Here is a 228421-nt window from a genome sequence, read left to right as displayed (position 1 = left end):
CGATGATGACGTAATACTTGAACGGCCCCAAAGCTTTAATATGAAAAAAGTTGATATTTTTCATTTTTTGTAAACATCGATTGAAATCAATGAAGGATTTGTGACGAGAATGAAACCTTTCAATACATGAATTTGCTATGAAAATGTTGTTTATTTGTAAATTGTTTATTTACTGTGCTATTTGAAATTTGCCATGTTTTTATCACGATAATTTGCTATATTTTTTATTTAAAACATATCATTGGTTTCCATAGGCTAGAGAGAGGCTTGCCTCAATTATCGATCTTTACAAGAATCAAGGAATGAAGGTAATTTACCAATTGTGTTATCTTATATATAAATGTGAAAGTATGTATGTATGTATGTATGTATGTATGTATGTATGTATGCTCTTTATACAAATCTACAGTTTTAGACCGATCGTCGCCAGATTTTGCATATATACCAAACAGGTCCGGGATTGAACCGTAGGCTACTTTAAAACTTCGTCAGAGCTGGGCAAATGCCCGAAATGGGCAAAAAACTGTCGGGCAACAATGGTTTTGGGGCCTAAACAATCACTTTCGGAACGTTTACTTTGGTTACCGTGGTTTCCAACAATGCGTTTCAGACGTGAATATATGCCTTTACAATGGTTTGTTACACCTTTAATTCTGTTATTATAACAGTTTACTCCTTTATAACTGTTTGTAACTTTTCCAATCCTCCCAGTAATTGAAGAAAACCCGGGAAGAGCGCCGGGTATTTCAGCTAGCCGGAACAAAATCAACTTAAAAATCCTAAAAATTATTCCGGGAGACTCCACATCTTACAAATCGGTTGACACTGTCACAGACACAGCGCAGACAGTGCTGTATCTGTGGATATTGCGGGTGTGCCACCACACAACTTGACCCTCAAAGTCGGAGCACCTGTAATGCTTTTAAGAAATTTGTCGACACCGATACTCTGCAATAGACTCTGCGTGAAGAAATTGCACAATTACATCACTGAAGCAACGATTCTAACTGAATGTGCTGGAGGAGAAGACATCTTTATTCCATGTATCCCAATTATCACTGACGAAATGCCATTCACTTTCAAGCGATTAGTTCCCGATTCATTTAGCTTTTATCATGACAATCAACAAAGCGCAAGGCCAGTTGTTAGTAATGGCAGGTATCAACCTACTTGAGCCCTGTTTTTCACACGGACAGCTTTACGTCGCCTGTTCGCGTGTTGGTAATCCTAAAAGTTTGTGCATCTACACACCAGATGGGAAAACAAAAAATATTGTGTATCCACAAGCAATTGCCTGAAGTTTTTAATTAAAATATTTAAAAATGAAAGTAATTTTTTCTTACTTAATGCAGAAATATTTTGATTAACAAATAATTAATAAGCTATACATATATGAATTTTTTTACGGGGTGGGCAACGTCGCCGGGTATCAGCTAGTTGTGACTATAAACGCTCGTCTCACGTATTTGCCAAATTCATTTTTTTCCCCGTGAAATACATTTTAGCAGACTTGATGCAGAATTTTTTTCCTCGCCAAGGGTTATTTATAAATAGAGCCCGGATTATATGCACTAACAAAGTGGCGAAATACGCTCTAAAATATGCAAATATGCACTAGAAATTCCCAAAAAATCATAAAAATTCCACAATATGTACTAATAGGCAGAAAATATGCGATCTGAAAAACTGCTACATGTTTTTATTTAAGAATTTCTAGTTACTGGTAGATAACCGCTAAGATTTATTAGCTCTATAAGAGGAGGATGAAAATAATAAAATTTTGAACCCGACCTCTGTAATTAAAAGGGTTCCCAGCTCAAGTAACGGATACCAGCGAAGGCTACAAACATCTTAAGCAATTCACTAAATGTATTCACCTCACTTTTCTAGATATAGCGTTTATCTTTTATACAGTTAAAATGCACTTCCCTACCTAGCACTGTTCATGTGTGTGTGTGTGTGGGGGGGGGGGGGGCGAGATGTTCCTCATATATTATGAGAAATATTAATTTGAAAAATTACAAAAATGTGATTGGGATTCCTTAAAACTTTAAAATTATGCACTTTTATTCTGAAAATTCTTCGATTTTATGCATTAATGCTAAAATATAAATATATACCAAAATATGCAAATTCATATGCACGTATGTATTAATGCATATAATCCGGGCTCTACTTATAAACAATGTTTTGGTAATTTCGTTGACATTCGAAAACATGTTTGGTGAGAGTCGACGCGGTCCCGTATTAATGTTTTACCAGTTTCCCGTATTTTTCTCGACCGAATTGGTCACCCTAATCATTACAAAATAAAAAGTTCAGGCAAAGTGTGATTGCCGCTGATTATATTTTTCATCAAAAAAGGTGACCTCGGTTGTAATGACAACCCGGCTGTAGCGATAAAATTTCGTGGAATCCTCGATGTCGTTATATCTGAGTTTTGTTTATTGACTAGTTGGTAGGTATGATCGGTTGATGTGTAAGCTATAATATGCTTTGAAGAGTTTAACAAATCCAGATAGAAGAAAGGGTAATGTGTAAGGTAAGCCACCTAATTTAGTGATCTAGAACAACGCCGCAGATCTAAAGTGATCTGGAACTGTGTCGCCGTGATATGTGAATAAGCCGCAGGTCACTTGAGTGATTTGGCAATGTGTTGTGAGTCAATTAAGTCATCTGTAAATGTGCTGCGGGTCACTCAAGTGATCTGGGAATGTGTTGCGGGTCACTTAAGTGATTTGTAAATGTCTGTAAATGTGCCACGGGAAAATTAAGCGATCTGGAACTGTGTCGGGGTGATCTTTGAATAAGCCGCTAGTCACTTAAGTGATCTGCAAATGCCCCAAGGGTTTCTTACGTGCTGTGGAACTGTGCCGCGATGATCTGCTAATAAGCCACGAGTCACTCTTGTGATTTATAAATGAGCCGCGGGCCTCCTAAGTGATCTGGAACTGTGCCGCGAGATGATCTATTAATAAACCACAAGTCACGTAAGTCATCTGGGAATGTGTCGCGGGTCACTTGAGCGCTCAGTAAATGTCCTACGGATTGCTTATGTGCTCTGGAACAGTGATCTGTTAATTTGTCACGAGTCATTCTTATGATCTATAAGTGTTCCGCGGGCCTCTTAAATGATCTACTACGATGACACGGTGATCTGTGAAGATAACAGGAGTCACAAGTCATCTGAAAACGTGTCGCGGGTCACTTGAGTGCTCAGTAAATGTGCTGAGGGCCACTCAAGTGATCAAAGACTATGCCACGGGCCACACAAGTGGCACGATCTGCAAGATCTGCACTAAGCGTCACTTAAGTGATCTGGAAACGATTTGTTCAGTTTTACAAAATTATGTCTGAGATCAACGAGTACATAAGACGACTCCGAGGGCCAGATTTGGTCTGCGATTCATTGGTTGAGCGTGTATGCTGTAAGCCAGTGGTTCTCGACCTGGGACTATGCGGCCTCCTTGTGATCTTGGGATGTTTTAAAGGAGCACAGGTTAAAATCAAATGGAAGGGTAGCCACAAGTGTTGAAGGAAGCCACAAGAGAGAGAGAAAGAGAGAGAGAAAGAGAGGAGCTGTGAAGAAATAAAGCTTTATATCGAAATATTATGCTGAAAAAATGTGACTACTTTCACAGTACAGCCCCACTGGATTGTAACACATCGGGCCTACACGATATCTGATAATATGATTTTCGAATGTAAGTTTATAAATGTGTAAGTTGTTGCTTCTAGCTAAGCAGAGACGCAACTATATACTTCGTCACCAGCAGCAATCCAGCATTTAGGCACCCATGTATATGTAAAAGAAGCAGTTGAAGGGTGAATTCGGCACCCCCCTCCGCCTAGACCAGAGCCCGACCTAGACCCGCCCACTTTTCACTAGTTGTGGCCCTGCAGCCTCCTCTCCTGCATGAGAGCCCCCAGAACATTACTTTGCCCGAGTAACCCATGATGTTAAGACGGCCATGAAACCCCTCAAAGATGGAAGTTCACTGAACTACTCTAGTCTAGGATAGGCGGGTCAAATAATTGTATAGGTCTGTTGGATCATCCTCTATTTTACACCAGGGCTGGACAAATCCTAGGCTCCAGCGCCATTGCGACTGAAAAATTGGTACTGGTGTCTAAAATTTACTTTGTGTAGTTAGTTACTAAATTGCAGGCCGAGAGCAGCACGAAATACTTGGAATTTACAGCGGCATATCTGCCAACATGAAAGAGGGCCACTGTGCCCTGAGAAAGTGAAAAAAAAAACAACATAATTTTGGACTTTTTTCTCCGGAAATTTGTTTTTGGCACCTAAAATATTGTTCTGGGATTTAGAATTTTTTTGCGATTTTTCCAGCCCTGTTTTACACGGACCTATATTTCCCATATACAAGGATTCGGTTCTTGGGAGGGATTACCACCCACCTTCTGGATACGTGCTTGACCCAGGGGTTCCAGATCTCATTCATGAAATTTTTGTATGTTATAAATTTAGAGTTTTGATTAAATTCCTATCGATAAGTAGAGAGGGTCTCACTCTTGGGTGAGGGGTGGGGGGTGGGGGGAACCCTGGATAAGACAAAGGGACGCGAGAAGAAAATATTGTCCAAAGGAGGCCATGGGCTGAAACAGGTTGAGAAACACTGGTGTAAACGAATATTTCTGTACATTCATTTTGCACATTTCGAAACACAGAAAAATTATAGCCTAATAAAAGAACTACATTTATATATTTTTTTGCTAGAACATGTGTTAGGTGTTAAATCATCATGAACTAAAAGAAAAAGAGAGAGAGAGATGCACCTTTATATAATTTTGAAGCCAGTTGTTAGTTTCATATATTTAAGGAACGAACTGAAGGCGTAAAAATGATTGAAAAAAAAAAGTGGAAAGAAAAAAAATGTTCTATTTCGAGTTTTTCGCAAACAAATAAAACATTTTGAAATATGTCGCTCGCCGTCTCGTTCTTATTTCGTACCATTGTTTCTCCGCAGGAAGGAAAAAAAAAAGATTGTTGGCAATCCAGACATTTTACGAGCATATTTCTAACACATTCTCTCGGTTTTTCTTTCCTCAATTTACTAATGTTCATAATTAAAAGATTTCCATCTCACCGCGGGATATGAGGAATTTTTCGTATATGATTTTCGCTTTGGAACCATTATTACAAGGCAAAATATCGCTATTTTATGTCAAAATCTATTTTTATTTATATAGAGTTTGTGTCGTTTCGAAATTGTTGGAAAAGTATTTTAAGGAACTGTTTGAACTCGTGTTTAAGAACGGCTGTTACCTTAAAACCATTTTTACTCATTAAGAAAAAGGGCGCGGTAGACCAGGTCGATAAGATACTCGCCCAAAGTACCAAAGGATGTTTAGAGGTGTCGCGAGTTCGATACCCGGTTCGTCCTTGTCAGAACACTTTCCTGACACAGGGGTACAACAAAAACGGCGACATGACCGCAGAAAAAGTTGCTACCGCAAGGAGTCCCCATCGAGGGGTTAGCGCACCAACCTCTCAATGAGTATAAAAACAAGCCTGCCATTCAGAATCGGCAATAAATTGTAGCTCCCGGCCTAATTAGCCCTCGCGTGCGGAAAATGACCGTGGTGCGACTCAAATGATTAAAAAAGAAATCTTCAATCATTATTAAAAAAAATTTGTGATCATTATAAAAGAAATTTGTGATCATTATAAAAGAAATTTGTGATCATTATAAAAGAAATTTGTGATCATTATAAAAGAAATTTGTGATCATTATAAAAGAAATTTGTGATCATTATAAAAGAAATTTGTGATCATTATTAAAAAAAATTGATCATTATTTCAAAAACCATTTTTGATCATCATTAAAAAAATATTTTTACTCATAATTACGAAAAATTTATGAGATTGGGATTGTTTAAATATGCGTTCTTTAACCTTTTTTACAACTGCGGACAGCGATGAAAGTAGTTGAGCAATTCCACAGACCAGCAAAAAGTGAACAGGAGGAAAAAGATAAATGGGAAAAATAATTTGCGGACCGGCCAAAAATTAATAAATAGGAAAATTAATAAATAAGCAGGAGAAATAATTTGCGGAGCGGCAAGAATAAATAGGAGATATTTGGATCGATGCAAAGCAACTTCAGTTACCTCAAATGAGGCAGGGTTATGCCAACACCTTCTAGAGAAGGTGAAGATTTATAGCAGTTGCTTGCCCCGTGCCAATACCACGGGGATATATTACAGTACACTGTATAGCTATTATTTGGGGACCAGCAAAAAGTAAATGGCGAACTAGTTTATGGGGGGCTAACAAAAATTAATAAATGAAAGAAATAGTTTGAGGACCGACAAAATATAAATTATTGATAGCGTTACAGTACTTTTTAAAGTAATTTTCGAAGCAAAATATTGATTTCTTCAACAAAATGGACGATTTGTAATAATAATAAACAGTAATATTCTGTGTTTTACAGGTTCTTTATAATTAAAGTTCTATTTTGAACTGGCCATAAAAGGAAAACTGGACAAAATGTTATCAAACTTTTATAAACACGCAAAATATTAGTCCTAACGTATTATTAATGTATGTCTCGAAAATATTGTTATACACGCCATTAAAGTATCAAAATTTAATCACTGAGTATATACTGTTTAACAATGGAAACACTACGAAATTAATAGAAATAAATGAGATTCCTTCGAGAAACTATAATATAAATGAACAGTGCATCAGATAGTTCTAAAATTCACTGATTAAGATTGTTTAGTGGTGGGGTGGGGGAGGGGGGGGGGGTACTCGATATATCTGGCTCATCATCATGATCGATGAGGCCGTTCATCAGCATTCAACGTTTATTTTCGAGAAGGTTCCACCAAACTATAATTTTATTGAGACTGGGCTTTTTAATGGAAGAAGAATTACAACCGCTGTGGTTTGCATTATCGCTACCATCCAGTCAAAACATCATTTATGCGTGTCGTTCCAATAATACACAAACAAATAAATGATACACGGATGAGAAAACATTACAAAACAAACTCCATTCAAAAACAATAATAATAATATGATTGCAAATCAAAACCAATTGAACGAATACAATCTGTATGATATAGTGAAATAAAAAGTTTCGTGCAGTTTTTTTTTCGGAAATTGCATCCATTTGGGAAAAACCCCACGTTATTCATATGCGAGCAACTTTTTTTTTAATGCGCAAAAACAATTTTCTTTATCATTTTTAGTGCTGTACAGTGTGCTCCAAAAGTTTAGCACACAGTATATTCTTTAGTAATATTAAAAATAACTGCTATATATAATAATTTTATCAACGATCAGAAATCATGTAAATCGGTTATATTATGCATAGTTACCAATCGTTTTGGTACGTTTGATAAATTTATCACTTTCACCGGAGATTATGCATAATGGCCAAGCGTCGTTGGGAAATTGGATAAATACTGGAAACATTATCACTTTTATCGGTGATTATGTATCATAACCGCAAGTGTCGTTGGTAAATTTGATAAGTACAGTCGACGCTCGTTAGTATCGAGGGGTTGGTGCGCTAACTCCTCGATGGGGGACTCCCTGCGGTAGCAATTTTTCCTGTGGTCATGTCGCCGTTTTTGATGTACTCCTGCGTCAGGAAAATTTTCTGACAAGGACGAACCGGGTATCGAACTCGCGACACCTCTGCACATCCTTTGGTACTTTAGGCGAGTATCTTATCGACTTGGGCTACCGCGCCCCAAAACGCGATTGAGAAAGCATGGTTTGATGTTCATCCAGAATCTACAAAACCTGGTACTCTCGATAAAAAACTGCGTATTTAATGTTATAATAATGATTTTATAAAAATCAAGATTTGTGCCTAAACTTTTGTGGTGCGCATTTTTCCTTATTTTCGATATAATTCAGCAAAAAATCAAGATTTATGTTTCGTTTTTGTTATGCATTTTTCATTTGTCTCGGGAATCCTTCACAAAATGCGTAATGAACTTTTGTGGCGCACTGTATTATATTGTTTGTGGGAGAATGGAAAAGAAATCTAGTGAACAAAATGGCACAGACAGGCTTATTAACCCAAGTCCAGCACCCTTTTGAAAACAAGAAAGGAACCATGTAATGCCGTGGCTCCCAACGTGAAGCCCATGCCTCAATTGCCACAGGAGGGCAATACAATTTCTAAGGAAGAAGGGGTTGGATTTCATTTTAAATAAGAATAATAAGAATTTTTATGGAAACTAATATTTTATGAAAAAATTATTTCAGAATCAATGAAAATTAATATTTTATGAAAAAATTATTTCAGAATCAATGAAAATTAATATTTTATGAAAAAATTATTTCAGAATCAATGAAAATTAATATTTAATGAAAAAAGTCTCAGAATAACTAAAATTCTATAATAATTTACGGCTCCTTGTTTGACTCGAGTCTACGGTCAAGTAATACAAGCAACTTTCACATTCCCCCCGGGGTATGTGAGCCCCCTAGCATTTCAAGGGTACGCAAGACTTCTACTCATTTCTTGGGGGAAAGTAAGCCTCGCACGTATGTCTTGGTAAGAGCAACACTCGTATTCATTTCTGAGCGTAAGTAAGACTCCTGCGCACTTCAATTCAAGCCCATACGTAAGCCGAGTACGCATGTCTGAGGATAAGCAAGCTTTTAACGCATTTCTAGAGGAAGGGGGAGGCGCTGAGGATGATAAGCAAGACTTCTGTGCATTTTTCAGTTGGTACTTGAAGCACCAAAGTTTGGGAACCACTGTAACAGCTTATAAAGATATTTTTCTCTCATTTCTTGATTTTTTTTTCAACAGTCAGACTGTTTAGGGAGGACGGAGGACGGATCCCTCGTGTATGCTTCTGCGTATTCCATCAATAAATTTGGCATTGACTATAAGAAAGATCCTACTCAAATCTTAGATGCTTCTGGATCGCGTGACCAGAAATCAGAGATGATGTATGCATGCCTAAAAACTTTATTTCTTCATTTCTTTTTTCATCATTTCTTTCTTCATTTTTTTTTATTTCATAAGCTTTCTTGGCCCTGGCTTGGAAGGAGCATCCGTCAAGTGTAGCTTGCTAGCTACACATGCGATTTTGCGCTCATTAGATGTTCATACCTATCACAAAAAATCAAATTCCACGAGAACAGTCAAAGTAAAAAATGTAATCTGAAAAGTGAAATGAATGAGTTTTACTTCTTTTTTGTTTCATATGTTAAGTAGTCAGGAAAATGAATAAGAGAGGTTGTCCCGACATGGCATGCAATCCATAACCCCCCCTCCACCCGAAAAAAAAGTGTATGCATATATGTGATTATTTTTTAGTTTTTCTTCTGCGCCTGCGCAACGTTGCGAGATGAGTTGTGATGTGCCACTGACCGCTGTTGATTTCAGAAGATAAATTGGGACAGCCTGTATATACAGGTTGCTCCATAAGTCCTAATGAGGCCTTTATCTGACCAACCGTTCGTCGTAGAGGTATGATTTCATTTGAAAATATGCTCAAAATGTGTTCAGAAATCACCCCGTTTCTGTTTTGAGAGTGAAAATACAGTGCGTGTTTTGCTGACTTTTGCTGACAAGGGGGGGGGGGTCCAAAAATGGCTGAAAATCTGCTTACGTAATACTTGAATGGCCCTTAAAGTGATCTATATAAATGCAGCGGGCCACTTAAATTAACTGTAAAATGTGCTGCTAGATACCAAAGTGATCTGGAAACGTCTCTACTTAAGGAAACTGGTGATGTGGCGTGGATCGCTCAAGTGATTTCGGAAAATGCATAAGTCATTTGGGAACGTGCTTGGAATCACTTAAGTGATTTGGCAATGTGCTCGGAGATGCTTAAGTGATCTGAATACGCGCCGCGATCCATCTACTGAAATAATCTGGAAATGTGCCATGGGCCACTTGAATGATTTGATAATCTTTCGTGAGCCACTTGAGTGGTTTTGTTATCTGCCATGAGCAGCGTCGTCGGAAGTATTTCAAACTTGTGGATACTCGTTTCGGGTTTAATGTATAAAATTTCGATTTATGAATCCATACTTTAAGTGCTTGGACCCATTCTACAAATTGTGGTGCTGCGGGTGCTCCACCACCGGTTCCAACGCCACTGGTCGGGCCTACATCAGTTGACTCCGTGGGCCATGGGGTCGAGCCTATATGTTATAAACTAATTTCCCTCCCCATGTTATGACATTTGTCTGTTCCGTAATTAATGAAAGTTATAACAATGTCCAAACGATAACATTATCCGTGATTAAAATAAGCGGCGTCAACTGGATGTGAATAAAGTTTTCCCTCTGCGCCTGCGCAGCGTTGCGAGACGAGAAGTGATGTGCCACTGACCGCTGAATAGGGGAACCTGCTGCTGATGATGATTGTGAGAATAAGAGTGTTATAGAATTTTTATGATCTCAAAAGAAGAAAAGATGGACGAAAGAAGAAGAATGAAGAGAGAAAACTGGAAAAAGTAAATAAATAAATAAAATGAATAAGAAAGTTGAAAACAAAGAGCAAAACTTGCTTGAGAGAGAGAGAGAGAGAGATAGAGAAAGAGTCCATTAGGCACTGAACTCTGCAGAGTGTGTGAGGGCTAGAAATGCGAGAGTTGTTTTAAATATAAAAAGGCTTCTGACCTCTATCATGGGCATACCGATTTGGACAAGGACGATGCACGGCGGAGAGCGAACAACCTGTTATACATATACCCATAAGATAGATAGATAGAGAACAAACTCTTCTCTCTTTTCTCTCTCTCTCACAACATGTTCTTAAAAAAATCTTTTCTCATCTCCTTTTCTTGTTTCTTGTGTCTGGAGAATATTTCAAAAAACAGGTTCCTCCATTCTTTTCACATACACACACACACACAAAAAGAAAAAAATAATTACGTAATATTTGTTCTTTTTTTTTCTCGTTAAAACGTACATTGCATGTGAAATTGTTATTCACACAAGTGGGATGTTTTTCCGATCTCGATTTGGATCACAGAATGGCCGTCGGGGGGGATGGGGGTCCACAAACTATTCTAAATTATTTCGAGATGTTAACTCTCTCTCTCTCTCAAAGAATGGACGGACGTTAATGTATTCACAGTGAGAGCTGCCGAGAGGTATTCGGTAAGTTTTTGGTGGTCTCGAGGAGTTTAATCTCGATGATCAATCATCCGACACTTTTCTTGTATCAAAGTTTTTAACAACTGGCTGAAGCGAAGATGAAGTTAAGAAAGAGAGAAAATTCAACTGCTCTTGCAGGGAATCGAACCCATGTCCTCTCACTTTCTGGGTCAGAGCACTACACTACAAAAAGCAACGAACATCTCCGTCTTTCCTTAGATTACGTTTGCACTGAACGAGACAGTGCATGGACAATCGGACCTAACTCGGGCCAAAGCTTACAATTGCATTGCCAGCAACCTGGGTTCGATTCCCCGCAAGGGCAGTTGAATTTTCTCTCTTTTCTATCTTCGCTTCTGCCAGTTGTTAAAACCTTCAGATGAGTAGCGGAAACTGACATCATACGCCCACATCCTAGGACTTTTCGTGTAGTCGTAACAAGTATAGAGCACATTGAAGTATCGGAACATGTCACATCTCCGGAATACCACTATATGTGTATATAAGGTGAACATTACTTGTTCTGGCAAACGAAAGGGGGTGATAGACGAGCCCAAAGGGGATATTAAACACCCTACCAACCCTGTCCTATCTCGAACCATTTTCGAGTTATACAGGGTAATCAATTATGGAAGAAAAATGTGTCAAGTCTGAAAAAACCCGGATTCGTGAAGTTTCTGCAAGACCTACGCATTTCGGGAGGACCAGACCCCCCCCCCCCACTGCTACGCCCTTGCTTTCATCCTGGAAGGTTGTGTTTTGAGTGTGCCTTTGAAATGAAGTCTTCTTCGTTAAGTTTCGTAGTTTCGTGCGTTAATTGGAAACCCCTCCAGTATCAAGTGTCTAGGAATATTCCGCCACCTCACGGAAAAGAGACGCACCTGCACCCGACGTCATTTATAGTATTTTGTTTGCAATACGTCACTGAAACCTGCGTTCGTCGAAGCAATTTTAGTAGGTTTTTTGGTGACAATTCGATTTTCACTTCACCAATCTCTGAACTTTTATGTAGCGCACCATTTAATACAGATATCCTGTAGATAGAAGTAGCGTTAACTTATAGGATTTCCTGTGTAAAATCAAATTGTCACCAAAATCTGTACAAGCCGATTCCTAATTTTCGTCGAATATCGACAAACGCTAATTTCAGTGATGTATATTGCGGACGTGGGGGTTAATTTCTCCTGAACCAGAAAACCGATATGGTTTATTGTAAGTCCTTTCGGAAGCTGGTGCAATGGACAAGTTTTTGGTTAATTTGATCGATTGTAGCTAGAAGGGTGTTGTGGGAATTGGCGATTAAACATTTCAGCGACAATTCGATTCTGAACTTCGCTAATCTTTCAGCGGTTGCAGCTCGCCATTAAAGGAAGATATTTCGATGAAATTAATGTCACTTTTTTTGTAGAATTTTTTTTCTCTTTCCAAATATATGGTTGGTTTGCGCATAGGTCTCTCTGAAAGATTTAGCAAATTTGATTTTTTCCCCATAATCGATTATCCACCATAATTCGAAAACGGTTCTAGATCCCACAAGGATGATAGCGTGTTTCATGTTCCACTTGGGCTCATCTGTCACCTCCATCAGAGGTCACGTTCACCTTGTGTAATCGGTTATTGGAAATAAGTATCTTTAATAAGTATTATAAACAGAGTTTTCCCACGAAGTATATGGAACAAGAACAATAATAAAAACCCCACTATTTCTTGTCATTTAAGGCATAAAAAGACTTCCCACAGGTAGCAATTAATTAGGCCTCCTACTACTATTTAACTGTACATGTACCTCGTACACATTCCTCTACGGAATTTCTAACGAACCGGTATATGCCGGAATGTGTATGTTTGTCTCATAGCGTATCCATGTTTGCCAGAGTTGTGGTTTTTTTCATGCTCTGCTGGTGCTGCCACCTTTCTTCCAGATTTTGAAGGGAAAATGGTAAATGCTTGAATTTTTTTCTGTTATGTAATAATCAAATTAAAGGTCTGCCTGCTCCAAAACAAATACGCTTTTACACTAAACACGATAGTTCAGTGAAAACTTGCTACAACGATTCTCGATATAACGATAAATCCCTCTACAACGATATTTTTCGAATCTTGTTTGGAATTGCCTATCTCGATACAATGATATCTTTACCTCTCTATAACGATGTATATACTTGGATGTTTCGAGAGAGAACCTGCTTTTTATATCTGTATTTTTATATTTTACTCAAAATCACCTTTAATTTAATTCCTCAACATTGTTTGTTCATTCGATGGTGTATATAATAACGTATTTTATCCGAAAGTGCTTATATATGAAATTGCAGTGAAGTGGTTTTCTGTGCAGTACATACTAGCACGGTGCGGTAAACAACTTTACAAAATGCAACAAATATAACATTTTTTTAATCGACTACTACTTTGCCCCTCACAAACTCTAGTCAGCTTTATTCCGTCACCAAATTTATCACCTTACGGCAATTTACTACCAATCGAGTCAGGCCGAAAATGAAGGCGCCATCTATGGGGTCACCTCGGGTCCGTTCTGGGAAAGAACTTATCTAATACATGTTCTCTCTACAGGATGGAAACCACGAACCTAATGGCAACCTTCATGCTGGTAGACGAGCATCTTACCACTGCATCACTCGGGCGCTGATTAATCAAACTAATCAACGATTATTTGGGCGTAATAATACAAGATGATTTGAAATGGACATTGCATTGTGAGAAAGTAATTAAAAAACCAAGAATTTATACAGCTGTTTTGTACAGGGCCGTCTTAAGAGTATCATGGGCCCCTGGGCCAAATGGTTTTTCGGAGGCCTTAGATGGTAAGTCCTAAAAAATTTCAAACGGTTCTCATTTTTGAGGCGCCTCTTCTCTTGAGACCCCCGGGCCGTGCCCTTGTGGGTCCATGTGTTAAGACGGCACTGGTTTTGTATAAACTTTGATATATTGTCGAGATAAAAAATTCCCTCAAAGATGTATTTTATGTATGGACATATTCAATTGTGAATTATGGAATTTGTGCTTGTGGAGGGCATAAATAATTTAAACAACTACACATAAGAATAAATACAATACATATACAGTAGAATCGCAACTAATCCGGCCTAGTCATTTGGCATCATGACGTTGCCAAATCATCAGAGCTCACGCTGACAAACTTTGCTAAGTTTGTTGCCCTTTTGGCGATATTTACAGCGGATTCAGTTAATTTTTACTTTTATGTGAGATAAAAAGTATTTACAGGCAAAAAAAAAATTATAAAATTAAAGATAAATAAGAACTACAGTATTTACATAATTTTTGTAAAAATATTTATATTCTTTGACTCCCCCTTTCTGTAATAAATTTTTAAAACGTACTTTTAAACGTACATTTTTAAAACGTATTGTACATAACAAACATGTTGTACATTATTTGTCTGAAGTACTGACCTGTACCAAGAGGTCATAAAATATAATTAGAAGTGGTTTTTGGTATTAAAATTGTGTCTTTGAGGTATTGGGGGGGGGGATATAAGATGTGAGCATTTATAGAACTCCGGCATATCGAGCTTTTCTGTTAGACGTTGTGATGGTCGAGTGGTCATAGTGACGGACTCGCATCGCCGGGTTTGCAGCCCCACCGTCGTCACAGTGGTGGTTGGCTGAAACTAGTTTTCTGTGGTTCTCAACTTCGAGGCGCAAATGCGATCCGATCTCCGCATTAAAAAGTCTCGCCGCAGAGAGCAACACTACAAATATTCAGTCATTACACTTCGCTCGCTTCACTGCTGAAATATAGATGACATCACTGAAAAATCCAAAAAAAACACTAGGTACGCACTCAGACTGTTAGGCACACACGCAGTTACACTTTCGGCACAACTCACTAGGTAGTAAATTGCCCATTGCGATAAACCAGAGTTGTGCTCGGTTTGAAAGAAAGGCTTTTTTCTGTTTTCCGGCCTGCCAAATTAGGCCGGATAGTCCGGATTCTACTTTACATATAGAACGAGATTCCAAATAACAAATACTTCTGACAAAAACAAAGTAGAATGTCCTACATTAACACTTGGAAAAAATTATAATGACAGGATTGTAAAATTTACATTATTAAATAATAAACGGTTGATAAGAAACCAAAATAGAAATTCAGCGAGACATAAAAATATATCACGTCCCAAAAACAAATGAAACACTAAAAAAAAGCAACTCCTATACAGCTCCAAAAATGCGAACTGTTTCCATAGCATTAAAATTACAATTGATGTTACAGATTCCAGAAAAAGTCAACTTTAAAAAAACTTAAATTATGCAGTTATATTACAGTGAGATTCATTTACTGTTTAAAAGAAAAAGTCTGAATTTTATCGAGAAAAAACAAACAGACATAAATAGTGATCTCTCACTACAGTATTTCTGCCTGAATATTACTCAGATAAGACTAACGAACGCAAAACTATAATAATCATCTAAATTACCATAATAACCATGTAATGTAACAACTTCGAGTTATATCTCATCTAGGCCTGATGGGAGGATTATAAAATCCCTACAGGTCACAAAGTGTGTGTTTATATTTTTCTCTTTATTGTTTTTTGTCTACATTGTATTTTTTGAATTTCCGTGTGTGTATTTGAAATTTAAAAAAAAAGAAGAATTTCTTGCCGCGAAATAAATACCCAAAATGCATTTTAAGGAGGAACTAACAACGCCGATTCAAAAGAGGAGATGTCACAACAGCATACTTGTACATTTGTCGGCACCTGATAACTAATGCTACGTCTTACTATAACGATAACCCCTCTTCAACGAAATTTTTCCTGCTCCGAAGAGTATCGTTATATCGAGGCTTCACTATATTCAATATGAAATCTGTTGAATTGTCTTCCTAAGGCTATGAATGATTTTTTTTTTTTAATGACTGCACTGCAACTTTATCTTTTCCAGTAACCGTTTTAATAATGAAAAAATATAAGAACTAATATAGTTGCATCCACATAATGTTTTATTTATTTATTTAGTAGACAAATGTTATATTCTGTGAAACATACTTAACCACCACTATTTTCCTTTTTCACCCTATTCGAAAAATTCAATGAATCTCTGATACATACACACATATTCATGAATACACTGCGAGAATGACATTCGTCGAATGGATTTAATGCTTCAAAGTAGGGATTAAAATCAACTTTTTCCCCTTCCCTCTCTCTTCAGAAAACCATCCATAATCTCTATCCGGATCGTTCTTGCTTGACATTACTTCCGTATTACGAATATGAGGCATATATGCTAACAGAGTGAGACACATAAACTCGTATTCGTCGACCATGCACTGGAAAATCCATATCAACTTCTCTCTTCCTTTTTTTTTTAACACGCTCATTTTATTTTTCTTTTATTTCATTCGTTGCTCAAGTGATTTCAGATTAAGTGGATGGACATATTAGTAATAGTAACAGCAGCGTTATTATTATTATTATTATTATTTTGAATGGATTTGTATAGTAAACACATTCATACGTATATAAGAAGGACATTGATCTCTAAAAGAAAAGTTTCGATGAATGTATGCGGATTATGGTACTTTTTCTCAAGTTTGAGGTTGAAACAAAGAAAACAGCAAGTTTTGTGAATAGAACTCGCGAGCGTGACTGTGCGCTGATGATCGAAAAAAAAAACTGTGAGAACAGATGAGACATTTCATGAGGTTTTATCCACTTGTTCGCGAAATCGAAACATTAGAAATCATGTCTGTTAACCTGTTCCCTTGAGTGATGACGCTTCACGTCGATTTTGATTGATGAAAATAAAAGTGGTATTTATTGCATTTGTTTTTATCGATATTGATACCTCCCCCCCTTCCTAAGCGCGAATCTATTGGGGGAGGGGACCGGTGATGGGGTTGATCGCCCCGTGTAAGCACCGAATGATATTGGGAAAGTTTGCTGTACCGTAAAATACGGAATGATCCGATGCACTTACACAATTCGTCGTTTCTCCAACAGATCGCCCTGGATCTACCTGCCTTACTCCATTCACCGCTGAAGATGTATGCCTCGGCTTCATTCACTGCTGAAGGTGTCTGTAACGGTTTCATTCGCAGCTGAAGGTGTCTGTAACGGCTCCATTCGCAGCTGAAGGTGTCTGCAATGCAAGGTCGTAGCAAAGGCGAAATTGACTGTCTGGTACCCCCCACGAAATGTGAGAAAATGACCGAAAAAGTGGAAAAAAATGATCAAATCTATTGTTTTATCACTTTGGTTCTTTCCCCCCCCCCCCCACGGAATGAAAGTAGTCTCCCTCCGAACGAAATTTCTGGCTACGGGCTTGCTGCAACGGCTTCATTCGCAGCTGAAAATGTCTGCCTTCGCTCAGACTCCGATTCTGGGGTGATGGGAACGACCGCTCCAGACCAAAAGCCTAATAATATGGATAAAATATGGCTGTCCTGTAAAATAAGGGACGATAAAATGTACTTACACAATTCGTCCTTCCCGTCAAATCGTCGGCAATGCCCCCCCCCCCCCCCATATCTCCGCCCATGGATGGGACCATGAAAATGGTGTCGTACTAAGCAAGAAAACGATTTAAGAGGGAACGTTATAAGCTCTATTCACTGTAATACTAGGAATGCTCAGATCCGTGCTATAAAGTACTGTGAGTACCCCCACCTCAACCCCGGCTCCAATACCACTACTACTACTTAACAGTATATGCACCTCGTACACATCATAGCGAATCAGTACATACAGGAACGTTTTGTGTGTGTATGTGTCCCCAGGGCCGTCTTAAGAGCATCATGGGCCCCCGGGCCAAATGATTCTTCTGAGGCTAATTAATTAGCTTAGTTAATTCTAGAAAATTTCAACCAGATCTCATTTTTGTGGGCCCCTCTTCTCTTGAGGCCCCCGGGCCGTGCTCGGGTGGGCCCATGCGTTAAGACGACACTGTGTTTCCCCCTTAACGTATTTATGTTGTCACAATTATGCTTGTTTCATGTTCTTGCTGGTGTTGCCATCTGGCTTTCATATTTTGAAGTGGAGGTAATAAATTATTGAATTTTTTCATGCGAAATGGGTGAAACCATTTGAAACCCCCATAAGTTTTTAAGGAGCTGAGCCACTCTCCACCCCATTAATTTCTGGAAAAACAATACAATATACCTTCCCTCTCCTTCATACGCACTTGATTCCCGTATATACGAGACAATCAGCAACTTTCGCCTCCTCCCAATGTTTTCTTCATGTCAGCGCCTCTGTGTAAGTATCGTGTTGTAGGTGTGCCTACCGTTTTCTGGAAAAAACCGCTAATGTATTTTACTAAAAACTCCTTAAAAATCTTGTATGCGTCTGCGCAAAAGCTGATCTTAATAATTAATAAATAAATGAATATAATATAAATATATATAATATGAACATAATATAAATATAATATGAACATAATATAAATATAATATGACTATAATATGACTATAATATGAAATAATGAATAAAATTTAAATACAATATATCATCTTTTATTCACTATCATTCTTTTTATTCTTCATTTTTTTTCCAGTCATCCATTATTTTACATTGTGCAATTCCCTTCAGTAATCTCATAATAAATACAAATACGCGAGTGCTTCCACTCTTTAATTGGTTTATTTTCACGTGATTTTGCCAATCGCTGTCGAAATTCCCGGAATACAAGAACCCACGTTGTCTTCGAACAGGTCAGATGCTATGGACCAGCTTGCTGCAGGAAAAAGAAGTGAAAAAGACAATACAAAAACAGCTGTGGAAGAAGAAAACAGCAACAAATCCAATAAATGTAACAAATGACAAGGTTCTTGGCGAAAGAAATCCTCACCATGTTCCAGGCAAAGGCTGCAAAGCAATAAAACTGACCAGTCTGTGGGGCAGGAAAATGAAGGGAGACTGATCGATATTTGTTTCCTTTTCTTCCCTGTTTTTTTTTTTTTTTTACTGATTCTGTTTCAGTCATGAAAAATTATAGTGGTGGTTGGTTTTCTGATCAGTATAGTGGCCCCATCTGTTGTGAAAATCACAGAAATAGACTACCTCTGGTACAGGCTATTCGTTTTTGTTTCCAAATCTGTTAATCCTACATATATTGCATGAAAAATATTCTGAAAAAAGTTCACCATTAAAAAGTTTGAAAATTTTTCCACTTTCATAGTAAACATCACCTGACCATAAACCACCCAGAAAAATAAGGGGAGAGAAATGCTCCTGTTAGCACAGATGCCAAAATTATGAAAATCAACTAAATTCATGGTTTTCAGCTAAAATTATTAATCCATGTAGGCTCATGTCAAAAAAGAAAGGGACATTTCGATAAAGAAAAATCATGATTTCCGAAATTCTGTAAAATACAGGCACGTCCCGTAAGTTGCGGGTCATATGGTCATTCAGAATTCACAATCGAGAACTTTGATGGAGTAGAAGGTTATTTCACTCGCATATCTTACCAGAAATTTACAGTTTTTTCTCCCTTGTTGTTTACTCTCTTGTAAACTTGAAAGAAGTTTTCTGGTTAGTATTACTAAATTTTTCTATCACAAAATTAATTAATTCTTTTCCATTTGAAGAATAAAATCTCGCAATCTCTTAACCCGTTATCTTTGGAGTCGACTCAACCGATGTTCGAAGAATTGCGCATGTCGTAATTATCACTCTCTCTACAGTTTGTATCTGTTGGATTTGGTTGATCATGGTCGGGAGTTTAGAGAAGGTTTTCGGTGCCGCGTGCAACATTAATCGCCTTGCGTTACACGTCGTCCACTTACCAACAGGTAAAGTGGTGCGATTTCTTCCTATAGAGCGTAACACGCCAGCGCTTTACGTCGGGCGCGATTGGCCGACTGCTTTCGGAGGATTAAAATGCGTCGGGCGCTGCGCGTTTAGCCGATCTTGTCTTCACTTTTATTGTGTTTTCTTTCCTTTTCCGTCTCCCTATTTTTACTGAGCAAAATGGCAAAAGTACGTGGATATATATGCAGACGACGAAATACGTGATGCGCCACGCTGGGCAAACAAACGCGCCGCGTGATATATTTACACGTTTCTGCCGGCACGAAATGGACCTATTCTGTGGGCGCGGTGCCGAAAAACGTTCAAAATTAATCAATAACGTTGTATTTCTTCATTGATGACGAGATTAGTAAGCATTGAAGCTAAAGCCGGGTTCTCCTAGGAATAGGTTTGTTGCGCAGCGTGAACCGGATTAGACTATTTCGCGCCGACAGAAACGTGTTACATAATCACGTTACGCGTTTGTGTTTTCCTAGCGAGACGCATCAGATCAGGGCAGCTATATAAAGTATATGGCTTTGGCATCAGTTACTCTGTCGTCTGCATGCTCCGGTTTGAAGGGAAGGAAAAAAAACACACACAAGAGTGTAGAGAATATCAGCAAAACCGCGGCACATGACGCATTTGACTCCTCCAGAAGCAGTCGGCCAATCACGCCCGACGTAAAGCACTGTCGCCAGGCGTATTACGCTCTGTAGGAAAACAGGCATGCTGCTTTTCTTACTGGTGAGTGGACAGCGTTTCGCGCTGGGCGAATCAAGTTGCGCACAGCACACTAGCTTAAAGCCAGGTTTTCCTAGGAGCAGGTTTCTACAGCGTGAAAACTCTGATTGGTTGGATAAACCTGAATTTCAAGTTTCTAACCAATCAGTGTTTTCTCACTGCACATGGCGCAGAATTTCCACTCTTAGGAAAACTCGGCTTTAGGCCGAATTTTAGTGTTATGTTTAAAATTACTTGATCCACTGTAAAAATCCTGTATAACAGCGGTTTTTCGACCTGTGGTCCGCTGATCCGTGGGCCTTCCCTGCGAGTATCTTGTAAAGGGTCTGCAGGATCATTTTCATTTACTATTATTAGTGCATTTTGGATTTTGTGGGAGGGGCCTGGTGATCAATCTTTGCTACAGGGGGAAGGTGGTCCTTGACCTTCACTGAAGTGGGGAGGGCTGTGACCAGGGCTAGTTCTGAATATTTTTCAAGTGTCGTAGCTGGTAAGTCTCCCGAATTTCTACTGTATCTCCCGGACTCCCGAAAAATTCTTATACCTCCCGAATTTTGCCTGTGATTGTAAAAAATTCTTACATTTAGGGAAAAAAATTATTCCTCAAGAATTTACCTGAAAAAAAAAAAAAATGCTGATAAGTGTTGTGTAAACTGTCGCCATTATAGAAATTAATTACCTTTTGGGTTTGATAATACGACTTTTGTAATTTGATTCTTGTCTACAGCAGCGAGTAACTCCTGCTATAAGGAGTTTTTTCAATATTTTTCTTTTTTCTTTGTTTCTGTTACTGATGAAGGAACTTCATATAATTCCGAAACGCGTATAGCTGTGTTTGTTTTGGAATTTTGGGTACACCCAAACGTTGATTATTCAATCGTATTGTTGCCGTTACGTCAAATCACAATTTTTTTATTTGGGGATAAAACACAAAATTTGCCAATCGGCAAGCATCAGTCCAGCTTTTCGAAATCCAAAATTCACTTGTGTGTATCTGCTTTATCCATATGTCCCGTTTTGGACACAATACAGATTTTTTGGTTTGCAAGATTTGATTTTTAGAGGTAATTAGTTTAACCCAAGGACTTTAACCTACTGGTTGGCCACGATTGGCAATGACTTGCAGGGTGTCATGGTTTTTGCAATGGGCAAATATCCCTATAATATCCCTTTTATTAATAAAAAATCCCCAAAACATTTAAAAGATCCCTTTCCTCATTTATTTTTGTATGGGAATTTTTGGATCCGTGCGAATTTTTGGATCCCGAATTCTCATTCTACAAACTTGGCAGCTAAGAAATGTAAGCAAATAACATTTTTGTGATAAAAAATTGCCCCTGCTCTTCAGTTTGTACCCTAAAAAAATCAGCCTCCTTCAATTGCCCCCTTCTGGGGCCATACAGTTCGCATGATCCAAAATCTGGCTCTGTCTACGACATCAAATGGTTTGGAAAACTGCTATATAACGATACTTAATATACATTTTAATCGCCTATACAATGATATAACTCTGTGATCCTGCCGTACTTTCCATCGTGTCAATACATTCAAAGCTTATTATAGCGACCATTCCAAGACAACGACTAGTAGGAAAAGTCCCAAATGTTTTCATATAACGACTATGCTATATATTTTCCTTCCAATATAACATCCATTTTCCATGGCAGGGGGGGGGGGAACATATATTTTTATGATTAACTACTATATAATGATATGTTTCTCTGAAATGAAACGATGAACCTCTCCACTGCGAAGTATAGCTGGCTGGATACAAAGCAAAGACAATTTTGGAAAGAACAGTCACATTCCTCTGTGGGGAGCTGAACCACCCTCTCAGCGTTCAGCAGTAGGAATATATTGTTCTACGGTTATAGAATGTCTGCCTTTTGTAGCATGATGCTTTAGCACTCGCCCGGATAATGGAATGTTGGTGGTCCTATTCCAGACGCATGAATGTGATTTTTCTTTCCGAAATTATTTTAACTTTGTATCCAGTCACCTGTACTTCATATACATTTCTCTGGTCCCTTCAATATCATTATGCAAGTGTTTCACTGTATTTGGGAAATTACGGTCAAACTTGATTAGGAGAACATATAAGCTTGCTCAAAATTGTACTATTGTAGACTGGGCACACATAGCAAAAACCAACTTTTGAGCAAAAACCAGACAGATTTTTGTCGTAGGCATGCCCGCCTAGGTTCTTCTGGGCTGGGCCCACTTTGCCAACCCTGTCATACAGCGTATTTACTAAGTTTCAATGGAATATGTCCTCCATAACGGACGCTACATTGGTCTGATCACTGTCAGTATATTGAAACTACTCCAACCTATGTTGCGCCGGCTCTGCAAGATGTATTTCATTGAAACCTGGTACATATGCTATATGGTCCATGAGAAAAAAAAAACAAAATTCAATCGAAAGTGCAAAAATTTAACTATTTTTTATTTCATAAATCTCTCCCATCAAGATATCCTAAAAATTTACCTGCATTTGAATAAGCAGTTTTTGAAAAAAACCTACTCAGAGTACGGGATAATGCCGATAATATAAGGTGGAAAACTAGAGTACCTATGAGGTAATAAAATACACCAACTTCAAAAGTTCATTTCCAAACCAGAAATGGCCCCTCTGAAATTTTTTTTCGGTGCCAGTATCTGAGTAGGGATGTCATCCACACATGCTATAAATATTATATAATATTTATAGCATTATTTGCTGAATCTTTGCTGTCCTCAAATGAGGACGTTGGGCGGAAACCAGTTAATGTGCTTCAGTTCAGTTAGGGTTACCAGATATCCATTAAAGTAACAGATTTGTTAATAAATTGAATTTTTTACCAAAATTATGGGATGGTCAAAAACTGAAAAAAAAATGGAACTGACTTGTTTAAGACAAGATGAATGATCATTATTCTTCGCTGGCATATTTTTTAGACATTATCAAAAACTGCAATGTGATTTCATGAAAGGCTATGCATGCTGTAAAGATATAAGTTCGCAATTCCTGCCCTTCTCTCCTCATGTAGTTTTTATCAATTCACTAATAAGAATATTCTAATCTTTTTTTGGTGTTGTGTTATTGTTGACGCTCCCTGTATTTCAGATAATATTTTTTTATTGCAACAGGTAAACATGCAGAAAGACCCAGACAGGACCATGATACAAGATAAATTCAAGGACCTCTATAGACTTGTCCATCAGTGTCAGGTAATTACTTAATATGCTGTAGTTTTTGCCACATTGGCTGGAGGTTGAAAATAACAACCCCCTTGGAATGACCATCACAATACTTCCTCGCTCTTGTTTTTAGAAGCTTTGAAATTTATGTATTTCAATCCCCCCTTCCTATTACTTATATTTTGATATACAGTTGAAATTCTATGTGAAGGGCTTGTTTTCAAAAGGGAGCATTTCCATTTTTTTTTCAAAATGCACTTTTTTTGACTGTTTCGGAATCTTTGGGATGAACTCTGTCTGATTATGCAACAGGGTTTATTCAAAAAGGGATATTTTCGGTAGAAATCACAATTTGTGTCTTCAAAGGTAAAAGGTAGAAATCACAATTTGTGTCTTTAAAGGTAAAAGGTAGAAATCACAGTGTAATGTATTGTCTGTTAGATAATCCAGAGACAAATCCGATGATACCAGTTTCATTAAACGAGTGCCCACCACGTGATTCAAGATGCACAGAACATATCCATGTCAAAATTTGCGTCTATGACAGCTTACCCTATATATATATATATATTTTTTTTTTTTTTGAATAAGGAGAAGATTGGAACAAAAAGGTTAGGGTAACTCTGAATTGAAAGAATAAATAAATAAATTCTTGATCCTGCCAATACATGGCTTTTGTTCACACATTAAAGTGTATGTCTGAGGAAAAGTGATAGGCACGAGGCTACATTGGCATATGCAAAGGAGGGGGGGGGGGTTTGGGGTTGAACCCCTCCCCTTCACATAGCAAAGATTTTGGCATTTTTTCAAGAAAAAAAATTCCTCCTACCCCGACTGAGAAAATCCTGTGTACGTAGGTCTATGCCAGACAGTATCCAGTGCCTGGATAATAATCATAACACCTCACTCATACTGTGAGAAATAGATGACAGCACTGTAACAAGTATTATACAGAAACGAGCTACATGTTAGGTTCATTACGTACTAATTTGTTTGAAGTTTTGCAGAGGAATATGGACGAGGTGCATGTGTGTGGTTTAGTAGTAGTATCCAGTGCTGTCTTAATGCATGGGCTCATCTGGATGCAGCCAGGGGCCTCATAAAAATGAGATCTAGTTCAAATTTACGAAAGTGAGTAAATTGGTGAACAAGCATTTCTAGATGGGGGGGGGGGGAGTCTTAGAAAAATCACTTGTCCTGGGACCATGGTGCTGATGGCCATGAAGACCTTGAATGTATTAGCTCTCAATCGTTACTAAATGCAGAGCTAGTGGTCTAAGGAGACCTAGGCACAGTTTTTACTTGTTAACTAGGAGAAAACCCTTCAATTACTTCATTATGAGGACTTGAATAGACTAGGAGTAAAAGCGGCTTAAGGTCCAATCTGCACCTTCTCGTGGTACAACCTGTAAGTAGCCATGTTTACCACGTGGTAAACGGACACAGGTGGGCTTCCTCCAATTTGCACTGGTCAGCGTGGAGGATTACAGCCAAATACCCTCTAAAAAGAAATATGAATTCTGTCTATAAATTAAGGCCCTCAGTCCCCAGTAGGCTGAGGGTTCCTGGTTATGGCAGCAACCAGCAAGACATGAAGACAGAGGATGCTAAGAATCTCTGGGTTGAACTAGGCTGCCATAAGATGATGACCTTGGTCATGTATAATGGATGATCTCTTTCATCAAAAAATTGTTTACAGGAGTTAGAAGAACTGGAGAGAATAAATTGTGACATATTAGGTATCTGTGAAGTAAAAAGAAAAGGAGAAGCAGAGATCGAACTTGCCAGTGGACATGTATTTTACTACAGAGGAACAGATAATGGAGTAGGATTTCTCATTCATAAAAAGTGGAAAAATCACATTGTTGATTTAGATAGCATATCTGATAGAGCTGAATAAATGAATGAACTCCAGAACTTTGCCACTGGACTTATCCCGTTACAGAGATCTCTTCCAGTCCAGCTTCGTGGCAGAGTCTGGAACAACATCTGATAGAGCTGCAAAGATAGTTATGCAAATATCAAGCAGATACTGGAAACAGATTATACAAGTCTATGAACCAACAACAAGCTATTCTGAGAAAGAAGTAGAAGACTTTTATATGAAGAATTAGACAAGATGAATAGTAAAGGAAACCATCATATCAAAATAGTAATGGTTGACTTCAATACTAGAATTTGAGAGAAGAAATGATGAAAGCTCAGTTGAAATTCATGGTTATAGTGCACAAAATGACAGAGCAAACAGACTCATTGAATTTGCAGAGAGTGAACGGTTAAGCATCATGAATTCATTTTTTAAGAAGAATCCCTAAAGAAATTGAGGACCTGGAGAAGCCCAACTGGAACAACAAGCGAGATCAACTACATTCTATCTAATAAGAAGCATATGATCCAAGACTGCAGTGTTCTCAACAAATTCAATACAGGAAGCGATCATCGACTGACGAGATGTAAAATAATGTTTAACACTAGAATGGAAAGAGCAAAACTGTCATAGATATGGCAAATCTTCAAGAACATTGATGTAAATTCCAGTTAGAGCTGAAGAACCGATTTGATTTGCTATATAACACCGCTGAAGATGGACAAGATCTCACCACACTGAACAGAAATTTAACTGCACCCCTGAAAGAAGCAGCAAAAGAAGTAGCTGGAGAAAAAGAAATCAAACTGATGAAAAAAGTAACAGAAGTTGCTTTTATATTAGTTAAGAAGTTACTTACTTATATAAGACGGTACGAAAGCGGATTACAGAAGATGTCAGGAAGTTTTATTGTGATATTGTAAAGAAAGCACTGGAAGATAATTTGAGATTAAAATCAGCAAAATGAAAACTGGGTTGGGAGAAAGGAAATTTTTGCACTAAAAAAGGAAAGATGGAACCATCGCAAAAGATGAAAATGAAATTATTAGTATTGTTGAGAAATTTCATAATACTCTATACAAACATGAAGAATGGGAAGAAAAGAAAATGGAGCAGAATTTGTACAAGTAGCACCTGTGCTGAAAGAAGAAGTCTACAAGGCAATGGATAAGATGCATGAAAAAAGAAAAATGCCCAGGTAAAGATGGGATTCAATAGACATTAAAGAAGCAGGAGAAGAATTTGCCTATACTAGTTGCTTTGTTCACAAATTGTCTCACAAAATTGGGTGTGCCTGAAGATTGGAATAATGCGATGATGGTTTTTCTTTTACAACAAGGATGAAAAAGAGGATATCAAGAATTATTGACCAATCAGTCTCTTATCAGTAATTGATAAAATCTTTACCAAAGTGCTAACATATAGGCTTGAACCCATATTGGACGAAGCCCAACCAAAAGAACAAGCAGGATTTTGAAGCGGATTCAGTATAATGGATCACATCCAAACAATCAGGCAACTCATAGAGACACACAAGGAATACGAATTACCATTGTGTATGGCCTTCATCGATTTTGAGAAAGCGTTTGACTCTGTCTTCACATCTGCTGTTGTTAAAGCTTTAGATGTAATTGGGGTAGAGAAGACTTAATCAATTATCAAGAAAATATATGACAAAGCAACTGAAACCATTCATTTGGACAAAGGAAAAAAAACCCATTAAACTTGGGAAAAGTGGCAGACAGGGTGATACTAACTCACCAAAACTCTTTACTGCTGCTTTAAAAGAAGTATTCAGTTAAACTGGATTGGGACAAGAAAGGAATTAAAATAAATAGAGAATTTCTCAACCATTTGCGTTTTGCAGACGACGTTATTATCAGCAGTAATCCAAACGAATTAGAAGAAATGATACAAGAACTGGCAAAGGCAAGTATTCGGGTGGATTTGAAAATGAATCTGCAAAAGACTACAGTTTTGTTCAACTCCTTTGCATTGAAGAAGATGATCTTGCTCAACAACACAAAGATAGAAGTAGAAAGCCATGTATACCTGGAACCAGAAATTACCATGGACAACAAAATCATTAATGAAATAAACAGAAGAATCAGGATTGGATGGAGCACTTTTGGCAAAAACTAATTCTGAAGCGTCACATGCCATTATGCCTGAAAAGAAAAGTTTTTAACCAGTGTGTGCTACCAGCACTGACTTATGGAGCTGAAACATGGACACACTCACAAGCAAGACGATACAAAGGCTACAGACTACACAAAAGAGCATGGAAAGATGTATGTTAAGTATCAAAAGAAAAGACAAAAAACGAATTACTCTGATATGAAGCCACATAAAGGTATATGATATCATAGAAAGAATCAAACATTTGAAATGATAATGGGCTGGGCATATTGCAAGAAGACAGGGCAACAGATGGACCACAAGTATTCTGGGTTGGTACCCCGTCCCCATGGTGTTAAATGTCAGACAAGGCATCCCCCACATAAGGTGGATAGATAAAATCAGGGGAGTGGCTGGAGTCAACTGGATGGCTAGAGTATCAGAGTAAAATGGAAAAATTTAGAGGAGACCTTCATTCTGCAGTGATTGAAAATTGTTGATGATGATGTAATGCGTCTACAACAATATTTTGTTTCCAGTCTTGTTTGGAAATCGCCATACTCTAATATTAAAGTGCTGCGCCTCTTGATATAAAGATAATCCTTCAACAATAATATTTTTCTTTTTACGCAGGGTCTTGTTATATCAAAATTTCACTGTATTCTTTATGAGTGAAAGTATAACATGGAAAAAATCTAAGAAACAAGGAACTTTGTTATATCTATGTTTAATTATGAGCATTTCCGACCGCATGCATGTATGTATGTTTATCTATTAAAATATTTCATAGGATGAAAGGAACAATAGCGAACATTGTCTCTCTGAGGTTTCTAAAGCCCAGAAGCAAGCGCTAAAAGAATCGAAGATGTCTATCTCATTGAAAGCAAAGCTTTGTAGCCTTTATAAAGATGCCATACAAAGTGCGGATGCTGAAGCTGAGGTTTTACGGAAAGCACTAACCGTCATCCATGAGATCAGGGCAATTCGAAATGAGAGAAGGTTGCTATCAAAGAAGGCAGGTAAGCATTATACTTTTATTCATATCTAACTGGTTTATCAATTCAGAGATGATTGCATAAACATTTTGAATCCTTATTGTAAATTTTGAAGAAGGAGCAGGGCAGTTATCTATTTTGGTCTTATCTTCATTTACTTTCATGGTATGGTATTGTTCCAGATAATTTTCCACAAGACTTTGAGATTGCAAAACAAGAAGCGGTTCGACAGACAAACATAGATTTATTTACAGAACAGCAATTTACACGTGTTTGCAACCTAATCAAAGAGCTAACAAGTTTTTTGCAAAGTTAAATAACAACTGACTTTTCATCCAGCCTCTCTTTATTTGAGCCTCACATCTGCCATCCCTTATTCTCATTCTCCCTATATTTATAGGTCTGCAGAAATGTCGAGAAAAGGAATATTCTACAAAATTCTACTTTACTGTTTCCAAGTTGGTGGCGCCACCGTACAGAAGTGCGTAACCATTGTCTGGAGGGGTGGGACCTTCTAGAATGTTCCCATCAGTTCTCAGACAATCGCAGCTTTGTCGGATAAACCGAAACTGGTATCAACTCTCGTTGCCAACAGAAGATAGCGATAAAGACTTTCGCCATCTATCGTCTATAGTTTGTTACAGTATCAAGATGGGGATTATCAAGGTCCCAGATGTTGATAGCATTTGAATTTTTTGTTGCATTTTTACACTTTAAATGCATTTTTCACATTTTAGGACACTTCTTCACATTTTTAGGATATTTTTCATTTTTTAATTTTCTTTTAGCATAAAAAGGTTAAAAAATTATATGTTATTTATGAATTAGGGAAAACTAGGCTATAATTTCTTTTTTTCGTTTAGTAAAACAGATGCATTGATTTCATCACTTTATTTGCATCTTTCTCCATAGATCAGTGTTTCTCAACCTTTTTTTATTCCGGAGCTCTTTTTACTCTATAATTTCTATGGCCGAGCTGTGTATGTCTATTTTTTATTTATTAGATCTGTGGATTTATTTTATTGTCCTGGAGTGGAGTACAGGTTGAAAATAGGTGTTATAGGTAACAAGCAAAACTTAATACTAATTCTAAGTATTACCAATTACCACAGATTTCTAAGTCTTGAGTTGAATTCCAGGAGTTCACAAACAATAAATGAAAGTGAATTCAAGGTATTTTGATCCTATATGGGAAGTTGAGCAAGACAACTTCTTTTTGCAGTTATTCAAAAGGGTTGATTGGGGGAATGTTAAAAATATAATTTCATGTACCATAGGGAAAATTTTAAAATCTTCAAACTCATGTTAAAGGGTTTTGATCCGTAAAGAGTTGCATGCATCAAGATGCAAAAAGTCAAAACAAGCATTATTTTAGACCTTTTTCTTCGGGTCAATTTTTATGGCATTTAAAAATTTTTCTTTGCACCTAGATGTGTTTACAATTTGTCCAGCCCTGCAGAGTGGGATAGAAAAGAGAAAAAAGTTTAAAGTAATGATTTGTTTCTTAAATTTTCAGAAACTTGTTGACTCTTTTTCATGCTGGTTGACATACCAACAGAAATTTTTTGCTCCCAATTGTGTGTGTGCAATTTTGCATATAGAAACTTTAAGGTGCTGATACAAATTTTGTTTAGTGGCCATAGTAACCTGGAACCTGAGATTTTCCAAACCATGGTGTATGAATATTAATATTTGAATTTTATGCATAGTGATTCAGAACTTATGGACATCGGTGCAATCGCTTAAAAATTTTTTGATCTGGCACACATGTTGTTGAGAAACACTTTATAGGTTTTGGGCTTCCAGAGCGTTCTCGTTGACAGCACCATGTATGAAGTGCATGTTTACTTCTCCATTCTTTCTGCAATCTTATGACAGGAATGATGATAAATGCAGAAACCCGCTGTTAATGTGTTTGATGACAGGACCATCTAGCAGTTCACTGCTTGCCTTAAGACCACACATTGTATGATGGAAATTGTTGTATAGATGTGTTCTATCACTCCTTAAAGCTTTGACTATGAGTTCTGAATCACTCTGTATACACATATAGCATATAGCTACATGTATACTGCATATAATAAGAGCTAATAGAAGATACATGCATTGTTTGACAGGTCATCCAAAAGGAATAATAAAGACAAGTATCAAGATTTCTATGGTTCAACAAAGTGGACAGAACCTGCCTTTGTGGGTTGGTCAGCCTAATGAAATACCGCCACCTCTCTGCGGTGCTATGCCAGCTGAACCAAACTATATAGCAAAGGTATGATAAAAAACAATTATCTTATGTATGTGTTACTGCCAATGTCTAAATTTCAGACTTTGGCCAACCAGTTTGCGAAGTGGCTGGTGATCCCTGGCCAAAGTCCAAAAAAACATAATTCTGGGTCATCGCAAAGTTCTCTTATTTTTCGTAATAACTATGGCAACCCTAATGATCAAAAGAACCGAAATATCGATGTCTCATACAATATAATGCTTACTCAAACTTTTTATATATTATGTCATTTATTATCATGCTTCCATCGTATATTATCACGTTTTAATATCAATTCTTTTTTGCTGTTTGTAAGAATTGTACTATCAAACTACAAGTCAATGGGGACTTTGGGGGCCATTCCCCTCATTGTGAACGGGCAAGATTGGGGTAGGTGGTGAAGTTCTCATCATGTGTTACTGTAGTGATTAACTTTATAGTGATTCACACTAGATACAAATCATTTCACAGTCACGATACTGTAATCAATGTTTTTTCTTTAAAATTGCAGAGCCTCTCAACCATTTAGGGAATTGGTCACACTTCTGATTTTGGCAGTAACATATATAATTTCCTCATTTTATAACCATTTTTTTATAACATACTGTTGCTTGTGTCATGTCATTTCCATCCATAGACAATAGTTTTTTTTTAAATTTGTGATATGGAATTGAAATACAACTTCTTGCAATGAGCTTACTGGCAAAAATTCATCAAATTCCGAATTTGTGGTCTTGCCTTAATTTTATAGTTTTGGCACAATTTTATGTTATTCTGTGCTAATTGGCTGTAACAACTCTGTAATATTATTAAGTGTTTTTATTTACTGCTTCTGTGATACAATAAAACCTGTGAGATCGTTTTCAGGTGTAATAACACAAGACAAAAACCTTTCTACATAAGTGGATCAAATATAAATCAGAATTTCATTCCAGAAAGGTGGGGTGGGTGGGCCTCTAATGGTTGTGGACTGGGGGTTTTTATGTTTTCAGTGCATTACCTCTTTTTTTATTTTGTCTGTGGCAATGCATCTATTATTGAACAGAGCATTATTATAAAATGTCTGGGTAAAGAAAGCATGAAACAGTTTGAAACTTTGAGGAGATTCTATGCGCAGTTCAGCAAAAAAAAACATTCTCCAAAACTCAAGTGTATGATGGGCATAAATTTTTTTAGTAAGAGGTGATGCAGTTGAAAACGAGTCACCACAGACGAGCATCACTGCAGGAAACATTCATATTTTTCACAAAGTTATTGAGGTAGATTGCCACATAAAGATATCAGAAATAGTATCAATAGTTGTGGCGCTGCCTGTCTAAATGCATTTTTTTAATATTTTGTTTTTTATGGATGCCAACAGCCAGGCACTATTTTGTATCTCGCGACACAGTTCAGTTTGGCTCCAGATGTTGACAGACATGTAACCGATTTCTTTCTCTGCTATTGACTGGGAGTAAGATCTCTTTTGTATATCGTGTTGTAAGGTATCCCATATGTGCTCAATAATGTTCATGTTGGAGGATTTAGGTGACCAATGGAGAATGCTGAAATCAGAAGAGTGTTCCTGGAGCCACTCTGCAGCAACTCCTGACGTGTGTGGGGTTGCATTATCCTGTTGAAATTGTCCAAGCCTGTTGGAATGCACATGGGATATGAATGGGTATAAGTGATCGGAAAGGATGTTTATGTACCAGTCACCTTTCAGAGTTATCGGTAGCTTTATCCCATATTAGGGGTCCCATATCATGTCAACTACAAGTTGGTTTTCTGTGGTTCCCAACTCTGAGGCGTGAATGTGAGCCGATCTCCCCGTTAAAAAAGTCTCGCCGCAGAGAGCAGCAGGCCCACAATGGTACAATTATTCATTCATTACAGTTCACTCTCTGAGTTGAGAAAAACTCATAGTTTAAAAAAATTGATTGCAGATGGTAGCACTACACATAACAATCATTACACAGCAACAAACTCCATGGTAGGTTCACTATACGTACACACACATTCCAACATGTACCAATTCATTAGAAGTTCCGCAGAGGTATATGGACGATGTCATGCATGTCTGGTTTAGTAGTAGTAGCAGCGTAGTGCCGGGCCCCCAGACCAGGATTTTTCTGGGGTTTTTTTCTCTCCAAGTTCTTGAACTGAGTTTAACAACTGGCAAAATCCATTTGGAAGCGTAATGAGTCCAGTGCTTGGGTCTCTAAGGGAATTATTCCACTGCCAAGTTTGATCAACTGACGTGAAAATGATCTCAGTGCTGATTCATTTTTCAGTTGAACTAGCATGTTAGTGGATAAGAATAATTTTTTAACTTCATGCCAGTGTTGATTTGAGGCAAGCATTGAGTTCATCAGCTGGTGTTGAACATTTTTATTCCCAATTTTGTCGTCGTAGTTGTTGTCCTCTGTTGTTAGAGACGTCATACGTCCAGCTTGGGCATCGAATATTATTCCAACGCCTTTTAAGCATTTTTTAATTTGAAACTATACCTGTATGATGGGCGGTTGATGAGATAAAGGCTGCATTAGCACTTACAGGATACCCTGTATATAGGCTAGCAGAAATACCCGGCGCTCTTCCCGGGTTTTCTTCAATTACTTTGAGGATTGGAAAAGTTACAAACCGTTATAAAGGCATAACATGCTGCCTATTGTCTTATGTAGGTGGAGATGACCATATCAAGTTATGTTGATTGGTTGCATTTCATTCTTATTTGCACACTCTCGTCTCTCTGTACCAGTTTTCTTAACTTCTCAGTGTATACAGTCAAACTTAGTTAATTTGAATTCCAAATTGGCTGGAAGAAAGTTCAAATTATCAAAAAATTTCAATTATCCAATTAATCTATCCTGGATCTATAAAATGACTACAAATTGCAATTTAATCATCAACATTCACATAGGATAATTATTAATTATTAAAATTTAAATCAAAACAAGCTTCTGAAAAAAATGCTTTCAGGACAGCAAATTTACTGGCAAAAAATGTCCCAGTAAAAACCCGTCATCCCATATAGGGGTTGATAAACTTTTATTTTTTTGGTCAAAAGGGGGATGTGCTTCAAAAAGTTTGGGAACCACTGGTATGTGTTATTCGAAATATGAATTGCGCTATTCCGGAGTAAAATATTGATAGTCATTTTTTATTTTTCAGATTGACGATATGGTGGTAGCTATAATAGGTGATGCTAGAAATGAAATGTGTTTCTTGGTAGAAGTTACCTATTACGACGATACCACAAACAAGTATGAAGTCAAGGACATAGATGGTGAAAAGGTTCACATTCTCGATCGTGACCAAGTGATTCCTCTTCCCCGGATGCGAGCGAATCCAGAGACTAATCCGGAGTGTCTTTTCCAGAAAGGGACTCTCATACTTGCCCATTTCCCTGGCAGTACATGTTTCTATCCAGGTTATGTTGAAGAGTCTCCCTCCAAAGTTACCGAAGGTTATAAAATAATTTTTGAAGACTCCAATTGTGAGAGTGGTTACTCACAACCTTATGAGATCCACCAGCGATATGTCATTAACTATAGAGCCATGTAGTGGATGACATTGATCTCTGGGATGAGAAGAAGGCTAAGAGCAATAATGAATTGTGTCATTACCATTTTTTTTTTGTACCCTATCTAAATGTGAGCATTTGTATATTCATTTTATTCATCCTTGATGTCATGGAAAAATTCACAATTTTTCTATAAATATGTGTGTTATTAAAAAGAACTGTCAATTATATAGGTATGAGGTGTGTTTGGAAAGCAAGTACTTTTAATATTAAAAATTAAACATACTGTATTCTCCCACATTAGCCTGCATGCCAGAAAAATCGGGGGTAATATGGTAATAGTTTTTGATAGATTTAATTTTTTCTTGTAATGATTTACCTTCAAACGTATAAAGCTCGGCCACTTCATTTTCACAATCACTGTTCTGTAATAATCCAACTGTGTGATAGGATATCATAGTACTGAGTAATGTAGTTCATAATTAATACTGAAAATGTCCTCCATCTATATCCAAATACATTTGAGGACATATAAGCAGGTTGGAAAGCCACAAGCCTTTGCTGACTTTGTGCTTGGCTCAAATAAGTAAAATATCAGAAGCTTTTTTAGTCATTCCTTTCCACTGGGAGAACATAACATATATGTTCCTGATGAAACAAAAAAGGCTTTTGTAGCCATCGTGTAAATTAGAATTTGAAAACTTTGAAATTGAATTCAAATATATGTTCCCGTGTGTGTGTGTTTGGTTCGATTTCTATAGAATTCCTCATGATCGGACAAATAGATGTCCCAGTTGATTATGGAAGCCCTGAAGCAGAATATGCCAAAATCAGTGCTGCTACAGAACAATCTGGGAAGAATTTAAACAAAAATGGAGGAAACACTGTTGTGGGAACTTTTATCGTACAACATTTCTAGTCAGCTGAGAGCTTGTTGCAGAACAATGCAACAATGCAAAACATTCTGCTTTGGGGTGTGGAAGTGAAGAATGTTGAGCTGATGATGCATACATTTTGGAAGAGATGACACACCACACTGCACAGGGTTTTTGAATATTTAAGGATTGCTACTGCCACAGTACCTGGTCTGCAAATGAATGTAATCCGAGAGGGGCAAAACCAGGCTTTGTCACTTAAATAAAAACCATTAATGGCTCTTAAAAAAAATAACTATTTGTAATAAGTTTAACAGCCATGAATAAAGAAAAATGCTAGTGACGCTGGTTGGTTTTTGATGTACAATCCCATACATTTCTCCCTTCGGACCCTGTACTAACAAATACCAGGGTTATTTTTTTTCGCTGTAGATATTCTTTTTTAACTTCGGGCTGTGACTTCATTATGTTATAGCCAGAGAGTTCTGCACTGCCTTCAAGGATGACACACACACACAATCCTTGAAATCAGGGTTGAACTCTCTGAGGTTAAATATGAATATCTAGAGCGAAAATAAGCATCCCACTTTTGTGCATATAGAGTCTGATAATATGAACAATATTTTGGTGAGGTGCTCAATTTTATTTTAGTACATATTCTCTGTAATCTCTGATTATAATCATAATCAATATATAAATGTATTCCATCCTCCATTGTAAAAAAGCACATCAGAAAAGTAATTTTTCTATTTTCTTGTCAAGAGGGTGAGCGGTCAAAAATTTCTTCAAAATGAAAGATCTTATTAACTTTACAACATTTACTTCATGCAGAAAAAGTAATAATTCGAAATGCCAGTTTGTCACTTGTAATTTGCGAGATAGATGGCGGTATCTTTGCTAGAATAACATTCATCACTTCTATGTAAAATAATCAGCCAGGACTTATTAACAACAATTAATTTAGGAGGCACAGCCACGTTCTTTGGAGTTAAACCAGACCAGAATGCAAGCTGTTGCCAGTTTTTGGCTACGCCATAGGGGGTTATACAACGTATGTTGGTTATATGGCGGGCAGAGACGAGGGTGGTGGAAGATTAGTAGAGTGAAGAGAATGGAATAGGTGGCAAAATTAGATGATGCCATTGGCGGAGATAAACTAAAGTCCTGGGGGGGGGCACAGTCATGATGATGCCAATTCATATATACATTAGCTCAGTCCACTCCACCTCTGACGTTGGGGGGGGGGAGCAATGCTCCTCACGGCCCCCCCCCCCCGTATTTCCACCCATGGATGATGCTAAGATTTTTTTGGCAGATAGATGGATTCCAAATACTGAATTTTGTTGCTGTTTAACCGTACTCTATTGGCTCACCACAGAGAGCAACAGGCCTACAACAGTACAAATATTCAATCACTACTCTTCACTCATAGATGGCAGCACTGAAAATTCAAAACGACATCAAAGCTTAGAGGAGAAATACCGGTAAATCTTATATTTCGTCTGGATGCACCAAAGCGAGTTTTCCAAGGCCCTCCATATCGCTAAAAATACCAACCTTCCAGTTTGTATAATTACTCTAAAAATTGTAACCAGAGGTAATTATCACTTTTTTTTTGCGATAATTGACAACTTCACCTTCGAAAATGTTTTGTTGATGACCTGGAATATGGCCAGCCTTTAACTACTGAACTTTTGTTACCAGAACTTTTTACCTTGGCCGGTCACATTTAGTCCGCGGATAACCCCTGCTGTGTGTATTCACGTCCCTGAATACATACTATTGATGAAACTCGCAATGAATCAAAGAACGCTAATCAAATTCGAAAATAAGTATCCATTTCGTAAACCCGGGAAGAAAAAATATAAATTTCTCTCATATAATTTATTTGCCTTTTTAATTACAGAGATAAGAGAATCATTTTCGTCCAGTCTCGGTCGAACGTGTTCGTGAAAGTAAGTCGAAAAAGAATTTCTCAACAAAGAATTTTGTGTATATAAAATTTAAAGTTTCGTTATCCGGGAACGCAATAGTTTTTTTTTTCCTTATAGAAGTTGATGTGAATATTTCAGTGGAATTTTGAAACGAACGAAATTTAATAAACCAATTTACGACTGAGAACTTTCTTTGCACAGGAAACAAAAACTACACACGACTGCTGACCTTTATCACTATATACATTTTCGAAATTTATAATCTCAAGGAAGTTTTTGCTTTGGAGTATGTTATACGCAATCAAAGACTTTTTGAACACAATAGTTATGTGCTTACGTCGTCCGAGGTGCATTGAGTCGAAACTTTTTCTAGGAAGAATAATTCGCCGTATACAGTATAAGGTAACCCGAACATTCAATTGTCCACAATCCAATTTCCTTCGAATTTGCATGATTCTGATGGGCTGAAAATGCTTTCACGAATGTATAGGGTGGTTATAAAATAACTTTGCCGATAGACGAGTCCTTAACGGCCGCAAAAATCAACTAATGCGAAGGAAATTCGAGATATGAGTGTTTCAGAGTGTATGCGCTTCGAGCACGAGATGAGAAACAAAAACATACCTGTCGTGGTTATGACTGTTGGTTATACTTTTTTTGGTGTAGCAGCAACAAAGTTTCGAAAAATTCGTACGGCAACACCAACTTTAATGCATTGAAAAGTGACTGGTGCAGTAAAAAACCATGAGTAGCGTTGGAACGGTACCTGCAGCACCATAAACGCCGGCGCAAGACGAAGACAAAAATAAAAGATCTCACCAAGGGGTTGGTGCGCTAACCCCTCGGCGGGGAACTTTTTGCTGAAGACCTTGACTACTACTACTAAACGAGACATGCACCTCGTCCATATTCCTCTGCGGAACTTCTAACGAATTGGTACATGTTGGAATATGTGTGTATGTATAGTGAACCTTCCGTGAAGTTTGTTTCTGTGTAATATTTGTTATGTGTAGTGCTGCCATCTGCAATCAGTTTTTTTAAACTATGAGTTTTTTCTCTACTCATAGTAATTTAAGTGTAATGAATGAATAATTATACTGTGTTGTAGGCCTGTTGCTCTCTGCGGAGAGACTTTTTAACGGGGAGATCGGCTCGCATTCGCGCCCGAAGACCTTGACCGCAAAATCTTTTTTTTTTTGCATGTTCACGGATTGGAGAAATATGCTGGTGCTTTTTGTATTACAGAACACAATATCATATTTGCAGTGTAATTCTTTTTAAATTCCGCAGAGGAATACGAACGAGGTGCATGCGTGTTTTAGTAGTTGTGCGATTCTCTATTTTTTCCCTCTGCATGTTCAAATTTAGAACAGGTGAGATCAAAAAATTCTAAGCTGTCTGTTAGTTTTTCCCATCTGGTTCATCTAATTTTTTAAGAACGAATGTGCTTAGTATCCGACATTCGCATTAATCCAAGATTTTTAATAACAAACGCAAACATAAAATTTGATCTCCAGCGTAGTTCGTAAAGCACAAAGAGGATTCTGGAGGTGACGAAAAGATAATGTTCGAATCCGCCAATCCCATCGATTTTTTTTAGTATAGATTTAAGAATTTTCCAGAATATGTGATTCGAATTTCTCGGCATGCCGGTTAATGCGGGGAATGCAATATGTGGTTTGATACTGTATGTTTTTCATTCCATACTTTTAGGTGTAAAATTTTATGCGCCATAATACCGATCACAATGTTTTTATGTAGGCCTACACCACAAAATAATTTTACAGCGAACATAAAAATATAGTAACAGGTATGTGTGCATGGTGCATAACATTTTAAATCAAAAGGCGGCATGAAAATGGCATGCAATATATGATATCACGCAATTTACTATTTGTTTTCATGCTGCACATCGGTACAAAATCAACAGTAAATTTAACTTGGAGAATTTATAAAAAAATGGTTTTTTATATTTCAAGGAAACGTATATTTTCTGGATACAGTAAAATCTCTCTTTTGTGGACACCGGCAGGAAAAGAGGAGTGACCACATCTGAAGGGTGTCCGTTAAGAGGGGTTTTACTATATTATGCCGAAGTGAACTCAGAAAAAAAATTCATGAAAAATTTACCCCCAATGTATCAATATTGGGCTGAGAAAAAAGCCGTCTATCTCTCTCTACCGTCCTATTTAGGGACCACGTGTTGAGTTGAGAGAGGCTACTAATGTCTCTTCTTCAGCACCTCACGCCATAGTGTGTGAAATAAGGAAGGACAGGGTCGTGTCTCCAGTGGTGCAGATGGTAGTATGTTTGCCCGGTTTACAAGAGGACCCAAGTTTGTGCCCCGGCGAAGGCCAGATAACTTTTCATTTCGAGTTCATCTCTTCATAATACCCAGAATATAAATTAGGCTGAGGAAAAAAGCCTTCAATCTCTCAGTTTTGTATTTATGTAATACGTAGCAACAGGAATCCCAGCGGAAAGTTTCTTTCTCTATTTAAATGAATATTTATGCGCATTTTCTCTTCTATATGCTGCAAATTGGATTGGGAAATGGAATATAATTTGAACTCAGTCATCAGTTGTGAAGATTACAATTTCGAAGAAGAAATCCATACCAAATCAGCCCCTGAACAGTAATATCAGTCCACGAACTTTTGGAACAGCTCTCGTACCTTCAGTCTTTTAGAATCGACTTTAGAGTAGCACCATAAAAGAAAGAATCACGGAACTGTGAAACTTTCGTATAGTGCTGCAGTCGTTCCACATGGAAGAAAATGGTAATGGCTGAATTGGTTGAGATATTTTTTATTTTATTTCGGAATTTGCGCGAGTCCATGAAAAGATGTGCGAACGTCGTAATCACGCGATACGATACTGAATCACCAATTCGTCTCGGAAACGTAGGTTTTAGTCATTAGGAAAAAGAAAGAAAGGAGAAGAATCTTTGCAACCTTGAACTCTTATATCTGAAACTGTGCTGAAACACGCATCCGACTTAATAAAAACAAGAAGTTGTAAACGCGCACGGTAATAAGCCTTTTATTAACTGTTTCCGCGACTTCCAAAGTCACACAAATCACGGAATTTTTAAAGTATTTCTGTTTATATTGACAAAATCTCGAAACTGGACTTGGTAACTTCTGTTTGAATGCAGACGATATGTATCAGTTCTACTTCCTTATAGCTCATCACGGTGAGCCAACATTCATTACGTATTCACTCATTGCCAGTCTCATTGCAAATTAGACGGAGCACCTGCCAACACAAAATTGAAAACATCTTTATTTCATTCACACCGATCGCAGCTCGGTCTATCGCCACGGGCAATTTACTACTGAGTGAGTTGTGCCGGAAGTGTGAGTGTGTGTACTTAACAGTCTGAGTGCGTATCTAGTGTTGTGCCTGATTTTTTTAGTGCTGCCATCCATGTTTCAGAAGTGAAGTGTAATGTTTGAATGTTACCGTTGTAGGTTTGTTGCTTTCTAAGGCAAGCAACAGCCCCCCCATCCGGGCAAAATTATTTTTCTGAGGGCCCCCTACCTGACTCAAAATGCCTATCGGAAATCTTAACCAGATAAAATCATGAGACCCTCCCCACTCTACATTTGAGGCCCCTCGGCCGTATCCGGGTGGACAAATGCGTTACAACGGCATTTTATAAGCGTCCTCATATCCTAAATTTCTCCTATTTGTCCTATATATTTTCAGGGAATTTTTTATACGACTCACGCATTTATACGACGTTTGGCCTCGGTTGCAGTTGGTTCCTATATGTTACTGTGTGCAAAAGTAATACCCCGGTGGTTATGCATAATCATCAAGCGTCTCGATAAAGGAAGTTTGATTAAATTTCACTACATTTATCACTTTTACCGGTGATTATGCGTAAATCCCAATTCTCTTCATTACACCAATTAATTATTTTTACCCTTAGGCCAACATGATACGTGCATTACACATATTTTGCAACAAATATTAAACTAAGTTAAAATAAGTGTGAAGAAAATAGAATCATTCATAACAACATTATCAGTCTTGTAATGTTGGTTTTCTTCACATGTACCACCATGTGCAAACAAAACCCACCATTACAATTCGGAAGCAGCATCCTGGACCATAGTTATGTTCAGTTAATCAAGTAATTAATTGATGGATTATCATATTTACCAATACGAGCTTGGAATTATACATAATCACAGTTGAATATGAAAATTCTTGATTTATAAACAAAAATTCACTAATTAGAGTTTGGAAAAAAAAAAAGAGTTTTCCTGATTTTTGCTGTCTACTGACGAGGAGTGAAATATATTAAAGCCCTATTCCACGGGACCGAAGATCAGAAAAGTGTCCGTTAATGGGAGGTGTCCGCTAACGGGAAGTGTCCGTTAAGGGAGATAGCAGCTCTGTTTTGATCGAAAAACCATCGATGTTTTGAAATGCAGTGGTGCCGTCTGTGGAGAAATAAATAAACGAGTCGTTATTAAGATGGCTCAAGCGTGCGTCCTCATTTAGTAGTCCCTGAATCTGGTGACCCTACCCCCTTACATACACGTATAAACATATCTATTTACAAGCATTAACACATTTTCTTCTTCGTAGGCCTTCTTGGCCAGTTTTTATGCCGGCAGTTGGCCCTACCGGGCAAGGAATCGGCTCAAAATTCAATTCTGGTCTGGAACCCTATCCCCCCCATAAAATATTCCAACTCAACTTCCCCTTTCTCACGGTACTTTCCCTTCTCACTAACTTCATTTATTTTCAGGAAGAATCCGGAGAATGAGGATACAGCCTCGACTAATGGGAGGCAAGCAGTGGCGTAACTTCAAGACGTTGCCCGACCGAGCTTTTTCACAGCAAAAAAGCACTAACGTAATGACAATACTAATATCTGAAGGATTGTGGTGGCATTTACGACCTGCAAAATTCAAAATTATTCTAAATGACCAGTGACCATTTTTCCCGACTTTGTCAAAAAATCTTTTCACTTCACATGCATGCACACACTAAATCACATACACTTACGCCCTTATCTTTCCCTTCATACGTAGCCGCCGAGACTACAATTTGTAAGCCCGCAAATGGCCCGGAAAGATATATCTCATTCTGGTCTGGTCTGGTCAACTCCCCCTTCCTCACGGGATAGAGATGTAGTAAATGGCGATAAACCGTGGCTTTTGGAGGATCGGGAAATTTAATCTGGATCTTCGTTTCCGAAATAATAAAGACCGGATATATAAATTGTCATATTAACTTATTAATAGTTTGAGTTGACATATTCAGGAACAGGAAAATACGGAAAAATGTCATTTAAGGTAATTATGAAACTCACTTGCTCAATGCACACTCAATAATTGCTCGTTAACTTGTGATAGATGTTGGGATAATTAACTAAATGCAAAAAGGAAAACAATACGGTAATGGCGAGAGGTTTTTCACCTTTCCAATATGGCAATGACACTTGAATCTGTACAATAACTTCTTTAATATCTTCCGAACACATTTTTATGTGTATAAATAACATCATTCATAATACTGATATTTTTCTTATCTCGTATGAGATGCTGTTTTCATCTTCATAATTAATAATTTAAACGTAAAAAAATTCAAAAAATTTGAATTTCAATCAATTTACATGCTAAGGTAGGCATCTTCAACCTGACCCGTTGCTCGCGAGCACCCCAGTGATCCCTGAAGTATCTAGAGTGCTCAATTCTCGTGTCAGATTTCGAGCTCGCGAGCACTTGATTAACGTTCCAATTAAACATCTTGGAGCAGTGTTTCTCACCGCTGGGCCCTAACACTAGTCACACTGGGACGTGAGTGATTCGCAGTTTCATTTTCCCATTTGTTTCTCGTTAGTTGCGTGTATGACCGGGCCTTTCACTTATGGAAAAGAGATTTACCGGGCTTCCAAAGGTTGAGAACCACTGCTTTAGAAGAATTGCATTCAAGGATTGAAATCACCGTCATTTCATGCATTCATATGTTAAACTTGCCGTAAGGGGGTGCTCTTCTTTTGATGATGGGTATACAGGCAGTGCTCGCGACTGGAAAAACGTCCGAGACCTGCGTGCTAAGACCATGATTATGGCCATGCTTCGATTCGTTAGTTTTTTTCTGAAGAAAATTTGATGCACACTTTACTGATACATGGATGTTACCTTTCGTCTGTTTCTTCAGAATAGGGGAAGGATACCAACCTACCCTAAAAATGCACAATTCATTCTCCCCACTTTCAAACATATCATATTACATCTTAGAAACTAGAACATTCCATGCGTCTTAGCTCTAAGTGGGAATGAATGATCGTCAGAACTGCCACCGGACTTATCTCGTTGTCTCTTCCAGTCTAGCTTCGTGGCAGTCTATGACACTTTATTATTAAGCCAAGAAGAAGACGAAGAGAAAAAAAAAATACAAACATACATTACATACAAAAATATACAAACAAACAAAAATATACAAACAAACAAAAATATACAAACAAACAAAAATATACAAACAAACAAAAATATACAAACAAACAAAAATATACAAACATATACAAAAGTATAATAAAATATTCCCTGGACATATTGGGTGATAATAGCATTAGACGCGGTTGGAAGTTGTTGGAGAATGTTCCAGGGTTTCGTTAAAAGAATGAATGTACTATTTTATTAAGAGTATTTAGGTGGGGGGGGGGGGCATGTTATCTGTTACCTTACACGTGCCATATACGTAAGATACATAGGAATTCTCATTATATGATATAAAATGTCCACCGGAGCGACTTGTTTGCTCAACACCTTGCAGGGGAGCAAATGAGATTGGTTAGAGTTGCTAATTTCTGGAAGAAGAAGCCAGCAACATTGTTTGGGTTGAGTTCACTCGTTCTGGAGGATCAGATGAAAATATAAGAAATATAAATATTGTGTGTGTGTGAGGGGGGGGGATACATTCAATTAGGGACCACCCATACCATCTCGCCTATCACCTTCATTCGGTGAGCATTATACGACAATATCAGTGCGCACCTATGTTGCGTACATGAAATGTGTATAGAATTGAAAGAAAGGGGGGGGGAAATGCATACATAAATAATATGTATGCATATACAGTGGAACCAGCGTAAAATGCCAGTGAAACCGTTTTCCACATTTAGAGCTGTTTTTTCTTAACTTTCCTCCATTTTTCAAATTCGAATATCTCTGTGAATATTTCTTCACACTTTCAATATTTCAATATTTCTTCCACTTTGAGACATGGAATTTTCTTTCATTGAAAGTTAACATTTGGAGAGGCAGGGCAACAACTTTCTAAATGGAAGTTAGAGCACGGGGGTATAAAAATTTAGATTTTTTTATTTTGTTACACACTGTAATTTCACTCTCAAAACTGGTACAGAGTAACTTTTGAACGCGTGTTGAGCATTTTCTAATTCGAATCATACCTCTACGACGGATGGTTGATGAGATAAAAGGCCGTACTAGCACTTACTTGACACCCTATATATAAGTCTACATATATGAAAAAAGAAACTATTTTGAACTAGTATCTAAAGCTTTATTGAATGTTATATAGAAATCATATATTTTTCCAAATTGACCAACCCTAAACCATCGCCCGGCTGAGGAAAAATTTTTTTGAACAGTTGGTTTCTTTCGCAAGGAAACCACCGCTTCTCAAAGTGTTAACAGTTTTCGTGTTGGATGCAATATTACAGTGTTTTTCCCTACCAGCAAAAAGTCTGAAATAAATTCACGGACCACTTGTGTCCCGTATTACAGGACATTAATTTTGTCTGTTCCGATTTTTTTATACATTTCTCCCGTTTTCCACAGTTTATATGAATTTGTAATATTTATTAAAGTTGTGATTACAAAGCGTTTTCATAAAATATAAATTATATTATGAATATTATGGTGAAAAATGTAAATATTCATCTCAGATATTTGTCAGGCTCAACGTTTTTTCCAAAGTTGTTCAGTAATTTTAATAACAACTGAGCCTATATACTTCTGACAACGTTTTTGTTCACAATCGGCGATGTCCTGTATTTTACCCCATGTAAGATCCCAGTTTACCGTGTTTTTCTCGATGAAATATGACAGTCAGATCTTTTCGTGTATCAGTAATATTCTTTTCGTGAAATATATTTCTTTTTACTGCGATTCGAGATGCAGTCCTTTATTTCCCCCCCACCCTTCAGCAATTATAGCGATAGTAATTTTTTTTTATCAAATTAGATTTAAGGCAATAAATTAAATTTTTGGGCAAAATTTAGTGACATGCCGAATTTAGGATCGCATTTTCCTCGGTGATGCGTGGGTGAATCTAAGTATGAAGGTGTAATATTTTTTTTTGAGCCCACATACCGTTATTATTAATGTCAGTTACAACGACTGAATAGTTTTTCATTCAGTTAGAATTAAATTATCAAGTGCGCGGACCATAGGCTGAGAAACGCTGCATTATTGTACTAAGCGGGCAGAAGTTGCTGCCTGAACCTATTCGATTAAGCAGGAAGCTTTAACATCGTCTCTGTGGGACAAATATTGGTTCCAGAGGTTTTTATCCGTTTAAGCGGGTCATCTGTTTATCCGTTACCCGACTGAACGGGGCCGACAGTATTTTGGCGCAAATTGCACTTTTCTTAATGTCAATTGGTTGATTTTTGTATTAATTTTTAAAATGTTTGTCTAGGACTCTTTTCACTCGCTCTGTATTTTTTTCTAATTTCTATATATATATATAATTATTTATTTTTTCAAGATATTTTCTCCAGCTTGAGCGGCGAACATCTGGGAACATCGGGAAAAAGGAAGAAGAGGGGGAGGAGGAGAAGGAGAATTATTATTATTATTTTTTTCCATTCCGTAGTTACCGACAGAGGTAATAAAAAATCCATTCCGAGTGAATAAGTATTGCTTCACAGTCAGGGCTGAGTTATAAGGAAGAAAAACAATACACACCTGAGATTAGGTTGCATCAGAGGCAACCTTCGCTTCCTCTAACAACAGCAAGAAAGATCTTGATTTGCTTGATGGTAGCGACACCATCACAACACTCATTTCTTTTTTTGCTTCTTGTCTTGAGAAAAAGAAACCTCATCTAATTTTCTTTCCCGAATCGTTGATAGAAGCGACAAACCTTCCACGAGGAAACATACTCCAAGGTAAACTCTCTCTCTCTAATACTATTTATTTACTATATGTAAACAGATAAAAAAAAACCGTTAGTTTTGGTTTTAAATTTTTTTAGAAACGATTTATGCGCATTTACCATAAAAAAGCCATGGATACAAATTTATTTAATACAGTAAAACCCCTCTTTTGTGGATACTCGTGGGATAAAAAAAAATTGCACGTAAAAGACATGACCGTACCAGAGGGTTCTCTGTTTAAGGGGTCGATGCACGCAAATTTTCCAAAAAAAATATTTCCCAATTTCTCAATTTTTAAATACTATGAAATTTTCTGCGTCTAACTGTGTTAAAGTTTTTGTTCTACCTGTAATAAAAATATTTTTAAAATATTTTAATACAAACTGCTATAGCAGGCAATACACATGCTAATGTTTTTCATTAAAATGCGTTTTTCTTGAAACTAAGTTTTTTATTAGATAAGGAACATTTTTTCGAACACCACTCATTCAAATGTCTTGAAACTTTGTGTGTGTCTCAGCACTCTATCATGTTACACACTTTAACAAGCGGATTGTTTATTAAAATTATTTAAAAAAAATTATGGCACAAAATATGGGTAAACTTTGGTGATTTTTGAAAAAGTTGAATGTTGTGGGAGTTGAAATTCGAGATAAAAGAAACACCCAACAATTAAAATCCTAGAAGCTGGTGTTAAAAGTATGTAATAACATAGTGTTGAGAGACACACAAAATTTCAAGACATTTGGATGAGTGGTGTTTGAAAAAATGTTCCTTATCTAACAAAAAACTTAGTTTTGAGAAAAATGTATTCTAGTGAAAGACATTAGCATATGTGTAATGCCTGCTAGCAGTTTGTATTAAAATATTTAAAAATATTTTTATTATAGGTAGAACAAAAACTTCAACACAGACGCAGAAAATTTCACGATATTCAAAAATTTAAAAATTTGGAAAATGTGTTTTTTTTTAATTTGTGTGCACCAACCCCCTTAAATTGTATTAACTATAACTGAAATGGTTTCTTATTTGAATATGAACTAAATTCTAACAATATGAGATACGTTAAAAGTCAAGAAAATACATAATTGTTGCATAGATACGCAATTCAAATTATAAGATAAATATTATGCAAAGTTTGTATCTTTTGGAGAAACTGATCAATCGATGTTTGGAGGGTTTTGCTTGATATTTCAATTCCTTCACAATGTATTTTAAGCTGCGAGACTGAATCCATGACTTTCCCACATTGCTTTTACATGAAAAGGTATTTAATCAATGCATTGAATTAATTTGCAAGAGCACGAACTCCAATTTTACGTTTTTTCACTGTATTCGAGACAATTTTTTATCTGTCTTACAGATACAATCTTTATGCAAAACCACCACATATCCTCCACATATTGCAGTGTGTGTTAAGAAAGCTCTTAAAACACATTTTACAGAAGAACGTGTCATCAGGCGGCACTTCCCTAATCTATGGCCTCCCCGATACCCGGACGATCCATGCGATTTTTGGCTTTAGGGGCATTTGAAACGTCTGGTAAGTCTCGACAATCCACGACTTACCTGACCTTAAAGGCAGCATTTCACGCCACGTGCTGAAAATTTCTCCCCGCAAACACTTCGGTCATCATGCAAACATGCCATCTTGCTAGTTTACATGGTATCTAAAAATGATGGCCATCATGTGGAACATGTTTTGTTGCAGTAACAATTGTAAATGTTTGCCTGAATGTGTCATATCTTACTAAAAAGCCCTCTGGTGGTGACATGTGCAACTAATCTCCCCCCCACCCCCGAAACAAATTCCCATCACTTCATGAAGCCATCCACAAAATTTCACAATTTTCCAATGACTGGTTTCGCTTGTAGGCTACTTTAAAATTGGGTCTTTTAATTATGAACGCCCTGTATTTTGCATAAACAATTTCTGAAATCACCTCGAATCTATACTTTGTGTAGCGATGGAACATTTCAAGAAATGTTTATTCGAAAAAAAAAGTATGAGACATAAGAATGTATCGAAATAGAAATATATATGTATTATTATATTAATTAATATTTTGCTAGTATTAATTAATATATTCATTGTTGGGATTTCCCGTGTGTGTGTGTGTGTCTAAATATGAACATGATTCATACTTAGTGATTATTTGACATTCATATGGTGCTTCCCCCCCCCCTTAATTTATTGTAATGATAAGTAATTACCACGGAAATATATTAGCCAATCTTAATGTCATTAAGAACTCGTCAACGAATAGAGAAAAATTTCTCCCTTTCGTATTCACTGTTAATTTTTTTTATTTCCTCTTCAAAAATATTCTTTAATAACATCATAATAGTTAATGATTATTATTATAAGCACCATTCTGATTTTTCTTAGATTCATATATATATAATACTCAGTCACCGGATATAGAATATAACTTTTACGTTTTCTTATAGATTCAACAGTCGCTTTACTTCTTAACGCGAATAAATAAGTAATATAGAAAAAGTTTATTTTTAATCCATTATAATAGAGGTAATGATGTGTGATAATTAGTGTCATTTTTTATGCATTTTCCCCTCTGTGTATGCTCGTGTGTGTGTGTGATTGAGGTATCCGACTACCCCCTTTTTTATCACTTTTCTTTGAAATTATACTAAAATCGATTTTAATAACATTTTTTGATAACGTGTCTCAAAATGATGAAAACAATAATACATTTTGGACTGCCTATGCCATTTTCTATGAAAAAAGGCATTTTTATGTCTATTTATTTCAAGCAAAATTCATGCAATTTTCCAAACACGATAGCCCTACGAATGGAATGTTTTGCTATTTTTGCAGTACATTGGCGCAACTTCGGTTCTGAGCGTCATATGAACAATAAAAAAGGCCTATTTTGTAATCACAAAGGATAGGGCTTTCATAAAAAAAAACGTAAATGGAAGTCGATATTTTCTTTCGAAATGAGGTTTTCAACGTAGTCGGATACCCTAATTTATTGTTTTTACTCTGATATCCCCTTCTTTTCCCTTCCAATTTCATTTATTGCATTGCGTACCTAGTGAAGTTACAGCCTACTGGCGTTTCACAAATAAAGGCTTGTATAATAAATAAATAAATATTGCCATTTTGAATAATTAGATGAAACGGAATTGAAATTTTAAATAATGTGCAAAGCTTTGGAAGGTCGTATTCCTTAATAACGATTTCACATATGTGTGTAAGCCAGTGTTCTTCAACATTTTTATACCTGCTGCGGACCGGTGAAAGTGGTTGAAAATTTTCCCGGACTGGCAGAAATCAGAGAAATAATTTTGCGGACCAGCAAAAATAAGCAGGAGAAAAAAATACAGTAGTATTAATTTGCGGACAGGCAAAAAATAAGTGAATAGGAGAAATGGTTTTTGTGCGACCGAAAAAATAAATAAATGAAAGAAATAATTTGCGGATAGGCAAAAATAAACAAATTGGGAAAAATGAAATCCGCAGACTTGCTGACGGCTAAAATCAGAAGTAAAAATTAATATAGATACCGTATATGTAATTCAAAATGGAATTTAAAATTATGTAGTGCTTACGTGATTTGGGCGAATTGTTTTGCAGACCAGCGGGTGAAGAACACTGGTATATCAATATTGGTAATATTACCTAAAAAACATTCTCAATGGGAATAGTCATTGAAATTCAACCTAAAAACATTGTTAACTTGGATTGTTTGTAATGATATTACAAACAGCGTTGCTGTGTAATAGGAGTTTAATATTTTTACACGTAAACAAGCTATAAATATTACCGATCTTATATTCTACAGCTATTATAAAATCGTATGTAAACAACATAGGGAAAAATATGCTATTATCAATGAAAAAAAATATATATTAGTAACATTCGCGTGACTACAAATATTCAGTTGGCATATCGAAACTTTCCTCGTAGATTAAGTAACGTAAGTAACGTATTCCGAATGTAAATAGAGAAAAATATTCTACGGCGAGTAGAGGATAATCAAAGGATTTTAAAAAATCCTTTGATTATTTTATTATATTGAAAAAAATGGTGATGATTCCGAGCTATCAAGTGAAATTTTACTTTGTTAGATTCCGCTTAAATGAAAAAAGGTAATTAGTAAATTTTCAATTTATTAGGAGAGAAACGTTGGAGATATATCACGTAACGTGTATTGAACGCACCGTGTATTTTTTGGAATGAATTAAACTTGAACATTTCGTACTATTTTACTTAAATATTTCACACCATCTTCTGTTTCATATACAGGGTGTTTTGTAAGTGCTAACGCGGCCTACATCTCATCACCCGTTCGTCGTAGAGGTATGGTTCCCATTTAAAAAATGCTCAAAACGTGTTCAAAAATTATCCTGTACCAGATTTGAGAGTGAAAATGCAGTATGTGACCAAATAAAAAAAAATCTAAATCTTTATATGACCCTCCCTGCATTCTAACTTCGAGTTAGAAAGTTGTTGCCCTGTCTTTTCTGAGTCCAGCAAAAGCAATCCTATGTTTTTTAAACGCAATATTCAGTGAGATATTCGAATTCAAAACTCGCAAAAATGGGAAAGGACAGCATAAATAAGGGAAAGGAGCGTTGTCCGTTAGTTTGTGCTGTTATTTCTGAACTTTTCTCCGATTTTTGAATTAAAATATCTCAGTGAATATTCAATTTAAAAAATGGAATTTTTTTTTGTTGGGCTAAAAAAAGACATAGCTACACCTTTCTAATTGGAAGTTGGAGCACTAGGGGACCATGTAAAAATTTAGATTTTTTATTCTGCTGAGCACTGTATTTTCACTCTCAAAATCTGGTTCAGGGTAATTTTTGAACGCCTTTTGAAATTTTTTTTAACTGGAACCATACTTCTACGACGGACGGTCAATGAGTGTATCTTGTGGCACCCCCTCCCCCCCATATCTCCTAACACCCCCAAAGATCCACAAACTAAGAAACAAACTTTAGAAACAGGTAAGTACTTTCACATACACAGGTATTCCCCGCGATTTGAAATTAATCAATTAGTCAAACTTTACTGTTTGATACATTGTGTCCCACAAGAGATGACATACTAATGTTAGACACAAATAGTATATGGATAACTTTTTGAGGGGGAAACATGAACTGTAAATTAAAAACGTAAATTATATGCGATCCAGACTGGTCTTGTACATAGATCAACAGTCTGTTTAGTCGATATAAGGTCAATAAAATAAATAACTTTTGCTGTGGATTGTATGTATTTAAAAAGGAAACAGAATGGGCAGCTTCTGACTTGGTCGAAGAATAAGGAACACAGGCATCGTCGGAGAAACGGTGTTTCTGGAACTAGAAGGAGTCGGAACATTATTCTGGTATCAGCTATATCAGCTATAGCAGGGGTTCTTAACGATTTTTAGCCGCAACCCAAAATAAACAAGATCAGCTTCGCGATCCATGGAACTGTTTGATTTTTTTGCGAAATCAGAGAAACGAGTTGCACGATAAGTGCATTTATGACAGGACTGTAAAAGGATTTTAACGACCCATCTAGGAGGAGCCCCCCCCCCCCCCGTGAATCAAGTTTGGGTTGTGACCCACAACTCGATAAACCTTGGCTGCAACTGTATATGCACGACCCTTTTCGGAAGCTCCTTCGAATCAAGTTTTGGTCAGGACTCATATGTCGCGAGCCTCTGGCGGTAAGTGGATTTGAACGACCCATCTCCGAAATCCCTGTGAATCTAGCTCGGGTTGTGATCCATAGCTCAAGAATTCCTAGCTGTAAGATGATTTGTACGACCGACTCATCTCGGACGATCCTGCGAATCGAGTTTGGTCATAGCTCAAGAATCCATAGCTGTAAAAGAATTTTTACGACCCATTTCATACGCCTTTGCGAATTATGTTTGGTCGGGATCCATAGCTTGCGATTGTTGCTCGCGGTCATTAATTTACTTGAATGAAACATCTCGGAAGTCTTACGGCTCAAGTTTGGGTCTGGACCCATGGGTTAAGAACCCTTGCGCTGTAGGTATTCAATGTGAGACAGGCAATTCTGTGGCAATATAGGGAGTTCATAATTGATATAGTGGTTAGTTCTTGTTGAGTATCGTACTGTAATAATCTGAAACGGAAAAATCAATGAGCGTTCGGGATAATTGCACTCAGAATAGAAGAATTTGAAATTGAAAAGATAATTGCAATCAAAGGCCAGTGTATCTGCGCGATAATGATACTTAATTTTCGTTGACGTCTAAGTTGATGGACAGAGAGAGCAACCACAGCAAAATACATGAAATTTTGGCAATTCTCATCCCATATGATGGCATACTCATCTATTTCTAATAAACTGATGTTGAACTTGTCTCTTAATAATGTTTGTGGTCCAACTGTGCTTCAGGCTAAAAATACTTTTGCACTGACATATGCTTTTTAGAAACCATACGGTTTCAGTTCAATGAATTAAATTCTTCAATTATCCCTAACTACAGTATTCTAACTCGGACTAAGCGATCTCCGGGAATCAGAATTGCTAAAGGGAAAAAAGTGGTAAATAAATGAATGAACGTGAAAGTATATTTAAGTGTATTTTTGGGTACTTTCATCAAACAGGAAACAACAATACGCGAATTACGTAAGAGATGGGTGGCAAAATTCAATATTGTTCAACGAGTGAGAGTCTTGGCTAATCTGGTATAACGTCGTTTCTTCCTCGTTCCTCATTTTAAAATGCTATTTCATATCTGAAGGTTATCGTCCAAACCCACAGTATTTGCGTAAGGATACATGTGCAAAAATAATAATTTAATGCACTATGATTAGAATAGATAAGCGTTTGATTCTTTCCAAACACTCATTCAATTTTAGTCGAGTCTCTACAAATAGAGGAGAACGTATCATGTCATATGGCTGATAATTTTGGTTTGTCGCGTTCAATATGCTATAAAACACGCAGAAAACAACGAAGATGAAAATAATTTTTAATCGAGTACTAAATTTTAGGAGCTACTAGATACAGAGTGTCCCACAATCGCTGTTATATCTGACGTCATTGCGTTCGAATCGACTTCATAAGCAAGGTTCCCTAACACTATTTTCTATGCGAATCAACCCATACTGCTAAATATTGACGTTATAGCCGAAGTGTTGTTACAACTGAGTTTGATTGTATATACATAGTTGTTTTTAGAGAAAGACGTAAAGACGTTTATCCTTTCAGTAGGACCTTTCACTCCCTAGGAGAGGCTTATAACAATGTCTGCTTTGAATATCAGGATGAAAGAGTATGGGGAAAAAAAGTGACCAGCAAGATGAATTCGAATGACATGAAAGGAGTATATAGGATTGATTAGATAGATTGGTTTGATTTATTGATAGGATATATTAGGTTTCTTATCAACTGGAATCGTTATTCTTCAAGAAACTAGAGGTAGAATTTGAGGGAAAAGAAAAAAAATAAGGCTCTAGTTTTTTCACTTCAGTAAATATTACATTGCAAGCCACTTAATATGATCACATCGAGACAGACTAGGAGTTCTTGATAACAATAACCTAATGATAACTGTACTCGAAACAAATCCCATTTGTAATGGGAATTGTTTCAGATCGCTGAAGAAAGAAATTGAGTGAATCCCAATAACTAAAACGAAATTTTCCCCATATAAATGGGATTATAAGGTATTGGTCGTTCTCCGTTCTTTACAAAAGTGATAACAATATCGAGTGATAACATGACCAGTGATTATAATAAGCGGCGTATACTCTAGAATTGTCCAGAATTGCGGAATCTTTCAGTGTTAAAAATTTTGTATTGTTTTGTGATGAATTCCTGCGATGCACAACATAAATTATGAGAAGAAGAAGGTAAAAGCGCTTGGAACAAAGCCAGTTGGCCAAACAGTACATACTCCTATGTCATTCATAAAGAAGAAGAAAAATAGAAATTCTTGTAGAATCTTTAGATTCGTGGGACTGGCGGTACTATTCGTGTATATTCGTGGTAACGACGTCAACCTTAACGACCTTTCCCAATCTAGGTCTGGCAGGCGTTGTCCAAGAGCACGAGCCCATGTCAAGAGCGCAGATCGCTTCATTGTTTCAGATCACCGACCGAAGAAAGAAATTTTTGTATTAACACATGGGGGGGAGGGGGGGGGGAACCACATCTTTTTTCTATTTCCTGCAGTTTTTCTTCCTTATGTGGTCATTGCAGTTATTATTATTTGGAATCCACGCCCAAAATGCTAATTGCATAAAAACCAGGAAACGTTGATATTTTAGTTTCTTGTCCAGCAGTGACAGAAGAGCCACCAAGAACCCTACAATGAAGAGATTCTGAAATGTTTATCCACTTCATATTGTTTTTGTTCTCATTTGTTTTAATGAAATGTATCTTTACCTCTCTAAATTATACAATAATCCACTGAAAGTGGGAACCTGCGGTTTTTGTGAAAGAAGGGAAAAAAATTATTCCAGTTAGATTAGTTTTTTTATGTGCTTGTAAAGTGTAAAGTATGACTCGCACAAACAGGTTTTAGCGATTTGATAACAAAGACGATGTGGTACTGCTGTGTTTCTCAACCTATGGTCCGCGACTATGGTATAAGTGGTCCGCAAGCAGATTTGGTAAAATTAATTCTAATTGAACTTGATTCCAACTGAATGAAAAAAAAAAACATTCATCCTTTGCGATTGATTTTTAGTAATATCCATAGTAATGGATCCATGTCTGGTTAGTAATATCCATATGGGCTCAAGGGGCCGTTCAAGTATTATGTAAGCAAATTTTCAGTCATTTTTGACCCCCCCCCCTGTCAGCAAAATTTCGTCATCAGCTCTGCCCCTCTGAATCCTAACTCATATTTTCATAAAGGGTGGTTGCTGACGTAAGCATTATCCAACCCCTCCCCCTTGTCATCAAAAGTCAGCAAATCGGAAACCCCCTCCCCCCACATCGATGATGACGTACTACTTGAACGGCCCCCAAATAAAAATTATACCTAAGCTGGGAGAAGGCGTAAGTAGTAGCCTTTTGATCGCCGTTACGTAATGATTTGTTGCAAATGCTTACCACTCGTGCAAACGAAACGTCAAAAGACGAAAACTGTACTTCACGACGGCCAAAATACCCGAAACCTTTTAAGCTAAATTCTAATTTACACGATGACCCGGAAAGCCTTTTTTGTTTCATTAAAGGAATTCCAGTTTTTTTGCATTGCTCCCATGTAAACATATATTAGGGATTACATTACAAAAGTGTTGGTTAAAACAAGATTTCCGCTATAACGGTATTCGTTAAAACGGGATTTGACTGTAATGCCAGATTATCGTAGGTGTAAACTTGTGTCCATGAGCCCAAGTACACTCAATATTTGCCACCATCTCGATAATACCTATAATAATATTGGGTTTGTCACCCCCCTCCCTCCACAATATTTTTGAGCCTTTCCACTAACTTCAATAATTTCACGTCTTTGCATATTGTACTTGTTATCATTTGTAATTCTGTAAAAAAATGATTTATTCTTGATAATTATCAAGCATTGAGTGCTGTTTCACTCTTTTTTTTGTTTTTGAATTGATGAAGGAAGATATCACCTGATTCCTTAATAAACTTCTCCAGGGCCTTCTCTGGTGCATAGGGGCACTCCACGATAATGGGATCAGGTGCTATCATAAATAGCAAGTGTCGTTTGGGCAAATGCCTCATTTTTTCAAGTGGAAATTCAAGCAAATGACAAGAACAGCATAATTTTAGGGCCTTCCGATGAAATATTTTAGCCCCCCCCCCGCCTCTAAAGGAGGCAGATTTATCGTTTTGTGACCTGTGGACTATATTCTTGACTACTTATTCCTCCAAATTAGCCGCCCGGTACCACAGCCAGCTTAGTCCCACCCCGTGAATATGCCTCTGTGTCTAAGTCCTCTTTTGTGGTCGTTCACACCCTCTAGGTTGCTGTTTTCGTCCCTCGCCTACCGGGTCATTCTTTTGGTCACTTACAAACGTGCACACTGTTTTAGTTACTCAGATGCCTGTGCACACTCTATAGGTTAATCCTCTAAGTGGTCTGGATTTTTCTTTTATGCGACAATATCTCGTTAAAATTCAAAGCAAAGAACAGCTTTGCGAATATCCATAACAAGAAAGTTTTCCTTCTTTGAAATCTCTCTCCGGGATCCGCGATTTTTAAGAATTTCGTGGCGTTTGATCATGCAGAACCCCAGGGTTCCGCGGAACACCAGTTGGAAACCTGTGGTCTAGTATGTGTCATGTGAATATAGTCGGACCCCGATATAACGATAACAAATTTTACGATCGTATCCCGATATAATGGTACAATTCATGTATGAATTATGTTTACCAGCGAGAGAGAGAGATTCGACATTTGGATCTGGTTATTTACGGAGATGAAGATTACAAGGAGGAAAATTTATCTCTGTCCCCACGGAGACTCGAAGCCCGGTCTCTCGTTTGCCGGACGAGTGCTCTGCCACCTAAGCTCTATGGAAACAGATTTGCTATTTCAACCTTGGAGCGTATATATGTTGAAAGGCTCCGTACACACATGAAACGGCGGCAGTAATCAACTAATAGCTCGTGAATGACATAGGCCACCAGATGGTCACATGCGTATGGAAATGTCCTCTCCACTTGTTAATATTCTTAGACATTTCCATATGCGTGTGGCTATCTGGTGACCTATGTCATTCACAAGCTATTAGTTGATTATTGCCGACGTTCATGTACGGAGTCTTTCAATACATATATACGCTCAAGGTTGGTATATTCTATCTGCTTCCATAACTTAGATGGTAAAGCACTCGTGTGGCAAGCGAGAGACCGGGGTTCGAGCCCCCGTTTTTGAATTTTCTTCCTTGTAACCTTCATCTCCCCAAATAACCAGTCTTTCAATGAATATTGAAACAAGTGGAGAAGGACATTTCTATATGCGTTTGGGTATTATGCATAATCGCCGGTAAAAGTGATGAATTTAGGGAAATTTATCAAATTCCAAAAGCTCGGTGATTGGGCATAACAACCGGTTATTATGTATAGTAACCGCATTTATCACATTTACCGTATATATCATATATACCAAAATAAACGAACGACAACGTTAGAGAGACACGAATCTCCAACACATTTTACAAATGTATTTTCAGCACTTCAGCTTTTATACATTCCGTCTTTTCCTTACACAGGCGAAGAATCTCCTGTAGAATTTTCAGATGTAAAATGTAATTTTTTTTCTCTCCCGATTATTTTGTTTTCAAGATGACAGAAAATGAAAGCATAACCCGGAAAATAACGCAGACCGAAGATCAAGACATCACCTCCCTTACTCCTGTCCAGAAGTTCTATAATGGGAAATCAGTTCTTATTACCGGAGCTACTGGATTCGTCGGAAAGGTAAGCTCAAATATTTCATCCCACTCAAGCACAACCGTTCATCTTGGTGCTTTTAGCATTATTACATGTCTATGATGACAATATCTACGGATATCATAGTCAGATGACTACTGAAGCAATTCGCATTCCACGTTTTTTCTGTAAAAATCACGTGCTGTATTAAAATTGAATGTACAGGATGATTATAATTAAACTTGAATAATACAGTGATTGGTTCGTACAGTCGATCAAACTTGATTTATATGTACAACTTTTAATAATACACGTTTTGTCTGATAATAATTATATGATTTTGACAATCTGATGAATTGCTTGTTTCCATTATCCCGTTTTTGAATGGCGTTGCGATTGCGCAGCATTTCTTTCCAATTTTTTCCCCCAAGTAATTTTTATACAACGGTTAATGGATCAATTGTAAATTGCAGTCAAAAAGTTTAGTCGAGTAAATCCATTCGATTAATCTGATTAAAAAAAACTCGATTAATATTTACATTAACGTTTTCAATTTATTTTGATTTGTTTGACGAAACCGTTAGATGTCTTAAATCATATTCCAATGTATAACATTTAGGATAAGTAAACATGTTTAAAAGTATTTGAATCAATATTTGGATTAAAATTTTCGGGAAAAATACAAGTCGATTCCACGAAAAACGGTGATTTTAGTTTTAAATTGTTTGACGGAAATTTTCAAAGACAAGACCGAAATTTGTTGCCTCGTTTATGAACAGTACAATTTGGGAAGGAATTTTTAAAGAAAAGTTGTAGAATGAAGATCAAAAATAGTTTCGAAATCAGCGACTAACCTGAAATGATCGATTTTTAAAAGACAGACAAAAATCGTAGTGCAGAAATTCAAAAATCTGCAAAAATGTTCAGCATTATTTCAAGCGTGCAGCCTTAATTTTTTAATTTATTCCCGAATTAGTTTTCATCTAGCGAATTAGGTAAGTGAAATAAATAAAATATATCTTTGTAGCATCAATTGATAAAAAAAAAGTTACTTGATATGTTATAAAGCAATGATTTTTCAATAATTTGAAAATATTCGATTAAATTAAATTAATCTGCCAATTAATCGATTAAATTTTTTTTATTAACCAGTTAGAAAGTTTAATCGATTTTCCCAGAGCCCTACATATAATAGTATAGTATTTTATATCTTTTACAAGGGAATTCGATTTTTTTTATGACTTTTTTTTTCACAAGGGAAATTTTATCCTGGATTAATCGGGAATTTTTTTTGTCACGACCATATGAACAAAAATATTTTTTTTAAAAATTGAAAAAAAAAGTTTTCCTCCCAAATTTCCTTTTGTCACATATTATACGAGATTTTTTATAATCATAATCAGTAATCACTTCAATTAAATCAACTTAATTAATTTACATTTATTGAAATGCCAATAAATATGAAAGTTACATTAATCACAAATAGAAGCATGCTACTAATATTCACTCTTTCAAAGCTTCTCAAAGATGTTATTCAAGTCAGGGTTGTTGAACCTTTTTCACACATGCGAACCGGTGAAAACAGTGAAAAAATTTCGCGGACCGACAGAAATGAGAGTAATTTGCGGGCATTAAAAAAAAGGATATAAAAATAATTTTAAGAAAAAACAAATTAATAGGAAAAGTAATTAATGAAACCGCAAAAGATAGATAAATAGGAACAAATAATTTGCAGACCGGAAAAATTTAAATAAATAGGAAGAATAATTTGAGGTTAAGATAACTAAGTAAAAGATAACTAAATGGACAATGACTTGCGGAGCTAAAAATAAACAACCAGAAAAAACTATTTTGCAGACCAGTTGACTGTAGAAACAGAAACAAAAATAAATGAGACAGTATTTGATTTTTTAAAATATGAAATTATGTAGCGGCTGGATAGCTGGGACGGAATTTTTTGCGGTCCGGCACAAGTCCACGGACTAGCGATTGAACAACACTAATTCAAGTGACCGATCATGCATAAAAATTGTACGACTCTATCACGAATCGGAAGAGTGGTCAAATTATAACCTGTGATTGTGTATAATGACATACATTTTCAGAGTGCTCACACATATCACTTCATATTCACGCTATTTCTAAATCAGAGATAATCCAAGTCACCTTACATGCGCACCAAACCAAGAGTCATTGGAAAGTTACTTCCCTTATTTAATTAGCTATGCATGTTATATGATGGACGCAGTAGTTGGAATCGACTGTGTATATTGGCAAATGCCGTTTCTTCTATTAAAAAACGTTTCAGTGAAAGAACGTGAAAGTGAATATACATACATGAACGCGCGTGCGCGATGATATCATCAGTAGGGATATGCAATTTCCGTATCTTCGAAATAGATAAGATAAATGCAAAATTTGTCATTTTGGATGAAACGAACTTCCAAATTTGATTTTCACCACTTTTCCGTAAAATCTTTATAATTTACACTTTTTGAAGCGAAAATAGAGCACTTGAATTCTAGAACTTTCAACTAAGTAGAGTATTTGGCCTTGTAATCAAAGTATCGTTAGTTTAGTTTGTTTTTAGCAAATGAATGCAAAAGATTTGGTATGAAAGTTTATTTTGAGAAAGAATGAGAAACTTTTGATTTGAAGAATATTTCTTGCGAATTAATGCAAAATTTTTCATTAGGAAATCATTTTTAGAAATGAACGCGAAATTCATCATTTGAAAAATATTTTTGCAAATGAATGTAAAATGCTTGGTATATGAAAATTTTTTCTGCGAATAAATGAATAGTTCTTAACTTGAAAGTTTTTATTTCAAAAAGTTAAATAAATGCGAAATTTCTGATTATGAATTTTTTTGTTGTTGTTTCGAAATTTGGATAGTTTATTTATTTGCGAAATTCACGTGTCTCTAATCATCAGTAATACGTCACAATACATATTTCAAAAGTCTAGTAAAATAATGGCCAGTTATTGCGCCAACGGTAATGTAAAAAATATGTTTGTGTAAGTGAAATTGAATGATTTGATTGATGGTGGGATGAGTCTTGCATAGGTCCCGTTTTCCCCCTTCTCGGTTAATAACACCATTTTTTTTTTCTTTAGGTATTGTTAGAGAAGCTGTTAAGATGTTGTCCAGGTATAGAGACGGTCTACGTCATGATGAGGCCTAAGAGAGGAAAAACTGCAGAAGAAAGACTCGATAAGCTACTTAGTAGTGAAGTAAGTTGTGAATAAAAAAGAGAAATGACCGGTGAAATTTTTTTCCCATATTTCGGTTCTTGATTACCCTTTATTAACCCTTTACATCCGACATTATGAAAAGTAGAATAAGAAGAAATTATAATAAACTAAAATAAAAGTATAAATGTAATGATAAAAATAAATATTTATCATGCAGAATTATTCGGTAGGCCATTTTAGTTCTAATTAAAGACAACAAAAACGCAATGTTTTTGACAACAAAAGACAACAAAAACAATGTTTTTGAAATAATTAATTAGTTCAAAACAAATTATCTAACTTGGTATAAAAGGTCAAATCTTAGTCCTTTATGATTCATTGCCATAAAAGTGCATTGAATTTTCTTTTGCAAATGCTGATGTAAATGATGTGCTCCCTCTATTTTAGCGTATTTTTCGTTGAAACAATACATCAAAATAGCAATTTAAAAGTGAATTTTTTTAACTAGTTACACACACACAATGGCCAATCAAGTTTGAAATATACCTTTTTCGTTTATCTTACTGTTGCCTATAAACAAATAAAATCTTGCTTAGCAAAAAGTTGTATGATGTTTCGATTGAATTTTATTTTCGATTTCTTTAATTTGGTGAGATTTTATAAATCTCTGAAAAAGTAAAATTTCACGAACAAGGAATCAACTCTCTCTCTAGATAAAAAAAGTAATACTGTATGTAGCCGGTATTTGGATTTTGAAATGGTACTAAAAGGTGTACTTTCTAAAACACTGAAAAAATTTAGCAAAGAAATTGGTATACAGACGTCACTCGATGTACGCGATAAATTGGTTCCGTAAAATAATAACGTAAGACGAAATCGCGTAAAGCGAGTTGAATTTAACATGGGAAAGATAAAGGGGGGGGGGGGAGTCGGTTTTCTTCAGAAGGGTTAAAAAAATTGAACCCAATAGTAAAATAATTTTTTTAATGAATTAATTATTCAAACTTATGAATAAATCTCATGAATATGAAGAATATGAATGAATAAAATTAATACTTTTTCTGTCTGCGCTACTTCTGATTGATTCTAGTGAGGGCGAATGTTTTCTTTCCTGAAGAGTCTGGTATGATAGGTTTTCATTAAACTATTTTTTAATGGAACAGTCGAGATTCTGCTGAAACACACACAAGCAGTATTTGTCGTCTCTTTATAAAATCTTTAGTAGCAAAGGCAGAGAATTCTCGCAAATATGAAAATTCTAGTTTCACTGGAACGGCTTTCATTTGCATTAAATTTCTCATGGCATTGTTAATGTGTTGTCAAACGATGTTCATCAGTGAGATCTAATGAGTTGTACCTGAGAATATCTCTCAGCTTACATCATCAAATCCAACGTATTTCGTCGTCAAAGTATTTATTTAGCTATGTTATATCATCTTTGCAAGCCTATATCTTCCAGGGTTAAAGTTAAACTCCAAGCCGAATTTCGCAGGTTGGAATTCAGAAATTCAACTTTTAAAAATCGGGTTCTAGAGAAATCGCGTAAAGAGAGGAATACTTGTAATGGATTTTTTAAACTTTATTTGACATGTTTATTCAAATATGTACCGAACCCTAGAGGGTTAAATGTTGTTTAAGCCTTTCTCTCTACTGACGGTACTCCAAAGTAAAAATTATTTTTTTAATCCCAGTGACATCCCTTGCATACGTTGTCGGGTGTTGGTATTTTGAAGTGCAAAGGCTGTATAGCTACTTTAAGATAACACAGATGATCGCACACAACTATGCATTTAAAAAACTAGTAGTGTGGGACTACTAGTTTTCTAAATATTTTAATTAACAAAATTCAGTTAGATGTTTCGCCTCAGTAAAAGTGTTTTGATAGGAATATTGTGTAAAAGCAGTGCGTTACTCTGCATTACAAAATGCTCTCTAACAAAATTTGTTAGAGAGCATTTTATACATTCAATGTATAAAACAAATTACGGCTTTCTTAGTGGCAATGAATTATTAAACATATATTTGGATTGGTATGTTTTATTGAAAGTGATTTTATTTATTAGTGCTGACCATACTTACGTAACAGCTTAACTAATTCGTTGTGTATTAAATGATCTTTTGAGAAATTTTTGTTTTTAGCCCCTTCCCTGTGTCGCCCGAACTGGGTTCGGGAAAACGGAAAGTATAATGTTTGTGATCGACGATTTTTTTTGTGACGAGAAACATTGGTTTTTTATTTCACCTTAAAGGCCAAATTGCATTTGTTTATCTCTTTTACTTATATAATGCACGAAATTGAACAGGGAAGGAAAAGGCTTAAATTTTAGATGCATTTTTCTGAAACATATTCTACAGTTAGGGGATTAGGCTTTAATTAGAACTGAAATGACCTACCCTAACACTTCCATGATAATTATTTCATTTTTTAATAATATGGTAGTGGAAGTGAACTAACTTTTGTGAAAACTGTACAATTTTTTGAAATAGATAATTGAAATCTGTATAACAGGGACCTAACAAAATTTCGGGCTCTAAACTTTTTATTTTATTTTATTTAAAAAGCAGGTAATCTCAACCTTTTTTGTGTTCCACGGACCTTTTATGCCAATAAGATGAAGGCCACGGATTTCTTCTCCGAATAATATCCATCACTTAAAATGTAAAAACATAATGCTAATTATCTTCTCATCCAGCCTCACGGACCTTCTAAAACATCCCCAAAGACCCCTGGTTTAGAATTATCGTTTTACAGCATTAACCTTTAGAAAAATATCTGAAAGAAAAAGATAAAAAGAGAAGTGTATTTTTTTGTTTCAAATCTCACTAGATGGGGAAACTGCACATGCTCATTAAATCTATTAGACGTTATGCTATAGAATATACTCACGTCAAAATGAAATCGGACAGATACAAACACACGTGTATCGATATTTCAGAAAAATTAGGTGATGGCCACGAAAACATGTTTTCAATAAATTAAAAAAAGAAAACGCCGAATCCGCCGTCCGTTTGCTGTAATTCAGGGAAATATGATAGTGTATACAAGGAAGTCTTTTTGACTCTTGATATTCATTAGTAAAGTAATGGCAGTCAAATGTCACTGATACAACATCACGATAAACCTGTAAAAAATAACTATAATTACAGGGAAGAATAATAGAATTTTTTTTTTCTTAAATACGAACTGATAAGTTTTCTTCTTCTATTTATATATCTAAGATTCAGTGTTCGATACTTTGCTTTTTTTTTTTGTAAAACAAGTGAAAGTCATTGGAAAACCACGTACACATTAACCTTGGCATATTTGCATAGAACTGGTTCTTCAAGATAATTTATATTAAAAATAAGAGATAGAAACATAAATAGAAAAGTTTATTGCTCGTGTTTTGCGATGAATATATGCTTCCGAATGCTATACATGTCTTTATTCTCTAAGGGGACAGGAAACATTGGAATTTTTTTTTCTGTTTGGAAGGATATCACAAGGTCACTTGATACATAGTCCATAGAGACTATCCCAGTTTAGAAACATACTTTCAATTATAAAAAGTTTTCAAATGACGTGCGGATATTCAAAATGTCTTGAATTTTCCAAGGACTCGTACTGTACATAAACAAATAGAAAAAAACCCTTTTTATTTACTCCCTGTGTGCTAAATTTTTCTATTAATGGAATGTAAATGCGACTCTGAGACTCTCATTTACAAAACATTACACATTTTTTAAATGCAATATTAACGGAGGTATTCGAACTCGAAGTTTTCAGCATTTGTCGCCAATGATTGAGGGTGTGGTTCGCAAATCGAGAAACGTAAATGAAATTCAAAGTTGTAAATATTTTGTTTTTGTCGAAAAATGTAACTTTCATATATTATGAATAAAAAAAATGAAATGGGTGAGTTCATTCTATTTGTGAATAGTACCTAAAAATAGCAACTTTAAAGCCAGTGAAAACTTGTCAACACAGTGATAAGTTAAAAAAAAAAGTACTTTTATATATGATTAATATCGCGATAAATATTACCTTTAAAAATATGGTCTTTTGCAAATGAATTTTCAGAGTAGGATTTGCATTTCGATAACTGGCACACGGGGACTGTATAATCAATTTTGATAATTACACACGGTGCTCTAAAAAAATCGTTTTTCATCGAGCACTCTTAAATGCTTCAGGGACACCGAGGTGCTCGCGAGCAATAATTTTAAGATGTTCGCCCAGTCAAGAATGTTCTAAATTAATTCTGAGTCACGGATTTAAATTTTAATGTTTTTAGGAACCTGGAGTAGGTATGTTTATATCATTGAATTCAATCTCATGCAGGCCTACGTATGACTAATCTACCAATGTCATACAAAATAAATTACAAAAATGTATTATATGTCTATACTGTATACATCTTTCTTTTTCAGCTATATGACAAAGTAAGCGAACAGTACCCGAATTTCAAGAAGAAAATATCGATAATTTATGGTGATTTAGAGAAACCGAGTTTAGGAATCAGTGACGGCGATTTGGAAGAACTCAAAAATAACGTCAATATCGTGTTTCATTCGGCAGCAAGAGTATCATGGAATGATCCCCTCAGGCAAGTTTCATTATTGATTTAAACCTCATAATTTTTTACAATGTTGATAACACCGAACAATCAATGTTATGACCGTGTAATTCGTGTAATCAGTGTAATAAGATCAGTGGCTGTAAGATCAGTCATTCTTAGCCAACCAGGGATATCATGTCAACTTCTCTCTTGAATGAATGATGATTTTGGGGCCATAGATGTGTAAGAAACGTTTGGAAGTCGTAATCACTCTAGGCCTCAGATTTTTAGCCAAAAATAATTTTATCTTGACGCAGGTGCAAATCCAGCAGAAGGAAAAGAAGGACGCAAGATCTCTTGGGAGCAAAAAAAAGAAAAAAATTACACAAAATCACAAAATTCTGGCGAGAAAATGAGTTAGTTGTGTCATGAATTCCCCCACGATAGACACCTTCAAGAGGAGAATATAATATGATAAGCTAGACGGGAGTTATCGAGAAGCTATCCATATTTGAATGAATGACAACCATATATCTATGGGCAGAGTATTTTAGGTGTTTTTAGTTATTTTTTTTGTCTTATTAATACTGGGTAGCTGTGTTTGTGATTTTGGCAAGCATATTTTTATGGGCTTTTTTCCCATTATTATTCTGCTTATTGATTTTTATTTATTTTTTCCAGCTACCTTGTTGGGCAATTTGTCTGTTGAAGCTTTTAATTCTTCATTTGCATTTGAAAGAAGAAAAATAATTATTCCCAAATATATTTTTCAGTTGACACTCAGTTGATTAATGCGTGGGAAACATTCACAAGCCCATCTTTTCGTGATACGATCCATCCACATAGCCTCAAATTACCGCCGATTCGCTTGGAAGATGCCAATAACCATTAAAAACAATACTATAGACGAAATCGGAAATTAGGAGTAAAAAAGAAACACACGTTCAAGTTAGAGTAATACAAATGAAGGTAAATCGAACGAGAACAAATATTTGAGGAAATGAGGGAAGAACGGGTGAATAAACGTACACCTCTTGTTAAATGAGCTATAGCTTTTGTGCACATCCATTATCACGTACTTTGAATCGATTCTTCTATATCATTATATGCGAGGTGTAACTACAAAAAAAAAAAAAAAAGAGTCAATTCTTTTTCCTGCGATTTGTGAAGAATAAGAATAAGACAGTTCCGTAAACAAATCGACATGTAAATTACAAACAAAAGAAACGCGCCAATAAGTAAATGATCCATCAAAAAACTCATTACAATCACCTAGACATATTTCTTTTATTGGGAAAAATCTCATGTATTGTGTGAATTATTCTATTCTTTCAATGGCATTGTTTTACCATCTCGTTCTATCGATGAATCTAAATTACCATTGGAAAACAAAAGTCACCCGTAATTGTGACTACAAGCGGTTTCCACATTCGTTAGTATTGGCTATTACAGTAAGGATTTCACCAACGGTAGTTATGGTCAGTCCATGATCATTGAACTGATAGGTGTGTTTCTGGTTGTTTATTATTATCGATAACACATTCGAAGACACAACTTGGCTTAGATTTTAAGCTTAAGAACAACCAACGATTGTCAAGAGGTTAAATTCGCAAGTTTACATATTACACATTCGCACTTATACATATTATACATTTATACATATTATATACTTATACATATTATATACTTATACATATTATATACTTATACATATTACATTATTACATATTACATTATTACATATTACATTATTACATATTACATTATTACATATTACATTATTACATATTACATATTACATTATTACATATTACATTACTACATATTACATTATTACATATTACATTATTACTGAAGAATGTTATGATTGCACGGATGAAAAAGCACGTCTGATTTTTTTATAAGGAATGAGTATACGTTTGTGTTTGTTGGATGGAATTCAGCTTCTTTCTCTCTCTCTCTCTCTCCGCAAAAAGATGGATGGCTATCTAAATGTCTCGGAAAAGTTTCGTTTTATCTAATAAAGGTCGATATAAAAATTTCAAGTTTAGAGCACGTAAAATAAAGGCGGCATAGCACCGTTATACATTGATCTAAAGAAAACGTAAAATTTGAGTCATAAATATGAGATATTCCCAATTCTCACCAAAAATATAACCAACTATCAGAGAAATCGACAATAATATGGCTAAAAACAGGGCCGTAACTAAGACTTCTTCCGCCCCACTATAGAGAAATCTGATTGTAGAATTCGTTAAATAGGAGTTTGTTATGTTGGGGGCTGATTGTATATACACAGAAACTTGTAAAAATTTGTTGCATCAAAAACATTTTTTTTTAAATAGGAGTTCGTTATATCGGGGTACGATCGTAAAATTGGATAAATTTGAGGTCATTATATCGATGTCCGATTTCAGAATTCATCAAATAGGAGTGAATTCAGGGAAATTCAGAAAAATTTCATTAAATTAGAGTTCATTATATCTGGTTCAGAGAGATTCTAGCTCACACGCACGGTACGGTTATCTAAGTTATAAATCACGACAATGGGGCCGATTTATCACATTCACCAATACGAAAATGGCGATTATACATAATAACTAACAAATGTGAGGAATTTAGTACGAATTATCATGTTTATATCAATGATGATTGGGTATTTTGCACAATCTCCGCTAAAAAAGTGGTAAATTTAAGGAACTTTATCAAATTTGCCAAAATGGTCAGCGTCAGCAGTTATGCATACAGCAACTGGTTTATCATGCATAATAACCGGTTTTATATCATTTAATGGAACATATCCATTTTTGTTTGTGACTAAATGCGTTTGAAACTGATGTTTCCCAACCTTTATCTCCTGTATTTTAAGAATGAATATTCTCGTAGAAGAGCCATACCTGGTAATGATTACGAAAATGTTCATGCAACCGAACTAGAGGAAAAATACGAGGAAAAGTATTTTGCAAATGTTTTTTTTGTCAACTTTCGTAATAATGTACACGAGGCAGAACTTTTTTTTTTTTTGTGGATTAAGTTCCTTCTTCCAATACAACCGACGATTCTAGGAAAAACTGTCTCTCACTCTCATCCGATCCAAACGAGCCATTAATGGATTTCCCAATCACCCTAAGGGGTAAACGAACGTGTAACTTCACCAAAATGATGCAGTAGCTCTAATGGAAGCGAAATATGGCAAAATATTATTTGCAAGAAATGAAACACGTGAAAGATTTCGCGTTTATTCAGTTATGGTGCTTCAAGTCCCAGTTTGTGAGGATTAAAACCTATTGAGACGCATAGGAAAAAACATAGAAACCATAAAGAAGAATTGTGTTGTCATTACACTCTGAAAATTGTATTTTGAATCTAAATTTCCGTATGAATAATCCATCATAGTTTTTGAATTGCAAATCTCCTTAATTCTTGAGTAAAAAAAAACTAACGATATGCTGTTTGAATTTTTTCGAAAATAATCATACTTCGTTAATTGAATATAATCCAGCTGTTGGCTCGAGCACGGCGGTGCTCACTTGAGCATTTATTTACTTTTTGCCGATCCGCAAATTGTTTTCCTCATTTTTAGTTATAAAAATATTTCTTCCATTTTTTTTATTTGTTTAAATATTTCTCCCACCATCATTTATTTTTTGACATTCGCGAAATCTATTTCTCTTAAGAATTTATTTTTTTTCCAGTTATTCAAATTATTTCTCCTATTCATTTTTTTTACCTGTCTGCAAATTAGTTCTTCCACTTATTTATTGGAATATTTTTCCCATTTATTTTTTTCTGGTCCGAAAATTATTTCCCCTACTTATTTATTATTTGCCCATTCCGTTAATTATTTTTGCTGGTTTATTAAATTATTTCTCTCACTATTTTTTGTTGCCCGAAATTTTTTTTTCTATATTACTATATACTTTTCCGGTCTTCAAATTATTTCTCCCATTCATTTATTTTTTTGACGTTCCGCAAATTATTTCTTCCATTTTGTTTATTAAAATATTTTCTCCATTTACCTTTTTCTGGTTAACAAATTAATTTTCCTATTTATTTATTATTTGCACAGTCCGCAAATTATTTCTCTCCGGTTCGTAAATTATATTTCTCCCATTTTACAAATTTTTTTGCCAGTCCACAAGTATTTCTCCCATTCGTTTGTTTTTAAATATTTTCCCCACTTATTTATGTTATTCTGGTCCGCAAACTATCTAGTTCGTTCCGCCGGTCCACCATAATTGTTCAATTACTTCTACCGGTCGGTAGTGGTAAAAAGTTTGAAGAACTCTGTTTACTAGACCGTTGTTTCTCAAAGTGACGTAGCCAACCTTTGTCAAGGGCGTTGCGGCGAACTGGTGACATTGATGAGGTTCCTGTTTAGTGATTTGAAGTGGTTCTTTTTTTTAGATTAATCTAGGGGAGCTGTAGATAAACGTTGTCATGGCAAGGTTGCTGCGTATTTAACATTATGTGCGACTTTTACATTATGTGCGACTTTAACATTATGTGCGACTTTTACATTATGTGCGACTTTAACATTATGTGCGACTTTTAACATTATGTGCGACTTTTACATTATGTGCGACTTTTACATTATGTGCAAATTTTATATTATACGTAAATTTTACACATAATGTACTACAAGGTATTTAATACCCCAGATGATATTTTATTACATGGGAATAAAAATTAACAAAACTATTCATATTTATTTTCATAGATTAGCTGCATCTCATCATGTGAGAGCAATGAGTACGCTGTTGGACTTACTTCATGAGTTCAAAAAATTGGAAGTGAGTTGAGAATTTCTTCTGCGTAACACTCTATTAGAGTTGTAGCAATATTATGATCGAGTCATTACTGATGGCATTATTACCTTCTTTTATCGACATTATTTTCCCGTTTTTTTTTAACAAACAGACACAGTTTGTTTAAAATCAATACCAGAAAAACGCTCAATGTGTAAAAAAAAAAATTGTTGCAGAAATTTTGTGTGACAGGCCACTAAATATATTCAGGCAGCTGTCTTACTTTTAGCAGATGGTCGGCAAATTTTATGATGATTTATTTGCCGAAAAACTTATAGTTGAAAAAGGTATTTTTTTTTTCGCCTGAGAGTAGCATAGACCGTTTTTCCGTCTGGGAAAGTGATTGAGATGCAATGAGCACATAGGCCGTTGTTCCAATTAAAGAATTCAAGATTTCAGCTTTTTAAAATGGCATAGAAACGAAATATGCGGGTTTCCGTGGAAACTAAGTTAAGGTCACGGAAGCTATATGGAACATTATTCAACCAAAAAAAACCGATTTAGCAAAAATGTAACATAGACGTCCGAACCCCCTCAAAAGAAAATTCTACTTATTACTGACATTAAATTGAAACTCAAGAACGTATATTCATCTCACAAAACTCAACATTCATTTCTTTTTTGAAATTATATTGAAGGTGTTTCTATACGTATCCACGTCGTACGTTCACCGAGATCCTGACCTTACAGTCCCAGAATATGTTCCTAAAATGAACGTCACTCCCAGGCAATTTATGGATACTTTAGAGTGAGTGCTTTCGATGTAATCAGTTCTTTTTATTTGAGGGAGAAGGATAAACAAAATCATGCAAGGCGTGAGAGAATTTAATGAATTTTTAGAGAATTAATTTCTGTAATATGTTCGTTTGATTCCAGTTGGTTGGATGACGACGCCCTCAAAGCTATCACTCCAATGATACTGCGAGAGAAAACCACGTCGTACCTTTTCATGAAAGCTTTGACCGAGAATGTCGTGGTTGACAAGAGGGGCAAAATACCGACCGCCATTGTGAGGCCGTGCAACATATCACCCATTTACAAAGATCCGCTTCCGGTGAGTTAACCAGTTCATTCTTGATGCACAAATTAGAAAAGAAATATTGAGTATATGAAGCATTTGGACAAGACAAATCTCATTTGAAGAGTGAAATAAATACGGTCTAGTACACTTATAACTTACCCTAGATATAATATGCACCGCGGATATAACATACGGTTTTATAATCCTCGATTTTTGGCCTATTCACTTCCATATATTTTTACCCTTGTTATTACATACCCCGCTTAAAACATACACTGTGGATATAATGTACTGAAAACACTCTTAGAGTAGAAAATAATTCGGATATAACATACTGCAAATAAAAATCCGGAAAAATGAAGCCAAAAAGTGACTTATTTATGCAACATTCATTGTATTCGGCTATCTAGATGTATTCTCTTACTAATGCTTATTTTGTCAGTGACAATCTCAATAATGTACTTTATGCGTATATAGAACTGCTATATAAGCTAATTTCAAGACTTCGCTTATAACATACGCAACGGTTATAACATACCATTTTCGAATCACCAAGCGCGTAAGTTATATGTGAACTCCACTGCATTTTACGGTAAATGCGATAAATCTTGTTATTATGCATAATAGCAGACCATTTTGGTAAGTTTGAGAAATTTCCTCAAATTTATCGCTTACAGGTGATTGTGCATAATATTCAAGCTTCGTTGGTAAATTTGATGAATGCTAAAAAGGTTATCGTTTTTACTGGCAATTATGTATAATACCCAAGCGTGGTTGAAAAACATGATAAATCGTACTAAATTCATCACATTTGCTAATTATTATGCATAATCACCATTCCAAAATTATTCCTATAATTAAGTCCCATTTGATGAATTCTGAAATCGGACCTCAACATAACGAACTTCTATTTAACAAATTTTACGATCACACCTCGATATAACGAATGAATAAGGGAGAAGACCTACGGCCCTCATCTTTTCTTCTTTACAACCTAAATGTTAAAGAAAGTTGCCTGTTTTCAAAATACGGTAGAACCACGATTTAACGAATCAGATAAAACCGATATTTTTATTCGTTAAATCGATAAAAGTCATTACATCGGGGTTGCTATTGACACAAACATTCGCACACAGACAGTATTCGAAACAAAAAAAAAAACCCCGTGAAATCATGGAATTAATTAAATTTGAGTTCTTTATATAAAGGTCCGACTATTTTCATCAAACATGCTAGACTCATTTGGGAAATGTTTTCATATTCATTAAATTCATCAATTGCACTAGGGTATTACGCATAATTACTGGTAAAAGTGATAAATTTCAAGTATTTATCAAATTTATCAATGACGCTTGAGTGTTATGCATAATCGTCGGTAAAAATGATGAATTATCAAACTTACCCAAATGATCGGGGATCATGAATAATTGATTTAATGGTTTTATGGATTTTGCATTTTATTTTAATCGGTTATTAGGCATAATCACCAATCGACTCGGTAGGTTTGATAAATTTCCCTAAATTTATCACTTTCATATGTGATTATGCATAATTCTAAAATGAAATTGCTACGTATGCTGAATATGGAAGAAATCATGCGGAAAGACCACTTACACTTAAATTCAACCACTTATCAGTATCTCCCGTATGTGATGGGTGCACTACACATATTTTGAGATAAAAATTTAATTAAATGAAAATAAGTGTTATGATGATAAAAACGTATAAATTATTACAATCCAAGAGTATATAATGTTCGCTTTCTTAATATTTATCAACATTTTTAAACATAATTGACATCGCTTATCGACTCCCCATCGTCCTAGACTGAAGTTTGAGCAAAATTTCCGGTAAATTTAATTAATTAATTGACGATTTATCATATTTGCCAATACGAGCTGAAACATAATCAGCGGTAAAAGTACTAAGAACTTTTAATCTATCAAACAACAAGATCTATCAAACTTACCGAAATGGTCGGTGATTATGCATAACAACCGGATTTATCATAATATACACATAATATATACATTTATTGTAATATACACACACGTAACATTTTTGTTTGATAAGGAGAAGATTTTCATGAAATTTAAATTTCATAACGAATGATTGAATCTTAGAGGTTGATTTAAATTTATTGATTAACATGAGAATGCTATGCTTTGCAGGGATTCTGCGACAGTTTCCAAGGAATGCAGGGCTTGATGTTGGCGGTAAGTGAAGCCAAGATTTATGTCTAGTGTTCTATGTTGCTTGCTCTGTATTTTTGCTATCGAAGTTTCAAGGCTTTGAATATATCTCGCATAATCATCGAAAATTCATGAAAATAGACACGGTCAATATCACGAATAAGCAACTGTGCTTTCGATTCAAATAATAAGATTATCAATTCTCTGCATAGGCTGCCAAAGGCTTCTTGAGAACGCTGTATTCATTTAAAGGGTTGAAAGTCAACGTGATTCCCGTGGACATCGTGATTAACTCTATCATTACGAGCGCATGGCACATCGCCACGTACAAGTAAGTGCAACGATCCGTGAGATGTAACACATATTTACACAATCGGAATAATCTTTTTATATGGCCTTTACCTTCCGAGAAAGCCACTGACTATTTTTTATGAATATTACAAGAATCAAATGGTTTTTATGTTATTTCTCTATGACAGTTCACATGAGCTATTAGGGTACAACTTAGTCGAGAATAGGGTACGCCAAAAGTTCCTTAGAACTTTAGAAGTTAATTAAAAAATTTAAAAAAAAAATGGTGAAAATTTTATTTATACACAAATGGTATCAGAGGGAAATTAATTTTTTTTTAATTAGAAAAAAATACAGTAAAACCTCGTTAGATCGTCACCCTAATAAGCCATCGTTTTTTTTCTCGGTCCCGTCCAGCTTTCATACAGGGTAGGCAAAAAGTCCGTAGAAACTTTACAAATGAATAAAAACCGGAAAAAAAAAACCGAAATAAAAAACGGTTTGCAGGGGTTAGCATCGCTAGGTCACGGGAATTTTTTTGACAGGGGGAAAAAACTCAAAAACAGCCGATAGGTGGCGCTGATACGCACGACTTCGGTGGAAATATGCAAATGAGACGGTTATATGAGAACTAGGACCTGCGGCATTCTGCCGTTGCTGGATTTGTGACTCGCCTGCAATGTGTTATCCCCTGTGGTGGTGGGCATGTAGAACACATACTGCTTTAATAAAGGATTTTGAGGCATTCTCTTCGTTATTTGCGTATCTTTTCTTTGACTTGTGTACGTCAGCACCACCTATCGACTGTTTTTGAGTTATTTTTTTTCCTGCCTTAAAAAAATTCCCGTGACCTAGCGATGCCAACCCTGTAAACCGTTTTTTATTTCGGTCATTTTCTCGGTTTTTATGAATTTTTAAAGTTTCTAGGGACTTTTTGCCCACCCTGTATATAACAATCGTTCATAAGCCTTCGTTTACTCGTCGCTAATTTCGGTCCCAGAGAAGAATGGAAAAGTTTGAGAGAGAGTGAGAGAGAGAAACATATTATTTTTATGGCTCCCTCTATAGAGAAACAGCTTGATAACTGCATATTGCCATATCTTCAAAAGTTACCATAAAAGCCCTATGTACCAAATTAGAACAGCTCAAGTAACGAAATTTACGCTGAGAAAGTCAATTTGCCAACTAAAAAACAAAAGTTATTGAAATTTTAGGGACTGTTTGAGCTGGACCCGATTTCTGCATTCGCCCCACTAATTTGGGGCTTCAAGTTTGAACAAAATATCTTTGTTGAAGAACCAGACATTTTTCCCCAAGTTGCGGCCTTCTGATGTCTACTCTTTTCCACTCTGTCAAAAGTGGGCCCTGTGTTCCATGTTCCCTTATAGTTGTACCACGAACTACTGATGAAGAATTCAAATTACTGAAATTAAATGACATGCATATGTAAAATTAATGCTCAGTAGGGTCCAAGTTCTGTTGTAGAGAAAAGCTAACTATTCAACAGTTGCTCTGATTAGTCTAAGTTAAGGTCGCAGTAGCCCAGGTCGATGAGATACTCGCCTGAAGTACCGAAGGATGTTTAGAGGTGTCGCGAGTTCGATACCCGGTTCGTCATTGTCAGAAACTTTAATGACACAGGGATGCAGTAAAAACGGCAAAATAACCACAGAAAAAGATTTCTACCGTAGGGAGTCCCCACATCAAGGGGTTAGCGCACCAATCTCTCAATGAGTATAAAAGAAGGTTGCTGTTTGGAACCGGCAGTAAATTGTAGGTCCCGGTCTAAAACATTAGCCGTCGTGCGCAAAAAAATGAATGACCGTGATGCGACAAAAATGATCAAATAGTTTAAATTAAAAACAACTAGAATAAGTCAAAAATGCATGAGTGCATTTTACCGTAATGAAGTAAATACTGAAGCTCGAAAAAGTTAAAACTTCCTTTTGTAATCTATAAATTTTGTTAATATTGAAATTTTATTCATTACTAAATTTTATATTACTTAGAATTTATGCGGTTGCACATTGAAACTGACTGCTCTCCACTCAAGCCGTCATAATTTTTCTTTAACGTCAGTGATGACTTATCGAGGTTTAGCTGTAGCTGCATTTGTCAACGATAGATAGCACCAAGATACGATATTCGACACATATTTATACAAATCAAGCCGTCGATAAATCAGATGGATGCACATGTGTTTTTCATTCGATGCCTGGAGACTGATTTGCATAAGCTGATTCATATGCATATATGTAGATAGAACCACTCACAACTCGGCTGGAATGATTCATATGTAGCATGACAGACATAGGAGGAGATAGACCTGAAAGTCTGGGGGATGATGTCAATTCATATATGCATATATACATTAGATCAGTCGACTCCACTTTGACGCTGATACATAATGAATCGGAGATACGGGGGGGGGGCATTCCCCCCAGTATCTCCTCCCATGATGACAGAGTCATCTATCAATGAATTTAGAATTAATTTTTTTCTTATTAAAAAAAATACGATCTATTTCTTATCCCATTCGTGCACAACAATTTTTTCATTTTTGATAAATTTTAACGTTTTCACGAAGCTGATGCAAAGCTCACACAAACATTGGCAGTGACTGAAAAGTGAAATGACTTATGAAAGAGGGGAATCCTCAAGGTTTTCCAAATGAAACAATTCATCAATTGAGTGTGTGTGTGACTTGGTGAGCGACCTAGTTGATGAGTGAGCGAGTAACAGGGTAAGCGCCTTGTTCTCTCACCCCATTCGACCTCATTCATTCACTCGTTCAGTGAAACAATACACTCATGCAATTCACCGCTAGGAAAGTTTGCCGATAAACCGTTCAACACGAGTCAGTGAGCGAAGAATGACCGAGTGAGAGAGTCAGTAAATGACACAGTAGTTAGTGAGTGAGTAACAGAGTGGTTAGTGAACAAAATAGTGAGTTAGTGATCTATAGATAGAGTAAGTAACTTGATGAGTGAGTTAGTGACCTATAGATAGAGTAAGTAACTTAATGAGTGAGTATGCGACCTTGAGACAGAGTAAGTGACTTAGTGAGTGAGGGTCATAGTGAGCGATCCAGTGGTAGACTGAGTGATCTAGTGAGAGAGCGAGTGACAGAATGAGTGACCTAGCAAGTAAGTGCATGACCCGGTAATTGAATGTGTGACAGAGTTAATGACAGAGTAAGTGCGTGACCTGTGACTGAGTGTGTGACAGAGTGAGCGATCTAGTCAGTAAGTGCTTGACTTGGTGATTGAGTGTTTGTGTGACAGAGTGAGCGACTTAGTTGGTGAGTGAGCGAGTAACAGGATGAGTGAGACATTGTTCTCTCACCACCATTCGACCTCATTCATTCACTCGTTCACTAGCTCACTCGATCATTTATTCACTCGCTTATTCATTCACTCACAACTCGTTCACTTGATAACACCATCATTCATTCATTCATTCATGTCGAACTGTTGTCGGTGAGTTTTCCCCAGCTACAAATTCTCCATTCGGTGAATTTATTGTTGTCGTTGAATTTTCCGGACACGATCCCAGTATAGTAACACATAATATACTGCATCGATTCTTATTATAATGAAATGTCGTTAAGTTTGATACTCTGTGGATTAAGAAAAATATCGTTGTAGAGGGATTATCGTTATATCGAAAGGTAGCAGGTAGCATTATCAGCACGAGCCGCCAAATTAAAGCTGTTGCTGGCATCTCATCTGAATTGGCGTTGTTAGTACCACCATAAAATGAATTTTTAAGTATTTATTCGCAACGAAAAAATTCTTATTGATTAGTTGATTAATAAATTTATTTAGTTGTTTCAAACTGTAAAGTGGTTTACAGCGCAACACTTTTATGTACTACACAAAAAGTAGCTTTACGGCAACTTCATTCAACACTTTCGGTGGGTAGATAGTTCATAATACCAATGTTAGTTGTTGCAATGTTCACACACACACATAGACGCGCATTTATGGTTTTGCCGCCCTTTTCCCATTCTAGCCTATTTTTCTTGACTAATCTTTCCTCGACTTCGTCATCTTGTGCTATAACCCGCTTGGTCCAACTTCTCCACTCTTGCAAGTACACCTGTATCTCTAAGCCACTCTTTTGGTCACTTGCATGCTTGCACACTGTTTTGGTCACTCACATACATACACGTACTTTAGGCAACTCTTTTGGTCACCTACTGACATGATTCCTTGCTTTATAGTTCATACTTTTGGTCATTAACACGTTTACACATGTTCTATTATCATAGAGTTTTTGGTCATTCACATGCTTGCTCACGCTCTAAATCACTCTTTTGGTCATTCACTGACCTAGTCCCTTGCTTTCTGGCCGAAGGCTGCTTTATTGAGGATTATATAAATTTTGCCACCCTTCTCACATTCCACTAATTTTCTTGACCACTCATTTCTCAAATTTGCCACCGCCCCCTCTGAACTTGTCGCCCTGGGCTATATAGCCCGCTAAACCCCTCTGTAAACACATGCACACACACGTGCGAATTTGTAATGAATACCGATATTACAATGTTAATGGATTTTTAAAATACACTGTAGGTGATTTTTAGCGAAATATTAAAGAAATACCAATGACGTGTTGACTGAGGTTTTTAGGACAACGTTTACACGTTGCTGAGGTTTGAAATTCTCCGCAAATAAATATCGTTAGAGAGAGATTTTTCGTAGTAAAGGATATCGTTGTATCGAGGGAAGTTTTATATTAGACTATAGACAGGCATTTTTAAATAAGATTTTAAAAATATATCGTTATAGCGAGTTTTCACTGTGTTTCAATTGTACCAACAGGCAAGAAGACATCCTCGTCGTGAACTGCGTCATAGATTTCAACAAGCTACCGCTGGCGGACGAGATGCTGCTGAAAGAAGCGCTCAAAAGAAGGGACATGTACCCTTTGGCCAACATGTACCGCTATCCTGATTTCACTGTATATTACACGCCCCTGTTTTACTACATACACGCTTTCTTCGACCACTATATTCCGGCTGTCATTGGAGATACCATACTCTTCATATTCACTGGCAAAACGCTGTGAGTAAAAATACTTATGCACAAGAATCTAAATACCCACATCGCACACGATGATTCAAAATAAAGATTTCTTGTACATCAAGCAGTATTTTGAAGAAATAATTAAAAAAAATTATCTAATTAAATAGGATGATTCGCTTGTACCGGAAGATAGCCTTCCTCTTCGGCGTTTTCCTAAAGACCGGTCGGGAACCATGGATCTGCCTAATGGAGAATTACAACATGATTGCGAAACATCTATCTCCCAGGGATGAAGAGGTAATCATTAATTTGTTATTAAAAAGAGTTGTTATTTGTTATTCAAGTTATTAAAAATTCATATTGAGCTGTAGACATATGTTAAACTACACTTTTTTTTCTTCTGGTTCCCTTTTCGGAACCGCCCTTAGAAGTGTGCGACAGGTGCGGTCGCACCGGGCTTTCATGGGCGCACTCGTGGTAAATTATTGGACGCTTTCACCAATTCTTCAGTTATTTTTTTTTCATTAACTCTGAATTTTCATCAATTCTGGATTTTTCATTAAAATTATTCTGAATTTCAATCATTGTAGAATTTTTCTTTCATTAATTCTGAATTTCCATCAATTTTGGAATATTTCTTCTAGTTATTCTGAATTTCTATCTCCCCCCCCCCCCCGTCTCCGGAGTGTCTCAAGACAGCAGTGGGGGAAGGGGTCATATGGCACCAGGTTGAAAAGTCCTGATATATTTTACACAGCCATCCCAACTACGTACCATAGTTTTCAAAATGTAGTTCGGGGACAAAACATTACATTAATTCAATTTGTTTTTATCTTTTATATAAATAATCGAAAATATTTCGTATACCATCTTTTTATTTTCAGATATTCTACACGAACACGGACGACTTAGACTGGATGGAATACATGGATGCCTGCTTCCTTGGTGGTAGAAGATACCTTGCCAAAGAGGATCCCTCCAACATACCTTATGCTAAGAAGAAAGCTAAAATGTAAGGTTTTGAAAATACGTATTGGCATTTTTTCTATCGGTACAATAGAACCTCTCGATAACGAACTTTCGTGGCACTAGTAATTTTTTCCTCTAACGGGGAGTGTCCGCTAATGGGAGGTGCGATTTACAGTGGAACATCGCTTATAAGACTTTCACATTTATACGACGTTTGGCTTCGGTCTTAATCGATTCCTACACATTTTAACGTTAAAATGTACATGTTATGAACCTGTAAGTGATGAACCGGTGGTTATGCGTAATGATAATCGTCTCGATGAAGAAATTTTGATTATATTTCACAGCATTTATCATTTTTACCGGCAATTATGCATGATTCCCAAATAAAGTTGAAAAATCTGGTAAACATGGAAAAAATTATATATATCCTCCCCTTCTCCTCATTAAACCAATTAATTTTTTTGTACCCGTACATGATACGTGCCCGACACATCTTTTGCAATAAAAACTGAATTAAATTAAAATAAGTAGGAAGAAGATAAAAACATTCATAACGTTATCAGTCTTGTAATATTGGCTATCTTCACACGTAACAACAAACAAAACCAACATTGCCATTCGAATTCACCAATTAGTATTATTTCAAGGGTTTCCATGATTGTTGACATTATTTTTTTTGAATGTTCTCCAGAGGATGTTTTCTCACGTAATTGCTAGACAGGGATATTTCTTGATTTGCATCGATGTTTACTAATCTCAGGTTTCCATTTTTTACCTAATTTTCAGACCGTAGGTATTTTCCCACGCAAGTCCGGAAACGTATATTTTCCGCGTAATTCCTAGAAGTCCGAAAACATGTATATTTTCCGCGTAATTCCTGAAATTTATATTTTTTGCATAATTCCCGAAACGTATTTTCCGCGTAGTTCCTAGAATAAAGATATTTTCACAGGTTTTTAGAACACGAAAAATATTTTTTACCCAATTTCCAGACCGTGGATATTTTTCACGTGAACCTTTGACATGAATATTTTTCATCTGATTCCTAGAAATACAATATTTTCACCTGATTTGCATAAAATGGATATTTTCCACGTAATCCCCTATAATGTGTATACTGTTTCAAGAATTATTCAAAGCAGGGTAATTGTTTTGAGGGTTCAGAGCAAGAGCTAATAGTCTAATAGTAAAAATCTTTGAAGGTTTTTAACAGCTGTCTGATGCGAAGATGAATTTAGGAAAGAGAAAATTTAACTGCCTTTGAGGGGAATTGAACCCGCGTCCTCTCCTTTGCCGGATGAGCACCCTAGATTACAAAGGCAACGATTCTCAATTTTCCTTAGAGCTCGTGTGCGATGAACGAGACCGTTCATGGACGGTCGGACCCAACTCAAGCCAAAGCTCATAATTGCTGACACTGCCACCTGATGGCGACTTATCCATAGCCTAGTGGGTCTAAGGCGTACACCCGGCAAGTAGCGAATAGTGACATCATCCTTGGAAAAGTCTTTGACTCGATTAATCACTTAGTTATGAGAATTAATCTTTTCTTCTTATTTTTTTACTTCATTACGAATAATGCATTAAATTCTTACTTTAAGTGTCTTATAATATTTATTCCAATATTTCTTAACTTATTTATTTATATACATTTATAATATTAATTTTATGTCATACCTATAGATGGTGGGCCGTGACTACAACGTTGAAATGGTTCTTCATTTTCTACTTCATGTATTACATGTTCAGCTCATTTTACGATTCCGATGATTACGCAATGCATCCCGTGGAAAACACGACGTTCCCAAGCCAAGCTGTTGGTATCGGATCAGAATTGTAGTGAAAAAATGTTTCTCATATAACACACACACAAAAAAAAAAAGAACTAAATGACATTTTCAAAAATCTGAATTACAAGCGAAGGATTAAAAGTCACTGGAAAAAAAATGGATTCCCATGAAAATTTACTTTTCTTTTCACTTATTTAGTTTTTTTAATACGTAATTTGTGATAAAAAGGATCGGATGTATTATTTGTTCAATAAAAAAGTGTCAAAATATTTCTATTTAGTCGCTGGAAATTTCAAATAGACGCGCGTTCTAATGAATTTCACGCATTCTTAATTGGTTTCTAGAATATCGATGCTACGGTAAATGTGATGTATCGGTTATTATGCATAATCTTCAATCGTCTTTGTAAGTTTCATAAATTTATCACTTTCACCGGCGATTATGCGTTAAACAAAAAGTGTCGTTGGCAAAATCTGATAAATACCACAAAACCATTTTACCACTTTTACTCAAGCTTACCTGGTAAATATGAAAAGTACTTGAAATTTTTTATTTTTATTTGTATTATATTTATTATTTGAATTTTATTTAATATGCTTTTAATTTTTTTGTTAAATGAGAGTTCAATATATCAGGGGTACAATCGTAACCTTTATTCAATAGAAGCTCGTTATATCGAGGTCTGATTGTGGAATTCGTCAAATAAGAGTTAATTATATCAGGGTCCGATGGTAGAATTTGGTAAGAGTGAATTCGTTACGTCGGAGTAAAATTCGTAAAATTTGTTAAATAGTAGTTTATAAAATCGAAGAAGAATCATTAAATCTGTTTAATGAGAGATCATTATATCAGGAATTGGTAGTAAAATTTGTTAAATAGGAGTTATAAGGGTTATTTTGGGGATGATCGGAAAAATTCGTTAAATCAGAGTTCTTAATATTTTATTATATTTATATATTATTATAGTTATTATAGTTAAATGTCTAGTTCAGACTCTGGTTCACAAGTACGGTCTCATCTAATAAATTTTATCACAGCAATGAGACCACCCCCCGACTTATCATATTTAACAATAAGAAATGGTAATTATGCATAATAACAGGCAAAGTGATGAACTTAGTACGATTAATCATGCTTACCAACGACGCTTGCGTATTACCTATAATCACCGGTAAAAGTGATTAATTCAAAATTTATCAAACTTACCAAAATTGTCAGTTATTATGCATAATATAACATGATTTATCACATTTGCCGTAACAAACGACACGAGTATCGCAATTATGATTCTCATCATATTTAATAGATTAGATCTAAACTTGGGTCCCACAGGGACCTCTCAGTGAGGTTGTACAAAAACGATGTTATAATAATATAGTTAGAAACATTCGGTGCGCAACTGGTCTCAGCCTGCAGGGTGTCTAAACGATTCTGGCTTCCTGGGCTGATACCCAGACATGTTTTGGGGCTCTTCTGAACAATGTGATCCTACGTAATATTTTTGGAAAAGTCAGTATCTCTCTCCAAAAAAGGCATAACAATATTACACAATGCACCGGAAAATGCTGAGAAACATCTATACAAAAATATGAACATACCAAAAAAAATTTCAAAATTGTTGAGAAATTTGAATTAATGATAGAAATACATAATTACAGAATAAATCAAAGAATTAATAAAAAATTTCAGAATTTATATGGAAAAATTAATTTGGCTTAAATTAATTTAAGCTTTTACAGCCTTTCTTTTTGCTTTCAAATGGTGTACTCGAATGATTTCATCGTACAAAATATTCGACGACTTGGGCAATTTTTTTTTTTTTTATCAAAACCGATCAGATAGATTTCCACTTTTATACTATCACGCCTCTGATACGCCATATGGACGCAATCTTCGAAATTTGCATATAATGGGAAGTTTTTCTAAATTTTTAAGGGCCGTATTCACCGACATGGTTTAAATTATATTCACAATTTTTTGATAAGAGATCGACAGGGATTGGTTAAATTCAGGTTTTTAACCAATCTATATTGATCTCTTATCGAAAAATTGTGACTACAGTTTAAACCATGTCGGTGAATACGGCCCTAAGAAAGCTATTATACAAAATTTTTAATTACAAAATTTTTAGCCCTTTTCCTGGACAATGACAGAAGTTCAAAGAATATTTTTGCATTCTGAAAAAAAAAAAAAAAATACTGAAATAGTATCCATAGCACGGTTAAAAATGTATAGTGTCTAATGGACTGGGCAGACTATACACGGTGCCCTGTTAGTCCTAATTAGACCTCTATCTAATTAAGCGTTCGTCGTAGAGGTATGATTTCAGTTTGAAAAATACTCAAACTGTGTTTAGAAATCATTGTCCCAGTTTAGAGAGGGAATGTACAGTGTGTCAAAAAAATTAAAAACAAATCTAAATTTTTATATTGTTCTGTTGTCCTCTGATTTTGAATTCCAAAAGTTATTGCACACAAAAAAAAAACCCCATGCTTTTAACTGCAATATTCGCTGAGAAATTTGAATTCAAAATCAGAAAAAAGATTGGAAAGAACAGCATAAAATGAGATTGCCCGTTAGTTTTTATGCCGTTGTTTCCCACCTTTTCTTAGATTTTGAATTCTAATATCTCTGCGAATATTGCAGTTAAAGACTTTTTAACTTCTATGTTCAGCAGACAGGGCAACAACTTTCCAACTGGAAATTAGAGGATGAGCGGACCGTATGAAAATTTAGATTTTTTTTAATTTGGGACACATTGTATTTTCATTCTCAAAACTCATGACAGGGTGATTTCTTAACACATTTTCAGCACTTTCTAAACCAAAAACCATTCCTCTACAACGAATGGTTGATGAGATGAAGGCCAGTCAGGAACACACCCTGTATAATATCTTGCTTCAGTAAGGCAAGACATTATATCGCCCAAGGTTACACTACGATAGCGCAGGTCGATAAGATACTCGCTTAAAGTACCAAAGGACGTTTAGAGGTGTCGCGTGTTTGATACCCGGTTCATCCTTGTCAGAAAACTTCCCTAACGCAGGAGAGGTACAACAGAAACGGCGACATGACCACAGAAAAAATTGCTACCGCAGGGAGTCCCCCATCGAGGAGTTAGCGCACCAACCCCTCGATACTAACGAGCGTCGACTGTACTTATCAAATTTACCAATGACACTTGCGGTTATGATACATAATCACCGATAAAAGTGATAATGTTTCCAGTATTTATCCAATTTCCCAACGACGCTTGGCCATTATGCATAATCTCCGGTGAAAGTGATAAATTTATCAAACGTACCAAGGCGATTGGTAACTATGCATAATATAACCGATTTATCACGTTTACCGTAACATATACATGATTTCTGATCGTTGATAAAATTATTATATATACAGTTATTTTTAATATTACTAAAGAATATACTGTGTGCCTAAACTTTTGGGGCTTCTGTAAGGCAAGACATCGTATCGCCCAAGGTTACACTACGATAGCCCAGGTCGATAAGATACTCGCTTAAAGTACCAAAGGACGTTTAGAGGTGTCGCGAGTTCGATACCCGGTTCATCCTTGTCAGAAAACTTCCCTGACGCAGGAGAGGTACAACAGAAACGGCGACATGACCACAGAAAAAATTGCTACCGAAGGGAGTCCCCCATCGAGGGTTAACGCACCAACCCCTCGATGAGTATAAAAAACAAGCCTGCCGTTCGGAATCGGCAATAAATTGTACGTCCCGATCTAAAATTAGCCCTCATGTGCAGAAAATGACCGCGGTGCTACAAAAATGATCAAATGATCTATCCGGTAGTGATTGCCGAGGGTAATTTATTGCTGCGATACTTCCCCTAGAATTGTCTATATCTTCTCCACGCGCACACCATTGCACTGTAATTCCTTTTCATTGGATCATGAAATTTTTTTTCTCTTTTTTTTTATGGGACAAATTCGATGAGGAATCGGATTCTGTGGATGCTTCTTTTTGCTTTTTGAATCTTCTCTTGTTTTAAGTGACCTAATCCGTCTATTTTAGGTAATTTTTTCTTTCTTGGGAAACACGTGGCTGTATTTTTATGATAACTCACAGATCCTCTTTCGTGAGTAATGAGCATTATTTTTTTTTCTCCTCATGATTTTGTGAAAAATGGTTGTTTGAACATTTGCTGTCAAGTCATGCGTGCGTTCGTGCTTGTAGTAATGATTCCATCGGAAACGTGTAATATTCGTTCCTGGTTCTGTCTCACACCGAATTTAACAACCATTATCCCTATGCGATTGAGAAATGATCGGAAATTTTCCTTTTCATTTTCGAAAAAAAATTTAGAAAAACTTTTTTTTTCTTTTCATTCCACGATTTGCAAATATTTTGCATGATATAATACGGAAATATTCAGTTGAAGCGGCTTCTTTTAAGCAAATTTATTAACACTCTATTAAGGTTTTTTTTAAACTATTTATGTACGGCAAATGCGATGAATCTGGTTATTATGAGTAATCACCGACTGTTTTGTCCGGTAAGTTTGATAAATTTCCCTGAATTTGTCACTTTCAACGGCGATTAACCCAACCAATGCATAATACCCAAGCATCGGTGGTAAACATCATAAATCGTACTAAATTACATTCACCGGTTGTTATGCATAATAACCATCTCGTATTGCTAAAAATGATAAATTGGCCCATTGCCATGATTAGATTTATTATTTAGAAAACCGCAAGCCTACTAGTGAGCCAGAGTCTGAACCGGATATAATGAACTCTGATTTAATGAATTTTTCCAAGCACTCGCGAATTCGCGAATTCCACAATCGGACCTGGATATAGCAAACTCTTATTTCACAAATTTTACAATTGTACCCCGATGTAAGATCTTTTATTTAACAACCTGAACTATAACTAACGACGCTTGGGTATTATGTATAATCACCAGTAAAAGGGATAATATTTTTAGTATTTATCAAATTTACCAGCGAGGCTTGTGTATTATGCATAATCAATGGTAAAAGTGATCCATTCATAAAACTTACCGAGACGATCGGCAATTATGAGTAATAACCGATTCACCACATTTACCGTAACAATTTACAGTTTTGAAAATAGTTCAAAATAAAATTAAAAAAAAAAACACAAAGCAACAAATGATTATGCATTTTTTTGGCATTTTAAAATACTGTTGGCCTTATTTTCATCTCGCTCGATTTGACGGAGTAGTTGTATCCCCGAAAAGCCAGCCAGTTGACACCATCAGCGAAGGTGGAATGATATCCACCATGATATTGACCATTGAGATGCGCTCTGTGACATGTATGGAACCACCAGCCGCCTTTGTAGGTTGCCGAACATTCGGAGGCATCATTGTCCTTCGTCGCGAAAACCTTGCCGTTGTGAAAATCCAGGGAGTTACCTATAATGTATATAGTAATGTAATATATATGTAATGTATATTATACCTATAGCTCGTAAATTTCAAAATAAGAGGCTTTTAAGGAGGCGAGATATCTCGTCAGTGCCACTGAGATGATTAAAAAAATCGGACAAGTGATTCCATAAGAAATGACAGAAAGGAATAAAAATGTAAGCATGTACATCAGTCAAACTCGACTATAACGTCAATAAATGGCAACATTTATGGCGAGAATTGGCAATTTCCAGTATTTATGATCCCAAAAATATCTGTATTTTTCTCGCTAAAATATAGCTACCATAATTATAATGAAATTACAATTTTATGAACCGTATTTGATTGCTATTAGATACGTAAATAATAAGAGGTTTTGAAAACGTCAACCTCCGTTATAAAGGAGAAATTTCGTGGAATTTTAGATGTCGTTATAGCTGAGTTTGTATTTGCGAAATGTATAATTACCAGCATCTCCACTGTAATCTTCGACTGTCAAAACGTATTTCTCGAGCTCACTTCCGATACGAAACGTGTTATACGATGCATGGACCTTTACGCCATCGAAATCCTCCAAATCTACTCTGAGGGTAGTCTTTTGCTGATTCGTCAGAGCGAATATCTTATCATTTCCTGTTGGTAATTATGCAACACTACATGATTTCAGCATTGATAATATTCATCTGTGATGTGATTTATATAACAATATATTAACGCGTATGTGGGTGATTGTAATTTATGTTGCGGTTTCAAAACGCAGTGAAGCTGTGGCTCCCTTTTTATTTCACGGAGCATATTTTAAGATTAAATTTCATTACGAAGAACAAATTTTAGAAACACTATAACGATTATGATATCAAAAGTGCCACCAAATTCAGTTATAGACCAGAATATTCATATCTTATGGCACTACTGATCTGCACCTGTGAACATGTCAACATCCTTACATGCAAGGCTTTTTCAAGATGATGTCCCTTTCCGCTACTAGTACGCGGAGAGTGACATCATCTTTGGATAAGTCGCCATCTGGTGGCATTGTCAGAAATTATGAGCTTTGGCCAGAGTTGGGTCTGGCTCAAAGCCGCGTTAAGCAAGCTGCTTTCAAGCGGCTTTGGTCTGGCTGTCCGTGTACGGCCCCGTTCAGCGCACACGACCTCTAAAGAAAGAGGATTCGTTAGCTTTGTAGTCTAGTGCGCATGCTCATCCGGCAAGTCAGAGTACGTGGGTTCGATTCCCGCAAGTCCAGTTGAATAATATCTACGCATCAGCCAGCTGTCGAAACCTTCGTAGTTATACAAGTTTTTTGTAACAAATGTGAATGCTATATAGTTGGAGTATCAGTGATAAATCTTTGAATCCGGTATCTTTATTTAACCTTCGAAAAATCAAGGGAAAAAGATGTTTTTACTCGTCAAACAAAATATTCAGAAAATTATGTGTGATTCAAATTAAAAAAAAGAAGATTAATCGAAAACTGCGATTGACAGTAAAAAAAAAAATGCTTAAATTTGTAAATCTCAGTTTTATACCGAAAGAAATTCACCCAGTAACATTGGAAGAATATTTCCCGAGACATTGATGCCTGAAAGTAGTAGATATGGCACTAAATGTTAACAATTTCGACAGTCAGAATATACCTATACACATTCTGGTAAATAGACTTTGCATACTATTATCTAATTAAATAGAATTTCACAAATCAAAACTGTACTTTTATTCGAAGCCCGTTGATTTGTCAAGACAAAGTAAAAAAAGTTTAAGAAATTTTCACCAGGTAGCAGCATTTTGAATGTTATTAAGGTGTAGCGCATGTCCGATTCAGCATACCTATACATTTCTTCCATCACTCTAACTTCATCCATTAAAAGGTTATGACCTAAATTGTTATTTGCCCTGGCTGAGAGAATTGTTTCCATTTTAAGTGTGAATTTTTCTCATTTTCCACGAGTACAGCGCCACCCCCTATCCGTAAATTTTAAAGTTTTTACTTCCATGAACAAAATTACATTGCTTCAAATGTATTCATACAAATTTTCAAGTCATTCTGACGAGTGGTTCTTACTCTACATCGTTTTGAAATCGCAACTTTATAGTCATCCTGTATGCGTATCGAAAATAGAGTGCAGTAATGATGATCAATATATACCAATCCAGAATTCCGTGCTTAGATTCCCGAAACCATTCTTGTACATATGCCACGTCTCAAAGAAATTTATGTGAGGTTTGAAGTCTCCACGTCGCTGTATCAGCTGTGAAAAATTATGAAAGAAATTGGTCAAATGATGAAAAAACAATTATTGTTCAGTCTATACATTATTACTACTGTCAAGTTGGTTTTAATGACCCCTCTCGCTCTACGAAAACAGGACGTTATATTTTGACGTCATTACATCGTATATGTTTAAGAAAAAAATTATCTTTTTGAGGGAATTCGTATTTGGACAAAGTAAAAGAAATTTCTCATTTATTTTGCTATACAGGGTGATCCAAAAGTTGCAAGACTTTTGAAAACTTTATAATTTTTCAACTAATGTACAATAAGATGCGGTTTTCACAGATATGTTTAGAAACATATCTAGGATTTCATTTTCCATAATAAAAAAAAAAATCGAATAGTCACATTTTTGTTCAACGGAAGACACTGCAGTTTAACTAATAAGGCTTTTCTCGTAAAAATAACATGTCTACAGATCAAGATGTAATGAACTTTTGAAGAGAAACGTTTCTCACAGCAAAATCTTAATCTGAAAAAAAAAAAAAAAATCTGACCAACATCCATGTACGGATGTTACGCAATGAACTCATCTGCTCATGTACATAAGTACTTTTTGACAATATACAATAGCGCCATCTGTTGAAACAACGTAAAAATTACGGTTTTTTTATGAAAAAAAAATTCACAGGTTTTTTTTGTTTTAGAGTTTTGATTATGTGTGTATGTTTTGTTCTGCATAATACCACTATAAATTCATGTCAAATATGGATTAATTACTTCTATATTTGACTAAACTATGTTTGTTAAAACACTTCCGATCCACCCAAAACAAAAATTAGACAATGAAAGCTCGCTAACCACTAAACAAACAAATTTCAGCTACAATGAAAAAATATTAACGGCAAGTTGCCATTCTAAGTAAAAAAAAATTGTCAAAGGTGTTGCAAATTACGGCCAAATAAATACATGAAAAATCACCAATGGCGTGAGGTAAAGGACTACTGCAAGTCGTAATGGATAAAAATGTGATTGATAAAAAAATACGAATATATTTGACAAATATGTGAGATGAATATATTTATATGACTATAACTAATTGTATGGCAGAATCTTGGTTATCATAGCATAGTTTATAAATCATGAAAATAATCTCAGTTCTTCATTCCAAAACCTCAGATAATGTAAGTCTTGCTGAAAATAATAATAATAAAGAAAACGGGACATTTTATGAGAAACTATAAAAAGAAAAGAAATGAAAGAGAAAGGAAAAAAAATTCAGGTCATATAATGACCACTTATGTGTAAAAGTTTCTGGCCTGCGGACTGAAAAGGTTGTGCAGCCCCCTAGTTGTATTAGATGGAATTGTCTTTTTAGGTCTTTATATTGGATGAAAAATAGCATGGGATAAAAAAATTGAGAGTTATCGTACTGGTCGTTATAAAGGAATAATAATCTATCTCAGGGGGTCTTCAACCTTTCAGACATTGCTGGTCAAATTAAACTTTCTACGAAGCCCGTGGCATATACCGTGATATTCTCGGTTATTAAACAGGGTTCACCAGATTTATTGCACACTTTTATTTATCCGAATTTATTTCTTTCATTAAATATGTATTTTTATTTATTTTTACATAACTTTTCCTTAATTAATTAATTCCTTTTTAATCAATTAATTCTTTTATTACATGCGAAAATTGTCCGATAATTCTGAAATTATTTTTCATTAATTTAAAATTTTCATTAATTATGAAATCATTTCTTTCTTAATTTTTTTCATGAATTATTACTTTTATCAATTATGAAATTACTCGACAATTCTGAAATTATACTCTGAATAATCCTGAAATTATTTCTATCAATTGTAGTTCTATCAATTATTTCTTTTAGTTATTTTCCGTAACTATTTTTTCATTAATTAGAAATCTTCATCAATTATTAAATTGTTTTTTTCAATAACGCCAAAATTATTTCTTTCATTAGAGTGTTTTTTCGCATTTCTGTAAATTCTGTAGTTACGCATACTTTTGGATGCCGAATTCGGCCTATCGATACGTGTAGCCTCTATGAAATCATTGGCCTGAAAAACTGCTTTGGCTCAGAGTTCCCCTAATCCGTTATGACGGCTTTAATGTATCAAATGCACAACATTACTATTGAACCTGGTTTTCTATTGGAATTTAATTTAATCGTTTTTCTATGCAAAAGTAGCTATTTTCTAAATATTGTCGGAAGGACATATTTGGTCCGCGGGCCATGGGTTGAAGACCGCTGCCTTAGCGCATGGTCGTGATAATGAGTGTCGACTGTATATCAATATGTTCTGCCGTCCCACCCATGCTGGCATACGGAAAGGTGGATTCGACGCAGTGATGTCAGCAACGACACTTCGAGCAATACACTGAGCTTAAAAGAAGTTAACAACGAAAGCATACAAAACTTCAAAATGAACATATAAAAATAATGTAAAATGTCGATCGTATAATGAAGTTTCTATTAGACCAGTGATTCTCCGGTAGTTCACTGGTTACGTTGGTAAATATTAAAAAAGGGGTATAGAAAAATAATAGACAGAAGAAAGAAGAGGAGAGAGAGAGAGAGAGAGAGAGAGAGAGAGAGAGAGATATTAAAATCATGTTTTCATAGCAGAAAAAAAAAAACGAAACACACATTACCGTCCATCCTCCGCCATCAGTGTCCATGTCACAATAAACGCTTATCGGATTCCGTAGGAATTTCGGCCAGATCCGAAATATTCCGCTCTTCATTTCACCGTTCTTGTACAGTGCACTGCAATCATCTTCCAGTTTGTCCATGTCGAGGAAGTCTTTGGATTTAACGCATTGTTCAGGCGTAGTTTTTGGAGTCTCCATAACTGCAAAACGTCACACACAATGATCATAAAATATAACTAACCCCATAAGGATTCGGTTATGCCCGTTCCGCGAATTGAGAGAATATTCAACCAATTTTTCTATAGAGAGTGAGACGGCTTTTAATTAGCCCAATAGATCAAGGAAACACAGACCTTTTCCTGGACATTATGCTGAGGTGAACTCTGGAAGAAAAGGCATCTGGTCTCTACTGGGAATCGAAACCAGGTTCTCTTTCAAACTGGGCGAGTGCAATATCGTAAGGGAGACACGACACTTCCTTCATTAGTATATCTTTGACTTTTCTTCTCGAGTCCACCTCGGTGTAGCATCCAGGAAAAGGTGCACTTCCATGACTCACCATTTTTTCTATGACTTTTTGGTTACTTTTTTATCAAGAAAAAATTATCATATAAATTCCTTTTCAAAGAGTAGATCAACTTTGCCCAAGAATTATAAGAAGTCACCACCGAATAAGGCAAATACACGAAAAGTATAAAAACTCCTAAGGGGCCGTTCAAGTATTACGTCATCATCGATGGGGGGAGGGGGGGGGAAGGTTTCCGATTTGCTGACTTTTGATGACGGAGGTGGGGGGTTGGATAATGCTAACGTTATCAACCAACATTTATGAAAATATGAGTTGGATTCAGAGGGGTAGAGCTGATGACGAAATTTTGCTGACAAGGAGGGGAGAGGGTCAGCGTTTTGATGACTTTTGCTGACAAGGGGGGGGGGTCAAAAATTGCTAAAAATTTGCTGCTTACGTAATACTTGAACGGCCCCTATACATCTCGACACACAGTGGGTGTCGTCTTCAGTGGAAAAAAATATTTAACCACTAATCACGCTGACCGAGGATCCCACTTGTGTTGAGTAGCAAATCTTAACTGTCGGTTGCCACGGAAAAAAAAAAGTACGTCCACGTTCTAGTGGTTAAATATTTTTGCCTCTGAAGACAAGAGTATGAGTCGAAATGCATTAGGAGATTTTGTATTTTTCGTGTATTTGCCTCATTCGTTTCCTTAATAAATTTCTTTCGCCTGAACGGTCCCAGTTTCCATTTTTCCCAGATAATGAGCTAATTATCACCTGTTTTACTTCTGATGCAACTGAAGTGGAAAAAATCTGAAGGCTTTGAGCCAATGCGAACGTCAATCCATCTTTTTCAAAGTCAAATTCGTGTTCAGTGCACCGAATTACTTAAGAAATCAATATTTTTGTTTCGGATACAGAAACTTTGTCAAAATTTGTTGTCCAGTGTAATAATACCCTTCGAAAATGTAGATAAAAAAGCTTGTTCTCACCAGGAGTCTCCACCTTCAGTCCTTTTCGTAGTAATTCCTCCTGCGCATCTCGTATAAGTTTCGTAATCCCTTGGAAAGTGACACTCATCAAATGCACCAAGCCTTTTATGGATCCATCTTTATCGCAAATAACTGAACCGCAATTTTTATCGACGCACGTCGCCCGACAGATATTCATCACGAACGTGAAAACCATTAGAAACAGAAGGATATGGACTTTATCCATGATTTAGCACCTTATCTTGAGAGAGATATATTGAAAAAAAAATTCAATTTAAAATTGATAGAAATTGTAAGAAAATGTCTCCGACCTAATATGAAAGTTAGTTCATCATCGAAGTCTCTTGAAATCAATGGCGATGAATCCAAACGATCCGACCTGTGGCCTCTAAAGAAGCAGTAGGAGTTTTTGTTATTTATTTAAATTGGCGAGCTCACGCAGATTTCAGCGAAATCATGAATATTTTTCGTGGCTGTGCATAATAATTTACCTCAATCTACATAAATGATTCACTTGAAACGTATCTTGAGGTCTTTTTAGCGTTCCATTACGCATTAAGAGGACTGCTTCATCGATTTAGATTTGATCAGTATCGATTTTATTTTATTAACGAGTGTGTAAAACTGCATCAAATTGAATCAGAATTTCACCGACATTTATATGCTTAATCAGATCATGTTCTGTCTCAATCAAGAGGTTTCAGCAGTCGGTCGAAGAAGACCTAAGCCATGCTGGAAACTGTGAATGTATGTGTTGTGAACCTGACGTGAAGTCCGGTTCTGTGTAATGGTTATGTGCTGTAGGCTGCCATCTATCGTCAATTTTTCTAACTATGAGTGAAGTTTAAATGATTGAATAATTTTATCGGCCTGCTGATAATGAGCAACATGTGAAGAATACAGGTTGATGATACTGCAACATGAATTCTGAAATGCGGACAAACTTTTACAACATGCTTAAATTGCCATTAATGAGGCAGTGATATGAGAAATCGGATTCGAGTTCGTTGCTTTTGCCTTTTGGTATTCTCGTGTATCAGGTATCATAACCCGTGTAATTTAGGATTAATTTATTTTCATGAGAACCACACGAGTTGAATTTTATGACAAGTCGCAAACCATTCTCGAAAATAATGAGCTAGAATTTTTTTCCCTCCACGCATGATTTGGTGACAAATGATGATTTAATTATCGATCGACAAGTCATGCGTGTTCTCGTATTTGTGGCAATATAATCTCATAGAAAACATTTCACACGTGGTTCTGGTTTAACACCGAGGATAACAACCATTACACTTATGTGTTTGATAAATGAGACAGTAATTTTACTTAATAATTTCCGTAAAAACTAATAAGAGAGGAGAAAAATAATTTTTTAATACGTATATTTCTTTGCTCAGTTTTATAAGAATTCATTTACATGTGAGACAGTTATTTCGAACAATTTTATTTATACCTGATCAAGCTTTTTTTAAACGCAGTTATATGAAAATGATTACAATATAAATCTGTGCTTTAATATATTTTTCGCATCAAAATACTGTTGGCCTTATTTTCATCTCGCTCGATTTGACAGAATAGTTGTATCCCCGGAAACTCAGCCAGTTGACACCATCCGCGTAAGAAGTGTGATATCCACCAAGATATTGGCCATTCAGATGCGCTCGGTGACAACTCTGAAACCACCAGGCACCTTTGTAGGTTAACGAGCACCCGGTGGTGTCGTTGTCCTTAGTTCCGAAAACCTTGCCGTTGTGAATCTCCATAGAATCACCTATAATAGAATTGTAGAGGCATGTAAAATTTAAGTAATATGGCACAGATTATATTCATTTATCACAAAATAAAATGGATATTAACTTATTTATTCCCAGCCGGTCGCTTACGACCGCGGCCAGATTTATAAAAAAAAATACAAATTGTTCATATTCTTGACATAAGTGCACTGAACATTGAAGGACTGAAAAAAACGTTTGAGACACAAATGGGGGTGAATATACAGGGTGTCCTGTAAGTACTAATGCAACCGTCTATCGTAGAGGTATAGTTTCAGTTAAAAAAATACTCAAAAAGGAGTTCAAAAATTACCCTGTACCAGTCCCGAGAATACAATGCGCCATAAAATAAAAAATATAAATTTTTGTACGGTCCCCGTGTTCTGTAACTTCCAAATTGGAAAGTTTCCAAACACCAAATTTCTAAATGCAATATTCGCAGAGATATTACAATCCAAAAATCGGAAAAAAATTGGGAAAACTGCAGCATAATTGAGGGAAACGAACGATGCCCATTCGTTTTCTGCTCTTCTTTCATAACGTTTCTAGGGTTTTTTGAATTCAAATGTCTTGGCGGATATTGCAATTAGAAATATGGAATTTTTCCTGTTGGCCTCAGGAGAGACAGGGCAATAACTTAATAATTGGAAGTTAGAGGACGGAGGGACCATATAAAAATTTATATATTTTTTTTATTTTCTGACACTGTATTTTCACTATATTAACTACTACAGGGAAATTTTTTAAACTTTTTTGAGCGTTTCTTAAATTGGAAACTATACGTCTATGACGGACGGTTGATGAGATAACGGCTGCATTAGTACTTATAGGACACCCTGTAATTTCATAATTCCCCTTGCCGCATTTTACTGACGAACCGTTGATCATAGAGTCATACTGCCAATTAGGTAAAGTATCCAAATAACGTGTAGAACTCGGATATGTGATTCATGTTGAAAGGGTAAAATATGAAAAAATAAATATGAAACTTTCTGTACTTTCCTCCACACATCATCTAATTTTTCATTAGAAAATTGTTGCCCTGTATCTCCTGCGGCCAACAAAACAAATACAAAGCAAATTCCCCGTTCCTAAGTGAGATATTGGAATTTGAAAATCGGAGAAAAGTTGAAAAAAAAAACCAGCTTAAACGAAGGAAATACGCGTTGTGCATTAGATTATGCTGTCCCCACCCCAAAAAAAAAATTTCTTCAATTTTTGAATTCAAATATCTCAGCGGATATTGTACTTTGAAATGCGGAATTTGTTTTGTTGGCCTCAGGAGAGACAGAAGGAAAACTTTGAAATAGCGTTTTTGAGGATAGGGTGTCTGTAAAAAAAAGTTAATTTCCATATTTTACCTTTTCAACATGAATGACTTATCTGGAGTCTACACGTTATTTTGATACTTTTTCTGATTGGAAGTATGCTTTTAGGATTAATGGCTCGCCAGTAAAATGCGACAAAGAGATATGAAATCACCCAGTATATACTGATTTTTATATAATGTTGGCTATAGCTACCAGCATCTCCGCTGTAACTTCCGATGGTCAGAACGTATTTCTCAAGCTCGCATCCGATACGAAATGTGCTGTACGTCGCATGGACCTTTACGCCGTCGAAATCCTCCAAATCTACTCTGAGGGTAGTCTTTTGCTGATTGGTCAGAGCGAATATCTTGTCGTTTCCTGTCAATAACAGGAATTTCGAAGTACATACCGAAATTTTTTTTTTAAATAACAATGAATGTTTACTGATACAGTCGACGTTCGTTATAACGTCCCCTATTGTTCTGTCAAAAACAGACGTTTCATCAGGTGGTCGTTAAATCGAAAGGAAAACGTATAGGATCATAAACGTAGGAGCATGGTGTATTTTTGCAGTGAAAAAACGAAAAAAATCTCCCCCGGGGAGAAAATAGAAGTTTACCCCCCCGTAACTCTGAGAAAATTCTGCTTACGCTACTGTATAGGATAATCATTAAATGAAAACATTTGGGACTTATCTTACTGGTCATTGTCATGGAATGGTGGATATGACATGGGGTCATCATTACGAGCGTCGACTGTACCAATTAATAGAAATATTTATTGATTTTCACAATATTTATACTACATACAGCGTGTCAAATGTTATCGTTATTCAGTAGATGATTCCTAAAATGTTCGTCTAACCCAGTGTTTCCCAAAGTGGGCAATATCACCCCCTGGTGGGCGATGGAATGGTCTAAGGGGGCGATAGAACCTACTGATTTAACATGGGATCCTATGGGTTTACTTGAGTTGGGGGGCGATGAGAGGAAAAAATTTCTGATGAAGGGGGCGATGGAACAAAAAGTTTGGGAGACTATGGTCTAACCTTTTCACACCTGAGCTAAATCTGACTATTAAAAAAAAATTTTTTTTTGATTCATTAGTGTTCATTGTACGTCAATATGCCCTTTAAATTTTTTAAAATTACATGATTAATTAATTAATTCACGGGTCGAAAAATTTCCTAGGACCATTTGAGTTAGGTACACATCTGTGTGTACCTAAGGTCTTGACTTCAAAAGAATCATTAAAAACCATTCAAGATTATTAAAAAAAGAAGGAATGTGCACCACCTCTATAGCGAAGAGGCTAAAGAAGTACATTCCTGAAATTTCCGTCAAGAAAAAAAGTCAAATCCAAGGAAAAAAAAAAACTGTTCCAAATATTTTCACAAATCATTCCTATACGTTGCTTATGCCGAAAAAATTGATTTATCTGATCAAAAATATTTAGGTAGAATATACATATATATAGTCAAACCTCGTTAGTGCGTCACCCGGTTAACACGTCACTCCGCTTACTGGGTCACTTTTTGGAAGTCCCAATTGTCCTCGGGCAGGAATTGGCACAGCTATGGCTTACTCCGTTTAACGAGTCACTCCGCTTACTAAGCCATATTTTTGCTCTCTCAAGAGCGGCTCATTAACGAGGTCTGACTGTATGTATATATATGGTATTTATATATATATATAAGTACCATATATATCAAAATAAAAATAAAATCGTTCTTTTATAACAAAAACTGACGAAGTCATTGAATTCTATGAATTTTCGGCATATTCTAAGAAATAGAAAATTTCATATAAATTAAATAGCATAAGGGATGATTGGTTGTGATGCCATCGTGAGTAAATCTAAATAGGTAATAATTATTTGCCTCTGAAGTAATTTTGTATATGGCCCCTCCTCTCCTCAATGCATCAAATTTAATTAAACATAACTCGGTTGATTTTATCGTAAAACAGCAGCTTTTCTTTTTGTCTCACATGCCAGTGTATGAAAAATACAATATCAAAATCAGTTTCTTACAATATCACTGATAGGACCCAGAGACAGTATAAGAAATTAAATTTTGTAACGTTTAACCCCATCCATTATAAGCAATTGGCAAGAAATTCGGATGATCTCTGTTTGACGGTTCGGCGTCGGGGCCGTCATTTCAACTTTTTCCGGGGGGGGGGGGTGCAAACCTTTTCCAGGGAGGGGCAAAGCACATGTACTTAATGTATGTATTTGTATATATATATATACACAATACCCCTAAATGACGGGCCTGGTTAAACATTGTAACCCTGTTCTAATCTAACCACATGTTAGAAAAAGGAAGGAAAGAAAAAGTAGAAAAGTAAGAAAAAAAAACCAAATGAAAAGGAAAACAGCATAATACATAAGTATAAGAGATATATATACTTATATATTATACTCTTATCTCTCCCCCCCCCTCTCTTATCTGTAATCATTTACAGACTGTAAGTGAGTAGGCACGCAGTAGATATATCTTTTCACCCTCACCTACCTGTCCCCTTTAGCTCTTAGATGTATATAGTAGAAGGATACATCACTGAGGTGAAAAGAACTACTTTTTTTTCATAGGGTTGCAACAAACCTTCACGGTGATGAGGAGGGGGGAAAGAGAACAGAGAGAAGTTTTCTGAATTTATTCCACTGGCGTTTGCACGCAATATTACCTCCTTGATCGTAAAGTGGTTAAACAAAGATAATAAATAATAAAAATAAAATCTCACATGATTTACCGCATTCCTACTTTCAGGAAAGAAATTTTTCTTAAACATTATTATTTTAGCTCCCTCCGTAATTATATAATTCATTACCACTAGGAGTACAGAATATACCCACTCACGTGGCATTTAAAAAATCATTATTTAAGTTATTAATTTCAATAATGAAAACAAATATTTTTTTAATCTTAATTCTATTAAAATGATGAATGACAATATTTAAAATATTTTTTTGTAATTGGAACTTCCCTTTGAACTTATCGGAATTGGCTATTGGACAACGATAAGAAACGACACCTCTGCTTATTCTAACAATACCAATATCTTATAATACCAATCCAGAATTCGGTGCTTAGATTCCCGAAACCATTCTTGTACATATCCCATGTCTCAAAAAAATTTACGTGAGGTTTGAAGTCACCACGTCGTTGTATCAGCTGCCAGAAAAAAAGAAAGGAAAGATAAAAGAGGTAAGTAATGTAAAAAAAAGTACCCCGTTGGTGTTCCTTATATTACAATAGGGTGAGAAATATTCACCAATTATTTTCGAATGAAAAAATTATCTGATTACGCGAATCACGTTTTATCAAAGTAGAATTATTGTACTGTGAAAAACATATGCATTTTGGAAACTTTTAGTATTTACTAAGTTTTGATGTTTGGCTGACGTTGATAAACGTTTTATGAGAGATCTGGGATAACACAATACTCCGAGTGGTTACTTTATTATGACCAATTGACAGTTGTGAGTTATGGCATCACACTGTTGCTGCTAGGCAAGTATGAAAAAGAACGACTTCAAAGTGGGATGGTTGTAGAAGCTTGGAATTATGGAGTGAGTGGAAATGAAACCATCGCATTTGTGAAATGTTCAAGAGCAGCAGTAGTACCCAAAAAACAGGGTCTGAGCTTGTAGTCGTCACCGACTACTTTCCGTCGGGCGGAAAGCAGAGTGTCCACACTTGGGCAACACAACGCTAACAGTGCCGCAAATTTCAGCAGATCTCAATCAAGATCATCTCGAAGGATCTCTAAACGCACTGTTCACCGCACGAGGCATCGTATGGGATATGGAAGCCAAAGATCAGGTCTAACACCGTTGCTGCGTGAAGCTAACAAGAAAAAAAAGTCTCGAATTCATTCAGGGGCACAAGAATTGGTTAGTGGATAATTTTAAATAAGTTACGTTGTCTGATGAATCAAGTTTTCAGTTACACCCTGCAGACGGGAGAGTGAGAATTATGCAGAAACAGCACGAAAGCGTGGGTGCCAGGTGAATAGGGATTCAGGATGGTGGAGGCAATGTGATGGTTTGGGGAGGGGGGTAATGTTTTTCTGGCATGCTTTGGGCTCTTTAATTGATGTTCATTGACGTCTGAATCTGACATCCATATCTAAACACCGTTCCTGACCAAGTACATCCAAGTACACTATGTTGATGGTTTATCCCATAGTAATGGCTACATTCAACAAGGTAATACGTCCTACCACACTGCTAGTATCGTACCAAAACGCTTGAAGATACTTCGAGGACTTTGGTATTGTACAGGATTGGTTTGAGGAACATGAAGGAGGGCTTACTTTGTTTAGGATCCCCACAATGCCCAGATCTCAATCCCATTGAGCATTTTGTGGGATGAGCTTGAAAGAACCGTCAGACATCAAGATCCACAACCATTCAATAAGACAATATTAGAAAGCGCTATTCATAAAGCATGGTATGTAGTTTTTTTGGTTTTTTTTTTTGTATTTGGACAATACAAAAAAGGGCAAAAGGTAGCCCAACGAAATATTAACGAGATGGTCATAATAAAGCGGCCACTCAGTGTACAATGTAAAAAGCCCTCTGAAAGAATGAAAAGCAAAATATCACCGTCCACCCTCCGCCATCAGTGTCCATGTCGCAATAAACGCTTATCGGATTCCGTAGGAATTTCGGCCAGATTCGAAATATTCCGTTCTTCGTTTCACCGTTTTTGTACAGTGCACTGCAATCGTTTTTCAGTTTGTCCATTTCGAAGAAGTCTTTGGATTCAACGCATTTCTCAGGAGTATCTACAGGAGTAATAAAAGCTGAAAGAGAAGATGATAATAATTAAGAAAATAATAATAGAGGAAGTTTACGATTATCAACACACACAGAGAATAATTACATTTTGTCAGCATTGGATTCATTTTTCTACTGTTTTCAAGTTCCCCCCCCCCCAAGAGTTATTGTAAGATATAATTAATATGGTTATGATATATCATTCGTTTAACTACATAAATGTGGGAATCTTTTATAATCTCTTAACCCTCAAATGTGTACTCTGCAATAACATGTGCAAAGCGTTGGTTAAATGTTCATTACTGCAGCCAGTTTGAAGGGGAAAAAAAATTCCGAATTGACTTTGCACATAAGCTGAGGTCTTATTCTTTTCATTTTATAAGAATTCTTTTCATTTTATTTCAAAGAAAGTTTTGAAATATACAGTCGAATTTCGTTTAAACGAGAATACCGTTATAGCAAAAATCTTGATTTAATGAACACTTTTCTAATCTCCCAGATAAGTTAACATAGGAATAATGCAAAAACCTGGAATTCCTTTACAACGAAATTTTATTCTAATCATGTAATTTCTCCGGTCTTTTGGAGTTCGTTATAACGGGATTTGACTGTACAAGTTAGCTTTAGGGTACGAAGATAGTGCACGCTAGTTTCCGATTCTGAATTTCGGCGCCGTTACTGATTAGTTAACCTAAATTTCAGTTTTCTGATTCTATCATACACAACACTAGATACGCTCTCAGACTGTTAGGTACACACACTTACACTTCCGGCACAACTCACTAGGTAGTAAATTGCCTATGGCGATAGACCTGAGTTGTGCTCGGTTTGAGAAAAAAAATTCCGATTCTGTGAGTTGGTGCATCACGGATTGGTCGAAAAACTTGAATTTCAAGTTTTTAACCAATCAGCAGCGGCACCGATATGCAGAATCAGAAACCAGCTTGCACTATGTTCGCATTCTCAAGTGGGAAAATCCTATTTTGGCTGCTGGAAGATTTGATATTGGTGAATGGGTATTCGGCAGTACAATTTTCCAAAACAACGCATTTTCGTAACGCATTTCGATCTAGCTTTCTCGACTATCTGCCGCTCGAAAATTTCAAAAATTATTCACCTCTATCTGTGGCTTTCGACTTTCGTAGTCCACTGATTGACGTTTTAGGTTCCAAACAGTGGAATAACGGGAAGTAACCTCACCCAAAAGTGTGGGGAAGAATCTTCGACATGCATCAAACAACAAACAAATGGCAGAAACAATGAACAATAACCGGAGTAATGTAAAAGTTTTCGAACTCATGGGCGATTTCTGAACATGAGATGTGATAACGAAGTATAAATTGTAGTTGGCCTAAGCGGGACGAGGTCATCATGTGTCGAGTTAAAGAGGTTCCCCCCCATTTAATTTAGTATTGTGCCAAACGTGAGAAAAGTAAATGCCGAGTTAAAGACGTTGCACTGTATATATCCACTAATAAATAATCCACTCAGGAACGTTTTTTGAACGTTTTTACTTAATGAACCTGGTCATTAAGTAGATGGAAAAAAATCCAATTGAAAGTTTTAGGAGAGAGAGAGAGAGAGGGGAGAAATCCCATATATAGAACAAGTTTAATTCACTAACAGTTCCTTGCAAAATAAATTACATTCCTGAGATTTATACGGCGTATATTCTAATTGAAAGTATGTTTTTAGCTACCTCCAATTGAGCGTTTTCTCTAAATATCTCATTTACATATTCGGCTACAGGCGAGTTTTATTAAAGTTCTTCTCTTTCGCACCAAGACTGTTTTTTTAAGCAAACCATCGTGAAACTGTTGGCCTAAATTTTACTACGTAAAATAGTAATTTCTATCTAAAATCAGTTACATTTGTGTGTGTGTGTGTGAGTGTATGCGCGTGAGAGAGAGAGAGAAAGTGGTATATATATATATGATGCGATAGTATAAAAACGCTTCGAATGTAGAAATGAATATAGAGGTGTGTTCTCTCACCAGGAGTCTCCTTCAGACCCTTCCGTCGTAATTCCTCCTGGGCATCTCGTATAAGTTTCGTAATCTCTTGGAAAGTGACACTCATTAAATTTACTAAGGCTTTTATGGATTCATCTTTGTCGCAAATAACTGAACCACAATTTTTATCGACGCACGTCGCTTGACAGATACTCATCACGGACGTGAAAACCACCAGAAAGAGAAGCACATGGACTTTATCCATGGTCTAGCACCTAACCTTGAAAGAGATTATATCGGGGGAAAAATCTATTTCAAATCGATAGAAATTACTAGAAATCGTTCTCAAGATGAGGCATTTTCATTTGCGAAGGCTCTCCAAACGAATGAATGACAATGAAGCCGAATTGTTCGGGCGACTCGTGTCCTTGGTTGATATTCCAAAAAGAAGCAGATAGTGTTTCATTTCAATTGGAGAGCTCGTTATGCGTAAAAATGTACTGTTTTATTATAGCCCACGCATATTCTGTGAGATCGTTATAAAAATATTTAAGGTTGGGCATAATTTATTTATTTATTAATACAATATTGTTTGTCCGTGGCCTATTCAAGAGAATGCGGTGATGGAATTTGACATAGGAGACGATCGATGCTACATACAAAATCGGGAATTGAATTACAATCTACACTGTATTTGAATTACACTGTATTTCAAATACAGTGAATCAATTACACTGTATTTGATAAGAGGTTTTTCCAATCTATAATTGTTCGAAAAAAAAAAAAAGCAAATTTGAAACAAACTATGGATGCAAGGAAAGGTGTCAACTTTTGAGAGTGATTGAGTGTATCGGAAAAACGATTTAGAATATGGAAGCGTCAAAGTTAAAATAGCCATGGATAATTTTGAAAAGCAGGGTTAGGCGAGCGATATATCTACGGGAGGTAAGTGGTAGGACACCAAGTTGGCGTGTAAGCACTGTGATGGGAACAGAGGAAGATCAGCAGTTTTATCTCACCACTTTTATCTAAGCTCTTTTTTTTTATTATACACTGAAAAGATTGACTTAACGATTAACCATTTTGCAGAATATACGTTTTTTTTCAAATCATTAATTTGTACAATATCATTTTGTCTTTGTTCACGATAGTCTACTGCAATCGTTTCCAAAGAGTGTTGTTCCCAAAATCGCCAAAGACTCTCCAAAATAAAAACGTCCAAGTTAGAAATTTACTTTCGCAACGTAAATACATAAATATGTCGCAGCACCAAAAAATGCTTTTCTTTTTTCAGCTGAGGAATTTACCATATATCATAAGGAACGATGTAATTTCATCAAATTCTACTGTACAATAATCAAGTTAAGACTTAAACAGGGTGAGTCAGAGAGAGAATCAACCGATCTCAAAAAATTATGCATTTAAAAAAAAATTAAAAGCACAGAATGATAACTCACCAATCACTCGGTGAGCAAATAAAAAGGCTGCAGTTCGGAATCGGCAATAAAATGTATGCCCCGGTCTAATTATTATTATTACTATTATTTTTTTTTCAAACCGAGCACAACTCAGGTCTATCGCCATTGACAATTTACTACCTAGTGAGTTGTGCCGGAATTGCATTTATGTCTACCTAACAGTCTAAGTGCGTATCTAGTGTTGTGTATGATTTTTCAGTGCTGCCATCTATACCTCAGAAGTGAAGTGAATGATGTGTAGCGACTGAATATTTGTACTGTTTGTCGGCCTGTTGCTCTCTGTGGCGAGACTTTAACGGGGAGATCGGCTCGCATTTGCGCCTCGAAGTTGGGAACCACAGAAAACCAACTTCAGCCGACCACCACTGTGGCGACGGTGGGGCTCGAACCCGGGACTATGACCACCCGACCACCACAGCGGCCCCGGTCTAATTAGCCCTCATGTGCGGAAAATGACCGTGGTGCGACAAAAAGGATCAAACAAGTTGTCATAAAACACCCGTGGTTATCTTTAGGACTGGCCCGAAAATTCCTTACATGTCGCTCAGCGAACAGAATGTTAGTCAGCATGGTTGTTCGAGCCGGATGTTAAGGTCGACAATTTTTTTGAAGATTTACCGTTTAACCCTTCAAGCGGTTTTTAAAATTTTCCTGACCCGCATTATAACTGCCACATTTGAAATTGCGAAGCCTTCAAAAATTGGCACCTATTTTTTTCCCCCGATTTTTGCGAGCCAATAACTCCCCCCGCCCTCAACAAGAAATTTGACTTCCCCCCATCGCTTTTATTCCCCTCACTACTGTACAAAACATCATGGCGTGTGGCTTTCTAGGAAGAGAAATATTTTTTTTGGAAAAAAATCTTTTTTATTATTCATACTGAGCGTATATTTCTTTACAATTCTTAAAGAAGGGGGGGGGGGGAAAGCAGAAACACAGAAAACTCAAGGGGAGTTTGTAAAAGTTCCGCTTATCTAAAATTTGAGTTAACCAAGTTCCACTGTGCAAGGTATCTTCTTCAAGGCAGATATTTACGAAACATTGTGTTTCATTGTTCTAGTGATAGGTAGTTCGAGAGCCCTGTCAAATGTAGTAAATTGTTCAGTTTCTGAAACCACTCGATAATGTAGGCCCACTGCGGAATCTGCATAGGTTTGGTGCACTCTCTCGAATCTACTCGAAGACTGGAATCGAAAGTGAACGAATGGCAATGACGAATATTGATACGTAAATAATACGCAAGAATGATGATGATGATGATAGACTGTCGTGAAAGTCAAGACCCACGTTTTTCTGACAAAATAGCGAAAGTTCAATTAACCTTGTGGTAGTGTTGTTTCTAATTTGTTTCAGAAACGTTCAGTAAAAGGAAGTCGAACTGTAAAAGTAGTAAAAACTATAGTGCAAATAGGGTTACCAAACGTAATCATTTTTGATGTCATTCTGAAAACGTATGAAGACGCTTTCGAAATTAAGCCACTCGGAACAGTTATTTTTCTTTTAAGTTCTTGAAAAAAAAACAAACCACAAACAAGAAACTACACTGCGAAACAGATATCCCTCTATTATTGTGCGTTTATATGGTTTTTTCTGTGCATATTTGCACATTTTGACTAATCGAAATTGAAATTTGCAGAAAACTGGAACCCATTGAGAGATACCTTCAAGCTGAATGGACGCTATTCTAGCCACGGTCTCGATTGTGTTCCATCATTCTTATACGAAGAAGTCTATTCGAAAACAGTTCGCGAAGAAGAAAAGACAAGATAATTTTATTTAACCAGTTGAAATACAGACACAAAACATATAGAGAATAAGCTAGCTTGTGAGCCCCAAAACATGATTGTTACATGTTTGTTGATGCAAATAATAACGAGAGGGAAAAAAATGAGAGAAGAAAGAAATACACATATGCAGCAATGTCCTATAGTTACGCAATAGGTGGGACCGGTGCTAATCGCGTAAGTCGAATTCACGGAGCAATTTTACATGCAGATACTTTAAATAGCTGTTTATTGGAACCAAAATTTCTTAAATATACCCTCCTTCTCCTAACCAGATCATTTTCCGTCGCTCTGTCTCAATGAAGAGATCTTGGTAAGTGGTCGAAGACGACTTGGGCTATGCTGGAAGCTGTGTTTGTATGTGTCGTGAACCTAAAGTGAAGTCTCAATGTATCATCGTCCACAATCATTTTCCATCCATTGCTGGATGAAGGTGTCCGAAATTTTTCCATTTTACTCTGTCTGATGCTTTAGCCATCCAGTTGACTCCAGCCACTTTTCTGATCTCGCCGTTTCATCTTGCGTGGGGACGCCTTCTCGGACGTTTAACAGCACGGAGTACCGGTCTAGAATACTTGTGGTCCATCCGTTGTTTTATCTTCTTGCAATATGTCCAGGCTATTTCCATTTTAAGCGTTTAATTCTTTCCATGATATCAAATACCTTTGTGCGGCTTCTTATCCAAGTGATTCGTTTTCTTTCTACTTGGGATGCCAAATATACATCGTTCCATGCTGAGTGCAGTGCCGTCTTAAGGCATAGGCCCACCCTGGCACTCAAGAGAAAAAGGGGCCTCACAAAAATGAGATCTGGTTGAAATTTCCGTGAATTTGCCTGGTAGGGCCTCAGAAAAATCACTTGGTCCGAAGGCCCACGATGCTCTTAAGACGGCCCTGGCTGGGTGCAGTGCTATCTTCTACTACTACTACTTAACCGTACATGTGCCTCGTACACATTCCTCTTCCTAATTTCTAACAAATCGGCGCATGCCAGAATGTGTGGCCCTGACGTATCTATGTTGAAAAAAAAAAATAAGCTCCTCATTTGGTAATTTTTTCGACTTCCGACAACATGTTTGGCAAGAATCGTCGATGTCCCGTATCAATTATCCCAATTTCCAGTGTTTTTTTTTTGATCAAATGGGTTACCATAAAAAAGAATAAAAACTCCATGCTAATTATCAGATTGTCTCTGACTACATTTTTCGTCAAAAAAGAAAAAGTATTAAAAAAACGTCAAAACTTTGGTTTTTACGATGGAATTTCATGGAATCTTAAATGCCATTGCAACCGAGATTGTCTGCACTAGTTTTCTTTTACAGTTCGTTCGTATGTTTAATTTTACCCTTTTTCAATGTCCCTGTTTTTCACGTATTTTAAACGAATACAACTTGACTTTTTCTATGCTTCAAATAAACGATTAAAATTATTTTCCCTAGAATTACATTACGATAATTATGACTAAAATCCGAATACTCATCTTCCATATTTTCCAATCCATTGCCAATGAAGTACCCATTTCTCGCGATTGGCGACTTTTCTACGTTTCACCACATGTTGGCAACTTTGCTTTTTTTTGGCACCATTTTTGGTGACAATTATCATGGTCCTGTATTTTGCCATACTTCGAAGCCTAATTTTCCGTATTTTTCTCGATAAAATATGGTCTGCATATGTATGCCGATTATACGCAGCAAAAATATGGAGTGATTGTAAATTGCTATCTTGCACACAACAAACAGATCGTGCTGCCATCTAACTGAATAACACAGAAGTACAAGATTCCCTTTTCTACAGATATAGATGAGGGCGTGGGGGTTAGTCCTTTTTCAAGCATCTTCCTACGTTTCAGAAAATTTTCATTAGCCTGCCAGGCCATCTGTAAGCCGCTGAAATTACCTTGAAGGGCAGGTCTCGGCGAAACAATTCCTTGCATTCCGCAGAAAATTAGTTGCCGTTGCTAGTTGATGCGAAGTACCGAGCACTGAGCTCTCGTCTTCTTCGTTTCTCTACTTAGGTAGAGATATTGATCAGTCAATGGCGAAATGGTTGCTTAAAAACAACCACCAGTAATTTTTTTTTAATTATATATAACCCTTTATGTATAAAATATTCTCACTAATACAAAACAATATCAATATATTGTTAACAGTTTTTAGGGGAAAACATCTTCCCCAAAAGAAAATTAGTACATAGTTATTCTTGTATATATATAATTATATAAAAAAATCTCATGTGGTAAGTACCTTTTTCTTTCTCTGCTTGTGTGACCTCTTGAGCATAATAAGATGATCCTGGTTTTCTTGTATAACTCGACTTGTTAATGATCAGACTGACCATATTTGCTCGAGAAAAATATGGCAAAATACGGTACATAGCCAATTGTCGCCAAAAATGATACCAAAAGTGAGAAAAGTTTCCAATCGCAGAAATGAAGCAACATTTCAAATTTAAGTGAATTAAGAAAAGTTATATATATGAATATTCTTGTTTGCAATCGTAATTATCGTAATGTAATCGTTTTTCTGAGGTGGAAAGATAATGTTAATCGTTGATTTGAAGAATAAAAAGTCTCATTTATTTCATTGGAAGTACGTGAAAAACCTGTACAGCTCAAAAAAAACCGGGACTGTCCCGGGAAATACGGGACGTATGGTGACCCTAATAATGATGTTAAATCCAATTGAGAACTTTTATGCAATCCTTTTTCGCTGTTCTCATCATAATTTTCATTTCTATATAAGTGTGTCCACAACTCATCTTTAATTATGAAACGTAATGGACAATAAAAGTTTTAACTACCCTCTGGGGTATAAATACTGAGCTATAAAGAGCTCATCCTGTAAACGTCATGGCAATCAATGCATTATCTGTTTCCGATCTGGGTGGGAGGGGTATGCACTGCTTTTATTTGTTAATGAAGATATATTTCAAAGTGGGGAAAAAAGAATTTCGGAAACCTGGAAAAGGATGAATTTTCCGAAACGTAGGACGCTGCTTGAAATGACAAAAAAAAGTGACGTACCATTTTTATCCATTCAGACGCCTTTTACTGTCACTACAGTGGCGCCATCTATTGTAAAATTGGGAAGCGACGTTCCCAAAGAGCGAGCCTGCACTCGTCCTCCTTTCAGTTTCTGAATCTGGTATAATACGAATTTATTCATAATTCGACAAATTTGGTCTAGAAGAGACCATTTTTGAGAGAGAGCATGACGCACTCGCGAAACAGCTTACAAGCTTAATTCACCGAGATATTTGAATTAAAAAAAATCGGGAAAAAACACAAACGAGAGAAAGAAGCGGCGTCCGTTAGTTGTTCTTTACCCAACTTTTCTCCGATTTTCGAATTGAAAAAATACCTCAGCGAATATTGCACTTTTGGAAACATGGAATGTTTTTGTTGACCTCGGGAGGAAAGACACACACAAAGCAACCTTCTATACATGATTGGGTTTTCTTTAGAGTAGGTTGTCCGTATAAAATTTAAGACAAAATATTTTGTGCGACATCGTATTTTCACTCTTCCAAAGTTGATATTGAACATATGACCTTTGAACACATTTTGTGCGGTTTTTTAAATTAGAATCTTACCTCTACGAAAAGAATGGTCGATCAGATAAATGCCGCATTAGCACTTACAGGACACCCTGTACACTGCGCTTTTTTTCTTGTGGTTAATTCAATTTTTACCGCTGCAATCACGGTCGTAATATTACGTCCAAACACCAGTGGAATAAATTCAAAAACAAGGGAGTCTTTCTTTTCTCTCTTCACCATCGTGAAGGTTTTACTATAAACTATTATGACGGAAGTTGTGCTTTCTTTCTATTCTGCTGTTGATTCTTTTCCCACATATATAAAGTATCTTCTTACTATACATGTAAGAGCGAAAAAGAACACTTAGCGTGAGGGTAAAAACGGGAGTTTAAAAAAACTCTTATATAATACCTCTATTACATTTTTTTTTTTTTTTTTTTTGTATACATTGTTTCTTTCTCCCTTTTCTAACGTGCGGTTACCATATTTTATCGCAGTTCTGCCAGAGATAATACAGTACAAGGTTTGCACGTGAAGTGGTTAAATTCAATCCGTTGAGGTATTTTCCTTTAAGGTAGCTGTAGAGCAGAAGTCAATTTTTCCTAACTAGGGAAGGACAGGGGATGTCAGTCGCAGATTGTGATAAAGAAGGTATCGTTGCGAAGGCCTATTAAAAAATCGAATGGAACTACCCGTCACAAATGCACCGTATTTGAGATAAAGGCTAATTTATCTCATCCATTTATTTATGAAGAATGCATCCGATTTAAATATATCATTGAAATTATACAAAATAAACTTAATTCAGTACAGTATGTAAAGTACAAAAATATTTTTAAAAAAATGTTAAATTGACATTTTTATAACAACTTTGTGAACCGTTGAATTTTCATTGCAATATCCTCATGTACATTTTATAATGAATAATTTGTGAAGATTTTTTACATCAAAACTCGGTAAATTCTGTTAGGTTTCATTTGTAAGAAATGAGGCGTTTTCTGCAACATAAATATAAATTACCTTGTAAATAGGCGAGATAAATTTGCCTCTATCACGAAAATGATGCATTTCTGACGGATGGTGCCTTTCTAACGATAGCGCTTTCGTCAAAATCGGCGATTGGCATCTTGTGCACGTCCCTATTAAGTCGCGAGCACTTTTTTTACATGCATCATCATAAGAAGAGCACTCGTACGCAAATCTGCTCAACCTCGAAACAGCACGATGCTAATTCCACTTGAACGGGAGTGATTAATTTGAATGAGAAACAAATGCTACAAAGTATAGATATTACCTACGAGCACTCTTGGGTGCTCACGAGCAACAGATTGAAAACAGCTATTGTAATGCTCTGAACGCACTCGCATTCGAGTAGGGGAAAAAATATTTGCATAAATTCACATAAAGCATTTTTTTAGTGTTTCCACACGTATGTATAAATACATACAAAAATTTTAATGGAAATTTAAGTAAAAAAAAAATTAAGTTATTTTTTAATGAATGGCAATAAAAAAAGCCAAAGAAAAATCGTATACAAATGAATGATTTTTTGACATTTTCCTTCGTATTTTGTAAAAATTCAAGGTCACTTTTTCACGCGTGCACATTTGGTTGCCTGATTTCGTGTCTAGTTCTCAAAGGTGCCAGGACCCTGTCCTTGTAATTCTGTATGGCATTTCTCGCACCGCTCCACGCATTAGGGCCGACCAGTCTATATTGGTAAGGAAGACAAGGCCCCATTATACAATCCCAGAACAGCTTCGGCTCGTGCAGCAGCATCCTGGAGAAGTTTGGTTTGGCACCGATCAGAGACGCGAGTTCGTCCATGTAGGATATGTAATGGACCTGCATCGAGTTCCTCGCGGATGGGTGCAGGTACTCCATCTCTTTCTCTGTGTTCAACGTGATGTCGTTTATGATGTCACCTTTGTCCGGGAAGGCGACTTTACCGGTCAACACCTGAGCGAACCAACGGGACTGCATTTCACACACTGGTATCACTCCACCGAAAACTTGGGTCATACCTATTATGGCCAATGACGGTATCGTCAGATGGGGCGGGAAAACGTGTTTGTAGAGCGGGACGTGATCCCCTATGACCTGGAATATGATGTCGTTTAGGAAAGGGACTTTGAGCTGGTAACCGGTCGCCATCACGACTGTGTCCACTTCAACCACCTCACTGTCTCCGTGGAAAACCACGCCGTTCTCCGTGAAGTGCTTGATGGCTCCCTTGATGACGATCGTGCCACTGAGGATTTTCCCGGCGAGGTGATCGTTCACTGTCGGTCTCTTGGTGAGGAAATGATGCGACGGTTTCAAGTGATAGGCTTCGTGGTTGAAATTACGGTTCATCTTCTTCTCTATGTACCAATAACTAAGTTTCTTCGGAAGTTTTTTGAAGGCAGTGTACAATATCCGTCGATTCGTTTTAAGATCACTGGGTAGTCCATCCTCTCCTGGTCTTTGCATGACCCACGTACCACTTCGAGAACTTATGTATACCTGGTAAAATTGAAAAAAGGGTAATATTAAACATACGAACGGCAAAAGAAAACTAGTAAAATCTCGGTGACAATGACATTGGAGATTCCACGATATTCCATTGTTATAGCCAAGATGTTAAAACCAAGGTTGACGTTTTTTTCAATACATTTTTTTTTTTGACGAAAAATGTAGTCAGAGACAACCTAATACAAAGGTTACAATCAAAATGACACAGTTTTCAGAAGTGCTTTCAAAGTCGAACTTCTCAGTAACGGACACCCACAGAATTATGTCCGCTAACGAGGACGGCCCGTGCACGGATAGTAAAATACACAAAGTCCCGTCGATGTAATTCAAGAAAGTGTTAGTCAGAGGAGGTGGTGTCCACTAACGGGAATGTCCATTATGATAGGTTTCACAGTAGAATGATCGTGTTTCTTATGCTAACATTTTTCACATTAAGGGTACCTTTCATGGCTAGGTGAAATTTTTTGGAATCAACGGGCGGAGTAGAAATTTAAAATTTTTCAGACTTATCTTCTGATTAAAATTGGAGCTGGTTAACATTTTTATTAATTTTCGTTCAAACCGGAAAAAAAAAAAAAAAAAAGGGGGGGGGGGGTTCAGTCAATTTCAGTCACTGCGTTCTACGGAAGTGCTGCCATCCATTGACGGATGTTGAAAAAAAAAACAATGTTTTTCTTTATTTTTATGTATTACTGATTATATTATGTCCAAATAGTTTTGAAAATAAATTTTTTTTAAATCGTAATCAATGGTGCAAACTCTATTTCAATTTCTTTTGACCGCGGACAACGTATATTGTATATCTGTTCATCTTGACACAATGTATTTGCTTATTTTATTACTTTCCTTTAATTACTATGTCAGTTTTTTGTCGGTACATTATGCTTATATCATTTGATATTTACTCTGTTTTCTCCCTCGTATTGCATTAACTGTTTCTTGGCACTGCCACATGTGATTTATTGTATTTCTAACACACATCATTCCTATCACATCAAGTGATTTGTTATATTCCTGTACATTTCTACTTTTGTAATATAAATGCTATTTCTGTAAACAAATATATAATAACAATGCATTGAAGGACCACAATTTAGAGAGATCATTATTTTCACTTCATTTATCATCGCAAAAAACGACAAATAATTTTTTATCGTATGTAAAAACTTTTTCAATTAATTGATTAGTTATACTGGGCCGTTCAAGTATTACGTAATCATCGATGGGGGGGGGGGGTGGTTTCCGATTTGTTGACTTTTGATGACAAGGGGGGGGGGAGGGGGGATTTTGATAATGCTTACGTCATCAACCAACCTTTATGAAAATATGAGTTGGATTCAGAGGGGCAGAGCTGATGACGAAATTTTTCTGACAAGGGGAGGGGGTCAGCGTTGTGCTGACTTTTGCTGACAAGGGGGGGGGAAGGGGGTCAAAAATGGCTAAAAATTTGCTTACGTAATACTTGAACGGTCCCTAATTAATTTGGGTCGATATCTTTATTACGACTATTTCAGTTAGGAATGTGTACCTCAGGTCTTGATTTAAAAAAATAATAATTAAAACTGTTAAAAATGAAGCATACATATGTGTATCTCTGCAGCGAAGAGATTAAAAAAAAGAAAGTTAGGGGCATTGCCAGTTTTAAGAAAACACGAATCCCCCCCCACTGATACGGGTTTCTTCATTTCCTGTTATCGCAGTTGAGGCGCTTTATATATTTTGTATACATTGTGTATTCTCAATTCAGAGTATATCATACAGAGCATTCTCAAATCTCTCCGACTTCAATGTCGGAGAGATTGTGCCACTGGGCGCACGTGCAATTGTTCTCCCTAGTCATTGGGTTCAGCTACCCATTTTAGTCAAATGGTTTGCACGTTGCATCGAGTTGATGGCTGTCTTCATGGGGAGAACGACGCGAGTGATTCGATACTTACGATCACGGGGAGCCTTTGCTATAAATGTTTCCGATACAACCCTGCGTCTTTTGAGGTAAAGGAAGTAAGTTGCTTTGCATCATTCCGGGATTGTAAGCGGTTCTATCTATCAACATGGGGTTCTTTCCTTTTTATAGTACTATCAATAGCAAACTTCAAGTATCGCTCCAGGGATTGAGATCAACTCGTTTTAAATCCATCCATTCATTCGTTTTTTTTTTGTGAGATTCGAAAGGATTTTACAATTCCCTTCAGAGCCTACGTTAGGATGAAGAAAAAAGCACCTATTCTTGTCAGTATCAATTCCAATTTCAAACATCTTGTCTGTTTCTCTTACTAGTTGAACAAGCTTTATTATCACTACATTTAAATTAGGGTGAAAATAACCAATTCATGTTCGTACCTAATGAAACGGTGTTCTATAAATTCGTGTTTAAAAATTCAAAAATTGGAGGAATAGGTATATTTGAAAGCGGTTTGCGAGAAAGGAATTCTCACGGCGGGAGATTCATTTTGGTGCAAAAAACAAATTCCAGTAGTTCAAATTTTTGCCCATACAGGGTGCTGCACGGAAAAAAAAATCATTGCAAATATGCAAATCCGTCATATAAAATGCAGGGTGTACGATTAACGGCTAATTTCTAAATTTTCCTGTTACTGGCGTTTGCATTAGGTTTTCATTGTGATGGTTGACATTTTTGGATGGAGCACCATCGGTGAAGTTGTTTCACCTTAGCCTCGAATAGTCGACTGAAGCTTAAAAACGTTTCGAATACAGAAGAGATTGAAGGAAGGTTTAGGTCCAATCACTCCTGCCAAACTGGCGTGCAGCGCTCACTACCGACAAAAATTTGACTAATCTTTTTTCATTCAATAACAAAAAAAACCTTCGTGAGAATACATTTTTTTGCTAACCATATTTAAAAATTCATAAAAATTGAAAGAACTGGTATGTTTAAACTATTTACGAGTTTATGAGTGACACTGTATATCTCAAACCAGTGTCTTCAGAATATCAACAACAAAATTTCACGGTCCCTTGACTTGATAGCGAATTCGACCGCACATTTCTATTAGGCGGGAAACAGAGTTCTTGCCAGAAATGATAGGTACCGCCAGATGAACCGCAGTAATTGTGTTTAAAGTCTAATTTGCATAATCGCAATCATTTGGAAACGTTAAAAAGTGTTCTAGTAGTACGCAAAATTTTCTTCGTTGTCTGCAAATTTTAGGTGCAATACGGAACGTATAAAATGTGTGTTGAAAAAACCTAAAATTAGTTGTCTAAAATCATTTTGTTCCACTGAAAATCAAATTTTAGTGCGTTCAGGGCTGTAATCGCGATATATTCCGTGAAAGTCCACTATTAAGTGACTACTGGACATTGCCCTCGACAACCCAGCTAGAAATTTCTCGGTGCGAGGGCGAAAAAAGGTCGCCAGACGCACAGACTGACTGACACACAATATCATATTGCCTGTTTGGTGGGATCACCGTGGAATAATCGTGTATGACTTTCTTCCGAAAAGATACTCTTGCTACTTTATCTATCATTTTTTCCAAAACAATAAATTTCTGGCAATAACTTTGTTCCCCCATCCAATATTTAACAAAATATGAGTGATAAATTTACCTGTTCCGCCATGGAAGACAAATAGACTGCGGCGTCGGCGCCTGAATTGCCAGACCCGACCACCAGAATCTTCTGATCCTTATATTCCTCGCAGCGCTTCAGCTTGTGCGTATGGACGATCGTACCCGCGAAGTTATCCATGGCGTTTATGTTCGGAATCTTCGGGAAACCAAACCTTCCGACGCACACGGCCACTGCATCGAATACTTCCACCAGAGTCCTGTGCTTGACGTGGTCCCTTATGGTGACCTCCCAGCGACCAGTCCTGTAGTTGTCCGCAGTAGGCAAAACCCTGGTCACCTCGTGCCTGTACCTGATATGCCTGGTCAAATCGAAAGCGTCCGCGTACAGATCTAGGTACTTCAGAACTTGCTTGTGGCTCATGAAGTTCGAGAAGTTCCTCGGCGGAGGGAAATCACTGTAGGCCATGAGTTCTTTGCTCACGTTGGTCACGGTGGATCTCATCAAGGACGCCACTCCTTCGATATTTTCGTCTCTGTACTGCCATACCCCACCGAGGTTGTCAGTTTTCTCGTAACAAACCACGTAGAAACCTTCGGCTTTCAGGCATTTTATTGCTGCTAGTCCGCTGGCACCAGCCCCGATGACAGCGACCAGTTTGGCTTCCGACATCGTTCGAGAGAGTGAGTTCGAAACTTCTACGGATCATCTAGGCACCTGCGAATTAAGAAAGAAAAACATTTTAGCGGAATGAAAGCCGATTTAATAATTTCAGTTAGATTCTATTCCACGGTTTGCTAGTGATGACTGAGCTTATCGAAAGTTGGGCATCCAGTCGATAATGCCAATGTTCATAAAAGAAATTCAAAGATAAGATGCCAACTGGCATTCCCAAAAAAAAGAACAAAAGAGGGCGATAAATAACCACGTGTATATGATGTGTTATCACGATTATTGAGGACAATCCTCGTAAAATCTGTATGACATGACTCACCCTGTCATGGATATTTTTCTTGTACGATTTCCAGTCCTCACGTGCATCGACAATAAAGATCGGATGAGTCATAATCGGTAGAAATACAGCAATGAGTCAACACGGTAAACTCAGGCGTGTCATCGTAATCTGTCGATAATAATGACGTTTCTTCCTCCTTATCATCGAACTGATTGAAGTGCACAGGAAAAAATATATTTTTTTCTCAAACACCTTGTGATAACTTTACAACTGAAATTCTCTCCAAAAAAAATCATCACGTGACTAGGTAGGGAAATAAAAAAACAATTGAATTTGGTGCGCGTACCTAAAAACTTCAGGAGCTCATTCAATATTATGGCCCGTTTATGACAATCGGTGCTGGAAAAATGATATATTTGGCGACTATTACGACTATTTTTAGAAAGGAGTGGGAACAATAACAAGTAACGACAGTACTCACGTGACATAAAGCGGACAAAAGCAATTCAACCGAGTCCGTGGAGGGGCTAGCCGTTTGATCCGGCAGTCAAACGGACAGTTCAACGGCTTCTATTATGAAGGAAAAGAAATAGACCGTCGTCGTCGGTGGTGGTTGCAATTACTGTATAGAGGTCGCGTTCAGGGCCGGTGAGCACTGGAAACTCGACAAGAAGCGAAAATATCGGAGAGGAAAAAAAAATAGCACGTGTTATTCATATCTTTTTATTTCGTCGCTCAAAAACAGGTTATATATATTTCCACATTTTTTCCCCCTCATTTCAACATTCAGACGGACGTTGAATGACCCTCAATTAACATGCATACGAAATACGCGACTTATCTTTCTGACATTTAGCCGAATATACCACATCCATTTGCGGAAATGACACTTATACCAACTATTATGTATAAAAAAAAATAGACCGCAAAGTTTTTATTTGTTTCAAGGTAACTAGGCACTTTGGTGGAATATATTAATAATTTATTAATAAATATTATATAAATATTTATAATATAAAATATTATATTACATATTTTCAATTTTTAGGAATTTTTCTCGAGCCTTACGGGTCGCACAAACGAAAAGGGCTGCAGGAAACCCAAAATAGTGAACATAAAAAATATATTTATGTAAATTTGGGAAGCTGATACTTGAAGTTGTCTTCGATGATGCAATATTCTACCCCAGGAAGCACGCACCATAAATATCTCGCGAGCAGCAATTTCATGCCCCCGGGGCTTACAGAAAGTATTTTACGTTAAAGAAAAAGAATCGGCGAAATTAAAGGGAAAGATTTCACGGACCGTCATGAACGGGGAAATAATTTACGAACCGGCGAAAAACATTTTTTTGGAGAAAAATTGCAACTTTCTGACTTCTCCGTCATATTAATACTCAAACCAGCGTTGCGTTGCGCCATCTATTAAATAAAAGAAAAAACAAACTTCCTGTTTTCGTATAGTAAAAATTGTCGTTGGTTATGCAGCACAAAAATTAGTGTATATATATATATATATATATATATATATGGCATATGATTATTTGTTTGCTGTGCATTAAAGAAAATGTTAAGCAACAAAATACCGGTTACTGTACTATTATTAACGTGTTTGTTATTAAATTATTTATGCTAATAAAAAAAAATTAAATTTCAGTCCTTAAAATCGCTATACATGTTAGAAATGGGAAAAAATGTATAGCATCATATCACAGATCGTTAGTTTTCAAGACGAATAACCAATTCATTGAAACAATTTCTAACAGTTTTGTTTTTATTCAATAGGTGGCAGCAGAGGTCCCGTAGGAAAGTTTCTCTATGTTAAGCAATACTTATGAGCATTCTCTTCCACACAAAAAATATCGGAATGGGAAAGCGAAAGGAGTTCGAACTCTTTTCATGAATGTTCAAGGCAGGTGGTTATAAAGCTAGTCTCTGACTGTAGGTCTGGGTTCGAATCCCGGCTAGGGCATGGATGTCTACTAACACTAATAAATTCCCTGGACAGATCATAAAGATATCTTGGGAATAGGCAAGGGGATCACTATAATACTGATGCACATTACGGGCTAACAAATTTATCCTTCTGACGAATTCAAATTCTTGACAAACGTTACCATTCTTATTCTTCTCATATCCCCCAATAACAATGTATTACGCCGCATGTTATGCTTCTTGTTATTTATATAGCATCATTAACATCATATACCATCAATATCGTCATTTTTATCATATTGCATCAACTACCTTTGTCAAAAAAGTGTATTTACGTAATTACTTGAGCGTCATTTCTGAGACATGAAGCATTGACTTCCTTTTGATTGCTATGTTTGGCTTTCATTTTACTGACAATAACATTTTCTTCACATAAATGGAAATTTCAAAAGCATTCCTTCTCTTCAAACAACGAAGCTCTTCAATCACGTACCTGGTGACTTCGAGAATTCGGCGGACCATCGGTTGAAGAACGCTGCAATGAAGCACACGTCGTCACTTTTTTTTCTTCAAATCGATCACAACTCAGGTCTATCGCCATAGGCAATTTACTAACTAGTGAGTCGTACCGGAAATGTGTGTGTACCTAACAGTGTGAGAGTGTATCTAGTGTTGTGTATGATTTTTCAGTCTGCCATTTATATCTCAGAAGTGAAGTGAGTGATGTGTAGTGACTGGAACAACAGAAAACCAACTTCAGCTGACCACCACGCCGTTAGTACTAAACTACACATATGACTCGTCCATATTCCTTTTCGGAACTTCTAACGAATCGGTACAAGTTGGAATGTGTGTCCGTATTGTGAACCTAACGTGAAACTTGTTTCTGTGTAATGCTTGTTATAGAGTACTGCCATCTACCACATACTTTTCGAACTATGAGTGAAGTGTAATGTTTAAAGCCATTTTACCGTTGTGGGCCTGTTGCTCTCTACTCACGGTCAGTTTGATGTCAGGGCCCAGGGGTTGAGAAACACTGTTGTACACTGCAATATTGTAGACTTGCTACTGTTCCTACAAAAGTCAGCAGGCAATCTCGATAGGAACGTTTTGATCGTGTTTGTCAAACCACGGTCCTTTTCTGCACTGGAGGGCTTATTAGACCACGACCTACAATTTATTGCCGATTCCGAACGACAGTCTTTTTTAATACTCAGAGAAGTTGGTGCGCTAACCCCTCGATGTGGGACTCCCTGCAGTAGCGATATTTTTTTTCCCGTTGTCATGTCGCCGTTTCTGTTGTACCCATTGTGTCAGGAAAGTTTCTGACAAGGACGAACCGGGTATCGAACTCGCGACACCTCTAAACACCCTTTGGTACTTTAGGCGCGTATCTTATTGATCTGAGGATCTGAGCTACCGCGCCCAAGAGCGTTTGATGCGTTTCTCAAAATTCTGGAAGCATCGACTCGAGTCTCTTGGCCATTCCGATCCACTGCCCGCCGACTTCTTTCTATGGAAAAGCAAGGAATTGTATAGCTAATAAAATAAAAAAAAAATAACTTTTTATTTGTTCACTTTGTCCTAAAAAATCTAAGTAGAAAATTGTTGCCCTGTCTCTCCTGAACCCAACAAAGTAAATTCCATGTTTTTAAATGCAATATTCGAAGACATATTTGAATGCGGAAATCGCCAAAAATGAAGGAGAACGAACCGTTTAAACCAAATTCCAACAAGCTCATTCCAGCTTTCACACGCTGTTTTTTCCCCCCAATTTTCAGAGATTTTCGAATTCAAATATCTCAGCGCGAATATCGCATTTACAAATTTATTGTTGGGTTTGAATTTATATTGTTGGGTTCAGGAGAGATCGGACAACTTGTTTAAGACAGGGTGAAAAGTAAAAAAAAGTTATTTTATTAATTATTCAACCCTTCTTAATATGAATGACGTATCTGAGGTCTACGCGTTATTTGGAAGCATTTTCTAGGTGGATGTATACTTCTAAGATCAACGGTTCGTGAGTTATTCCAGGACAAAGACTTTCCTATGCACCATGTATATTGAAGCCTCTCAAATCAATGTAGTTACATTGCGTATGATATTCTAATCGAATAATATCATTCTCACTTGATTATTATCACTTAATAATCTCGGGATTATGCGCGAATTCGGAAATGGGCACTTTTTCAAGCGCAAGTCAAGGCATCACTGAAGTGCGAGAAAGACCCGAAATAAATCTGAACATGGCAATGAGTGGAAGAAAACTCGACTCACCCTGTAATGATGCTTGTAAAATTGCGGGGATACTTCTGTGTTGGTTTTTGTTTAGCGGTCGTATATAATAAAATGACGAAGGCAATAAAACGATTTTGAGACGGAAGGGATGGTCTATCATCGACTGAATGCAAAAAAATAGACACTGTATCACTCGGTTTTATAATTAGGTCGATACATACGATAACGCCACTGACTAATGACTAATCTCATTGTGGAAAACTTAGCATCACGAGCTATCGATAAAAAAAAAAGAACGATTCAAAAACACGACGGTTTTTCTTCATTTCTTTACGTCACGAATAGATGACGTTCTATGACGACGTCACTTGACAAGAATGACTTTTGGACCCACAAATTATGGAATTTTACGAATAAATAAGTTCGCAAGCACTTGAGAGCCATTATCTACGCAAGTCTCGAAATGAGAACGAAGACGATATGTAAGAAATGAGGATAAATTCTATTCAAAATAAATAAAATCAAGGATAACTGCTTCGATTACATATAATAAAAAAAAAATTACGTTTCCAAAGGTCACGCAATACTTACATGTTGAGACGAATTACATGAACCAAAATATGATCGCAGCTGTTTCCAACTTGTAGGTAGGTCACTGGAAAATGACATTTGAAGCCAGATATTATTATACGGAGATATTAAGATATCGTTTTTCGGGAAAGAGTTTTTCGTAGTCTGTCACTGAGAATGTTTTGATCTATCTTTACTACTTGTCTACCACTTAAGATGCAATTTACTACCATATTACCCCCGCAGAAATAGCTGAGTCGGAATCATCGTGGAGCTCGACTGTTTATTTTAACGCTTTAAGCGGCATTGGCGACATGCCTCGTATCCCTAAAGGCCTCTTATTTCAGGCATTGACAAGCCCAGATACAGTCGACGCTTTATAAGGACCGGTACGATCAGTCCCAAGAATTTTTTTCTTATATTGGATGAGAAATAAAGGATTAATATAACAACCTACAACGACGATTCAATCCAATACAACGTCCGAACTCGGACTCGCCCTGCCTCTGTTTCGCAGAGAGATGCACAGAATTCATATTTTCCGTTTTGTTAAAGACTAGGGGGTGGGGCCGTTGTAACGAACGCCAACTTCATTTTGCAAAGTTGATTTCTCAATCGAAATTCACTTTTGCCTATACACCTTACTCTTACTTTCCACCAGCTGAAAATCGGAAGAAAGACTACTCTATTAAAAAAAGACATTTTATTGGGGGTTTAATGATTTCGGCTATGCTGTTTAAAAAGTTAAATGGAAGTTTTGTTCATGCATAGGGTTACTAGGTTCGCAAACTGAGAAAGAAGAACGCCTGCGCACGCAACATTGGTGACGTCACTTATCCAAATTTCCCAATAGACGGCGCCACTATTCCGACCAATAAAACCGGCCACAACAATAATTTTTCCCAAATCTAAAACAGAATCACTAAAAAAAAAAAACAAATAGAAAAAATTCTGGGAATTTCCTCGGCTATTGGCGGAAGAATGCGTGTGGGGAAAAAAAACTCATATCAATGAAGAAATATGTTTCAAAGTGGGGAAAATTTTTCCCCAGAAAAAAAATTACGGAAACCTAAAAAGGAGGACAAAAAGGCAAATTGTGTGAAACGTTAGAGGACGCTTGAAATGACATGAAAAAGGAGGACGGTTGGTGATCCTATACGACTGCAGATGCTTCCATCTAACTTCTCTTCGTCCTTAAACATATATCAAGGTTTTTTTTATGTTATATAAGCCGTCGCGTGCTTAACTTTAGGAAGCAAGTGTAATAACGTGAGCTTCACGAATTACCAAGAGATCTCTAAGGTCTGTCCAGGGAATTTGTTAGTACATCCGTGCCTGAAGAGAAATTCGAACCCAGACCTGCAGTCAGAGGCTAGCTCCCTTAACCACTGGACTGCCAGGTTCATAATTTCCCGCATTTTTCTCAATGACAAAGTTACCTCTTAGGTATGAAAGTAACATTTGTTCGAACCCATAAGGGTATTGCTAATTAATCAATTGAAAAAGTTGAATAATTTTTCATTTAGTTGAAATTGGATTAAAAATTCTGCTCGCCATCGTCACGGACCATAGGTTGAGAAACGCTGCATTAGGCCAATGTCGTATTAGAGAGAAACGATGTCACTCTTCGCTGTTCATACGGAGCACGAAAGCCTGGATAACCAAGCGGAGATCGAGATGTAGTTCGGGAATAACGTCGTAAGAGCTATTAGCTGAGCTAGGATGCTGTCCATGCACAGTCCCGTTCAGCATTCATACATATGCTCTAATGAAAGAAAATGCCTGTCCTCTGTAGTTCAATGGTTAGAACACTCGCCTGGACAGTGAGAGATTGCTCTGTGGGGAATCGAACCACCAATGTGAATTTTCTTTCCGAACTACATCTCGATCTCCGCTTGGTTATCCAGGCTTTCGTACTTCAATGTCGTATTGTTCTACACAGCTGTAAATTTTGAGTTTCTGTAGAGAGAGGAGGGGGAAAATCAAGTTAAACTTCCTTTTCTCTCAATAACAAATCTTTTCAACACTTTTCCTTGAAGTGTCGGTTGGGAAAAGACGATTCGTGAACTCGAAATATTTTGGGGTCGAGGCTGTTATCTTTCCGAAGGAAGGGAAAAGGAAATGCGTCAGACGTTGTCCGCTTGCAACTATTCCACAAAGAAAGTGACTAAAACAATATGAGCGTTTCTGATTTTTGCAACTAGATAAAACACGAAAAGTTTTTGTTCCCTCAACATGTTGAGCATTCAAATGAAAATAATGTAACAACTCCGATTTTGCTCTCGCATTGTTTAATTTTCCAAACATAACCATCCTAACAGCTGCTAATTACACTGAAACTTTGATATAACGATACTCTGTGGACCGAAAAAAAAATATATTGTTGTAGAGGTGTTACCGTTATATCGAGAGGTAGCATTATCATCAGTAGCTGCCAAATTTATGCTGTTGTTGGCATCTCTTCTAAATAAGCATTTTATGAGCATCACCATAAAATGCATTTTTAAGTATTTATTCGCAACATAAAATTCGAATTGTTCAGTTGGTTAATAAATATCATTTGGTTGTTTCTCACTGTAAAGTTGTTTACTGCGTAATACTTTCGTGTACCACACAGAGGAAAAAAAACATTCACGGCAAACTCCGAAAACATTTTCTGAGGGAATGCAAATTACCGATGTTATTAAACACCCTCAAAAGAACAAAAACTTGTAAAGACTTTAAAAATATATTGAATGTTACTCTGAGCAGAATACAGTCGAATCCCAGTATAACTAACTCCAAGAGACCGGAGAAATCACTTCGTTAAAACGAAATTTCGTTATAAAGGAATTCCAGATATTTGTATTGTTCTTATGTAAACTTATCTGGAGGATCAGAAAAGTGTTCGTTAAAACGAGATTCGACTGTATAATATCGCTGCAGCGGTTTCAAAATCTCAGGAAATATATTTTTAGAGGGATTTATCGTAGCAAAGGATATCGTTGTATCGAGGAGTTTAACAGACTAAGTAGTTCCAAACGTCGTTTTGTGTCTCGTGGCGGCGAGGTTTCATTTTATGCTACTACTATTGTTTATCATGATCTAATAGCGTTTCTCAACCTTTGAGCCCAAGGACCAGTAAAATGTAAAACAAATTGACGGACCAATTGATTCCCGTAATTTTGGTTGTTTCGATTGTTTTTATACATTTGTCCAGTTTTTCAAGTTCATTTGGATTGTTAATATTTTTTCTAAAGCTTTGCTTACAAAGCATTTTCATAAAAAATTATAGTTATTTTGGCAAGAAATGTAAATATTGATCTGAGATATTTGTCTCAGTTTCAACGTTTTTTTCCCCCCACGATTTTTTAGCAGCAATTGGTGATTGTTCTGGGAACGTATTTGATCACAATTGACGAGATGTTCCATATTTCATCCTATTTAAGATCAGTTTACCGTACCTTTCTCAATGAAATATGTTCATCTGATCATTCGAATATATTTTTCGTGAAATAAATTTTTTTTATTGCGATATTTGTAGCAATCCTTTATTTTCCCATCCTTCAGCAATTTTAGCAATAGATTTACCGGATTGCATTTAAAGCATTAAATTGCATTTGTGGCAAACTTTAGTAATATCCCGTATTTATGATCGCATTTTCCTCGATGCGATTCATCAAGTCGCTCATTTTGGTTCGATCAACCCACGTTTCTCTTACGAGTTGAATGGTGTCACTATCCCGAATGCAACTAGGGTCACCGATTTGGGAATTCTCATTGACGAGCGGCTTAGGTTTTCTGAACATTGTTCAGCGGTGGTCAAAAAAACGAATAGAATGCTTGGTCTCATTTTCAAAAACGTCTCTTCGCGTTCTCCTAAAGTCATTCTTCCGCTTTTCAGAGGCTTTGTTCGTCTTGGACTGGAGTACGCTGTTAAGTTTTGGAGACCATAGCGACATCGACTTGGTTGGGGTGCAGAGAAGAACTACGCGTGTTCTCGTTGGCACGAAGAGAGACTTCATTTTTTTGAATATGTTTACATTATATAGAAGATGTCGGGAAGATATGATCGAAGTGTTCAAAATTTTCAACGGTATGGATAGGATGGACTGATTTATTAATTCGCCGTCAATCAACTGTTTTTACAAGGGTACACCAGTATCGATTGGTTATGGTGTCTCGGAGTGTTTCTCTAATAGGATTGTTAATAAATGAAATAGCTTATCCCCCGGGGGGGGGGGGGGGACAAATTTATTTGTATGATGAACCCAATAAAGGTGTAATTTGTATTTAAATTCATACCGTTACTACTAAAATCAATCACAACGATTTCATACATTTTCATTCAGTTAGAATTAAATTATCAAGTTTGTCAGCGGACCACTTATGCCATCGTCGCGGACCAAAAGTTGAGAAACGCTGACCTAGGGCAATGTGGCACCCCCCTCCCTTTATGGTCCTGGGATATTCTAGGGTGCTCACGACCAGAATAATCGCGGGGGTATGGATAGGATGCATGCTCGGGAGCCCCTCCAAGCCGACTAAAAGTTAGAAAATAAAATATTTCGGTGAGAAAATTGAAGTATCAAAAGAAAATACCTTTCATATGCTATATAAACCAATTTCTGTTAATTTAAATGCTTTTTGAAGACTGGTAATTCGAAATTTCCCCGGAAAAGAATTTTGTGCTCTCCCCCAAGCATTTTGTGTCTGCTCCAAAGGTCGGTCCTGTGTACGCTCTGCCCACGACTATTCCTATGGTGCCACGATGAAAAATTGGAAAAGGAACCGTGACCGGTGGGTAAAGGGGCTCTCCGGAGAGCCGGGGAAAAAATCAGAATGAGATTTTACTACCCATTTTTTGATTTTACAGCTTTAGGTGCAAATATAGTGGAGAAACCGATCGCAAGTACATAGAAAACCAACATAAAACTGCCCATAATAGCAGGGCCACGGCTGTTGATGCGGGAGTTACTTCCAGTTTATTTTAGGGGCCTTCCCTCCCCCCCCCCCCATGTTGTTGAGATGGCTTTGTATAGAACCTTCTAACGAAAAGTTCACGGAAGTCTAGGAGTCAGGGGATCGACCTTAATAAATATAAAATTTCCATCACTTTTCCTACTCAAAAAATCGATTCAATAAGAAAATGATGTTTTACAAAGGTTTCGACGGCTGGCGGATGCGAAGATGAATTCAACTACCACTGCGGGAATCGAACCCACGTTCTCTCAACTGTCGCGGAGGGGGGGAGCGCGATAGACCACTACACAACAAATCCCTTTCCTCAGCGTGGTGGTCTAGGTCTCTCACCCGGCGAGTGACAGGACGTCGGTTCGATTTTTCCACAGAGAGGGTTGAATTTTCTTTCCTGAATCCAATCTTCGCATCACCCAGCTGCCGAAACGTTCGTATCAATAGCGGGGAGCGACATCTTCCGAAATGAGGCTTTGCTCTTGGATAAGAGCTCCTGGACGAGACGAAAGGTTTGTCCAAAAGAGTCACGGGCAGAAAAAGATCAAGAAACACTGGCCTATACCAATGCTTTTCAGTCTTCGGTCCGCGGAGCATAGGCGGGAATAGACTTGGATGTCTGGGGGGGGGGGCGATGATGTCAATACATATATACATTAGATCAGTCGACTCCACCTTTGACGCTGTGGGCGGGGGGCTCATGCCCCACTGTATCTTCTCCTCCCATGCCGCGGAATCACCAGTGAGTTGGTTTGTACTTGCTTATTGGTTGCATTCGAGCAAACGTTACCAATAATCATTGGCTGGATAAGCTCGAAAGTGGCACGCTTTCACTTAGCACGTGTATTAAAGGCCTTAATTTCAAGTGCTTTGCTGAAGAGGTTAGCAATATAAAATTTCTCTGAAAGAAATTTCTTCTGCGTCCTCTAATGATCGATTGCATCCGTAGTTTGGGAGGTCGTGTTTACACCCTTATGAGGCCAAACTCATTAAAGACAACTCCGAATTTGGAGGGGAAAATGAAAACGTCACCACGCCGAATGAACGTGTTTTATCAACCGCTTATTTTCGCGATTTCCATAATGGTGTTGAAAACTTGATAAATAATTGGGTTAAGATGATTCATCGCGCCTTTTTTTCGTCATTTGTAACTAAGCAGTAGAATTTTCAGCATGAAATTTTGAAATGACTGCTATAAACTCAATAAAACGATTCTAAAATTTTTAATAGATTAATTAATTAATAATTTTAATTTAATAAAAAAACTTTCCCGCGAATAGTTTTCCTTTCATATCATTTTTATGCATTTTTTGTCATTGAAAGAAAAAAAGTTTTGGTATATAATGGGCTGGTTATTGATTAAAAGTTATCGCAACTAAGGTGATTCAAAGAATTACTGTAGAGCAGGGGCTCTCAAACTTTTCCTACAAGCGGTGCTCCTTTCGCCCTAATCAACGCTTATCCGCGGCTTCCCAGAGAGCGTCCCGTTCGGAAAACCTACGTCCGGCCGCTGTGCCCGTGACAAAGTTGGGCGGCACACAGTTTGTGAAACCCCTGCTGTAGAATATTAAAAATGCTAATTTTCCGAGTTTAATTAAAACGCTGATGCATTTGCGAATCGCCTTGAATTTTTTTACCCCAAATAATTTGCATACAAACGATTCGCAGGGACGTCCGAAATGGGTCGTATAATCAATTTATAGCCAAGGATTCTTGCGCCTTGGGTCACGATCTAAACTTGATTCACAGGGGTTTAGGAGATGGGTTGGGTCCAAGGGCGTAGCGAGGGGGAGGGACTTGGGGGTCTGGTCCCCCCCCGAAATGTGAGAAAATGACATAAAAAAGGGAAAAAGATGGCCAAATCCATTGTTCTGTCACTTTGGTTCCCTCCCGAAATGAAAGTGGTCCCCCCCCCGAACGAAATTTCTGGCTACGCCCCTGGTTGGGTCACGACGCGATAAAAAATTTTTCATTGCAGGTGCTTCTTAGACGAGTCGTAGAAATCCACTTACGGTCCTGAGAAATTGACTTAATGTGCTACTGGTTTCAGTAATTTTGAAGAAAAAAAAATATGTATTCATTGTAGTCCGAAACTGATCTGGTTGTTGATTTTGGGTCGCTGCTGAAAAAGTTTGGGAACACCGTTGGTCTATCAAATATTATATGATTATCATATAAAAATTGTTAATTTATCCAATGGATGTGTCAGTAATAATTTCGTTAAGTACAGTGTACTGTTTGGGTAACAGCGCCCGAATTTGCTAATAATATTTGAAAAATCTTACCTTTCCACGGCTGACATATTCCAAGGGTCACCACACCTTCAAACCACATGCGATGGTAAACAATGCGATGACTGAGAGAAACGGAAATACTCAAGAAATTTTTCTTTCCCCACAATCCACTTGCAACTTCTTTAGCTAATGTGCTGCCATCTAGAGTCGACGGATCAAACCATCAAGTTATTTTTTTTGTCGTTCATTTTTTTTATATGAAGGCGTTTTTTCACTTTCGCATGGAAATCATTTTGACGGGAAAGTGCGAGAGGAAAAATAAGAGCAAGTAAAAAATGCAATATTTTAGAAATGCTCTATTCAACTTTTTGCTATTCATTCGCAATTCATCTCAATGCAGCTTCTTTTCCTGCACATCCAAAAAATGCTGCCGGTTTCTACAGATAGGCCGGACCATGGCCCCCACAAGGGGTGGGCTGGCAAGGCTCTAGCCCTGGGGCCCGGGATGATTTTCATTATTTCTTGTTTTTTCACGCTGTAAATCCACCATAAAGGGGCCCGTGAAAGTCTGGTCGGGGGCCCGCTAAAGATCCCAGCCTAGGGCCCTACTCCAGGATGTGGAGGCCATGGGCCGGAAATAGCCGGACTCAGGGCCGCAACTAGATGCTTGGTCACCCGGGGCAAGCCCGCATTTCGACGCCCCCTTGTAATGTTGATGGAGAGGTTTCAGAATGTAATTTGCGCCCCCTCGGGTCCAGCGCTCTGGGTACGAGACCCGCCTGTTCCCCCCTAGTTGCGGCAATGGCCGGACTACTACTACTTTTCCGTACATGCACCTCGTACACATACCTCTACGAAATTTCTAACGAATTGCCATATGCCAGAATGTGTATTCTGAGTGTATGTGTGACTCTGCGGCGGCTCACCAAAGACTGTGGCCAACAGTCGCCAAGTGCGGGGACTGCACGAGAGGATTTTTTGTGACTCGACAGACCTGAAGATAATACTGATTCAACATGTTATGTTCTCGGTGATACAATAAAAGTATATAGTACCAACTCTAACGTAGGGTAACCATGTTTGAAAACTGAGAAAGGGGTGATTCAACTATTACGTCAGCATCGGGGGAAGGGAGGTGTTTCGGATTTGCTGACTTTTGATGACAAGGGGGGTTTCTAGGTTGTTTACGTCATCAACCACCCCTTTTTGAAGATATGAAATATTCTAAGCTGCTGACGGAGGGGGGGGGGGATGTCAGTGCTTTGCTGACTTTTGCTGATAAAGGGGGAGGAAGTCAAAAATGGCTGAAAATCTGCTTACGTAATGCTTGAATGGCCCCAAAGGACAACGTCTGCGCCGCGCACCCTTGATGACGTCATTTCCCCAAATTCAAACAACAGATGGCGCCACCTTTCTTGCAAAAAAAAAAAAAAAATCTCCCTCCATCACCAGCACAATAATTTTTCCCAATTATAAAACAGAACCACTATATCTGTTAAGGAAATTTGATAAATCCGGTTATTATATATGCGTACTCACCGGCTAGTGCATAGTTATCAACTATTTTTACTATAAGTTTAATAAATTTTGTTTTTCACATTTATCGGTGATTGTGTGATCCCCAGCTCGTATTGGTAGATACAGCATGATAAATTGCCAGTAAATTATTTAAATTTACCTGAAATTTTGCTCGAATTTCAGTCTAGGAGGATGGATTCAACCAGCGATTTTGCTTATGTTGATAAATGTGAAAAAAAGCTAACATTGCAATGAACAACGTTATCGAAGTATACGTTAGTGGGCACTCTGCCCGGCCGAAGACGTTGATATCTTTCACGGAGTTTATCTGTGAATATACATTTCCTTTCCGGCATGATAGGAATTCATTTTAAATGAAAACAAGATAAAACAAGTTTTTAATCTTAAAATATTTTACAGATAAAATTGTAATATATTGCAATTTTAACCAACTCACCCATTACCAGAAACTAGAAATTTCCAGATAGAAAACGTGTAGAAATGCCAACCAAAAAATATTTCGCCACCCACTTTTTAGTGCATGTAATCTGGACTCGATTCACAACTATTATATTTGTACGTTTGCTCGTTTGAATAGCTGTGAATCGAGTCCAGATTAAATGCACTAAAAAGTGGGTGGCGAAATATTTTTTGGTGTACATTATTCCTACACGTTTTTTATCTGGAAATTTCTAGTTTCTGGTAATGGGTGAGTTGGTTACCCTGGTTGCAAGGGTAGCAACTAGATACTTTTTCAGCCGGGGCAAGAACGCATTTTGGCACCCACATGTAATGTAGAAGAAGCAATTTAAAGGTGCATTCTGCGCTGGACGGAAGAAGGCTGCTCCAGACTGCGAATTTTGTCCGGAACTCCAGACTGCTCCCTACTAGTTGCGGCCCTAAGTGATATGCTGACTATAATTTAATTTTTCTTTACAGAGCAATTGGTTTGTCTTACATTTTTTGAAAAAAAAAAAAAAAAACCGCGGGAAATTTTAATACTCGCTCTACCTTAACCAGGATGAAATAAGTAATTTTGTGTTTTAAAATCCGGCTTGAGAGCAACGGATACCATCAAAGGTAAAAAACATCTTTGATAATTCACTAAAAAATCCTCTCTCTAAACGCTGTTTATCTTTCATGTAAGATATGAACACACTCATTATTCATGTGGATTTTTAAAAGAGATACTCACTAGAAAAATTATAAAAATTCTATTTAACTTCCGTTAAGCTATAAAAATATCCATTTATTCTGGAATTCTTTAAGTTTATACATTTCTGAGCAGTAACTCTGAGAAAGGTCAAAATTTGCCAATGCATATAATACATCGCTCTACAGCTTATTTAATGTTACCGTCCATTTAGAATTTCATTAGAATTCATCAGAATTTCTGACCAGGCAGAAAGGAGATGTTATGATACATTATTATTATTATTATACAGATCTGATGACATTGCAAAGGTGTATAAAATCTGTAGACCCACTCCTAAGTGAATCCCGCCAATCCATGGGCCTAATGGCACCACACACAGTGATGAAGATAAGACTCAGACTAGTCAGACTAGGTCTGACTACTGACTTGTCCCCCGACCAAGCTGGACCTAAGCAAGTCCTGCGCTGAAGGTCCTCTACGAACGTTCACTGTGTAGTTGGCTTCCCCCCCCCCTTCTTTTCTTTTTTTCCATCATAATGATTATACAAATACAAATACAACACCACAACAGGCAAAATGCCCAACGAGGTGGCTGAGAAATATGTAATTAATCTAGGATTTTCTTTTGTTTGTTCTTTTTTTCTTTTGTAAGCTGTTTTTAACTTTTTTTTTTAATGTATGTATTCGATGTACGTGGAAAGTAAAGTTCCCCGACACCACCCGGGACAAGGGCTGAAATTGACGAATGTCGACAGAGCCTGGGTGGTGTATGGTTTAAAAGTAAAAAAAAAGTGATGAAGATAAGGTGGAGATACAGACGAGAGTAAATTCTCTGAGATCTATTTCAGGAATATTGCCCCAGAGCAGCCCTGTTCGTTATACCCAAGGAGCAACGAAGAGGCGCGTGGTATCATCAAGCACCTGAAGAGGAAAAAGGCTCCTGCTCAGGATATGATTACAAACACCACACTTAAGAACTTTCCATAATAATTGATTATAATTATTCCAAATTATTATTATAATAATTCCAAATAATTGATTATCTTGTTGCCATCTTCAATGAGCTGCTACATCAAAATCACTTCCCAAAAGTTTGGAAGGCAGCCATAATTAAAGGGGATCCCGAAAGCCGGGCGGGTGCACATGTTGTGAACTGTTCAATAATTTTAGGGCTCCTGTTTGATTGTAGGATTTAGGCCTGATCCCCGTTGGCTCGCCCGTTTTAACACTACAGTACTGTACACGTCTTCTTTTATTTTATGTCTTAAATTTTCATTCGAAATGATACTTCTAGCGGCTTTTTTTTTTCATTGCCTTGTTGATAGGGAATGGGCTGCGAAATTTTATCTCAACAATGTTTTTTTTTCCTTTTTTTAAATACAAGAAATACACGTCGCTAAACTTGTGTGACGAGTTCCGAGCGGCCTTGACTTGTCATCATGGCCCTCCCTGAAGAAATACGCACATTTCTTTCCTATTCTATCTTCGACAAATAAGAAAAGAAACGCGACTTATCATTGGTGTGATCATAATAACATGAATGCGAATCGTGATCGATCACGGGTACATCGCGTGATTAGATTTGTGAAGGTATTTTCTTTCCATCGGCAGAGCCATGGTCCATTAAACATACTAAAACACTGATGAACCATTACATTATGATCCATCGCATGGGCCCCAACAAGGGCGAGGCTGACAAGACCTGGGGCCCATTGGGATTCTAATTTTTTTTGTTTGTTTTCCACGCTATAAAATTCACTAATTACCCCAACCTTCACGGGGGGGGGGGGGGAGAGGAGGTTTAGTGATTTCTGCCATGTTGGTTAAAGGGTAAAAGGATAAAATAGACTATCAGAACCATGCCCCGCTCCATAAGGGACGGTGAAAGGGATCGCTTCCGCTGATAGGTTCACGATTTAATTTTTTCGACTTTAACACTCTAAATGTGCAGTTGAACTTGGTTGACTGAAAGCTCTCTCTCTCTCTCACACACACACACACACACAAGGGGACAGCAAAAAAGTTCGAATTTTCCAATTCTTTAATATAGGATAACTATACTTTCGCAAGAAAAATCAAAAACATTCAATTTAAAATGTAGTGAATGTTATCATTTACTCATTTACTATGCCTGTATAAAAGTGATCACGAAAACTAATTCATTTGTGAAAATTTTTAATTTCATTTTTTTTCCTTCTAATGCTCTTAAACATTTCATAGATCATTACATAAATGAGTCGATTTAGGGAATGAAAGGTGCGATTTTCGAGCTTCAACAACGTTATTTTTCCTAACATGTAGGTTCCGTAGCTTCTGTTGCTTGCTTATATTCGTTTTCGTTCTCCTCATTAGAGTATATATTCAACGTGACTTCATTTCCTACTTCACCAATGCTGATATCCACAAGTCCACCACAGTTTTTTTTCTTCTAGAGTTAAACTATAGGTACCTTGTTTGGACATGGTGAAAAATATTGCTGACCTATACATTGATATTCCAAAATCAAAACGATTAATAATGCTCGAGGGACGTTTTATCTCTTACGCATTTTACCAAACAAGTGACTGGAATTTCAGCACTTCAGCTTTCGAACATTCCGTCTATGTAGAGATTGCCACACACACACACACACACACCCCTCTTCGTATTTCCTGGGTAGTATCTTTTGCATTTGCTCTTGGCAGGTGTTAATCCAAGAACCGGTAAAACCCCAGCTGCGGACGGATAGACAAAAGCTAGCGTGTGGACCTCGTAACGAACCCATTCATATTTGTGTGCTCAGAGCCACAAGAAAAAGGTTTTTATTTTGTTGATTGTAATTTTTTTTCAATGATGTTATATTCTGGAAAAAATCAGTGAACCACGGACTACAGAAAAGGTATTCAATCGGTTGTAAATTGCCCATGGCGATAGACCGAAGTTGTGCTCGGTTTGAAAGAAAGAAAGAAAAGGATGACCAAAATTTAGCCAGAATTTATGAGAAAATAGACATTTTGCAAATGACAAATCTGAATCAAACTTCGAATTATCCAAAATATGACGGAAAAAAATCGAATTAAAGTGGTAATTTTAACTTTAAATTTAATAGGAAATTCAAGGGGATTTCCTAAAATACGAATAATCCAAAAACTCGAATTTGTCAAGTTCGCCTGTACTACAGTCGAATCCCGTTTTAACGAATACCGTTATAGCGAAATTCTCGTTTTAACGAACACTTTTCTAATCCCCGGATAAGTTTACATATAGGGTCATTTTTAAACAACCTGGAATTCCTTTATAACGAAATTTCGTTATAACGAAGTAATTTCTACGGTCTCTTGGAGTTCGTTATAACGGGATTCGACTGTACTACAGAGGGACTCGTAAACGTTTTTTTGACCGAGGTGACCACACTAAAGTCCAGACCCAGGGCAGGGCAGTAACTAGGATTTTTGCTACCCGGGGCAAACACGATTCCGCCGCCAGGGGTAAACACTATTTTGCCATCCCCGCAACTTCAAAATCCAATGATTTTATAAAGGTGTTCTTTGTTTCCACCTAAAACTATCACCCCCCCCGCCACTAAATTTTTCCGCCCGGGGCGGTCTCCTCCTCCCTGCTTCCTCTAGTTACGGAACACGGCTCCTCATTGTGGGGGCAGAACTGATCGGATCTGTCAAAGATCTTGGTCTGCGAATAATAACCTTTTTAATGCTTTCATAAAATCGCCATTCGAATTCGTGCTGACTATCATGTTTGCTCAGCCTCTGACAAGTAAAATGATGTATTTATTTTATGAGTAAGGGAAAAAAAAGCCACATGATGAGTGCGTGACGCGTGCGTCTCTTTACAAAAAGGACTCGTAATTTTTTAGGAATAAATATAGAACCGAAAAACATCAGCTGCTCAAACAAATTCAAGGCCTTCCATGTAAAACACATTCTTTCTTTCTTATTTTCATTGCCATCTAGAACAGTGTTTCTCAACGGTAGGCCATATGGCCTCCCCGGTACTGGTATACTCTATTATTATGTATGAATTATGTGTGAATCGAAATGTTGTGGACCTCATAATAGTTTATGTGAAAATTTTATGTCAATTAGATTTCATCATTTCATTTTCATACACAGCAAATTGTAGTGCAGATGCTAATTTTTTTTAAGACGTGTCCAAAGTGTTAAAGCTCCATGGCAGGATGTTCCTCAGCAAAACCATTTCTTCACATGTTTACGGAAACATGTATTGCTGGTGGAACTCAAACATGTTGATGTGCACGAAAAGTTATGCGGCGATTTACACTGGCTATGAGAGGGGCTCGAAAATTGAAAATTGTCTACATACTTCATTCAGATATTCTTAGTTTCATAATTAGATTTGTAATTAAGGCTGCCTCTGCTCATAACAGAGAAACTTCTAAAACTAAAAAAATATATATATATTACAGTAAATCCCCAAAAGTAATAATGACAATAAATAAAAAATAAAAATAAGTATAGGATGTCCCATACATTTCATGAATGAGGGTATTTTTTTCGGTACAAGAAAAATAAGTTGAAATGTATGTCGATAGAGACCGCTGCACGGAAGCACGACCTGTAAACTGGACACGAACCTTCCTTCAATCTCTTCTTTGTCCGAAACGTTCGCAAAGCTTCAGCTGGCGATTCTGGGTTGAAGTAAAATAACTTCGACAATAGTGCTTTATTCACCAATTAGACCATCATATGTAAGGGCTCGTAACAGGGAAATTCAGAGATGAGCGGTTAATCGTACATCCTGCATTAAAAATTTTATAGGACTCTTGATTTGCGTATTTCCTGTGATTTGCTTTCGTACAACGTCTTCTATCAACAAAAATTTAAACTAAATTTTTTTTCTTTACCTTCCCCCCCCCCCCCAAAAAAAAAACACCTCCTCCGTGAGGATAGCTTTTTCGTAAACTGCATTCAAATACATACCAAATTCTTCATTTTTTAAAATGAATTTATGAATTTTTAAACCATCCCGTATGTCTGTCATCATAAAACACATCACAGTATCATACATTTCATGTCCCCCCCCCCCTGTGAAGTTCATATCCACGGGCCCAGTTTAGCTTGTGTATGATTAATGTCATTTACTGGGAAAATGAACTCTTATAAGTGAATGTATGGATTGGTGAATCCATACTCTTGATGAATGCAAACAGTCATGGCAAAGAGCACTGCTGTTATTGAATCGTCAGAGTAAGGATGAAGGGAGGGGGGGGGGGTTGATGGTTTATCGCTGCCCATTGGAACTCCGGTATCACCAATTAGGGTTTTCAGGTTTTCACATGTATCAGTCTTCATAGGTATCATGTATTTTTGAGAATGATAAATAGGGTCTTCCACTCAATCGTAATCAAATTTTTGAGTTCTTATTTATCTTTTCGAACCTTCCAGGGCAAGATAAACGACTCATTATCAGGAAAAAAGACGTATAACTGCAGGAATTAACCAAGGTTCTAACTTTTATCCGATGATCCACAATATTTTCATGGATGATTATCCTATGGTACCAAAAGGCATCCTTGGTTTATACGCTATATACACACTCAGGCTGTTAGGCACACATACTCACACTTCCGGCACAGCTTAATCAGTAGTAAATTTCCCATGGCAATAGACCGAACTTATGCTCGGTTTGAGAGAAAAGAAAGAAAGTACGAACAAATCATATTCACCCAGTGTTAACATATGGTGCCCCAGCTTCGGCTTTCGCATCTAAAAGCAACTTGTACAAACTACAACGAGATTCCAGAATCACGTCCTCAGGCGCTTCACTGCAGCACCAGAAAACTGCAAAAAGATTTGAAGGTGTCGTCTATGTATTCCTACTACATTAAACAAACTAACTCGAAACTACTTTGAAAACCAAGAACGGTTATGTCACTAACACCTAAGAGAGATCTCCGATTATTATGCTCACGAGTTTCTGGAACATCTAAGGCCTAAAAACATACTATAAACGAAATATGTGTCCGAATTTCGAAAAATGCGTGCGTGCTTGTATATACACACATATACAGTAGGGAAAAAAATTGTGGTGAGAAAAATCTAGAGATACGGATGTAGGGGAACTAAGAAATGTAGCAAAAAACTTTTTAAATGTCACATACATTTGCAAATATATGAAATATATACAGTCTAATTCCATTATAATGAACTCCAAAAGACCGGAGAAATCACTTCGTAATGACGAAATTTCGGGATAAAGGAATTCCAGATTTTTACATTTTGCTTATGCAAAATTACCTGGTGGATTAGAAAAGTTATTGTTCTTTCGCTATAACGGTGATCGTTAAAACGAGAATCGACTGCATTTGTAAATATTCACACACTCATTAGGTCATCTTTCAAGACAGTTTCACAAACGAAGACATCAAATATGTGACAAACTGGTGAATAAGACAATTTTCCGTAACAAAATGTGTTATTGTCTTTCCTCCCCCCCACCTTCACAAATATTATGATTTTATGCTACATTTTAGTTTAATGCAATATTCTGTTACTTCAAGATGAAGGAGAGTAGGGCTCTGCTGATCTCGCGCTGCTCTGTATAATGTTCAACGGTCACGGTCACGCGTATCATGATAATGATATACATGTGTGTTTTATGGTGTGAATGACGCAAAAAAAGAAGTGGTGGTAGCCAGAAGCTTTATGGTTTTGTTACGAGACTAAAACGCAATCGTAATATTCAAGCATGGAAAATGTATGGGAATGCAGGGAACGACTCATTAATTCTTAATGGGCCTTTTGAATGTCCTTCGTGATGTTTATGCAATAATATTCTATGGATATTCTTAGCTCGAATGTGAGTAAATCGGTTTTTATTGGCTCATGAAAACAAATCCAGGTGATTTGATTGAATTGATTAAGTTCGTGCTTGAAAAAATATAAAAAAAAATTCCAACAAAGATATCCTCTACGCATTCGAAGAGAAATCAAACCTTCTATATATATTAGCAATCTTATGGTTTTAAAAAATATAATAGACTCGAACCAAGTACCATAAATATCAATAAAGGAACACGAATTGGTTGAGTCATCACCACGCGAATATCATTTGGATGACACGTGCTTCAATGCGTAGATCCAACTCATTTGATTGGATATTACCCAAGACCTCCGATATATTCGGTGAAATATTTGATGTAAAAATTTATCCGTTTCATGGGCGAATCCTCTAAATTGATTCAGGTTACGGTCACATCACTTGAGTAAATAACGCTCATTTTTTTTTTACAGGAAATTCTAATTTAGTATATCAATACACACCCAAGCTGGATCATTGCCGAATTCTGTTATATATCTAAGTTGATTCAAGGCGTTGCAATCTATCATATTTGTCTTGAGAGTTCAATAGCAACTGATATGGTGTATAAGGTCTTGCAAAGTCTCTAGGGAACTTTAAATTACAATATAGGACTTTTTACAGGGTATGATAGAACTCAAGCACTGCTATGCAAGTGCTTCATTCTAATTATTCGCACACAAGTACTCAATCTCTAGATCATTATTTAACCCTGAAATGTAGCTTTGCATATGCGGAGGGTTCTTTAAACGTTCATTACTGCAGCCAGTTTGAAGATAAAAATTCAAAATTGACTTTACATATACATATATAAGATGAGGTCATTTTCTTTCCATTTTATATCCTGAATTTGCCGGTAGATGTCACAATTAACAACTATTTTCAGCGTTCGAAATCGTTGGTGGTCCGCTGGTCCGAGACCAGTGATTAAATGATTGGACCACCGAAAAAAAAAAAGTTGTGGTGGTCCGCGAGACCAGTAGTGAAAAACTACTGGTCAGTTTGAATTACAGTATAACTTCTCTTTTGCGATCATCAGCGGAATAAAAAAATTCGTCCGTTAAAGAGAGGTGATCGTAAATCAGGGGGGTTGAAACGCATTCTTTTATTATATAAGGGGAAATTATTATTTAGTTGTAAAAGAGGGGGGTGACCGCATCTGAGGAGTTTGGGGTAAGAGGGGTTTTACTGTATCATAATTCAGGAGAGATTTTTCGTGTTGCGGACCCACTCATGATGTCTGCGGACCAGACAGTAGGTTTTAGTATTCACTGGTCTGTGGGACAAGTGACTTTCATTTTTCAATTCTAATACTGCTTTGTTTGATGCAGAGCATGTGTGTCTGTGATCTTGCTAATTTGTGAAAATGTTTTGTTTGCATTTCCTTTTTTTTTTGTAGCTTGAAGTTTGCAACCCGAATTTTTTTTCCTACTATAGTTTGAATCTAACAGAAGGTAGTTACATATATATTTGGAATGTAATATTACTTCAATACATTTATTTTATGGAGAATTTTTGAGGCTCTTTAAGGCTCTATATAAGCATTACAATTCGAGATAGATCTTTATCAATGATTTTTCAGGCTTTTTAATATACGCGTGAGTGTGATCAACTATGATAAAAGTGATTAGCTCGGAAGAAAAACTGAGCATTTAAGGGTTGACCTTTACACACAACATGAGTTTTTCTAATTTTCTTAAAAAAGGCATTGTATATTTTGAGCTCGTTTCGGTTTTGATGCTTCTAAGCAACTCCTAAAAATTAGATTTTTACTTGTGAGTTGCTGCTCATGAAGTTGCTAAAATCACCAGGTGAATGGCGAGAACATACACGTCTCCTATTCGTTGACAAGCCGAGCAACGAAAATTGTTAACCCTTGCGCTTCTTGAAGTAGAATACAATGTGTCAAGGGGAAATATTGATGTGTGTTCTTCAAAAATAGTAGAAAAGTAAGTTAGCAAAAGAAAAAAAAACAACATTTTTTTATACTATTCTAGTCTATCTAAATCATATGAATGTACGTGTGTGTATACATATATATATATATATATATATGGTGTTTATTCAGTGTATTACAATGTGTACCCTGTAGGGGAGCATCCCGTGTATTTTTGTAAATATTGGGACGATAATTTTTTTTTGTTATTGTTATGAAATGACATTCAGGGTCAGACATTTGCTTAATATAACTCAGTGATTCCCAACGTGGGCGTTAACGCCCCCTGGGGGGGTGATGGAATGTTCCAGGGGGTTGGTAGAAGCTACGGGTATAGCATAGGATCCTATAGGTTAGATTGCGTTGGGGGCGATGGGAGAAAAAAGGTTGGGAAACTATGATATAACACTCCTCAAAATAATAATCATAATTTTCCTCTGGATATTTCAGTGCTTGCCAATTAAAGGGTCAAGTTATACGACATTAGAATCAGCTTAAGGTCACTAAAGAGTGAATCACATTGGCATTGCAGATCAATGAGTAGCCAATTTATAGCAAGCGTCGTAGGCGTGATAGAAACCAGAAAGGTACGTACTAATTCAGAGCAGAGTGGTTCCCCCGTCTGATGTACATGCCCGTGAACATGCCAGGTTGGATAGTTTGGCGATCCATTTGGCTAAGTGTGTTGTCCGCCAGCCATTCGACAATAGAAAACGGCCATCAATTATACTACTAATCCAAAGTGTTTTTTTTTAAAAATAAAATTAATATCGTACAATAACACAGAAAAAAAAAACAAATTTTAATCTATAAAGTAATAGTTACAGAGCTGTATATTTTGTTAATTTTCTTTTACGAAATATGTACAGCACGCACATGAGACATGCAAAGCAATTGAGACGTCGCATAATCAGTTCAATAATCAGTTCTCATAGAGCGGGAAATATAATGATGAGTGTCATTGAAAATTTTACGATTGATTCTAAAAAAATAAAACAAAATATGAAAACAAAAGATCAGCAGTAAAAGAAAGAGGGAGAGAAAAAAGGCAGAAAAATGAAACAAAGCAAATTGACATGTTATAGTCTCATCTATGTTAAATGATATTTGGAAAGCTTATTTTCAAAAGGAAGCATTTCGATTTTTTTTGTCGAATATAATTTCTCAACGGTTTCTGAATCTTCGGGATGAGCTACATCGGATTTTTGCAACAGGATTTATTCCGACGGAAATATTCTTGTTAAAAAATACACTGTAAAGTTAGTTGTTTATACTGATAGGAAACATATCCATCTATTCACTTTGGTATTTTTTGGCAGAACCTCTCGGTAGCGGTCACCCGTTGGGACCTAAAATTTCGTCCGCTGATGAGCAGTGTCCGTTAATGGTAAAAAAAAAAAAATTGTCCAATCTTAGTTTTAAAAAAGTGTCTGTTAGTGGAGGTGGCTGCTAGCGGGAGTGTCCGCCATGGGAGGTTCCTCTGTGGAATGATCGTGTTTTTTATGTTAACGACGAGAGGGCGGTAATGTGATACCTTCATAGAATAGGTAAAACCTTCCGGAATCTAGAGTTGACGTAGAAATTTCCAATTTTTCAGATTTGACCAGCTCTAATTTTACTCAAAAGGTAACATTGCCCCCTAATTTTATTCCAAAACGGATCATTTTCAAAATTGAAATGTGGATAACTTCCTTGAATGTTGATCAAGAAATGATGCATTTAAATATTCCTTTACCATTTGCATGTGCTACCTTTCGGGCTATTTTCTAATTCTGTAGAGCTTTTTACTTCTACCGTGAATTCAGCAAAAGCGGAAATGTTCCTCTTTTTGAAAATAAGCTCCTCATTTGGGGAAACAATTAAGAAGATTCCACACAGATTATATTATTAATTAAGACACAAGAAAGAAAAATAAATCTGCACGTCTTTCTCCCCAAAAGAAATTCATCCCATAAAATTTCAATGGAAATTCGCCGAGATAGTGGTGACTGGAATTATTGATTTTCGCTAATTTTCTACTTACTTTCAAAATAGCTGTCTCAAAACATTTTCAAGACTTAAAAAGATACAATAATATAAAATTTCAATCACCATATCTCCTCGAATTTTCACTCAAATTTGACGGGATGAACCTTTCTCAGTACAATAACGACAGGTGTAAATTTTACTGATTGACATTTTTCGTTTGGTGATATAAAAATTGCAATTACTATACTTCACTCAATTATCATTTTAAGCAAGTGTCACCATCACGGTCGAATTTCGTTCCTATTGCTGATCATTTTTCCTATTAAATTTTAAAATCAACCGTAGAATTTTCGTTCTCACGCACACACTCTTCATGAAACAACCCCTACATAGTCCATATACATAGGAAGATATACAGCAGGCATCTTCACCCCGTTGCTCGCGAGCACCACGGTGCTCCTCGAAGAACCCAGAGTGGTTAATGCTCGTATTCGATTTCGTGCTCGCGGCAACGTTCCAACGTTGATCAACGTTCCAATTGAAACACCTTGTAAAAATTGTATTTAAGGATTGATATCATCCTTATTTTTCATGCATTCGTGTATTAACATTGCCGTAAGGGTGCTCGTCTTTTGATGACGGGTACAGGCAGTGCTCGCCACTGGGAAAAGGTTGAAGACCTCTGATATACAGGGTAGATCATAAATACGTAAATTATTTAAAAATTCATAAGAATTGAAGGAATTGGTATATTTGAATGTGGTTTGCGGAAAAAATTATTCTTACGAAGGGGGGATTCTTTCGAAACAGAAAGAAAAAAAAAAAAATTAGTTAAAATTTTTAGGAGAAGGCTTATATTAAGTATTATAGATGGCGCTACATGAAAGCAAATCACTGGAAATATGCAAATCAGAGTCCTATAAAATGCAGGGTGTACGATTTACAGTTTATTTCTGAATTTTCCTATTACTGACACATATATAGGGTTTTAATTGTAATGTTGACAATTGGTGGAGATAAAGGACTATTGGTGAAGTTGTTTTATCTCGGTCACGAGTCGCCGGCTGAAGCTTTACGAACGTTTCGGACACACAAGATATTGAAAAAAGTTTCAGATTCAACCATTCTTGATTTACTTTCGTGCAGCGCTTCCTATCGAGAAAATACTTGAACTAAATTTTTTTCTGTATTAAAAAAGATCCACTTTTATGATAATTACTTTTTCGCAAGCCGCATTTAAATGTACAAATTCTTTTAATTTTATAAATTTTTAAACTATTTAAAAGTTTATGAAAGATTTTATTTTTACAGGAAGCTATTGAGTTATATATATATATATGAATATTTATATACTTATATAAGAATTTGGTGTCAAGTAAATTTCATTCAGTGAACGCCTTCTCGGGTTAATCACAGCGCTCTTCAAGCACAAGTGAGGTATAGGTATACGCTTATATTCCGAATAGCGATTGTTAAAAAGCGTTCAAGCCAAACAACGATTCTGTCACCTGATCTATTCACTTTTATCAGTTTTTGGTTCGGTTGCTGCTTCGGGTTGCCGCTTCCTCGTGTTCAAAGCCGCCAAGACCCTGTCTTGGTAACCGAGTATTGCCTCTCTGGCACCGGACCACGCGTGAGGGCCACGGAGCCTGTACTGGTAAGGAAGGGATGGACCCAGTAACAGTCGCCAGTACAGTTTTGGATCAGTGAAGAATAGTTTGGGTAGGTTAGGCTTGCAACCGACGAGTTCAGCGAGCTCGTCCAGGTAAGGTATGTAATCGACTTGTATCGTGTGTCTGGGTGAAGCGACGTACCGTTCTTGGTTCTCCTTGTTCTTGAGCCTGATGTCGGACATCATGGCTTCTTTGGACGGCAGCTTCTTTTTCCCGGACATGATCGAGGCGTACCATCGACTCTGGGATTCGGCGATCGGAAAAATTGCGCCGACGACTTGGACCAGGGCAATGACCGCCAAAGACGGGTGCGTGAGGTTAGGTGGGAACATGTATTTGTAAAGCTCCACGTTATTGTCCTTCACAGGGATGATGTCGTTATTTAGGAACGGGAATTTTATTTGGTATCCCGTGGCGAGAATCACGGCGTCTATCGGCGTTTCGGTTTCGTCTCCCTTGAATATGACACCCGTTTCCGTGAATTCCTTGACGTCATCGCGAAGGATGACCGTCCCGCTCAATATCTTATTCGGCAGAGCATCGTTTATAGTGGGATGCAGACTTAAGACTCTGTGTTCGGGTTTCAAGCCGTACGTTTTATGGTTGAAGTGTTTGCTCAATTCTCTTTCCATGAACCAGCATTGCCATTTGAACGGGGTGATGCTTTTCAAGGCATTGAACATTCTGGTAAGATAAGCTGCGTCGAATGGTTTTCCGTTCGGTCCAACTCTGCGGAACAGCCAAGCTCCTCGTCTCGTGCTCAAATAAACCTGTAAAACCATTATAATAATTACTGGAGTGTATTGCGTAAGCATTTATTTATTCATTCCAGAGTACTATGAAGAACAATTTAACAATTAGGTCTTTGTGAGAGAAGTGGATATGCATGGTGTTAAGTCGTACACCCGATATCTTTTGAACGGTTATTAGTGTTGTGAATGTGTGTTGGGGATAGAAACATATACATGCATATTCAATTAAAAGAAGTATCTAAACAATGTGCTCAATTTAGATACCATACTGCCCCGCATTGGCCGGCACGCCGCCAAACTCGAGGGACATAGGTGGAGATAGACTTGGAAGTCTGGGGAGGGCACGGTTATTATTGCTGGGGGAGCACGATGAAGATGATGTCAATTCATATATACATTAGATCAGTCGACTCCACCTTTGACGCTGGGGTGGGGCAATGCCCCTCCCACGGCCCCCTCGTATTCCCACCCATGTCGAGGGACACCAGATTTTTGAATGATGGGGTCTGCTTCGTTCCCGGCATGCTGGAAAAAGCGAGGTATAATAAGGATCACATTATAGGCATTCAGCCAATATTCAATGATTTTTATAATAAAAATCTGCGATTCGAATTTTTCCAGGTATGCTGGTTTGTCTCGATGTTTCCCAGTATGCCAGCTAATGCGGGGGAATACGGAATGCGACTTTTTTACTGGAGCAGTATATGTTGAAGTGTTTACTACAGATTTATCTGAGATAGGAAGTTCGATTTTTTCATGTGGTCCGCCTAACTTTCTATTGTTAAACGTTGTTGCCCTGTCTCTTCTGAATCGAACGAAGAAATTCCGTGTATTTAAGCGCGATATTAGTCGACATATTCGAATTGAAAAATCACTTAAAATGATGGAAAAAAAACATCGTATATTGAAGGGCAAACTCAAGAAAAAATTCGGAACATTCTTTGGTGGTTACAGTTAGTTTAAACTCTTCTACATTCTGACAAGTCAGTAACAGGAAAATTCAGAAATAAGCTGTTAATCGTTCCTTCTGCATTTTATAGGACTCTGATTTGCATATTTCCAAATGATTTGCTTTCGTGCAGCACTCTCTATTGACAAAAATTTAAACGAAAATTTTTTTCTGTACCAAAAATCTTTCGTAAGAACAACTGTTTTTTCAAACTACATTCATGTATACCAATTTTTGTAAATTTTACAAACTATTAAATTATTTGCGTATTTTTAAGATATCCCGTATCTAAAATGAACACGCTGTTTGGATAATTTTATCTAAGTAAAAGTATGTTTTAAATCTCTTAATGTTACGATTAAATTTTTACATAATGTGCATCGAGGGTGCTCACTGCTCAACCTGCAGGGCAGTGTGCGCTACTTATAAGTTTTTCTGTAAATGTTCCACAGGTCATTCAAGTGATGTGTAAATTCGTCGCATGTCACTCAATTGATCTGCAAATGTGCCGCAAGTTCAACGATCTTAGAAAACAAGGTCACTTAAGTGATACGGGAATGGGTAGTGGGGCGCCACTTAAGTGATCTGGAATTAAGCTGCTAGGTTCATTTTTATAAAACTAGGTTTGAGATCACGGGCCACATTTGGCCATGGGTTGAACATGTATTTATATGGTGTGGAATATCATACTCACATTTTTAGCAACGGTGCTCAGTTCCACGGCGGCGTCGACAGCAGAGTTCCCGATACCAACAACCAGGACTCTCTTATCCTCGAATCCATTCGCTTTCTTCAGAGCGTGAGTATGCATCACTTTACCTTTGAACGTATCCAAGCCGGGAAGTTTTGGGCTGTGCGGGAAACAGTGATGACCTGTAGCTACTAATACTCCATCGAAAATCTCCTTCGATATCAGGCCACCTTCTTGCAGGTTCTGGATGGTCACGTACCAAGAACCGTTCCTCTCGTAATCCTCGGTTGGACTCACATCCGTGACCATAGTACGAGTGCGGACGTGCGAAAGGATGCCAAATTTCTCCGCGTATAGTTTGAAATACTGAAGCATGTACGAATTGTGCATGAAGTTTGGATAATGCTTCGGTGGGCAGAAGTCACTGTACGCGCTTATTTCCTTGCTGGTGTTGATGACCGTGGATTTCATGACCGAAGGCAGGTTTTCATCGTCATCGTCATGGTAACGCCAAAGACCTCCGACGCTGTCTGATCTCTCGAAAATGACCACTTGTAGACCTTCTTCCAGGCACGACTTGGCGGCTGTGAGTCCGCAAGGACCCGCTCCTATTATGGCGATCCTCTTGGAGTCTGCCATCTTTATAGCTGGAAGAAATATTTTTTTAATTTATTATCAATTAAAGGCCGAAAATTGTAGTACTGAAAAAGACAAATAATATTTACATATATTCACTTATACAGGGTGTCTGTCCTGTAAGTGCTATTGCGGCCTTTATCTCATCAACTGTCCATTAAGCATGATTTCAAATTAAAAAATGATCGAAATGCGGTCAAAAATTACCTGTTTTAAGAGTGAGAATACAGTATGTCACAAAATAAAACATCTAAATTTTTATACGGTTCCCTTGTCTTCTAATTTCTAACTACCAAGTTGTTGCCATGTATTCTGAGGTGAACAGAAAAAAAATTCCATGTTTCTAAGTGAAATATTCGCTGAGATATTAGAATTCAAAAGTCGATGAAAAGTGGCGAAATAACAGCAAAAACTAACGGACACACAACGCTCCTTTCCCCATTTATGCTGTCCTTTCCCGAATTCTCTCCGATTTTCGAATTATAATATCTCTGCGAATATTGCAGTTAAAACATAGGATCTCTTTTGTTGGAATCAGAAAACACAGGGCGACAACTTTCTAACTGGAAGTTAGAGCACACGGGGTAAGCGAATATGTAGAAATAGCACAAGCCAATAATTTGTGGAAAAACTATTTAGCGATACTTTACACGAGGACAGTACGTGAACACGCTGTTTCACAACAAGTGCTCAAAGTTTTTACCATTCACAGTTATGCACAAAAAAAGAAAAGAAAAAAAAAGTGATACATACAGTCCTATGTGAGTCTGTTTTTTTTTGTGTTTTCTACCTCCCCTAAAAGTTTGTGCGTTGCAAAGTTTGAGTACGTTGTTGTACGTTGAGTTCTGAATCACCCTGTATATAAACTTCTGCACAGGCATGCAGTGACATACTTTTCACTTCTATGCTCGAGAAAACCCACCAAAAAGAAAAAAAAAATGCTGGACTATTTGGACGGGCAGGATAGCGCACGGCCGGAGTCCAATTTCGTCCAGAATTAAATTTCGCACGTTTTAACTAAATTAAAATAACGAATGAAATTTTCAGTACATATTTTTTGTACAGATCAACCCTTTTTCCTTTTTCTTAGTGAAAAGAACTAGTGGGGGGAGAGATTTAGTCATATGAAATTTTTGTAACAAAAAAAAAGTGATATTCGTACATGTACCTGTCAAATATTCTGAAGAAACGTGACAGACCGAATTTTATACAGAGTGAAATTACAGTGAATGCAGTTGAAAAAGAATTACGAACTGCACCAATGCCATGATTAACGTCGTGGAGTAATGGAACCTGAGAAGGAATACAAATCTGTCATAAGAAAATGACAACGTGATTTTCCAGATGGCACTTCCGGCACAGTGTGGCGAACTGGCGTGAAACTATGCATCAATCAAGGACGGGGGGGGGGGGAAGAAAAATTAGGTCATGTGTCCAAAAAAAAAATAGCTATACCGCATTGAAAACACCGAAAATTCCGTTCAAAATAAAATAAAAAAATACTGAAAATTGGTCATACACTACCACATGGCCATATTATCATCAAACACAAAATTATTCCAACCTGTGAGGTGTAGCATGGTTCATAGTGCAGAAGAACCTCTCGATAACGGACAGGCCCGTTGCCAGAAATTTCGTTCGGGGGAGGGGGACCACTTTAATTTGGGGGGGGGGCAAAGTTATAGAACAATAGATTTGGTCATCTTTTTCCATTTTTTCGGTCATTTTCTCACATTTCTGGGTACCAGACCCCCAATTCCCCCCTTCCTCGCTATGACCTTTATAACGGACACACGAGACCAAAAATTTTGTCCGCTAATGGTGATGTATGATATACAGTGGTACCTCATTTATACAACTTTCACTTTTATTTATATATCGTTCGTCTTCGGTCGCAATTGGTTCCTATTAAAATGTATATGTTACTCTAAAAGTTATACACTACCACGGTTATGCAATGCATAATCACCAGTGATTTCAATGAAGAAAAGGTTTGATTAAATTTCACTACATTTAACACTTTTACCGACTATGCATAATTTCCAAGTATTTCCATATATAAAACTGGAAAGTCTGATATAATACTGTATTATGTGTATGGAAAAACGTATAACCTTTCTTCTCTTCATTAAACCAATTAATTGTTTTTACCCGCATATGTGACGCTTGCACATCAAATATTTTGCAATAGAAATTAAATTAAAATAAGTGGGGAGATGAAAACATTCTTAACAACATTGCTAATCTTGTAATGTTGGCTTCCTTCACACGTATCAACAAACAAAACCAATGCATATTACCATTCGAGTTCACCCTCCTTGGCCATAGTTATATTCAGTTAATTGAGTAATTAATTGACAATTCATCATATTTACCGGCTTGATGGAATAAATTCTCAGTTTGTGATGAAAATTTAATAAATTATAGTTTGTCTGATTTACTGTCCGCTTACGGCGAGTGAAATACATTGAAGCCCTATTTTACGGGATTGGGGATCAGGAAAGTGTCCGTTTTCGTTTACTGATCATGTTAACATGAGTGGGTTTTATCTATAGTGTTTCCAAACATTACATTGTGGTGGCCTCCCGTAACCTATTCCTAAAAAAAGGCTAACAGCTTATTACGGGATAATATCAGAAACACAAAAAAAAAAAAAAAAAAAAAAAAAATGCTCTTGTCTGTCCAAGGAGGCGCGTCTCACAGTTTGATAACCCCTGGTCTAGGCCATTTGAAGAAAAAATAAAGACAAGAAAATCACTCCTGAAGGCAAATGGACTGTACAAACAAATTACTATAACTGGTTAGGTCAGTAGGTAATACACCGAAGGCCCAACGGGTTCTGCTTCGCCGTTCATATCTAAGTATGTACACACATAATGCTATATAGTTATTGATTAAAATTCACCCACCTCGTTGGGTATTTTTCCTGTTGTGGCGTTGTATTTGTATTTGTATAAAATAAAATTCATATACAAGAGCATTTATTTCGCGTTAAGCTTTTGAAAGAGAAATAATTTCTTGAATGTTTTCATTCAGTATTTTGAATGGTTTTATAACATCCAATATTCTTATTAGCATTTCCTATCAGTTAAATTTACCCAATATACGTTTCTGCACAGGCCCGTAGCCAGAAATTTCGTTCTGGGGGGACGATCAAAGTGATAGAACAATTGATTTGGCCATCTTTTCCCCTTTTTTCGATATTTCGGGGGGGGGGGGGAATCAGACCTCCAAGTTCCCCCGCTTTGTTTCTGCATAGTTATTTCATTTTCTGCATATTTATTAATGTGAAAAATAATTTCATTAATGACATTTTTTTTTAATATGAATTTATTAATTTTTTCCGAGGTTATTTTTTCATCAAATATAAACTGTCGTTAATTCTGAGATCATTTTTTTTCATGAAGAATGATTTTTCATTAATCCTGAAAATATATCTTTCTATAATTTGGAAATATTCTTCATTATTTATGAATTTTCATGAATTGCGAAATTCATTTTCCACCAATTCTGAAATAATTACTTTGAATAACTATGAAATTATATCGCTTTGATTCTAAAATTATTTCTCTCTTTAGTTCTGAAATATTTTCTAAGACTGAATTTAAAAGTAGCTGCAAGTTTTGAAAAATTTCTTTCACCAACTGTGGAACACATTTTTTTCTTGAAGGTTTTTTTTTCAAAATGTTTATAAATTCTGTAGCTACGAACGAACGTAGCTAAGACCCCTGTCATAGATAGACTTCATTATTATCTTAATCAAAGAGAAACACATTATTTCGCACTCATTAATTACGTGTCATCACATCTTTGTGTGTGTGTGTTCACCACTTTCTTCACACACGTAACGAAATTGTCAACCAAAAACAATGTCGCGTATCGTGAATGGCACCGAGCCTTTTCATTAGAATTTTAAAAATCGGAAAATCTATAACATTACAACTAACTTTTCACCAAATTTCTACTCGTTTCAAACCATATTATTCGAAGTCGTTTGAGTTAAAGATTTAAGAGCGTGAAGAATCTGTCTACTTAATCCATATGCATCGGTTATTTAAATGAACAGTTTCACTTCACAACTCACCCAATTCGGATACAGTTCTTTGAACACGGTCTATGTCCTTATGAAGATCTTGAATGCTGCTTTCTAAGACTCTCCGTACGGCGTCCTCGACTGTGAAAGTCAATAGATCCGGGCAGCTGTCGCCAATGAAGGCTGGATTACAGCCCAGGGGATAATTATCCGGAGACTCTTTCCCCGAATCCCTGGAGCAACTGTTCCCTCGGGACGGTTGCGGAGTTTGCTTGCTAGGTTCTTTTAATGCTGGTGATTGACTGTCCCGTGAAGATGACTGAGACTTTTTCACTTCTCTGGTGACGGATGATGATCGGCTTTTCGGTCTTTTCTTCGCACCGTAATCAGCCAATGGGATACTCGAAACGCTTTTAGTCCTTTCAGCCATTTACGAAAATTCTCTCATCAAAGCAATTTCCTTTGTTTTAAAAAGTATTAGGGACACAGAACTTTTTAATCGAGAACGTCTAATTTAGACGTAGATCGGTAGCCATCTTCAAGATTCGGTCAAGTCATCCATCGCTATCGCAACAGTCCACCAATCAATTTTCAGAGAAGTTGCGACGTGTATTAATTAAATTCCACAAGCACTTCCACACACCACTATGTTCGGATTCATAAAATTTCCACTCCGATGAAATTCACTGGTTCACGCGCCGTCCCTGAAATATCTGAAAATATCGGGAGCACAGTTAGAGATCAAGTTGATGTACGTTAGTGCGCACCGTTCTAATGGTGGCTCGTCACTCATATTTTCGGTAAAAGTTGCCTCCTATTCATAACACATCACTCACAAAGCTCTACATGCGCAACCAGTGATCCGATCCCTCGGGCCGATGCACTGAGCTCAAAGAGTCTTTACAAATTCTCCTAACCATGAAGTCATTAATTTATGAGACGGGATAATTCCTGAACAGAAAAGTACTAGAAGCCAAACACCAAAACACTGTCTCTACGACAATGAATTTTATGAAAATCGTGTCTTTTTTCTTTTTTTTTGTGTTCTAAATTTTCAAGGGTGAGCCAAATCTTGTTGTTCTGATCGAATGAGCATTTAGGTGGAGTCACTGTGTGAGAGAGTACATCATAACCATCCTGCCTCTCGCTTTTTTTTTTATGTCATTATTATTCACTTCGAAACTTAACATTCCGTCAATTTATTGTGAGACAGAAGATGTCTCGAGGCTGTCCGAGTCACACCAACAGAGACGGAGATAAAGGGTTTGAGCGTGAATCAAATCAACGATCCAGTACTAAGCGAATTCCACTTCGTCACACGCGACCTAATTTTGGGTACACCGCAGAACTTCTTCGCTTCCTTGTCGATGATGATTTACGCAAATCAGCTTATTATGATGAGATTATCGACAGATTTCGTGCGGCACAAACAAACACCGAAACAATACCGTATTCATGTATTCGATTTTATCGAAGCCTTTGATAACCCATAGGGAATGGAAATTTCATTTTTGAGCAGCATTCTTATCGCTTTATGACATCTGATGATTCACGAACGATGTTCAACTCTCCATAACGAATTGGAATTTCTCCACAAATAAATTTCGCTTTTCTGAAGCTTTTAACTATTGATTATACCATATGCTCCAGCAGAAAAATTTCTTTGATTTTCTTATAAGGTATATATGGTCAAAAAAGAAACGATATAACAATACAAAAATATGCAATGTTGAATGAATATATATCGCACGTACTCTTTCAAACTGTACTTTATGAGGTTGACGCTCTCGCCATAACCTCATAAAATGAAACTCTTTCACTGGCATAAATTCATGTCACCGATTCGCCTTTTGTCAAGAAGAAAGCTCGCTTCTCATTTTGAGCACTTGTGTAAGGACCTCTCCCCCCCCCCCACCCCACCAACTACTAGAGCAAAACACCCAGAATAGCAATGGATACCTCGCTTAACCGGATAAAATTCTCCGGCACCCCAAAGTTTCTCCCATAAGTTTTCCACTTTATAAGATAGGCAATTTCAACGACTTTTGCCCGCCTATTAAACGAATATTGCACAACACACGTCAACTGGTAATACATATCAACCGCTATATACATAATGCTTTTATTGAATGAAACATTTAGAATTAATGGGAAATATATTTTACACACTACGTTCAGATAAAATCATGAATATGTTTGAGAGTAGGTACTGGCCTACAAGTATTCAAGCTATCTTCAATACGTACATTTAATTATTTTATTTTTGTTCTCTGTTAAGACAATAGAGGACGCTAACTTTCCTAAAGCAAAACAGAAAAATCTTAGGTATTATGGTCAGTACGATTAAATATAATTTTCATTTCATTGTTTCATGTCTGATTTATTCGAGAAGCTTTATTGATATTGATTCCTTCATCAGTTTTCAATATGCAAACTATATTAACGTTGTAAAATGGAGATTCAATTGTTCCCGCATAATCGGATACTGTGTGCTGGAATCGTTGACATCCGATTAATCGAGGCCGACTGTACTCTATTTTTCTTTATTTATTGTATTGTCTTTTAATACCTTGAATTAGAGCTCCATCCGCAAAATTTGAGCTACACAATGACGTCAGTATTTTCGCTATAGCCAGTTGCTGTTCCCTATCTTGGTTTTTGTTTTTGGTAACGATTTCTTAGGCTTTATTTGGAGCGATAAACCTACACTTTGTTCAAAGATGGACGACGAGTCCGCTCTCTTTTGTAGGGCCTTACCTTGATTTGGAAAAACTTCCCTTCAAACCGAACACAACTCCGGTCTTTCGCCATATAGGGCAGTTTACTACCGAATGAGTTGTGCCAGAAGTGTATAAGAAAAGTACCTAACAGTTTGACTACGTATTTGGAGTTGAGTGTGAATAGTTTAGTGCTGCCATCTATTTTTCAAACTATGAGTGAAGTGTAATGACTAAATATTTGTACCATTGCGGGCAGGTTGCAGTCTGTGGCGAGACTTTTTAACGGGGAGATCGGTTCCCGTATTCATCAATAGATAGAGCTAACCATCGTAGCTTTGGGGGCAAGAAATAGGCAAAAAAGGGGGGGGCGCTGACTCTTCTTGGCCCAATGGAAGAAAAATTGAGCTTACTTTTTCTTGCTGCAAGCGCTTCAATTTCTTCCATCTACAAATGTGAATATTTAGAAATTTTATTGAATATTTATCGGTTTTTCTGTTTTAAAAGTTTCAAGATGTTTAAAAGTTTTACGAAACATGTTCCTGCACACATGTAATGACTACAATAGTTTTCATGTTGCAATCTAGTGAAGGACTGCTGAAAACTTTCAGAGTGAACCTCGTACTTCTCTAAGCGATTGAGTACAGAAAATATTTTGAACCGTACAATGCATACACATGTTTACTGTTCATATAAGGATAGAATAATAAAGGAAAAAGGGGTTACAGCCGAAGAGAATACCTTTAGCATGCTTCAAATAGATCCTTATCACACCAGTGAACCATCCGCTCACGTCGAAAGGAAATATCATAGTAACTACTGCATCTGCATGTAGCTCATTCCCACGTATGGACTCTCATAAGACTTAAAACTTTTCCTTTTCTGCTCAAATCAGGATGTTAAAAAGACGACACGTGCAAATAACTTCATCGTTATTCATGTTTACGAGACGCCTTTCCTCGAGTCGTTAGAAACTAATGTTCTAGAATTACCTTTAATTGCATTTAGGTAATCTTCTGTACTTATTAGACATCCTCCGGATTTCAGTTCATCTAGATGTCAGATGTGCCACATTATTACTATCACCATTATCATTGCAATAAGGAAAGAAAAAAACCCATCACAATCATATTTGCGGTATTTGAACGTTTCAGGGGGAAAAAAAGATGCACAAAACAAATGTTCCATACCGTTTAGTCCTCAAAGCAATCTAAAATCTTCACCAACGTGATTCCAGCTCTGCCAGTAAAAATCTGATGCATTGGGAGCGAAGTTCGTTGATGCTTGACACATGTTTTACCATATTCGTTGAGGATTTCCCACGATGATTGTTAGAAGATGGAAGAGATGCTAGATCTGTTGGAGTAGGTACTCTGGATGACACGGTATTAGCGGTCCTTGACCACTGACAGACCAGACACGACCCAGGCTCTTTCCCTCCCGGGATATAAGCCTTTTACCCATGCGGGTTGGGTCGCGCTGGGCGAAAGTCCTTGACCACCAGCACCACATACGGGCTAGCATTGTCGTGAAGGAGCAGTACATTCCTCTCCCCCAACTTCGTGATTAAATGATGCTGGCTGATTCACGGGTGCCGATCCAGGTCGATTTGTTAAGAGGGGTAACTTGTACGTTCGTTAGATCACAGCGCATTTCATGGGACAGACAAATTTTCCCTATATATATATTATTCAGTTCTTAAGAATGTCGATCGCTTCCATTCCGTCCCCCTTTGAATCGGCGCCTAAGCGGATGAAACCATTTCCTGCCGGAATGAATCTGAGGCATGCATCTTCCGTTGCAAATGAAGCTGGAACAGACATTTTCAGCTGCGAATGAAGTAGAGGCAGACATCACCTTGGAATGAAGCGGATGCAGGCATATTCAGCTGCGAATTGAGCGTAGATCCTGCACGATGTGTTGGGAGAGGCGACTTGTTGTGAAGGTTTGTTGGATCATCCCGCATTTTGCGGGACAGACTTATTTTCCCCATATTGTTCGACTCTCGGAAAAAGCGATCGTTCCCTTTGGATTTCACCTGCCGATTCTGCCTCACTTGTAACACACGTTCCAACTGTCGCAAGTTGCACTGCGAGCTGGTACGAATGGGCAAAACCATTTCTGCGGCCCTATACTCGCAGAAGTCTGAGCGTGTGCAACAGGCACTGAAACATAGGAAGCCAGCAAATATAAATTAATCATAAGAGGGTATGTTGCTTGTTCATGACACTGCATATGGCGCAGGTCGCCAAGAATATTACAGAACGAGCTTCTGAGGTCATTCCGTGTGAAGTTTTCGGACCTAATATCACTTCAATTCCCTCGGTAACCATCTTCGTTGCCGTTGATAGTAGTTGAAGAGCACCAGGACAAGTTACGTATCTCGTCCATCCTAGGATCTTATGTATGATGATGACGCAATGGCTTCATGCTCAACTAATAGAAATAGCATGGCAAAATTTCCCAAAAACCACCCTCGGAAAAAATCTTTCGTGACTAAGATAGATTTTCGACAGACACCCACGGACTTCTTTGAGAGAGACACCCCCGATTTTCACTATACAATCGAGACCAGACCAAGCTACATCACCTATTGGCAATTTCAGTGATTGCCCCTGATCAGGGGTTGCCTCTTCTCCCTATATTGACCAGAGCAGTTCGAGGCATATTAGTGAAAGGTGTAGGATGAAATGGTGATCACTTTCATGACAAAACGTGCGGAATATTTACTGCATACCTCTTTGTTTCTGACGATTAAAGGCAAGAAATTTTTCTTTGGTTACCTATTATATACACACCTTACGTATACAATTAAACATTACCTACCATTATTTTACAGCTTGATCTTTCCTATGACGATTTCAGGCAATTAAGATAATATGCATTAGAAAAAAAAAATTATATGATCACTTAGAAGCACCATCTTCTAATCTCTTAGAAGAAACAACATATGACAATAAAAGTAAGTTACTTCATGTATAAGAGAAGGAAAATAATTGCAAAATCCCTCTCTTTGACCCACGTCGATTTTTAATTTTGGCCGACGCATAATATATTATACGCCGAGATATTTCCTTGTTTGCTGGGAATTAAGTAATCAGTCAGGGACAGATTTATGACATTAATATATAATGAGATGTGACACATAAATATACATAAATTATCTACATGTTATGCGTGCCATGTCACACATATTACCGCAAATTTTCCTTTTAGCTCATGATGGATGTTCAATTCGGGGCCGAATTGACAATGATTTTTTGAAATGCATAAAACTTATGGCTAAATAACGTGCTCGTGGAATTGGGGAACTATAGATAGCGTTTTTGAGCGTGTCACGGAATATTTTTGTTTGCATAAAATAATTTACAGGGTGTCCCATAAATTCGTAAATAGTCCAAAAATTCATAGAAATTGAAGACATTGATTCATTATTGGAATGCGGTTTGAGAAAAAGTTATTCTCACAAAGAGGTAACTTGTTTTGGACGACAAAAAAGGTTTGCATGTTTGTTGATAGGTGGTGGCTGCACGATGCAAATCACTGGAAATATACAAATTAGAGTCCTATCAAAAGCAGGGTGTACGATTAACAGCAATTTCTTGGATTTTTCATGTCTCTGGCGATTTAAGGTTTTCATAGCGATGCTGACTATTGGTGAAAATGTTTTTCCTCAGCCACGAATCGTCGGCTGAAACATTACAAACGTTCAGGACACAGAAAAATTTGCTTTCGTGGTGTCCTCTATCGACAAAAAAAAAATTGAACTACATTTTGTTTCTGCACCCCTTTCCTGAGAATACCTTCTTCACAAACAACATTCAAACATACTAATTTCTTCAACTTTTATGGATTAAGAATTTATTCAATCTGACACCCTGTGCATCTTTTTTTGTCGTGTATATTTCCTGTATTTTTTAATACCGCCTGTTTTCTTTATAATACATCTCCCGTTTGAGTACAATCTCTCAGTTTCTCCTTATAACAATGACCCGGTGAAATTCAATATCATACTGCGGGAGTGTCCACAACAATGGATCTCAAACTGCCAGGCGTGCTTCTTTATGAAAGCACGAAAAATTCCTAATTTTGAAAACTCTCTAACTCTTAAACTCAGTAATAAGGTTTTTTTTAGTAATACAGGGAGGAAGAGAAGTCCTGGGACACATTTTAAAGATTAATAACAAATCAACCAATTGGCATAAGAGCATCCCCATAGACGCATGCTTTATATTTTGACATTCACTGTTATAAAAAAGTGTCACATTAAGATATAAAATTTTTCAAACATTCTTGATCTAACCTCTATTATCTTGTCACCCACAGCTCCCTTGCCCTAGTCATTGTTCATGCGAGGCTCCGCAGAAAGCGTCTCGAAAAGAACCACTCTTCATAGCATTGGATAAGTACTCATCAATATGGACAGACGCTAACCACTACACCCTTACAATTTTAATTTCAAAGAAAGCGTTTAGTGGTGGTAGCGGCAAGATTCCTTCCGAAGCAGCCGTTCGTACGTTAGAGATTTATTACCGTGGGGTATATTTTTCCAGCTGATTAAGAATTAATCCACTTATTAAGAATTAAGAATTAAGAATTAACCACTTATTAAGAATAAATGATAGATTTAAAAAAATATTATAGATGAGGCAAATTATTTTTTATATTTACCTTGTTTGATGTGCTTAACCAACACCACCTATAGGAGAAGGCCTCCGTACGAAGCTCGAGACGTCACTGAAGAAGGCCATTTAACATATTGTCATTGGATATAGCAGGCCGACGCATGCGATATCTTTACCTATTTTTACAGTATATCCAATGGCTATAGGTGAAACGGCATTCTTCAGTGTCGTCACAAGTTTCGTGCGAAGGCCTTCTTCCATAGGTGGTGCTCGTTAAACATGAAAGTAAAAACGGTGGGATTCCCAATTTAAACAAATGTACGGCTTTCGTTGGTATTTTTTGAACAAATTGATATAATCTAGCTATTTTTTTTCTTCCATACATCTAGAAAAATAAAACTTGATATTTAGAAAGAAAATGCGGTTCATCCAAGGCTAAAGTATTCCAAACATTATAAAAGATGCAAGCAGGTAGGTATGTTAAATCATAATAGCTATCGGCTATTTTTCCTTTACCTAGAAACTGACTGTACGGCCTTGAAACGCTTTCTATCGCGCATGTGAGGCGCATGAAAATGAGAATTCTATAAATAGATGGCGATTATCCACAAAATAAGTAGCTTTTATCAACACGGCTCGTAACGAAATATCTATCTCAAATACGAGCACTTCTCGCTTCACATCAGTGTCACAAAACTATATTGAGAGTGCTTTGAATATTGGATTTTTTTTTTTTTTTTGATATTCAGGAATGTAAATTCATAATTATGTACGATAACAGCAGAGAGAGAGCACAGTATTTTTTTAATATCGATTCAATATGGATGTCAAAATTTGATTGTTCTTTCAACTTCTTTTGATTAATGTATTAATTGATAATTTTTAATCACAAAATAATTATATAAAAAATATTTTTTTTTGGATTATATGCTCTTTGCTCCAGAGGTACACATTTTTAATCGATTTGAATAGTTTTTAATGATTCTTTTTTCAAGTTAAGGCTTGAGGTTCACATATGTGTGCCTAACGCAAATAGTTCTGGTAAAGATATAGACCAAAAGTAATTAATTTCCCCCCTTTTTTAAAGGGTATTTTGACATTCGATAAACACAAATCAATCAATTTTTTTTATAATAGTCAGTTTTGGTTCAGCTGTGAAAAGGATATGGGTGTCCTGAACGTCTCTTTTTCTTATCATCATTTCGTCAATATTATGCCAAATTGGTAAATCTTGAGAAAAAAATCTACAGTTTTCTAATTAATGATCTTTTTCACAGACGCACTTATTTTAACTAATTTTTCTTCTCATATATATTTGGCAATATGCATTTGGCCAGTAAAAATTTGGAATTTTCTCAATTTGATATTCTGTGCAAAAGTTATTTCTTAATCCTCTATGGTCCACTCCCGATAAAAACATGGTTGAAAAAAAATCTTTTCTCAAAAATGGATGTAAATGGGCGCTGTTAGTATATTTTTAATTGAAAGAATACACGAATGCATCAATTTAATTAATCACAGGGGAGTGTTTAATTAGTTAAGATGGTTAATTAATTAGTTAGCTTTATTTTACTGTCATCTACAAACAGATAAACTTTTATTCAGTAAAGTTTAATAGTTGGTTCGATGAATTTTGTTTATAATTCTTTCAATTTGGTGCAATTTTGTAAAAAGATATATAAAAGATGGTTTTGTAAAAAAGATCTAAAGATATAAAACTTCAGCAGCTCTCAAAAATGACACCGACAGGGAATCAACTCTTTCCAGACAAAAAACGTATTCTACTAACACCACTTTATATTATAAATACGGCTAAGAACTACTTTCTAAAATATCAATAAAATTGATGAAAAAATTGTTATAATAGGTTGTTTGGCCATGTATTTACCATGTACAGTATATTAAAATGTACACGGGACCATAGAGGGTTGAGATTTTTATTTTACACTCACGTTTTCTGTTTCATATTCTTTAACTTATCCAGGCACTTATCGTGGCACTTACGTTTTCCAAAACAAATTTGGAAGCGTGTGATGCCGGCGCTCATGCTGATGCAACAAATACGTTGTTCAAAAGAACGCAAATGCAAGATGTTGACCATGAAAAATATCAAATAACAATCAAATATCATCAAATTACATTGCTTTTCACTGTTCAGGTTTAATTTTTAGCATTTAGTAAACATGTACAGAAAGGCGTCCTCTCCACTTGTTCATACAATGGATACGGGAAACTGGCTGTATGAAGGCTATATGATAGGAAAATTCATCTCTGTCCTCACGGGGACACGAACCCTGGTTTCTCGTCCCCGTGAGGGCAGAGATGAATTTTCTTATTGTAAAAAATCGATATTTCTTCATACAGCCAGTTATCCGTATATATTGTATTTAGCAAACATTTTAAAACAAATATTTTTTTTGTTTGCTTAATGTGAGAGAGAAAACATTATAGTATGAAAATTAAATTTATCCTGTAAAGAGTACGGGACTTACGTTAACATGCTATCAACTGCGTTAATTATACTAATTCAATCCAAAATTATCCATGCACGTTTCTTTTTTTTTTGTTTCTTAATCTACACAAGATATTAATCTTATCAGATTCGTGTATCGATATAAAATATATGAAATGAAACAAATTTTTTTAATTTTAAAATTCACTTTTAAATAGGATTGATGTCAATGAAATCTCAATTACTTTTCTTCATTTCATTTGAACTGAACAGTTTTCTTTATAATTTCAATCAATTTTTATTCAATTACATTATTGTCACGCTGTTTTTATTATAAACGCAAGCTATTTTTAATGCATTTGTTTAAAATTTGCAATAAATCAAATATTAGCGGAATGTAAAACTTCAAACTGGCACAGGACAGCATATACAATCAAAAATATGTATAAAACATTTAAAATAAATCAATGGTTAAATATTATTTTCAGTGACATTTCTACTAGAGCGTACTTTTTCCACCATGTTAAAAAGTTTGACTCCCTTATCCAAAATGTTTCGTGGCACTCCCCTGACCGATTTCATAGCATCAAAGAGCTGTGTAAATATTACATGGCAAGTGTCGTATTAGAAACCGGAACCCAATGACGAAAATTTCTAAAAAAACTCATTTCTTAATAATAATATATTTTTTTACGCATAATATAACGAATTAATATTCATGTCACCTTGATAAGCAATAATAATAATAATAGAAAAATACAAAAGGCATCTTACCATGGCTCGCTGATTCAGTTGTCGACTCGGTCATTGTTATTTAATCCAGTATTATATTATATATGTAAAAAAAATTATTTTAAAGAATAATAATAATAATCTTGATTAAATAAGAAAGAAAAATTATTTAACGCGGTGAACGATCTCCCTTGGCGTCAGGTTGTCATAATAATGATGACAATAATGCGGATAATAAGGGCGGAAGAAGAAGATGATCACGCGAAAGCTAAACATGCGATGATCTCAACTGACGTGGATGATAAGCCGACCGTATGATTGTTTATTAGTTTGCCATACTCACAAACAAGAAGAAAAGAATTCAATGGCCATATCGCCATCTGGTGTCGAGTTTAAGAAACGTCTCGTTTTTCAAGCTTAGGTCAATGAACTTATAGAGATGTCCGAAATTCATAGAAGAGAGTAGAGTCTTATTAGTTTGATGATAAACGAATTCAGTGGAACCTCCCGTACCAGATGCTCTCAGTTAGCGGAAACCTCCTGTTAACGGTCACTTTTTACCAATTGAGTCGACAGACCCAATACATAGGGTGCCCCATAAATTCGTTAATAGTTCAAGAATTCATAGAAATTGAAGGAAGTGGTACATTTGGATGCGGTTTGCGAAAAATTTATTCTCCCGAAGGGGAATTATTTTTGATTGGGGTTCTAAAAGAAGTTCAAATTTTTGTCCGTAGAGGACGCCGCACGGAAGCAAATCACTGGAAATATGCAAATTGGACAAATTAGAGCCCTACAATCCTATCAAATACAGGGTATACGATCAACAGCTCATTTCTGAATTTTCCTTTCTTTCAAACCGAGCACAACTCAATGGTCTATCACCATAGGGCAATGTACTATCAAGTGAGTTGTGCCAGAAGTGTGTGTATCTAACAGTTTGAGTACATATCTGGTTTTGAGTGTGAATTTTTTAGTGCTGCCATCCATTTTCCAAACTATGAGTAAAGTGTAATGATTGAATATTTGTACTGCTGTAGGGCTGTTGGTCTCTGTGGCGAGACTTTTTAGGTGGAAGATCGGCTCGCATTCGCGCCTGGAAGGAGCTGGGAAGCACAGAAAACCAACATCAGCCGGCCATCATTGTGACGACGGTGGGGTTTGAACCCAGGATTCAAACCTTCAATTCTTGGATACGGGCGGTCTCTGAAGATATGGCGTCTAAACATACGGGCGGGCTCATCAAGCGATAATGCTTAGTCATCAAGTCCTCAATAATTGTGGATATGATGGCTACATATTCGCTGTACATAAGCTATTCTAAATCATTATTTCCTTTAAAGTATTATATTTATTATTTTCTGTTTTTAATATTGATACGTGTACAACTACTAGATTTGTAGCAGTTTTATTTGATAGGTGGCGCAGAAGTTCCAGTTCGAAGATGTTTCTCTCTCTCATATATCTACTTACTGCAGTAGTTCTAAACCTTTTTTAGCCCATGGCCATGGTAGCCTTTTGGACCATATGTTTCTCGTGGCCTTTGTCTTACCCAGGGTCCCCTACCCTCATCCAGGACGGAGACCCTGGTTTGAATAATATCGTATAGTGATGTTTCGGGAAGGGTGATTTATAGTGCAGGTTCGTTGGATCGTTTCTTATTTTGCACAGACCTATTTTTCCCATAAAATTCGGCTCCAGGAAGAGATGATCCCCCACACTTTCTGGATCCGTGCTTGCGTGAAGTAAGTGTAATTTTAACGATTTCCGAGGTATCGTCGGTCATTATACATTAGTAATGAGTCCGCTAGTATTTCTAGGCTTCTCTCCTAACCCGGGTCTTTGCTATGCGAGTGCATCATTCTAACCACTCGAACACCATGGAGGCTCTGAAGTTTGAGTGAAACAACGCTTAATGCCTGATAATAAATACCCCCGTTTATATAAAAGCTTTATTACATAAAAAAATGTATACGTATTAAAATCAGTTCAGTTTTGATTAGAAAGCAATTGTTGTTCATTGTTGGTGTAGGTGCGTCATCTGTTTGGCTATGTTCGTTAAACATGTGTAAGAAACATAGACAAAGATGCTGGCGCTTGCGTTCTCATGTCCAGGTTTAGGAATTTCTGGTAACCCTACTTCAATCCTTTGAATGGCATATTTAGTACGTAAATAATAAATAATATTGTTATGTTGGAAAAGAGTCTGCTTTCATTCATATATGAAATATAAAAAAATAATAAACATCAGCCTGTTTAAAAAAATCCCGCTGAGCTGAATGAAAATTTTCATTTCTATAGTGCCAAGGATCCTCACCTGCACTGAACTGTTTCTTTGCGCACAGAATTTCGATATCTGTGCGAAATGACAATGCTTATACAATATACAGAAATTTTCTATGCTCAGCAAAACACTCTGTGTACAAGGATGCATTCTTAGTGACTCTCAGACTCTAAACGTCCATACTTTGTAAACTTATTCACCATGAACAAAATGGTGCCTTTCCCAGTTACTTTTCTCTATAACCAATAAATGGATAAAAAAAATTTTATCAGCAAAAATATGCCTTCGAGAAAGTATTGAAAATTTATACAGTATACAATATTATCTAATATTAAATGTGAGAAACATTAATGTATTAACCCCTTCCGCTGCCTGTCAAATAAAACTGTTACAATGTTACGACTGAAATTAGAGACTGGTTTTGATTGATGTGCCGCATGAAAAAAAAACAATACAATATGATGTATTAGCTAATATTTAATAAGTAATAATATTAATTAAATTATCAAATTGGTCTCGAAAACAGTTGTTATTTATGTAATGTAAAATAACATCAATAAAACTTGCAAAGTATAGCTGCCTTTAGCTTTGGGTGACTTCAGTTACGAACCAGAATCAAATTTTCAATTTTTATATATTCTCCTCTTGCATATTTATTTATGATTATAAGGACTTATTAAGTATTTAATAGTAAAAAAAGTATTGCTCTAATAAAATATTTACTAATATAATATCATACAATTTTTTTTCTTTTATTTCATGTGGCGCGTCAACTAAGTTAGCTATGCACCTTGCATATGGTCCCATCAGTACCTAACAGAGGTCTCTTCTACAAACAACACTGCTAGTTGAGTTGTGGAAATTGCAAACTACTAGAAGTGTACAGGAATCCAGGCCCGTCATTAAGGGGGGGGGGGGGTCATATACTAAAAATATACTAAACATGGTATATATATATACTTATATACATACATTGAGTGCATGTTCTTTGCCCTCCCCCCTGGAAAAAGTTGAAATGACGGCCCTGCAGGAATCATGCGTAGTATATGAATTCGTAATAGGCATACGTCCTTCTGGAAATACGCAGAAAGTTTGTGCAGTCCCTCTGGTATCGTGCCATGTGTTTTACAATTATAATTTTTTCTCCCCCCCCCCCCCCACCATGTGGATTCTAAACTTATTTTTTTCCGTAATTGCTGAATAATTTCCAGTAGCCCCCCGAATGACCAACGAAATAATTATTCATTCATTACACTTCACGCACTGTGAGTTGAGGAAAAACTGATAGTTTAAAAAATTGATTGCAGATGGCAGCACTACACGCATTACACAGAAACAAACTTCACGGAAGGTTCACTATATATACACACACACACACATTTCAACATGTACGAATTCGTTAGAGGTTCCGCAGAGGAATATGGACGAGGTGCATGTCAGTAGTAGTAGTAGTAGCCCCCAAATGACCAGTCACATATCTTCTCCTAACCAGCCACGGCTCACCGCTCTGTCTCAATGAAGAGATACAGGCAAGTGGTTGAAGAAGATCTGGGGATCTTAGCCATGCAGGAAAATATGTGTATGTGTTATGAACCTAATGTGAAGTTTTGTTTCTGTGTAATGTTTCTTATAGTGTGTTTTTTTCTTTCAAACCGAGCACAACTCAGGTCTATCGCCATGGGCAATTTACTTCCTATTGAGTTGCGCCGGGAGTATAAGTGTGTGCACCTAACAGTCTGAGCGCGTATCTAGTGTCGTGTATAATTTTTCAGTGCTGCCGCCATCTATGTTTCAGAAATGAAATGAGTGAAGTGTAGAGGCTGAATATTTGTCGTGTTTGTAGGCCTGTTGCTCTCTGTGGCGAGACTTTCCAACGGGGAGATCGGCTTGCATTTGCGCCTCGAAGTTGGGGACCACAGTAAACCAACTTCATCCGACCACCACTGTTTCTACGGTGGGGTTCGAACCCGGATCACCGCGATGCTAGTCCGTCATTATATTATGCTTATAGTGCTATTATGCTACGTGTCATCAATTTTTCTAACTATGTGTAATGAAAATGAAATGCGAAGTGTAATGATTGAATAATTGTACCAGTTGTAGGCCTGTTGCTCTATGTGGCGAAATTTTTTAACGGGGACATCGGCTCACATTCGTGCCTTGAAGGTGGAAACCACAGAGAAAATCTTGAGAGTACGCGTACAACTACTACTTAACCGTACATACACTACGTAGACGGTTCACTGGAGAATTTCTAATGAATAGTTACATGCCGGAATGTGTGTGTACTTCGCGTTATTTTAACGTATTTATAAGAAAGCTATGCTCCATTCATGTTATACTGATGATGCCACCCGTCTTACATATTTTGAAATGAAAATTCCAAATGTTTTAATTTTTATGTTACTTAAGTATCGTGGTGTGATGGTCTCTGTGGAGAAACTTTTTCAAATGGGAGACCGGCTTGCATTCATTCCTCTAAGTTGGGAAACGGCAAAAATCCAACTTCAGATGACCACTATTTTGTCGTCGACGGGGGTTCGAACCTGGATATTCACGATGAGAGTCGAGCAAGATGCCCACACAACCCGCACGGGCAGAGTCTGCGTACCACAGATTTTGAGTCATTGAAATAATCAATTAAAAAGGGGTCGGTGAAAAAGTTTCGTGGAGGACAACTTAATTTTTTTGCAAAAAAACGGCAAATTAATAGTGAATCTTGAAATTTCTGTTTGAATAAAAAATATATACTTTATTGAAACTTCACAAAATTAACCAGATTATAAGATTTTTCAGCCTTTAACACACACAACATATATTTAACACGAGGCTTCGGTGTAATAATCTTCATCACGGCTCTACAAGTCAAAGGTGTCTAGGATGGTTCTAATTAGTTTGCGTCCGATTTCAAAATGCCTCGGCTATCAGGCTCAGAAAGTACCAATAAACAAATGGAATGACGAAGAGTGCTTTCGGAATGATCCCATACGAATTGCGCTTCTTCTTCCTTGACATCTGCTGTCCAGGCTGCAAAAAAGGTGCCCGAACCCTCTCCTTGTAAGTGAGTATGGCATTCCTCGCGCCGTCCCAGGAGTTAGGTCCTTGGAGCCTATATTGGTAAGGAAGCGAAGGCCCCGTCATCAGAGCCCAGTAAAGCTTGGGATCAGTGATAGCCATCTTCCATAAGTTTGGCTTGCAACCGACCAACTCGGCCAGTTCGTCCTGGTAGCCGATGAAGTCGACCTGCACGGTATGTCTAGGCGAGTCCGTGAACCTCTTCCTGTTCTCTTCGTCTTTAGCTCTGATATCTTCGTACATTTCGTCTTTGGATGGAAGTTTGCATTTGCCGTTCAGGATCCTGGAAGCCCACCGGCACTGCATCTCACCGACTGGGAAGCCAGGACCTGATGGCTGTATCAGTCCGAGAATCGCGAGCGTCGAGTGTGGAAGGTGCGGCGGGAACGCGAATTTGTACAGAGTGACTCTGTTATCCTTGACAGGGAAAACTTCGTCGCTGAGGAATGGAAACTTGATGCGATAACCTGTGGCCAGAACGACGCTCTCGACATCGGTTGCAGCCTGAAATATAAGACGCATGAAGCCATATTATTAATTTTCAAACTGCATGAAATAATTCGAGTCTGACAAATAGGGTGATCAGACACCCCTGTTTGAAGGCCCTTCAGTAGTATTTCAGCCGATTTATGAGTTTTTCCTGGGAGGGAAAAACGGCATTTGAAAAAAAGGGAGATAGAGACGGCTCTTTTTTTTTCCTCAGCACAAAATATCAGGGAAACATTTTCTGGATATTATGCCGAGGAGGGTTTACGGAAAATTCATCGACAACAATTCACCGACATGCAGTTCACCGTTAGGAAAATCCACCGACCAACAACAATTCGACACGAGTCGGTGAGTCGGTAAGTCAGCGAGGAATGACCGAGTGAGTGAGTCAGTAAATTATACAGTAGTTAGTGAGTGTCAGAGTGGTTAGTGTTGGTGAGTGAGCGACCTAAAGATAGAGTAACTGACCTAGTGAGTCAGTGTCATAGGGAAGTGGTAGACTGAGTGATCTAGTGCGCGAGCAAGTGACAGAATGAGTGACCTAGAAAGTAAGTGTGCGTGACAGAGTGAGCGACCTAGTGAGTGAGTGACACAGTGAGTGGCCTAGTTAGTGAGTGAGTGCAGGCACGATCCGGCCGTCCAGTGAGTGGTACAGTGAGCGACCAGGTGATTGAGTGTGCAACATGTTCACTCGAGTGAACAACCTGGTAAGTTGATGTACAGAATGAGTGACCCATTGAGTATGGTAAAATGAGTGACCCATTGAGTATGGTAGAATGAGTGACCCAATGTGTATGATAGAATGAGTGTCCTAGTGAGTTGATGATAGAATGAGTGACCTAGTGAGTTGATGATAGAATGAGTGACCTAGTAAGTTGATGATAGAATGAGTTACCTAGTGAGAGAATGAAAAAGTGAGCGACCTAGTGAGTGAGTGATGTAGGAAGTAAGTGAGTGAACTAGTGAGAGTGAGTGATCTAATGAGTAAGTGAGTGAGCAATTGAGTGACTTAGTGAGTAAGTGAGTGAGCAATTGAGTGACTTAGTGAGTAAGTGAGTGAGCAATTGAGTGACTTAGTGAGTAAGGGAGTGAGCAATTGAGTGACCTAGTGAATAAGTGTGTGAGTGAGCAATTGAGTGACCTAGTGAATAAGTGTGTGAGTGAGCAATTGAGTGACCTAGTGAATATGTGTGTGAGTGAGCAATTGAGTGACCTAGTGAATAAGTGTGTGAGTGAGTGACATATTAAGTGAGTGACCTCGTTCACTCATTGGCTCACTCACTCATTCACTTGCTCATGTCGAACTGTTGTCGGTGGATTTTCCCAGTGATGAATTTTCCTGGCGGTGAATTTTCTGGACACGGCCGAGGTGAACTCGGAAAGAAAAGTCATCTGGTCGCCGCCGGGTCATCCGAGTTCACCTAGGTATAATATCCAGAAAATATGTTTTGCTTGATATCTTGTGCTGAGAAAGAAGCCATCTATCTCCAGCTAAGGACAATTTGCGGAAGTTAAGAGAGGCCACTAATGCTTGTACTTCAGCGCCTCACGCCACTATACGTGAAGTAATGAAGACAGGGTATGTCTGTCTCCAGTGGTGTAGATAGCATTCTTGTCGGGCTTGCAAGAAGTCCTAGGTTCGTGTCCCGATGGAGAACAGATGACTTTTCCCCCGAATGCACTACTGGTGGTCGTAAATAGACAATATTCAGTAAACATTAGTGATAGTATTTGGCGAGTATTCACTAGATGTGATTAAATTGTGGCCACCCTCTCATAAAGGCTAAATAGAAAAGCAATGTTACCCAACCTAAATTTTTAATCATAATCAGAATTTTGCAGTAAATTAATTTTTCTTTCTTTCTCATTTCTAATCACACACAGCCCTGGTCAATTGCCTCAGGGGCAATTCACTACCATTTTACTTCCGAAGAGGTGGCTGTGCCGGATATGATTATTCTGGACCCTAACCATGTTAAAGTTATGTGCATGTGCGTATGTTTGAAGATAGGCGTGCGGAAACGCCAAGACAAAGTGTATTTTATAGTAAAAAACGAAAAAACCTTCCTTTTTTTTTCAGTGTGAAAAAAAAAAAATTTCTATAAGGTTTAGCGATTGCCACTGTGGCAGTTATAATGCGAATCAGGCAAATTTTAGAATCCGCTTAAATGGTTAACCTTACATGCACCTCGTAATCTGTGAAATTTATAAGAAATGGCTAGATGCCGGAACACATGTTTCGAGTATGCGTGAACCGGTCTAACGTATTTATTTTGTCAGAGTTATGCAAGTTTCGTTTATTAATATTGCTACCATCTGTCTTTCATATTTTGAAGTGAAAAATTGCAGATAAGTAAAATATGTTTGTCTGTTATACGTACATCTTCTCCATCGAAAATTACGCCATTTTCTACGAATTCTTTGATGCGCCCTCTAGTTTTAACGGTTCCGCTGAGCAGTTTTATAGGAAGGGAGTCACTGACCGTCGGATGTTGGCTCCATACTCTGTGCTTCGGTTTCAAGTTGTACACCGAGTGGTTGAACCTTTCGTTGAGTTTCTTTTCCGAGTAATTGCAGACCATGTCGTACGGTAGGTAACGGAAGAGCAAGTTGACCCATCTCCGGACGAATACCGCGTCGTATGGGTGGCCTTTTGGCCCAACTCTTGGTAGGACCCATGCGCCACGTCGACTGCTCAAGTACACCTAGAAAGAAAGAAAAGCCATTCGTAGTAAAAGTACTGTCATATATCTAGAAATGTATGGAATTTCCTGAATCATCAAAAAATTCTTTGCAGCCAATCAATATGGATTCCAAAAAAAAAAAAAAAAAAAAAATACAGAAATAGCAATGTTAAAATTAACGGGTTTGATAAACAATGGAATAAATAAATACAAACATTCGATAATAGTATTTTTGGACCTAAAACGAGCATTTGATTATGTGGATCTAAACATCTTAACAGAGAAACTATATTCAGCCGGTATAAGAGGAAATATCTTAGAATGGTTTAAATCTTACTCCAACACTAGACGCCAAGCCATCACAATAGAGAAAAAAATTAGCAATTTTCAGGAAGCAAAAAAAGGCGTTCCACAAGGGTCGGTCTTGGGGCCGAAACTGTTTTTAATTTACATAAATGAAATAAGTAAATTAAATCTCAATGGTAGCATTATATCTTTTGCAGATGACACAGTTTTATATGTTGAAAATACGGAAATCGACAGTCTGATTAGAAAAACAGAAAAAGATCTATCAAAAATAAATCACTGGCTAGTTAAACATAAAAATAAATGCACAAAAAATTAAATTCATGTGCACGAAAACAAGAAATATAAATCAAAGTATGGAAATCCATGTAACGTTGCATACCCATTGCAAATCTGCATTAGAATGTGATTGTGAAGAAATAGATAGTGTTTAAATGAATATTTAGAAATACTGTAGTTATACAAGATGACCTAAAATGGAACATACATAGTGAAAAAATGATAAAAAAAACTCAGAATGTATTCAGGAGTCCTTTATAAACTTAAATTACATAGTCGAGATAATAACTTTTTAAAAGATATTTTCCATGCATGGGTTTACTCAAATATAAATTAAGGAATATGTATCTGGGGAAGAGCATATAATTAAAACATACGAAATTTAGACAATCTTTACAATAAATTAAGAAAATTAATAAATGTTCCAATAGATAACAAAAGAATACAGTGCCACATATTGACACTGAGACAGAACTACATGTACAGAATTTATAAATTCATCATCAGAAATGAAGAACAGTTAGTAAAAAATGAAAATAGAACCTCGAATAGATATAGAAATATTTATCAAGTGCCTAAAAAGTAATAAAACATTATTTCAAAAAAGTTTTTGTTCCAAAAATAATGAACTTCATTTACATTAATAATCACATAAATAGTAATAGAAATACAGAATATATAATATCTTTAATATGATCAAAAACACAGATATAAATGCAGTGATTTGAAATCAGTTATTGTCCAATTGTGTTATACAATTGTATTGTCCAATCAGTTATTGTCCAACAACATACCAGAGCTGTTGCTGAAGGAAAGAAAAATCAATAAAAATCATATAGGTCTGCTGGAAGGACATTACCGTCCCTTCGGGCTACATAATACTTGTAATACATGTGTGTATTTTGTGGTGTTGTCTTTGTGTAATTTATGTTTGTATTTGTATATTGTATTCCGTTTTGTATTTGTATATTGTATTCCGTTTTGTATTTGTATATTGTATTCCGTTTTGTATTTGTATATTGTATTCCGTTTTGTATTTGTATATTGTATTCCGTTTTGTATTTGTATATTGTATTCCGTTTTGTATTTGTATATTGTATTCCGTTTTGTATTTGTATCTTGCAATTTGTTTGTTTTAATTAAATAATAATAACTGAATTATTCTAGATAGCTAGCTCTCTGTACCTAATGATTTTATTTCGCACCTTTTTTTTTTATGTTCAGCATTGCTTGATACAAAATCGTACGAAATGGAATCAAAATAAGTACTAAACTTATCGTTACATTTTAAAAAAACCCAAAAGATTTTTAAATTTTCAAGTTTTATCAATACTCACCAACGAAATGCTATCTATACTTAAAATAAGACAACCATAAGTATTCTATATTGGCATTGTATATATAATATTTTATCATGTATATATATATTGTTTTTAATTGCATTTTTAATTGGGTTGCTGTATTTTTGAAATATATGACGTCCATATCTGTTATGGGCATCTTTTTCTCAGCCACCTCGTTGGGCATGTTGCCTGCTGTGGTGTTGTATTTGTATTTGTATAATTATCACAATATTTATAGTTTGATGTAAAACTAATAGTTTTATCAACATCACGTTATACAGGGGAGGTGGTTACGTCGCTAAACCGCCACCTACTTCCCTTCTGAAAGATGAAAAAAAAAACCCGGACAATCTCCCTCTCTTTGTTATCAAACTTTGAACAAAGGCTAACTTCGTCCAGCGGCAGTTGATTCGACAGTTTGAAGGGATGGAAAACATGTTGTGTGTGTGTGTGTGTTAGACTTGGGGAAAAAAAGATTGAAGAGCAGTTTTTTAATTCTTTCCCATCTCTCGGCCACTCTTCCTCTATATAACTTATACACTGAGTGGTCACTTTGTTCTAATCATGTAGACATTATTTCATAGGGCCACCATTTGGCTTCAATACAGCGTTGATTCTTCTTGGCGTGGACTATATATATATATATGAGAGGATCCGTGATTAAGATTTTTTTTTAACGTTAACTTCACGTATTTCAAAGAGATCTGTAAGATCTGTCCAGGAAATTTGATCTACTGCAATTTGCCGCACTGTTGCAATTCAATTGTTTTCCTTGTCTGGAGACTCTCCGTCCCGCCTGACCACTCTGGTCAGACGATCACAAGTTACACGTTTAGACCCAGTTTTTCACCTGACAGTCAAGTCTTTAAACACTTTAACTACAGCTGCTCTTGAACATTTCACAAATGCGGCGGTTTCACCGATACGCGTTCCTATAATCGTCCTGCGTTCAAAGTTCGTAAAATCACCCCCCCCCCACATCTTCACAAGCATTTCACCTATACTACTGTCGCCGGAACTATAAGCTTTCCTTTTTTTATATTTACCAAGCCCTCTAGTGGCAACAGTGTGACGACATAGCTCATTTGCTTAAAACTGTCAGGTGGTCATAATAAAGTGGTCACTCAGTATATATATAACGTGATGTGTTTTTTTACTCTATTTTTAGGGAGGGAGAAAAGAGATAATGCTCAGGTAGGAAAAAAACCGATTCCCGTTTTTAGGGTTACCAATGAAAAGTCTCGATATAAAGGGGGAGAGAAAGAACTCAAAGGGGCCATTCAAGTATTACGTCAGCATCGAGGGGGGGGGGGTTCGGATTTGCTGACTTTTGATGACAAGGGGGGAAGAGAGGTTTGAAGGTTGCTTACGTCATCAACCACCCTTTTTGGAAGATATGAAATATTCTAAGCTGCTAACGAAATTTTGCTGACAAGGGGGAGGGGTCAGTGTTTTGCTGACTTTTGCTGACAAGGGGGGGGGGAAGGAGGGGGGTCAAAAATGGCTAAAAATCTGCTTACGTAATGCTTGCCCCAAATGTGTATTTCTCAAATCTACTCAGAGACCAGATATCTCGGCCCCCGTACGTAAAGGGATTAATTTATTCAGGTTGCAACATCGAACTTACTTGTTTGGCGACGCTGCTTATCTCGACAGCGGCGTCCATCCCCGAGTTTCCAACACCAACGACGACGACTCTTTCGTCGTCGAAGCTGTCGACTTTCTTGAGGCTGTGAGTGTGCATTACCCTTCCTTTGAATTTCTCCTGTCCTGGGAAACTCGGTATATTCGGGAAAACGTGGTGACCGATGCAAACGAGGACACCGTCGAATTCTTCGGATTTCGTTTCGTCATTCTTATGATCTTTTGTCGTAACGATCCATCGGCCATTTTCCTAAGTAACAAAACAAGGAGTAACAAATCAAAAGAAGAGAAAAACCACAACACGGAAGTGCTGCAAATGGATTTCACCCTCAAATAAAAAAATCTCAATGAAGAAATCGATTCAAAAGCAATATTTGACAAACACCCGAGGTTGCAGATTTGATCATAATCACCGTCCTTGTAACGTCCAGAAACATTTCGTCACATTTGCTCAAGATGCCATTGATATAATAATGAAATCAAGATGTGTTTGACAGATATGTACAGTGGAACTTCGGTTAGCAAGCGATTCGGTGAATGAGTAATTCGCATAACTAGCAATAATTTTTCACGCTCGGTTAACGAGCGATGACTCCCATTACGAGCAAAAATTTAGCTTTGTTTATTTATTTTCACGTTATCGCAACTGAGCTGATGGTTTTTCGCTTTCATCCACACATGTACTGTAGAATTTTGAGTAGTAATCTCCTCTACAGTCTCCGCTCAGCGAAAAATGAACACACGTGCGACCTCGATTGTTTACAATACGAAACTAGAAGTAGCATTATAACCACACGTAAGTGTGGTTGAAGTTTCTTTAAATTCTCCGTGGAGAAAACTGTGGGCTGATTCCATTATTGAACGTGACTTTGAGGGGATAGCTATTCCAAACTTTTTATTCCATCTCACCCCCTTCTTCAGAAATTTATTTCTCTTGTTGCCTCCCGACTCAAGCGAACCCAAAGGATCCTATGTCATACTCGTAGCTTCTACGCCTCCCTGAACCATTCCATAACCCACCAGGGTGCGATATTGCTCACTTTTGGAAACAGTGAGCTAGCTCATAAACAGAAGCCACCATTTGTCGGAACGACTAAATCCTCGGAGAAGATATGAGACTGGAGGTGAATGAGAACGACATTCAAGAACTAGTGGAGCAACATGGCTAGGAGTTGATCATAGATGAAGTGGTGGATCTCCTTTGCACGCAACTGCAAGAGTTTATGGACGGTATATCGTTTGAGAAAGAAAGAAGTGAGAAGACCCTCATTTCAAATGAGATTAAAGAAATGTATAGAATGTGGGAATCCGTGCAAAATTTGGTAGAAAAGAAGAACCAATCAAATAGAGCTATAGAGCAGTGTGCGAGCAATAAATCTGTCCAACAGACACAATACAACTTATTTCCGAAAAATTCTAAAGGAGACAAAAGCAAGTGTCATTGGAATTGTATTATTTATTATATTATTATCGTCATTTTTATGTGAATAAATAACTGTGGAACGAATTATCAGAGTTTCCATTATTTCCTATGGGGAAGTTTGTTCGAATAGCGATCAATTCGGAATAATGAGTACGTTGGCGAAACGAATTAGGCTCGTTAACCGAAGTTCGACTGTATTGCACTAGGCGTGCACAGCCTCCGTCCCATCAATTGCTTCTATCCGGCCCTCGAAATGAAACCAGAAGAAATGTATTAATACACACACCACAATAAATAACTAGGCTGACCATATTTCCTTCATGGGTGGGAAAAAATACAGGAAACAAAAAATTGGGATCTATACGGGATATCACCATTTATCGCCAAAAAGTTGCCGAAGGCAAGTAAAGTTGCCAATTACAGCCAAAAACAAGTGTCAAAATGAAATAGATTTGTAAATTACAGCCAAAAAATTTTCAAAAGTCAGTAAAATAGCCAACCATCAATAAAATTGCTGAAAAATAGCCAATGGCGCGAGATGAAAAGCTACTGCTAGTCGCAATCGGTGAAATTGCAATTCGAGGATGATGTCACTCTTCGCTATCCATACAAAGATTTATAACAGCTGGCTGATGCGAAAATATAAGAAGAGAGAAAGTTCAACTGCCCCCGCGGGGAATCGAACCCACGTCCTTTCATTTCCCGGGTGAACGCCCTAGACCACTAGACTGGGAAGTGAAAGGACGTGGGTTCGATTCCCCGCAAGGGCAGTTGAATTTTCCCTCTTTCCAAAATATATCTTCGCATCACCCAGCTGTCATAGAAAATATAATTCACCAAAAAAAAAAAAGAGAAACTTATATGTTTGACAATATATGAGATGCTACATGACTAAAATTATATTATGATTATGATTGTACCGTAATTAATTAATGTGTCATATATCGATTTAAAAAATAAGCCTATAAACCTCTTTGAGAATAAGCGGAGATGAGATACTCGCCTAAAGTACTAAAAGATGATTTGGGGTGTCGCGACATCGATACCCAATTTGTCTTTGGCAGAAAACATTCCTGACGCGGAGGTACAACAGATACTGCTACAACATGACCAAAGGAAGAGATTGCTACAGCAGTGAGTCCCACAACGAGGGGTTTGTGGATCAAACCCTTCGGCGAGTACAATACAATAATGTACGGCAAAATGTCGATCGCTGCCGTTTGGAATAGGCAGTAAATTGTAGTTCCCGGTCCAATTAGCTCTTGTGTCCAGAAAATGACTGTGGTGTGACAAAAATGATCAAAACGATTAGCACAACCACTAGTTGAAAATTGCCATATGGCCATATATAACTGGAGTTGGTGTGCGGTAAAGTAATACAAGTTTATATGTTCAAGCCCACGGTGACTGAAAATATTGTGCAACCCTGTATTACATCATTTTTCCGTGATCGTATGCTTAATTATTTCCATTGATTGATTTCGTAAGATAAAGAAAATTGTCAATATATTTACTTTACCTCATAATTAGGAGCAGGTTCAATGCTTATAACCTCGTGGTGGTACTTGACGTGTCGCAAGCAATCGAACTTCTTCGCTAGCAACCCGATGTACTCATACATGAGAGTGTGATGCATGTAATTCGGATACTCGGCCGGCGGAGGAGCGTCACTGGCTGCTCCAAGTTCTTTGCTGGTGTTGATTATAGTCGTCTTCATCACGGATGCTAATCCTGGAAAAAAAAGCGGTATGTTAGTGTGATCACATGATGAATGAATTTCAAGTTACTCATAAGTACGCTTCGTGTATTCAGAGTGAGTTAACAAAAGTAAATTAACATTTGAAAAATTCTGATCCCCACGATGCCAACAAGTGGCGCTCCATTCTTTCAGTAAGAACGATGCTCATCACACAAATATTCGATGCGCTCTCTTTCTTCATTTGTTAGTGAAACGATGTTAGCTGTGGTGTATATTTGTGGAAAACATTATAAAAACAAACAAGTAAAGTTCTCTTGCTTGTGACTTCCGTTGAATGCACAGCTGACTTCGCACATTTTTCACATGCTACTCTACTGACGTCATTGCTATCCAGTAAATGAAACTCACATCATTTCAAGGTTATCGGTGCTTATTTCTTTGATGTACGTCCGTCATTCCGATTAATATGGATTTTTCACTCTTTATGGATGTTAACCGGTTTTTAGATCACACAATCCTTGCTTCTCACAAGGGAAAGATCAAAAAAAGGTACAACAAAAATTATGAAAAAAAAATTAAAGTACATGCATCTCACACACTTGGAAACGCATAAGAACAAAAAAATTAGCGGCAGAATGCAATTATTAAAAGCACAAAAATTATTAAAGTGACATCACTTGGCTACTCATCGCTTGTCGCAATTTCTTGGTGATGTAAAAAAAAAAAAAATAATATTCTTTTCACTGTTTTCACATATTCAATTTAGAGCTTCCCGTTTTCTCTTTCCTTCCTTCTCTTTTTTCTCTTTCTTTTTCTGTGCTGTACCTGATCTTGTTGAATGACGTCACTCTAGGGTTGCGGGATTTTTAAATTCATTTTTGTCCTCTATTGGTGTTCATATTATTGATATTTTTTTGTGTGACGCACAATAATTCCGCCGGATTTTTTTAATATTTCTGTGCGCATTTAAGTGAAGAATAGAATCGGTGGTATTTTTCAAAACTTTTTGAAGATATCACCGTGGGGCCTTTCCTTGTCGGAGAAAAACCCCCCACAAAACAGTATGCAAATAAATTCAGCTATCACGTATAAAACAATTATTTACATGAACAACAGAGAAACATTAAAACGAATTATACGTACGTATTAATGTATACACATAATTACATTTATACATATTAGATATATTGCTTATATAAGTGTGTCTATAGCGGAACTAATATTAATATAATTTTTATAATTATCATATACGTTTTACAACCGAACTTTACCTTCGACATCATCTTCGTGGTATCGCCATAGTCCACCATAATGACCCGTCCGTTCGAAACATACGGGTTCCAAATCCTCTTCTTTTAAACATTTCACGGCTCCAAGGCCACATGGCCCAGCACCCACCACAGCTATTCGTTTTTTCAGGCCCATGTCGTAAAACTACAGAAAGAAGGGAAACATCAGTTTTTATGTTGTGCCCGTCATGTAACATTATATAACGATTTAAATACAGCGCAGGATATAATACATATTTAAATCAAAATATCTTCCTTTGTGAATATCTAGAACGAAGAGAAAAATAAAAATATTATTTTTTTAGCGATAGAAACATGTTTGATTGTTTCTCCCCTGATTCAAAAGCTCTCAATTCGTTAGAAGATTCAGGAAGTGTTATTCAAGTACAGACACAAGTGGACCGAAACGTGTATATGTGCGTGTTGCACGATCAAGGACATCTTGATCTTCTATCACTAATTACGTACACACGTGATTCAATTGCAAAATAAAGAGAAAATGGTGAGAGTATTTTGAAAGTTATTCGACGCAACAGCCCAATCAAATATCTTCTTAAATGAGCTACATTTTCCACGCATCCCAAGCATGTTTAGTTCATCAAAAGGACACAAAAGATACGTATATGGAATAAAACTATTTTTCAACTTTCATACGACAAAATTTTACATTACAAATTGAATAAAATTGTGTTTCAGTTGTTGCAGCCACATTTTTGAAACAGCAGATGCATAATTTGATTCCATTTGGTTCTATGATCATAGTAATATGGTTTGTACTATTTGCATTTGTGATTCCAAGCGCGATTTTTCGTAATTCCAAGAGCTTAACATTTAATAACCAGCAACATCTATTGAATATACTGTACAAGATGTCCCATAAATTCGTAAATGATTTAAAAGCTAGTAAAAATTGAAGTAGTTGGCAGGGGCGGCTTAAGAGAGGGTGCAAGTGGGTGTCCCGCACCCCCCGGGCGGCAGCTGTTGTTTAGAAACGAAGTTTTAAAATTTGGGAATAATAAAAAGTCACAACAACTATAGCACTGTCACTCTTTTTTGAGCCATACCTTGACAACGAAATTGCTGAGGGAACTTGAGAACAGGTAGGGCTTGGTCTTGGTACCATTATACCAGAAACAAGAATGGCACTATCACACGGAGCAAGTACGTATTTTGGTTCCCCAACCCAGAGGCGGATTTATGGTTTTACACGAATTTTGGCACCCTTTCTAGGGGCTTACAGGCTATTATTCTAGTCTAATTTTTCTTGCCAACCCTTTCTCAAATTTTCTGCTCCACTGAACTTGCCTCTAAGACCACTTTTAAATACGCCACTGCCCCCCCCCCCCCCACATCCAGTAGTTTTTCGGAAGAGGTCAAACAAAATCAAACACAGAATTTGGGTTCGCACTTGTTCAGGGCCTGGAGCACCAGGAAATCCCTCACACTTCCCCTAGTTTCCACACTGGGTACCCTGGAGTAGGCACGTTTCGGCATTAACAAGGTTCAACTCTTTAAAAAAAATTAGATTAACTAAAAAACTAGACTAATTAAAAAATTAATTCAATCCTAAAGGGAAAAAAATATGATGACTCATTAATATAAGAGCTGTAAATCTGGAAAAAGTTATCTGGCGTAATTAAGAACGGTAAAATAATTCTGTGCTCAGGTGGAAAAATGCTTTAAGTGACTTTTGCAAAAAATTGAGTAATTTCACATTCCAGAGTCTCGTTCGCTAGTTTTTAGAAATTGGCAAAATGTCGTAAGAGGCCATTCAAGTATTACGTCAGCAGATTTTTAGCGATTTTTGACCCCCCCCCCCCCCGTCAGCAAAATTTCGTCAGCAGCTTAGAATATTTCATATCTTCCAAAAAGGGTGGTTGATGGCGTAAGCAACCTTCAAACCTCTCTGCCCCCCTTGTCATCAAAAGTCAGCAAATCCGGAAACCCCCCCCCCCCCCGCGATGCTGACGTAATACTTGAACGATCCCTAAGTCTCTTTCCGTTCATGAGAAAACAACGAAGGCACATTGAAATAAGTCGAAAAGCCACAGAATTGCATGTTGGCAAAATGTTGCTCAAAGTTTTCCACCTTGGAATTTTTGAAAAAAATGACTTTAATTTTGCCATCTGAGCACAGAATTCTGGACAAAAAAAAAAGCAAATACAAATACAACGCCACAACAGGCAAAATGCTAAACGAGGTGGCTGAGAAAAAGATGCCCATAATAAATATGGATGTCGTATATTTCAGCAATACAGCAACCCAATTAAAAATGGAACATGTTATACAATTATTATTATACAATGTCCATAAGAATACTTATGGTTGTCTTATTCTAAGTATGGATAACTTCTCGATTTATCCTAACATGTTATCGTATTTATTTACCAAAAGCGGAACGTATGGTCAAGAATATTTTGTAGGCTAAACGCTGATTTTCGTCTTCGGACGAGTATAAACATTATGTTTATCCTACAGTCCATTTGGATAAAGGTCTTTCAGCCTCCCATCAGGGTCTTCTTTAAGGGCGGCACATGAGGTTTTGTATCTGGGCGTTGGGTGAAGTACGGAAAAAAGAATTAGTTCAAACTACTATCGATAGAAAGAGTCGCACGAAAAAAATCACTGGAAATATACAAATAAAAGCTCTATAAAATACAAGGCGTACGATTTTTAAATCGTAAAAGCTTATTTCTGAATTTCCCTGTTACTGGTCACATAAGTTTTTCATCGTGATGTTGACATTGGCGATTAATTCACACTTGGTGAAGTTGTTTTACCTTAGTCACGAATCCAGGACTGAAGCTTTACGAACGTTTCGGACACGGAAGTGTTTTAAAGAGGGTTCAAGCTAAATGTTCTAGGGTTTGCTTTCTTGCAGCGCCCACTATAGACAAAATCTTGAACTAAATTTTTACTTCACCAAAAAAAAAAAAAAAAAACTTTTCCGCAAAACAGCATTCAAACAAATCAATTCCTTCAATTTTTATGAATTTTTAAACTACTTACAGGTATAGGATACCTGTACACATGTAAAAATGTATATCACACAGCCGATATAATAATCATTATCATATTTTTTCTTCGTTTACTCCATGTAATATTTTGCAAATGCATCACTTGTGAAGTTAATGCACGCATGTACAAGTATGTACAGGTGGCTTCATCTAATAACAACAAAAACGCCAGTTAGGAAATATTTAAATATAACTCATCACATAGGCGTACGCAGAATTTTATCGAGAGGATGGGGGGGGGGTTCACATTTTTTTTTCCTTCTGGGGGGGGGGTTACTTATTTTTTCCTGCAAAATAACACTATAATCTTTGCTCGGGGGGGGGGTTAGAACTCCAACCCCACCCCTCCCCCTTTGCGTACGTCAATGTAACTCATCAATATGTGAAAGATACTAACACCTACGTAATGCGTCACATTTAAATATTTCAATCCAGTTATTGGAAAAAGTATCCTTTAGCATCAATATTTTGTCGATTTAACACTACCCGAAATGATTGAAAGCTTTCATAAATTTTCTGTATGAAATCATGATATGACATGGAATAATTTTGAAAATACGCAATATTTGATTTACGGAATGAAAATAAATGTAAATTAGCAGATTTTGTTCACTCGGGGGGGGGGGGGGAAGGATACATGTTAATCTTTTCTATAATCCTTAATACCTGTGAGATATGGGGCGGTGGGGGGGGGGTGAATGCAACACGTCACTGTGTTAATCACAAATCGTTCTCACAAAAGGTCAAAACAAAAACAAATGCGAGAAGAAAGAGGATTTTAACTCACCTTCTTGTTTGTTGAACTCGGAGATTGTGACAGCTGATCCGGACGGAAACATACTCTGATACTTGTCAGACTTCTTTAGCCAACTGAACCGGTATTTGAAACTGGTTGGTGCTGCCATCTGACCAAAGGCAACAATCACTTCCTGAAAAAGCAAAAGGTGGGACGAAGAGAAGTTATCGTTTCCTAACTACAGTGAGAGAAAACTCAGCTAACGAAGATAATTCGTACCCGAATCGCATCTGTAAGTCAACATCTTTGTCAAAACGCAATTTCCCATAGGTTTCTATGGTAAATCGTTTAATCCGTTCCAGGCAATGCACGAAATTTGAAGAAGTTTGAAGTTTTGCAAAAGACCTCAAAAAAACCACAAAATCTGACCTATGACTGAAAATGATCGACATCATGATTGAATATATAGAAAAAAAAATTATATATATGAAGATAAGAAAAAAACTGAAGTTTTTTTTTCATAAACTAAAATGTACACAACCCAGATAGGTTCATGGGTGTCCCCTTGCATTCGTAATTTGGTCAGCTCTTTGCTGTGTCTCATTATATATGCAGATGAAAAAGGCTTTTAGAATGTCCGGATCATTGAGTTTGATTCTAAGAAGGAAATGCTCCTACCCCAAAGTTAAACTCATAGAATTCGACGAAAATTTTACAGGCGTTAGTAGATAGTTCAAAATATGTACTGTGAAAAAATTAGCTGCGGAATTGCAACAGAAGAGCTGTAAAAAATAATACAAATCAACATTTTTAACACCAAATGTAACCCTACTTAGCGAGGATTCAGATAAAAGTGGCAAATTCTTAAATGAACTGTCCGTGCTTCCTCCGAATGAGTTTAAATCTGTTGTAAAGTTATTTTTAAGTATTTTGCATTCAAAAGTGTTTGAAATTGAGTGGTGCATTTCCTACACTTTTATTTTACATAAGTGAATCAAATTAGCGAGTTGCAATAAGTTTTTTGTTGTTGTTTTGTTTAATGCTGAAAAGTCTTTCGCATGAATTGTTATATACTTCGATGTTTTTGAATCTATTTTTTTAAACCAGCTGTGACTTTCAAATAGAAAATGTCACCACATATTAATGTGTTCAACATGGTGTGGATGCTGTACCACGAATTCTATGTTCAAGAGATGGAGCCGACAGATTTTACAGAAACCGAAATAAATTTAAAAAAAGTAAAATAATAAAAATTTTGAGAGAACCTTTGAATCTCTCTATTTGTGAAATGTTTAGTGATGAAGTAGAAAACAACCCTCTGGTTTTCGAATCATCGGTTGACGAAAGAGAATTTGAGAATTCTGATTTTGGCATTCTGATTTTGGAATGCACAATGGACATGAATGGGTGCAGGTGATCAGACAGGATGCTTACGTACCTGTCACCTGTCAGAGTCGTATCTAGACGTATCAGGGGTCCCATATCACGCCAATTGCACATGCCCCATACCATCACAGAGCCTCCACCAGCTTGAAGAGTCTCCTGTTGATATGTAGGGTCCATGGATTCATAAGGTTGTCTCCATACCCGTACACGTCCATCAGCTCGAAGCAATTGGAACCGAGACACGTCCGACCAGGCAACGTGTTTCCAGTCCTCAACAGTCCAATGTCGGTGTTGTAGGTCCAGGCGAGGCGTAAAGGTTTGTGTCATGCAGTCATCAAGGGTACACGAGTGGGCCTTCGGCTCCGAAAGCCCATATCGATGATGTTTCGTTGAATGGTTCGCACGCTGGCACTTGTTGATGGCCCAGCATTGAAATCTGCAGCAATTTGCGGAAGGGTTGCACGTTTGTCACGTTTAATGATTCTCGTCAGTCCCGTTCTTGCATGATCTTTTTCCGGCCGCAGCGATGTCGTAGATTTAATTTTTTTCCGGATTCCCGATATTCACGGTACACTCGTGAAATTCCAAATTTCATCGCTACCTCGAAGATGCTATGTCCCATCTCTCGTGCGCCGAGTATAACACACGTTCAAACTCACTTAAATCTCTATAACCTGCCATTGTAGCAGCAGTAACCGATCTAACAACTATGCCAGACACTTGTTGTGTTATATAGGCGTTGTCGACCGCAGCGCCGTACTCTGATTGGTTCGATATCTCTTTATTTGCATACGCATGCCTGTACCAGTTTTTTTGGCTCTTCAGTTTATATAAAAGTATATTGAATGCTATCACTTACTATGACAGTTTCCTTGTTATTGCAAGTAGAGTTCGTTTTAAACTAGGGCTAGGAATTGAAAAAAATATTAACTGGTTAAAATCGAAAATTTTGACTTTAATCGAATTTTAATGGAATATTTTTCGTTGCTATATTTTTTAATTGTTGCCGTAAAAATATTTTTCATTCATTTGTCAAACACCTATTCGCCATGTGTGTAATCAAAAATAAGAATAAGAACAGATTAAGAAATTAAGATTTCCCGTCTGAAGCATTTTAACATGCTGAGCATATTTTGAAACAACCAGGAATTTCTTCAACTTGGGTCTTGTCATTTACTTTTTTAAATCGGTTATTTTAGGTTAGTCACTGATTTCGAAACTACTTTTGATCATATTTATCCCTTTTAAGACCTGGAAGTTTTTGAAAACATGAATGTTTGTTAAGTTTTTCTCCCGCACGATCGTTTGAACTCGTGCTTGAAGGGATATAATGCGGCTTGTTTTTCTAGATATTCCTCCGAAATGGTGCTTGTGAGAAGAGAAGTGAACGCTTCAAAGAATACGAAAAACTATTGTTCATAGGGGAGGCTATAAAGTTTGGTCTGGTCTGACGACTTAGCCGCAGCAGCCGAACAGCTGACACATATAGCTGAACACGACTTCCAAGCCTTCTACAAATTGTTGCAAACCAGCAAGAACAAGTTCAAGCCTTGCTCCAGTGATAATATCCTTGACAAGCTAATCTGGTTGACTAAAGAAGTCCCCGTCATAGAAAAGAGGGATCAGCACAACCACAAGATATGGAAAGCTGTCAAGGATCTTTCGGTCCACGAAAAATGCAAACTCACTGAAACGACGTCACTCTTCAACAGACTGGACATCCTGTTGTGCCAAAGATTTGTGAACTCTCTTGCAAAAAACCCGGACAAGACTCCCGGAAAAAAACGAAAAAAGGGACCCAAGCCAAGCCCAAGAGACAGCCAGGAAAAGTCTCCCAAAGGCTCCGCCCATGCTGAAGCCAAGGCTCCAACCGACCAATCACGCGTCGAGAGCACCAAAGAGGACCCACCTTCCTCGACGGAGAAAGTGGTACCCACGTCTGCCGTTCCTGAGCGATCAGGGGACGGGAAGGAGAATCCAGAAGAACGGTGCCGAAACGGGACTACCCGCGAAAGCCCCGCCCCGACGGAGACTGACGTCCTGATCACCCAATCGCAATGGATCTGCGAGGACGAGATACCCCCTTCACCCGATCCGGAGAGTAAACACGAAAAAGCATACGGGACATCACAAAAAGCATACGGGACAACTTTTCTTGAGATCCGATGCCATGGCCAGTGGTCCAAAGTTGGAAAAAAAATCAGTGACTTTTGTGAAAGTGACTTCCGCGTCAAGTTTAGTGGCGGTCAACCCAAAATATGGTTCCAAAATGATGGTGACCGTCAACTTGCTCTAAAATTTTTCCGGGAAAACAACATTGAGGTGAGCAGACAATCTGCAATTGGTGCCGACTCCTTCTTCATTCTGCTTCGAGGAATGGATCCGGAGACACCAGCAGAGGACTTACGCGATGACTTAGCGGAAGCGGGTTTCTGCGCAAAATCCATCGAACAACTCCGTTCTAGAAGGAGACGTACCCGGATGCGAAACCTCCCGCTTTGGAAAATTGAACTGCCAGATAACGAAGAGTCAAAGGCCATCTTCGACCTTAAACAGCTAGCCTTTGTAGCTGTCACCATCTCTAGGTTCAAAAGGAACCCTAATAGACTTACGCCGAGACAGTGCTATCGGTGCCAGTCATGGGAATGTGAGGGGAACCCATGTGACAGACCTCAGCGCTGCCTCAAATGTAAGGACTTTCATGCAGTTCGGACGTGTAAGAAGGTACGAGGGATTGATCAACCAGAATGCTGTAATTGCGGGACGGTTGGTCACCCCAGTAACTACCGTGGATGTGCTGCTTACAAGAAAGCTCTTGGAAAAATACACGCGGAAATATACGGGAAACCTCTGGATGTCCACGACAAAAATATTGCTCAACCAAGGCACAAGAAAACGAACGTTGAAGTGCGGACTGCCACTTACGAAAAGTCTGGTAGAGTCTACACCAACACGACTTTTCTTCCTCGTAGCGTGTGGGAAAATTTCCGAAGTCACAGGAAACTGCAAAATGGTAAAGAAATCAGCGAGACGTCATCTAAGTCCGCGAAATCCGACGCAAACCCTACGCCAAAAAAGCAGGACAAACTCGGAAAAAAGGGCCGACAAAATTCGCCCAAAGAAAAAACAGAGTCCCGCTCTACGGACTTGGTGAAAAATCAATCTACGGACTCCAGGAAAAACTTAGAAAAAATTCCCTCCGATGCAGAACTGACCTCCGTCAAACCGGCAACCCAGATGCCGGCCAAGGAAGCTGACCAAGACGGCTCCACAATGATATCCTTCTCGGATGACTCGGCGACCAGTTCAAATTCGACTTACGATATGTTTGAATTCGCTAAGTCTTGCATGGAGGACATCATGAAGTGCGCTTCAAAAAAGGATAAAAGATCAATCCTGGATAAGTTCCTGACTGAAGCAGGGAACATTCTCATAAAATAAGCGACTTCATCTCAATCTAAAAATTATTTATCGGAAAATCTTCTAATTCTTCATTTCCTTTCACCATCTTTTGCTATAAAAAAATGAAAAATTCTCTCCAAAAAAAAAAAAAAAAACCCTTATTTTACTCAATTCTGAGTTGGAAAAAAAAAAAAAAAAATTAATAATATTTTTTATTCTTCTCTTACTATCGTTTCCCAACTTTGAAATAATCGATTAACTCTATCTCTAAATTTTCCCTTCTTCTACTAATAGTATCGATTACAGGTCCAGCCAATGAGAGATGACCAGGACTCCGCAGCCAATCAGATGCGAAGCAGTGGCGTAGCTGATGAAAAATCGCCTTTCTAGCTTTCTTCACAGCAGAAAGCACTAAAATAATAATCGTACTAAAAATTGGGGTTGTGCCGGCATCTTTTCTGCAAAATTCGTTTAAATTTAACTTAATTTAAACATGACCAGGACCATTTCATTTTTACCCGAACTTGACAACTTTCTTTTTACACATGCACTTTTAATTCACACATACTCTCTTGTCTTTCCCTTCACACGTAGTCCCCGTGGCTACAGTTTGTAAGCCCGCAGATGGTTCCCTTGAACCAGGCCCGGGAGGAAAAGTTTAATTCTGGTCTGGTCTGATCGTTACAATCGATCATTTACAATTTTTTTAAAACTAAAAACGCTGAGTATCTATGAATTTCCACAAAGTTGGGTGGTGGTATGAGATGACTAAGAACCTCACTTCAGTGACGCCGAAGACACACTTGTCCATTTTGAGGGTGACGTTCGCATCATGGAACCGTCGAAGAACTTCTCTGAGACGTCTGCCATGTTCTTCTTGAGTAACTCCCCACACTAAAGTGTCGTCACGGCTGGGATACCCTGAAGTTCTGCAATGTCTCGTTGAAAAATTTCTGGAGCTGAAGAAATTCCAAACGGAAGTCTCAAGAAACGGAACCTTCCAAAAAGCGTGATAAAAGTCGTCAACTTTCGAGACTTCTCTGCCAATTTCTTCTGCCAAAACCCTGTATTGGCGTCCAGCTTGGAAAAGATCCTGGCTTCTGGGGGTATCTGGCTCAACAGATGATCAACGGAAAATTTTCATGTTGAACGCTGTTGTTCAATTTGGTCAGATCGACACAGAGTCTGATATCTCCATTTTGTTTTGCTGCTAACACCAACCATTCACTCGGTTCCGTCACCGATTCGATTATTCCGTCCTTCAACATCGCACAGTCTTACTTTATCCATTAATGGATAGGAACTCGCCTTGGAACGTGAACTGCAAAGGGCACGGCACCGGGCTTCAGCTTGATTTCATATTCTCCCTTCAGTTCTCCAAGCCCATCGAAAAATTCGTGCAAATTCTTTTCCGAGTCGACTTGAGTTAGGCTGTGAGCCATCACTTCATTGAGTCGTCGAATCAACTTCAGTTGGACGCAATGTTCTCTTGACAATAGTGGACGATCGGGTCCCTTGATCACATAGACTTTTGCCGACGTAGAGGCTGACTTGCAAGTCAGCTGGCACTCGAAAATTCCTTTGACGTTAAAGTTCGATGCACCGGGACTCGAAAGATTCCGGTCAGGAGGCTTGAGTTTCGGAAAAATCTGTTTTGCATTAAATACATAAAAAATGCCCAGAGAACTGTACTAGTACGACCCATAGTTTTCGAGAAAAATACGAAAGAAAAATATGACGTCATATCCGGTGCAAAGAAAAAAATCTTTGTTGGGTCTCTTTATTTACCAGGCAAACGACAGGGACAGTGGCTGGAAGACACAGACTTCCGCATTGCCAGAGTAGGGACATACGCATCTGTCGTGAATGCGGGTCCAAGTGTGACTGCACCTGCCCAAACTCCTGAGGGGTGGCTTACCCTTGAAGAGACGGTTGGTGATTTTAATTACGCATAATAATCAGTTTATGACTTTCTACCATAAAGGAGTCTATACACTTTCTCGAAATCCTCTGAGGAAAAATTGATCAGGACGTTCGGTCGAGCTTTCCGGATTCGGTCTGAATACCCCCCTCCTCCACACATGCTCTGGAATACCTTTTAGTTCGTTGGTGAGTGATGTAAGCGAGAAATTTCCGGCTCATGTGTTGACTGAACCGCGGTTTCAATCAAACTTAATTAACTTAATTGACGCAACGCCACACACACACACACTCCGGTCGGCCTGCAGACTGCGCGGTTATTCAGAATCGTTTTTTGATCAGGTGATTTTCTCATCATGCAGCCTGAATAGTCCATGAAATCTGCACAGTTTTCCACCACGCACACACGTTCCGGAAATACCGAAGGCCAGGACTGCACAGTTTTTCCGCCGAGGATTTCCTAAACGTGTATCGGTAATACCAGCTATAGAAGAAGGTCTCCGCAAGAAGCTTCTGACGTCAGTGAAGAACGTCATCTCATCTATAGCCATTGGATATACTACAAATTGGGTGAAGATGGCGCATGCGTCGCCCTACTCTATCCAATAGCTATAGGTGAGATGGCCTTCAGAGAGAGTGACATCATGAACTTCGTGCCGAGGCCTTGTTTTATAGGGGGGGGGGGGGTGTTGGTATGAGCTCCTTAACACACACACACATATATATATATATACAAGATATACGGAAGACTGGATGTTGTGAAGATATTTATTATTTGACATGTTAATTTTTTAAGGAAGGAAAAAAACTCATTACCGGGAGTCGAACCTGGGTCCCTCGATTGCCGGACGAGTGCTCTGACCACTAAGCTACTTTAGCTTAGTGGTCAGAGCTTAGTGGACTCCCGGTAGAGGCAGAGATGAGTTTTTTCCTTCCTTAAAAAATTAACATCTCAAATAATAAATATCTTCACAACATCCAGTCTTCTGTATACCTTGTATTAACAAGTGGAGAGCGACATTCATGTCATATATATATATACATTTCACCAATGATCAATTTTTTAAGAGTTTTTCATCTTAGACTGATTTTTGAATTTTCTTCTGGAAGTGGTCTGCCACACAGGACACAAAAACCCCCCTACAACATTCCCAGCTCCGACGTCACTGAACATGAACGATTGTACGTTGATGCCATGTTATGTTACCGAAAAGCACTTGATATTTATTCTGCCATCAGTTAAAACAAAGTGAAGCTAGAAAGACACGTGAGTTTCTCATTTGACATGTCTGGCATGATTACTGATAATGAATTTCAGGAAACAGATGTTTTAATGGACTAAAAGTTGATTTGGGACTTTTCTAGGAAAAAAAATGTTGATTTCGGAACATAACCGTATATGAATTTCCTGAAACGTAATTTCAACTAGTACTTGTGACAATTTTCAATCAGTTGAAAACAAAAAAAAAAAAAACTCAGTTGAGAGAGTCCTTAGAGAAAATCTGTTTTTTTTGTTCCTCGTGAAATAATCAATGAGACAACACGGGAACAAAAATTATTGATTTTTATTTTTTTTACCACAAATACAACTAAAATATAGTTTGTATAATCGAAATTTTATAATCAATAAATTGATCGGAAATAGGGAATAAGTGTTAAATTCATACGAGCATTAATATAATGCATTGCAAAAATGCACATAGGATTAATAAAAAAATGATGGACACACAGTGTTCAATTTTTACGGTGTAATTACGGATAAAAATCTCGTTTCAATCTGAAGAGATATAATTGAGAAATATGCAGGTATTAGACAGAGAGGTAATTTGTTATATCAGTGGTTTTCAAACTTCTATCACCCGTCGCTCCATTGCCCAATTTTTAGTTTATCTGCGACTCTCCAGAACAATTTGTTAGATGTTTTCGCACCTATAAGAGCCGCTTCAAAGTGCATAAATAGGCATACAAACTAATACCTGCAGTTGGCCACGACGTTCCGAATATATAGAGACTCACTTCAGCCTGTAACTACACAAGCTTGAATGTAATTTATTTTTCATAGCAATTTATACTTCAATAATTGTGCAGTATGCCTGTCCAATGAATTCGTAAGTGGTTTAAAACTTAAAGAAATTGTGATATTTGGATGCAGTTTGCGAAAAATATTCTCAGGAGGAAGAGGGGATTTTTTTGGTACAGCGGGAAAACATCAAATAAGTTCAAATGTATGTCAATAGAAAGCAAATCACAATGTTTTACCTGAATTTTCCTTCGGACCCTTCTACAGGGTGATCAGCGAATAAGCCCTTATTTCAAAATTAAATGTCTCTACAACAAAGATAAATAGAATTATGCGGTAAACGGTACGTTTATTAGCAAAACTGTGAGAATGTTGTACAGAAATTTCAAAAATTAATTTTTTTAAAAAATTTTTAAAATTTAAAAAAATAAAACAAAACTGGAGATTTTGAGGTTCCGAAAATCCTCATTTGTGTGAAGAGAAACCACTGCATTCGCCTAAAGTTACTGCATGGGCTGCGGTATGCGCCATGTGTGCTGACAAATTGTTCCAAAATTGTAACGTAACGTTCAGTAGTAATCGTTTCTTGCACGAAGAAGGGGCCGATAATGCCTCTGGCGCATACCGCAGCCCATGCAGTAACTTTAGGCGAATGCAGTGGTTTCTCTTCACACAAATGAGGATTTTCGGAACCCCAAAATCTCCTGTTTTTTTTTTCTAATTTTTAAAAATTAAAAAAAACTACATTTTCGAAATTTCTGTACAACATTCTTACAGTTTTGCTAATAAACGTACCGTTTACCGCATAATTCTATTAATCTTTGTTGTAGAGATATTTAATTTTGAAATAAGGGCTTATTCGCTGATCACCCTGTATGTACAAAACGCTCGCAAAGCTTCAGTTGCGACTCGTGCTGAGGTGAAACAACTTCACGATAGCGCTTTATCCACCAATGAAAACTTTATGTAGGCTCCCGTAACAGGAACCCTCAGAAATGAGCTGTTAATCATACTCTTCCATTTATTCGACTCTAATTTGCATATTTTCAGTGATTCCATTTTGTGCAGTGCTCTCCATCGACAAAAATTGACCTATTTTTTTTTTCTATACCAAAAAAAAAAAAAAAAATCCTCTTCGTGAGAATAACTTTTAAGCAAACCGAATTGAAATTTAAAAATTTCTTTAATTTTTATGAATTTTTAAGCTACTCACATGTTTACGGAATAAACAATGTTTTTAGTACAAAATTGTGAGGACTAATTAAATTATTTTTCGGTGGTTTTCTGTACTGGTAATAACAGAAAATGCTTGCATTCCTAAAGTGTTGTAAGACGTCCCGTATTTCAGAGGAAAGATCTAGTATTTGACCCGTATTTTAGTTTCAAGAGAAAGGATTAACAAATGTATCTTCTGAATATTTTCCTAGGATGCCACAAAATTATCCGCTTATTGCTGGTTGCTGCGAGACACGAAGGTAATTTTAAGCGAAGATACTATCATACGAGCAATTTAAGTACTGGGAGTATACTGAAAGTTTATTTATGTTGAAGTGGTGCCATCTGTTGTAGAAAATTGCTAACAAATTTCAACGAACGCCCCGAATTAGATGAGTGGTTAAATATATCTCAGAAGGTGTCATCTATCTTTTAAGTACACCCGGAACGTCGACAAAAGTATGTGGCGTGATTTTGGAATCAGACTTAGATGGCCGTCATCCTGAATTTGAAAAAGGGTTTCCACAGCACAAATTTTCCGATTTCCGTCCGATATAAGGAGAAACTTGATTCCCGACATTTCGCCCTCCAGTATGTCTATTCCCTTGTGCATTTCGTCACCGGACGTTTCGCCCCGACTGTCATTCGCACGCGAAGGCATCTATGGGAGGGTGGGTGTGGGGGGGGGGGGGGGTTGGCAAGCGAAAAGCAATAATTCATGAAATCTACGGAGCTTCTATATGATAGTATTGCAACACATCTATATGATAATGTTGCAACAACAAATTCAAGAAAACTTCGTCTGAAAACGGATAAAACAGGAACATATTTTCAAAAATGTCGAGGTGGAGGGGAAAAAAAATTGAAAAACGGAACCACCGTGGAAAATACGGGATAAAATGCGGGACATATGGTCACTATGATGTGAATTTTTTAGTCATTTGTAAAATCACCCCTCCCAACAGCGAGATTTAGATCCGCTCCTGCTCGTACGGTCTCTAACTCGTTTAATCACTCACTCAGCCATTCACATGTTCACTCATACGGTCACTCATCTACTCACTTGGTCACTCACTAATATGATCACTCACCGACTAAATTGTTCATTCACTAATATGGTCATTCACCCACTCACTTGATCACTCATGCCGTCACTTACTCATTCATGCAATCATTCACTCGATAGCTCACTTACTCAGTTTGGGCGAAACGTCCCGGGGTGAAATGTTGGAGGCGACTTTTCTAGATTCTTTTTCGCCTATGCTGTTAATTATTGTTGGAAAATACGGTAATCCAGAAGATAAATACAAGTAAAGCCAGCAATAACTTCACTATGAAACCTTTGAGGAACCTCTTTTTGTTGGTGCCACGACCTCTGCGAAGAGGAAAGACAATACGCTCTTTACTGGTAAGAATTGCCTTTCTGGCTCCCGGCCAAGCATGTGGCCCTTCCAACCTATACTGGTAAGGCAGCGACGGCCCGGTCAAAAGAGCCGAAAATAGTTTCGGATCCGTGAACATATATTTCACGAAATTCGGTCTGGTGCCGAACATCGAACATATTTCATCGAGATATCGTACGAAATGGACACTCGTCGTGCATCTGTCGATCACCCTGTACCTCTGCGAATTCTTCTCGAAAACCTTCTTCACTTCGGCTAACATTTTCCCCGGAGTTGGAAACCTAACCTTGCGGTTGAATATTTGTGCTGCTAAACGGCATTGGGCCTCACTAACAGGAAAACCCGGTCCGTACGGTAAGACAAATCCAATCAAACACAGAGTTGGATGAGGTAGTTGCGCAGGATACATGCATTTCCAGAGATTCAGACAATCGCCGTCTTTCTGGAGGATACCGTCAGCCAATACTGGGAACTTCCACTGGTAACCTGTGGCGAATATAACCGTGTCGACTGCGGTGACGTCGTTTTCTCCTTCGAAAATGACGCCGTTTTCAGTGAAAGTCTTGATGTTCCCTTTGACCGTAACGGCTCCCATAGCGATCTGGGAGGGAAGAGTGTCGCTGACGACTGGGTACTGCTCGTGGATGCGATGCGGAGGTTTCAGGCCGTACAGAGAATGACTGAAGGTCTGCATCTCGAGGAACAGTCGAAAGCCCCAGTGTCGGATAATCCAGGGAAGGCAGCTGTACATAGCGGCGAACCAACGCCTAATGAAAAAGCAGTCAAAGGGTAAACCATAAGGTCCCAGTCTTGGCAGCACCCAAGCTCCACTCCTTGTGCTGAGATACATCTGCAAGAAAAATTGATGAACACATACTATAAAACGATCATCATTCATGAAATACAAATAAAACGAATAAATCTCTAAATGCGCACGCGCGGAGTCGGTCTTCAACGTATAAAAAATTTTGGGTCAAATTTTCCCTGAAGCCCGTGGGCCAAAAGTATGGCTATACTGTGTAATTTAGAATTGTAAGATGGTCCATATACTCCAAAGGTGGTCAACGTTTAAAAGAGTATGTGCATGCTTCATTGGTTTGCAAACGTGATGCAAGCCACTTGAGTTATCTGAAACTGTGCAGTGGATCACTCAAGCGATGGGGGGAACTGTTCCGCTGGTAACTTTAGTGATGTAGAACTATACTGTGGGCCACTTACGTGCTTTGTATTTAACAGTTCACCTAATTATGCCGATAGTCACTTAAGTGATGTGGGGCTGTGCCGGGATCATTCAAGTGATTTGTGAATATGCCGAGGGTCCCTTTAGTGATTTGGAAATGTTAAGCGGGTGGCACTTAGGCACTGTGGTAGCTGCGCTGCGGTTCACCTAATTAAATTTGCAATTTAATTTGTTTGTGTATGTGTGTCTGAAACTGTTTCGCTCATTCTTTCAACGATTCTGGAATTATTTCTTTCTGAAATTATATCAAAAGTGTTGTGGGAATAATTCTGCAAATTTCTTTCATAAGGGTGTTTTTGAGCAATTCTGTAATTATGTTTACTTAATGCAAACACTGATTTCTCACTCCCCAAATGCATGAAATTAAAGGATCTCCAAAAGTGTTCGGACACCGAGCCACACGATTTCGTAATGATGTCGCTGTTAATGTATCAAAAGTATCTGATAACTATATACAGGGTTTCCCATAAATTAGTAAACAGTTAAAAAATTCGTAAAAATTGAAAGAATTAGTGTATTTGCATCCGGTTTGCGAGAAAGTCATGCTCACGAAGGGGGATCCTTTTTTTTTGGTATAGGGGGAAAACTTATACTAACTTTATACTAACCAATAGTGCTTAATCCATCAATGATCAACATCACAAAGAAAACCTTATGTGAACGCCAATAACCGAAAATTCAGAACTGAGCTGTTAATCGTACAAACTGCACTTTATAGAAATGTAATTGGCATATTTTCAGTGATTTTCTCTCGTGCACCCACAAAAATTTGGACTTGGATCCCTTCCGTGAGAATAATTTTTTCGCAAACCACATTCATATGTAACGAAAGACGTCACTCTCCCCCCTTGCTAATACGACAGATACAGGAACCTGGCTAAGTGAGGAGATATCGATGTTTCAGGAAAGGAAAATTCGTCTCTGCCCTCACGGCGACATCGATATCTCCTCTCATAGCCAGGTTCTTGTATATGTCACATTCATACATACCAATTTCTTCATTTTTTATGAATTTTTAACGGTTCACGAATTTATTGGGCACCCTGTTATCAGTGGCTAGCGAGCTTTAATGTGTTGTGTGTGAGAGAAAAAAAATTCTGATTTAATCCCCCCTTTAAATGTTAAGTAATTATTCTCTCCAAATTGTCTGCGGGGAAAAAAGCTCCGAGAGCCACATTTAGTTTATGTGCTATGCGTTGAAGACCCACTGCACCAACGGAGTTTCCTCTCACTTTTTTGCAGACGGAACTGATTTCAGTGGCTGCATCGGCTCCAGAGCATCCCAGTCCAACGACAACAACACGTTCCCCTTTAAAGCTCTCGAAAGTCTTGAGTGATTTCGTATGCATAATTCTGCCGGCGAATCTCTCCTGGTTCGGGAAGCTCGGCACGTTGGGATAAACGAACTGGCCGGTGCAGACCATGACTCCGTCGTAAGTGTCTGTGTCGACTTGACCGCTTTGAAGGTCCTTTACCGTGACCGACCACTTCCCGGTTTGGTCGTAGTCTTTTGCCTTTTCGATGAGGAGAACCTCGTGTTTGTAGTGAACGTGTCTCAACAAGTCGAATGTTTTGCAGTAATCGGTCACCAGGGAATAAATCGTATCGTGTGACATGTAGTTCGGCGTGTCTTTCGGCGGAGGAAAATCGCTTATCGACGACATCTCCTTGCTGTTGTTGGCTACTGTAAGTCTCGTGACGGATGCTAGACCTAGAGAGAAGAGATGAAATATAAATTGACATTTTTTTGAACATTGAAGGACCGGGTACACCACCCCTCTTCACATCTCGGAGAGATATCGAAGCGTTCCCTATGCATAGGTGAATCCGGAAACTTATTCAATAGCAGAAATCATATTCATAAAATCCTTAAGAACTCGTAATCATTGTCAACCTCGTTAATGATAGTAATTAATTATCCGTTAAATCTAGAAATCATGTGCTATATAGCTTGCAAAGTATATTCATTGCATCATTTTATTCAAGTTCTCTTGATTGATGCCACTTGTCGTGGTCAATGAAATGGGCCACTCGGACATCTGTTGAATTGTTGTTGCCACTTCTACTTGTTGAGTTCTTCAACTGTTTTTATTGATTGTGTGATTTTAACCCTCTGTAGCTCCGGGATCGGCATCGCAAATATTACATCTTTCCTCTGTATATTCTGATAATCGCTAAAAGGCTTATACTTCCCATTTAAAGAGTGACGATGCCCCCCTGGAGATGCTTCTCCTACCATGCAACTGTTGTTGGTTGAGTTCAGGAAATCTTATGCGCTTTTTGAGGCGTAGAAAATCCAATGGGCTATCCAGTGCCCGATTTAGCCATGTGATGTTCGGAAAAATTAACAGTGTAAACAAACACGTTGAAAAAGTGTTTATTCTATATTTTATTTTATTTTGGGATTATATTTGACAGAAGATATATGAAAGATGAGAAATTTTGAATTAAGGAACCACCCTAATGCGTAACCCTTCGGCAGTTACGCATATTCCCAAAAATCCTTCTGAAACGGGCATACATTTTCACCAAAATCCTTCGAAAAATTCTTGCCTGCTGAGGCAAGACGATGCCTTCGCCCACCCGTCAACAGTAGGGGGCCGGATTTTTACTGATTAGAAGTCCTCCCACCGCAACAAAAAACTCGTGACACCAGAGTTTTCAAAAACTTCAAACTTACCATCTACATCATCTTCGTGGTATCGCCATGTTCCGCCAAAATGTCCCGTTTTCTCGAAACAGATCGGTTCGATATCCTCTTCTTCAAGACTCTTGATGGCGCACAACCCGCTAACGCCTGCACCAACCACAGCAACTCTTTTCCTCTGTTCCTTCATGATACTTATCAAAGCCTGGGGTGAAATCAAATCTATGGGAATATATGAAAAGGGGCATATAAGTCATAATCGCAGTGCGTTTTAATGAGTAAGTATCTTATAATAAAACATTTTGAATTTGAATGAGTATTTTATAACAAAAATTGTACGAGGACAAATTACATCTGCGGTTGTGTCTTTTCAATAGAATATAAAAATATTTCACCACCCGTAGCAGCTGAAAGTCTGCCTTTTATCGTAATCAGTATATTTAATATGTTTTGGAAGAGGGCTTTTAATGTGTAGATCGTAAAAAATTGCATTTTATGAGATAGGTGTTTCGATTTTTTTTTCTTCAAGGAATGGACTTATACTGCTTCTTCCTTTTAAGAGGAGTCTACATTCGCCTTTTATGCATTGCCCTTGAGACGTTCACTGAAGATGTGTTTCCATCAATGTGTGCGGAAGTCACGGAATATTTTATTGTGGCTTAAACATCGAGTAATAGATGGACGTGAAACTTGGGAGGACCCACGAACGAGCAGGTACATCAGAGACTTGAGTTGCGCCTCTTGGATTTTGTACAGCCATGACTGTGACGCTAAGATCGCAACCGGGCTGTACGGGAGGGAGGGCAGAGAAAAATGAAAACGAGTGACAATAGAATAGTCACAACTTGGCTACTAAACCCCTAAGCTTACTATTTCTCTTCTAACGAAGATGCTTTTCTGACGTTTTGCCGCCTGAACTAACGCGAATACAGATTCAATTAACAAACATTTTTGGTGATATGGATGCATATCCTAACCTAACATAGTCGCGTTATGAGCTGCATTTTCACACCAATCATCATCAGAATTACTCAAGGATGACGTCACTCCCCGTTACCATACGAAGGTTTTAAACAACTGGCTGTTGCGAAGATATATTTCGGAAAGAGAGAAAATTCAACTGCCCCTGCGGGGAATCGGACCCACATCCTTTCACTTTCCGGGTGAACGCCCTAGACCACTAGACTACAGAGGCACAGAATCTCTCAATCTTTCCTTGGAGCTCGTGTACACTGTAAGGGACCGTACATGGAGGGCCGGACCAGACTCAGGCCAAGCTCATAACACAAGGAAAGATTGCGAGATTCTGTGCCTCTGTAGTCTAGTGGTCTAGGGCGTTCACCCGGAAAGTGAAAGGACGTGGGTTCGATTCCCCGCAGGGGCAGTTGAATTTTCTCTCTTTCCGAAATATATCTTCGCAACAGCCAGTTGTTAAAAACCTTCGTATTAGAATTACTGTCGCTTCAGCCCGATTAACTCATGACTCATCTTTTCCCAGATGGACTTCCATTTTTCTTTCTGATATTTTTCGTTTCATGCAAAATGAAGGATGCAGCTAATGAGAAAATTCATTAAAAAAAGAGGGAGGGGCTATGTTTTCCTAATTTTTTTTTCAGAGCAAGCCTCTTAGCATCAAACTGAACAGTCTGGACATCCTTGCGGCAAAGTTGGAGGAAAGTTAGAAAAGAACACCGTTAAATACCGAGAAACCGTTTTACCTCAAGTTCAGCTTTGTAGAGAGTTCAATTTAACGCCCAGCGTCGTGTGTAACCTATGGAAACAGTTCCAGGATACCGGATCCATCTAGAGAAAGCCTGGGCAAGGTCGTCCAAGAGCCACGACGGGCAGAGAGGATCGCCATTTGTCGATTATAGCTAGGTGTAACAGGAGTGCTACAGCTTCTCAGCTCTCTCGTGACTTGTATGCAGCCACAGGAACCCGTGTATCAAGAGTGACTGTTTCCAAAAGACTTCATGAGAGAGGGTTGTTTGCAAGAAGACCTGCTGTTTGCGTCCCGCTCACTTCTACGGACAGGAGAATCCGTTTATCATGGTGCAGAGAGCATAGAAATTGGAGCATGGATCAATAGGCGACCGTTCTCTTCACTGATGAGTGCCGGTTCAGCCTAAGCACCGATTCTCGCCGTACGTTCATATGGAGAGAATCAGGGACCCGCTACCTACCCTCTAATGTCCGCGAAATCGACCATTATGGCGGAGGAGGTTTAATGGTCTGGGCAGGCATCATGTTGGATGGCCGCACACCTCTCCATGTCTTTGAAAGAGGCACTGTGACTGGTGTGAGGTATAGGGATGAGGTCTTGGAGCCCCATGTTCGCCTTTTCAGGGGTGCAGTTGGCCCTGAGTTCATTTTAATGGACGATAACGCGAGGCCACATAGAGCTCTTCTGCTCGACGATTTTCTAGAGAGTGAGGATATTCGCCGGTTGGATTGGCCAGCCAGATCTCCAGACCTTAACCCTGTAGAGCATGTCTGGGACGCTCTGGGGGGGGGGGGGCAATTGCAACTTGCAACTCGCAACCCCACCCCGGGAACCATCCAGGGAATGAAGGAATGAAAACAACGTTGCTGAACGAGTGGGACAAATTGCCACAGGAAATGATAAACTGCCTTATTTCAAGTATGAAATCACGCTGCGAGACCTGTATATCTGTAAGAGGGGACCATACCCCCTATTAACCCATTTATTTGTTTAATATAACCTAACATAACCATAAATCACCTAACATAACCATAAATAACCTAACATAACCATAAATAACCTAACACAACCTATATAATCTATATACTATAACCTATAACATAAATAACCATAATGACCATAACCCATTTTGTTTGTTTATTCTGCAACCGCTGTTTCATACCTTCCGACTCCAACGAGTGTTACGCACGATCATGCGTGTGTATTACAATTATTGAATGGTTATTTGTTTTGTATTGTATCAATGTATGTACATATCAAATTTCATTAAAATCGGTACAGTAGTTCTAGGGATAATCGACCAAGTCTGCAAATTCTCTTAATTTCTTACACCAGTGTAGCTTATCAGTTGTCAGTAAAAGGGTCATCGAGAGACCACAATTTCTTCATCGGGCTTCAACCATAAAAAAAAATCATAACAATGAAATCATCACATTCCTTTTTAAAATGTTCTAAAATTCTCGATGATTTCATCATCATAAAAATCATCATATTTAGCTGAATTTTATAATCACGTGTATTTGAATACATTGAATTGAATCCGAGTAGTGGCTTATGGTTTAGCTGCAATGTCTATAATTTATATACATTACTTTTGCATCATTCTTCAACCGTTATACGTATAAAGTAATTACATTTAACAAAATGAATGCGATATTTTTTGCAATAAATATGGAAAAAATCATTTTTAATAATATTCTATAACTCATTTCAAAAATAATGTAATGCTACTCAAAAAAATTTTACAAAATTATAGATTATTTAATTATTAATTTATGCACACGCGAATGAATAGTCATATAAATTATAATTTGATTTACAATATGACGACAACGTCTCCTCATATGCAATGAATAAAGTTTAGACATTTTTACGCAATGAAATGATAACCTCCAGATTATTATTTTAAATTAAAAATACTTTTTCAAATTTCATTTTGAAAAATGGAAAAACAATTTTCATATTCCAAGATGAAAAGCAATAAAAAAAAATTCTTTATCAAAAATTGAACGAAAATTTCCTTGCCTCTAGTTTTTATAAATACGGAAAAAGTAGAAAGAACGTTTGCTATGGGCAGTAAATATATTTTATTATTTTTTGCGTTTTCCCCACAAAAAAATACTATTGGAATTTTTTGTGAAGAAAATGCCGCTCTTGTTAATCATAAATAGGGTTGCTTTTCTCTAATAGCAATAAGTTAATAGATGGAATAGCTTACCCCGGAGGTAGTAAATGCTAACACAATTGACACGTTTAAAAAGAAACATGTTGAGATAAATCGAGAATCTTTATATAAGAATCCATGCTTAGAATAAGACAACCATAAGTATTCTTTATGGGCATTGTATAATATTTTATCATGCATATATATATTGTTTCTAGTTTTTGTAATTGCATTTTTAATTGGGTTGCTGTATTTTCGAAATATATGACATCCATATTTGTTATGGGCATCTTTTTCTCAGTCACTTTGTTGGACATTTTGCCTGTTGTGCCTATTGTTTTCTTTCGGAAAGGCTTCTAGTTGTTTGTACGAATTCAATTCGAGCGACTTAAGTTGCAAAAACTTACCTTGACTTGCGGTCCAAAAAATGGCTCGGGGATCCGTGATGACAGCCACCTCGTTGGGCAATTTGCCTGTTGTGGCGTTGTATTTGTATTGTATATAACACTAAGGCTGTATCCCTTTATTTGAATATTCGTCGTTATACGAAAGTGAAGATGTAAAAATCACAGCGGGTTGTTACTGTTTTACATTGACAAAAGACGCGCTCTCAAAAAAGACAAGTAAGAAACGGCATCTTCTCTGTCAAGGAGGACAACTCTTGGCGAACACTTGAGGAATGGAAGAAGATCACACTGCTAAGCAAACACGAGGATTGGTATCGAAACTTATAACGGCAGATGCAGTCTCGCCAATGCGACCTCTGCTTTTCTCTGTCTCGAATCAAAAAATGATCGATCTATTCCAAGAAATAAAGTTCAAAGCATCACGTTTTCCGTGAAATAGGACTTTCTGTGAGTTGATCGTTTCTGCAGTAAGAAATGTAGTGTAGAAGTGTCGATATTGAGCAAACCGCACAGTCAATAAAGTTGTATAAACAGTCATAAAGTAGTTTTGATAAATTAGTTTACAACAGGGCTGAACAAATCTCAAAAAATTTACATGCCCACTCGGGCATGCGAGTTGAAATAATAGATGACCGAATCAAAATTTAATCACTGAAATTACTTGGAAAAAAAAATTAAAATAAAATTGATTAATTTGCATATCCAAATTCGTGTAAAAATATTTCAGAGGGCATTATAGTGTCGAATTCAAAAACCGGGCCTTGTAAAATTTAGTCTTCAGTGTTCTCCAACTTATTTTTTTTTCTCATTGCAGACCACTCAAATTGAGTGAAAATTTTCGTGAAACGACAAAAATGAGAAAACTAATTTGTGAAACAGCAAAAAAATAAATAAAATGTGTACGAGGTGTATAAACAGTTAAGTAGTAATAGGACGACGTGTCATGAACAATCCGCAGATGCTTCTGGTTCCAGAGCACGTTAGAAATTACTTAAACACTTATAATTATACTCGGTGTAATGGGTGCTGCTAGCCGTTACAGTGTCTCATCTACTTTACTTGTACTTCAACGTGACGTTTTCGAATATGCATTATGTGACAAAAAATGGTCAAGATGGTATAATCACATATTAACCTTCTAACCCAGGGGTTCTCAAACTTTTTTTCACGTGGTTCCCAACTTCAAGTTGCGAATGCGAGCTGATCTCCCCTTTAAAAAGTCTCGCCACAGAGAGCAACAGACCCACACACAGCACAAATGTAATTCAATTATAATATATTACTCACTTCACTTCTGAAATATAGATGGCGGCATTGAAAAATCAAACACAACAACACTACATACGCATTCGGACTGTTAGGCACACACACACAGTTACACTTCCGGCACAATTCACTGGGTAGTAAATCGCCCGTAGATGGTGATAGACCTGAGTTGTGCTCGGTTTGAAAAAAACACACCCTTTTCCCGCCCGCGGAGCACCTTTCCCTAATCAACGTGTATCCGTGGCTACCCAGAACAGTTTAACAAAAAAATCTCTTCGAAAAACTTTTGTTCGGGGCCACCACTCCGTGGCGACCCTGACAAAGGTTGAACGCGCACCAGGTCATTACAGCGCGCAGTTTGAGAATACCTACTGAAACCTGTATAGCAGAAATCCCCTTAAACCCTCTGTAAGGGTTTTCTTCAATCTGTCATTTCCCCCCCCCCCCCTTTTTTTATGAAATAATGTTTCTTCCCATTTTTTCAGAAGGTGCAATAATGTAGTGGGAGGGGAGGGGGGTAAAAAAATTTTGGTCCATTGATAAACCAGCTTCACAAACTATTTGGGCTGTTGAAATAAAAAGTGTTTTTAAGAAGACGAGGATGTCTTATCGATGTCACTGAGAGGGTTAAAACTTGTTGCATTAGCTTTGAAACATCCCGCACAGGCTTAAACAGAACGTAGTCAAAGCTCATTAAATATTTTGATAGTTATTGTAATTATTAGTTCGTCGATGTAGTGAATCTGTAGTTGCATCCAAAAGTTTCTGTAAAAATTACCTTTATTCCACAGAGAAATGTGAACGAAATGCATGTGTAGTTTCGAAGTAAAAATTATTCTTTGACATTTAATTCATCATTACTTTTGTAGTTCAAGAATTCGAAACAAATAAACAAACCAGAAAAAAGAAAACAAATTTTACGTTGAAATATTCATATTTTTGAATTATGTTCTTTATTTCTAGAACCCAGATGTTGAGGCTAAATGCCTTTTTTGTCTATTTTCACACTTTTTTTTTTGTGAAAATGTTTTTTTTTTTTTAAATTTCGCCTGCCGTAGATGTCTATTTTTATATTGTATGTTTTTCGTGAATTTTATAGGCATTCTTCTGTGGAGCTCGGACAGTTAAGAACATTAAAAAAAAAATTATGTTTAAAAGTTTCATCCCTTAATACGAATGAACCTTCAGCGTACTTCCGTCATCCAGGGATAATCAGCGTAGTAGCGTGCTCAATGATCCCTGGATGATTACAATTTTTTCTTTTAAGATGAAATTCTTTAAATGAGGTAGACGCCGTATACGCATATATACTGTATATATATATATATATATATATATATGTGTGTGTGTATAGAAAAATGTACAAAATTAACATTATGAAAATTTAAAATTTGTCGAAACTCACCAATACCAGTGCCATAGGCAGCTATAATATGCAGTCTAGTGAAAAAACATTGTTAAAATATCAATTTTTTTTTTCAACAACAAAAATTATGTGAACTGGAAAGCAAAAAAATATGAACACTGAAAATTTCAAAAAGAAATACATCGAAGAATTCAAAAATGAAAAAAGTCATAGCCAATATCTAGGCCTCTCATCAGGGGGAAACACCTTGAGATTGGCTGAAACACAGAACGTTTCTGAGAGCATATTATCCTGGCATTCATATCCTAAATAGATGCTCGATCCTCCGACGTTCTGCTGAAGTACAATTGAACTGAAAAATCAAAATAGAAGCAGAAACAAATGTTTTTTTTTGTAAAATATGGAAGAAGCAAAGAAGCAGTCAATGCTTCTTTTTGTATTTTGACTGCTTCTTTCATACTTGACAAAAAACATTTGTTTTTGCTTCTATTTTGAGTCTTAAATTAATTTGTACTTCAGCAGAACGTCGGGGGATCGAGCATCTATTTAGGATATGAATGACAGGATAATATACTCTCAGAAACGTTCTGTGTTAAGCCAATGTCAGGGTTTCCCCCTCCCCCCGATGAGAGGCCTAGACATTGGCTATGACTTTTCTCATTTTTGAATTCTTCGATGTATTTCTTTTTGAAATTTTCAGTGCTCATATTTTTTTGCTTTCCAGTTCACATAATTTTTGTTTTCTGTTTTCATATAAAAAATTTGATATTTTAACAATATATATATATTCATTTATATTTTTATTATTATTCTATTTTTTTGACAGGCTTGATTGTGTACCGCCTTGGACGGGTGTATATTGTCGATCAGTGGTAGAGTGCTTGCCTGTCGCAATCGCTATTTAGTCGGCGATTAAGGGTTCGATCCAGATTCTCTGAACTACCCCTTTTTTTCCCGATTACAGTCGGCCTCCCCGTATTCGCGATTTTTTTTTTCCTTTATTGAAAATTTTTTTTGGCAACACTCAGCAATCGTCATTCACGTGTTTTGTTTACAAAATTTGAGTTGTACGTGATTAGGATGGCTCATTTTTCTAGTGCTAGTGATAATGCTTCGAAAAGTGAAAAGTTTACGAGAAAAATTGGATATATTGACTATGCTTGGCGAAAGTGAATCAATTGCTGCTGCGGCCCGCCATTACGGAATCGAGGGATCTACGGTTAGATATATCAAGAAAAAGGACTCTGAAATTCAATTAGCTGTGGATGTAGTTGCACCTATGACAGTGAAAACTTTGCATCGCCTACGGAATCCATATGTTTCTCGTACAGACAATGCTATTTTTTTGTGGGTACAAGACTGCTACAAAAAATATATTCCAATAGATTGTAATGTTATAACATAAAAAGCGAAAAAAAATTACTCTTCTATAAATTAAAGGGCTTTTGAAACGTCTATTTCATCAGAATTTTATGCAAGTGAGAGTTGGTGTCATAAGTTTAAGAAACGATTCGGATTTCGCAATGTAAAAATCACTTGCGATCAAGCAAGCCTCTGCCGACCAAGAGGCAGCTGGAAAATTTCAAAAGACTTCAGACAATTATTGAAGAGAAGGGTTGTGCACCTGAGTAGGTGTTTAACCAGCACCTCTCCTAAAGATAGATATTTATCTACCTCTAGGAGGTGCTGGTTTAACGCTGACGAAACTACACTATTTTGGAAGAAAATACCGTGAAAAACATTTGTCACCTAAAAAGAAAAGCGAGTCTCTGGTTTTAAGGCAAGTAAATATAGACTTGTGTTGTTTTGTGAAAATGTGCGTATTGGGTACACGATAAAGCTCACCATCATTTTCAAATCTACGAATCCACGAGGATTCGTTGATTTGATGGATTCAATTTCAATAGGTTCAATTGGATTCGATTTTGATTTTGGATTTTGAAAGGAAGTGGTAAGTCAAAGCTCCCAGTATTTTGGGGGAACAATAAAAATTCTTGGACTACGAAAACACTTTTCCTGGATTGGTTTGAATATAGATACGGTTTGATATGTGCTGCTAATACATCCAAACATTTTTTGTGCTACTCTCAACCTGCAATTTAGTAACTATTCAAAAAAATTTTTAGGCGCCAATACCAACTATGTATATACCACTACTTCTTTCTTTGATTTTGAAATAAACAATCGAATGATTGACACAAAATTTTTTGCGTTGGATTTGCAATTGAATGAAATAATTTTTGAAGTCGTCTTTGAAAACTCGAATTCAGGGGCGTGACACCCCTTAATCGATTAATCGGACCAGTCTCATTTTAAGCGTAAAGGATAAAAAAAAAAAAACTATTTAATTTATAAATTTGTAATTTAAATTTTTTTTTTGGATGCTCTTAAACATTGCAAAAAATCTTCAAGTTGATTTGAAGAAAGATAAACGGGATTTTCGAGCGTCAACAGACATTTTATTCCCCAATATGTGCGTAGCTTCTGCAAATGGGAATAGAGACCTCTGCTGCTTTCTTTGAGTCTGTTTTGACTTCTTCGTCAGAGCGTGTAATGCGACTTTATTCTTTACTTATTCACCAGCATCCGTAAGTAAATCTCATTTTTTTCTGGTTAGACAGAGATCTTCAACCTTTTTTTCAGTCACGAGCACTGCCTGTACCCATCATCAAAAGAAGAGCATCCTTACGGCGAGTTTTACACACGAATGCATGAAATCAGAATGATTTCAACTCTTGAATGCAACTTGCACAAAGTCTTTAATTTAACCAAGTACTCCCTCTTGTGATCTGATCACAATTGAACTTGTGACGTTGACGTCGAAGTGACGTAGCTGTTACGTTATTAGACACTAGAGCCAGTAAACATATAAATTGTGAGCCCGCTCTTATCTGGTCACTATTCCCCTTACTAACATCTAGTTGTTCCGATATAAAAAGTTATACCTTCACCTTCTGCTGCCTGTGCATTCTCGGCAATATCACAACGAGAACGAAATTGGACCCGAGCATTGAGCATTCTGGGGGTGAACTATCTCCGCAGTCCTTAGTAACTACTAGTCCTAATGAACTACCGGTCGGAGGACTGCAGCTAAGGACCGCTTCAACTACTAGTAGTTAAGAGGTACTATGAACTACCAGTCCTTAAGGTCACGTGACGTGAAACAGTAGTTAGAGGGGGAGAAAATTTTTTGGTTTCGAGAGTAACAGATCTCTAACCAATCGGGATGCCGTTTGAAGCCTACAACTACTACTAATTATTTAACAATCGTTTTTCCGCAGTGGGTGGTGGCAGCGATTTCATGTTTACAACTGATTGTAAACAAACTTTTTTTCCGAGGGACTCGCCATACATTTTTTGTCACCCGTGGTTTTTAATTTTTTTTTTACTCTAATATCGCCAGCTAGTTTAATTATTTTGTAAACGTATGAAACGTTGCATTTTACATCTTGCGACTTTTTTTAGAATAAGATTCGGTATTTTTCTTGTCCGAGCTCATGGATCCCACTTTTGGATACTTGAAAAACCGAGTATCTGGTACCCCAGCTGCATATAAGTGGGTCGCATACTGATGAAATCCAAATTTGAAAAAAAAAAAAAATTCTTACAACAAAATGCAAAATTTCAAATTAAGGTTACCGGCACTAGTTGAGCCTATGGCCGTAGTGTGCCTTTTCGGGGCAGACTTTCCCTTTTTTTTGGGGGGATCTTCTTGAAAGGGTTATTATGCAAAATAATTGTAGATTTTTGGGCCCCTCTATTCACCTCAGGGGCCCTACTTGTGGCCCCAGCTGAATACTGTTTTTAATATTGAGTGCCACTTTTTTTAAAGACCAATTTGTTAAATGATTTTTTATTATCCATTTTTATTCCTTTTAAATTCATTGAAACAATGAATTGCAAATTATTTTTGGAGCAACTAAAATATTAAATTACTGATAATTAATAATTAAAAGAATTAACTGCCTTGCTGCGTATTGTAGTTCTATATTTTAAACTATGGGTTTCTCCTCCAGTATTAAAAAATATTATCAGAACATTATTTTCTATGAATGAGCACTTACCTGTTAATGCAAGTGAATACTTCAATATTTAAAATATATATATGCCCATATTAAAGATCTTTCATCAATTTATCTGTTTCATATTTAGCTTCCAACAAATAACTTCACCTGATAACTTTCATTTGATCGTATATTTGATTTGAGTTGATTAGAAGATGAATGATTGAAGTTGATTAATAGAAACATGAATTAAATAACAACTTGCACACATGATTTGTCATACAAAAACATTTTATTTCAAACATATGTTCATAGAGAGTTATCATAATCACAATTTATTGGTTGTACTTTTCTTAGAAATCGCATCTTTCAAAAACATAACTTTTTGAGATTCATAAATTTTCATCTGCAACTTCAAATGTTGACTTACCTGAAATTAAAAAGAGGAAGAAAAAAAAACCCTTTTATTATGCTTATCAATCTTTAAATGTACTGTATATTTTATTTCAAATTATAACACTGTCTTTAGTTGTATAAGTAGAGATAATTCGTGCACAATAGCACTTAGTCGACTCGCCACCATTTTATCACAGTAGGATCCAAAATGTATAAACTGTGTTTTGCAAGGGAGTCCTGGCATTGCACATAGATGCACATGTTCATGTCTAGATGTATTTACCTAGGGGTTGACAAATCTTAGGAGCCAACATTGCAAAAAAAATAATTCATACTGACACCTAAAATTTTCTATGCAGATCACAAAATATTTGGAGTTTATGTCTGAATCTCCCAACATGCGAAGATCATCACTAAGTGCTGAAAAAGTTGAATATAATTTTTTTTACTTTGGATTATTTCTCCTAAAAATATGCTTGGCTGCCAAAAAATTTGGCCGGCGCCTTTTTCAATTTTTCGAGCCATGTTTCTACCCTAAACTTTTGGTCAGATAGATAAAGTGAAAAAACCTATTGGCACGCAGCTTACTATATATTTTCACTCTACTCTTTCAGCTTCGCTCTAAAACACATCCTTAGCAACCTCTTGTGGATCGGGGAACCCCTATTTAAATTAACATAGAAATTTTGCAGTGTTGTATGGTCTCTCTAGTTAAAAAGTATGATATTATTTGTCGTCAAGTATATTAATTGTTTTAATATTTCCATTCACAAAATTTGCTCATCAGTAAATATGATAATAAGTTTTTCAAAGAATTAATATTGCTTTTCAGTTAGTAAAGCTTCTAAAGGTTTTTTTAAATGTCCTCCCTCTCATTTATATAGCCAAGACAAGTTTTTCAACAGTACATGTTTTTACTTGCACTGGTCAAATTTTGAGTGGTATAGGTAGCTATTAAGAAATAGTCTATCTTAATTTCCTGAATTCAATTATGTCAAAAAGAGTTGTTCTTTCAATAGTATCTGAAAAAATTATTATAAAGAAAATTACTCACAGCAAGATATTTCTGTAGAGAAACCAATATGGTATGGACTAAAAACAATGCCACCTTTCCCTTTTGCTTATTTGGTTTTTTGCACATATAAAATGTGTCGCTGAAATTACAACATTGTTAAAAAATAAATGCTTGTTAAAAGTTTCAGTTCCATAACATCTCAAAATGTTATATTTTAAAGTTCTTAAATATTCGACATGGAAATTTTTTTTCTGTGTTTACCTATACACACAAAATCAAAAACAATTTTTGGCAAAAAACTAAAAATTTCAACACACACAGCAAGGCCATAACACAAATACTGAAGTAGTAATACGTTTCGAACACTAATCTGCTTCCTCTAATTATAATGTATATACTTCAACAATAAAAACTGCCTGAAATTCCAACTTTGTTTTTTAGTCCCATTGCACGAATTTAATTTTTTATATCAACAAAAAAATGCAATGATTCCTTATTAAATATTCCTCATCTCAGAGCAAGTTACAGAGTGCAATTTTTCAAGCAGTGGCACATTATTTTTTCTGAAAATTTAACTTCCACTAATTATTACAATATTGTTCATTTGAACAGTTCAAAATATCAAATCTATATTTTAATCCTTTAGTACACGAGTTTTACAAAAATTAATATTTAACATTACTGCCAATTTTTACCATGCTTTATTTCAATTTCACCATTACTCATCACAAAAAAATAATTAAAATTTTTGTCATTTAGGTGCTATAATTTATTATCAATGAATTGTAGCTTATTAGTTACTTTATGCATTGAAGGGAGTTTGATCTAAAACACAAATTTTCAATTTCCTTATTTATAGGCGATTATTCATAGCATAGTCATCCAAGCACAATTTTTATTGTGCCAACAATATTCAAATTATTTATTTACACACATGCTCAAAAAAAATTAATACAGCAAAAAACATAGAATGTAAAATTCCAATCTGATATTATCGTAATTGCAGATTTATGTTTCATTTGCCATGTAAATATTTTCAATACAATCCAAAATATACATGGGCTATTTGATATTTTTCAGCATTACTAAGTGGGATCCACTGCCCTATTGATTGCGTGACATTGTCCATTTATATTTTCAAATAACGCATTTACCGAGCAAAAAAATATTAAGACTATTTCTAAACACTTTTCTTATATAGTTCGATAGCAATAAAATAATTCTTACCTCAGTAATGAACATGCAAGCACTTCGTCGTGGCTTCGATCGCCGATGTCAACATCTGGTTTTGCAGGATAAAGGGTGACTTGGACTTGAAAAGACGGTTGATGTTTTTAATTATGCATAATCATCAGTTCATGACTTTTTAACATAAAGGAGTCCATATACATTCCAGAAATCATATGAGTAAAAATTGATCAGGTCGTTCTGTCGAGATTTTAGGATTCGTCCTAAATACTCCCTCCTCCACACATGCTCCGGAATGCCTTTCAGTTCACTGGTGAGTGATGCACGCGAGAAATTCCCGGCCCATGTTGACTGAACCACGGCTTCAATCAAACTGAACTGATGCAGCGCCCCACACACACACTCCGGTTTGCCTATGCAGTTCAAGACTGCAGACTATGAAGTTATTCAGAATCGTTTTTGATCAGGCCATTTTCTCATCAAGCCGCCTGAACAGTCCACCAAATCTGCACAATTTTCCACTATACTCATTACGGAAATACCGAAGGCCAGGACTGTGCAGTTTTTCCTCAGAGGATTTCCGAAACGTGTATGGGCATACCACCTACAGAAGAAGACCTCCGCATGAAGCTTCTGACGTCACTGGAGAATACCATCTCACCTATAGCCATTGGATATACTACAAAAAAAGTGTCGATGGCGCTTGCGTCGGCCTCCAAATTCTTTGTCAATAGGCGAGATGGCCTTGTTCAGTGACGTCACGAGCCGCTGTGGTGGTTGAGTGGTCCCGGTGACGGAATCGCATCGCGGGGGGAAGGAAGGCACCGGGTTAGAGCCCCACCGTCGACACAGTGGTGGTTGGCTGAAGTTGGTTTTCTGTGATTCCCAACTTTGAGACGCAAATGTGAGCCGTCCTTCGCGTTAAAACGTTTTCGTCAAAGAGAGCAACAGGCTTACAAACAGTACAAATAGTTAATCATTGCACTTTACTCTCTTCACTTCTGAAATGTAGATGGCAGCAGTGAAAAATCAGAAACAACACTAGATACGCACTCAAGACTGTTAGGTACACACACTTACACATCAGGCACAACTCATTATTTAGTAAATTGATTGCACATGGCGAGACACCTGAGTTCTGCTCGTTTTAAAAGAGAAGGAGAGAAAGAAACGTCACCAGCTTCGTGCGGAGGCCTTGTTTTATAGGGGATGTTAGAGTATGGGTTCCTTAACATATAGGCCTATAACGTATAACATGAGCGGTGCATCTTAAGTGTTTGGGACTAAATATGGGTGCTTGATTAGAGTTTTTCGTTGTATATAGACTGATTTCCGAATTAATTCTGGGGGTGCTCTGCCACTTCAAGGATATTTGATACAAAATTCTGTGGGTGCTTGAGCAACACAGCATTACCAGCTCCGACGCAACTGTATGTTGATGTCATGTTAACAAAATAGGGGGAAAAACACGTGATATTTCTTCTCTAATCAGTTAAAACAAGAAAGTGACACGCGAGTTTCTAATTTGACATGTCTGGCATGGTACTCATAAGAAATTTCAGAAAACGCGCGCGTGTGTGTGGATTTTTTTAAATGAACTAAAAGTTGATTTGGGACATTTCTAGAAAAAAAGTTGATTTCGGAACATATACGTAACGTAATTACGTATAGTGCTTGTGATAATTTTAATCAGTTAAAAAAAAAAATACTCAGTCGAGTCCTTAGAGTATTGAGAAAATCCATTTTGTTCCTCGTGAAATAATAAGACACCACGGGGGTGGGGGAATAATTGATTTTTATTTTTTACTAATATATAATTTGTATAATCGAAATTTTATAATCAATATTGATCAGCAATAGTGAACAAGCGTTAAATTCAGACGAGTATTGAAATAATGTATTCTAATATGTAGGTACATAAGATGGATATAAAAATGATAGATGCACAGTGTACACATTTTTAGGGTGTAATTACGGGTAAAAATATCATTTCAATCTGAAGAGATATAATTGAGAAATATGCAGGTATTATAGAGAGGTAATTTGTTACATCAGAGTGGTATTGTTAGCCACCGCTCCATTGTCCAATTTTTGATTCATCTGCGACTCCGTAGAATAGTTTGTTAGACATTTGCCCACCTAAGAGTCTCTTCAAAGCTCTTAAATAGGCACACGAACCAATATACTTAGCTGGCCGTGACGTTCACACGAGCCGTGGCGAATACTTCAAGGCAAAGCACGCGCTTTCGTGCCAGTGCCCTCCATAAAAAAATTGAACTAATTTTTCGCTCCATACCAAAACAAATACCCTCTTCGTGAGAATAATGTTTATGCAAACCGAATTCACATTTAATTTTTTTTGAATTTTTAAGCTACTCACAAATTTACGGTACACTGTATATGAGAGCATTGCGATGCGAATAATACAATGTATTTAGTACAATTGTGTGGAACGACTTTTTGGTCCCGTACCCCCCTTCCTCCAACCAGTATTTGATCCGTATTTCGGTTTCAAGATAAATGATTAACAGATGTCTCTTCTGAATATTTTCCTACGATGCCTCCAAATTATCCGGTTATTGTTGGTTGCTGCAAGACACGAAGGTAATTTTGCGCAAAGATACTATCACACGAACAATTTAAGTACTGGGAGTATACTGAAAGTTTAGTCATTGAAGTTGTAGAAAAATGCAAACAAATTTCAATGAACGCCTCGAATCAGGGCCGTGGTTAAGTATATCTCAGAAGATGTGTCATCTACCTTTTAAGTACGCACAGAACGTCGACGAAAGTATGTGGCGTGATTTTGGAATGAGACAGGTGGCCGTCATCCTGAATTTGAAAATGGGTTTCCACAGCACGAATTTTCCGATTTCTGTTCGATATAAGGAGAAACTTGGTTCCCGATATTCACCCTCCAGTTTGTCTATTCCCCGGTGTATTTCGACACCGGACGTTTCGCCCCGACTGTCACTCGTACACGGTGGGATCCATGGGAGGGGGCCCAAGCGAAATGCAATAATTCATGAAATTTACGGAACTTGTATATGATAATATTGCAACAACAAATTCAAGAAAACTTCGTCTAAAAACGGATAAAACAGGAACATTTTCAAAAAGGCGAGATGGAGGGGAAAAAACAGAAAAACGGGACCATAGTGGAAAATTTGGGGAAAAAAATGCGGGACATATGGTCATCTCGACATATATATATATTTTTTTTAAGCCATTTGTAAAATCACCCGTCCCAACACCGAGATCTAGATCCGCCCCTGCTCATACGGTCTCTGACTCTCTCAGCTACCATTCACATGTTCACTCATACGGTCACTCACCAATATGATCACTCACCGAATAAAGTGTTCACTCACTAATATGGTCATTCACCCACTCACTTCATCACTCATGCCGTCACTTACTCATTCACGTTGGAAGCGACTTTTCTAGATTCTTTTTCGCCTATGCTGTTAATCATTGTTGGAGCATACGGTAATCCAGAAGAGAAATACCAAGAAAGCCAGCAATAACTTCACTATGGAACCTTTGAGGAACCTCTTTGTTTTGGTGCCACGACCTCTGCGAAGCGGTAAAGCAATACGCTCTTTACTGGTAAGGATTGCCTTTCTGGCTCCTGGCCAAGCATGTGGCCCTTCCAACCTGTACTGGTAAGGCAAAGATGGTCCGGCCCAAAGAGCCCAAAATAGTTTCGGATCCGTGAACATGTATTTCACGAGATTCGGTCTGGTGCCGAACATCGAACATATTTCATCGAGATATTGTACGTAGTTGACCCTCGCCGTGCATTTGTTGGTCACCCTGTACCTCTGCGCATTCTCCTTGAAAACCTTCTTCACTTCGGCCAACATTTTCTCCGGAGTTGGAAAGCTAACCTTGCGGTTGAACATTAGTGCGGCTAAACGGCATTGGGCCTCACCAATAGGAAAACCCGGTCCGAACGGTAAAACAAATCCAATCAAACACAGAGTTGGATGAGGTAGTTGCGCCGGATACATGCATTTCCAGAGATTCAGACAATCGCCGTCTTTCTGGAGGATACCGTCAGCCAATACTGGGAACTTCCACTGGTAACCTGTGGCAAATATAACAGTGTCGACTTCGGTGACGTGGTTTTCTCCATCGAAATTGACGCCGTTTTCGGTGAAAGTCTTGATGTTCCCTTTGACCGTAACGGCTCCAATAACGATATGGTAGGGAAGGGTGTCGCTCACGACTGGGTACTGATCTTGGATGAGATGCGGAGGTTTCAGGCCGTAAAGAGAATGATTGAAAGTCTTCCTCTCGAGGTTCCATTGAAAGTACCAGTTTTGGATACTCCAGGGAATGCTGCGGAATATGACGTGGGACCAACGCCTCAGGTAACAGGAGTCAAAGGGTAAACCATACGGTCCCAATCTTGGCATCACCCAAGCTCCACTCCTTGTGCTGAGGTACATCTGCAACAAAAATTGATGGACATACTATAAAACGATCATCATTTATGAAATGGAAATAAAACGAATATATCTCTAAATGCGCGCGCGCAGTTGATCTTCAACGTATAAAACATTGTGGGTCACATTTTCCCTGAAGACCGCAGGCCAAAATTCACTTGAAGCCCAGTGTATGGGCATACTGTATAATTTAGATTGTAAGATGGTTTATATACTCCAAGAGTGGTCAACGTTTAAAAGTATATGTGCCACTTCATTGGTTTGCAAACGTGACGCAGGCCATTTGAGTGATCTGAGTGTGCCGTAGATCACCTGGGATATCTGTAAATATGCCATGGGCCGCTTGAGTGATCTGGAACTGTCCCGCGGATCACTCAAACGATGTGAAACTGTTGTGAATTGTTGGCGGTGAATTTTCCGTAAACCAATTATATTTACTTAATGCAAACACTGATTTCTCACTCCCAAATGCATGAAATTAAAGGATCTCCAAAACTGTTTGTGCACCGAGCCACCCGATTTCGTAATGTTGTCGATGTTAATGTATGTAAAGCATCTCGTAACTATATACAGGGTCTCCCATAAAGTCGTAAATAGTTGAAAAATTAGTAAAAATTGAACGAATTAGTGTATTCGAATGCGGTTTGCGACAAAGTCATTCTCGCGAAGGGGGATTTGTTTTGGTATAGGAAAAAAATTAGTTCACCAATAGTGCTTGATACTCCAATGATCATCATCCCAAAGAAAACCTTATGTGAACACCAGTAGCCGGAAAATTCTGAAATGAGCTGTTAATCGTACATACTGCATTTTATAGAACTCTAGCGTATTTTTAGTGATTTTCTCTCGTGCAGCATCCTCTATCCACAAGAATTTGAACTACTTCTTTATCTGTACTAAAAAATTCCCTTTATGTCAGAATAATGTTTTCGCAAACCACATTCAAATATATAAATTTCTTCATTTTTTATGAATTTTTAACGGTTCACGAATTTATTGGACACCCTGTTATCAGTGGCTAGCGAGCTTTAATGTATTGTGTGTGAGAGAAAAAAAATTCTGATTTAATCCCCCCTCTCAATGTTAAGTAATTATTCTCTCCAAATTGTCTGCGGGGAAAAAAGCTCCGAGAGCCACATTTAGTTTATGTGCTATGCGTTGAAGACCCACTGCACCAACGGAGTTTCCTCTCACTTTTTTGCAGACAGAACTGATTTCAGTGGCTGCATCGGCTCCAGAGCATCCCAGTCCAACGACAACAACACGTTCCCCTTTGAAGCTCTCGAAAGTCTTGAGTGATTTCGTATGCATAATTCTGCCGGCGAATCTCTCCTGGTTTGGGAAGCTCGGCACGTTTGGATAAGAGAACTGGCCAGTGCAGACCATGACTCCGTCGTAAGTGTCTGTGTCGACTTGACCGCTTTGAAGGTCCTTTACCGTGACCGACCATTTCCCGGTCTGGTCGTAGTCTTTTGACTTTTCGATGAGGACAACCTCGTGTTTGTAACGAACATTTCTCAACAAATCGAATGTTTTGGAGTAATCGGTCAGCAAGGAATAAACAATATCGTGTGACATGTAGTTCGGCGTGTCTTTCGGTGGAGGGAAATCGCTTATCGACAACATCTCCTTGCTGTTGTTAGTTACTGTAAATTTCGTGACGGATGCTCGACCTAGAGAGAAGAGATGAAATATAAATTGACATTTTGAACATTTTTGAAGGACTGCGAACACCTCTCTTCACATCTCTGAGAGATATCGAAGTGTTCTCGAAGAATTGGTGTTTCCGGAAATTCTATGAATAGCAGAAAATAGATTCATAAAATCCTAAAAAAACCGTAAATTGTCAATTTGGCTATTGGTAGTAATTAATTATTCGTTCCATCTAGAAATCATGTGTTATATAGCACATGCCACTTGTCGTGGTCAATGGAATGGACCATTTCATTCTACTTGTCGCATCATTCTCTCATCGCTTCTACTTGTTCAGTTCTTCACCCCCAGCTATTGCTGGTGTGATTTCTGACCTGTGTCGCTTATATTCTTCATTTAAAGAGTGACGATGTGCCCCCCCCCCCCGGAGATGCTTCTCCTACCATGCAACTGGTATTGGTTCAGTTCAAGAAATCTTATAAGCTTTTTTGAGGCGTAGGGAAATCCAATGGGCTATCTAGTGTCCGATTTTTCCATGTAACCATGGAATGTTTGGAAAAATTAACAGTGGCAACACCGCCAATGTAAACATACACGCTGAAAAAGTGTTTCGGCTTTATATTTTATTTTGGGATTATATTTGACAGAAAATATATGAAAGGTGAGAAATTTTGAATTAACGAACCATCCTAATGCATAAATAGAGTTAATAATTAGTAAAATATGCTTTAAAACTAATATATGTGCCATAAAATATAATCACATGCGGCTGTAACAAAAAAGACTGCAGTGACATCTAGTGTAGAAATTTGAAAGTATTAACTGAAAATTAATATGGTTGAATGTAAAACCTGCAATGGTCCGGTGTATGATAAGAGTGAATTTTTCTGTTGTTTGCAGTGTAAACAGTTTTTTCATCCGAAGTGTGTTGGAACGGCAGAACCGAGTTTTAGGAAGATGACAAAGAGAAAAAAAAGATGAATATATATGTGCAAGGACTGTAAAAATGAGCTGAAATGTGCTTCTGGTGATGAAAATAGGCATGAAACAGGCATGTTGGGTCTCTGGAGATGAAGAGAATACGGAAAAACAATTGGAAAAAATGCAAAAAATTCTTGAGGCTTTTAAATATCAAATGCAAAGCACAAACAGTAAATAAAATCCCCCAAAAGCAAGATCAACTTACTAAAGAGGTGCAGGAGGTTGTGAAAGCAATGTAATTTCAATCTAAATTGATGGAGGACGTTGGAAAAAAAAGTGAAAATATTCGAAGGTCAATGGAGCAGAATAATATTGATGTCAAACAAACGAAAATTGAAAATGAAAAGTTAGATTTGAGACAGAGAACGAATGACATGGAAACAAAAAGTAGTAGAAATAATATAGAGATAAACGTAATCCCAGAAACAAAGCATGAAAACATAAATGAAATAATGAACACAATGAAAACAATCCTGGAAATATGAGAATCAACAGAGATATAAAATGCCCACAGAGTGCCAACGAGAAACACTAGCAAGCCAAAACAAATCATCGTTAGGTTCTATACTGAGAAATCAAAGATTATCTGGATGACAAAAGCCAAGCGACAAGATAGTCTAACAGCTGATAAAATAAATCCAGATTTTCAGGACGACAGAGTATGCATTAACGAACATCTCGCACTAGAAAATAAGAAACTGTTCTACGAAGCAAGGCAAACCAAAAACAGACTTGGTTATAAATTCGCATGGGCAGAAGATGGAAAGATATTTCTGCGAAGAGACGAGAAATCAAAAACATTAAGAATATATTCAGAAGAGCAACTGCAGAGACTAAACCCAATTTTTAAAGACAATAAAAAGTGAAGAAACAGACGTGATTGAGGATCAGCGCTCACTGGAGGAAATTCAAGAACTGAGAAAGGTAATAAGATGTCCTAACACAAGAAACAGATCTCTTACATTTCTAATAATCAACATACAGAGATAAAATATGATGCAGAGATGAAATATGGATTGATGAAAATGAAGAATTCAATTATTACATAGCAAATTACGAACATATCAGTGATTATTATTGTTATGCAAACTGTAGAAGTTACAATAGGTCAGGGGGAGTAATTATGTATATAAATAAACAAATTAAATCAACACAAAAAATTATACTTTAATTACTTATAATTCAATTATTACTAATACTTATAATTCAATATTAATTGTATATGAGTGTGAACGATACAAAAACAGCATATTAACATCATATTCTGCGAGGTGTATAAACAAATCTTCTGCTGTAGGGAAATAATTATGTTTAATTTATCTTTAGTTTCTGCCACAATTTGTCTCAGTATATGACTTTCAGTTTCAAGGTAGAGCATGGAATTTATAGAGGTGCCTGAAGGGCCTTTTTGTTCTATACGAGTACAAAAATCTGCATTTTTCTCATCATTATTTATATTTCTTGTAATAAATTCATGATTAAATTTATCTGCAAGTTCTGTTTTGGGATTTTGAAAAACTGGTAGTCTTTTTTTAAATCTTCATCTAATACACTTTTTCTAATAATTTCCTATTGTAATCTTTTATTGTTTTCGCAAGCTTTAAAGCTCTCCTGGAAGTATTCTTGTTTTACCTTGATGAAATAATTGGACATGAAGAAAATAATTTCCCACTACCACATAGATGTGTTAAAGGATTTTGTGTGTGGATTCTCCAATAACAAATGGAGTATTTTATTCTGAACTAAAAAATTCCCTCGTACATCCTATTTATAACATAGGAGATTCCAATGATACAAACAAATATAGGCCTATCTCGATTCTACCGATTTTTTCAAAAATTTTAGAAAAATGTATGAAATACTAACTGATCAAAAATTTCTTAAATCATCAAAAATTCTTTGCAACCAATCAATATGGCTTTAAGAAAATCAAAAATACAGAAATGGAAATTCTAAAATTAACGGGCTTGATAAATAAAGGAATAAATAAAAATAAATATTCAATAATAGTAACTTTGGACATAAAACGAGCATTTGACTATGTGGATTTAAATATCCTAACAGAGAAACTTTATTCAGCCGGTATAAGAGGAAATATCTTAGAATGGTTTAAATCTTACCTCTACAATAGACGACGAGCTATCATAATAGAGAAAGAAATTAGTGAATTTCGGGAAATAAAAAAAGGGATCCCATCGGGGTCGGTTTTGGGGCCAATACTGTTTTTTAATTACATAAATAAACTAAGTAAATTAAATCTCAATGGTAACATTATATCTTTTGCAGATGACACAGTTTTATATGTTGAGGATATAGAAAGAGACAGTCTGATTAAAAAAACAGAAAAGGATCTATCAAAAATAAATCATTGGCTAGTTAAACATAAATTAAAAATAAATATACAAAAAACTAAATTCATGTTCACGAAAACAAGAAATATAAATGAAGATACGGAAATCCACGTAAAAAGTTGCATACCCACTGCCAATCTCAAACTGCATTAGAATGTGATTGTGAACAGATAGGTAGAGTGTTTAACTATGAATGTTTAAAAATACTGTAGTTATACAAGATGACCTAAAATAGAACATACATAGTGAAAAAATGATAAAAAAACTCAGAATGTGTATTCAGGAGTTCTTTATAAACTTAAATTATATAGTCGATAATAACTTTTCAAAAGATATTTTCCATGCATGGGTTTACTCAAATATAAATTACGGAATACGTGTCTGGGGGAGAAGCATATTATTAAAACATACGAAATTTGGGCAATCTTTGCTATAAATTAAGAAAATTAATAAATGTTCCAATAGATAACAAAAGAATACAGTGCCACGTATTCATACTGAGACAGAACTACATGTACGGAATTTTTAAATTCATCATGAGAAATGAAGAATGGTTAGTAAAAAATGAAAATAGAACCTCGAATAGATCTAGAAATATTTATCAAGTGCCTATATAAAAGTAATAAAACATTATTTCAAAAACTTTTTGTTATACATCGCCTCCAAAAATAATGAACTTCATTTACACTAATAATCACGTAAATCGTAATAGAAATACAGAATATAATATCTGTTATATGATCAAAAACACAGATATAAATGCAGTGATTTGAAATCAGTTATTGTCCAATGCATATTAAATGTATAGTAAAATACATTGAATACATAAAAGAGCTGTTGCTGAAGGGAAAAAAAATCAATAAAAATCATATAGGCCTGCTGGAAGGACCTTACCGTCCCTTGGGGCTACATAGTGCATGTAATATATGTGTATATCTTATGTCATTGTCTTTCTGTAATTTATGTTTGTATTTGTATATTGTATTATATACGTTTTGTATCTGTATCTTGTAATTTGTTGTTTGTTTTAATTTAAAAAAGTGATATACACAGGATGGATACTATCAAAGCCTCTTAGATACTGCTCTTTAGGAAGCTTTGGTACTATCAACCGGTCAATAGTTGCACACATGATTCCTTGTGAAAAGTAATACAGAAAAGGGTTTTCCATGTTAGGATCGGTTGAATATTTCGGGAGTTATAACGTTTTGAAGCGGTAGTTTTGTAACAGTTAGTTTTTTTACCAGTTTTGTACCGACTAGTTACGCGAAAAAGACCAAATGAAAGTACATTTGACCCCACTTGCAGCCGGGTTGCAAATAAGGGGAAATGAACTGAAACATTTGATCTCGTTAGAGGCCGATGTCAGTTTTTTTCATTATTTATACTTTTCCTTTTCGCGTAGTGTGATTTTATAACTTTGTTATTACGTGTTACTTTTCTCCACTATATTGGCAGATTTTTTAAAAGATTTATAAAATATTAGCCAAATGAGAAATCTGTCTATTGAGAAATTATTTTCTCAACATCAACATTTTTTTCCTTCAAAAAATGGAGTTATTTCCTCTCATTCACTATCGAGTCAAATGCTTTGACGGTAAGTGCATGGAAAAAACTGGTTTGCACATCTTTAGCTTTCTATATTTCTCTCAAGGTTAATATACTTACTACAGCTTCAGAAACGCCAAGTTATGCGTTTGGTGTACGTTCGGTGAATTTGGAATGATTTGAAAGTGATGTGTAATTCATTTTTAATGCGTTATAACTACATAATTATTGTGGTCAAATCTTAAAACTAAAACAATTTTCCGTAATTAGTTTTTCACAAGGAATCACGTGTGTAATTATTGGGCGGTTGATAGTATCCGATGTGTATTATCGTTCGAAGGCTTTGAGTTACATAGTCTCCCAGCGAACCAACCATCCCGCGTATATAGACATCATGAGAGAGGATCGTCAGGAGGTTCGAGACATGTTGGGAAGGCACTGTGTTCAATTGCTACGATTGTCTTTCCTTTCTTTCTCTCTGCCACACCGTCATATTCCAATTTGTATTCCAAATCATCTGCCATTTACGTAAAAGCTCATCTTTCAGAATGCGAGCGTGGCAATGGAAGTTCTTATCTTGTTAAGTTGGTCGCTTCTTTTGCCAGCTTATCTGCCCGTTCATTACCCTCAGTGTCAATTAGCGCCTTTGACCCATTATAGTCTGATACTGTATTTGAATTGGAACATAGGATTTGGTGAATTGAGTGAACATGATAATGTGGTGATCGCGGATATCAGATGACGTAGAGACTGGATAGACAATCTGTAAATTATGATCGCGCTCGCTCGTTCCACTGTATTCAATATGGCGTATATCTCCGCTTGAAAGACACTGTTTTAGTTGACCAACGGATGAAATATACAGTCAGGTTATTTCAAATGTTCTCGAACAAGGAAAAAGTAATGTTTCAAAGTTCGTGACACAAGCATATTCAAAACCCTCAAACTTACCATCGACATCATCCTCGTGGTATCGCCACGTTCCGCCAAAATCGCCCGTTTTCTCGAAACAGATCGGTTCGATATCCTCTTCTTCAAGACTCTTGATGGCGCACAACCCGCAAACGCCTGCACCAATAACAGCAACTCTTTTCCTCTGGTTCTCCATGATACTTATCAAAGCCTGGCGACAGATAAATTCTATGGCACTATATAAAAAGATTCATATGAGCATAATCATATTTCAGTGCGTTTTAATGAATATCTTATAATAAACATTTTGCCGAGGGAAAAGGGTATCAGGTGGTTTGAAAAGTTCTGACAGTTTCCGATGCATGTAAATTACAGCTGCTGTTGTGTGTTTTCGATAGAATAGAAAAATTTTTGACCACCCGTAGCAGCTGAAAGTCTGCCTTTCATCGTAATCAGTATATTTAAAATGTTTTGGAAGAGGGCTTTCAATGAGTAGATCGTAAAAAATTACATTTTATGTGTCAGGTGTTATGATTTTTTTTTCTTCAAGGAATGGACTTATAATGCTTTTTCCTTTTAAGAGGGGTCTACATTCGCCTTTTGTGCGTTGTTCTTGAGAGGTTCACTGAAGATGTGCTTCCATTAATATGTGAGGAAGGCACGGAATATTTTATTGTGTGCGATAGACGAACATCAAGTTTGGGAGGAGCCACGGACGGTCACGTACATCAGAGACTTGAGTTGTGCCTCTTGGATTTTGTACAGCCAAGACTGTGGCGCTAAGACGGAAACAGGGCTGCACGGGACGGGAGGGGGCGGAGAAGAACTCTGTGAAGAACAGAATGAGATCTTGGATATAAAACAAACACACCTGAGCTTATTTATTTTTCTTCTAACGAAGATTTTTTTTCCGACGTTTTACCGCCTGAGTTAACGCGAATACGGATTCAACAAACGATTAACAAACATTTTTATTGATATGGATACACCACCTAACCTAACAGTCGCGTTATGAGCTACATTTTCACACAAATCATCATCAGAAGTCTGTCTTTCGATCCCGATTAACACATGACGTACTCGGAAGTCTATGTTTTCAAAGCACACTTTTTTTTTCAGTGCAAGACTTTTAGCATTAAACTGGCCAGTCTGTACATTCTTGGCACTTATCTTCTTCATCTATAGACGGAAATAAGCAGACTAAATCACAAATGGTTGGGGACACCTACGATCTTAACTGGGTTGTGTGAAATCGTGACTGAATCTAGAGAGACAGAGTCTGCTGATGGTTGTGTAAAATAAAAAGATCTCCCGACTTTTTTTTTTCATCTTCCTGTAAATGTTCATTAATCCAATTTTGAAGCTGTTCATTTTAGCCTTTGGTCATTGGTCAGTTCTTGGTCAGTGTCTTTTTATACATAGTACTCCATAGAGTTTTGAAAACTTATCTTCAAATTTTGGGCAGTATATGGAACGTATTAAACGAATTTCCATAGAAACCTACGGGAAAAATGTAAATTCGCTTAATGAAGATTTTGAACAAAACTATATTCATCTTATCCCATTTTTTGACCGCTCCTTCAATTCATGACCGAATTGCATAATTTTTCATACACTGTATGTTTACTGGTTACTTAAATAACGTATTTGAGAAGATTAAAAAAAATTAGATATTATTTTAGCATTTTTTTCTTTGTAATGTAGATTTCTCAATAATTTACTTCTCAAAAAATATAAATTAACTTGATTAAATTAAATTGAATTTTGCTTCAAGACTTACTTCAAAATTGAAAAAAATACTCAGAAAATTCTTGTACGGCAATTTTTCCTTTGCGTCATTTATGAGCAGGTCGTTTACTGCGAAGAGTTGGAAATGAGCAGCAGCGTTCTCAAGCCTGTGACGAGCACTTTGAACTTCACCTGATTCAAAAGTATCAAGTAGTGGTTGTTCTCGAAATTTCTTAAAAGCTTCGAGAGTGAATTTAACTGGCTACCTCATTAGAAAGGAATATGTTGGTTGTCTTGTTAGAAAGTTCTGAAAACATTTTGTTTCATTTATAATTGTTGTTCTTCGATTCCTATTTAACAGTTTTTCAAATGTTCTCAATTAACCAATTTAAAAGATGCTTAAAAGGCGTTTTCAAAAATCACCCTGTATCGGTTTTCAGAGTGAAAATACAGTGTGTGACAAAATAAAAAATCTACATTTTTATACAGTCCCCGTGTCCGACATTTTCCAATTAGAAAGTTTTTGCTCCGTTGAATGCTGGTAAAACGGTTTTTCCGCATTTAACCCTGCTCTTTTTCAACTTTCCTCCATTTTTCTAATTCGAATACCTCAGTGAATATTGCACTTAGAAACATGAAATTTCTTCTGTTTGGCTTCAAGAGATATAGGGTAACAACTTTCTAATTGGAAGTTATCGAACACGGACACTGTATAAAAATGCAAATTTTTTTATTTTGTTGCACTCTTAAAACTGGTACAGGGTGATTTTTCAAAGCCCGTTGAACATTTTTTAAATTGGAATCATACCTCTACGATGGACGGTTGATGAGATGAAAGTCGTGCTAGCACTTACAGGACACCGTGTATATAAACTATACATTTTTCTATTACAAAAAATGTACAATCACATGCATTTGAATATATTGAATTAAATCGGATTGATAGTTTATGATTATTAATAGCTGATGAGTTGGCTGTGAAAGGATCATCGAGGGACCACAATTTCTTCACCGTGTTTCAACCATAAAAAAAAAAAATAAATAAAATAAATTCATCACATTCACAATAAAATAACTGCTTATTTCTTACAATGAATAAAAAAATAATTCCTTTTAAAAATGTTCTAAAAATTCCCGATGATTTCTCTCCTCATCATAAAGAATCATCATATTTAGCTGAATTTTTTAATCATGTGTATTTGAATACATTGAATTGAATCCGAGTAGTGGCTTATGGGTTAGCTGCAATGTCTATAATTTATATACATTACTTTTGCATTATTCTTCAGCCGTTATATAAAGTAATTACATTTATAATAAAATGAATGCGATATTTTTTGCAATAAATATGGAAAAAAATTATTTTTAATAATATTCTAAAACTCATTTCAAAAATAATGTGAAGTTACTTACAAAAATAATGTGAAGTTACTTACAAAAATGTTACAAAGTTATAGATTATTTAATTATTAGTTTATGCACACGCGAATGAATAGTCATATAAATTATAATTTGATTTACAATATGACGACAACGTCTTCTCATATGCAATGAATAAGGTTTAGACATTTTTACGCAATGAAATGATAACCTGCAGATTATTATTTTAAATTGAAAATATTTTTTGAAAAGCGAAAAAATCATTTCATATTCCAAGATGAAAAGCAATAAAAAAAAATTCTTTATCAAAAATTGAACGAAAATTTTCTTGCCTTTAGTTTTTATAAGTACGGAAAAAATAGAAAGAACGTTTGCTATGGGCAGTAAATATATTTTATCATTTTTTGCGTTTTCCCCACAAAAAAATACTATTGGATTTTTTTTTTAAAGGAAATGCCGCTCTTGTTAATCATAAATAGGGTAGCTTTTCTCTAATAGCAACAAGTTAATAAATGGAATAGCTTACCCACGGAGGTAGTAAATGCTAACACAATGGACACGTTTAAAAAGAAACATGTTGGGGTAAATCGAGAAGCTATCCATACTTAGAATAAGACAACCATAAGTATTCTTTATGGGCATTGCATAATATATTATCATGTATATATATATACTGTTTCTGGTTTTTGTAATTGCATTTTTATTTGGATTGCTGTATTTTTGAAATATATGACATCCATATTTGTTATGGGCATCTTTTTCTCAGCCACCTTGTAGGGCATTTTGCCTGTTGGGGCGTTGTATTTGGAAGTTCGGAAGCAAAAGAATGCTTAGACCCGAACACATAGAGCAATGATCCATAAACGCGAAGCTCTTGTATTTTTTTTCTTTGAGAAATGCCTATTGTTTTCTTCCGAAAAGCTTTTAGTTGTTTGTACGATGTCAATTCGAGTGAGTGAATTGCAAAAACGTACCTTTCACTAGGTCTGTCTTCCTTAGAAAGTGAAGATGTAAAAATCACAACAGGTTGTTACGGTTTTACACTGACCAAAGACGCGCTCTCAAAAACGACAAGTAAGAAACGGCATCTTTTCCGTCAAGGAGGAAAACTCTTGGCAAACACTTGAGGAATGGAAGACCAGAACGCTGAGCAAACACGAGGATTGGCATCGAAACAGCAGATGCGGACTCACCGATACGACCTTTCTCTATCTCGAATGAATAAAATGATCGATCTAGTTATCTTATATCCAAGAAATAAAGTTTAAAGCATCACGTTTTCCGTGAAATAAGACTTTCTGTGAGTTAATCGTTTTCGCTGTAAGGAATGTTGTTTTGAAGTGCGATTATCCAAATCGCACAGTCAAAAAAGCTGTATAAACAGTCGTAAAGTAGTTTTATTAAACTATTTTTCAACAGGGTTGGGGGGGGGGACAAATCTCCAAAAATGTACATGCACGGTCAGGCATGTGGCTTGAAATAATTGATGACCGAATCAAAATTTTATCACTGAAATTACTTGAAAACTGATTAATTTGCATAAAAAAGTATGGGAATTCGTGAAATACTTTTTTAAATTATACGAATATATATGTAATACGAATATTATTTTTTTTTTTTTTTGTGAGAAATAGAAAATTTCAAAACGAGATTGTGTTGACCAATTGAAAATCTAGCATTAGTCAAACCGCTAATTATAACTTTCCGTGCTGTGTCGGAAAAGAAATCCCCAAGCTACAATACCCCTTTCTCTGTTATAGTATCACAGCCAAATTTACCACACCAGACCGTGCTTGGGCAGGCGAACTTAGGATAAGGTCGCCAGATCATGCGACTGAGAGACGGACAAATTCTGATCAAAACTGGGACCTCATGCAAATTCACTGATTAAAAACCAGGACATCTAACAAAAAAATATTTCAGAGGGCGTTATAGTGTCAAATTGAAATAACCTTGCCTTGTACAATTTAGATTAGTGTTCTTCAACCTTCTTTTCATTGCAGAACACTCAAATTGAGAGAACATTTTCGTGAATCGACATAAATGTGAAAAATAATTTTTGCGAACCAGCGGGGAAAAAAATACAAATACAAATACAACGCCACAACAGGCAAAACGCCCAACGAGGTGGCTGAGAAAAAGATGCCCATAAAAATATGGATGTCATATATTTCAAGAATACAGCAACCCAATTAAAAACGAAATTAATAAAAATTATAAACAATATATACTCGTGATAAAATATTATACAATGCCCATAAAGAATACTTATGGTTGTCTTATTCTAAGTGTATATATATATATATATAACATACACTCAAAAAGAAACACTGAATCAAAAATCAAATGTGTTTAAAAATTAAAACATTTCAAAATATCCAGAGTATAGCGCCAAAAGCAGCCGTACGCACACAACTAGAAATTATAAAATTCGAAGAAAATAAAAAGATGAAAAAGTAAAATTAAATGGAACAATCAGGAGGTCGTTCTCAAGGGGGAATCCCCCATATTGTGGCAAGCAGCAAAAATTGTTTCTGATGATGGTAAGCCAAGAAACAGCATAAAATTACGATCAGTTTCCCCGACACTTTTGCGAAAACAAGTTTTGGAAGCCGGAAAAAAAAAATATGGCAAAATAAAAAAAAATTAAAAAACTAGAAAATGTATTTTTTGTGTT

General features: G+C 37.0%; 9 protein-coding genes and 1 non-coding gene across 20 annotated transcripts; 3 read left to right on the top strand and 7 right to left on the bottom strand.

The window, feature by feature from the left end:
- The first annotated feature begins 19552 nt into the window (after window positions 1–19552).
- Window positions 19553–34851, top strand: Sgf29 (SAGA-associated factor 29). Of its 2 annotated transcripts, none has more exons than XM_089241314.1 (5): window positions 19553–19634; window positions 23766–23846; window positions 28592–28820; window positions 30914–31062; window positions 34210–34851. In XM_089241314.1, exons 2-5 carry the CDS (start codon window positions 23772–23774, stop codon window positions 34600–34602), a joined length of 846 nt encoding a protein of 281 aa, XP_089097440.1. In that variant the 5' UTR covers window positions 19553–19634; window positions 23766–23771; the 3' UTR covers window positions 34603–34851. The 2 variants fall into 2 exon arrangements, with proteins under 2 accessions (XP_089097440.1, XP_089097441.1); XM_089241315.1 differs by having other exon boundaries at window positions 19630–19764.
- An 8247-nt stretch (window positions 34852–43098) lies between these two features.
- On the bottom strand, window positions 43099–162027 carry LOC149079040 (flavin-containing monooxygenase 5-like). Of its 5 annotated transcripts, XR_016193875.1 has the most exons (4): window positions 151235–152106; window positions 146518–147161; window positions 142971–144892; window positions 43099–43113 (listed from the first exon to the last, which is right to left on the bottom strand). XR_016193875.1 is itself a non-coding variant. In XM_089241311.1 (3 exons), exons 1-3 carry the CDS (start codon window positions 161783–161785, stop codon window positions 143963–143965), a joined length of 1608 nt encoding a protein of 535 aa, XP_089097437.1. In that variant the 5' UTR covers window positions 161786–162027; the 3' UTR covers window positions 141267–143962. The 5 variants fall into 5 exon arrangements, 4 of the variants coding, with proteins under 4 accessions (XP_089097437.1, XP_089097438.1, XP_089097436.1 ...); XM_089241311.1 differs by lacking the exons at window positions 43099–43113; window positions 151235–152106 and adding an exon at window positions 161752–162027 and having other exon boundaries at window positions 141267–144892; XM_089241312.1 differs by lacking the exons at window positions 43099–43113; window positions 151235–152106 and adding an exon at window positions 158572–158658 and having other exon boundaries at window positions 141267–144892.
- LOC149079044 (fatty acyl-CoA reductase 1-like) lies at window positions 46264–81968 on the top strand. The gene is made up of 13 exons (XM_089241313.1): window positions 46264–46530; window positions 57782–57916; window positions 60986–61102; window positions 65474–65649; window positions 70322–70394; window positions 71048–71157; window positions 71286–71463; window positions 73602–73646; window positions 73835–73953; window positions 78740–78982; window positions 79111–79240; window positions 79828–79955; window positions 81599–81968. Exons 2-13 carry the CDS (start codon window positions 57782–57784, stop codon window positions 81753–81755), a joined length of 1611 nt encoding a protein of 536 aa, XP_089097439.1. The 5' UTR covers window positions 46264–46530; the 3' UTR covers window positions 81756–81968.
- On the bottom strand, window positions 86114–93858 carry LOC149079043 (techylectin-5B-like). Its single transcript, XM_089240532.1, has 5 exons — window positions 93501–93858; window positions 91996–92195; window positions 89254–89356; window positions 87576–87740; window positions 86114–87113 (listed from the first exon to the last, which is right to left on the bottom strand). Exons 1-5 carry the CDS (start codon window positions 93724–93726, stop codon window positions 86872–86874), a joined length of 936 nt encoding a protein of 311 aa, XP_089096658.1. The 5' UTR covers window positions 93727–93858; the 3' UTR covers window positions 86114–86871.
- LOC149079042 (techylectin-5B-like) lies at window positions 94857–103723 on the bottom strand. The gene is made up of 5 exons (XM_089241308.1): window positions 103368–103723; window positions 101200–101399; window positions 99661–99763; window positions 96799–96963; window positions 94857–95274 (listed from the first exon to the last, which is right to left on the bottom strand). Exons 1-5 carry the CDS (start codon window positions 103588–103590, stop codon window positions 95033–95035), a joined length of 933 nt encoding a protein of 310 aa, XP_089097434.1. The 5' UTR covers window positions 103591–103723; the 3' UTR covers window positions 94857–95032.
- Window positions 111597–129190, bottom strand: LOC149079041 (flavin-containing monooxygenase 2-like). 5 transcript variants are annotated; one of them, XM_089241304.1, is made up of 4 exons: window positions 129107–129175; window positions 121890–121953; window positions 116211–116888; window positions 111597–112631 (listed from the first exon to the last, which is right to left on the bottom strand). In XM_089241304.1, the coding sequence occupies exons 3-4, from the start codon at window positions 116841–116843 to the stop codon at window positions 111720–111722; spliced, it is 1545 nt and encodes a 514-aa protein (XP_089097430.1). In that variant the 5' UTR covers window positions 116844–116888; window positions 121890–121953; window positions 129107–129175; the 3' UTR covers window positions 111597–111719. The 5 variants fall into 5 exon arrangements, with proteins under 5 accessions (XP_089097430.1, XP_089097429.1, XP_089097433.1 ...); XM_089241303.1 differs by lacking the exon at window positions 121890–121953 and having other exon boundaries at window positions 129107–129190; XM_089241307.1 differs by lacking the exons at window positions 121890–121953; window positions 129107–129175 and adding an exon at window positions 121338–121572.
- Window positions 162028–166718: 4691 nt separating the features above from the next.
- Window positions 166719–182088, bottom strand: LOC149079039 (flavin-containing monooxygenase 5-like). Its single transcript, XM_089241301.1, has 6 exons — window positions 182030–182088; window positions 178207–178369; window positions 176756–176967; window positions 173797–174063; window positions 169939–170262; window positions 166719–167572 (listed from the first exon to the last, which is right to left on the bottom strand). Exons 2-6 carry the CDS (start codon window positions 178358–178360, stop codon window positions 166901–166903), a joined length of 1629 nt encoding a protein of 542 aa, XP_089097427.1. The 5' UTR covers window positions 178361–178369; window positions 182030–182088; the 3' UTR covers window positions 166719–166900.
- A 10540-nt stretch (window positions 182089–192628) lies between these two features.
- Window positions 192629–201813, bottom strand: LOC149079037 (flavin-containing monooxygenase 5-like). Its single transcript, XM_089241300.1, has 4 exons — window positions 201506–201813; window positions 197245–197433; window positions 195797–196275; window positions 192629–194174 (listed from the first exon to the last, which is right to left on the bottom strand). Exons 2-4 carry the CDS (start codon window positions 197399–197401, stop codon window positions 193188–193190), a joined length of 1623 nt encoding a protein of 540 aa, XP_089097426.1. The 5' UTR covers window positions 197402–197433; window positions 201506–201813; the 3' UTR covers window positions 192629–193187.
- On the top strand, window positions 198522–198595 carry TRNAS-GGA (transfer RNA serine (anticodon GGA)). Its single transcript has one exon. It is a non-coding gene; the product is annotated as a tRNA-Ser (tRNA).
- Window positions 201814–212518: 10705 nt separating the features above from the next.
- On the bottom strand, window positions 212519–226964 carry LOC149079036 (flavin-containing monooxygenase 5-like). Of its 2 annotated transcripts, none has more exons than XM_089241298.1 (4): window positions 226719–226964; window positions 222676–222872; window positions 216386–216864; window positions 212519–215194 (listed from the first exon to the last, which is right to left on the bottom strand). In XM_089241298.1, the coding sequence occupies exons 2-4, from the start codon at window positions 222830–222832 to the stop codon at window positions 214208–214210; spliced, it is 1623 nt and encodes a 540-aa protein (XP_089097424.1). In that variant the 5' UTR covers window positions 222833–222872; window positions 226719–226964; the 3' UTR covers window positions 212519–214207. The 2 variants fall into 2 exon arrangements, with proteins under 2 accessions (XP_089097424.1, XP_089097425.1); XM_089241299.1 differs by having other exon boundaries at window positions 222676–222847; window positions 226719–226945.
- Between the last annotated feature and the right edge of the window lie 1457 nt (window positions 226965–228421).

Source organism: Pholcus phalangioides, unplaced genomic scaffold (assembly GCF_987345545.1).
Source record: "Pholcus phalangioides strain wild (caught in Gottingen) unplaced genomic scaffold, Ppha-v1.0 ptg000013l_1, whole genome shotgun sequence".
NCBI lineage: Eukaryota > Metazoa > Arthropoda > Arachnida > Araneae > Pholcidae > Pholcus > Pholcus phalangioides.
Note: the sequence above shows the minus strand (reverse complement) of the source record. Positions and strands in the feature narration are given on the sequence as shown.

Bases quoted from the DNA above. Each gene is read 5' to 3' on its own strand.
- Sgf29 (XM_089241314.1), top strand. From the start codon at position 23,772: ATGCAGAAAGACCCAGACAGGACCATGATACAAGATAAATTCAAGGAC. The intron at 28,821-30,913 runs GTAAGCATTATA...ATTGTTTGACAG, and splicing joins GTTGCTATCAAAGAAGGCAG to GTCATCCAAAAGGAATAATA. The intron at 31,063-34,209 runs GTATGATAAAAA...TTTATTTTTCAG, and splicing joins AACCAAACTATATAGCAAAG to ATTGACGATATGGTGGTAGC.
- LOC149079044 (XM_089241313.1), top strand. From the start codon at position 57,782: ATGACAGAAAATGAAAGCATAACCCGGAAAATAACGCAGACCGAAGAT. The intron at 78,983-79,110 runs GTGAGTAAAAAT...CTAATTAAATAG, and splicing joins ATATTCACTGGCAAAACGCT to GATGATTCGCTTGTACCGGA. The intron at 79,956-81,598 runs GTAAGGTTTTGA...TCATACCTATAG, and splicing joins GCTAAGAAGAAAGCTAAAAT to ATGGTGGGCCGTGACTACAA.
- LOC149079043 (XM_089240532.1), bottom strand. From the start codon at position 93,726: ATGGATAAAGTCCATATCCTTCTGTTTCTAATGGTTTTCACGTTCGTG. The intron at 89,357-91,995 runs GTAATGTGTGTT...AATTTTTCACAG, and splicing joins CTGATGGCGGAGGATGGACG to CTGATACAGCGACGTGGAGA. The intron at 87,741-89,253 runs GTATATATTGAT...AATTACCAACAG, and splicing joins AAGCACGGAATTCTGGATTG to GAAATGATAAGATATTCGCT.
- LOC149079042 (XM_089241308.1), bottom strand. From the start codon at position 103,590: ATGGATAAAGTCCATGTGCTTCTCTTTCTGGTGGTTTTCACGTCCGTG. The intron at 96,964-99,660 runs GTATTATAAGAT...TGTTATTGACAG, and splicing joins AAGCACCGAATTCTGGATTG to GAAACGACAAGATATTCGCT. The intron at 95,275-96,798 runs GTAGCTATAGCC...ATTCTATTATAG, and splicing joins AAGTTACAGCGGAGATGCTG to GTGATTCTATGGAGATTCAC.
- LOC149079041 (XM_089241303.1), bottom strand. From the start codon at position 116,843: ATGTCGGAAGCCAAACTGGTCGCTGTCATCGGGGCTGGTGCCAGCGGA. The intron at 112,632-116,210 runs GTAAATTTATCA...CAATTTTACCAG, and splicing joins TGTCTTCCATGGCGGAACAG to GTATACATAAGTTCTCGAAG.
- LOC149079040 (XM_089241309.1), bottom strand. From the start codon at position 151,613: ATGGCTGAAAGGACTAAAAGCGTTTCGAGTATCCCATTGGCTGATTAC. The intron at 147,162-151,234 runs GTGAGTTGTGAA...TATTTCTTCCAG, and splicing joins AAGAACTGTATCCGAATTGG to CTATAAAGATGGCAGACTCC. The intron at 144,893-146,517 runs GTGAGTATGATA...ATGGTTTTACAG, and splicing joins TGAGCACCGTTGCTAAAAAT to GTTTATTTGAGCACGAGACG.
- LOC149079039 (XM_089241301.1), bottom strand. From the start codon at position 178,360: ATGGGCCTGAAAAAACGAATAGCTGTGGTGGGTGCTGGGCCATGTGGC. The intron at 174,064-176,755 runs GTAAAGTAAATA...TTTGTTACTTAG, and splicing joins AACCTGCTCCTAATTATGAG to GAAAATGGCCGATGGATCGT. The intron at 170,263-173,796 runs GTAAGTTCGATG...CTTTCTTTCTAG, and splicing joins TAAGCAGCGTCGCCAAACAA to GTGTACTTGAGCAGTCGACG.
- LOC149079037 (XM_089241300.1), bottom strand. From the start codon at position 197,401: ATGAAGGAACAGAGGAAAAGAGTTGCTGTGGTTGGTGCAGGCGTTAGC. The intron at 196,276-197,244 runs GTAAGTTTGAAG...TCTTCTCTCTAG, and splicing joins CCACGAAGATGATGTAGATG to GTCTAGCATCCGTCACGAGA. The intron at 194,175-195,796 runs GTGAGAGGAAAC...TTTTTCTTGCAG, and splicing joins TCAGTTCCGTCTGCAAAAAA to ATGTATCTCAGCACAAGGAG.
- LOC149079036 (XM_089241298.1), bottom strand. From the start codon at position 222,832: ATGGAGAACCAGAGGAAAAGAGTTGCTGTTATTGGTGCAGGCGTTTGC. The intron at 216,865-222,675 runs GTAAGTTTGAGG...TCTTCTCTCTAG, and splicing joins CCACGAGGATGATGTCGATG to GTCGAGCATCCGTCACGAAA. The intron at 215,195-216,385 runs GTGAGAGGAAAC...TTTTTGTTGCAG, and splicing joins TCAGTTCTGTCTGCAAAAAA to ATGTACCTCAGCACAAGGAG.